The sequence below is a fragment of the Eschscholzia californica genome, unplaced genomic scaffold, assembly GCF_041429995.1.
Source record: "Eschscholzia californica isolate CP2 unplaced genomic scaffold, dmEscCali1.0.p SCAF_1, whole genome shotgun sequence".
Classification (NCBI taxonomy): domain Eukaryota; kingdom Viridiplantae; phylum Streptophyta; class Magnoliopsida; order Ranunculales; family Papaveraceae; genus Eschscholzia; species Eschscholzia californica.
The window spans coordinates 82936032-83201052 of record NW_028238198.1 but is presented as its reverse complement, the minus strand read 5'-3'; the positions used below and the strand labels follow the sequence as shown (position 1 = coordinate 83201052).

The 265021-nt window shown below is 36.4% G+C and overlaps 27 protein-coding genes, 1 long non-coding RNA gene and 3 pseudogenes across 48 annotated transcripts; 12 read left to right on the top strand and 19 right to left on the bottom strand.

The window, feature by feature from the left end:
- Positions 1 to 19793: 19793 nt before the first annotated feature.
- On the bottom strand, positions 19794 to 24894 carry LOC147570081 (uncharacterized). Its single transcript, XM_086656658.1, has 9 exons — positions 24306 to 24894; positions 23416 to 23477; positions 23161 to 23215; positions 22488 to 22586; positions 21660 to 21746; positions 21158 to 21274; positions 20979 to 21071; positions 20451 to 20481; positions 19794 to 20205 (listed from the first exon to the last, which is right to left on the bottom strand). The coding sequence occupies exons 1-9, from the start codon at positions 24399 to 24401 to the stop codon at positions 20009 to 20011; spliced, it is 837 nt and encodes a 278-aa protein (XP_086512784.1). The 5' UTR covers positions 24402 to 24894; the 3' UTR covers positions 19794 to 20008.
- Positions 24895 to 26634: 1740 nt separating this feature from the next.
- Positions 26635 to 29715, bottom strand: LOC147570080 (uncharacterized). 2 transcript variants are annotated; one of them, XM_086656657.1, is made up of 2 exons: positions 29157 to 29715; positions 26635 to 28918 (listed from the first exon to the last, which is right to left on the bottom strand). In XM_086656657.1, exon 2 carries the CDS (start codon positions 28916 to 28918, stop codon positions 27098 to 27100), a length of 1821 nt encoding a protein of 606 aa, XP_086512783.1. In that variant the 5' UTR covers positions 29157 to 29715; the 3' UTR covers positions 26635 to 27097. The 2 variants fall into 2 exon arrangements, with proteins under 2 accessions (XP_086512783.1, XP_086512782.1); XM_086656656.1 differs by lacking the exon at positions 29157 to 29715 and having other exon boundaries at positions 26635 to 28966.
- Positions 29716 to 58458: 28743 nt separating this feature from the next.
- Positions 58459 to 60269, top strand: LOC147570079 (adenylate isopentenyltransferase 5, chloroplastic pseudogene; annotated as a pseudogene). The gene is made up of 2 exons (XR_015231388.1): positions 58459 to 58810; positions 58906 to 60269. The product of XR_015231388.1 is annotated as an adenylate isopentenyltransferase 5, chloroplastic pseudogene (transcript).
- Positions 60270 to 79483: 19214 nt separating this feature from the next.
- Positions 79484 to 91302, bottom strand: LOC147570078 (protein HUA2-LIKE 2-like). Its single transcript, XM_086656655.1, has 12 exons — positions 90828 to 91302; positions 90177 to 90253; positions 84671 to 86818; positions 83684 to 84527; positions 82414 to 82522; positions 82170 to 82282; positions 81901 to 82079; positions 81308 to 81809; positions 80717 to 81176; positions 80411 to 80575; positions 79839 to 79889; positions 79484 to 79759 (listed from the first exon to the last, which is right to left on the bottom strand). The coding sequence occupies exons 1-11, from the start codon at positions 90948 to 90950 to the stop codon at positions 79864 to 79866; spliced, it is 4746 nt and encodes a 1581-aa protein (XP_086512781.1). The 5' UTR covers positions 90951 to 91302; the 3' UTR covers positions 79484 to 79759; positions 79839 to 79863.
- Positions 91303 to 91831: 529 nt separating this feature from the next.
- On the bottom strand, positions 91832 to 94726 carry LOC147570077 (transmembrane 9 superfamily member 12 pseudogene; annotated as a pseudogene). The gene is made up of 2 exons (XR_015235139.1): positions 94712 to 94726; positions 91832 to 93003 (listed from the first exon to the last, which is right to left on the bottom strand). The product of XR_015235139.1 is annotated as a transmembrane 9 superfamily member 12 pseudogene (transcript).
- A 9878-nt stretch (positions 94727 to 104604) lies between these two features.
- Positions 104605 to 105800, top strand: EDL3 (EID1-like 3). The gene has a single exon (XM_086656648.1). It carries the CDS (start codon positions 104661 to 104663, stop codon positions 105522 to 105524), a length of 864 nt encoding a protein of 287 aa, XP_086512774.1. The 5' UTR covers positions 104605 to 104660; the 3' UTR covers positions 105525 to 105800.
- A 1808-nt stretch (positions 105801 to 107608) lies between these two features.
- Positions 107609 to 110505, bottom strand: LOC147570075 (uncharacterized). The gene is made up of 2 exons (XM_086656647.1): positions 108410 to 110505; positions 107609 to 107940 (listed from the first exon to the last, which is right to left on the bottom strand). The coding sequence occupies exon 1, from the start codon at positions 110422 to 110424 to the stop codon at positions 108412 to 108414; it is 2013 nt and encodes a 670-aa protein (XP_086512773.1). The 5' UTR covers positions 110425 to 110505; the 3' UTR covers positions 107609 to 107940; positions 108410 to 108411.
- A 1310-nt stretch (positions 110506 to 111815) lies between these two features.
- Positions 111816 to 120667, top strand: LOC147570074 (hyperosmolality-gated Ca2+ permeable channel 1.7-like). Of its 5 annotated transcripts, XM_086656644.1 has the most exons (13): positions 112049 to 112391; positions 112757 to 112852; positions 113202 to 113539; positions 113883 to 114032; positions 114906 to 115041; positions 116031 to 116132; positions 116368 to 116487; positions 116758 to 116838; positions 117260 to 117600; positions 117680 to 117925; positions 118398 to 118722; positions 119504 to 119737; positions 120174 to 120667. In XM_086656644.1, exons 3-13 carry the CDS (start codon positions 113226 to 113228, stop codon positions 120405 to 120407), a joined length of 2283 nt encoding a protein of 760 aa, XP_086512770.1. In that variant the 5' UTR covers positions 112049 to 112391; positions 112757 to 112852; positions 113202 to 113225; the 3' UTR covers positions 120408 to 120667. The 5 variants fall into 5 exon arrangements, 4 of the variants coding, with proteins under 4 accessions (XP_086512769.1, XP_086512771.1, XP_086512770.1 ...); XM_086656643.1 differs by lacking the exon at positions 112757 to 112852 and having other exon boundaries at positions 111816 to 112391; XM_086656645.1 differs by lacking the exon at positions 112757 to 112852 and having other exon boundaries at positions 111847 to 112346.
- Positions 120668 to 120921: 254 nt separating this feature from the next.
- On the top strand, positions 120922 to 124732 carry DBE1 (debranching enzyme 1). 3 transcript variants are annotated; one of them, XM_086656654.1, is made up of 3 exons: positions 120965 to 121174; positions 121902 to 121990; positions 122042 to 124732. In XM_086656654.1, exons 2-3 carry the CDS (start codon positions 121967 to 121969, stop codon positions 124601 to 124603), a joined length of 2586 nt encoding a protein of 861 aa, XP_086512780.1. In that variant the 5' UTR covers positions 120965 to 121174; positions 121902 to 121966; the 3' UTR covers positions 124604 to 124732. The 3 variants fall into 3 exon arrangements, with proteins under 3 accessions (XP_086512777.1, XP_086512780.1, XP_086512779.1); XM_086656653.1 differs by having other exon boundaries at positions 121619 to 121990; XM_086656651.1 differs by having other exon boundaries at positions 120922 to 121174; positions 121902 to 124732.
- Positions 124733 to 125176: 444 nt separating this feature from the next.
- LOC147570072 (uncharacterized) lies at positions 125177 to 128143 on the bottom strand. 2 transcript variants are annotated; one of them, XR_015238965.1, is made up of 4 exons: positions 127771 to 128143; positions 127338 to 127397; positions 126237 to 126300; positions 125177 to 125777 (listed from the first exon to the last, which is right to left on the bottom strand). It is a non-coding gene; the product is annotated as an uncharacterized LOC147570072 (long non-coding RNA). The 2 variants fall into 2 exon arrangements; XR_015238966.1 differs by having other exon boundaries at positions 125177 to 125508.
- Positions 128144 to 129522: 1379 nt separating this feature from the next.
- Positions 129523 to 134199, top strand: LOC147570071 (uncharacterized protein At5g19025-like). The gene is made up of 2 exons (XM_086656650.1): positions 129523 to 130228; positions 133837 to 134199. The coding sequence occupies exons 1-2, from the start codon at positions 129573 to 129575 to the stop codon at positions 133877 to 133879; spliced, it is 699 nt and encodes a 232-aa protein (XP_086512776.1). The 5' UTR covers positions 129523 to 129572; the 3' UTR covers positions 133880 to 134199.
- Positions 134200 to 134276: 77 nt separating this feature from the next.
- On the bottom strand, positions 134277 to 135933 carry LOC147570070 (F-box/kelch-repeat protein At3g06240-like). Its single transcript, XM_086656649.1, has one exon. It carries the CDS (start codon positions 135790 to 135792, stop codon positions 134530 to 134532), a length of 1263 nt encoding a protein of 420 aa, XP_086512775.1. The 5' UTR covers positions 135793 to 135933; the 3' UTR covers positions 134277 to 134529.
- An 11305-nt stretch (positions 135934 to 147238) lies between these two features.
- On the bottom strand, positions 147239 to 149362 carry LOC147570069 (F-box/kelch-repeat protein At3g06240-like). The gene is made up of 2 exons (XM_086663836.1): positions 149279 to 149362; positions 147239 to 148282 (listed from the first exon to the last, which is right to left on the bottom strand). Exons 1-2 carry the CDS (start codon positions 149360 to 149362, stop codon positions 147239 to 147241), a joined length of 1128 nt encoding a protein of 375 aa, XP_086519962.1.
- Positions 149363 to 153164: 3802 nt separating this feature from the next.
- Positions 153165 to 154424, bottom strand: LOC147570068 (F-box/kelch-repeat protein At3g06240-like). Its single transcript, XM_086663823.1, has one exon. The coding sequence runs from the start codon at positions 154422 to 154424 to the stop codon at positions 153165 to 153167; it is 1260 nt and encodes a 419-aa protein (XP_086519949.1).
- Positions 154425 to 161011: 6587 nt separating this feature from the next.
- LOC147570067 (F-box/kelch-repeat protein At3g06240-like) lies at positions 161012 to 162223 on the bottom strand. The gene has a single exon (XM_086663815.1). The coding sequence runs from the start codon at positions 162221 to 162223 to the stop codon at positions 161012 to 161014; it is 1212 nt and encodes a 403-aa protein (XP_086519941.1).
- Positions 162224 to 163352: 1129 nt separating this feature from the next.
- On the bottom strand, positions 163353 to 164739 carry LOC147570066 (F-box/kelch-repeat protein At3g06240-like). The gene has a single exon (XM_086656642.1). It carries the CDS (start codon positions 164676 to 164678, stop codon positions 163464 to 163466), a length of 1215 nt encoding a protein of 404 aa, XP_086512768.1. The 5' UTR covers positions 164679 to 164739; the 3' UTR covers positions 163353 to 163463.
- Positions 164740 to 170122: 5383 nt separating this feature from the next.
- LOC147570065 (putative serine/threonine-protein kinase PBL7) lies at positions 170123 to 174062 on the top strand. 2 transcript variants are annotated; one of them, XM_086656627.1, is made up of 6 exons: positions 170123 to 171016; positions 171129 to 171376; positions 171602 to 171993; positions 172121 to 172253; positions 172413 to 172502; positions 172590 to 174062. In XM_086656627.1, the coding sequence occupies exons 1-6, from the start codon at positions 170605 to 170607 to the stop codon at positions 172749 to 172751; spliced, it is 1437 nt and encodes a 478-aa protein (XP_086512753.1). In that variant the 5' UTR covers positions 170123 to 170604; the 3' UTR covers positions 172752 to 174062. The 2 variants fall into 2 exon arrangements, with proteins under 2 accessions (XP_086512753.1, XP_086512754.1); XM_086656628.1 differs by having other exon boundaries at positions 170448 to 171016; positions 171165 to 171376.
- Positions 174063 to 174336: 274 nt separating this feature from the next.
- Positions 174337 to 176220, bottom strand: LOC147570064 (pentatricopeptide repeat-containing protein At5g66520 pseudogene; annotated as a pseudogene).
- Positions 176221 to 181129: 4909 nt separating this feature from the next.
- Positions 181130 to 183651, top strand: MEF18 (mitochondrial editing factor 18). The gene has a single exon (XM_086656641.1). It carries the CDS (start codon positions 181289 to 181291, stop codon positions 183395 to 183397), a length of 2109 nt encoding a protein of 702 aa, XP_086512767.1. The 5' UTR covers positions 181130 to 181288; the 3' UTR covers positions 183398 to 183651.
- Positions 183652 to 183942: 291 nt separating this feature from the next.
- On the bottom strand, positions 183943 to 192160 carry LOC147570062 (mediator of RNA polymerase II transcription subunit 33A-like). 6 transcript variants are annotated; one of them, XM_086656640.1, is made up of 14 exons: positions 191297 to 191865; positions 190949 to 191029; positions 190533 to 190643; positions 189977 to 190182; positions 189835 to 189878; positions 189395 to 189714; positions 189218 to 189309; positions 188588 to 188942; positions 188024 to 188234; positions 187387 to 187501; positions 187100 to 187261; positions 186115 to 186772; positions 185636 to 185842; positions 183943 to 185331 (listed from the first exon to the last, which is right to left on the bottom strand). In XM_086656640.1, the coding sequence occupies exons 4-14, from the start codon at positions 189977 to 189979 to the stop codon at positions 184214 to 184216; spliced, it is 3285 nt and encodes a 1094-aa protein (XP_086512766.1). In that variant the 5' UTR covers positions 189980 to 190182; positions 190533 to 190643; positions 190949 to 191029; positions 191297 to 191865; the 3' UTR covers positions 183943 to 184213. The 6 variants fall into 6 exon arrangements, with proteins under 6 accessions (XP_086512766.1, XP_086512762.1, XP_086512765.1 ...); XM_086656636.1 differs by having other exon boundaries at positions 189835 to 190182; positions 191297 to 192030; XM_086656639.1 differs by lacking the exon at positions 190949 to 191029 and having other exon boundaries at positions 191297 to 191849.
- A 1123-nt stretch (positions 192161 to 193283) lies between these two features.
- LSM2 (Small nuclear ribonucleoprotein family protein) lies at positions 193284 to 195378 on the bottom strand. Its single transcript, XM_086656634.1, has 3 exons — positions 195305 to 195378; positions 194883 to 195041; positions 193284 to 193699 (listed from the first exon to the last, which is right to left on the bottom strand). Exons 1-3 carry the CDS (start codon positions 195305 to 195307, stop codon positions 193580 to 193582), a joined length of 282 nt encoding a protein of 93 aa, XP_086512760.1. The 5' UTR covers positions 195308 to 195378; the 3' UTR covers positions 193284 to 193579.
- A 553-nt stretch (positions 195379 to 195931) lies between these two features.
- Positions 195932 to 200189, bottom strand: LOC147570060 (BTB/POZ and MATH domain-containing protein 1-like). The gene is made up of 4 exons (XM_086656633.1): positions 199400 to 200189; positions 198433 to 198781; positions 197189 to 197465; positions 195932 to 196366 (listed from the first exon to the last, which is right to left on the bottom strand). Exons 1-4 carry the CDS (start codon positions 199825 to 199827, stop codon positions 196179 to 196181), a joined length of 1242 nt encoding a protein of 413 aa, XP_086512759.1. The 5' UTR covers positions 199828 to 200189; the 3' UTR covers positions 195932 to 196178.
- A 317-nt stretch (positions 200190 to 200506) lies between these two features.
- LOC147570059 (uncharacterized) lies at positions 200507 to 201325 on the bottom strand. Its single transcript, XM_086663796.1, has one exon. The coding sequence runs from the start codon at positions 201323 to 201325 to the stop codon at positions 200507 to 200509; it is 819 nt and encodes a 272-aa protein (XP_086519922.1).
- Positions 201326 to 202123: 798 nt separating this feature from the next.
- Positions 202124 to 210427, bottom strand: LOC147570058 (uncharacterized). Of its 2 annotated transcripts, none has more exons than XM_086656631.1 (14): positions 209954 to 210427; positions 208593 to 208674; positions 207879 to 207982; positions 207394 to 207520; positions 207046 to 207140; positions 206613 to 206736; positions 206068 to 206148; positions 205684 to 205782; positions 205088 to 205246; positions 204943 to 204997; positions 204789 to 204859; positions 203441 to 203485; positions 203116 to 203286; positions 202124 to 202854 (listed from the first exon to the last, which is right to left on the bottom strand). In XM_086656631.1, exons 1-14 carry the CDS (start codon positions 209989 to 209991, stop codon positions 202315 to 202317), a joined length of 1791 nt encoding a protein of 596 aa, XP_086512757.1. In that variant the 5' UTR covers positions 209992 to 210427; the 3' UTR covers positions 202124 to 202314. The 2 variants fall into 2 exon arrangements, with proteins under 2 accessions (XP_086512757.1, XP_086512758.1); XM_086656632.1 differs by having other exon boundaries at positions 208593 to 209273; positions 209351 to 210255.
- A 5556-nt stretch (positions 210428 to 215983) lies between these two features.
- Positions 215984 to 221193, bottom strand: LOC147570057 (P-loop containing nucleoside triphosphate hydrolases superfamily protein). 2 transcript variants are annotated; one of them, XM_086656625.1, is made up of 12 exons: positions 220850 to 221193; positions 220596 to 220713; positions 220378 to 220496; positions 220202 to 220293; positions 219562 to 219658; positions 219387 to 219467; positions 219072 to 219304; positions 218767 to 218961; positions 218470 to 218560; positions 217469 to 217591; positions 217162 to 217312; positions 215984 to 216669 (listed from the first exon to the last, which is right to left on the bottom strand). In XM_086656625.1, the coding sequence occupies exons 1-12, from the start codon at positions 220928 to 220930 to the stop codon at positions 216236 to 216238; spliced, it is 1815 nt and encodes a 604-aa protein (XP_086512751.1). In that variant the 5' UTR covers positions 220931 to 221193; the 3' UTR covers positions 215984 to 216235. The 2 variants fall into 2 exon arrangements, with proteins under 2 accessions (XP_086512751.1, XP_086512752.1); XM_086656626.1 differs by having other exon boundaries at positions 220378 to 220493; positions 220850 to 221026.
- A 2308-nt stretch (positions 221194 to 223501) lies between these two features.
- On the bottom strand, positions 223502 to 225921 carry LOC147570056 (heat shock factor-binding protein-like). Its single transcript, XM_086656624.1, has 5 exons — positions 225770 to 225921; positions 224868 to 224930; positions 224254 to 224277; positions 224117 to 224159; positions 223502 to 223867 (listed from the first exon to the last, which is right to left on the bottom strand). Exons 1-5 carry the CDS (start codon positions 225788 to 225790, stop codon positions 223722 to 223724), a joined length of 297 nt encoding a protein of 98 aa, XP_086512750.1. The 5' UTR covers positions 225791 to 225921; the 3' UTR covers positions 223502 to 223721.
- Positions 225922 to 227778: 1857 nt separating this feature from the next.
- Positions 227779 to 229589, top strand: LOC147570055 (GDSL-like Lipase/Acylhydrolase superfamily protein). The gene is made up of 5 exons (XM_086656623.1): positions 227779 to 228077; positions 228157 to 228351; positions 228440 to 228606; positions 228739 to 229009; positions 229175 to 229589. Exons 1-5 carry the CDS (start codon positions 227840 to 227842, stop codon positions 229441 to 229443), a joined length of 1140 nt encoding a protein of 379 aa, XP_086512749.1. The 5' UTR covers positions 227779 to 227839; the 3' UTR covers positions 229444 to 229589.
- A 1723-nt stretch (positions 229590 to 231312) lies between these two features.
- On the top strand, positions 231313 to 234357 carry LOC147570054 (E3 ubiquitin-protein ligase SP1-like). Its single transcript, XM_086672576.1, has 8 exons — positions 231313 to 231658; positions 231767 to 231819; positions 232116 to 232240; positions 232315 to 232380; positions 232603 to 232715; positions 232795 to 232893; positions 233102 to 233395; positions 234031 to 234357. Exons 1-8 carry the CDS (start codon positions 231579 to 231581, stop codon positions 234131 to 234133), a joined length of 933 nt encoding a protein of 310 aa, XP_086528702.1. The 5' UTR covers positions 231313 to 231578; the 3' UTR covers positions 234134 to 234357.
- Positions 234358 to 236826: 2469 nt separating this feature from the next.
- Positions 236827 to 240632, top strand: LOC147570053 (E3 ubiquitin-protein ligase SP1-like). Its single transcript, XM_086672571.1, has 10 exons — positions 236827 to 237068; positions 237137 to 237189; positions 237669 to 237793; positions 237895 to 237987; positions 238162 to 238302; positions 238386 to 238451; positions 238758 to 238870; positions 238950 to 239048; positions 239252 to 239545; positions 240267 to 240632. Exons 1-10 carry the CDS (start codon positions 236989 to 236991, stop codon positions 240367 to 240369), a joined length of 1167 nt encoding a protein of 388 aa, XP_086528697.1. The 5' UTR covers positions 236827 to 236988; the 3' UTR covers positions 240370 to 240632.
- A 6377-nt stretch (positions 240633 to 247009) lies between these two features.
- On the top strand, positions 247010 to 250713 carry LOC147570052 (E3 ubiquitin-protein ligase SP1-like). Of its 3 annotated transcripts, none has more exons than XR_015231386.1 (11): positions 247010 to 247317; positions 247421 to 247473; positions 247950 to 248074; positions 248176 to 248268; positions 248514 to 248669; positions 248753 to 248818; positions 249019 to 249131; positions 249214 to 249312; positions 249489 to 249529; positions 249612 to 249806; positions 250413 to 250713. XR_015231386.1 is itself a non-coding variant. In XM_086656622.1 (11 exons), exons 1-11 carry the CDS (start codon positions 247238 to 247240, stop codon positions 250513 to 250515), a joined length of 1134 nt encoding a protein of 377 aa, XP_086512748.1. In that variant the 5' UTR covers positions 247010 to 247237; the 3' UTR covers positions 250516 to 250713. The 3 variants fall into 3 exon arrangements, 2 of the variants coding, with proteins under 2 accessions (XP_086512748.1, XP_086512747.1); XM_086656622.1 differs by having other exon boundaries at positions 249602 to 249806; XM_086656621.1 differs by having other exon boundaries at positions 249584 to 249806.
- A 2062-nt stretch (positions 250714 to 252775) lies between these two features.
- On the top strand, positions 252776 to 256613 carry LOC147570051 (E3 ubiquitin-protein ligase SP1-like). The gene is made up of 12 exons (XM_086672563.1): positions 252776 to 253361; positions 253468 to 253520; positions 253850 to 253962; positions 254070 to 254165; positions 254401 to 254571; positions 254653 to 254718; positions 254846 to 254958; positions 255041 to 255139; positions 255389 to 255429; positions 255505 to 255591; positions 255667 to 255871; positions 256446 to 256613. Exons 1-12 carry the CDS (start codon positions 253282 to 253284, stop codon positions 256546 to 256548), a joined length of 1227 nt encoding a protein of 408 aa, XP_086528689.1. The 5' UTR covers positions 252776 to 253281; the 3' UTR covers positions 256549 to 256613.
- Positions 256614 to 265021: the final 8408 nt, after the last annotated feature.

Below are 265021 nucleotides of genomic sequence, written 5' to 3'. Positions count from 1 at the left end.
TTTTTTTCTCTCACTAAAATTCATTTAGGTGGGATTCCTACTACTTTTGCATCACATGACTTTGTCTTTAATTTAGAGATATAGGATTTTAGGTATTTGTAATTTTAGATCTTATTTAAGTCTTTTTTTTTTTTTAATCTTTTTTTAACACTTAGAAAGTAAGTACAAAAAACAAACAAACTCCAAATTAGAGATTAATTTTCTGCACTTACTTTGACACAATTTAGAGATGATATTCACTTATTAAGTGAAAACCAAACGACTCAAAATTGTCGGTCCGTGCTTATTAAGTGTAAATCACTTAATAAGTGCAAAAATCAAACAACCTTTAGGTAAAACTATTCACTATTGAGAAATTAATTAAGTTAATTCCGTTTTGGCCGCCAATTTATGACCAACTAGCCGTTTTAGCCTCATAAGTGTCCGGCAGTTCGTTTTGGCTCCAAATTTTTATCCAAGTACCTATCTTGCCCTGATGGCAATCTTGTAATACTTTTTTATTTTCCCTTTTTCATTCTTTTTTGATTTTTTTTTCTCTCTTCTTGTTTAACCCATCATTAATTTCTTTGTCTTTCTTCTTCTCTCTCCTCTTTCTCATAACACCATCTTCATCCACCAACGCCAACTTCATCCACCCCCGCCCATCATCTCCTTCTACTGAAAAAAAATTAGATGTTGATTTGGTGTTTATTTTCATCATCATCATCTCCAACATCATACTTGAAATTGGTGGAAACAAAACAGATGAAGGTTCCGACCATACACGATCTGATGAGCCATGAGGGTACATCAATGACTGACAACCAGAAGTCATAAATATTTCTCCAAGACTAACATGAAGAAAGATCAGCACAAAACAAAACTATGGGTTTTCTACTTTCTAGAGATTAAGACAGAAAAATAAAGGTTCACTTTTTTCCTTCTATTTTGATCGAACTGAAATCGTTCTTTTGCCATGGAAATTATTACGATCAACTCTCACTCCCCAGTTTGATACTACTAAAATGGATAGCTAGATACCCAAAATTACCCTACATCATCTCCTAAAAGGGAAATGATAGAGTGACTTAGAAATTGGTACTTAGAGGGTGACATATTTCCTCATTTAGAAATAAAAGCGGTCCCCACCGTAGTCAAACTTTGAAAAAACCTTGTCTTTTAGTGATTCCACATCAGCTGGGCATTAAAATGCCCAAAAAATTTGGGCTCTCTAGCATCTCCCCTCCTAAAAAGGGTAGACCATAAACCCTAAATGTTGTGTTCAGTAACTAAAAAGAGGAATCCATAAGCCTTCGCTTGTTCTCACTGCTCCAGAACTCCAACTTCTCTAAAACCTTTTCAGACATTGGGAACATCAGCAATTAAGATCCAAGGCAAAATCCAGCAGAGAAGAAACACAAAAATGAACACCAAATCAACATATTTAAAGGGGGGTAATGGTGAAGATGATGGTGGTGACGATGTCGGTGATGAAGATGGTGATGAGAAAGAGGAGAGGGAAAAAAAGAAGACAAAGAAATTAGAGAGATGCTAGAATCACAAAAGATTTTGACAAAAAAAAGTTCCCAGCTGATGTGGCTGTTGTGATTTTCATCTCTAAACGGCCTAGATTTGGTCAAAGTTTGAAATCACACAGCTGGGAACCTTTTTTTGTCAAAATCTTTTGTAACTTTATCATTTCCCAAGAAATTAATGGCTGGTTAAAGAAAAGAGACATATGAACTCCCCCAACATTAATTACTTTTTCCAATGTCAAAATTTGTTTTCTTTTTTTTTTTCAGTAGAAGAAGATGATGGGCGGGGGTGGATGAAGTTGGCGTTGGTGGATGAAGATGGTGTTATGAGAAAGAGGAGAGAGAAGAAGAAAGACAGAGAAATTAATGGTGGGTTAAACAAGAAGAGAGAAAAAAAAAAACAAAAAAGAAAGAAAAAGGAAAATAAAAAAGATTTACAAAATTGCATCAGGGCAAAATATGTATGTTGGACAAAAATTTAGCGTCAAAACGAACTGCCGGACATTTATGGGGGTTAAAACGACCCGTTGATCACAAATTAGGGGCCAAAACAAAATTAACCCACAAAAATTTTCATTAATTTTCAGCCGGTCTTTTAATTAATTTTTTGTTCCTTTGTGTAATGGAAAATCAACCTATATAACTTGCATGGGCATATAGGATTGATAGAGTTTTGTTAAACAATCATCACTAGTTAAACACTATTTGTGATTCTAAAGTGTGAGGTAATTGTTTCGAAATTTATAAGAGGACACTCTAAATTTAAATAAGACTCTTAATGATCTATAACTATCTAAGTAAATTAAGTAAATCAAATTTTAGCTTTAAACCGTAAAATTATTTCTTAGAGGGCACTCTAAATTTAGACATTTCAAAACATTTCGGGTGATTTATTATAGACAAAATGTCTTCATTTACATTTTCAAGACATTGAGTTTGTAGACAAAATGTCTTTATAGACATTTCAAGATATTTGATCCATAGACAAAATGTCCTAGGGACATTTGACACATAAAGAGTAGATTGAATTTTTGAATACTAAAAAAAATATTTGATTTGGCTCGTGACTAAACAGGGACTGACAAATTAAACTCTTGATTAATTTTGGGATGATATATTTGTTTTAGGGTTTCGTCCTTAATTGTTGTTATCCTTTGATGGGTCAGGATAGAGGTGGGAATTTTGCCCATGCGTCCGCGGGCACCCGAGCCCAACGAGGACCATGGACGCCCGTGCCCGTCTCGGGTATAATCCGCCCAACCCGTCAAGTTTTGGTGGACGAACATGGATTAAAACCTCTACCCACGCATCCGCCCATGCCCACACCCAACGTCGCCCAATGATAACCAACCAAATTACATCAACTTTTTGGGTTAATGAAGCCCAACATTCCATGTTGCTAGGCCTAGTGGTAAACAATATATTTAACGACAACCATACGAACCAATACATTATTTTGTAATGACCAAAGAGAATTTCTGGTAGGTTACTGAAGTAGCGTTTGGCTCTGAAGGAGCAAGGAGAGGGATAAGTTTATATTATATCCCATGAAAATTCTTCATTAGTTATTAATGTGAGATTAAATTTCTACAAAGAACAACACAAATAATGTCTAATTTTAATTCCTAATTGCCTCTTTAGAATTAGGGAAGGTGTTTGGAGACTTTATAAAAGGAAATGAAAAAGTGAATTTTTTCAAGTAATGAGCTTACTCACTACCCGCCCGCCCATACCCGAATTACCCGAGCTTCTTAATGGGCTTGGACGGGTAATGTGCAAGGCGAATTTCAAAATTGCCCGCCCGGTTAACCCGCTTACCCTAATAGCCATTGAAATTTTGTGCCCGACCTGATGCTTCAAGTGTCCATGGACGCCTGTACCCGTCCGATTCCCACCCGTTAATGGGTGCGGACGGTTAGTTCCATAGTGGTATTTAATTGCCGTTATCCACGTACGACCTTAATTATCTTTCTATCTATTATCCGTTTACTACTACCGCCACGTGACTTCAAAGTGAGTGGGAGTTACTAAAAAAAAGGGTTTATGTTGTCGTTTTTTGATGAGAGAGAAAGAGGAATAAAAACAAACTTTTCGTTTCTCCGCAATCATAACAGAAAACTAAACCCACGCTTCCAATAGTTGTAACTATCACACGGATCGCACAATAATCTTCCAATCTACACGGTTGTTTAGGTCAATCAACGGTTAAGATTCAACTAAACTAAACTAGATATTAGAGAGAGGGAGAGGGTGAGGAAATTTTTTTTTCTAGAGAGAGAGAGAGGGTGAGGAATTTTTTTTTCTAGAGAGAGAGAGAGGATAGAGAAAAAAAAAATATATTTGAAGGTCGCCGGCCGGCCAAATTTCCGGTCGGCGACCCCTGCCGGAGAAGATGATGATGTGGCGTGATAGGTGACTTGGCAAAGAGAGAAAATGAGATGAAGGGGAGAGAGTAACGGATAGTTAAAGATAACGGAAAAAGGGGACCATACGAAAATATTTGCTAAAGTAGGGGGCCAGGCAGGAAGCTGGTCACAAAGTTGGAGGCCATTTGGGAAATAACCCTTGATACTTTCATCATAAAAAAAAAGGTATTTGTAATTTTGTGTGTCTTAATATATTTATGCATTTGTTAATAATGCTTACTGGTTGATGCTTGTTCCGTTTACCTTTTATTTGTGATCACAATTTTCGTCCTTGTGGACATTTATATGGTTTCTCTTGCATAAAGAAATGGACTGAACACTATAGAGGTGTATCGATTTGTAGTTTGAGGTTGATATTCACATACTAATTGAAATTTCAACTTAGGAAATAGTGTCTTCATTTTTCGCATTTTCTTCGGTGAACCAAACAGTAGAAAATTTAAAAAATGTTCTGAGGAATCATTTTCTAGGTGAAAATGTTTCTCGTAGAACCATTTTCTCTTATTTTTTTTCTTTCTCCAACTTGGAATCAAACACACCCTTAATTAGTATCTTCCTAATCTATTCATTCGACTACTATTACTACTACCGCCACGTGACTTCAAAGTGAGTGGGAATTACTGATAAAAGTTATATTTTGTCGTTTTTTGATGAGAGAGAAAGAGAAATCAAAACAAACTTTTCGTTTCTCCGCAATCATAACAGAAAATCACAACAGAACTAAACCCACTCCTTAACAAAAAAGAAGAAGAAAACTAGACCCACGCTTCCAATAGTTGTGAGTATCACACGCCCAACTATATTCGCATCCACACCGTTGTTTAGGTCAATCAACGGCCAAAATTCACCTAAAGAAAACCAAATATCAGAAAAAACACACGTAGACGTTTCATAGGGTATAAAGTCACTTCCACACTTAATAAGAAAAACGTCAGTTCCACTTTCTTTCGATCACTGTCAGTAGTAGAAGAGAGAGAGAAATACGAGAGAGAGAGAGAGAGAGATGGGGAAGGAGAAGGAGAAAGGTGATATAGAGAGAGAAAGATGATACAGAGAGAGAAAGGGATAAGAAATCAAGAAATGGGAGATAGAAGGAGAAGGAGAAAGATGATATAGAGAGATGATGGGTCATGAAAATGTCCCATCTAAGTCGTTTAATTTAGTCGAGTTAGTTCGTTTCGGGTCTTTATTATAATAAAATGGTTGATTTTCTTGATTAGGTGTGTTTTGTGGAGTTAGGTGTGAAAAACGGTTAAAAACGAGGAAAAGATGCATAAAGGGTATTTTGGTCATTTGGAGTCAAGGACAATCTGGTAATTTGGCCAAGGTCAGTGCGTGGTTGAAAAGTATAGGTCGAGACGAGTCCGTAGGAGAAAACGGAAGTCAAATCGGAGTCCGGATGAGTGAACTAGGCAAAGTCAAAGTTGGGTCAAATGCTGTTGACTTGGTGGGATACTCTAGGTAGAATTCGGGCATACGGTATTGCGCCGGACACGTGGCGAAGTCTGGAGGCCATTGCATCTAAGTTGCGTATACCCGGGGAACAGCGAAGTGTGGCCATCGAGCACGATCCAGTGTAGCGCGTTTCAATTTAATCCAGTAGTCCCGCTCCCACGTTATAATCTGGACCGTAACCTTCGGCGTTTTTAGATCGGACGGTTGCTGTGCGTCTCCACTTCCGTGTTACCCGAAGTAGCATAGCTAGCGTGCTCCCAAACGCGTGTCCACGCCGCGACCGTCCAGATCCCGCGTTATCCTGATCCGACGGATGCTGCTGTATGTCACGTAGTTCGTCCACATCCGCGAAGCATCCTAGCCGCGTGACCCAGCTCCTAACGACCAGATTGCTTACCCTCTGTCCAATTGACAAGTGTCCTTTCCCCTCATTTGACCAGGTCCGTACATCTTAATTAACGGCCAGATTTCTCTCCTCTTTCATTAGCCGACACATGGCAGCCTCTCCCTTTCCCATTAGCTCCACCGAAAACCCTAGCCGACTTCATTATTAAAAACAAATGAAAAATCCCCATTTTGTCCTTAATAAACCCTAACTCTATTTAATGGCCCTTCCTCCCTCATTAGCACGGGACTTCAACAACCCTCTCAAATGGCTTCCTTATCTAATTTCTAAGCCACTTCTCTTTCTATCTTCTAACCCTAATCCCCCATTCTTTTCTTCTACTTTCTCTACCACCTTCATCTATTCTCTACATTTTCTTTCTACTTCTAACCTTCTAATTTCTCCATACTCCTTCTTCTCTAATACTTCCTCTTACCTAATCTTTCTTCTCTAAATCCATTTCTTTTCCATTCTTTTTCCATCTTCTTCTCTACCATTACTTTTCTTCCATTAATACTCTTCTTCTTCTTCCTTCCATATTCTTCTATCATCTTTACCCTCTTCATCTCTTCTTTCCAACTTGCTAGATCTAATTTCTTCTTTCCCTTTTTTTTCTTATTTGAGTGGCAATAAAATAGCTATTACTTGGATTTCTTGGAGTAACATTCTTGAGCATAAATGGAGCAAATCTTGGACAAATTGGAGATACATGGGGATATGAAATTTGAACATTCTTGGTGATTTCTTTCCATTAATTTCTTAGTATTTTCATTTATTTTACAATGTCAATGAATGTTATTCTAGATTCCATGTATAGTTAATTTAGCAATCTAAGGTTGTGAATGAAACCCATTTTGGATCTTTATACTACTTGTTCTTGATTAATTAAATCCTTATTTTGAGCTTCAATGCCTATTGATTGTCATTTCATGTTGATTCTATAACCTTATTATCATTCATGTATTATAATTAGATATTTCATGCTTTTATTGATTTATTAGATGAGATATGCCTTTTAGATCTTGAATGATAGTGTAGGAAATTAGTTTTATATGGTAGTCAATCATACATTCTTAATTATAAAATTATTTTATCTAGAATATCATCCGGAATCCAAATAGTTCATTATATTGGATCCCGAGTAAATACAAAAGAGATTTAAGTAATTAAGTGCTTGTTTTATAAAGTGAAATTATGTGGTGAATTTTATAACCTTAGATATCTTCTCACCTCTTTCTTATATAGTTTAGTAGTTTTATTTGTTTTCTTATTTCTTACCAATCAATCATTAAACTTATGAGTGGGGTGTGTGTGTTAGTTTAAGTTAGCTATTGACATTTTAATTATTGGGTTAAACCCGCAATCAATATGCGAAGTTACCCACCTATCTCTTGGGACGATACTCGATCTTATTATAAATACTATAACTTGACCCCGTATACTTGCGGGAATAGACCTATTTTTAGGCCCATCAAGTTTTTGGCGCCGCTGCCGGGGATAGATTTAGTAGTTAGGATATTGTTTGCTTGTTTTGTTCTTTAGTTTAGTGTTATTTGTTAACTTAGACGTTTTTATTTCTTTATTTTCGTAGTTTCTTATCTATTCTTTTTTTTAGGTACCACTTTAAGAGAAAAGCCAAAAAACGAGAACATAGGAGCGAAGGGGAACAAAAGAATCAGAAAGGAATCGGAAGGAAGAACGAAACGAGAGGAGCATCCGCTAGTATCGTATTCTATCTCTTTCTTTCTTACTTGTGTGTGATTGGTTGGATGAGTTTTGATTTGCATTGATAGCTTGTTTGTTAGTTCCTTGAGCATTGTGAGATCATGGCCCGTTCTTATAACGGTTGGCCATTTGATGATGATGATGAGCTTATTTCGAGGATTCCCCGCACTAACCGACCTGATATGACCTTAGGTGAATACCAAAGGATGTGTAGAGATGTTTCGATTAGTGAGGGGAATAGACCATTTGAGTCTGACCGATCTCGTATGACCCTAGGAGAATACCGACATATATATAGAGATGGTCAAATTAGCGATGGACATGGTCCGACACTAAATATGTATGAGAGACCTTATAGTCCACACTATTCTGAGACCAATGATTTTAGAGGCAGGTATGATCCTAGTATGTACGGTGGGAGTTATTATCAAGAGTCTTCATTTAATTACACTTGTGAGCCTTATCATGAAGAGACTCTTGAAGATAGTTCTCAATTAGAGTTTATGAGTCGTCTGACTGAAATGATGTTACAACTTAAAGAGACACAAGACCGATTTGAACATATGCAGACTCAAATGCAGCAAGAGTTACAACAAACGCAGACTCAACTGCAACAAGAGTTACATCAGAGGTTTGAGTCTCTAAATCATCAATTAGAATCTCTAAATCGTCCATTAGAGATGATGATGTCACAGTTATTAGCCGACGAGGAAGGGGTTTTACCACCCCAAACTCAAGAGGGTACTAGGTCCGATGGCGAGGGTAATACGTCTAACCCTAGTACTAAGTTAAATGTCGACGAATCAACTGAGAGGACCCAAGAGCTTGAATAAATTGATAACCTTGTTGTCTCGGTTCCTCACCATGTGTCATCTCATCATGATAGGACTACATTAGACGTTGATGTTCAGGGTGATGGCTCTACGAGCAAGTTTGAGGATGACACGATTCCGAACTATCCAATTTTTGACACTTGTAAGGAATCAGTCTTAGATGCAATGCTAGGAAGGCCTGATATTATAACTGACTGCGAGGCCCCAGATGTCTTTGAGGATATTGATGACGTAGTAGTTAGAGACATGTTGGATAGTTTGTCAGACTATTTACCTAAGGAAACCATGGACCTTGACTTGGTCCCCGAGCATACTGCCTTACCCTTAGAGTCTAGTTCGACTTTCCACATGATCTCAAACTCGGTTGTTGATCCCTTTTGGGACATTTCAGACGTCTTTCCAAAGACGTCTATGGACATAGTGGATATTCTGTCCACTAAGCTTCCAGATGATTTTTTGCCTTCGACTGATATTTTGACTCTTCACATGTATGTCGATCCTTTTGATGATTTCTTTGTTGTCGTTCCTTCTATTTATACCTACTTAGTGGACTGTGCACCCACTAAGTTTGGGGATGGCTTGTTTTCTTTTATCGTCTCATGTGCACTTCGTATTCTTTATTTTTTTTTTAGACGATTAGCACCTGCATATAGCTTTCTTTGGGTTGACCCCCAAATCTTTCGTCTTTTGCTTTATGATCGTTAGGCCGATTAATGGGTCTTGATGTTTGTGGGTATCATCTCTGGAAACCCTCCACGAGACATAACTCGTGTTCTTGTGTGAAATCAAGAGAACTAAAGGCTAATTGCATAGCTCAATGCAATCGTGTATACCCGCGTTAGTGGTAGGTTTTATATGGTCATATGTTTTATGTGCTTCATTCTCATGATATTTGTTGATATTTTAGGAGCATTTCTTATATGTTTTACTTCCGAGGCGTGGTTTGTTCCAAGTTTGGGGATGGCGCGAGCTTGGCATCAACTTGGAACCTCTTTATACATGAGCCTTGGTAGTATCATCTTTTATCTCCTTCGGTTATGGTAATATCTCTCCACTCTTCTCTTTAGATTGATGTGCCTCTTTATCTTTTGGTGAGTATATGCTTAGAACATTGAGGACAATGTTAGTTTTAAGTTTGGGGATGCGGGATATAACCATAACCAATGCATGACCATGGGTTTCAAAGACAAAAGGGTTCAAATTAGCCAAAATTTGAAAATTTTGAACATTTTGAGTAGATTTGCATGTGATTCTAGTGATAGTTTTGAGAATTTTGATGCATATGTGTCGAGTTGATGAGTTTTGTGATTGCTAATGGCCTTTCCATGAAAGTCGAGTCTTTTAGTGTTTGTGTTGTGCCATGTGAGTTACATCTTAGTGAAGAAGAAACATTTCTAAGAGACCTAAAGTAGTCATTAGTGGAGACTTAACCCATGTGAGAGCTCAAAGCCTAAATTGCCATTCGAGTGTACTCTTCTGCGCTAACTCCGAGTAGAATGAAGAGCTACTCAACCTCGTAACTTATAAAAGAGCTCATTTGATCTCGTGTGCTCAATTTCCTTAGCCACTAGGAGTGACATTAGGATAACGAATTAACCTTGCCCTTGTAGTCCATGAAACCCAATGAGAATGCCAATTAGAGGATAGCGGATACTCCATCACCATCCATCATCTTATATCCCGAGAATGAAGACATGAGATAAAAGAATGAAGAATATCAAAAGCAAGTATGAAATGAAAGTTGATTGCAAGAATAGAGTTGTGTGTGTTGTATTTTGTTTTGGTTGTTTGTATTTGTGTTATGAGAAAAAAAAAAAAAGTGATATGACAAAAAAGAAAAAAAAAAAAAAAAAAAAAAAAAAAAAAAAGAAAAAAAAGTGAAATAAAGTGATTTTTTATGTATGTTTGAGCATGTGTTAGCTCTTTTGTGTGAGTGATGTGATTGTATATATGTGTTGGTGTTTTTGTTCATGAATAAGTATTCGAAACAAGAAACAAATGTTGAGATGCTTAAGAGGTTCTACCATCATGAAGAGGTCGAAATTCTCGGGAATCCACCACCATCACATCATCTATTGTATCCGCTAACCTTTAGAAGGCATCTTAATAGGGTAGAATGGGTGAGAAGGGTGAGTGAGCTTCCCCACTCTATTAGTGGCTAATTCCTTTTCGAAGATCATTCGTTCCATAATGTTGTCCTAACCCCTTTTTATGTGTTGAGTCTATAGTCGTGATCACACTCACACATACGAGCGAACCATTCTTGAGTGATTTCATTTTTGGAGTGTATGTCCGTGAGGCCGAAGTCGAGGCGAAATGTACAAACTTGGGAATCAAGGTTTTGTGACTTTGGAACATAGATGTGCTTATTATGGTATGACACTTGCATTTTAGGGTAAGATCATTAGTGAAGGGGCCTTTAGCTTTCACATGAACTTGTTTACTTGATTCATTATGTGTTGACATGCTTAAACCCTTTACTATATCAATCATGCTTATCTACGATTTGGATTTTGGACCCTTGTGTATTTGAAACCATGATGTTTGTGGGTGTCATCTATGGAAACCCTCACGAGACCACACTCGTCCACTAGGGCAACCTAGGGGTTTAACGGCTTGTTGCATATGCTAAATGCAACCGGGATTCCTCCGAAAGTGAGTTAGGTCTTTTCTTTTATTTTGTTTTGCTCGAGGACTAGCAAAATCTAAGTTTGGGGATGTTTGATGGGTCATGAAAATGTCCCATCTAAGTCGTTTAATTTAGTCGAGTTAGTTCGTTTCGGGTCTTTATTATAATAAAATGGTTGATTTTCTTGATTAGGTGTGTTTTGTGGAGTTAGGTGTGAAAAACGGTTAAAAACGAGAAAAAGATGCATAAAGGATATTTTGGTCATTTGGAGTCAAGGACAATCTGGTAATTTGGCCAAGGTCAGTGCGTGGTTGAAAAGTAGAGGTCGAGACGAGTCCGTAGGAGAAAACGGAAGTCAAATCGGAGTCCGGATGAGTGAACTAGGCAAAGTCAAAGTTGGGTCAAATGTTGTTGACTTGGTGGGATACTCTCGGTAGAATTCGGGCATACGGTATTGCGCCGGACACGTGGCGAAGTCTGGAGGCCATTGCATCTAAGTTGCGTATACCCGGGGAACAGCGAAGTGTGGCCATCGAGCACGATCCAGTGTAGCGCGTTTCAATTTAATCCAGTAGTCCCGCTCCCACGTTATAATCTGGACCGTAACCTTCCGCGTTTTTAGATCGGACGGTTGCTGTGCGTCTCCACTTCCGTGTTACCCGAAGTAGCATTGCTAGCGTGCTCCCAAACGCGTGTCCACGCCGCGACCGTCCAGATCCCGCGTTATCCTGATCCGACGGATGCTGCTGTATGTCACGTAGTTCGTCCACATCCGCGAAGCATCCTAGCCGCGTGACCCAGCTCCTAACGACCAGATTGCTTACCCTCTGTCCAATTGACAAGTGTCCTTTCCCCTCATTTGACCAGGTCCGTACATCTTAATTAACGGCCAGATTTCTCTCCTCTTTCATTAGCCGACACATGGCAGCCTCTCCCTTTCCCATTAGCTCCACCGAAAACCCTAGCCGACTTCATTATTAAAAACAAATGAAAAATCCCCATTTTGTCCTTAATAAACCCTAACTCTATTTAATGGCCCTTCCTCCCTCAAGAGAGAAATGGGGAAGGAGAAGGAGAAAGATGATATAGAGAGAGAAAGGGATAAGAAATCAAGAAATCGAGAGAATGAGAAGGAGAAAGATGATATAGGGAGAGAAATGGATAAGAAACAGAGAGCAGATGAGAAGAAGGAGAATGAGAAAGATGATATAGAGTGAGAAGGAGAAAGATGATATAGGGAGAGAAATGGATAAGAAACAGAGAGCAGATGAGAAGAAGGAGAATGAGAAAGATGATATAGAGAGATAAAGGAATAAGAAAGAAATAATTGCTTTTCTTGATAAGGTACTCGTTGCTCCCTTTTTTCAATCTTCGAGCTGAAGAAGAAATGGTGGAATAATATTGATCAGACGATTCTCCAGACAAAGAAAGACGAAAGAAGAGAAATTGGGATTTTTTTGCCCTATGATTCCAGAAATGGTAAGGTGGAAGAGGAAGAAGAACAAGAATATAGTCTACCAATCATACAACCGAAGGTAAACAGGAAGTTTAAAATAGTACTACGACAAAAAGAAACTCTCATTGAAAACCCAATTGGTGAATACGAATCAAAGAAAGAAGAAGAAGAAGAAGAGGAAAGTTTGATTCGCCCGTTAATAAAACCAGTAAAGAAACTACCTAAGATTCAAATAATCTTGAGAGAGAAGAATAATCAGAGGAAAGAAGATTCAGAGATAGAAGAAGAAAAAAATTCAATCTTTACTGTGAACAAAGACGAAGAAGAAATCGGGAGGAAGAAGAAGAAGAAAGAGTAGGAGAACGATCTAATTGATAAACTTCATCATCCAAAAGGGGCAAGGAATCTGAAATTTGTACTAAGAGGTAGCGGGTCTGGCATAAAAAAGGTAATAAAGGAAGGAACTTTATCTATTTTGATTATTCATTTTGATCTTTTCAATTATATATTGTTTTACAGTATAAACCCTAAACCCTAGATTGTGAAACCCCCAAATCAGACCCATTCAATTTTGTTATGTTTTTTATAGCCCATCTTGAATATGACTTCTTTTGTTACAAGGGTTTTAATATTTTGTTGGTGATCTCCTTTTGTGATTGTGAAACCCCCAAATCAGACTTAATTAGTATTCAATTTTGTTTTGTTTTTTATAACCCATCTTGAATCATGACATTCGTTTCTGGTGTCATCAAATTATGGCAATCTTTTGAAGATTTACTTTTTTTTTTACTTTTGAGATTGTTCATACTTGAGAAGACTGTTCTCGTCTGTTTTTACTCAGATGATACTAGAGGCAAAAGAAAGAACAGAAGCTGGGTATGGCAGTGGTGGTGGCGGTGGGTCTTGTTAGGTTAATCCTACATTGGTGAAGGGGCAGGGGGTGTGTTAATAAGTGTGAGAGAAGCCTTACCTCTTGAGCTAGATTTTGGGGTGAGAGCGGCCCAAGACCACCCATCATTGGTATCAGAGCCTGAAAGTGTATAGGCCAAAAAGTATAACACTCTGATACCTATTTGACAATTGGTATCAGAGCCTACATGAAAGGCTAAAGATATATTACACTCTGATACCCATTTGACAATTGGTATCAGAGCTTGAAGAGCAAGCTAATGGATTGTGTTCTGATCCCATTTAACAATTGGTATCGTAGCCTATGTGATAGGCAAACGAGTTTGTTGCTCTGGTCCTAGCGATGGATGGACTTAGAATCACTTTTTAGATGAAAATGTATCTCGGAGAACCACTTTCTCTTATTTTTTTTCTTTCTCCAACTTAGAATCAAACACACCCTTAATTAGTATCTTCCTAATTATTTCATCCGCCACGTGACTTCAAAGTGAGTGGGAATTATTGATAAAAGTTCTATTTTGTCGTTTTTTGATGAGAGAGATAGAGAAATCAAAACAAACTTTTCGTTTCTCCGCAATCATAACAGAAAATCACAACAGAACTAAACCCACTCCTTAACAAAAAAGAAGAAGAAAACTAGACCCACGCTTCCAATAGTTGTGAGTATCACACGGATCGCCCAACTATATTCGCATCCCCACCGTTGTTTAGGTCAATCAACGGCCAAAATTCACCTAAAGAAAACCAAATATCCGAAAAAAGAAAGAAGAGAAATAGGGATGTTTGTGCCCTATGATTCGACAAAGGATAAGGTGGAGGAGGAAGAAGAACAAGAATATAGTCTCGTGAGACCAATCATACAACCTAAGGTAAACAAGAAGTTTAAAATAGTACTGCGACAAAAAGAAACTCTCATTGAAAACCTAATTGATGAATACGAATCAAAGAAAGAAAAAGAAGAAGAGGAAAAAGTTTGATTCGCCCGTTAATAAAACCAGTAAAGAAACTACCCAAGATTCAAATAATCTTGATAGAGAAGAATAATCTGAGGAAAGAAGATTCAGAGATAGAAGAAGAAAAAAATTCAATCTTTACTGTGATCAAAGAAGAAGAAGAAATCGAGAGGAAGAAGAAGAAGAAGGAGGAGTAGAACGATCTAATTCATATACTTCATCATCCAAAAGGGGCAAGGAATCTGAAATTCGTACTAATTGGTATCAGAGCCTGAAAGTGTACAGGCCAAAAAGTATAACACTCTGATACCTATTTGACAATTGGTATCGGAGCCTAGATGAAAGGCTAAAGATATATTACACTCTGATACCCATTTGACAATTGGTATCAAAGCTTGAAGAGCAAGCTAATGGATTGCGTTCTGATCCCATTTAACAATTGGTATCGTAGATAGGCAAACGAGTATGCCCTTGTTAAATGTTTTTGAAAAACAAAACCTAAGGCCTAATTTTTCACCCCTATAGGCCTACCTTATAAACCAAAGACCAAACCCTAAATTCTTTCACCTATTTCTATTTCATCTCTTTGCCGTCTCTCCCTAAAAACAAGCCTCCTCTCTCCAACAGGAAACATCCGGCAGTGGAGGCGCAATGGAGGTCCGACCATTAGGGGTGGGAAAAGATCCGGAAGACCGCTATCCGACCCGTTCGACCGAGATAAAAAGTGTCCATGGACACCCGATGGTCATAACGGTCAGTGTCCGACCGGCCCGAAAGAATTGGCGGACGGTCACGGTCAAAATTCTATGTCGAAGGACCGACCGCTGACCGACCGGTACGAGTGACCGAATAGGTTGACCGCCTAAACTGTCCTCATTTTTAGAAGTTGACCGTTGAATTTTATAGACATATGAATATATGATGATCGTTGGCTATAGTCATATAGTCCTCTGGAAGACCAAACATTAGTTCATGGCTTAATTATATCTTGTCAAATGATGATCAACTGTGTTTTTTCTTTTTTATATTTACTTTTGATTTCTTGGGCTAAACATCTTCATTTGTAAGTAATTTTGTTTGTGGTAATAAAAATAAAGTTCTGAATTAAGTAAATTTATTGGAAAGTCCGGACCGAGACCGTCCGGTGTCCGACTGGACCGGTAAAATAAACGGTCTTGGACGGTCAATGGACAAAGAATTCTTGAGAGTGACCGTCCGAGTCCGCCCGAATAAATAGGCGGTCGCCAACAGTTTATGTCCGAGTCGACCGGTTCAATGAAGTTAGAGTCTGATACCGACCGGTCCGGACCGATTCCCACCCCTACCGACCATGAAGTCCGGCGAGGTTCAAACGATTTCTATCTCTCTCTCTCTGATTCACTTTCTCCCTCTCTCTGAGACCCTCTTTCTCTCTTTGAAACCTTCTATCTCTCTCTGAAACCTTCTTTCTCTCTCTGTCTCTCTCTCGACAGATCTGGTGGTTCATGTTTCTAGTGGTGACGGTTGGTTTCTAGTGGTGGTGCCAATTGATTAGTGTTGTGGTGGCGGTCTAGTTCCTGTTCTGGTAGTGGGGGGATTTGTACCTGTGTTGTTGTTGGTGGTAGTCCGAGAAGTTGGTGGTGGTGGTTTTAGTTGGTGGTGGTGGTGGTGGTTTCGGTGGGTGGTGGTGGTGGTAGTTTCGGTGGGTGGTGGTGGCGGTGGTTTCAGTGGGTTGTGATGGTTTCAGTGGTAGTATCGGTGGTGGTTTCAGTGGTAGTATCGGTGGTGGTGGTCTCTGTAGTGGTGGTGGTTCATGTGGTGGTTTTGGTTCTAAATATAATAATGATAGAATAGTTTGAAAACATACGGAGGCACAAATGCCATTTAACTCATTTCAGCCATGGACTTTTGTTTTCAGACTTGTTTTGAAGTCTGAAAAATATGGACTACTTTTCAGCCAATTCAGACAGTAATCCAATTCAGATAACATTTCAGATTTTCTTAAATGAAGAAAACAAACATCTGAAATCTGAATTGATTCCAATTCAGATTTCAGATCTGAAAAATTGAAAAAACAAACAGCACCTAAGACTTACAAGTCCAGTTAGTCATTGTGATGTAGACGCAGCGGAATAATTAAAGAACAATAAAATAAACTAAGAACAATTAAAGAAAACGATAAACTAAACTTAAATTCTTAATAACTTCAATTGATTTTCTCTTCAAGGCGAATAATAACATAGACTAGATCCCCTTTTATAAGATAATAAACCTTCCTAGATAGACTCAAACTAGGATTCCTAAAATAATAAACTACTCAAACATAGAAACTTTAAAATAAAGAAATATTAAATTAAAGTAACTTCTCTTCTACTAAATAAACTACTATTAATACTTAATAGGGTGTGGGCACGCGTGGACGTGGGCCCACACGCCTATGCGCCTGCATCAGCACCCCGTTCCCCAGAAGGTTCGTCCCGAACCGTTTCGATGAAGAAAACAATTTGATGCTCCCGAATACGATGAAATCAGTCATTGCGATCCGTAATTCCACTTCGAACGGATTTTGCATTGAATGTGGAGGATACCAATGTGCAAGAAAGTGTCACCTCATTCTCATTCCCATATTGTAACGAGTATCGCAAAATTATTTTATGTGAATAAACAACGTATAGCTCGCCATCTTCCCACGGTAGTCGCAACCACTTAATAATATTGCAAATATTACACTCATGCACACTAGACTTGTTCTTTGGCATAGAGACATCGATCTTCTTCTCCAACTCAACTTGGGTTAGAATTTTCATTGTATCCATACATGAAACTACTTCCTCACTGAATTCATTAGAAGTCATTCGCGTTTTCTCGTAATGCATAATATAACTTTCAGCAACCTTCTTCAGGTACATCTCAAAATCTTTCGGTTCTATGGGTCGTTCGTCTAGTTTACCCACCACTAGATAATCATTGCCTTCCTCCTCGTTGGACGATAAATCATCTGACCCAAAGCCGAGCTTAACCATATGGTTATCTAACCAAGTTTTAGACTTCCAATTCTTGTTTTCTTTTCCAGTTTTTGCCTTCTTAGTAGGAAGTTCTGAAACTTCCATTACTCTCTTCTTCTTCTTCTTCTTTTTATTGTTTGGCAAGTTTGAACTTGTCGAAACAAGAATATCGTCACCCTTACTAAGTATTAATAAAGCTTCGACAACTTCTTTGTCATCTATGGTGGGCTCAGTCAGTAGTCTCCTAGAACCACCACCATTGTTGGCAATCATAAATAAGGTTTCAGCAGCTTTTTTCGCTAAATCTTTAGGTTTAATCCGTCCTCTCCTAGTAGTCCGTCCTCTCTTCTTCTTACCCCATTTGATATAATTCGAAAGACGAGAAGGAGAAGAAGAGTCTAAATTATGAGTGTTAACATCATCATCCTTTGTATAAAGGAGGTATAAAGGAGAAGAAAGAGAAGATTTATCAAAATCCCCATTAGAGAATAATTCCTCATCCATTGATGAATGTTGTTGATTCTTGTTAGTATTTCGATGAAAACCCTTGATTTCTAAACAAGTTTCAGTCTTTTCTTGAATATGGGTTTTTGTTTCTTGATTGATTCTGAAAACTAATCTCTGTTTTTTTGAATTTTCCATCTCTTCTTGTTCTCTCTCTCTACCAACACGATCCTTCCTCTCATTACTATTAGTTGATCCAATCAATACACTTCTGTCATTAATGTTAGCTGATCCAATCAAGGTTATGCAGTAATCCACCTTGATGTGCACGTGAATCTGATTAGTAGCCAAAAGACCCTCATAAGATTTGAGACCATAGAAAAAAATATAATTTTGTGTTCGAGGACCAAGTATATCATAAAGTTTCTGGTATCCGGTTGAAGGGTGGAGGAAAAGGTTTTCTTGATTTTCTGAAATAAGAGGAAACGGTGGCGGTTTAAAAATTTTATGATTGGAAACAAGGATGTCTTCTCCCGAAATTGCATATGTATCAAATAATTCGACTAGGCATGGATTCTTCCGATCACGACTAGGGTCTATGTCCAATGAAGGAAAACTACTTCCTTCTTCTTTCTTCGTCGTCGACGAATTTTTCTGTTTGTGTCAATAACTTCTCCTTCAATATTATCAATCTTAGTGATTGAAGTAACTTCGGAGAACTGTCTTCCAGATTCAATTTTTGACGTTTGTTGATCGGTGAAGGAGAAAGGTGGTGGGGTTGGAACGGTTGTAGGGTTTATGTATGTTAATGGGAAAACCGGTGAGAGTGGTGGTGTAGTGTTAATGTGAATCGGTGGGAGGAAAGTGGTTGAGCATGGGTTAGTGTTAGATTGACCAAGTGGTGGATTTGAAATTGGTGTTGTCGTTGGGAGTGGTTGTGGTAATGATGTTTGAATGGAAGTAGTAGATGAAGGAGTAGTGGTAAAAGAGGGAGACTTACATATGCCTTCGAGTTGTTTAGATAGCTTCATGATCAAATCATTGACTTGATCGAATTTTTCCATAGTTTCCTTCTTGTGATTTTCGAATTTTTCCATAGTTTCCTTCTTGTAATTTTCGAAAGCTTCTTCCAATTTTGTAACCGAGGATAACTTCTTGTTGATGTTGTCCCATTCGGAGGCAAAAGTTGGTGTCTTCTCTTTGATTGTTGGAGTAGGAACGGTATGATTAACCATTGTGATTGGTTAAAAAAATGGCTCTGAATACCACTTGATGTAGACGCAGCGGAATAATTAAAGAACAATAAAATAAACTAAGAACAATTAAAGAAAACGATAAACTAAACTTAAATTCTTAATAACTTCAATTGATTTTCTCTTCAAGGCGAATAATAACATAGACTAGATCCCCTTTTATAAGATAATAAACCTTCCTAGATAGACTCAAACTAGGATTCCTAAAATAATAAACTACTCAAACATAGAAACTTTAAAATAAAGAAATATTAAATTAAAGTAACTTCTCTTCTACTAAATAAACTACTATTAATACTTAATAGGGTGTGGGCACGCGTGGACGTGGGTCCACACGCCTATGCGCCTGCATCACATTGTCCAGAATTTGCCTCCCATTTTCAGATTAAAAATCTTCTTTATATCAGAGCATTATCCCATGGTGGAGTCATCTTAGTGCTCGATTCATCAATAGACTTTTCAATGAAAGAACATAAAAACATCGAACTAGCCAACTCCCGGACCCGATTAAGGGTAGTCTAAGTCAATGCCATGCTGATCTTCCAAGTTTATTTTATATATAATGTACGTATAAAAATATATGCAACTATATATATACATGGACTAATGGACTGAAGTGATTAATCCCAAACTGTCCCTGAGACGATTCCAAGCTGGTCTTGTTACAGGGGATTGGGATCATGGGCTAGCGCCGATCCCAAACCAATCCCCTCACCAACTGCTTAACAGAGCCGTTACCAACAAAAGGTGGCCTCAAAACGTAAATATATGAAAAATTAAACAATCTATTGATATTTCTTCAAAGTTGAATACAGTGACAATACATCTCAAGAATATCAATTCCATTCAAACTTTTTAAGTTTCTAACATATTGTTTCTCTATAAAAATTACAAGTGGAAAAGTTAGATCCTATATCATTCAAATAGATAGAAGAACTCCCCCACAAGAAACGCTAAAGATTTGGAACTCAAAATCACATCTAAACATATCAAATATATCATGTAAAATTAGAAAAAGAATTTACATAAAGATGAATATTTACTATTGTTCATGGGTATCGCCGGGTTGTTCCATTTTGATTATAAGAGGATGGTGAAGATCTGACTGTGTCTCTGCTACAATTGGTAGACCCGATTCGCCGACTAACATTTCCCCATTGATTTCAGTTGTGTCGTTTTCAGCCAACGCCTTTTCTAATGAATCCTTCGCCACTTTCGTAACCAATACCATCAGAACCACTGCAAAGAGTCGATAAAAAATGAACTCAAATCAATAAAAATATTCGTTGCCACTATCTTTTGCATGACAAGACAATCTAGGATATTCATGGGTCCAAAGGGATGGAATTGGTAACCACAGTTCCAATCCAAGGGAGCATGGTTTTGAATCAGAAGAGAGAAACTTTGAGAGATGACAGATCTATTTACTCGTAACAACTACGTACAAGAGAGAGCAAAAAATAAATGCAAGGACGGCAACTTACCAGATATCACAAGACCAAGTATAATAACCGCCTACAAGAGAATTGGAGCAAACTGTCAGAAAAGAATACCGTTACAAGAATGGTATATGTAAGATCCTAGTACTAAGATTGATACGGAGAGTAGCAAAAACCTCAATAAACAGGGATACTAATAGGGGTCCAATTTGACAATATACCAACTGTGGCGTGAACCCCTCGATAGTTCCTAACTCTGTTGTGAATCTATGATAATCAAAACAAAAGACCGTACAAATATATATATAATATATATATATATATGTATATATATATGTTTGAACTTTCAAATACCAGTAACTTTCTACGTGGAGTGGTATTTTGTAGTTGAAACACGATTCCGTGCAAGTAAATACAACTAAATAAGATGTACATATTAACAAATATCACAGTATACCAAATGAAGTGACTGCAACTGTCCAACGTGAATATCCAACACGCAAAAAAAAAATACTAAAAGGAGAATCGATTTCATACAGCAATATATAAAAATGAAAAGATTGCAAAATTTACCCAATGAGTTTTTGAAATGTCGCCCCATCCATGTGTCACATCTGAAAGATCCTTAAGAGTTGTACCAATATAGACAAGTGCAAGTGTTATCGGCTGCAATTGGAACAACCATTTACATCATATCAGCATCATCTAACTCCAAAACAGGAGTTACGGACAGCAGAAGGTGGAAGGCTTACCATCATTCCCAGCCAGGAAGCCAATGTGTACTCCCATACACCGATCGGAGTTACGGACAGCAGGTAATTCAGCATGCTAAATGGAAGTAAAGGCACAAGCCGAAGAAGCAAAGCAATCTGAGAAACGAAAGATGAAAGAAAACATTCTTCAGTTACATTGAAATGTTCTAATTTATAAATGAAGAAAAAAGGATGACTCAACCTCTTACAGTTTAATAAATGGTTAACAAGAATTTATTGTAAAACTGCCCGTGGTGGACTTTGTAGAAAATAGTTACAATTTTGGCCGCCCCGAGCCACCCCGTACAACTCTAGAGGGTTCTTAAGAATTTAGATCCCGGAACTCCTGATCCAAGGTCTAATGCACTCATGGGAACCTGAGCCGGGCTTGATTCCCATCCTTATGCTGAACAACTTATCAATTGACACAGCAACAAAGGATGACAATGACAATGAATAAAATATGTACATGTTGTAAATGCAATATACTTGGGAAACAGACCTTAAAGCCAGATCTCTGAATAGCAATAGCAACTGCCTGAAACTTTGGGTAATCCTTTAATTTAGAAGTAACATACGACCTGCCTATCTGCACCAAATATAAGTAACGATAACTAAAGCAGTTTAGCTTGAGAGAAACAAAGAAATAAAATTAGGGCAAAATGTAAAATACTGTGAACTTGTCCACTGGCTATAAACAAGCATGAAGAACGAAATAAAATTTATACGCAAGAAAAACAAATATTGATTGCTGCTACATGAAATCATATTTTTGGTAAGAGGAGATGCGGACAATTCAAATTTAGAGTTGACCTGTAGAATTTTGGCTGATTTCCTAAGGGGCGAATAATCCACCATCAATACCACAGTACCATGGTCTAAACTCCCCTCAATTACAAAAAGGAGAACCTACAATAAGACTCCAAGAGAAATGGAGTAGCTCCAGTAATGATACTTCACATTGAGGTGCTCATTAATGGAGATATTTATTTCTGACCTAATTTGAAGAAGGATAGGAGAGGAAAGGGAGGGAACTCAAAGGCTTCGCCTTCACCTAAAAACTTTCACAGAATTTTTAGATCTTACAAGGCTTCCCTCTAAAAATTCTTTTGGTAGCGAAAAATCACCCGCATACCAGCAGCCAAAAGACAAGTTTTACAAGTTAATAACAAGTTACAAGATTATAGAGTCCTTTTTAAGTACAAGCAAACCTTTGAAGAATTGCATTCCCACAAAACGATCCTAAGAGAACACTTTTACAGTTGTAAATATAACATGGTAATATTAGAACATAAGTAATGGTGAGAAAACTCAGTGTTTACGAACTTACTGTTCTACCGAGAAGAAATGCAGCAGTAGCACCGATAGTAGCACCAATAGAATCAGCAACAAATCCTATAGGCAGTCCAAAGAGGTAACCACCCCCAAGCTGTAAATAAAAAACAAGGCTTAAAAAAATTTATATTCAACAACCAAAGAATCTGAAAGACACCAAAATAAACAATTGGAGTAGAAGATAAATGAACGCAGATCGGACAGCAACTTGCTTCAAGGAAATATGGAGAATGTCAACTATTAGTTGTTGCAGAACCCAGGGAATATCATGCATCTTCCTTACAAGAAAATGCCATTGTTTTGGTTTGTAGGGTTTGTTATAGTCTCCACCAACATAAAAATATTATGAGGCCAAGTCAACTTAAACAGATTTTGGCAGTTCTTTGGTATACCGTATACATTTTGTACCAATGAGTGCTTGTTATCCTAGGTTTGCAATATAATCGACGGAATCTCGGTTAGAAATTTGTAGTAGTTTTTATCCAATTTAACAAGCCAAAGACTCGCCTAAGTTTCGAGAGTAACTCTTGCCATCCCATATTGTGGTTGTGTGTGCGTGTGTGTATGAATAAAGGATAACAGACGGTATCATGGCAGAACATAAAAAAAGAAAAAAAAAATGACACATGGTCGTCTACAAGGGAAACAACTAGGGTAGCAGTGCTCACAGTTAGTACTGAAGCTGGAACTGCCAGAATGGTTAAAGGAATATAAGCAACAGCCCTGCATATATATAGAACGAAAAGAAATTACAGATACAATAGTCAAAAAAATTTAACTATCACACCACGTATGGCGAACTTCATTCCTATTATTGTGTCTATAATATAACTGCAAGATTACATAAACTACATTACGATGATTATATTAATGCTCGGAAATGCTTACAGGAAAGTAACTGAAGTCGAGAACTAAAAACTTACAGAACAAGTGGACCCCAAGCCCCAAGATTTAGATTAATCCATAGTAGAAAGTCCTTCAATATCTGTGAAAAGAAATGTCAATTAGGTTTGATAGATACGTGACTTCGTAAGAAGTAAGGCAATCCAGTACATTTTTAGTTGTACATAAATTTACAAGTTCTGTACTTTAGCCTCAGATTGCTGCTTTTTTTAACTTGAAACCATGTTAACATTAATTAATTGATTAAGGAAATCAACAATAAAATTACATCTATATGATAATTACAATTTGACTTTCGTAAGTTAATGCACATTGAAACAAAACAACTCCACCTAAAATGAGTTAAACTTATGTTTAATAGCCTTCATTTCCGTGGGAATAGTTGGACTTCATAGAAATCCGCTCTCTCATTGTATGGTTGTATTTTTATTTCCTTAGAGGTGTGCGCCCGTTAACTTAAAATTGTTACAAAAAGTTAGGTATTTAAGCATTTGAATACACTTCTTTGCTTCCCCTACTGAAACACTTCCACTGTAATGGATATGTGACCTTGGACATAAGTACAATTGTACAATTGAAAACCCTAATCCAATTTTCCAACATTTCACTAATCAATTATTAAAAACCTCAGCGAGTTACTCGTGGGGCATTTAACAGACACCCAATAAACCCATTGACCATCCGTCCTAGAATAATAATCAAACTAGCCCTAACATAAAGAAGAATCACAATTCAATTTAATTGTGGTAATCAGCTAAATGAACAATAATTCGATAAAGAAGAACGAAATTGACATGAAAAATGGTTGTAAGATGGAAAAAATCTAAAATTTCCCAACAATTCAGCAATGAAGTCTTAAACAATGAAGAGGGTGATATCGAATTCAAGGAAAAAGATGAAAAAATTGAACCTTTTCAATGGGGAGAGTGAGACAAGCAGTAGTAATGGCAGCAATGAGGAGAAGAAAGAGGAAGATCCTACAGACAGAGGACCAACTCATGGCCATGGATATCCTACGACGCCAAGGCCTGCAATTTTCTTCTTCTTCGTCCTCAAATCCAATTGGATGTTTGAATGAAGACCTAACTCTCAACCCTTATCCTAGGTTTGCCAGATTTAGCTCCTTCCCCTCTACCACCCAATTTCACCCAATTCTGCCTTTTACTTCCCTCCAATTCCAAACCCCTCTTCTTCTTCTTCTTCTTCTCTCTCTCTCTCCTCTCTCTCAATCTCTCAATCTCTCTCCTGAAGCTCCAATGAATGAAGTTTATATCACACTTTTCTTCTCCCTGAAAACCAATTAAATGCTTTCTTATTTTGAGGGTTTTCGGTTTTGAGATTTCAATTTTTATTTGGGCAATTTTATATACACTTACTATTTCTACATGCCACACTCTCATCTCCTTTTGACTTGATAAACAATAACTTATGATGTGAGTGTATATCAAAAAAATTGTGAGTGTTTCTAAAATTTCCCATTTTATTTTATAATGTTTGGTGGGAAACCCAATAGAGAAATGAAGTTTTATATAAAAAAAATGTGGAAAGAAATTCAATTAGTGTGGGAAGTTTTTCAAACATGTCTCACATGGGGATGGATTATATAAGAAAGAGGTAGAGTGACTTAAACCCTAAAAGACTATAAGGCCCCCAAAATTTTGTAGTATTGGTGGAGCACAATAAGTCTATTGTTAAGACAAAATGGGCCAGTTCAACAAAAAAAAAAAAAAAACAAAATGGGCCAAAAGCCAAAAAAAAATATCAGTTTTGAAACGTACCAAACAAATCATTTTTGCATATACTGTTTTTCAATTCACCAAAAAAATCGTTTTTGCATGTCATTGTTACCTTATTGCATTAAATAAAACATAAACCACCCTATACATTTTACTATTGTAACTTCACGCAATTTGATTTGTGTTACGTACAAAACAAATATTCGTACACATATCTACACATTCACTAAACAATCAACACATTAGTGATACATTTGTGTATTTATACGAAATAAAAATAAGTATACAAAAAATAGACTTTTTACTTATTTTATATTAAATTTGACCTTAAATTTTGTAAAAAAAGATAATTCTACTGGTAGTTGAATCTCTACGTTAGAAAGTTAAATGAAGGTTTTATATCGTTTATTTTTTTATAAGAAACTTTCAACTTCTTAAAATTAGAAAATTTTTATAGCTTATCATATGTCATAAAGACGTGGTAGTAGGACCCTAGTTCGTTTTAAGAATAAAAAGATCATAGGAAACTTTTTACCTTTTACTTTTTGAGATCTCACCATCTATAACGTTTTACATACTCTAGTAAGTTCTTTTTGTTGAAAAGTATTTGTTGGTGAGAGGCATGGTGTGTTGTCACATAAAAAGATTATATTGCTACTACCCTTCTAGATATATGCCTACCCATGGTAATCTTACTCATTCTAGGACCATAACTTCTTGTGTGTTTTAGAAAGTGAATCCTGAATCCATCCATAGTGTAATCCTCACCTTATCTGCAAGAAGGGAGTGGTTTGAACTTTGAAGAGATAAATAATAAATGGTCATGAATAATGGGTTGATGCTCTCTTGGGTTCCCAAAAACAAATTTTCAAATCTCCATCTATAGGATTGAGTAGGTATAGAGACCACTCATTGATCATATAAAAAAAGTTGTAACAATAATTGGTTGGAGATTTGACCCTATGTCACATATCACTTCAATGGACTTTTTGTTGGCAACAACCTTATAATGAACTCCTTTAACATTTGAACCACAATTCAAGCTTTTTTACTTCTAGGTCACTTCATTCATGAACAAGTTGCTTTGGCAAAACACAAAAAAATCACCATTGGGTGAATTCATGAAATTCCACGAAAAAAGAGGTCAAAACTTTGATCTAATGATCTCCACTTGAAGAAGATACATATGCATGGGTGTTTGCGTCTTTGAAAGTGTATGAATCTGAATCTGAATTGTTTGAAATAATTAGACTCAAAATCAAAGTAAACAATCATTCGGATTAACAACAAGCTAGACAAAACCAAAAAATTTGATTGACTCGAATCATTTCAAACTTATATCCAGAGTTGGAGAAAAAACTATTCTACTTCTCTATCTTGGAATATTGGATCCTCTGAAAAAAGGCTTAACCATAAAAACTTTAATTGTATAAAGAAAAACTTTCTAATAAGTGGGGAAAAAGTGAAAGAAATTGTGATCCTACAAGTATTAACAGTCCACCATTGATGACAAAATACCAACAATTCATTTCATTGAAGATATGACATTTTGCTAATAAGCACAGTAAAATGTAAAAATTTGTATTATTAGTTGCCAATATTTCTTACTTATATTCTCTTCACTTATCCAACCTTAAAGCTCTTTAGTACACAAAAGGAAAAAATTCTAGTATATGCAAAATAAATAAAGAATACCAACTAAAACTCCTATTTCAATCATCACCATCCGATTCAATCGTCATATTCACCTCCCAATCTCAACCCAATTCTCAGCTTTTAATGTACCCAAAACTTGAGAGATATCTCAATAGCACACAGTTCGAATTCTTTCAGAAACACTAGATACGCAATCAACTATATGAACCCAAGATCGGTAGATTAGTTGGAATGCGCAGACTGGTCCAGTGGTTGTCAATAAAAATTAGGTCATACCCTTTTGAAGCATGTTTGTAAGACCTTCCCATTACTATCTTGCACAAAGTGCATTTAGAATCACATGACCTAACATGAGATCAGCAAAATATTGGTGTCCAATTTCACCATCTTTCCACTTTGCTTTAGCAGGTTGTCTACCATAATGTACACCATCGTTGCACCGATTATCAAAATGCCATGGAAATGTCATATCGAAATCATCGATAACTCCTGATAAAATCCCATATTCTCGAAATTTATCCAACACAACTTCATTATAAACTTCCATCTTTTGAGGATTAAAACCTAATCCTCTTGCATACCCACCAGTTGCTACTGTTGTTCTATACAAAAATCTTGGAACTTTTAAATTCCTTCTCTTCACTGATTCTAAAACTTCCTTCCAAAATTTTGCAGCAAATTCTGCTCCATTAGTGAATGTTCTAATAGTCCTCCATCTAATGCCATCGTGAAGGCCCGAATTCATTATCATTGTATCAGGAACTGTTTCTTCTGAAAAATATTGTTTCAATAGCAACTGATAATCGATGTTGCTTAGAGAATTCAATCCTTCATAGTTCATTGTATCATTCCAATGACCATTGAAAATGCTGGTTATTCGAACAGATTGAGAAGTGTTTAATGGGTTTGTGAAGTTCATGTCAAATCTTCGTGGGACTGATTTGATTTCAGGAAGTCCAAGAACAAAGTTGAGAAGATTTCGAATTGAATCGACATGATTTGAATCACCCCAAAAGAAAATCCATCTATTTTGCAAACAATTCCAAGCTGTTTTCTGAGTGAAGATTTGGAATGAACAATGTGATGAATAAACCCAACCATTGCTTTCTAATGACCCTAATGAACCAAAACACCATGGATTTCGACATGGGTAATTAGATTTTAAACATCGATATCGACCATCTTCGCTAATTTTGCAGTTATCGTTCTTGCCATGTCGAGTCCATCTCCCTGACCAAAGATCCTTAGAGAAATCAGATTTTCGACAAATTTGTAATTCGGGTAATTTAGTTGAAGTTCTATAAAATTTGATTGGAATTCGACGAAGATCTTTCCATAGAACAAATCTATCTGGTGTAAATCTAAGTCCTTGATATTGTCTATAAAGAAGAACCATTGTGAAGTTATATTCACCAATGAAATCTTCATGAACTTGAATTGAAAGAGAATAAGAACCATTTCCAAGATCTTTAATGGGTGGACGAGATTTCCACGATTCTCCTGATAAATCTGTTTCGAAATAATCCCCGCCTAAAGAACGTCGATTCCCCCATTGATCTATTCCATCTATAACAAAATGATGAACATCTCCTGTTGATAATTCAATTGGATTCTTCTTTTTTTCATCAAGACCATGAATTTTTATATCAACAGTGTCACAATCTTTACAAGATTCGCGAGATAACCATCTTTTTAGAAGATTTGATGTCAAATTCTGCTCTAATTCAACTGAGATCCAACCGGAATTCGTTTTCGAAGAATGGGTAGATTGAGATTGTCTTGAATTTGTTAGAGAATGTGTTGAATTTAGGAAATCTTTCTTCTTTGGGCTAGTGAAATTGAGATTTGAAATGGGTTTGGAATGTCTGGAATTTGATGATAATGGTGATGGTAAAGATGAAGATGAAGATAATGGTGATGAAGATGAATGAATTTGGGTAAGATTAATAGGGCTATGAAGAGTAATTAGAATTGAATTTTCCCTAATTCTCCAAGCTTTTAAACTAAACCCATCAATACTCCAAATAATCAACATTCCCATAAAAACAGCCATTAATAAGAAAACAAGTTTCCTTGAAAACCCATTTAAATTGTGGTGATGAGAAACTGATTTAAATCCTTTCTCTGGCATCTGAAATCAAAAAAATAAAGCAAACCCATTAACAAAAAAAGCAAAAATCTATGATTTTTCTCACTTAAATCTAATAATACCCAAATTTCACAAATTTTTCAGTTTATAACTATTTTAGATAAATTTAGCACTTTCTCAATTTGAATGGACGACATGCATTCCCCTAGTTTTACGTTATTCTCTTCCCTAATTCCAAGTAATTTTAAAATTGCAGAAATTTTAGAGAGAGAAAGCTTACTGGTTTGCTTCAAAATGGGGAACTTTCTTACTTTCCCAAATTTGTAAGCTCCAGTTCTTCAATGGAGCTAAAATTATCCCTTTCCCGACTTCAATGAGCTTCTTCAAAAAGGGTTTTGCAGAAACTTTCTCTCTCTAAACATCAAACCCACTTCACTTCAACCTTCAAGAACACAAAAATCAGAGTTTCTCTCTCTCTCTAAACTCTAGGACCGAAAGCTTCAAATCTCTCTGCAACAACTTGAATTTCTTCCCCAAAAATCTAGTATATTAGTATTTTAGATTTAGAGAATAAAATGTCAAAAAAAAAACTAGGGTTTTCAAAACCAAGAGAAGACACTAGATTTTCAAGATAATAAAATACTACTAAGAAAAAGGAAAGAAAAGGAGATGTTTTTATTCTTGAAAAAAACGCAGCAAGAACAACAGAGCATATTTTTTTGTTGCGAGAAATAGAGAAGAACATGATTTTTTTAGGGGTTTCCGAAACTAACCTTGATTAAATATTAAAATAACAGGAATGTCTATTAAAAAACAAAAACCACCGACACGCGGACACTGTTTATAGACAAAAGTATGGGTGGGCATTTATGTCCTTCCAGTGAAATGTTGACATGTGGTTAAAGGTATTTTTGTTAACTCAGAATTACTTACTTATTGGAGATTGGTGTTATCTTGATAACATGAGTTGGTTGAATCGTAACCGTTGGATGAATTACATATGTTAAATTAAGATCCTAGTCCACATTGTCAAAAAGTGGACATTATAATTCCCATTCCAATCATGATTCTACATAGTACTATGGTGGGTAATATGTGACGAAAAGAGACGTCAAAATTAACAATGAACTTCATCCAACATCTTGAGATATATATATATATATATATATATGATGTTTGGCTTATTGTATGGCCCCAATATGGAGTCGAGGACTGGGTTGGCTAGTTTTTTTGAGCTAAGCATCATGCTAAAATTTGTTGGAATCGGAGTCAATTTTGGCTCGATCCGACTCGTCAAATTCAGAAACGGAACGCGCCATTGTGTTCGTCTCGTCGAGCTCTTAAATTCAGAGTCAAGAATCACTCAAATCCGATTCCGGATGAATGAGAAATTCAAGTTTAAAGTTTAGACGAAATTCGGTTGAACTAGGTATTAAAACGTCAAAACGGACAAAGTTAAATTGGGGACCATCTGGGCGAAGCGAGCATGTCCAGATCTGGACGGCTCGCGTTCAACCCGAGTTTTTGAAGCAAGATCTGACGGTAGGCGTTAAGTTTAGCGGGAAAGCGTAGGGATCACGAGAGACGCGTTGGATCAGCAAGATCCAACGGCGTACGCTTATTCCTTGTCGGGTATGGTTCGGGGTTTTGCTAGATCTTCGATCTAACGGTTAATATCGTCATCTGGTGGGCAATTCTCGGGATGGAACTAATGCCATCTAACGATGGGCGTTCCTCCCGAATTTTTAAGGCCAATCTGACGGTCCGAAAGCTTGCCGAAATTACCAGTTAAATAACCAACTCTTCTCGAAGAGTTGTGTCCCAAAAATTAAGGGGTTTGTCCCCAAAACTCAAGAGATGTGTCCCCAACTAATGTGTCTACTCGATTCCTATATAAACCACCTAAACCCACTAATTTCTCATCAATTCAATTCATTCTCTTCTTCTCTTTTCTTCTAACAATTAGTATTCTGTGTGTCTGGAATACTTATTGCGAAGTATAATCTAGAAAAAGGAAGAAAGAAGTTCGAGTGAAGTTTTAATTTCCAAAGCGTCTAGAAGATCATCCGCATTAGTCCAAGAGCTCATAATATTTACAAAGGTTCGTCCGCTTTCAGAATATAGAAGTACCATCTTAAAAAACTGAGAGGAAAGTCGTTGTATCCCGAAGGTATACACCCTAATGTTGGTACTGTTACGGGGGTGTAAAATGTCTTTAGGAAAGAGAACTTATTCTCGTCTCGACTCCATTACATTTGTCTATCTCGGTTAATCCGAAAGAAGAAATATTGGTAAATCATTATTCTCTAATAGTCTATCTCTCTATAAGTTAGAGAAAGGAAACTTTGTCTAAAACAAGCCAAGACAGAGAGAAATCGACTTATCGATTGATAACCAGAGGAACAACAAAATTAACAATGAACTAGAGAAGATAAAGATTATTCCTTGAATCGTTTTTCCTCGGACAAATTTGATTGCTTTTTGTCTTCTGCTTGATGTGATTAGAGACAAAAAGCTTAGGTTAGTTGTATGACCTTTTATAAAGACTATCAGAGTTTTTTTTTGTTGAACTAAAGACTATCAGAGTTGGATTCTATTCAAAATAGTATTCTTAAAAAGAACTAAAAACATGAATCATAAACTGAGTGGGTTTCTCAAATGGGAAGTCTGTCCCATGTGGAAAAGTAGTGACTCTAGCATGGCACGGGCAATGTATCCGACCACTTATTTTGGTCCCGACACTTGGCTTGCTATCCTCATGAGGCTTAATCAGACCCTCTTGAAATAATTGTTTAATCCATATGTGTTGTATATTCAAGTGATAAATTTAGTTGTACGAACGTCGAGTAAGACTTTGATGTCAAAGCTATAAATTAGTATAAGAGCACCTCCCTTGCAAAATTGTAACAATCTCAACTAGTCTTATTTGTCAAGTTACAATTAAGATTCTCATTCACAGATGGAAAAATAGAATTCCTTAACTTTTGCACGTCTCCAATACGAAACTCTAAATTTGTTATTTTTATTTATGTCAGTTATTTTTGTAAAGAAAGAAGTAGTTATTTTGCAAATACACGAAGGCTCGATTTCTATTAGTTCAAATTCAAATATCGATGAGTGAGACAACTAGAGATATTTCAAGAAGATACTTTAGAAATACAACATCCTCTTGACATATCTCTAATCCACTTGACATGCATCTTTAAGATCTTAGTTGAGTTTTACATTAGAGCATCTCCAATGCAAAACTTAAAAAAAAACTCTATTTAGCTTATGTGTTGAGTCTCAATTGAGATTCTTTTTCCTATGTGTCTAAGAGCATCTCCAATGCAAAACTTAAAAAAAACTCTAATTGTCTTATGTGGTGAGTCTCAATTGAGATTCTCCTTCCTACGTGGCTAACTTGAGTGTTTCTAATTCAAGTCCTCCTCCAATGCAACACTCTAAAAAACTCTAATAGATACACATGTCACACATACATTTAATAAGAAAAGTGGTTGAGAAAGAAAGGCTTTCTATTGGTCCAAAAATTAAATTTGATGACTAGGACACTTAAGACTCTCAAAAGAGATCTCAAAAATAGAGTTTCTAGTTGAGACATCTTAAAACTTAATGCTTCCACATCATCGTAAGATTTCAATTGAGTTTTGCATTGGAGAGGTTTTTTCTCAAAAAAAACTCTAAAGTCATAGGTGGCACTTAAGATTTTAAGATTGAGTTTTGCATTGGAGATGCTCTAAGAGCATCTCCAATGCAAAACTAAAAAAAAACTCTAATTGGCTTATGTGTTGAGTCTCAATTGAGATTCTCTTTCCTATGTGGCTAATTTGAGTGTCTCTAATTCAAGTCCTTCTCCAATGCAAAACTCTAAAAGACTCTAATAGATACACATGTCACACATACATTTAATAGAAAAAAGTGGTTGAAAAATAAAGACTTTTTATTGGTCCAAAAATTAAATTTGATGACTAAGACACTTAAGACTCTCAAAAGAGATCTCAAAAATAGAGTTTCTAGTTGAGACATCTTAAAACTTAATGCTTCCACATCATCTTAAGATCTCAACTGAGTTTTGCATTGGAGAGGTTTTTTCTCAAAAAAATCTCTAAAGTCCTAGGTGGCACTTAAGATTTTAAGATTGAGTCTTGCATTGGAGATACTCTAAATTGAGTATCTCTAATTCAAGTCCTTCTCCAATGCAACACTCTAAAAAACTCTAATAGATACAAATGTCACACATACATTTAATTGAAAAAAGTGATTGAGAAAGAAAGGTTTTCTATTGGTCCAAAAATTAAATTTGATGAATAGGACACTTAAGACTCTCAAAAATAGAGTTTCTAGTTGAGACATCTTAAAACTTAATGCTTCCACATCATATTTAGATCTCAATTGAGTTTTGCATTGGATAGGTTTTTTCTCAAAAAAACTCTAAAGTTTTAGGTGACACTTAAGATTTTAAGATTGAGTATTGCATTGGAGATGCTCTTAGAGATGACTTCAAAAATCTCTGTCGTGAAGCACTCTAAATTTTTAGATTGAGTGTTGTATCGGAGGTGCTCTAACTCTTTCTAGTTCGAGAGTAAAAAATTAATTGGCTTATTGATATTTATGTTTTACTAATATTTATGAGAACCCTTTTCAATCCAAATTGATTGAACCTACCAATTTCAATACAGCAAATGAATGAACATGGCTCGTAAATGGAACAGGTTGTCATTAATATAGACTCCACCCATTTTCTTGAGAATCAAAACTTTGGCAGAGAGAAATAATAGAAATAGAATTAGTTCTGTTTGCCCCCTATAGATGATCAATTCAGTAAATAGCCCCTAAAGACGACAAACGGTCCCTTTTGCACTTTTTGTCAGACAACTTTAACAGCTGACTGTTTGTCTACTTTTTTTTAGCTTTCTATGAAAAACATTTTCCTCAATATCATTTTTTTCTTATCTTTGTCGAAGAAGGGTCGTCTGTTAACGACTAGTATCCGTCAACTTTTCATCTAAAAACAAAAAATTTGTTTCTCTTTCTAAAGAAAAAATGTGTTTTAAGGAACAGACGGAAAATAGAAGAACATTTTTTTTTACTAGATGGAAGGTTGCTAACTTCACTACCAACTGTTGAGTCGTCTAGCGACGATTGTTCCCCATAAAGATGAGAGAAAAAAATAGGGAGTACAATTTTTTCACAAAGAGAGGTAAAAAGACAAAGTCAATTGTTATAGTTGAGTGACATAAAACCACAAAATAGTGGACAAAACACTAACGGTACACCTTTAAAGGGGCTATTGTCAAAATTGTTTATCTTTAGGGGGCAAAACAAAACTAACCCAAATTATTGTTATGATTGAGACGTGATAACATGCAATCGTGCAGTAACATTTATTCAAGAACAGACATGGCCATGATTTGTGGGACCCAACATTCATCAATGGAGAATGTTCCACGTAGCATACAAGGGACAATTTGAATCGACTCATTTTTCTGAGTCAAAATCTGGTCAAGTGCCGGTGGGCTAATTCCCCAATGGGCTCAATCTGACGGGCTCAGTCCAGCTAAGTGGGTGCCACTTCACCACGGTGTTTTATGGGCTAGAGCAAAAGCGACTCAAAAATATCAGGTGGGCTTAGAGACAAACCAGAGGATGCCTATTGTTTTTAAAGTAATCCAGGAACTATAATTGATCAACGGAAAGTTTTTTTTTTTTTTTTTGGAATTCGACTACGATCTACGTATGTTGTTACATTTGGCATTGATACATCAAAGATGTGATACGCTCAATAACTGCCCACTCAAACTGAAACAAGACCGGACCTATAGCTCAACATGACAATGGCCTAAAACCCAACTACATTATTTACACCCTAATAATCTCAAATCAAATAACCAAAGATTCCACCTTCTGTGGAATTTGAACCTGAGACCTCCAGGGATTTCTGGAGTTTATGTCAACACCTATCAACGGAAAGTTTTAAATGCACTTGCCATTTTTGTTTTTATACACTTGTATCAAATGTACTTTTTGTTCACGTCCAAAGGACATGTGAGTGTATATAAGCAAGATGGTAAGTGCATTTAACATTTCCCTGGATCGACCCATGACTAAGCTTTGGGAAGTTCCACAAGGGTCCTAAACAGAATTTGGGATTTCGTGTGGGGATGTGCCTCTAAAAACATGCCCAAATAGAAATGGGCTTAATTTGGAAGAGGAATGAAAGGACCACCTACATTTCAAAAGCCCCATACTCTCGTGTTTTTGTTTTGGCAAAAGGACTCCAAGAGTCATTGCAATTTGCACCACATTGAATTACATCATAAAGTATAAATTAAAAACACATAGACATATAAGAAAATATAATTTGATTAAGAAATTAAAAATAATTATTTTTGTAAAGATATCTATATAATAAAACAGAAGGGAAAACGATGACTGGGACAAACATCCTTTTTTTAATAAGGGATATTGTCTAGAAGGCCTTCTCAAAATTTAAAATATAGTCTTTCGTAGAAATAAAGTTACCTATTTAAAACACGCACTCCTCATTTTTGTTGTATACACTCACCCCAAAGGAATTTTCGTTCAAGTCAAAGAAGATACTGGTGCATGTAACCAAAATGGTGCCTGCTTTTAAAACGTCCCACATTTGACACTTGGACCCTTAAATGACATATAAGGGGCCTTCAATGACGTGAGGGGACTTAAAGCCCATCAAGATTGCACTTTACACTATTTATTATATCCTTAACTAATTAAAGTACATGAGATCAAACTTATGGATATTTCCCCATTATTTTTTTGTTTTTGTTCAAATATTAATTTTCATCTGATATCCTTTATTTATACAAACCAAGAAAGAAACAATCTTAATCCACCTTTAGCCTGTCATAAAGAATCAACAAGAGAGAAAACAAATAAGGAAAGCTTAAACAATCTTACAACAGTCTTAATATCCTGAAGTTCAAATATAAATAAAAGGAAAACCACCTCATATTCAACTTATCGTATAAAAAATTTGCAAATCAAGCTAAATTTTGAGGACACATTTATCGCTGCAATTACAATTGAAGTGCAAAAATCACCGTCAAACTTGCAAAAATCTTACTATCATAAAAGTTCAATTATAAATTAAAAAAATCTCATTTTCAACTTATCATATACAAAAACTAATTAATTTTTGGATTTTTGAGTTTAAGGTCCAAAAATATGGGGGGTAATGAGTCATATATCCACTCCTAAATCAATAAATAAAATAAAACCAAAATAAATTGAAAATGTAAAATAAGTCCAAAAATTAACTATTTGGTGGACTCTATGCATCAATAAGAGATCAGGCGGTCAAAATGAATTCCAGAAATAATATACGTGTGTAACACGTGTATGTACTCAAATTTGTATTTGGTGATTATTAATAAAGAATTATTTCTCCGCAGATGTAGGGCTTGAGTATCCAACCGATCGTGTCTTTATTTTATGTCCATATCTCCGATTATTATATAATCCTAAATTTAACATAGTGTCTTTCTTTTAAATACCAACCAAACACATGAAAATATTTTTTTTCCGAAAAAATAACAATCAAACATGACGCTAGTTTTTTTTGTCCATTTTCCCTTTATTTTTGGTGATGATTCTGATTCAAAATTGCTTTTCTTATATCTTGCTTTAATTTTTCTCTTTTTAGACCTTTGTCTCTTACTCACATTTGTCTTTTTTTTCTCTTCTTCTTCCTATATCCCTTTTTACATTTTTCCTGGTCACTCAGATATTTCCATACAAACAAAATTTCAATCATGAAAAATTAGCTTACAACTTAATATTGTTTGATTTTATATAGGAATAACATCTATGATATGAAGTTCCGAACCAGTGATGCAATTATGCAAACCAACATCACACTTAACATTTTCCAAATTTTAGTGTTTTGCAAGCTACGGATAGATCAAAATTGAACTAGGTCTAGACTAAATGTAATGCATGTAAACCGAATCAGCTGAATCTTGATCGATTAGACTTTAATTGAGTAGAGCATGTCTCAACTCCTCAATGTAAATGTAAGAACTATAGTCACCATAAAAATTTCCAATTCCCACGCTTGACTTCAAGTCTAAAGGTAGGATCACATCTTTGAATCACAAAGATAATGGGCCCATTTTAAGAAGATCAAAAGGAGTCTGCCTAGGTAGGCCAAAATTGAAAATCGACCTTGGAATAAAGTAAGATTGTATGTCTTGAAAATTTAGGGTTCTAAGCGTGGAACAATTATTGAGTCACCTAATCATTGATTTCATTTCCTTTTTTTTTTTTTCTTTATTGTGTATGTGAGAGGACTAAGAAGGAATTGTAATGCTTCATCAAAAAAAAAAAGAAGGAATTGTAATGATACCTAAAAAAAAACTATAGAAATGACTACAAATCTGAAAAGACACTTGTGCTTTTGGATGAGGGTTGAGCCGTTTCTTGAGACGCCTCTGTCTTCCTCATGGTATGGTGGGGTTCGCCTTTAATTTTAAGGGATCATTTTGTTTTGGGACTCTAAAGATAACCAGCTCACTATATTGGTCCCTGGGAGAGAACCAAATTAGAAATAACCCCTTTTTAGGATTTTTTTTTTTTGTCACACACTAATCCTTTTTGTTGCCGAATTTGGTGAAAGAAACTAAGGAGTTTACAATGACGGAAAAGTAATGTCAAAAGGGAAAAGTAGGGAATGAACAAGAGAGAGGACAAAAATTGTTTAGAGGGATATTTCGGAATTTGGTCACTCGTGAAGGGTCACTTTCACGAATTAGCTATCATTCGAGGGCCAAAATGGAATCATGGGCCTATCCATAACTTACTTTTATCTTAGCAGATTACTGTTTTTTCTTATACTAAGTCTCTTTATTGGATTCCCAATTATGTTGGGAAGCTAGATTGCTACTAATTTTTTTTTTTGGTACTTGGTCTTATTCTTGGATTCCCAAATTTCTTTTTTATGCGAAATTTAATTGATGAAAAGAAAATATGATTTTCTTTTAAATATATGCGAACATATAGAAAAACAAATAGATATAAAAACCACCTTAAATTTGATCAGATTTCTTTAAGAAACTAAGGTTAGACTTTCTCACAAGGCCCGTTCTGAACTACACTAATACTCTTTATCCTACTTGTACCTGTACATGGATCCTACTTGTACCTGTAAATGGATCATGGATGATTTGTGTTTGTTCATGGAAATTACTTGTCTCGCACACGAGAACTTTCAACCCAAAAGTGATACACCCTATTATATTTGCTTTTTTGGTAATGTGGAAATAATCTTTTCCCATTTGCACCTATAAAAACCCTTCCAATTTGAAGTGTGTTTTTTTTTTCTCACATTCACACAGAATTGTATGGGAATGCCTAATCATATATGGGAATGCCTAATCATATACGGGATGACCCTAATGAGTGATGAATCACGTAAAGGAAGAAAAATAGAAGTGGTTTTCAAATTTCAATTCTCATCCACTTGAGTCTAAATCAATCTCATCATAATATGATTGATTGGAAAGTAAAATAAGCATGGCTATGACCCCATTTCAACAGAAAAAAATGACCCCATTTGATGTATTAGTGAGTTCTTCTATTAACATTTGTTCCTTTGTTTGACTATGAAATTATAGAGTAGACGGTATTGGATTTTCACATGAAAAATAATTACAAGATTACGTGCGTAACTTTTGATGGCCACATCAATTTCTATCAAATCGAAGGAATCTCAATGCTTGCAAGCTTTTGCCAAATAGTGATTTTCTCTTTGGTTATGGTATGTGTGGTTTTTGAAGGCCAAACTAAATTTATCGATTTATTTTATCGAACTAAAACGATCTTATATTCTTATATTACATTATTATTATCAAATTACAATCTGAAAGAATGTTTCAGGGTTCATCTACAAAAGACCATCTTCTTACACCAACGACTTTTCTATTACGTCAAATTCATGATATGTAATAGTAATTTAAAATTGGTCTATAAGTAGCTCAAGATTTAGAATTAGTCTTGAAGAAACAAGTGTTCTAACTCAATATTTTAAATGGGCCTTCCTACTTGTAAAAGTTCAATTTTCTAAATCAAACATTTTGCCCAATCTTTATTTAAAAGGGGAAAATAGAAGAACTCGGAAACCTTAAAGAGGGATATTTTAAAGAGGCTGAGTTATCTTTAATTATCATGATGAGCGTGAGCACGCGTTAACCCACCAGTTTTTCTATCGAATCAATCAATCAGAATCTTCAAAAAGATTGATTGGTTAATTAGTCAAAACCTTCTTTTTCTTATAGTCTTAATCTCAGCGATATTGCAGTGACGTCGTAGAGAAATGTTTTTCTTCTTTGAGTCTTATTTAGTGTGACTTAAAAGTTTGTGTTATCTAAATAATTTAAAATTAATCCACAGTGGGTGTTGTCAATGTATTGAGTACGAGTCTAATTTAAATTAGGATATATGATAAGTCTTTAGTACTAGTACTCCTTATTGTTCGACTCCTTATTGTTCTTTTCAAAATTTGGTTTAGAAATCTTGAAATTGAGACAATGAGAGACAAACATATACTACTGACGAAAAATAATTTAATGCTCATTTGTCCTTAATACCTATGAGTAAGGTGTTGTTGTTTCAAGGTGTAATTTACATGTATAGTTTGAATATTTACATTTATTTACTTCTCTCTAATGAACGCAGACCTTAAAGTAACTTTCTTTTTTATTAAATTAGACTTGTTTAATTAAATGAAAAATACATGCATTAGACATATAATTTTTGAGTTTATAGACCAAAAATAGGGTCCTAATAGGAGATATAGTCCTCTATAATCCTAAAAAGGATTTCAAAACCTAAATAATAATTTAAATGGATATCTAGTCCTTTTGGTCTCATCTAGAGAGAAAACACAAATCCATATAATACATATTAAATATTTAATGTCTATATTAACCTTCTTTAATATCAAAACGTGATTTACATTCTAAACTGTTAAAGATATTTTTTCCATTTTTATCTCAACTTTCTCTCTCCAATCACGTTTGAATTGTAACTAACTACTATGTTGATAATATTCCGTAACTGAAATCCGGTAACTTTCCATCTCTCTCTCTAAAAACGAAATCTTCATTAAACATAAATTAAACTCACCACCAGCTGTTAAAAATTTCATTGTTTAATATTCAATCAAGAGCTTTCATCAAAACCTCCATTGTTATTTAGGTTTTATACTGTTTATCTCTTTATTCTAGCCATTGTTATTCAGGTTTAAAATCTTATCTTTATTGCTTTATAGGTTAAAGATTCATATAGAATCGTTGAAAACATCAAATCTTGATTTAGGTCTTTCTTTTCTTGTTTTCCATTTCAATAACTTTGAATCTGTTTTGCTGTAATCTTAACTACCTTCGAATGGAAGATTTATATTTTCTCTCTCTAAAACTTTCATAATTCTTTAAGATCTTTGATGTTTATTTCTTATTTAATGATTTGTTCAATGCTAGTATGTTATTTCTCCTTCCAATGTTCATTGTATATTTCTTCAGATCTACGTTAAATCCTCTTCTTTTTTTGTTTTTTTTGCAGATCAGAATCATCTGTCCGTACAGTTCTTGATCTTTGTGATTATCCACACTTATTCCTATAACAGAATATAAAGTACAGGTACTTTACGATAACTTTCCATGTTTTCTGATAAAATTTGCTAATAATATCTTGATGTTTATCCTTTTTGATTCTTGTAACAAAATAAAAATTACAGTTACGTTACGATAAATTACCATACTTTCTGATACAATTTGCATACATTTCACGTAAGATGATAGTATTAATGATCAAAGGTTCGTAAAGTATGAAAAATTTATCCAACATTACACGTCCTTTTTTTACCAGAACAGTGGCCATGACAAGCATATAAAACTTCTCTTAACCTAATAAACAATTGTACTTTTCCATACATTATACATAATTTATTGATCTGTACCTGTTATTTATGATCCATCTCATTTGTTTTTTATTAAATGTTTCATTATTAATGTATGTAAATTTGATTATAATTTTTTTTAACTAATACATATGTTTTTTTTTTCTTGTAGTAAACCAGCACTGATGGAATTTCTTACAGAATCATCACATAAACTATAGAAGTATAAATTACGATGAAGAAGATTGTTTCTATGATCCTGTTTGGACAACGGAGTCTTACGTGAAGACTTACAAGGAACATATAAACCCTGCCCCTAACTTCGATGAACCATGTACATTTAATAAAGAGTCAAAAACACTACCATGTTTGATTCGCCGTAAACCTGGAAGACCAAAGACAGTAAGGATCGAGAGCTCGGGCAACATTTTGATGGAGTTTGTTTTTAAGTTACCTAGTCTACTATGTTCTTTTCATTTACAATAAAACACAGATTATTGTTCAATAAAATTTCCTTTCAGTCGTACAAAGGTTGTGTTATTTACTATACAGTATACATAATTTATGATAAATCACATGCTTTATAATAAAAAACATGATTTCAGATTTACATTTCCTAACAAGTTACTATAATTTATGGTACATAATGGATAATCTAAGTATTCAATGGTACATAATGGATTCAATGGTACATTTCCTAACATGACATAAAAAACAAGTAATTTATGTCAGAAAATAATCTAAGTATTCAATGGTACTCAATGGTACATAATGGATTCAATGGTACATTTCCTAACATGACATAAAAAACAAGTAATTTATGTCAGAAAATAATCTAAGTATTCAATGGTACATAATGGATGACACACACACATATGATAAATTACGTTGTATACATGACAAATGATGGTTTCCTCGTCATAAATAACACATAATTTACGAACTTGTTTCATAATTTGTATTCGATGTGTGTTTATGTATGAGTAAAAAATGAAAGTTAAGTAAGAGAAAGTTGATATATATGTTTTGAATATTAACCCCCAAATCACGCTAATTGATCTCAGAAAATATACTCTTTCCAAATCTGAAAATTAAGTGAGAGAAAGTGATATATAGATTTGGTTTCCAAATCTGAAAGGATGAGAGAGAAAATCTGTTTTGGAAAATATCCGTTTTCCAAATCTGTTTCGAAAAATCTTTTTTGGAAAATATCCTTGATCCGTTACTTCCTATTAAATCTTTTCAGTTTGTAACCTAAATATCTTCCCCAAATCACGCCTCCTGGTTTGGGAAACTTTCCGGATTCATTCCGAAATTTAAAAAGCCCGGATTTTTTAGACGAGGGACATGGAGGGTATTTATCAATAAAGTATGAGTTATTTATGCCCTTATTGTAAAAGGACTAAATGTCCATATTTTGGGAAGATTGGTCTATATACCTATTATGAAAATGATTTTGGTCTATATACCCATGGACTCTTAGACATAAACACTTTTTTCAAGGCTTAAACCTACACACGAGCAAAACAATTAAAATTACACATACAACTAATTCAAATCACATACACTACCCCTGTTTGGTTCCACTTAGAGGTAGGCATTAGTGGATAGTCTAATAACATTATCGGAGATTTTATAGGGCCCCCTCATTTTTGTTAAAAGGCCTCCCCTCAGTGATAATTTAGCAAGTAAAATGGTTCATGGGGAGGCCTTTTAACAAAATTGGGGAGGCCTTATAAAACTTCCCTAACATTATTAGGATATCACATAGACTATCCTGTTTAGTTCCACAAAAAATAAACTAAAAGTCAGCTTTTAACTTATTTTAAATGTTTATTGTAAATTTTTTTTTTTGAAAAAGTTACAAGTCTTTTAAGTAAAAAAAACAATTTTTCTAAGTAAAAGAAACCATTTTTCTTCAAAAATGCAAAAGCCACAATTTTGTGGTATTTGTAATTGCTTTTAAAAAAGGGAAATGATAAAGTGACTTAGAAATTGGTACTTAGAGGGTGACATATTTCCTCATTTAGAAACAAAAGCGGTCTCCACCGTAGTCAAACTTCGAAAAAACCTCGTCTTTTAGTAATCCACATCAGCTGGGCATTAAAATGTCCAAAAAACTGGACACTTTAGCATCTCCCTTTAAAAAATTCCGTTATAAAAAAATATTCATCTCTTTGGCCATCATCAGGTAACATTCACTGTCATCACCATCACTTCACCACCTACATACCTTACCACTCCATCACTTCCGCCACCACTCCACCACTTCACCACTTTTGCCGCAACTCCACCACCATTCCAACTCTATCACCACCACTTCCACCGTCAACTCTACCACCACCACACCCACTTCACCTCCATCAATCACTCCACCACCACATTACGCCCCTCCACCAACACCATTCCGCCGCCCTTGATGCAATTTTACTAATAACACCACCAACAACCCCTCTATTCGACAGTTTGTTTTTGTTGAAGGACCTCCATTCCACAGTGACACTACAACAACTTCACCATGGTTAATCACCGCGACATCATCACCATTACTCAACTAATGACTCTTTGCTGTCGACACAAAATACACAAAATAATACTGTAACTCTTAATATATTACTACCACTATGATAGTAAAATAACCATCGTAGCTCCACATGGTTTTAATTTCTCAGATTAACAAATTATTTTTTGTTATATTATTTTATTTTAATTTACATTATTTATGTATTACTTATAAATATAATGATGTAAGTATATTATTTTTAGGAAAATGTCAAAATCACAAAGAATTTGACAAAAGAAGTTACCCAGCTGATGTGGCGGTTGTGGTTTGAAAGTTTGACTAAATTTAGGCCTTTGAGACATGAATATCACAATCGCCACATCAACTCGGTAGCTTCTTTTGTCAAAATCTTTTGTCATTCTAGCACTTCCCTATTTTTATAAACACAACGTAAAAATCATTTTTTTACTAAATGTCACATCTTAGCTTTTTGAGATATAAAACCACTTTCGATATAATGTACTAAATGATCAATCGAATTTTTTAAAAGTACTTTTATTCAGTTATTTAAGGGCTAATATAAAAGCTCTTGAAATAAGCTGTATGTGTATCCTAACGAACCATATTTTTGTGTTCTACTAGAAGTATTGCTTTAAATGTTTGTGGATAGGTCATTGTTGGATCATTTTTCGATCATTTACTTAGTATTGAAGCCGATCCGACTTTAATTTTGGTCTTATCTATTTCGTCTAGTTTAGTTTTGTTGAGCATTGAACGATCGGTCAGTTAAGCTGATTTCAAATATAAATTATTGGAGTGTCAAATTTTCCAAAATATTATTTTGGTCAATATGAAATTTTGTCCATTTGCATTTCAATATGGGAAATGCTTCTCTCTTTTAAACAGATTATTCTTGAAAAAAAAATTTACAAGTTCTCATTCTTTTTTTGTTTTTCATTATAGACTCTAGTTTTTTTTTTTTTTTGAGAATACAAGGAAAGAAAGAAAAAAAACAAAAGACTAAACAAAACCAGAAATAAAAGAAGGGAGAGAGTGCCAAATCATCTGTCGGTGGTGCTTTATTTTCCATTTGGCAACTGCATCAGCTATCGAGTTGTTCTTTTTTGGAGTGTAGGAGAACTTGATGCTAGAGAATCGGTTCTTCAGGGTGAAGGATTTCATCTATGTGTTTTCCTGACTGCCGTTGAGTTGTATAGCTTTGGTCTTCCAAGTGTTTTATTGTCACTCTCAATATGAACATGATGTAGTTGGGGATTGATCGCCCATAGGAGTGCATATTTAATTGCTAAACATTCGCATTCTTCTGCATTTTGACCTCTAATTGTATCTGCAATAGCTGATATGAAGTTAGCTTGAGCATCATATATAATGCACCCAATACTTGCCGATTCTGTTAAGTTTATGAAGGAGACGTCAACGTTGATTTTGAGGAATGGTGTCGGTGGAGGGCTCCATTGGTGTTGTTTTAGTTCCATGTCTTTGGTGGTTATCTTCGGTGGGACTGTTGAAGAAGCTCTTATAATAAGAATCGTCTGAAAAGGTGATTGTTTTTTGGACGAGAATCAGATAACACATCTAGCTTTCCAGATAAACCATAGTATTTCAGCATATAGATTAGTCAGTTCCTCGCAGGGACGGAACTAAGAGTAGAAATCAAGGGGGGCCAACCAAAAACCTTATAAAAAGTGAAAAAATCTAAGCCCACCAGTGCTCGAACTCGGGTCTCTCATGTCCACCACTCCCACCTCTATCATCTCAACCACACTACATATGTGTCATGAGTTTGTCTTGAACGTTATTTATGTGATAAACTAGAGGGCAATCAACATTTCTAAATCAATTTGCAGCAAGTCAAGGGGGGCCATGACCCCCTTTGGCCTGCATGTAGATCCGTCCCTGGTTCCTCGTCTAGATTCTTCCAAAGAAGAATCCATTGTTTTACCAAAGAGATAGTATCTGTCCTGACCTGAAAATAAAACCACGTTGCTTTGGCATGGTGACAATGCAACAGAATATGCTCAGTCGTTTCATTAGCATCACAATTAATACAAAAAAATATATTCCCTTGTATTAATTGAAAACCCTAATTTTATAAGAAAATAAATCGAGATAGTATGAAGAATGGGAAAATGACATGTTCAAAACTTCGAATAAAAAATAAGCATAAGATAACATGACCTTTTGTTTTATGTTATGTTTATTAAAGAAATTATTCTTTTAGATTTTAATTTTGTCTCATCTCTCATGATAGTGATTTATAAATAAATCATGCTAGAAGAGAGACTAGTTATTAAAATAATGATAAGATCAGATTAACTAACATATAACATTAATCAACTATTAATGATTATTATCATTATCATTTTTACCTTTATGTTTGATAACTAATATAAATATACAACAAAATATTGTAAATTGTCAATATAATTATTAATTGATATTGTTAATAAAAGCAAGCTCTGTCGCCAAAAAAAAAAATTTAAATAAAAATAGGGCCAATTAACCACTAATTAGGAGAACCTCTGTGTCCACAGCTTTCTTATAAGAAAACAATCATCCCACTCATCCTGTTGGGGAAGTGGGCTTTGAGGGATAAGCATATCAACCAAACCCTTGTAGGCTCATATTATTATTCCATTATCTGAAATAATTAATTGATGAATAAAATGACAATTAGGAAAAAACTGAGTGATACACGCAAATAACCAATTACAAAATCTGTTTATTTGCCAAAAATTGTTAACCCAGATCGTAAGTGCATCTACTTTACAATGCAGAGGTCCCATGTTCGATTCTGTGGAAGTGCAAATCTAGAAAATATTGAACTTTCGTATAAAAGAAGTAGTTTTTGTGGGCTTTTAGGACATTTCATTTTGTCGGACTTTAGGTCATTTAATTTGTCGAACTTTAGGCCAGTAGTAATTCGGCAGTTATCGTGCTTATCACATAGTATCTATGTATCAATGTCTTCGTAATGACCATTGTAGTAAATATTCAAAAAAACAATCTGCTTATTTGGTTTTCTTTGCAACTGTTATTTTCAAAAATAATTGATGACAAGTGAAGCCAAAAACATGTCGCACCAATTCTGAATATCAATACTATACGGGGAAGAAGAATTCCTCTTTGTAAGTAGGTTGAAAAAAAACCGAGAATGAGAGACTCTTTGTGAACCTAATTTTTTCGAGTCCATGAACACTCAAAACCCGAAGGTAGGTCTAACCTGACGGGATCAATGAAATAAGCGGCCAAGCTTGAGCTTTGAAATGTTATTTGACATCTCGCCTGAACGTATTTGCTCGATATCACACGCTTACTGATGTCCGCCATTCAAGAATAAAGAGAGAATAAAAGTGGTTTAATCTGGCATCTTAAAGAGAGAACACATTTTCAAATGATGACCTTTATTTATAATAGTCGAGTTTTCCAAAATTTCATTAAGCTCAGATGACCTACTGGATCTTGGCATTGATGTGTTCATGTCAACATCGTCTAAAAGTTTCATTCTCCTGAAAAGCGCGCAAATGCCTCCTCCTTTGGTAGTGCAAACCCAAGCTCGGATTACTTAATACCCGATAAATCCGAAAGATTTGATGAATTTAGACAGAATTTGGACACTAAAATTGTAAATCTTCTGTTAGAGTCCACCTAATAACCTAATGCATGGACATAAAATTTGAGAACCCAACAGATCCGTTCCAAAGAAGTAAGCATCTGGTCACCAGACAGGTCCTACTCCCACTTCTAAATTTTGTCCGACCACGTTCTGCACTCGGTCGGAATTCATCCGGGAGAGTGGTCGGGCATAGCATCACGGTTGGAGTGAAATTCCTCTTTTTGGTACCACATCATTTCCTTAATTACTACTTCAGTTGACTTATATTAGTGAAAAATGATATATTTCATTAATGGATTCTTCATAACTACCACTCCTTTTTCTTCAAAAAAGAAACTAACCTGATGCATTTATAAAAGAGAAATTGGAGTTTCCTACTTGTATGAACTTTGACTTTCTTGAAAACATTTTGGATGATAGATTATTAAAGTCAATTTCCCATCCACTGGATACTTATTTAGGTTGGTAATGTCAACTCATCAATTAAAAAGTTGATGGCCTTTATGGGTAAAATTTGAGATTGATGCAAAAACATACATGAACAAAAAAAAAAAAAAGAAATTGGGTTTTTGATTCCATTACTGGAATGGCAAAACCAAAGTTACCAATTTAGAGTAACAAACCTATCCTTATAAAACCACGTATATTTGTCATTTAGACTAAATTGTATCTTAAATAAGAGTAGATATCAAAGCTCAGAGTGTTACCAAGAAGTCATTTGTTTTGAGGATGGCCTAGTTGCATATACAATTACATGGAAATGGTTCCATTTTGCAGGTGGGGAGAAGAGAAGTTAATGGTGTGTTTGGATGACGGAATCATGAATCTGCGGATTCATGAGCCCTTGAGATTCATGATTCCACGGATTCATGAATCCAAGTAAAATTTTTTGGTGTGTTTGGCAACTAATAAGAATCCTATGATTTATTATTATTTGAGTATTTTTAAACGCTTATTTAGAAAAAAAATATTGAATAAACTTTGTTCTCAAAAGTAGCTTTTTCAAATATCGTTTCGTTCGAGGAAATATCAGATTTTGGGAAAAACGTTTTTTGAAAAAAAAATTATTTTCGTGGAAAAAATATGTTTTGGGAACAAAAAATAATATTTTGAAGAAAAAAAATGAAAAACTGGTTTTGGGGAAAAAATAATATTTTGAAGAAAAAAATGAAAAACTGATTTTGGGGAAAAAATAATATTTTGAAGAAAAAAATGATTTTCGGGAAAAAACTGATTTTTGGAGAAAAAATGATTTTCCGGGAAAAAATGTTTTTCGGGGAAGGATTAAAAATTACCTCACATAATAAAGATGTAGTTATTTCCGAAACAGAAATCAAATTGATTTTGAAATCCGGAACATGTAGAACATTTTTAAGAAAAAATGATTTTGAAAAAGAGATGGAACCAATATGGAGAACACGTATTCGTGTTCCATCGGGAAGTCGAACATAATAGTCGGGAGGGGCCTTAACGTAAGAAGTAAATGAGGATAACGTTGAACAAATGTGCTTGGCCGCTCCCGAGTCGACTACCCAAGAATGAGTATTAAAAAACATACCGGTTAGGTTAATGATGGGGTCGGTGGACTGTTCTGGTGTAGCAGGGGTGCCTGTAGACTGACGGTTTTGGTCCAAAAGAGTAATCAAAGTCTGGTACTGTTCCCTGGTCAGAGAAGTGGCTGCGGGCGTTCCCTGTTGGGCTGCTGTTGACGTGACAGAGGCAGCTATATGATGCTGCTGTGGGCGCCCTCGAGAACGAGATATTGGGCCTGACCGACTTGTGTTTGCTGGTGGATATCCATGCAACTGATAGCATTGAGCTCGAACGTGGCCATGTGTGTGACAATAGTCACAGTAGGGACGTTGTCGCTTTGAACGTAGTGGGTCACCACGATCGGAACGTGATCCTTGGCCGACGGCTAGAGTAGCCGCTTCAACACCATTAGAGTTAGAGTTGACAATATTTTGTTGAACCTCCTCCTGCTTAACGAGCGAATGAATACGTAAAGTGGAGGGGAATGGGTCCATGAGAAGGATTTGACTGCGAATTGCAGAGAAACGATCGTGGAGTCCTTGAAGGAACTCCATTGCACGATCCTGATTTAACCTGTCAATCATAGATTTACCATGAGTACAAATACATGGTTCAACTGTTGTAAGTGATTGAAGCTCGTCTTGGAGTGATTTCAACTGAGTGAAGTATGTAGAGACATCTAAGGCCTCTTGTTTCAAACATGAGATAGCTCTTTTGAGTTGGAAAACCTTAGGAGCGTTGGTTTGAAAAAAACGATCATGGAGATTTTTCCATGTCTCAGCAGCAGATTCATCATAAAGAATCGATGACTGGATATCCTGAGAAACTGAATTGAGTATCCAACTTGGAACAAGATCGTTGCACCGTTCCCATGAATGTAACTCAACGGGAGAAGTTGGCTTCACACTAGTCCCATCTACGAAACCAAGTTTGTCTTTGGCACGGAGGGCTTTGGTCATACCACGAGACCAGGAGGCGTAGTTATCTCCGGTAAGAAGTGGTTGAATTAAAACAGTCGTTGGAGAGTCCGAATGGTGGACATCGAAAACTTGAGTAACATTAGTAGCGGATTGAGTGGTGGTATCAATGGTTGAAGACATTGTGTGTTAAAAAAAACAAGTAGGCTCTGATACCATGTGAAGAGACTAATGGTGTCTTAATACTAATGAACCAAAGTGAGAAGATGATGGAGTAAGAAGGAAAACAGAGAACAAAGAGAGGAATATATAATTGCAATTTAATCTTTTGTATTTTCTCTGTATGTATTACAACTAGTATATGGTATTATATATAGGTATATGTAGATATGGTAGGATATACATAAAATGGAAACTTACATGAAATGGAAACTTATAGGGAATGGTAACATATTATACATGGAATAATAACTAGTATGGTAAGTCTAAGCCACCAAGGATTTGGCTTTATCCTTATCTATTCATGGTCTCCTTGCCGAGTCTAGCCGAGAATGATGGGTTGGTGGTCGGCTCTTGTTGTGTCCTTAATACTCCCCCTCAAGTTGGAGCAGAAATTGAGATGATGCCCAACTTGCCAATAGTCTTCTGAAAAATGTCGCCACCTAGTGGTTTTGTGAAGATGTCGGCTAGTTGATCGATTGTTGATGTAAAACGGGGAGCAATTGTGTTGTCTTTAATTTTTTCACGAACGAAATGGCAGTCTATTTCAATATGCTTGGTTCGTTCATGAAAAACCGGATTGTCCGCGATGTGAAGTGCCGCCCGATTGTCACAATAGACGGACATTGGGGAAGAATGAGTAATGCCGAAATCCATAAGAAGGGATTTAATCCATTGAAGTTCACAAGTAAGATTAGCGAGTGCTCGATATTCAGCTTCTGCTGAAGACTTTGCAACTGTGGGTTGTTTTTTTGACTTCCATGATATAGGGCTTGAACCTAGCATAGTAAAGTATCCTGTAGTGGAACGTCGAGTCGTGGGACAACCTGCCCAGTCAGAGTCACAATAGCCAGTGACGTGGAGGGAGCTATTGGCCGAAAGAAAAATGCCATGATTAATAGAACCTTTGAGATAACGAAGGACACGATGTGCCGCCTCAAGGTGAATGTTAGTAGGATTTTGAAGAAATTGACTAAGATTATTAACTGCATAGGTAATGTCAGGACGAGTGACGGTAAGGTAGAGTAATCGTCCAATTAGACGACGATAGACAGAGGGATCAGAAAGACAATCACCATCTGAAGGGCTAAGACGGAGTTTTTGTTCCATCGGAAAGGGAGAGGGTCGTGATGTAGGGCCGTGTTTGGGCCCGTGCGGGCAGGGCGCCCGCACTGGGCCCCCCACCTAAGAAGGGCCTACTCTTGGCAATGCTAAACGTCCTATATTAATATACAGATACATACTTCAACATAAGGAGATTTTTGGCCGAGATGGTTAGAAGCTTATCTTTCCATGCACTTGACTCAAGTTCGAAACTCCCGTGCTACTTATTAATTTTGCTTTTCCCTCCTTTTTGTAAAGCTCATGGTACCTTGCTAATTGAACCTTTATTTCTACTCTGTTACACTTCATTTTATTTGAGTACAATTCTACCATTTTTGGAATAGCTTTTCAAACTTAAAAAATTAACTACATGAAAAAATTCGAAAATATGTAGGTGAAAATTATGATACCGAAAAATTATATTTAGATTCTAAACTATATCTTGTACGGCGAACAAATATCTTTAGCAAAAAAACTATACCTTGTTAAATTTTACTTGTATATTTTTTTGTTTTTCAAAAGGGCCACATTAAAATTTTGCACAGGGCCCCTAAATTCTCAGGCACGGCCCTGTCGTGATGCAGTAAGACCTGAATCTGCGAGAATATCGAGAGCGTATTTTCTTTGACATAAGAAAATACCCTTTGAAGATCGGGAAATTTCAATGCCGAGAAAGTATTGTAGACGTCCGAGATCTTTTAGAGAAAATGTTTGATCGAGGAAAATTTTGAGTTTGGAAATTGCCGAATCATTATTTCCAGTAATTATGATGTCATCCACATATACCAAAACATAAAGAGATGTGGATGAAGTGGTGAAAGAAAAAAGAGAGTAGTCAGAGAGGGATTGAGTGAAACCCTTTTTTAAGAGAACTGAGGAAAATTTCGAGAACCATTGACGAGAAGCCTGTTTGAGGCCATAGAGGGACTTGTGTAAATGACAAACTTTGGACTCCCCCTGTTTTGAAAAACCAGGTGGTAGTTTCATGAAGACTTCTTCATTGAGATCTCCTTGGAGAAAAGCATTGTTGACGTCAAGTTGGTGAAGTGACCAACCCTTGATTGCGACAATGGAGAGAAGGATACGGACAGTGACCAACTTGGCTACCGGAGCGAAAGTGTCATGATAGTCCAGACCTTCTATTTGAGTATAACCCTTGGCGACAAGCCGAGCTTTGTATCGTTCAACCGATCCATCAGAGCGAAATTTGATTTTGTAGACCCATTTGCAACCAATGGGTCGTTTGCCAGGAGGTAAATCAACGATAGACCAAGTTTTATTTGATTCCAGTGCCAAAATTTCTTTTGACATAGCATTTCGCCATTCTGGGGATTTCATAGCTTGTGAATAAGAAGTAGGTTCCACAGTTGAAATAACAGAGGCAAGAAATACTTGATGATGTTTTGAGAATATATCAAGGGACATGAAATTGGTCATAGGATAAGGAATGGATGGGTTAGTAGATGATTGACAAATGTAGTCTGATAAATGTTTTGGTGGGCGTCTTGAACGTTGAGGCCGATGTGTGTCCATCTGGGAATCACTAGATGGAACCAGTTGAGTGGGTGAACCTGCTAACAAGGTGTCGGAATTGTTAGGAGATGTGATGCTTGGAGGGGCTGGATATGGCCCATCGGTAGGTGATGAAGGACCTGACGTAGAAAGATGAGGCAGGTGGGAGGTGCCTGTAGACAGATTTTGTATTGATGAGGGGACAGGAGTGCCCGTAGTGGGTAGCTCCACTGTTGGAGCCGTGGGTGAAGGAGAACGATTTCTGAGGGCAGCCACCCGATTAGACATCAAAGTGGAAGGATGTTGAAATGAGCCGTCATCAGTAATGGATAAAAAATGTCGTTTCTTAGAAGTGGGAATAGATGTCATCGGAAATCGGTCCTCGTGGAAGATAACATCACGAGAAGTAATTATCTTTCGTGTAGAGAAATCATATATACGAAAACCTTTTTGGCCATTAGGATAGCCAATAAACATACCCGGAGAGGCTCGAGGATCTAATTTTGTCTTAACGATAGGATGACGAAAGTAACATAAACAACCAAAGACTCGAAGATGGTTGAGGTTAGGAGGAGAACCTAACAACTTTTCGTGTGGAGATTTTCCATGTAAAACGGGAGTGGGCAATTTATTTATTAAATACACTGCAGTAAGGACACATTCACCCCAAAAAGAGAGAGGGAGATGTGCTTGAAGGCGTAAAGATCGCGCCACTTCCAAAATATGTCTATGTTTGCGTTCTACGACCCCATTTTGTTGAGGGGTGTATGTGCAACTAGTTTGGTGGGAGATTCCATGATTTTGGAACCAAGTTTGTAATTCATGGTTCATAAATTCAGAACCATTGTCGGATCGGAAGGTTTGAATCTTGGGAATCAAGATTGAACCATTACCGGATTTGAATTTCTTAATGTGATATTTAAATTGATTTGAAACGAATGTTGTGAAATTAGTGACGTACTTGGTAGTATCGGATTTATTTGGGAGAAGAAATATCCAAGTGCATCTAGAATAATCATCAACTATTGTTAAAAAATAACGACATCCCGAGTTTGATAGGACCGAAAAAGGACCCCATAGATCGGCGTGAACGAGTTCAAAGGGACGAGAAGTAATGGAGGTGCTAATCGGAAATTGTAAACGTTTATGTTTAGATAAAGGACAAACATCGCATGGTTTATTATTGATAGAAATAAATTTCATACATTGAACATTAGAAAGCAAATACTTAAATCGAGAAAGAGAGGGGTGTCCCAATCTCCAATGCCAAATATTGAAATTAACATTATTACTACTACTAGGAAAGAAAGATGAGCAAATCCTAGGGTCCGTACGAAGAAAATAGAGTCCTTCCGATCGATCACCAAGTCCAATCGTCGTTGCCGTCGCTAGGTCCTGAAAGACACACGAGGAAGGATAAAAAATTACCTCACATAATAAAGATGTAGTTATTTCCGAAACAGAAATCAAATTGATTTTGAAATCCGGAACATGTAGAACATTTTTAAGAAAAAATGATTTTGAAAAAGAGATGGAACCAATATGGAGAACACGTATTCGTGTTCCATCGAGAAGTCGAACATAATAGTCGGGAGGGGCCTTAACGTAAGAAGTAAATGAGGATAACGTTGAACAAATGTGCTTGGCCGCTCCCGAGTCGACTACCCAAGAATGAGTATTAAAAAACATACCGGTTAGGTTAATGATGGGGTCGGTGGACTGTTCTGGTGTAGCAGGGGTGCCTGTAGACTGACGGTTTTGGTCCAAAAGAGTAATCAAAGTCTGGTACTGTTCCCTGGTCAGAGAAGTGGCTGCGGGCGTTCCCTGTTGGGCTGCTGTTGACGTGACAGAGGCAGCTATATGATGCTGCTGTGGGCGCCCTCGAGAACGAGATATTGGGCCTGACCGACTTGTGTTTGCTGGTGGATATCCATGCAACTGATAGCATTGAGCTCGAACGTGGCCATGTGTGTGACAATAGTCACAGTAGGGACGTTGTCGCTTTGAACGTTGTGGGTCACCACGATCGGAACGTGATCCTTGGCCGACGGCTAGAGTAGCCGCTTCAACACCATTAGAGTTAGAGTCGACAATATTTTGTTGAACCTCCTCCTGCTTAACGAGCGAATGAATACGTAAAGTGGAGGGGAATGGGTCCATGAGAAGGATTTGACTGCGAATTGCAGAGAAACGATCGTGGAGTCCTTGAAGGAACTCCATTGCACGATCCTGATTTAACCTGTCAATCATAGATTTACCATGAGTACAAATACATGGTTCAACTGTTGTAAGTGATTGAAGCTCGTCTTGGAGCGATTTCAACTGAGTGAAGTATGTAGAGACATCTAAGGCCTCTTGTTTCAAACATGAGATAGCTCTTTTGAGTTGGAAAACCTTAGGAGCGTTGGTTTGAAAAAAACGATCATGGAGATTTTTCCATGTCTCAGCAGCAGATTCATCATAAAGAATCGATGACTGGATATCCTGAGAAACTGAATTGAGTATCCAACTTGCAACAAGATCGTTGCACCGTTCCCATGAATGTAACTCAACGGGAGAAGTTGGCTTCACAATAGTCCCATCTACGAAACCAAGTTTGTCTTTGGCACGGAGGGCTTTGGTCATACCACGAGACCAGGAGGCGTAGTTATCTCCGGTAAGAAGTGGTTGAATTAAAACAGTCGTTGGAGAGTCCGAATGGTGGACATCGAAAACTTGAGTAACATTAGTAGCGGATTGAGTGGTGGTATCAATGGTTGAAGACATTGTGTGTTAAAAAAAACAAGTAGGCTCTGATACCATGTGAAGAGACTAATGGTGTCTTAATACTAATGAACCAAAGTGAGAAGATGATGGAGTAAGAAGGAAAACAGAGAACAAAGAGAGGAATATATAATTGCAATTTAATCTTTTGTATTTTCTCTGTATGTATTACAACTAGTATATGGTATTATATATAGGTATATGTAGATATGGTAGGATATACATAAAATGGAAACTTACATGAAATGGAAACTTATAGGGAATGGTAACATATTATACATGGAATAATAACTAGTATGGTAAGTCTAAGCCACCAAGGATTTGGCTTTATCCTTATCTATTCATGGTCTCCTTGCCGAGTCTAGCCGAGAATGATGGGTTGGTGGTCGGCTCTTGTTGTGTCCTTAATAGTAATGACCATTGTAGTAAATATTCAAAAAAAACAATCTGCTTATTTGGTTTTCTTTGCAACTGTTATTTTCAAAAATAATTGATGACAAGTGAAGCCAAAAACATGTCGCACCAATTCTGAATATCAATACTATACGGGGAAGAAGAATTCCTCTTTGTAAGTAGGTTGAAAAAAAACCGAGAATGAGAGACTCTTTGTGAACCTAATTTTTTCGAGTCCATGAACACTCAAAACCCGAAGGTAGGTCTAACCTGACGGGATCAATGAAATAAGCGGCCAAGCTTGAGCTTTGAAATGTTATTTGACATCTCGCCTGAACGTATTTGCTCGATATCACCAGCTTACTGATGTCCGCCATTCAAGAATAAAGAGAGAATAAAAGTGGTTTAATCTGGCATCTTAAAGAGAGAACACATTTTCAAATGATGACCTTTATTTATAATAGTCGAGTTTTTCAAAATTTCATTAAGCTCAGATGACCTACTGGATCTTGGCATTGATGTGTTCATGTCAACATCGTCTAAAAGTTTCATTCTCCTGAAAAGCGCGCAAATGCCTCCTCCTTTGGTAGTGCAAACCCAAGCTGGGATTACTTAATACCTGATAAATCCGAAAGATTTGATGAATTTAGACAGAATTTGGACACTAAAATTGTAAATCTTCTGTTAGAGTCCACCTAATAACCTAATGCATGGACATAAAATTCGAGAACCCAACAGATCCGTTCCAAAGAAGTAAGCATCTGGTCACCAGACAGGTCCTACTCCCACTTCTAAATTTTGTCCGACCACGTTCTGCACCCGGTCGGAATTCATCCGGGAGAGTGGTCGGGCATAGCATCACGGTTGGAGTGAGAGTCCTCTTTTTGGTACCACATCATTTCCTTAATTACTACTTCAGTTGACTTATATTAGTGAAAAATGATATATTTCATTAATGGATTCTTCATAACTACCACTCCTTTTTCTTCAAAAAAGAAACTAACCTGATGCATTTATAAAAGAGAAATTGGAGTTTCCTACTTGTATGAACTTTGACTTTCTTGAAAACATTTTGGATGATAGATTATTAAAGTCAATTTCCCATCCACTGGATACTTATTTAGGTTGGTAATGTCAACTCATCAATTAAAAAGTTGATGGCCTTTATGGGTAAAATTTGAGATTGATGCAAAAACATACATGAACAAAAAAAAAAGAAATTGGGTTTTTGATTCCATTACTGGATTGGCAAAACCAAAGTTACCAATTTAGAGTAACAAACCTATCCTTATAAAACCACGTATATTTGTCATTTAGACTAAATTGTATCTTAAATAAGAGTAGATATCAAAGCTCAGAGTGTTACCAAGAAGTCATTTGTTTTGAGGAGGGCCTAGTTGCATATACAATTACATGGAAATGGTTCCATTTTGCAGGTGGGGAGAAGAGAAGTTAATGGTGTGTTTGGATGACGGAATCATGAATCTGCGGATTCATGAGTCCTTGAGATTCATGATTCCACGGATTCATGAATCCAAGTAAAATTTTTTGGTGTGTTTGGCAACTAATAAGAATCCTATGATTTATTATTATTTGAGTATTTTTAAACGCTTATTTAGAAAAAAAATATTGAATAAACTTTGTTCTCAAAAGTAGCTTTTTCAAATATCGTTTCGTTCGAGGAAATATCAGATTTTGGGAAAAACGTTTTTTGAAAAAAAAATGATTTTCGTGGAAAAAATATGTTTTGGGAACAAAAAATAATATTTTGAAGAAAAAAAATGAAAAACTGGTTTTGGGGAAAAATAATATTTTGAAGAAAAAAAATGAAAAACTGATTTTGGGGAAAAAAATAATATTTTGAAGAAAAAAATGATTTTCGGGAAAAAACTGATTTTTGGAGAAAAAAATGATTTTCCGGGAAAAAATGTTTTTCGGGGAAAAAACAAATTTTTTGGAGAAAAAAAATGATTTTCGGGTGAAGGAAATATTTTTTGTTGATTTTAAGTTTGAAATTTGGATAAATTAATCCAAAATCCTAGCAAATCCTAGGGGGTAGGGTGGGATTTTGGTCCAATACAAATTTTGGAATTAGGAATCCTTAGGATTCAAGAATCCTAGGATTCAAGAATCCTAGGATTCAAGAATCCTAGGATTCAAGAATCCTAGGATTCTTGGTAGCCAAACAGACCAAGGATTCATGAATCCTACCAAATCCCACTTTTTATAGGAATCCTACTTAGGAATCCTGCAACAAAACACACCATAAGTGTTTTTTGAAATATCTTTAATCTTGTTTTTTTTTTAATTGGTCAGCGTGTCTCGAACTCTTGACCTCTAAATGGAAAATTATACCTCTTACCACTCCAACCAAGGGTTTTTGACATCTTTAATCTTGTTATTTATACGTACCCAAAATAAATTACCATTCTGGCCGTTTAAAGTAGGTCTTTATGTGCTAGTCTCGTCATGTTGATCTACTTTTGTGTAATTAGTCATTTCTATTCTATCTCCAGCCCTTCATATGGGATAATTTTAAGAGTGAATTCATGCTAAGAAATTTGACTTTTGATAATTGATGCTTATTATATATGGGTATCAAGAAAGCAAATGCTATAAATTTTATGGAGAAAAACAATCAACTTGAAGCACCAAAAGTCCAATTCACAAATCTTCTAAAAACTTAATATATTATTCTACAAATCAAGATTAGAATACAATATTATATCAATCACAAGTTAAGCAATGTGTTTACTTGCAAATGATAAAATGGTAACTAACTAAATAACCCCTAATTAGATTTGTGGCTTGAAATGTTCATGGGCTACTAGGCCCACTACCATGGAAACCTTTTTAAACATTAAATTATCTATCATGGTCAGTGGAGTCAGTTAAGAATTAACCTATAATAATCATTTCCTTAAAGTTTCCTAATTTAATCAAGATATTAAGCAAAACCCAAGTTAGTGTGAACATTAGAAGGATTAATGATTTGATAATTGATTTAACCCTAGATACATCTTCATATGGTATAAATAATGGGCTTCGCCCCACAAGTCCTAGTCCATCAAAAACATTCATAGAGAGAGAAAGTAGAGAGAGAGAGAGAGAGAGAGAGAGAGATAGAGAGAGAGAGAGAGAGAGAAATCCATCTATATATATCCCATTCATTCACTCTCTCACAAGTACTACTACTACTTCCCATTTAACATCCTTGTTTTTCCTACTTTTTATCACATGCTCTTCACAAAAACTTCCCCCTTTCCTTTGTCAATATAAGACATCCCATTTTATTCCTCTCTCTCTCTCACCTCTCTCTAGTTCTCTTTCTATAACTACTTGTTCTTCAATTTCTCTCTTGATCAAGTCGCCGCGTCTACAACAAAATAAGCAAGCAAAAGAAAGTGTAAATAGCTAGGTATGTACTAATTACAACTAATCTTGATTAATTAGTAGGCTTAATTGTACTTAGTGTTTGTAAAGTTGAAGGAATTTTCTTTTTCTTGCCAACAGGGGAAAATCAATTACCATGAGAATTTCATTTCCTGTTTGTAAACAAACTCACCCTCTTGTGAATTTTCCGGCGACTCCGATCATGCCGGATTCTTTCAATGCGTGGTGGCGGAAAGAGAAAGTGGTGGTGGTAATGGGTGCAACTGGAACAGGAAAATCAAGACTATCTATTGATTTAGCAAACCGGTTCCCGGCCGAAATCGTAAATTCTGATAAAATGCAAGTGTTTAGTGGTCTAGATATTGTCACTAATAAGGTCACTGAGGAAGAACAGTGTGGCATACCACACCATCTCTTAGGAATTATAGACCCGGATTCGAATTTTACCGGTTCTGATTTCCGTAATTTAGCTACTTTATCTATTGGTTCTATAGTTGACCGGAACCGTCTCCCAATTATCGTTGGGGGTTCAAATTCATATATCGAAAAACTTATCGATGACGATGACCTCGAATTTAGGTCAAAATATGATTGTTGTTTCCTTTGGGTAGATGTTTCATTACCAATTCTTCATTCATTTGTATCAACAAGAGTTGATCAAATGGTAAAATCGGGATTAATTGACGAAGTTCGAGAAATTTTCGACCCGAAATCAGATTATGATCAAGGAATTAGACGTGCGATTGGGGTTCCGGAACTGGACCGGTTTTTCAGAGCTGAATTTAATGGTTCTGATTATCAAACACGTGCCAAATTACTTGAACAAGCTATTAAGGATATTAAAGAAAATAGTTGTAAATTAGCTTGTAGACAATTGAAAAAGATCCAACGGCTAAGATCGCTTCCTGGATGGAATATTCATCGTCTCGACGCCACTGATGCATTTCGAAAACACGGTAGAGAATCTGATGAAGCGTGGGATGATCTTGTGGCGAGTCCTAGTTCTGCTATCGTTAGACGTTTTCTGTATGGTGATGATCATTTAACGACCCCGATTAAAACAAAATCTAATGTTGTTTCGTATGTGATTTCGATATCGACCGCTGTGATGGGTGCAGCCGTCGCTGCTGCTACTCGTTAGATTCCTCATCAGACAACAGTTCTAATATAACATTTCCTATTACAAATACATGGTGAATAACGGTTGTTACTACGGCGGTATTTCCGATAAAAGGGACGCTTTTAACGTAAGAAGAGGACTCACCGTAAGGTCCGTAACAGGTCGTTAGGAACCTAAATTTGCGGAGGATCAGTTTAGATTCGTGCAAAGGTCAGTTCCGTACTTGTGCGTACTGCTGTGGGTCCCATCACATTTTGTCCTGTTCCTAATTAACTTTTTTTTTCCCCTTTTGCATTTCATTTCTTTTGTTACCTTAATGTTGTAATAAGTAAAAAAGGGAGTAAATAAAAGGGAAGTTTTATAAGGGCAGCATTATTGTTGACATTGAATTTTTTTTTTTGTTGAAAAGTTGATATTGAATTTGGCACAAGTTCACCGAATTCAAGAAAATAGATTAATAGGTGAATTTCGGTTGACTCATAACGAATAGTCTCTTGTGAATTCGATTGGCTCCTACTGAATATTTTCTTGTGAATCAGTAGACTCGTATGGTATTCACGAAGAGGAGTTCTTTCAACACGAACGGGGTTCCTATAAAACTTTCCTAAATAAAATCCTCAATAAAAAGTTATATGAAACCTATCGGTTACGTACGCACGAGGATAAGCTTGTTATTTTGTTCAAATAAAATAAACTTTGTAAATTTGGGTTGTTCTTAGTCCCACAAGTTATGGTGTGCGCGTGGTATTAATTGATAAATAATTTTATAACAAAATAAATTGTTTTTAGCCGTTGTTGTTGTGTTCGAATTGTAGTCTTCATAAATTTTCCTGCCATGATATAACACTTACTATAAATGTTTCGTCCTCGGTCCCATTTTCTTTGTGGTTTTGAGAAATTCAACTTATTAAAGAGGTCTTATTTATTGTTGAAAAATAAAAACATTTTATTAAATGAAGAATTTGGTCAAAACTCCCTAAAAGAATTTAGACTTTGGTTATAAAGAATGGCCGCAGCTTTGAGGAATAAAGAAAATTCTCCGGAGAATAAATTCTCGAGAGAATCCAGATTTTTTTGAAAGTTTTCCGAGAAATATATTTTTATGGGGAATACAGAATACATTTTTTTGAAAGTTCTCCTCCATCTCATCTGTTCTCTCTGCCACTTCATCTCCTCGCCACCTCATCATCTTCTCCGGCGAAGGTCGTCGGCCGGCCAATTTTTCTGTCGGCGACCTTTGCCGGAGAAAATGATGAGATGACGTGAAGATGAGGTGGTAGAGAAAGGTGATGAGATGAAGGAGCCTTCTAAAATTTGTTTTATTTTGAACTCCCAAAATTAGAAGCCCCTTAGCAAAAAAAAGAAACATAAAAGTCAATCTTATTTGATTAATTTTAAGAAAAGTATTTATTCTCCGGAGAATTTTCTTTATTCCCCAAAGCCGCGGCCTAAAGAATTAGTCAATTTTTTTTAGTCTTCAGTTCCCTGAGTACTCTTTTAATTTGCAACACCTTGGGATAGCTTTGCAACGTCTTGCGACCACTTTATAACTACTTTGCAACAGTTTTGGAGCGCCTTGCAACACGTTAAAACAACTTTCCAACGCCTTGCAATATCTTGCAACACCTTTGTAAAAGATATTAGTTTTTAACAAAAAAACAAAATTTAGGTTTTTAACAATTAAAAAAATATATAACTTGTCTTTTTAACTAAAGAAAAAATCAAATTTCTTGTTATTAAACTACCCTAATTTAATTTGAAGTATTTCATTAAATATAACATTGGTAGAAGTGTATAACAATTATAACATTTTATTGGTATTAAAATTAAGGGATATTTGGCATTTGGGTCATGAAAAAGTACCGGAATTAGGGTTTGGAACCAGAATTTGTGCGTTATAGGGTCGGGATCACGGACTAACCCTTGACCAAGTTGACTACTGACGGTCGTTAATAACCGTTAGTTTGTGACCCAAATGCTAATGGCGGTACTTTACATTGACCCTAACACTAAATATCTCAGAAGTAAATTGTAATGCCAAAATAAAAGCATATTGATAAATCTAGCAAAACTACAATGTAACTCAAGAACATAAATGTTGATCGAATTTCATATGTCGATCATAGAGGGAACATGTTTTATTCTGCACATAATGTGCATCCTTAAATCGTTGCGTCTTTTCGATGCGAAAATTGTTGTATCAGTGCCTCGAAATATAAGATTCTTTTTCCCACAAATTCTCTAGATCGCTTTTTCTTTGTTTTCATGGCACTTGTCTTTTTTTATCGTGGAATTCTATAACTTTCTGAATTATTTTCACAAATATCAAATGGACTTAATTTTCTTCCTGAACGTTTAATATAATTTCCTTTTAGGAATCTCATCAGACAAGTTCCAACGACTATTTCCTTGATACATTGAAGGAGCCTATGCTAAGCAATAGATCTGTTAGAGTGACCTATGCTAACACAACTTGTCTTTCTACCAACGGTAGGTCGTCGGTGGTCATGACTCTCTACTGGCAGGTTCGTCGGTCAGGGTTCGTGACTTTTCCAGCGGTAACGATGGTGAAAGAGCTAGCTTAGAACTATGATCTGCCCTACGCATGACAAGTTCTCAAATCTGACAAGTTCTCCATGTGTACATCCCTGAAACTCACACATCTTTCACCAATTTTCCTTAAGACGTCCATGTTCCAATGATTAAAAGATAAAGTTGGCGTTAAGGTCAATGACAAAGTACCGTCATTAGTATTTGGGTCACAAACTAACTGTTGTTAACTACCGCCTCTAGTCTATTGGGCCAACGGTTAATCTGTGACTCAGACCCTATAACAGACAAACTTTTGACCCAAATACTAATGTTGATACTTTTCTTTGACCCTAACGCTAAAAAAATAGTTTTGGAAGTGTTACCATGTTAATATTCGAAGGAATGTTATAAAAAAGAAAGTGAACAAATATTTTGAGACATTTATAATAGGAATAACAATCAAATAAAACTGGACGAGGAAGTATGTTGTTATAATGTGACAACTATGATAAAAGAAGAATATATTTCTTGTGAAACATGTGTGATTGATGTGGAATCAGTACGACAAGACTTTCATTCACGAAAACTTCAATAGTTATATTCACGATAATACAATATAAAATAATGGAATCTTGGCAAAAAGGAATTTATCTGTATATTGCGTCTAGAAATTTTGTCGTCCATCATTTTATTCTATTTATTTATATAATCCCTTGAGCGGCTCATCTAAAATTCGATGAACCACCTTTAGAAAACATCATCCTCTTATTTATATATTTCCACTTCAAATTGTCAAAATCTTTACTTTTGTAGAATCATTTATCGGCAAAAATTAATTCGTTTTCAACGGTGACCCGGTACTTCACTGATTCAAGGATCTCCCAAACATCTAAAATTGTACCGAAATGAATTAGATTTTGTTCGGAGTGGTTTAGTTTTCTTTTTTCTCACATTTAAGATGAGATTTATTAAACGAAAAGTCTATACAACCAGAGTATTTACAACCGTGTACCAGTCCCCCAATTTGTTTTGAACTATAAAAACAAACCCTAGGTACAAACAAAATACAAGAAAAGCAATGTTATCATATATGATATCAACCAATTGAAAAGACAAAGAAAAGGTTAGACAAACCCTTATCAAATCACTCTCACCCTATCTTGACAGTTAATTAGCTACCAAAACTATATTTCAAATCCTTCTTAACTGGCAAAATTTGTAATCATTCATTAACAAAATCTGAATCCTTATTCGTTTAACAATGACTTCATCGCGTTGGACCTACTTTGCTATGTCATAATTAAATCCGTCACAATTTTTCGACAATCTAATTTAGATGGACGTTGGAAGAAAACACTTTCTAAATATTTATTGTAGAAGCAAGTTGATGAATTTGAAAACCCACCCAAAGTTGTTTGTTACTCAAAAACAAAAATGAGGAAAAAAAAAACCATTTTGACATGGCCAATTAGGTCATTATAGAACTAAGTGCCACATGTGCGAAACTTGTACGAGTTACTGGACCAAAATGCCCTTACCTTTATATCCTCTTAAAGACAAAATACTTGTCTGTTGATATGGTATCTTTGTCTTTTAGAATAAAATAAGGGGCATTATAGTCAAGTACCGGCACAAATATAATCTTTTTTTGAGGCAATATAATATCTATTGATTCAAACCAAAGTTATAGACATTACATTGAGAACTTGAACAAGAAGGAAGACAAGTAAAAGAACAAGTTTTAATCTTCCTAGAGTTAACAGCAATGATATGAGCCATACTGTTAAACTTCCTATTAACAAACAAAAAACAGACATGATCAAAAGAAGAAGCTATGCTCTTAACTTCCTTCAAAACACGAGTTGTTGCCCAGTGAGTCGAGCTTTTACGCACAAATATAATCTACTAAGAGTAAGTTCAAGGGGAGCCCTTTATTTTTTCAACTCCAACGTCGGGCTCCAACAGGAGCTCTCAAATTCAAATTATATACATGTACGTGTGTGGGATTAGTTTAAATATGTATTTCGCTTTTCAGCCAATGAAATATTCTTAAAAAAATTACATTTTAATTTTTTAAAATATATCTATATTTAAACAAAAAGAAAAAGAAAAATAGAAAATGGAGTGGATCTCAAAGGGGAGTCCACCCCATATGGCTATTGGGACTTCCCAACTAGCCGTTGGAAACTCCCAACAGTCTGATTTGGAGCTGGGAGACTCTCACTCGAGAGTCCAGCCCGAAGTTCCTGGGTTGAAGTGCCAAAAGACTAGATTGAGACTGTCAAATTTGAATTTGGTAGCACCGAATCATGCACCTTAGACTTGCTCTAAATACCTTAAAGTTAAAAGAAAGAACAAACTATTGTTATTGGCATGTAAAAAGAGTTAAAGAATTCCCTCACTTTGTACTAAATAATTTTTTCAAATGATAATTTATTAAACAAAGATTAGTTAATTTAGGTAGTTATACTCTAAATAAGATCAGTTAATTTAGTTAGTAAAGTAATCTAACTTTGCACTATTGGCTTAAAACCCACACAAATATCTTCTATTTAACAACTCATTTTGTTTTGGTCAAATCAATTTCATGACTTTAAATGTAAAATAACATATTTTAGTGAAACTTAAACATTCCCCCACAGCTAATTAATCTTATTTTATGCAGTCAAGACTTATCAAGTTCAAATTAAATTAATGCTAAGACTCACACTAATTAAGTTGCAAAATGATTAGGAATTCACCAATAAGAGAATTTGGGCATATATATTAAAGGTTAAGAAAGAATTAAGAAAAGCTCGAAAGCGACTTAGATAGAATTTTGCTTTTATTCATTTAGGATTTATTTGTAATAACTATTAAAAAAATACTACTATAAAACAACAAGAATTCTTTTTAGCGGAAGCACTACTTAAAATGGGGCCTACGATAAAGATATTTGACAAATGAAGAACTCGTGTTTTCATTCCTTTTTAGGATCATTTCGTCGTAATGTTTTGTTTTTCTATAACTTTTAGAATTGAGAGAGAAAAGGAGGAGAAGCAACCGCCACCTTACTCTCAAATAATTAGTTTAGAATGTTTTCACTGGTCTTCCCTCTCGTCTCAATTGGTCATCGGTATGTCTCTTATGAAAAGTTGAGAAATTCTATTCATCTCTCCATTTGGTCCCTCCCCCAGTCCTCCACTGATGTGGTAACATATCACTGGAGTGTGGAGCAATTGAAGAGAGAATTGTAAGAAAATATATCCACTGATATGTCGCGACATCGGCGGAGAGCTGGGGAGGGACCAAAATGAAGGGATAAATAGAATTTTTGCATATCAGCTTAAGAGGTTGAAACCTTCCCTCCTTAGGTACAACCAATCCCTCAGTCCCTTCTCACAGCTGCATGAATTTGCTCCATGTTTTTTCCCTTGTCTATAGGGACATAAAAAATAATCACCCTCTTCTTCAATGAGACCCAAAGGACTTCATTCGTGCCAATCTATGCAGATTCATGGTTACTATTCCAAAATATGTGTGAATTTGAGCAAAAGTTATTTGTACATTTCAATGAAAACTTAACTGAGAAAGTTAAAACACAGAGAAGAAACACATTTTTTGATAAAAATATTTTGGACAGTTGAACAAGAAAAAAAATATTTTGGCCATGAGATATTCAATATCGACAAGAAGTGAGGAAGTTCAACAGAAAAAAAAAAAAAGACAAGAAGTAAGGGGTACATGTGTGGCAATTGCCTAGAAGATGCTTTTGTCAAGTTGGGCCAATCATCATTTATCTAAATGAAGATGAATCTAATAATAGATTCTTCTTCACCTCTGTACTTTTGTGCCTACCCAAGGAAAGAAAATTTTGTTGTTTTGTGATTAGGTCGTTTATTTTGGTTTTGAGTCTTAGTATTGTCTTTTAGTGGAAATTAATCCTTATCAACTTGAAGATGACAAACTAGTCCCTTTTTGCTACCAAAAAGTGATTCTTCCACCACAACAGAATCAAGCCATCTAGTGGACAACATGGAGATCACTTTCAATCTCCAACATATATAGGAATTTGATTCACTCCCTCTTAGACCTACATACTCATTTTTTACGGCTCTATGGGGGATTTTTGGAAAGAACAAAAAAAATTTAGGAGTACAAAATTTGGGTGGAACAGAACATTCACCCTCTCTCTCCAGCAAAAGGGGTCAGAGAGAAGAAAGGAATGACCGTAGTGCCGGCGGCAAACGGTGAAAGTAGTGGTAGTGTCAGAAGATGATGGTGGAGCAGAAGAGGAGAGAGAAAGAGAGGCAAGACGTGGTGGGAGTTTGGAGAAAACGAAAAAGAACAAGGGAGATTTTAAAAGGCCTCCCCGTTTTTGTTAAAAGGCCTCCCCATGGTTTCGTTGACTTAGTAAAAAACCTTTGACTTAGCTTGGTTAAAGGGCCCCCCTCTTTGAATGGGTGAAAAAAAACCCCCTTTAAAGGTGTATTTCACCCACATTTTCTCTCCTCCATCTCATTTTCTCTCTAATTTTTTTTTTTATTCTCTCTCTCTAAAAACAAAAAAAAATTTTAAAATTTTAAAATTTTTTTTTTAAACTCTCTCTCTCTCTACAGATCTAGAGAGAGAGCAGATCCATTGAAGGTCTGTTCGCAGACCTTCAATGGATCTGCTCTCTCTCTCTCTCTCTCTAGATCTGTAGAGAGTTTAAAAAAAAAAAATTTGTTTTTAGAGAGAGAGAGAGAATAAAAAAAAAAAATTTGAAGGTCGCCGGCCGGAAGTTTGGCCGGCCGGCGACCCTGCCGGAGAAGATGATGATGTGGCGTGGTCAACATCACCGGTCTTGGGTTAAGTTTGACCTAACGGCGTTAACTTTGCCGTTAGGTCAAATATTGATGAAGGAGGTGCTCTTCTGTAGAGGGGGCCCTATAACCAAATGGGTTATAATGAGGGGCGCTTTTAGCGGGGAGTCCTTTTAACAAAAACGGGGGGCCTTTTAAAATTTCCCAAAGAACAATTTCTTTTCCCCACCTAAAATACCCGATAATTTTTTTATTTTTCAAACACAACGGCATTTTCTTTTTAAATTGATGTGGTGTGACTTGTGATGCCCTTGTGCTTATCATAGTTATTTGCTAATGCTCTGTTTAGTTTGTTGAAAGTCTTTTATAAATGTTAACACTTAATTTAGGCATTGACGAGTGAAACTTTTCACGGTCAAAAGTAGAACACAATTCGGGAAATTACTTTTATCTCTGACCACTCTTCTGACTGAAACCTAATGGAGTACATCGTCAGGCTGGGGGATAGAGATTGAATATGTTTAATTTTCTCTAAATTTTGTCCGACTACATACTCCGGTCGAAATTCAGCAGAGATAGTGGGCGGACATACTATCACGGGTAAAACAACTCACGACTTAGCATAAACACATATTAGAAGTACCATTTTATCAGTGCACAAGGATGATACAAGTGAAAATTTCCACTACTATCTAACTATTGTTATACAAAAATACGTTCGATTCAGCAGACATTCAAGCTAGAATCATTCGTGAGAAATGCTTTAAGACACAATACTGTTGGTAAATTTCAACGAGATGTCAACCCAAGATTTTTAGCTCTCTATTCCCTATTCGGATTGTTATTTTCTTGACACTGTGCCAGAGTAAGGTCCTTCTGTCTTGCGTTCGTTCTGGGCGAGGATACTCGAATGCCCAAGCACGTACCCACCGCACTCTTCCGAGCTACACGCAATTCTATGTTCCCCTTGTATCATTGTGCACCTATAGTTCTTTTATAGTGCACCTTATTTATAACTAATTTTTTAACTATATAAATCAAATGTAGATAACTATCACAAATAAAAGAGGATGTTGCATAAAATTTTTAGACTTAAATATTGGTTGGGCTTGTTCAAGTTATTTGGTAAAATAGTATTTGGGCTTCATTACGACCCAGAACATAAATATGCATTGTGACTTCCAAGTGTTAGGTGAAGTACTGCAGGCACTCATTGCTAAGCCCAACTCCCATAAGCTTCAGTAAACTAAGGCCCACTTTCCAACTACAACCCATCAACATTCGACCTAAAGGGGCGCCTTTAGAACTTCCATTATGTGATTGTTGATGTCTTGCCAAAGAGAACATTTTCTCCTAAACAGGGTGGGAGCTATAGGCATTAAGTTTCTTAATAACAGGGTTGTGCTTGGTTGTGTGATCAAACTATACATTATTTGTTACTTGTTCTATTGTTGGTCATGCCAAAAGATATACTTAATCACACTTAAAAAAACTTAAATACACATTGGGATTTTGTGATGAAACAACTTTATGTGTGGCCAAAACCCTTTAAAGGTGGGAAAGAGTAGAGAGTTGTGTAAGAATTTTGAATGATGGAAGAGAAAAACAGTAGGCCTTGTTCAATTTGAAGAGCTAAAATTGGAGACGTATTATTATAAGAAAAATCTTTATTTTTCTTAAGATAAGAAAAATATTTCCGGCTGATTTTTGTGAGGATGATAATGTTTCTTAAAATCTTTCTTATTTTTAAGGCTCCGATGGGTGAGTCTGAATCTTTTCTAATAAAATCGATTTTCGAAGAAAAAATTTACTCCATCTAATTTTTATAGTTTCAACTACCCACACTAAAATGATAAAGAGATTGTTTTCTCAAAAGGAGTATCTAACCCTTTGAACGGTATTTATAATGTTATTATCAATGTTAACATGGTTGGTATTAATTTTTTTATATCATCCAGATAACTTATAGAAGATGTAAAAGAACAATTTGATTCTAGTACGTTCAATATAAATTCAGAAGTGAACATCTTTTTTACACCTCTTCATCTGAATTTACTCATTAAAATTAAAATTATTATTAAAAGAAGTTGGAAATCATAGCATTTGGACTCTCTTCACTCGTGGAAATAATAACTATGTAACTTTAAAATCATAAATCTTCATACAATTACCATGACTACAATGTAAGAAAAATATCGAATAATAAAGGGTGGTTTTTTTTTTTTTTTAACGCAATGCAACATCTTCCACATCATTATCTAAAATTACATATTAAATTATTGTTCATAGTATTTACTTTTGTACATAAAAAAAAGTCGGCCCAAAAAGTTAATCCGACTCCAAGTGGAAAATAGGCATATTAGGTCATCACTTACCACGTTCGGCCAATACTTTCCTGCTTGCAGTATCATTTTTGAACGTACAAATGGTAAGAAAGAGGGAGTAAATTAGAGAGACTTCGCATCATACTTGTGAAATTGAAAGTAAATAGACTAATTGAGTTTATTCTTCCTTTTCCAAATCAAAATCTTCATTTAAATTCAATCTTGCCAGCAGAGAAGGATCACAGAGCATCTCCATATGATATATAGCCGTGTCCTTTGCCGCCTAAAGTGTTTCGTCCACCGTTGCCATGGCCGGAGCTTTGGGTTATTACTCCTCTTCAATGACATAAATGAGTAAGACATAAACGCCATGGCTATGAACAAGATATGGATACGATACGTGGGATCAGTTTGTGTTTTGAAGATTCACCATTCATGGTCTAATAGTTAGTTTATATATATATAGAGATTTTAGAATGACAAAGAGAAGAAGACTATAAAATATGTGAAAAGACAACACATAGTGGAGCTACGATGTGGACAAACATGCAAATCCTATTGCACCAACATATACTTCCACGGTATGCGGGTTGCCAGTGGATTGTAACAGAGTTAAACCCTAGATATTATATCTTTTTGTTTACGACACGAACCGAACTATTATGTGAATAAATAAGTTTTTGATAGGTGAATGGTGGGTGACAAAATTACAATCAGTGTGGGGCATACATGTCTAGCCCTAAAAAGAAAGATGACAAAGATGAATATTGGCTTGTTTAAATGCAAGCTCTTGTGACAATGACCCTTCATCAACTTATTATACTCCCACTGTAGAAGACCATCAATGCCTCTCAAATGTTGATAACCCCATACTTATTCAAGAGAAAATGAAAAATCTCCTATATTATATATATGAATTTAGATTTTTGTGTCAATACCGCTTGTGACACCCCGTGCGCTAACTAGCACGTGACACTCCGTGCTTTAATTAGAACGACCACGCCTCCACAATCTATTGACGAATCGAAAATCCGAAAGTACCTCCCATGTAAATTGGACCGGTCATACCTGTCATGACTCCTCAACAGTCATGCCTGTCACGACCCGTCTTTAAACATACACTAACATTCTGAAACAAGCACAGCTTAAACCAAAGAGAGTAAAAGAGGAACTCCCCCCTCCTAAACAACACTGCGCCACAACCTAAAAGAAGAACTCCCCCCTCCTAAACAACTCTGCACCACAACCTCTGCAATCTATCTACTAACCTGCCACTGCAGATAAGTGTACCCACCCAAAAGTTTGTATCACTTGTGCTTGCAATGCAAGATCGGGTCAGGAATTCTCCTGTTTAACCATATTTGAAGGTGGTTGTATTATTGATCGTTAAATTGTCGAAGCTGGGGTCTTAGTAGCTAAAACGAGCCCTATCTTTTATGGCAAATAACCCTACAACCCTGTCTTTAACTTATTAGGACAAAGAGAGACCCTTCAAAAACTTTCTCCAACTTTAAATGGCCTTCAATGCGATCTCCCCAGAGACATATCTATAATTGAAGGACTGGGTGAGACATGTGTGCCCTTGTGAGTCATCGTCACCGAATAAAGATTCTATTAGCAGGGACCCATCCCACGTGTGACACCATCCCCCCAACGACTTTAACACATTAAAGATGAGTAGACAGAAATGTGCCTTATCTTTTGATGACTTGACAAAGAGGGAAGTTATGTATAAGCTCACAACAAGTCCTCCCTCTTAAAAGTTTTGCTTCAGACCCACTTAGGTTTTCTTCACAGATAGAAATACATGGATTAATAGCGTACCATTTGGCAGTACCATTGGGCAAATATAGCGGAAACACAAGGCATAAGACGACTAAAGATGAGCCACATGTTGGCAAGTTCAGAAGGCCAAGAGCGGAAAGGACCAGTTTGGATCACATCGAAGATAAGTGTGGCTTCAATCGGTAACCTCTTCAAGGTTTTATTCAGTAAATAGAGATGATGAATACCCCACAAAAAGGACTTCTCGGAGTTATTGGATTGAGATGGATTTGATTGCTATCGCCGAAACCACAGAAGATAGCAGAGATCTGTATCACCAGACCATGTAGCTCCGCGCATTATGGCATTGAGTGAGAAAACTGAAGTGCCGCTTTACATTCACCATCTAAACCCTAAAAAGCCAGGCGCATATCAGCTAATCACTAATACCTTTTGGGGCAGACCAAACGTAGTATCAACCCCACGAAGCTAGAACTATATTCGCAAAAAACTAAACATTTAAGCAGAAAGTCTATAGGCATCCTCCAACCCATACTTCTGCCCTAGGGTAACCAACACAGCTTGGCATGCCTATAACAGAAGAGGAGTACCTCTGCGAACCACGTCTGGCATCTAAACCAGATAAACAGTTCAGCCTAATTTAAAGAAAATCTTTCTCGAGCCACTGAATCCTGGTTCTCAATAGCTTTGGGTCTGAAATGATATTTCTGGTATACTCATACTCAGGTGACATTTTTGTACACAAACATGGGCTGATTATTATTGTTTCGCCTGCACAAAAACAACGAACAATTTATGAGCTAAGACATGATATCAAAATACAAGAAACCTGATATTCGAGACTAACAAAATATACAATAAAATTTAATAGAGGTCAAGGGACACCAAATACTCAACATAACAACTACCCCAGATTACATTAATATAGCAAGTTGTTTAAGGAGCAAGATCTATTAAGAGTTGATTTTCATAGCTTCTGATCTCAAAAAGTCGATAAAGAAGTCTACCCGAATAACAGATAGGCACAAAACAAATTGGAACATCCTATCCACCAAGCTCAGGGAACAAGAGGCAAAGTTAATCTGAAAAGGGACAAGTTAAAGGAAGTAGCAATCCTCCACCAAGCCGTTCACAAGTAAAATGTAAGAAACCAAGCAAATTTTAGATGCTTATGAATAAAGATCATTCTAGAGATTGGTGGCAGGAAGGTAGCTTTAGTAGTTCACACATATAACAAAGTATATGACACAATTAGAAACAACTTCGCAAGGATCGAAGTATCCTTAACTTGGGTAATCTTTTAACAATTATATGAACTACGGGTTCTCCACTGAGTCAGCATATGTCGGAAAAAGTCTATCCTACAATGAAGTAATTCACAACATGTGCCGTGTCGATACGCCCCTCTAAGGTCCGTGGCGTGGCAGACACCACAGAACTATATTGCACGACCATGAATCAGGTCATGCTGTGGCATGGCCAGATGACAAAAGCTAAGCGCTACCCCGTAGCAACCACTCAGGGGTGTCTGTGCCATGGCGGGGCATGGCAACCCACTCCAGTTTTTACAATTTCAACTGTGGGGTTGGACCTTTTTAAGTCTTCCATGAACTTAAATACTATTCTAGGACGGGGGATATTCAAAACAATTAAAAGTTGAAATGTCATTATTGTTCAAAAAAGAAGGTGCTAGAATGTCATTTCAACACATTAGATGTGCTGAATCAGCACGGCTGGAGTGCTGAATTCTTGATGCAAATGGTTCTAGAATAGGGTAGAAGTTCTCTTGGGTCTGGGGCAGTCAAGTCAATAGTCTAATTAATTAGTCAAGATTATTAAATTCTAAATATTAATTAGGTGTCTAGATAATATGAGGGTTGTCTAGTTGCTGTCTAGAGAAGTGGAAGGGTTGATATGGGATGCTATAAGTAGGGAAGCTCTATATTTGTAAGGCAGTCTACATTTTCTGAATATTCAAGTAATATTACAAGTTTTTCCTAGCAAAGGGTTCTCAAAGTCTTTTCCTTGGTTTCAACTCAAGAAATCAGGACTCCGACGGTGTTTGGAGTATTCCCCTTCCGATTTTAGAAAGCCACTACTAATCTGTTTGCTTTAGTACTGATCTGTTTGCTTTAAGTGGTATCAGAGCCACGCTAGATTTGTGATTCTGCGAATCTATGGCAGGGCGGGGTAATAACGTGGAGCAAAGTCAAAGAAGTACCGAAACAAATCCAGCAGCAAGTAATATGGCTACAAAAGACGATGTGGAGATGCTTCAGCAGCAACTTACACAACTCTGTGATCGCCTTGAGCAAGCTGGAATCTTCGGGCCTCGTAATGTGGCTAATACGGAACAAAGAGAGCCACGGGCCACCATATTTCAGCACACGTATCATCGAAGAAGACAACCAGATCCAGCAAGGGTACAAATACAACACCATGTAGAAGAATCTTCAGACGGGGGAAGGTGAAGATCGGCCTTATGAAAGACAACCTCCTTTCGATTTTGGTACTCGACGTAATCAAGATCCACATGTGAGAGTAGAAATTTCAGACTTTACCGGAGAGGAACAAATAGAAGAAGTTTTGGACTGGTTGAATGAGGTTGAAAGAATTTTCGAGTACTTGGAGCTACCCGAAGATAAGAAAGTCAAATTGGTGGCTGTTAAACTAAAAGGGTATGCGTCTTCTTGGTGGCAGCAATTACAAATCACAAGAAGGCAGACCGGAAAGGACCGAGTTCAGACATGGTCAAAGATGCAGCGGCTGATTCGGAGTCAGTTTCTTCCATTATGAAGGTATGTTGTTCCAACAATACCAATCCATTCAGCAAGGAAACCGTTCAGTTCGGGAGTACACCAATGATTTCTACAAAACAAAGACTTGTGCAAACTTAGTTGAATCAGAAACACAAGTTATACATCGTTATTTGATGGGACTAAGGCCAAATATTATAAACTGGGTCGAGTTACAACCTTGTTGGACATTGGCTAGTGCTGTTCAGTTGGCAATGAAGGTTGAATTACAACAAGCAAGACCTCATAATCGGCAAAATCAGATGGACAGAGGGCAAGTGCAAACAGGGCCTTATAGTGGTCAAGGTGGTTCAACTCAGAAAATCGAAACAGGATCTTCATTTACACAAAGTTCTGGACCAGCACCTTACAGTACTCCCAAAGGCGTGGACATAATCGAGAAAGTGGAACACCAAATTTCAATACGGGAGGTTGTGACAATACAACTCAATATGTGGGCGGAAAAGCGAAGTGCTACAAGTGTGGAAAAGAGGGGCATAAGTCTGCTGAATGTCGAAAGAAGAATGTCAATTTACTAGTGAATGAAGAAGTTGAGGACTTTGGAGCTGTTTATGAAGATGGTGGCAGCATTAATGGGGAACATTTGTTAGAGTTTACTGAAGATGAAGTCTTATGTGATGACAAAGATCTGCCAGCTTTAGTTGTTCGACGGGCCATGCTAACACCTAAAGCTATTGAAGCTAAGCCACAACGTAATAACATCTTTAGAACAAGGTGCTCGTCACATGGACGGCTTTGCGATGTTATCATTGATAGTGGTAGCTGTGAGAATTTTGTTTTTAAAGAAATGGTAGCGAAACTGAACCTTGAGATGCAACCACATCCAAAGCCATACAAAGTAGTCTGGTTCAAGAAAGGGGGCGAAGTAAAGGTAACCCATCAATGCCTTGTTCCTTTCTCTATTGGTAAAAATTACTCGGACAAAGTTTTATGTGATGTGGTGGAAATGGAAGCTTGTCATATATTGCTAGGGAGACCTTGGCAATATGACAAAAAGACTGTCCATCTCGGAGAAAAGAACATTTACGCTTTTTTCAAGAATGGCGTTAAAGTGGTTCTTGCCCCAATGATAGAGGAAGACTCTCCTAAGCTCAAAAGAGAAGGGGAACATGCCTCATTGGCAGCCCAACACTTTATAGAAGAGCTTGAGATAAACTTAGTGGCATATGTTCTTTTGTGAAAGAAGTAAGGGAGCTACACCAAACTCATTCAGCTGAAATAAAAGCGTTGTTGGATGAATTTATAGAAGTATTTCCTCACGATCTACCTTCTAGATTACCGCCTCAAAGGAGTATCCAACATCATATAGATCTGGTGCCAGGAGCTACAATGAGTTATTGTAATGATATTTCTGGTATATTCATACTCAGGTGACATTTTTGTACACAAACATGGGCTGATTATTATTGTTTCGCCTGCACAAAAACAACGAACAATTTATGAGCTAAGACATGATATCAAAATACAAGAAACCTGATATTTGAAACTAACAAAATATACAGTAAAATTTAATAGAGGTCAAGGGACACCAAATACTCAACATAACAACTACCCCAGATTACATTAATATAGCAAGTTGTTTAAGGAGCAAGATCTATTAAGAGGTCAAGGGGCACCAAATACTCAACATAACAACTACCCCAGATTACATTAATATAGCAAGTTGTTTAAGGAGCAAGATCTATTAAGAGGTCAAGGGGCACCAAATACTCAACATAACAACTACCCCAGATTACATTAATATAGCAAGTTGTTTAAGGAGCAAGATCTATTAAGAGGTCAAGGGGCACCAAATACTCAACATAACAACTACCCCAGATTACACCAAATTTAGTAGTTCACACATATAACAAAGTATCTGACACAATTAGAAACAACTTCGCAAGGATCGACGAATCCTTAACTTCGGTAATCTTTAACAATTATATGAATTACGGGTTCTCCACTGAGTCAGCATATGTCGGAAAAAGTCTATCCTAAAATGAAGTAATTCACAACATGTTGTGCCGTGTCGATACACCCCTCTAAGGTCCGTGGCGTGTCAGACACCACAGAACTATATTGCACGACCATGAATCAGGTCATGTCGTGGCATGGCCATTGGCCAGATGACAAAAGCTAAGCGCTACCCCGTAGCAACCACACAGGGGTGTCTGTGCCATGGCGGGGCTTGGCAACCCACTCCAGTTTTTACAATTTCAACTGTGGGGTTGGACCTTTTTAAGTTTTCCATGAACTTAAATACTATTCTAGGACGGGGGATATTCAAAACAATTAAAAGTTGAAATGTCATTATTGTCCAAAAAAGAAGGTGCTGGAATGTCATTTCAACACATTAGATGTGCTGAACCCATAGTTACCAGAAACCGGATATGCTCCTAGTACGCTAATTAGACGTTTCCGATTCGATAGGGGGTATAATTATTCGCAAAATTTATGTAATCTATATACAAATGACATAGGTTTTGGTGTCATGTCATAATTTTGGTTTATAAATCTCGGTCGTACAATTTTCTTTTGTAAATCATGACCCTTCACTTTAAAGAGTGTCTGACAGTCAAAATAACTACCCAGTCCTTAAAAACTCTGTAACTCTTTTGCTCTCTTTCCTCTTTTCTCCCTTCAAACAACTCGATATACTCTCGGTTATTATTTTAAATATATTTTTATTACTTCCATATTTGTACAAGACCGAAATATTTGATAACTTTGTATAACATAAATATATTTTTATTACTTCGATATTTGTATAAGCACAATGGTGTTTTTTGAGCAGGACCGTCGATTTATCTCTTGGAAATTCGCGTCCGTCGAATTACATCCGATATTCATCAAGAATTATCTAATCTAACGGCTAACATTGAATTTCAAACCCACTAAATTAGAAGTTCCTTAATTTTCTCCCACTTTTTTGATAACCAACCACAAAAAACCACTATATCCCACGATTTCTGACGGTTAAAAAAAGCTCCTTAATTTTCTAACGAATTTCTAACGAATTTCCTATTTGAAAACTTGCATGCATCTTCATCTTCATCTATCTAAAATCTCTCTTCACCCATAAATCTCTCCCTCACCCATGAGTATCTCTCTATCCGTGCCCATAAGGCACAGGCTATACCCTAGTGTGTATATATATATATATATATATATATATATATATATATATATGACGTGAAACTTAAAACCAATGAAAGCAATTTCACACTTTGTGAACCCTAAATTTAATAATAACTACAGAACCTAAAGTTAAAGCAATATTCACACCTTGTACCCTAAAAATCACGTTTTCATCTTTATTTCTTCTAGCAAATGGGTACGCCTGATTTAGCGATCTGATTCGCGTACCCACACTAAAAGGGTATGATTAAACCAGATCGGAGTTCGCTCTCCAAATGACTGAATCTGGTAACTACGGCTGAATCAGCACGGCAAAGTGCTGAACTCTCTCATCTTTTCAGCCATATAACATCAGCACGTCAAACAAATGTGCTAAAGCGCCTTTGGCACATGTGAAATAATTTTAACTATTCGTGGTGGTTCACGTTCCGCGACGTCTCCACACTGAATCTCAGGTCATTCACGTCTTTTAATGTGGGTGTGGCTAGACGGGCTAGTGTTGCCAAAATATTGGCACGCCACGGCCCGTCTGGTTGTGGTGTGCTGATCTGGCCCGTTAATAAATGGGCAGTGTCGTTCTAACATTACCTCTAAATATGTTGGGTCGTGCCGACCCCCTATTGTGAAAAACTACTAAAATGTATCTAATGTGTAGTGAAATGCATTAATGGAAAAACAGAACAGCATTCTATATAAGAAATTATCCAAGAAACAGAAAATTTCAGATAGTCTATTCTGTACTTGTTATCAAATAACCTTATATCTTCAGACACTCGTTAACCCTTAAAATACGGCATTGATATGTTGGCACATTGTCATAGATAGTACAGTTACATGTAACAATATTATTACTAGTTTACACTTTACAGTATACCATGAAAGTTCATTTTATTTATGCAAATACTGTGGAAGAGAGGAAGGTAGAAAAACCGAAAAGAAATAACTAATGGTTGGCCAATTATGAGAAGAAACTTATATCAAACAAAAACTTGAAAGAGTTTACAAAATGAGAACTATAACATCAAGAAATATCCACTACAATTTTGCAACTCAGACAACTCCATCAAGCAGTTGCATTTTCAGAATTTCACCTGAAATAGAGTTAAACATAGATATTCACCTACCAGGCAATCGTACTCCAATATGGAATGAGATTGCTAGCAAGCACCACATGAGGAGTGCGTCTGCAAGATCGAAAGTACATATCTAGGGTGGAGATGCACCTCTACTCAACATGACTAACAGAAAGCCAAGTCCCAATGACTTTGTTTATCAAATAAAGAATAAATAGCATCTTTAAGGAGTCTAGGGATTCTAGTTCTCAATATTGAATATGTCAAGACTAGGTGTTACGAAAATGTTCTACATTGACGCAACTAAGAGGACTACAAATGTATCCAATTCCAACGGTTTCGACTTCATGGAGGGAAGATAACACCCACAAACCCTAACATCAATTAATACGATTATGTAGTCTTTAATAATAAACATGATACAGTGAAAGTTTCGGAATCATGTTAACTCCACCAATATGCAAAGACTCCGATGCTATAGTAGAGACGAGAGCTAAAAAGGTAAATAGAACAGTAAAATCCACAAGAATCACGAAATACCTCCATTGAGCATGAATATGAGATTGGATTTGATTGAAAATACTGGCTACCATCAGGTGAATGCTCCAGTCTGCACCTTTCTAGAGAAAAGGAAAAAACATTAATATGAAACTTACCAACATCATTCTCTGGAAACCGATCAGCGTCAGGAAAAAAAGGCTCTGAAACTGATAAAAGATGGAGCATATCTCATAATCACATAACAAATGCAAACCACACGAGTAGAGGAGAAAATTCTGCAACAACAAGCAAGAGATATGTTTCTATGTTTTTTACATCTAGGTTATGTACAAGAGAGATGTTTGGTTGCGTGATTATTGAACCAAGATAAACTCAGGTCAAAACAAAGAGATATAGAAGCCATGTTGCACATAGTGACATCTGAGAATCTTTATAATCACTTCAACCCAAAGAATGTGGGTATCTGTCACGAGAAGAAATATGCACCTCTTATCACTTTCAACAGAATGATTTAAAATCAGAAGAGACATCTCAGAATATTTATAACCAGAGAAAAAATTAATCATTTAAAAGATCTAATAGTAAAATGTTGCCTCATGAATTATAGAAAAAAAAATGGTCCGTAAAGGATTCTCTGAGAATATTTGAAGAAAACTAATCATATTTTAATAAGAATGTAATTGACAGATGAAAGTCAATAACTACACTACAGGTTTCCCCACAAGAACTGTTTTTTCTCCAAATCTGCATCGCACGGCGATAATAAAGTACATATGTACAATGAAACGAGTATATGCAGCAGCTTTTAGTGGTGAACCTTCCACCAGAAATCTCTCTCGTGGGAACTAACTAATTTCCCAGATAGAATATCTTGAACACTTGAAGAAGCCGCAGATCCAGATCAAAAATGGACAAACACCTAGTGATTGTGAAAACTTGTCAGAAATAGAAAACTATCACCAAAATTGAATTAATACAATTTAAAACAAGATACATACCGATTATTCTATATCATGGATGATTTTATCTCGGTCTCCAGAAATTTGGACCTGCAAACAGAAAAGAGTGAAGTCTGAATTCAACATCTTCTACTGCGAAATGGGCAATCGAGCAAGTAGCAAAAGCAATTCTAGTTCTTGGAAGAAAAATAAATCACCAATACAGCAGTTAGGGGGTACTAATAAAAACAATAACTATAATGCATATAAAAAGGTATATTTGACACTAAGAAGGTAGTTAACGGACTGCAATTACAATGGAGTTTGGAGTACTCGATGGCGGTAATGTGCCTTGGGACTAACGGTGCTAGCAGGTGAGGTGCTATTTCAGGAGGTGGCGGAGTCTGTAGGGGTTTGGTGCACATTCTGCTAATAGAATAAAGTATATATTTTCGTTTGAAAGATGAGTGAGTTATATATCAATGACAATACTTCGATCAATTTCTTCTGCTCCAAAAATAGTCAAAACTTAAATGACACGACATACTATGTCGCTCTATGACTTCTATATGTTGCCTAACACCCTAAGTTGGATCCCGAGAAATACCTGAAACAACGTAAAAATAACGTACCTCCATTTGCTCCAGAAACTTCAGGTGGTCTAAGAGGTGTCCCATGCTGATAACTGTATGCTGGAGGAGGATAAGACCATTCACGACTGGGTATAGTTTCAGCTGGTGGACCATAGTATGGAGCTGGAGTATACGAAGACTCAATGTTGTCAGAATGTACAGGTCCTGGAAATAAAAGGAGAAGAATGTAGATTGCTTCACAGTGAGAAACTCAAAATAAGTGGAGATCGAGTTGTACTGTGGAGTAGAACATATCCATGCCTAGATTCTACAAAGTACAAAAGCACATATACCAATGTACATTACCTAGATGCACAGGTGGGCGTACTCCACATCTATCTTCAAACTCATGTCGACCCAGACCCAATCTATCTTGGCTGTCATACATATTTTCCCTATGCACGTCATGTCCAAACTGGAACCCCTTGGTGAACGTGGAAGAAGAAGAAGAAGCTTCGTTCCAAGTGTGTGCTCTATAGTCTGGCTGAATATAAGAGAATTGATTGGATAGCATCGGAGGTGGTGGCTGTAGGTGGTAACTGTTATTATGCACTGGACCACCATCCATCTGCTGAACGTTATTCCCATGGGGTCCAGGGAAACTGCAGTTCGCATCAGAGGAGCTAGAAAAACCAGGCCTTTGCATCTGAGGTGTGAAATCTCTATATCCGGGAGCATAATAATGTCCTGTATCTGATGTCATCAAGTTAACACTTGGTGTGTCAGACTGCAAGTATTGAGGTTGTCGTAAGCCGCTAGATACATACTGCCAATAAAAATGCACATTAGTAAGTGAACAGTAAAAATTTCTTAATTTTTGCAGTCAATAAATCAGGTATTAGTCACAAGAAATACTATTTTAGATCAACAAAACAGTAGCAGAATAAAGTCACTCACTGATGTATTACTGTGATGATTTGAATCAGCACAATCCACAAAAGAACGGGGCAAAGGTAAGGGTGGAGGGGGAGGAGGCGGTGGAGGGGGAAGGGGAAGAGAACGGAAGGATGGCATGGGTAGTGGGGAAGTGGGCAGTGGAGGAGGAGAGGGTGGTTTATCTTCAGGGAGTGGTGGAGCAGCTAATGCCATTGGATGATGCTGCTTATACTGATTGTCCAGTCTTTGCACAGAACCAACTCCGTCAACACTATAAGAAGAGTTTACACCAAAAGGACAAGAAGGGGCCACATCCTCCATTTCAAGCTCACCATCAACATCTTCTAAGATATGATGATGCTTTGCAGTAGCAGATGTAGGAGTTGCTTCTCGCTCTACAAGGATTTCAGTCTCAGGCTCGTGCTCAGGAGTAACAGCCTCAAAACTCTTATCATCAGTATCACTTTCTCCGTCTTCACGCATACGCGGCATTAAGAACCCTGGAAGCTGAAAATTTGCATTGCTGGGTCCAGAAAGTAAAATCCAAGTAAGTTGGAAGTTCATACAATTAACATATAGGTAACAATCCACCAGAACTACATAAAACTTCCCACCTTCCATATTCGTCAACAAGCATTCCCTCCATTTCCCGCACAGGGTCGTTTAAAGATCTTTCTGTTCTCGCAGCGCGCTGAGAAGAGGAACCTATAAAGAATGTATCGTCAATTTCCTGCATGTGATGGCGAATGATGGATTCCGGTAGGATTTTCCTATCGAGCCAAAGTTTTAGAACCTATTCATAAAAGAGGAAAAGTTAGCCATAAAATTACCTGAAGGAACTTCAACTTTTCGACAATAAAATCATCAATTTCAGTTTGCTTACCTTGAGACATTGCCTGCGATTTTCCCGTGAAGCAATTCCAGGGGGAGCAGCAGCAGACAGTAAGCGTGGAAGGGCCGCTTGGAAAGACGAAGCATACACATCTCCAACATCACCTAGAAATCTCAATAAAATTAATTTTGGCCCTACTGGTCCCAAAATCTCCAGTATACAGCTCCAAGTGAAGCTGGATAGTTGGATAGAATCCATAATTAAAATGCAAACACAGACACTGTAAAGCAAATACCTTTCTGTCCACGGGAACCCCTGATGATGGAATCTACAAGAAAGAAAAGGTCGACCCTTCTGTGCAAACTAGATTCACTATCTAAATTTCGAGCGAGAATTTCAACCACCTATGTTGAAGAGGAAAAAAACAGAAAAGTATACAATTTAGTATGAACAGACTTGGTTCTACTAGCTAGTACGGAAGTAGTAAAAAGGAAAAGACAACAATTCACCCTGTGGCTTGATTGCTTTTTTTTTCAGCAATAACATGACAAAATCATCACTTTTACATAAACCTACTGATTTCCCCTAACCCTTGCTTTCCCCCTTACTCATTTCTGCGAGCCTGCCGCCCGCTCACGCTCCTTACCAAAAACCTGGATGCGCAAGAACGCCATAAGGGTGTCCAAGTTTGACACTTCAACCGAGTTTGACAACCTACTGTAGTACTATGTGCTGGCTGCCCCAACTCCAAACAATTATGAACAGGCATTTTCCTGTTAAGGTATCTCTACGGGTCTTACGTAGGGTTATCTACTAAAGAGTGGGGTAATAATGACATCAATGTTGGTAGTTGAAATATTACTAATAGCATCATGCAGTCTCTTGATAAATAGTTTCAAGACTAGGAATATGGGCCACTTTTTGCAACATCGCATAATTCAAACATACATATCAAGGTTTAAAGCCCACAGAAGGAGCAACTACGTACGAATCTTATAAACATGGAGAAGGGACCACACCATGTAATTGATCACAGAAATTCATGCTTCTACAGTACTTGATAGACATTAAAATAGTACACAACTACTAGTCTACTAGTAAACAGATAATAGTCTAATATAGAGGAACCAGGATAACCAGAGCAAAAAAATCAATAGACCGGGAAGACCGCCTGCTAAGCTCGAAATACATGGCATATCATTATCAGGAGATGTGGTTGTGCAAATATAAAAGAAGTTTTAAAGTTCATACTATAAACCCGCTTGGACTAGCAATTCAAAATTTGCCACATCCGAAACAGGGAGAGAGAGCAAGTTGTTATAGAGGTTGAAAGAATATCACACCAGAGGTCTGATCATCTATTACATAAATACTGCACAACTGAAGTTGCTTCTAGCAATTTAATAAGCCACATGTCAGAGTCTATGTACAGCTAAGCATACAGTATAAATTTTGTGAAAACCTTACAAACGTTATTCCATAAGTCTGGAGAGATATGCCAACTCCCTTCCAAGTTTGACTATTCTATTGTACAAAAACAAACCAAGAAATCAAAAGAACCATACCTCACCAGCGATGCCATATTTTGCACAGTCAATTGCAAGATTTGTTGCTCTACCAATACTATCCTTCGTCCTTGACAATGTTCCAAGCAAAACCTCGAAAGATTTCAGAGCTGCATTTACTTCAGCACTCGGCCATTTGCTCAAAAGCTTCTGCCTGTGCGACATAGTAGGCTCCAAGTGTCCGTTTTTGTCCATCTCTGGCACATGTGCAGTTTTCTTGAAGTTTGGAAGGAATTCTGGGCTTCCACTGCCATTACGTTGAAGATAACTGCTGTTAAACGAGGTGGACCGAAGGCTTAAATGACGTGGAGACACTTTCTGGGAGTTGTCAATCATACGAGTTATAGATGGACTGTGAGAGGTATCCGATACAACTTTATCATCCATAGAATTTTCAGATAGAGAAGTAGCATGAGATAAATGTCGCTTGGCCTGGGCAGCAGCAATCAAGCTAAAATGACGTGGAGACACTTTCTGGGAGTTATCAATCATACGAGTTATAGATGGACTCTGAGAAGTATCCGATACAACTTTATCATCCATAAAATTTTCCGATAGAGAAGTAGCATGAGACAGATGCCGCTTGGCCTGGGCAGCACCAATCAAGCTTAAATGACGTGGAGACACTTTCTGGGAGTTACCAATCATACGAGTTATAGATGGACTGTGAGAAGCATCCGGTGCAACTTTATCATCCATAAAATTTTCCGATAGAGAAGTAGCATGAGACAGATGTCGCTTGGCCTGGGCAGCAGCAATCAAACCCTTCAGTGAAGTATCATGATAAGGAACGCCGATATCTTTCTCTGCTATTTCCACCTGAACATCTTTCACAACCTCACACCTATATAAAAGAAGAGAAACAACTGCTGCAAGTTACAAAAATGCAATGAGATGAATGAAGGGGTGTCGTAGACCATAAATAATACTACACTAGCTGTTGATAGTGAAAAATGAAAAACAGATAAATAGTCTCGTAAAACTCACATGCCGTCGATTTTGGTGAGTTCAGCTGGTGAAGATTTGTACTTGGTCTCTTCAGAAGGGTTGCTATTTTCAGCATTATGTGGAGGTGAAACACAAAGAATATCTTCACAAAGATTGCTATTTTCAACATCATGTGGAGATGAAACACATTGAATATCTTTAGCCTCTGAAATAGACTCTGAACCATTTGCACTGTTTTCCCCATCTGATTTATCTCCCAGGTTATTCATGTCTCCCCCTTTTGACATGTTGTCAGGACTCTGCTCGCTTGGTCCGAGTGAATCAAGTTTCTGCTCTTCCATCGTGGATGGTGCAGAAGGAGGTAATCGTTCTGGAGATCGACTGTCATGTTTCTCCTCAAAACTAGTCGAAGGTTGTGAAGATTGGAGTTGGACCTCAGTTTCACCAGATTGGGTATTAAGAGATGAGACATCAAGATCCCTTGTGCACACATAGTTTTGGGCCTCTGTTATACTTACTTTGCTTTCCCTTAGCTTTGGACTAATGGAAGTACCAACTGTGGACTCCCAACATTTTGCTTCTGAAGAAGTCACATCTGGTGTCTCACAAGAAGCCATATTATGATCATCACAAGACTTTTTCTCCTGCATTTCCAACTCACTCCCAGCTATATTATGAGAACACTTCTGATGCGAACTACTGCAGCCATTAGAAGTTACGTTCATTGTGGCTCTCTGGTTTGCGGAGTTTATTTTGTCATCTTCAGCTGCGTTGGCAGACATAGCTTCAAGAGCGCGATGAAGACGTTTAGATGGTGGCAAAGCAGCTTCACCATCTGCTGAACATCCGCGTAACTGAAATTTCTTGGTGTTCCAAAGCACTGACTCATTTCCAGTAAATTGTGCAGTATCCATTGGCACTTGTGGACCATTTCCAGCTTCCCTTGCCTCCTCCAATGAAACTTTATAAGGAGGATAATTATTAGGGCAACCAGCGAGCACCGGGACAAGCTTAGAGTGATCAACTGAAGTCTCTTCTGATGACCTCTTTTTAGTTTCTAACAAGTAATCAGTTCCATTTTCCTCTGTAGATAGCTTCCCCATGCGGACCCTCGCTCGTTTTACCAACGGCAAGTGCTCGTCCCCATCTGCTTTGAAACCCCTTTCCGTAAATTTTTCAACAGCGGCAGGTGAACTGGGTATTGCTTTATTCTTCCCAACCTCACCTAACTCAATTTTAGAGCTAGTGGCAACTCCAGCTGGACAAGGTGCAACTCGCTTTCTATTTGGCTTCCTTTTCTTTTTGACAACTGTCTTAGCACAGGCAAGGAGTGTTTCACTGACCTGAACATCTCTTTTCAAGTAATCAACACTAATACCAGGGTGTTCAGTTTCACAAGTAGAGTCTAATGTGCTGGCCTCATTCATACTAACTGCATCAGAGTCGGTAGCAACTGTGTCAGAGGCATTCCCTTCACTGCTACCATTAGAGACACATGGGGCTGAAGAGACGGGCGATAACATATCATGGCAAACAGAATTATCAAGGGTTTCCCTGATCCTTCTGTTCCTTCTGATAGGTTCGCCATGTATTGCATCAGAGACTGCACCGTTTTTATTACTGAGATCATTTACAGCCATGATAAGGTTTTCAAATTTAGAGGAATCGACCTTTTTTGAACTTCTAGACTTTCGAAAGGATGCTGCTTTTTTGTGTATGGTACTGTTTTGAACAGGTTTTTCTCTAGATCTCTTTCTTGAGTTCGAAGTGGCCAATTTTGTTTCTTTAGGATGATCAGGAATCATGGTGTTTTCAACTGCATCCTCAATTACTGTCCCTAAGTCATGTGGAGCAATGATTTCAGTTGCAGCAACAGGAACATCGACAGGGACATTTAACCCATTCCTATCAACAGGTTCATACAACCTCCCTATTAGAGGATCAGGAATGGAGCTATATGTCTCTACCTTTTCTGAATATTTGACCACAGAAACTTCACATGTCCCAGCATTTGAAGCAGTACCTTCAACACCCTCATTACCTCCATCCTGCTTTGACTTTTCGAAGCAATCAATAATCTCTTCTACTGCACGAACAAAATCCGCTCCTCTTCCATGAAGCTTACCTAACAGAGATTTCCTTTTCTCCTCGGTAAATGCTTCCACATCAGCAGGGTTGCAGAAAGCACTGCAGCACAAAACCCCATCAGCATGGAACTTAGATTAAGTAAGACAATTGAGGCCAGCTTCCTGACCTTATTCAAATCAAACTTTTTGCACACCTATAAGCAAGAAACTTAAGAACACAAACGACGCAGTGTAGGAAACTATGTAGGTTAGTGTAAAATGATGGATTAGGTCTATGGTTTGGTTCACCATGTGATCGATCCCAAGAGGCCTGACTGCAACTCATGAATCTAATACCCTTTCAGATCAATTAGAAATTCTAACAAAACCGAATACCAGGAAATGATAAATCCTTTGTTGTCTTCTTCACCCAAACTCGCCAACAAACCTCCACAAAAAAAAACCCATAACCATCAACCGAATTTAAAAGGAACGGTAAATAAGAACTTAAAATGAGCAGGCTGGGAGGATGGCGAACACTAATCCGAGTCAAAGCCAAGATAAACATGCTTCAATTATTATTTCACAATGACAGTTTTTTTACTATTTTAACTAGTTCAATTATTTCTCAGCTGACGACTTATATGCTAGTAGTTACTCTATTTCCTCAGCATTAAACTGCACAGAGCAATTCATTTCTTACTGCTTGCAGCACTCATATTCCTGAATTTCTAATGCAGCAAAAACATATGACCTGTTGTCAAAAAGAAAAGGCATGTTGTATAATATCATATAGAAACATGCCCTTTCAATAAAGAATCGTACGAGTACATAATCTCAAGGAAATGAGCGCCTATTTTTAAGCACCTGAGTTTTTGGAATGGCAAGTTGCTTCACCTGACATACTAATAATTTAAGAAATAAAAGAAGAAAAGACGAAGTTAGTTCTACTATCGACTCTGCTCGTTAGTGCTTATTTTCTTTTGTTTCTTGTTATACTCTCTAGTTATATGATTGCCATTAGAAACACCTCGCTATTCTTCAAGATTTTTAACCAATTCGCACATCTTCCTCCTAAAATAGAACTAAGTTGTTAAACTCAGACTCAGCCAAGGGTTGAACCTGAGTCAAGGTCATATGCAAGTAAAAGTTTAATTCTTTTACTATATAATGGCATACATGGATAGTTCTTATGTTCTTTCATGCATTGTGTACGTGTGCAATTTCTGTTATCGATGTCCCAAAAAATTTCTCCACTTTCCTTACACAATATTCATCTAATTACTAGTATCGAAACATTTCCAAAGCCACCCATTATTTCAATAACAATAAAAGGTTCCAATCGCTCCTACACTTCTATCAATGTTGTATTTGATAATATACTCTAGATTAAATATGGGTACTTTAGGTAAATATATTTAGTTGTCAACAATAAGTTTTCCTGAATAAGTTGAATTTTCCGAAAGGTCGAACAAAACGGAACTGAGGAAGTATATCAGTATAATTCTTAAATGTTATTCTCTCATATATGTCACATAATTATTGAAGTTACCAGTGGAACTATATGGACTGCAAGATGAATCCATTGTTCCTGTCGTCTACGAATAATTTTTTGGGTTGGTTCATTTTTCTAGTACGATATAATAATTCCTTTTTATTACTAAATATGACATAGTATTTGAGGTGAAAGCTAAGAGATCTTTCTGCATATGGAAATTACAACTGGAAGATAGACAAATTGGTCAACATGATGACCATGCTGGATCACGGAGACATATCTCATGAGGAAGACGCGATTACATGGAGAGCACCGGAGGGCAGAACCTTAGCAGTTACAGGACGCTATGAAAGGATAGTGTACCAGGAACAGACGCCCCAACTATAGTCTGAAAGGGGTATGGAGAGAGCGTCAAACATACTCAGCTTTACCTTATAAGCGGTAACTCTGAAAATTCTCATTATGTACTTATCCGTCTTAGGATTCAACAAACCAATTAGGTGGACATACAAAAATAAAATATCAAAAGAGCTTTAATCTTGTTGAAAACAGCCAGACATAGATGCAGCATGTTCAAAGAACAGAGAAAAAAGAAAATCAGTCTTCTCCATCGTGAAGTAGCAAAGCAAGTCTTGAACGTCTTCATTGAAATTTTCAGACTGGATTGGTGTTTCTAACTTTCAGAGAAAGGTACAGCCATGTTTTTGGAACCGTGGCAAGGATTAGGACTTCCTACAAAAGGAAGAGGCCTTTGGAAAGTTATTCCTCATATATATGGGGAATATGCTACAAAAGGAACCACAGGATTTTTAAAGACAAACAACTGTCGGTTAATTTTAACAATAGTATAGAAGGGACAGTTCCATGGGAGCAGAGGGCAAACGGAATGGAATTTTTTTTACCATACATGGGTTTCATTATGCATGGGATCTATGACACAGATTCAGATAATACTACACATATGTAGCATCAAATGACACCAACGGTCTTCAATGCACTAATGAAGCGTATGTGACTGGTAAAGGCTTTGAAGGACTGCTAACACTACCACTATCACACCTAGCTACAATATTGAAATAAAATAACATCCAAAGGGTCACCTCGACATGCTACCAATGACAAACGACATGCCCATTAGGGTTTTCAGCACGATGGATCACAATGCAAAATCTTCCTGTGACACTTCCCGAATTTCAAGGCCCTCTACCATGTACATGGAGAGCGTGAAGATGCCTTTGACTACATAGGAGATGGTTCCATCAACTTTTCTGCTTCGCCCAGCAGAATCAGCCACTCACAACGATGACATTGGAGATACATCAGTAGATGTAGTAGAAATCAGCATTATTGTGGATAAATGGATATGTTAACAGATCTTGTTGAAAAATGTTTTTGGTGATTTACCCTACAATATTAAATGGTTCGTGAGTTTTATGCTTTTAGTTTTGATTCAAGTTGTTAATTTAGATGTAGCTCGTTTTCGCTCCTTGTGCCTCATATATTTTATGCCTTTTGTGCAGTAAGCGTGCCTTAAAAACTTAAAGATGCTGCTAAAATTGCAACTACCATATTAAGTTGCTGGACTACATGTAGGAGAGAATAAGGGAGGCATCATATGTATGAGTGAAGGATTATCATATGTCACGATTGTTTTTACCGTTGTAAAACGGCAAAGCCCCACTCTATGATGAGCCTCGCAGGGTACGGCATATGTATGAGTGAAGGATTATCATATGTCACGATTGTTTTTTACCGTTGTAAAACGGCAAAGCCCCACTCTATGATGAGCCTCACAGGGTACGCTCCAGAAACTTAATGAAATACTACTATTGTTCTATACAAAAAAGTCGCCAGCGAGATGTTAATAGTAACTATCTAAGAAAAGAAGAACATGTATGGAATATTACTAATGAATATGATTTTCACGTGCTTAATTCATACCGACTAGATTAAACCTAAATTTCATCGATAGACCACTCACATTTGTTTCGTTCCATAGAAGTATACGAACACTTTCTTCCAATCAGTAGTGAATCCCCACTTTTCTGGTTCACTTACCTGCCATGAGAGTTAAACTTCATTCAACTGCACAAGCTAAGAACGACATGCAGAGCAAAAAGAACTACTTGTAAGTTAAAGCTGAAATACTATTTCGAAACCTATAGATCCATGGAAATGTTTCTACCAGAGAAATATTTGAAAATTCCACATCTTTTCTAGTTTACTAAAGGCATGCAATATCAAAAGTTGATTGTGAAGCCATAAGAAGTACGACCACATAATCAACACTCAAAAAAGAATCACCTTTTACCCTCCCACTACAACAAAGCCTCAAATTTCAGCCCACACAATAAAAAAGCTATCTTTTAAGTTCTAGTACAAGCATAATCAATAAAACCCCGGGGAACACAACATGCATACAAGCAAATCGACCCAAAATTCAGTATTTTTATGGTGAATTGAGGTATATTAACATATGAAGAAGACCTGATGCCAGAAATAAGAGACATAGACAAGTAAAGATGGTTGCATCGAATCAGAAGCCCTGAAAAAACCAAATCTACGGTTTGGGCAACCAAAAAAACAACAAAAGGTACAATCTTTATAATGAATTGAATCATATACTACTTACAGTTGCAGGCCAAGGTGGAAACCCTTTGACCTTAGCAAGAACGAGATCTCCAACTTTCCATTGCCGCCGAGCAGCAGCAGCGGCAGCAGCTTTACCACCACCTCTTCTGCTTCTAGGGGCCATCAAACTGATGAACAGAAGAAAAAAAAATCGAAACTTTGACAGGTTTTAGGTCATGCGGGAGGGGGTTATGAAATTAAAGAAGGGAAAGATATTGGGGATAAGTTAGGTACAGTATGACCGAAATCGCCCTTTTCTCTGATGAGAAATAGAGCGGCCGGCACTGTTTAGGGTTTTGAGAAGATGATACAGAGAAGAACACTTGAGGCATGGAAGTAAGAAGAGAGAGGAGAGAGAGAGAGAGAGATTGTGTGTTTATGTGGAAGAAGGTTATTATTCTCGGATATCTCCAATAACCCCCCCCCCAATTGATGCGGTGATGTCTTAGCTAACGTGCGCTGAAGGTGTACGGGATAAAGGACGTTCTGCTTACGAGATTCTATTTCAGTACTTCGGATCCGATATATTTCCGCCCAATTAAAGTTGGATACACCCAACTTTTGAAACTTAGGGTCCGTTTGATACGTTAGAATGTGTGAGTAAGAAAATCGATTTCTTTCTCGTGGGTAAGAAAGTCAAGATTTTCTTATGAGAAATGCATTTGTTGCTGTTTGGTAAGGCATTAGAAAATTTGAGAAAAATATTTAAAGGCGCCCCATTTAATATTTTTGGCACCTTTTATATTCATGAAGTGGGGTGCCTTGATTATAACACGAGGCGCTCTTAGAAGTTCCCAAATTTTTTTTTATAATAAGATTACCTTTTGTTGTACCATGAATAATTACCAGCCACCCGAGATCGATTACCTACAGGCTCGAAGAATCTTTTTCTGCAAAAGCTAAATATAATAACCTAAAGGTATTTGGTGTATATAAAGTATTTCTAGTCGATCTTGACAGATGAGAAAAGGTAATGAACGAAATAAAAGGAGACAAGGAAGCCAATGGTTCCAGTAGATAACAAGGTCGAATATCAAGTAATTAATGGAGTACATGAACACATAGAGAGCGACTGAACCAAATGCGAAGTAAGCTTTCCACCACCATTGCCAATCCTCAACACAGAGATGCATATAAGTAAGAACATCAGAGACTTCAGCACAAACAACAACGAGCAAGATAAATACGACAAGCAAGAACCCAAATACATAATAGAATCGCCCAAGCAAGATACTCGAAAGGATGAAAAATAGTTCGATGAAAAGGGTTTCAAAGGGGAGAGTTCGATAAAAAATAGTTCAAGGCCGTCAGAATCACAAAAACTATTCCACGAAAGAAACATGAAACCGACCAGGCAATTGATTTCCACCCTTCTGAAGTCCCCTTGATAGTTATCCATAACCGAACGCCTACATAACCTGCGACAATACCTAGGAAAAGATATAAAATGATAATTCCTGTCAACAACATTCCTCGAGAAGCTGGTGACATGAAACCTAGAGCTGCGAATAGTATGGTGACGATAGCCATTCCTAAAACCTGGGCCCCATCTCCAACCATCACAGTATCACACAGTAATCTTGGGCAATTTGGCTCTCGAAATACATTACCGACAACAAGCTTCCACCCTGAAAGCTCCTCATTCATCTGTGCTTGGGCTTCTTTGTCTAGTTCCTCATACCTTGTCAAATCCCTCCTCACTGTTCATAAGAATATAACAAAGACTATTCCAGCTAAAAAGAAGATAATCATCAACGAGTTCAAGATTGAGAACCAATGAACACGTGCACCTTCCATCTTCAAGTAAGCATCCCATCGAGAAGGCCATTTAATATCACTTTTCACAAACTCAACCTCATAAGTAAATGAGATTCACTCTTTCTCTTTAATGATCTGAGATTATCGAGATCAACAGGACGATCGACAGGGTCAACTTTTTCATACATCTTGAGCTTCAACATTGCTTCAGGATCACGTTTAACACTGCAAGGAACAACCTCAAACCCAACTATCTCGTACCCTTTTTGCTTCTTCTCCGGAACCACAGCCATCATCTCATCTCCCGTACCAAGTATTTGCACCCCGGTTACTTCATACTCATGAATCAAAACTTTAAACTTCAAATGATTAATGACGTAATCGTCTTTACGTTGGGATGGAGCATAACCAACAGGAAACTAGATGGTGACGGATCTCTCGTCTTGAATCGACAAATGGTAATGGATTTCTTCAACTATGGTTTGGTTTGAGTGTGTTTTTTTTTGTTAACCATTTCGAGTTTGTAGCTTATGAGAACATCATCAATTCCAATCCAAAATCAGTGAACAACACAATACATGGAAGTAGGAAAAATTCAGTGAAACATTTCATCGAACACTTGTTAAGCAATATGTGTGTGTGTATATATATATATATATGCAAATACCTCCCATTCCAAAATCAGCGAACAACCCAAAATCAGAGTGTAAGGAAGAAGAAGTTGAAGGGAGATGCAGATGGAGCTCAAGAGAGATATTCAGTTAAGAGATATGTAGAGAGATAAACCCAAAACATTTCATGGCAATTGTCGGCGGCAGTAAACCAGGAGATTAGTTTTCATCAACATCTACATCACAAAATCTATTACAATCACAAGCAACGATCATTCATTGTTTCTTTATATGTCAAATGATCTTCAATATGAACCTCTTAGGAATTGCAATGCAACTATTTTAGTTGTCAAGTCTAATTGGAAGGATTTAGAGTTTCTAGGGTTTGTATGTATATTTCTTCAACAAATTTGATTCTTATACATGTCATTTGAAGAAGTTGAAAAATTTGTTGTTTCTTGTGAAAGAAACCTTGGATTAATTTGAAGGCTGGTGAAGGAAGTGTTGGGTCAGGAACCAATTCATCTGATGAGATGATGATGAAAGTCTCCAATGGAGATGGATGTAGAGGAAGAAACTGTAACTGATCAACCAACTATTCATCAATGGAGATAGAGAGAGATATAGAAAAGGAAGTTACGGGAGGAGGAGGAGAGAGAGCGTGTTTATGTGAGTGTGAGAATTGGATTTTCTCATCTTTTTTGTGAGAAAAAAAGTAAACCTCTTTTCCTACTTTTTTTTCTCATTAGAATTCGATTTTCTTACTCAAGGGTCCTATCAAACAACAATAAATTCACTTTCTCGAGAAAACGATTTTCTCAGCCACGATTTCTCACGTATCAAACAGACCCTTAGGTTCTGTTTGATAGCAAATTGGGGAAAGGAAAAAAAATAGAGAAAATTTTACTCGGAGAAAAATTTACTCGAAGAAATATTTACTCTATAAATATTTTCACATATTCCACTGTTTGTTTCGTTACGGGGAAAAACGGGAAGAAGAAAGTTTTTCTATTTTCTACTTTTTGGTATTTTAAGAGAAAAAATTGTCGCAATGAAATGGAATTTCATCGGAATAACATGGAATTTCATCGGAAGAGAGAACGGTAAGATTACATCGTTCGTGGTATGAATGTCAATAGTAGTGTTTTTCTCTTTTTGTTTTTCAATGTCAATAACAGTTAGAAAGATTACACACATGACTCTTTCAACAAAAAAAAAAAAGAGCTTACAAACATACTAAACAATCCAAACTACCAAGGAACTTGTATCTAAAATATGTTTTAAAGCAATGATGGAGAAGTCAACTTCATAGGCAGACCCTAAACCTTATATCATACAGTATAGAGAGAGAAAGGGATTTAGAGAGAACACCCCAAATTTCTTCCTTGGGCAATCAACAGCCTCGTGTGTTCCTTCAACAGTGAGGATATTTAGAGAGAGAAAGAAGAGAGAAGTTTGTAGAGTTAAGCTTCTCCCTTTAGTCTAGTGCGACCCACAACTCCCACGCCTCCTAAACCTCAAAAGCCACCATGTCTGTCCCCCTCCACTCTCAAACTCTCTTGTTTCTCTCTCTAAACTGGTTTCCATCTCAAAAATGTATTTTTTTTTTTGTTGATCTGCCAGAGAATTGAAGGAATTTTATGCCAGCCAGCTAGTAGCTCTTACCTGTGATTAATGAAGTTTATAAAACATTATTGGAGAAAACAAAATCAGTTCTCATAAGCTCATTTTTAGATTTTAAAGAGTTTCATGGTTTTCTAAGTGTGTAATGACTGGAGATGAAGTCTCATCAATTAGTTAAGTTTAAATCACTAAATCAGTATTGAAGGAACAACCCAAGGCTTAGATCGAACAAGGAAGAAAGGTTTTGGACATTTCTCTCTAAAACCTCTGTGAAGTCGTCCCCTCGGTTTCATAGTTGTTTATTTTCTTTCTCTCTCTACAGTGGGCAGAGAGACCGAGAAAACGAGTGCGAGAGAGAGGTGGAGAAGCAGTGATAAAGAGAGAGGGGGAAAAGCAGTGATAGAAAGAGAAAGAGTAATAGAGTTTAGAGATGTTTTCTTTTTTACCCAACAGAGAAATTTTTTCTCATATATCCAGAGGGTAACAAATTCTCCGTATTTTGAGAAAAAGAGGGAAAAGAGAGTCACGTGACTTTCAAATTTTTTTCCATAAAATGGCCAACCAAACGCAAGAAAAATATAGACTTTGGGGAAAATATTTCTATTTTCTCTGGAAAATCTCCTATCAAACACAACCTTATTCTCTCTATTTTAAGAAAAGTTTTTTTTTTGTTGAACTTAAGAAAAGCTACAATATTTGCCAAAAGAACAATTAAAAAATTTGCAGTATATTTATGGGGTCATTGGTGATGAATCAATTCGGGGCCAATATAGCAAATTACCCCTACTCTGAAAAATTTGGTGGGAAGACTAAAATTACCTGGTTAAAATAAAAAGTTGATTGTGCTTGTGTAATTTTTATCAAAAGAGACGTTTGTGTTCTTTAGGTTTTCAAAAGTAAACGGTTTGTTCAAACAGTTACATTAGATTTATTTTTCCTCGCTCTGGATTGACCCCCTGTATCTCAGAGATGTCATTTTTATCACCTTATCCATCAAAACAAATTTATCGATCCTAATTTGATTTGTCCTTATCTGTAAGATGGATATTTTTTTGTTCTTCGTCCAGGAAACGTATTTATCCTACTTGAAAAAATCAAATACATTCGTAATCCGAGTTCTTTTATTGTACTTGTTTTTATCAAAAAACGAAAGTGTTCGTTTTGCTTAGGTCCATGCTAGTTTGTGTTTATCATTTTTGGTTTCCTTTCTTTCACTATAAAATTGTGATAGTTCAAAATGTATTATGATAGTTACGATCAGGGACAGAACCAGAATTTTTTTTAGAGAGGGGACGAACTATTATAGTCATAAACTCATTTGAGAAATTTATATAGCGTTTCCATAAAAAATGACCACCTAAAAATATCAATTAGGTCATAGGATTATGGAACACAAATAAAAAATTTTGGGACTACTACGCCGAATAGTGTTTTTTCTGTATCGATCAAAATAGAACTCGTCGCTCCTTCAAATCTCTAAAATTATCAATGATGGATTTGTGCTAAACTTTCAAATGCTACTTTCTGATCGTAAAACGTAAGAACAAAGTAGTCAATCAAAATATGGCCTGGTTTTTTTCGATGTCACTTTCGGATTGTCATCAGTAAATTTGGTCGCTCCCTAGCCATTTGAATTTTGGTATACCTACTTAAACAAAAAAAAGTGTGCTACTTAAACAAAAAAAAGTGTGGACATTAGTTAAATGTATATTTGCAAAAATATATACAACTATGTAATTAACTTGTAACTACAAAAAAAAAGGAGAAAGGAATGAAGGAGTTGAAGGAGATGTCCTTCGACCAAGATGGCAATGCGAACAATTTGTCGGATAGGATAATTGATGTGGAAGATCATCAAGTCCGATTGATTTAGGGATCGTAGAGTTGTAGCTAGAGACCAACTACGATCGTCGAATTACGAAGTAATTCGCGGCTAACTTCGATCGGATCCTACAACGGGTTACACATAAGAGTGTCAAATTGATCTAGGATATGACTAGTGGGAGTGAGATATAATCATGGGAGTGTCCCATAAACATATCTCATAGGCCTAAAAAGGAATTAGGCAAAGATAGTACAAAAAGGCCAAAAACAGGGTTTTTGGGCCTTAGCCGATTCGGGCACTTCTAGGGCTCGGATTGGGCTGATTTTTGGAGGGACGTTTCCTTATGTTATGAACATTAAATCTGCCAATTTTGGCTGGGTTTGGACGTCATCTCCTTAGGGAATTGAGAAAATACCAATAGTTGCTATTTTCGACTATTTCCCTAAATCTTATTCTAAAGGGTGTTTTAGGAAACCTAAAAGGAGGTGGATTCTTATTAGGGTTCTATATAAACACTCTTAGGGCAGAGAATAAGGTGTGGAATTTCTCTCTAAGCTTTCTTACTCTACCACATCAAGTAGAGAGGAGAAAGTGAGCTAATTCCCATTAACTATCTATCTAGTCAAAGAAGAAGGTGTTCTTCTTTCCAACCACCATTGGTGTGCTAGCTATACAACAAGGTGGGAGATCAAATTGATTGCTCGTGTCCCAAGTAGAGGAGCTACACTTGAAGCTCTTGGTCTTCTTCAATCAATTCAACTAGTTCGAGGAAAAATCGATTAAGGTAATCTACTATCTCCATTAGATTAATTACTAGCTTTGCATGTGATCCTGGGAATACTAGTGTAGACATTAGATGTCTTATTTCCGCTATAAACACTAGTATAAGGGTATAAATCCCTACAAGGAATACTCTCTTTCCTCGTTAATTTACCTCTTCTCGATTTACAATTATGAGAGAAAAATTTTGGCGAATGATATCAACGTTTGGATGAGCCGAATTAGGGGAGTTCAAATGAAATTAATTAAGTTTGCATTGAATTTTGGATCGGAATAACGGAGGCTAATATACTTTAAAGGGAAAGGTTAAGTCCTCGCAATATCTATGGTTTTGTAAATATCAAAGGCCAGGGGGCATGGCCCCTCCTGACCATATGTAGAAACCGTCCTTAGTTACGATATATTTTGATTTCAGTTCAAATGAACTAAGATAATATAAACTTTTAATATACAACACATTATGAATTGTAAACAGGACGAAGGAATATAATGTAGTGGAAGTATACAACTGCATACCACACTATGAACAACTTACTTCGAAAATAAAGTCTCAAAAATGAAGTACTAATATATAAGTTTGCAACTACTTATCACGTTATGAACAACTGCATACCACACTGTGAACAACTTACTTCGTAAATAAAGTCTCAAAAATGAAGTACTGATATATAAGTTTGCAGTTTGCAACTACTTATATCGTTATGAACAACTGCATACCACATTATGTAAAATCTTACTACAATATTTGGGTTCACATTATGCGTCTCATCATGCCACAATACTTCTCCGTAATGTCGTATCTCGAGTGAACCGTCTCATCCGTCAATATGACTTGTTCTCTTGCATGTCTTCTTCATTAGTTTGATTTATTCTAACAGTTTGTTTTCTTTTTATGTCAAACCGCCTTGACTTTAGTTTCATCCGTCCCATCACATTTGCCAATAGTATATAATTTTGATAACAAAATCCTTCGTACACCTTTGAACAAAAAAAAAAAAATGATATCCTTCCTACACAATTGAATCTTCAAAACCACGGGGGCACTGGTGCATGATACAAAATCATGAAATAACATTTTGCATTATGATAAATCATAATGTACCGGTTCAACAAAAAAAAATCATAATGTACTATAAATACAACAGGACAAAAAGTAATCCACTATGAAAAGTACAAATTTTATATAAAGAGAAAGAAACTCTCTATAACCAGTTCGTTTGTCCTTCATCAAAAAAAAAAGGGTTAATTCCGTTTTGGCCCCCGATTTGTGACCAACTGGCCGTTTTAGCCCCCATAAGTGTCCGGCAGTTCGTTTTGGCCCCAAAAAATTCCTAAATGGCCCCAACTTTTTTTAAACCTCCCAATTCTACCCCCATGGCATTTCTGTAATTATTTTTTTTTCTTTTTCTTTGTCCAACTCATCTAACAATTACCACATCACTCTGTCCACCTCACCCTTCTTCTCCGGCGAAAAGGTTGCCGGCCGGAATAAAAAATTCCGGCCGGCCACCTTTACTAAAAAAAAAAAAAAAAAAATATTTCTTCCTTTCTCTCTCCTCTTCTTCTTCTTCCTTTCTCTCTCCTCTCTCCCCTTTCTCTCTCTCTCTCTCCCCTTTCTCTCTCTCTCTCTCCCCTTTCTCTCTCTCTCCTACCTCTCATTTCTCTCTCTAAAACCTCCGGCGAAGGGGATTCCTTCGCCGGAGGAGATCTGCAACAGACCCTCGAGGGTCTGTTGCAGATCTTCTTCAACAGACCCCCGAGGGTCTGTTGAAGATCTGCTTCAACAGACCCTCGGGGGTCTGTTGCAGATCTGCTTCAACAGACCCTCGGGGGTCTGTTGAAGATCTGCTTCAACAGACCCTCGGGGGTCTGTTGAAGATCTGCTTCAACAGACCCTCGGGGGTCTGTTGAAGATCTGCTTCAACAGACCCTCGGGGGTCTGTTGAAGATCTGCTTCAACAGACCCTCGGGGGTCTGTTGAAGATCTGCTTCAACAGACCCTCGGGGGTCTGTTGCAGATCTGCTTCAACAGACCCCGAGGGTCTGTTGAAGCAGGCCTCCGGCGAAGGAAACCCCTTCGCCGGAGGTTTTAGAGAGATAAATGAGAAAGGAGAGAGAGAGAGAAGAAGAAGAAGAAGGGGAAGAGAGAGAAAGAGAAAGAAAGAGAAAGAAGAAGAGAGAGAAAGAAGAAGAGGAGAGAGAAAGAAGAAGGAGATACAAATTTTTTTTTTTTTTTTATGTTAAAGGTGACCGGCCGGAATTTTTATTCCGGCCGGTCACCATCCGCCGGAGAAGAAGGGTGAGGTGGAGAGGAGGTGGTGAGATGGAGGAGAGATAAGGTGAAGTGGATGATAAAGAAAGGGGTGATGTGGCTTTTTTTTGTTTTTATCCTTTTTCAGAAATAATTCTGTTTTGGCCCCCGAGGATAATTTCGTCAAAAATTTGGCCCTTGGGGCCAAAACGAACTGCCGGACACTTATGGGGGCTAAAACGGCCAGTTGGTCACAAATCGGGGGCCAAAACGGAATTAACCCAAAAAAAAACCAGTTCGTTTTTATCTAAAACTACAAAAATATAAATATTTGGAACAATTTAAACATGTCGTGTTTGAAATATTTATAGATTTGGGTGAGTGTACCAAAAAGAGAGTAACAATTGTCCTCAAATTGATAAAATCAAAATTTTACAGTATCTCCGATGCAAAACTAAATAAAATTCCTATTTGTCTTATGTGTTAAGTTCCAATTGATACTCTCACTCATAGGAGACGAAAATAAAGATCCTCAATTTTGTTTTGTCTGCAATGCAAAACCTTAAACTTGTTCTATTTTATTATTTGACATATTTATTTTTGTAAAAGAAATAAGGGTGCGGCTAAAAACACTCGGCTAAACTGTTGTAGGCCCCCGACCAAATCACAAATTGTGAGATGTCCCAACTCCCATATGCAATCCGGGTGCCTACAACACTTTGAGCGGAGGCCTTTAGCCCCTCCCAAAAAATAATTAGTTATATAAAAAATATAAAAAACTTCATTTATATGGTTTGAAATTCAAATACTAATGAGTTGGGCAATTAGAGATATCTCTTGAGATATCTTTATTTACTTACCTCAAATCAACTCAGAGATCCAAATTGAGTGTTGCACTAGAGAAAGTTATAAAAAAAACTCTAAAAATCATATGTGGTACTCGAAGTTTCTAAGGTTGAGTGTTGTATTGGGGATACTCTTATGATGGTTATCGTCGTCAATCGATTACATCAATAAGGTTAGAACAATCATCTTTTTCTTTTGCTCTAAAAGTTACTTTTGTTAATTGAGAACAAAAGTAAGTACATACTAACCATCAATTGACACACAAGAATCACCCATTGCCCTAGTTATTTCATCACAATGCATTTTTAGCCTGAGCTTGAGCTCTAGCATATAACCCAAGAGTTCAGAAACATAGCTTATTCAAGGGTCAGATGGATCCTAAAAGATTGACGATTTTGAGGGTGCCCACAGAACTGGGGCTACAGACACTTGGGTCATTGGGAGTGCCACAAAGATGGACTCTTCAGCCCTCTAGAAGGCGCCTTTAGAACTTTGTAAATCCCATCCCACCCGGTCTTTCAGAAAAATAAAAAAATAGTCATGTTGCTCATGCCAAAAATAAATATTCCATTTCTACCAAGTTGTAGTGAAACAGAAACAGTGAAACACTATTGACACCTTTATAGTAACTGAAAAGAGCCCAAATAAGAGGATAAAAATCTAAGCAAAACAAGACAAAAAATGAGTCAAATGGTCCAAATAACAAAAAAAAAATATTTACGTCATTGTAACATTATTAAAAGAATGTGCAAAAATTATCTTGTTGGACTATTTGACCACCTTTTAACGGGCCAAAAATAGTGTTAAAACAAGAGGGGGCAGCTAATAGGACCCGCTAAAAGTGTTGTTGGCCTCCGACTTCTGTATGCATCCGGTACGGATTGGTGGCCTACTAGAGAGGCACCCACCTAGACTCTTTTTTTTTGCTCGCAACTTTGAGGTATAAAGAAAAGTCTCAAGGGAATAAAGACTTAGTAAACAAGCTTTGACCTAAGAGGACATTTCTATTTTGAGTCCACCAATTGAATATCTTGTCTTTTGCTTCCTAATCTTCTTCCCCCAAATCTTTCTTCTCTCTTTCTCCTACTACTCCCTCTCTCTCTCCTTCTTTATCTCACTGTGAGAACAGTTTCTCTCTCTCGTTGTCTTCCCTCCTCTCACTGTCTCTCTCTCTCCCTCTCCCTCTCTCTCTTACTGTCACTCTCTCGCTCTCCTGGTCTCTCCCTATCTCTTACAAAGTCTAAGACCTTCTTAGGGTTTAGGGTGCCAAAGAGATCTATAGAGATTTGAAAGAATGAAGCTTGAATCAAGTTTAAAATTCTACATACCCAATACCATGGAAGAATGGTCCTACGTACCCTTTGAAATCCAAATTTCTACACATATCTAGTGAAGCTTATTTGTAGATCTTCCATTGTCATGAAAGATTCGTGGTGAAGTTTGGGGTATTCACTTATTCATCAGTTTTTTCTTCTCCACTTTTTTGTTGCAATTAATTTCTCATTTTATTGTTTGCAATTTATTTTAATGATCAAGCCTTATTAAAAACTGAATGATCAATACATGGTTATTATTTCATTTATTTGATTTGAAGAAACTTAAATAACTCCCCGAGGGACTTTACTACCCAGGCTTCTGGGATGTGATTTATTTTTAAGTTGATATCTTACTAAACTTAGTTTTATCCACATTTCCTTTGATGATAAAGAATGAATGAAGTTTTGCATTATTTATTTGACAGTAGTGAGATCTAGAGACATATCAACACTAAATAGGAGGGAGGGAGAGGGAGAGGGAGAGGGAGAGGGAGAGGGAGAGAGAGAGAGAGAGAGAGAGAGAGAGAGAGAGAGAGGGAGAGGGAGAGGGAGAGGGAGAGGGAGAGGGAGAGGGAGAGGGAGAGGGAGAGGGAGAGGGAGAGAGAGAGGGAGAGAGGAGAGGAGAGAGAGAGAGAGAGAGAGAGAGAGAGAGAGAGAGAGAGAGAGAGAGAGAGAGAGAGAGAGAGAGAGAGAGAGAGAGAGAGAGAGGGAGAGAGAGAGAAAGGGAGAGGGAAAGGGAGAGCGGGAGAGGGAGAGGGAGAGGGAGAGGGAGAGGGGGAGAGGGAGAGGGAGAGGGAGAGGGAGAGGGAGAGAGAGGGAGAGGGAGAGGGAGAGGGAGAGGGAGAGGGAGAGGAGAGAGAGAGAGAGAGAGAGAGAGAGAGAGAGAGAGAGAGAGAGAGAGAAAAGATGAGAGAGAGAGAGAAAAGATGAGAGAGAGAGAGAAAAGATGAGAGAGAGAGAGAGAGAGAGAAAAGATAAGATAGAGGATGAGCAGGAGAGAGGGGAGAAGAGAAGGAGATGAAGATTAGGGAGCGAAGTTTAAATAGAGAAATTTTTTGACTAAAAAAAGAGTATGCCTTCTAAGTCAATCTTGATTGACTAAGTCTTTATGATCCGGAGATTTTTCTTTATTCCCCAAAGCCGCGACTTTTTTTCTTTCTATCTCTGTTCTTCTTCTTCTTCTTCTCCTTCTTCTTCTTCTTCATTTATTCTCTTTATTTGAATCATAATCAACACTTTTTCATGAAAAAAATCCTGTTTCTAATACCATAGTAAATCAACAATAAACTAGTTTTCGAGAGAGAAAGAGAGTAAAATCATTACGAGAAGAACTTTGATTTCAAACTAACCTCGATCTATGATGAGGCACTAGAGAGAGAAAGAATCTTGATCCAAAACTACCATTTAAAATACTCCCCGAGTATCCTAATCACGGTCTCGGGCCACTTCGAGAGGTTTCGGACTGGTCAGTCCAACAAGATTCGGATTGACCAGTCTGAAACCTCTTGGACTGGCCCGAGTCCGAACCTAGTCTGCGATTTTCGGATGGGTCAATTCGTGTACAAAAATTTCAGTAGGTGTCACACAGATATTTGTGGTCAAAAGAGGTTGACTTTGGTCAATCTTCACCACCGGGAGCTAACAACATTTTTAATGGGTGCTTTTAAGTCGCTCCTAAAACAAGAATGTGATCCACTCCGTTCGTAGCAAATAACCACAATTTTAGTAACCACAATATTTGAGCAATCCCTTTTGTAAGTTTTATGGGTGCTCTAATATTGTTAGTCCACACTAGGGTTAAATGCTAATGGGATAAAATTAAAATTAAACTATTCTGTCATAAATTTGTCTCGTGGAGTTCACTAGCAATCTTTGACATTGCCAAATCCTTTTCGCAATATATAATGATAATCCTACTTTTGTGTTGAGTAAGTTACTAGTCAAAACTATTCATTTCAGAAACAAAATAACTCTATCGGTTGTAAAAGCGAATGAACCTTAGACAATAGCTCTGATGAATATATAATTTCCAATCTAATCTAGTAACCATTTCTCGTCATCTTCATGCATACATAATAACAATACGAAATACAATCTTTATTTTGTAGATTTTGGATGAACACTAAAGCCATTTGGAAGATAGAATTTGAGTAGATATCTTCTTCGACAACATATTATACTTTTTTTGTTGTTGAAATACTTATATTTCCTTAGTCCTAGCTAGGCGGCTAGGCCCATATCATACTTGCTTACGAGCATAAAAGAACCAAACAGTCCCAACGACTCTGCCAATATAAAATGTCAAATACTTATATTTCCTTAGTCCTAGCTAGGCCCATGTGACGAAAGATTAAACAAATATCTAAACACAGACAAAATATCTTAACACAGAAAATCAAATATCATACTTAACAATCTCAACATACACGTGTACGGTTGATTCATTCGACACGTGCTGATCTCTAGTTAGTTAAAATTGTATGGGAACACGTGTCGCGTGAGAAGCCGACACGTATCCTTTAGATGCTTTTTTTAAAAACTGAGATATTTAAGCACAGGACGATGCAGACACGTGTCTTGAGAACGGTATTTATCGAACGGTTAATACTTTCCTTTAATTCTGAATATTTTCAATTATTTTATATGAGGACACGTGTCTGGTTCCTATAGTAAGATCTAAGCAATTAATTGACCATTGATTAGTCAACACGTGTCCGACCATTTCTGGACATTTATATAAACCTTCTCTAAACCAACAAAATGACCTGATTTTTTTAGAGAGAGAAAGACGCCATTTTTTCAGAGAGAGAGAGAGAGAGAGAAGATGAAGAAGAAATTGAAACCAAATGGATCCGAAGACGATTCAATTGAATCGGACGCCGATTCAGGAATACTAAACGAGCAAATTCTGTTATTAGTATTTCAATCGATGAATTGGGATCCACATCTGTTATGTTTGACGGCTTGTGTTAGCCGGAAACATCGAGCTGTCGTCAATCGGGTTTTATGGCGAGAGTTATGCGTATCTCGAGCGCCGCGTATGATAGCAGGACTCATTAATGGTGCGCCAACAACAGGAAGAATCGGTGGTGGATGGGATTCACTCGGTAAGCTCTTATTCTTTTGTGGTGGTTGTAAACCGAGTCAACATTTCCGAATTGACCGAGTTACAACTGGTCATTTTGTGAAAGCCTCGAGATTTTCAAAGACTTCTGGTCAAAGCTTTTTGACTAAGAAATGTCAAGATGATGTGTTGTATATTAGTGATCCCTGTGAACATTCCGTAGGAAGAGATAATGGTGGCAATGAAGATGATTTAGGGATATTTAGAGGGGTATTTAAGGGATTTGTAAAATCAAGAACTAGAGCTATTTTGATCAAACGGCAGATAGAGCTTGAACATCAAATTCGATGTCCTTATTGTGGGGCGAGAGTTTGGAGTATGACTACAGCGAAACTTATGCCGAAGAGTGCTTGTAGAAGACTTGGTTCTCATGACGGAAGGTTAGAATATTTTGTTTGTGTTAACGGACACTTACACGGTACGTGTTGGTTAGTTCGATTATCGTCCGATGAAGAAGATAGTGAGATTGATTTATTTGATGGTGAAAATGAACGGTCAAGATTGATTCATGGAAGAAATAGTTCAAGTGGTGAAGAGATTCGAGATGGTTTGATTTGTGAGTGAGGGGGTGACGTGTCGGTTGAATGACGTGTTGACTTTTGATTGGGAGGTTGAAATTTTGGAACAGTTTTGAGTGGTGACGTGGACTAACAGAATTCTGGTGAGGTGTGACATGAGATTTGAGAAGAAGAATAGAAAGTTGGGGAAATGTGATATGGGAGCCTTTTTGCTCCGTGAGATTACTTTCCAAGGAATTTTGAGTTTGTGTTGTTTAGGATGTGTTTGGATGTATGATTTTAGTGTTCAGTTTTTTCATAATGGACATGAAATATTTGAGAAGTACATTTTTTTCCTCCACTTTTTCAGGGAAACTGCAAATCTATGGATCTAAAACAAACACTGGCCAATAGGTTTTAGAAAATGATGTACAAGTCTTTCTTAGACCTAATTTTAGAAGTCTATCGTTGTCTACAAAATAAATTAATAAGATCGACTACTCTAACGAGTTTGATTGGTATTTCCACTAAATCCATCAACTAGATTCTTCACGTCGTTTTTCGTTAAAACTTTCATATATTCACAAGTTATGTCCATAACGTTGGCCATAGCCTATCTTTCATATGTGGTGATTGTGTGGGAGAGTATGACCTAAAACGTAGGTGTCAAAATGCGATTAAACCTATAACAACAATTTCAATCAACATAACAATTTTTATCGTAATAAAACTTAATCGAGAGTTTAGGCTCTCTTTAGAGAAGAGTTAGATTCAGAGGATGAGATAACATCAAACACTACCTAAGATTAATAGAATTATAGAAGCACTTATTTCTTGATATTTTAAAATTAAAATTTTGAGGAGGAGCCTATTGACTTGCATAGGTTGTAGTTGGACCAATGAAAAACGTTCCTAATAGTGGACAAGATCCTGTTAGTTGGATTCGTCGGCTGGAGAATTTCATATACTCCCACTTTTTTATATTTCCAGAGAGAGAAAGTTGGTGAGAGAAGTGGCTTTCTGGTCAAGTATAATTCTTTTCTATCTCTCTCTCTCTCAAGATGGAGATATTTTTGGTGTTTGTGAAGTTGAAGATGGGGAACATGTGGGCTGTGGGCACCCAGAGTTCCACTTTTTTTTTTTGTGATGAGATCCCAGAGTTCCACTTAAAAGTGGATGATGTGTTTTTTTAAGGTATTAAATTAATATTAATATTAATTATTTAAGGGTTTAAATCCCTACAATTTTTTTTTTGAAATGTTCAGCGAGCTTCGAACTTTTGACCTCTAAAGTGGAAGACTATACCTCTTACCACTCCAATCGAAGGTTGTTGATAGAATTCCCATAAGTTGTTATAGCTTGTTCATTGTAAAAACTTGTATATATATCTTACAAATTCAGCACGAGTTACAAAGTAACTGTGCTGGTGGAAATGGGGAATTTGCAAGGGAGTGTGGTGGTTAACCTAGATGTTAACTAGATTAACAGATTTCCTCCTAACGTTGCTTGAAAAATCCGTATCAGTAGATGAAAAATGTAAAACATCATTTCCAGACTTAAGGTGGTGGATATGCCTAAGGTTGCTTCGTTAAAACTTTGTCAGAAAACACCATTGAGACAGAAATCGTGGTTAAGGAAAAACAAAGTAGATCATTCAAGAGCAAATCAATGTCTCTGTGTGGTATTGCCCCTCGCTACATTATAAGTCAAACTAATCAATCAAACAAACCTCCTCTGTGGTCGTCATTCAAGAGTCTTTAAAAGTTTCCCTGTAGACGATCTGGCGAACCTCGTTAAAATGCTTAGTAGTATAACAAGTCAGTTCTTATTAATTTTCGTAACTAGTTTCTAATTGAAGCCAACATTTATAAGGATGAATTAGTTAACCATTTTCATAGAAAAACTCATAACTTCTCAATACAACCACAAAAGGAAAAGACTCACGATTCCATTTTCACAGAACAATGAAATCAAATCTCTGGACGTAAAGATGCTAGCGGCAAGAAAACTTGATGACCGGGAAGTCCAAGTTAGACATAAAACAAACATTCTGAAATCAAACCAAGTCAGCTAACAATCTGGGAAAAAAAGAAGCAGTGATATTCTTGTTGTTGTATACTAGAAGGTATATGGAGAAAGATAACCATCAAATTAATCAGAAAGTAAGACACAAACAATGCCAATTATCGACTTATTCGCTGTAGGTGTGAAATATGCGAGTCAAAACTGTTCATACGAGGAGTGGTATGAGAATTTATGTTATCCTATTAGAGATCAGAGCAAATTTTCCAAATAAACCACATTGTGGTAGCCATAATAGAGTGACAAGACAAAATGGTCCTAGCAAGATTCTGCCAGGACTTGATCTATTCTTTTACAAAGAAATAGATTCTATTAGCTATGAAGATCAGCAGAGAATAGTGGAAATGAAAAGAAGAGACCTGGATGTTGCTAGATCTGCACCAGAATCCAAATTGCACCAACTACAAAAATCAATAAGAAGTTAAAAACACTTGATGAACGAAAAAGAGAGGGAACTCAGATGAGGCCTCGTAGCTGTTCTCGGTTTCATGTGTCTTTCGGTTAATGAACGTATAGATGAAAAACTGTAAATACAAACAGAAGTTCGAAGTATTACAAAATGATACAAGGTCATTCGTTAATTGCTTCGGACGAACAATTTGGCCTCTATTGTTATTGTATTTGTCTATAACCACGGGGTATCATTGATTATTGAATTTGGTGGATCTTAACCGTCTTTAATTCATGCAGCTAGCTTGGTGGTGACATGTTTACTTTCAAATATTTGATGTCAGCGTTCCTATGGAAGCTGAACGATCTAGACTAATTAGTATATTAACTTCAACTTTATATGAACAACATAACTAGATATTGATGTATGAGCAACGCAATAAGTTTCACTTAGAATGTATATGGTGGACCTCGACTTACAATCATTCCTTGACTCCATCAATTCTTGGAGTAGCAGAGAAGTTCAGGTTTTTGAGCTGCTTCACAGAAAGTAAATTTACAAGCAAGGAAATAACGACATCGCTCGGGGAAAATTCTCTTTCACGCATCTTCTGAAGCAATTGCAATGCCTCATCAACCTCACGCTTCTTAAGCAAACACAGAATGATAGTATTATAAGTGATGCAATTGGGTAAGCAACCCTTCCCTTCCATTTCACTGATCAATTTGAAAGCCTCGGACAACGTCCCATTCTTGCAATGGCAATTAACCATTGTATTATATGTTACAATGTCAGGCACTAATCCTTTGTTTGAGATTTTATCAAATAATTTCGCTGCATTGTCATACTGTCTCGCCTTGACCAACCCATCAATTAGTGTATTATAAATTTCAATACTAACTTTAGAGCCACTACCCTCCATTAACTGAAATATTTCCATTGCCGTGTCAATATCTCTGTTCTTACAAAGGCCATTAAGCAATGAGCCAATTGTAACTAGATTTGGAGTTAGCCCGCACGTCTGCATCTCAATAAACAACTTTTTTGCAGTTCCTAATCTTCCATCCTTGCCATGTCCAGCTATTAGTATAGTGTATGTGTACTCAGTGGGTTTACATCCCTTCTCTTTCATGTTCTCTAAAAGTTTCATAGCTTCGTCCAACCTGCAACTTTTACAGTAACCATCTATCAAAGTATTGTAGGTGACCTCATTGGGTTCCAATCCTGTATCTACCATTGAATCAAACAATTTCACTGCCTCCTCTAGTTGACTAGTCAAACACAATCCGCTGATCATCCCATTGTATGTAACTAAATCAGGTTCTACTCCCAATTTAGCCATGAATTGAAATAACTCCCAAGCATCTTTCATCATCCCTTCTTTACAGATGGAATCTACTAAGATATTGAACGTCACTATGTTAGGTGAAATCCCATGCTCCACCATTTGATCGAAAAATCTTCTTGTTTTCTCCCACTGTCCACATTGGCAAAATTCATGAATTAGAGAATTATAAGTGACTCTATTGGCCATAACTCCTCGACTAGACATTTTTTCAAAGAGTTTCACTGCTTCATTCAATTGTCCACATTGGCAAAGACCATGGATTAGTGAATTATAAGTCACAACATTCGCAACAATTCCTCGACTAGACATTTTATCGAAGAGTTTAACTGCTTCATTCAATTGTCCACATTGGCAAAGACCATGGATAAGTGAATTATAAGTCACAACATTCGCAACAATTCCTCGACTAGACATTTTTTCAAAGAGTTTAACTGCCTCATTGAATTGGCTTAATTTGCAAAGAGCATTGATTATCACACTGTATGTAACAACATTAGGAGACAAATTCCATATCTTTACCATCTTGTTTTGGTACTCAATAGCAAAACCCACTTCACCAACTCTACAAAGGCCAGTTATAAGAGTTCCACATGTAATAATATCGGGTTGGATCCCAGAGTCAGTCATTTTATCAAACACTTCAAGGGCAACACTAATATTTTTCTGCAGACAGAGCCCTTTAATAAGTGTACTAAAAGTGATCAAATCAGGCTCATAACCACTCTTTAGACAATTTCCCACAACACAGAAAGCATAATTAACCTGACCTAATTGACACCCACAGTTAATCAAAATATTAAATGTGGTCAAATTAATTTGGATTCCCACCAAAATCATCTTTTTATAAAGGGTAAACACATCTGGGTATGATCTATTTTTGGCAACTGAACTCAATATGTGATTAAAGGTAGAGGTAGAAGGAATTGGTTTAATGGAAACCAGTTTATCAAAGTAAACCAGAGCATTATGTAGATTCTTAATATTTCCAGACTTACATTGATTTACTACTGAACTTTCAGATTGGGTAGGAATTGCTTTACCTGAAGAAGAAGAAGAAGAATGACAATAACTTGACCTAATTTTTTCTGGTTTTAGAGAATGATTGAGGGAAGAAACTACAGCTAGTTGTTTGGAAAGGACTTTCATTTTCTTCTTACCAAGGAAATAAAAAATGTGTAGGATGACAAGTCATGGGTCAAAATGAAAGAGAAGAAAAAAAAAATTGGTGTGATAGCATGCGTCCGAAGGACATAATTAAAACAGTGAAATCTAGATAATCTGAAAAAGACAGAGAAGTCGAAAAGTTAAGAATTTAAAATCTAATAAAAAATAAAATAAATGAACAGGTCGAGATTTCATAATCAACATTTTCCTGTTTCGCTAACGTTAATTTTTTCTCCTCACTAGAAATTTTGTCCAACTATCATATTTTTCGAGTCAGTCGATCAAGATTTTTGACTTCTTTATCAGTATTTTTACGTCGTATTGGTATTTGAAATAGTTGTATCCTTTAAATGTATACATTATGCCAACCCTCGATTTTTATTTCTCTACTACGCTATTTCCCCTAACTATTATATTCGATAATAAAACAAAAGATTATGAAAAACCGTTAGAGAAAAAGGTTCTAACAGAACTAACAAAAAAATTACATAATTTACTTTTGGGTCAGAGTAGTTACCAAGTTGATTGCTACTCTCCAGGTCTCTAGACTCTAGTTCGAGACATATATACTATGTTATCTTTATAAAGAAATAACTTAAACAAAATACTATATGAGAGACAGAAATGAAGATAAAAATGTATGCATAATGCATACAACATCTTAGAACGCATTAGTACAATCTTGTGGGAAGCCAGGCCTAACAATTACATCTTTTTTCTCTTTGGTATCTTTGTACGAATGACGCAAGTTTAGATGGGCACAATGTCAAAACTCAGCTAAAGAAACGTTTTTCTCGATCTCTTAAGAAATTAAAGTGTTACAATGAAATGGTAGCCTAATAGATTCTTAACATGCTTCTCCGAATTTGTTTCGTATTTCTCATGCACTTCCCAGTTCCCACTAGCTGGGGAAATCAGAAGCAATCCTACCTTTTAAGTTTCAACCAATTATTGTGCTGTAATGAGGTAATCCTTGTAATCAAAAGTAATGAAATGGCAACAAACAAATTTCTCAATTACATACTCAAACTACTCATCTATACCATAAAAAAAAAAAAAGACTCTGTTACGTTTTACCAAAGTATTATAATTTCACAATCCAACAACAACTGAACTCAGGGATAGAAATCATACTTCTTAAACTATTCCAATTGAGCCAAAATCTATTTCCATTAGCATTCTCATTTTTATGGTAAAAGGCCAATACAATTTGAAAAGCTTAAATCCAACTTTCAAAAAATAGTTCCTTCATCAAAAAAAAAACTTTCAAAAAATAGTAAACTTGTTTTCCACTTTTTTCAGTTGTTAGAAGATAAAAAAAATCTTTTGATGAACTCATCAAAAGAAGATAAAAAAATCAGGTATTAGCTGTTAAATAACTCATCATCTTTGAATGAATTCCTTAACAAACAAAATTCAGGGCAAAAATTGCAATTAAAGTACTATCCTAGGGATACTTTTGGAACCAAAAGATTCAAATTTCTTTCTTTTTCACATCTCACAACTACGCAAATCTCAAGATATTATCAGTAAGATCTCAATGGCAAGATCGACGGTGGAATAAAATTTTCGGGCTTTAAAATCCCGCATTTTGCGCGTGACATTCAAAAGCGTATAAGAGTTGGGAAGAGCGGGGAACGTGGCGGTGCCGCGGAATGTGAGAGTGAGAAAGCGTACAGAAAACCGTTCCGCGCTCGTTGCCGTCCTCTCTCTCTCTCTCTAAAAAACAGAGCGACATTGAAAATCGAACCTGGAGCTCATCATCTCCCACGGAAACCCTAACTTTATCTCTCTACCCTTCTCTTTTTCTCTTTGAATACGTATCTCCTCTGTTCGAACGAATCGAATCGGAAGAGATCATTAACCGGTTTATTTTTCATTAACCGAGTTTTCAAGAGACAGAGGTATAAGTTATTGATTTCATCGCATTGAAAACCGATACATTTTAGGTAAGTTTTATAAAACTTGATGATTTTGATTTGGTTTTGTTATTGTTTGAAGGATTTACGTAGTGAGCTTTTAATTTTCTGTAAGTTGGAACGATTTTTAGCTTATTGTGTATTTGAGCTAAAAAAAAAATTGAAAAGGGTTTGAAGATGTATAATGAAATCATATTATTATCGTTGTTGATATTGTATTTTCATTGTATAAGTGTCTGCATTTTGAAGCTACACGTTAATATGATATAAGAGAATGATTTATTTCTGTCAGATTTTTCTAAAATATGAAATGAGAAGGAGAACTTGAATGGGTTTTTATGTGAATGAAATTAAGGCTAAAAGATAATCAAGATTGATTTGTGGGTTTGTTACAGGAATTTTTTACATAACTTGGGGTTTGGGTAGATAAATTGTTTGGTATTGAGTGGTGAGCTGATGGTTTGAATTTCAGAAGTTTTGAATAAGAGAAAGTGAGTTAATTGAGCCTTTCCAGTGTTTTTGTAGTGCTTAAAGAAATTATAACTTAGGAAAAAGAAACACTTCTAAAGATTATAGCAAGTTGCAATTCTTAATATTAGGGAGAAGTTGATAGAGTTAGTCTAGAGGACCAAACTAGATTTAAGTGACTAAGTTTAGTTGCAAACAGTGCTGTGGTCATACATGCATAAATACAATCCTAAACCTCACAAATATGAATTGTGTAACAAGACTTCGTTCTTGCTTCAGAATGAATCTTTTTTCATAAAACCCGAATACTAGAAGCTGTTTTTTTTGTGTATACCGGTATTTAACATAACTGCGTCGATTTCAAAATTTCAGGAGGTGAATAATTAAGGAAAAAATATGGCTACACTTTCGGATATCGGTACTTCAGCAGCTATAAATCTCCTGTCCGCTATTATATTCCTTGTGGCATTTGCAATATTACGGCTTCAACCGTACAATGATAGAGTTTACTTCCCTAAATGGTACCTCAAGGGTATACGAGGCAGTCCGACTCATTCTGGAGCATTTGTAAACAAATTTGTTAATTTAGATTTTCGCACATATATAAGGTTTTTGAATTGGATGCCGGCTGCTTTGAAAATGCCGGAATTGGAGCTTATAGAGCATGCAGGACTTGATTCTGCAGTGTATATTCGGATTTATCTTCTTGGGTGAGTTTCCGATAAGTTGTTTTGTCAAATTCCTTTTCTTTCCCCCTCTCTTATTAACGAAGTTCTTTCATATGTATGTATCCGGACATAATCATGTCCTGCTATATTTTCTTTAATACCTTGTCAAATTATCCTTTGGTAGATGAGGTTTCCATAGGCGGTCGTAACATTTGTAAAGTTGCAGATAGTTTAGCAGAAAGTTTTTCCATTTCGAGTCTTCATTGAATAAATGTTACAGTTATACAATAGTTTAGTATGTGCTTACTAGTCCATTTACATGTTATTCTTTTTCTTGCCTTTTCTTTCTCTAGGTTCATCTGACTCCAGTAATCTTGATATGCAGTTTGAAGATATTTGTCCCTGTAACTTTACTCGCTTTTGCTGTCTTGGTACCTGTGAATTGGACTGATCAAACACTAGAGAAGAGTAAGGATTTAACTTTCAGTGACATTGACAAGCTATCCATATCAAATGTTGGGCCTGGATCAAAAAGGTAAGACTATGTTACTTCTTTTGGATGAGTACCTGTTTTGGTTTTTTGGTTTTTTATCTTCTCTTTGCTTCATGATTGTCATAATTGTATGAATAGGTTATCCGCGAAGTCTGATTTTTTATTTTCCTTGCCATATGCTGAATATCAATAATATCAAGCCATTAATATAATAATATGTTTCCTTCTAAAGTTACATCCACCATGCTTTAGGCAATGAACTGATACTATGCTTCCCTTGATTTTATCCATATTCTGACTAATTTACTCCTATGTAAGTAAGTAGTCGATATCACGTTAATGGAGAGATAATAGTTACACACCAAACCACATATCTTCATGGTTTAGGATAAAGGCTCTTCATTTGAAGAACTCAAAACAAATTTAGAAAGGACATAGCCTGAAATAGGCATATTCCACTTCTACAAATTGATGTAGAGTCTATTGGGTAGTTAATATTTGACACACGTTCTTCCAAAAATTCTCAGTATATTTGGTACATATAGCACAAAGTTACATGACGAATGCGTGCTAAATTCAACTGACCTTGCTACTAAGGCCGCAACCGAGGTTGCCAAAGGAAAGTGCAAAGGTTGGTCAGAAACCAGTGTTTGGTATCATATAAAATCCTTGTTAAGCTTTAGAAAATTCATCTAAAAAGCAAAAACTGCACTGGCTACGTTTTTTGTAGTGCTATGTTCCTATTAATGACAAATCATTATCTCTCAGGAGAATGTTACAGAATCGATGTCTTAGATCAATCCATAGCATGACAATTATTTTTAATTATTTGCTGCATCGCTCTGGATCTTTTTATAATGAATAGGTGTTGATTCTTTTTTTTTTCTCTGCTAAGAAGATATGTTTCCTTAACAGGTTTTGGGCTCACTTAGTAATAGCTTATGTAGTTACATTTTGGACATGCTATGTGCTATATCATGAATACAAGAGAATAGCAAATATGAGGCTTCAGTTTCTTGCATCTGAAAATCGTCGTCCAGATCAATTTACGGTGAGTTGAGTGTGCGAAATTTGATTCGTTTTAGCACCTCAAGCCATGTATCATAATTTCTTTACAACTATATAGACTAACACTCATTCCATTTGTATTACAACTGGCCAATTGGAATATTTAGGAAAGCAATATTTACATTTTATACTCCATGATTTAATTCTATTTACCGTGGCTTATTTCTCAAGTATTTACCCATAAGACTGCTCTAGTCTTCTCCTTACTGGTTGTGTTTCTCCCCCATGAGGGTGTCAGGTAAATCGAAAACTTGGCATTTTGGCAGTGTTATAAGTTTTACATATGACAGAAAGAATTATAGCAATAGGGTTGTCCCGGGATCATAAAATGGGTTTTGTGGTAAAGAGTCTCAGACATAATAGAAAAATATGCAAATTGATATACTGCATAATGTAGGTTCTTGTCGTATTCTTTTTTACTGGTTTTAACAGATCATTAGCTTTTTGAGTCAATCTATTCCAACTAACTATGACATGAGCTGTTTGAGTTATGGCCAAAATTATGATATTGCCCAGGGCCCCAGATACATGTGGAATGACTACGCCCTTTTAAGATGTAAAGGAAATAGGTCAAGAAATAAAAAGTGGCCTTTGATACCTTTGCTATAGGACTATTGGGAAGAGAAGGAGATGGCGGTTATGCTTGTTTGTTATTGTAACTTGTATGTACTCTGACAGGATAAATCTGAAATGTCTTTTTCAGATGAACTCTTTGAAGTAGGCTCTCTTAGTATAGTGCCCAATTAAGATTTTAGTTATTCTGGACTCCATTTAACTTGAGATGAACTCCTAATTCTAATTCGATGCAGGCAATTGGTCATTTTGGCATACACAGATTTTGCAGTCCTGTGATAGTTGTCTTATCTGTAGTCTGTACCTGCATGTTAATGTGATTCATCTCCTGCTAAAAAGGAGATGGGGATGGTTGCTGGAACTCTATTTGTTTCTGAATAGCTTCCCAATTATTTTCAGGTTCTTGTGAGGAATGTCCCGCCAGATGCATACGAGTCAGTCAGCGAGCACGTTGAACATTTCTTTTGTGTTAATCACCCTGATCATTATCTTTCTCATCAGGTATGTATGTACATAGGCTGGATCATTTTTGTTTTGATCGATCCGAAGTAGCACTTTCACATGTTTTGGATTAAAAAAGGATTATCTATTGCCTATCAGCCTATCATGTCATAAGCATAATTTGAAAATATCTGTATATCAGGTCATGCCTATTTTTTGTATTTCACTAATGGATTCACATTCACATATTTAAGAAGTGATTTGCTTTTCTTTATTGTTACATGTTGGCATTTAGATTGTGTACAACGCAAATACTCTTGCGAAAATGGTGGCGCAAAAGAAAGGTTTACAAAATCGACTTGCCTACTACCAAAACAAATATGAGCGAAAATCCAGCAAGAGGCCTACTACAAAGGTATTTGCCTGTACACGATAAATCATCTTTCAAATCTGTTTATTATCTAAATCTAATAAACCACTTGAGATTTCCAATAAAAAAGCGAAATGATTTTCAATTGAAGTAATGAGCCGCAATATAGGGAACCTTCTTCAACTAGTCCTTTTGTACCGCTGTTGTAAATCTTTTTTTTTAAGGTTTAATTGTAAATCTTTCTCTAACAGTATTTGCATACTAGTTATTACTAATACATGAGTCCATCATCTCATAGAAGTATCTTTTATATAGACAGGTTTTTTTGGCCTTTGGGGGGAAACTGTGGATGCAATCGACTACTACACTGACGAGATAGATAAGTTATCTAAAGAAGTAAGTTTTGTATCTGGGCTGAAGTTTAAGTTAATCTCAGTTGATCTTCACGAAAGACCTGTAAATCCACTGTCGTATACAGTATACTACGACGCTCTAAATTAACGAGCTTGGGTAAACTTTGTGGAAAAATCCTCAAACCTTTTGAGTTCCGCACAGGATTGACTTATTAGCAATTTAATTATATTGCATCCATTTATGTTCTAGGCTTCTACGATTGACTTTTCATTACTACATTTGAATGCTAATAAGAGTATCCATGTCTATCCAAGGGCATATGCGTGGAATTATCTACTGATTAATGTTTGTCATTGAACATCTTAGATTGTTTATGGTCCAGTAGACATTTCCTACTAATTCATCAGTTACCTATTAGCTTTTCTTACTCTTTTGTTTCACGACTAAATCACTTCTTATCCAGGAACTCTCAGAAAGGGAGAGGGTTATCTGTGATCCTAAGGCTATAATGCCTGCTGCATTTGTTTCATTCAAATCTCGATGGGGGGCGGCAGTATGTGCTCAAACTCAGCAATCAAGCAATCCGACATTGTGGTTGACTCAATGGGCACCCGAGCCACGTGATGTCTATTGGACCAATCTTGCAATTCCATTTGTTGAACTCTCCGTTCGGAAGTTAGTTATGGCAGTTGCAACTTTTTTCCTAACCTTTTTCTTTATGATCCCCATTGCATTCGTTCAATCCCTAGCAAACATTGAAGGGATCGAGAAGGTCTTACCTTTCTTAAAACCATTAATAGAAAAGTAAGTGCACTTCTTTAATTTCATTTCACTTGCTATACTGTTCTTAGCATTTAAGTCTTACACTTGCGCTTATACGCAGGCCGGTTGTCAAATCAGTGATTCAAGGTTTTCTACCTGGAATCGCGTTAAAGATATTTCTCATTCTTCTACCAACAATAATCATGACTATGTCAAAGATAGAAGGTCACACATCACTATCGGGTTTAGAAAGGAAATCAGCTGCGAAATATTACCTATTTGTACTTGTGAATGTGTTTCTGGGGAGCGTAATAACAGGAACGGCATTTGAACAACTCAATACCTTCATAAACCAGTCCGCGACTGAGTATGTTACTTGCTTACATAGTTACATGTTATTTCATTTGATCATTTCACAAAAAATCGGCTTGTTGATCAATTCTTTGTTCAATATTCTCTTTTTCATTTTTGAATTCATGGTGGACAAATTATTATACATGCATGCTTGAGCATTCTGTTTTTGTATATAATCATCTCTACTCCAACAGTAGAATCAGCAGCTATAAATCAGTGAGATGAATCGTATTTCCTGTGTGATATTCTCCATTGTACGTTCATTTATCACTGCTTAGAGTTCAAGACTGTGGATGCATTGTCAATGGGGTCATAATGAAGATCTTTTTAAGTTGAATAAAAACTTTATACGAGTCGGTCATGGAAAAGAATATAACCTTTAGTTCATTTTCCCGGGAAACTGTTTGATTTGGAATTCTTGCACGCTTTCTGCGTTTTCTAACTAACAAACCCTTTATGGTTAACCTTTTCGTTCGTTTGTGTAGGATTCCAAGAACAGTTGGTGTATCCATTCCTATGAAAGGAACTTTCTTTATTACATATATAATGGTAGATGGTTGGGCTGGAATTGCTGGGGAGATCTTTAGACTGGTTCCGCTGGTTCTGTTTCACCTGAAGAATACGTTCTTGGTCAAGACAGAGCAAGACAGAGAGCAGGCAATGGATCCTGGAAGCTTGAACTTTGCTTCTAATGAACCTCGAATACAATTATATTTCTTGCTTGGACTTGTTTACGTTGTTGTCACACCAATCCTTCTGCCTTTCATTCTGGTCTTCTTCGGTTTCGCGTATTTGGTTTTCCGTCACCAGGTATGTTAGCTACTATATATCCATTCTAGTTAGTGTTTTTTTTCGTCAAAGTGTCAGAAATTACTTACCGCATACAAGTTGTAATTAGAGAATATAACCTAAACCTAAATATGAATCTTACAGTGTCAGGTAATTTCACAGGCACTTCATTGTTGTGATAGTAGGTTTTGTACGTACCGCCAATCCACACTAACCCCTCAAGAGAAACTGCATAATAATCATCGTCCATTTTTGAGATAACCATGATCATTGTTAAAATAAAGTATACTACAATCTGGAAGTAAACCTTGAAACTTCTCCTTTGTTGAACATTTTTATATAATAACAATCTCATACTACCAACTTATTTACTTATCTACAAATGCGCAGGCACACACACCCATACGCGCACACACACACACACGCACACATGACACACCCACACTCACACACACACACACACACACACACACACACACACACACACACACACACACACACACACACACACTCAAAGACATACTCCACACACTGACTCACGCCCAAGAAAGGTTTAACCATTTCACTAATTAGTCATATGTTATCTGGACCATGCTACTTTTATAGTTCTCATTCTATCATGTTAGGGAACCTTACCCTAGAAATTCGGGCTCGGACATAAATAAATGATATAAAACTATCGTTCTTCTTGATCCAAAGCTTTTTGACATTGCCCTCAATAATTGTAGTCATTCTGATGTCTATCTACTTATTTATTTGATAGATGCAACCTAACTTAAGAAGTCATTTTTGTGTTTGCTAGATTATAAATGTTTATGACCAAAAATATGAGAGTGGGGCATCATTCTGGCCAGATGTTCATGGCAGATTGATTACTGGCTTGGTAATATCACAACTTCTACTGATGGGTTTAATGAGTTCAAAAGATGCTGAGCAGTCAACGCCGTTGCTTATTGCTCTTCCTGTGTTGACCATCTGGTTCCATAGATTCTGCAAAGGTCGTTTCGAGCCAGCATTTGTGAAATTCCCATTACAGGTTAGTAATTATTTCCTCTACCTATTAAAATAGTATCACATGGTCAGTAAACACTTACTAATGGTATCTAGGTTCAAAAGATCACTATTACCTACTTCGTGTATATCCAAAACCTTTTATTTCTTTAACACGGGTTTGTCAAATGGAACAATCTGATAAGTTCTATGCTAGCATACTATATGTTAGAGGGGATAAATAGGGAGATTCTTTTCTTCGGGTTTACATCAATTCGCCTAGGTTAATAGAAAGTCCTAGTTCCGCCTAATGACATTAGTGGCAGACTGGCAGTAAACCTAACCTTCTTGGAGAATGATGTTACATCAAGTCGACATATTCTTATTCGAGCATTCTACTGTGGGTCAATAAAATTTGATTTTAACGAGAACTATCTCTGCCTTCCACTTTTTGGAGACTAATTTTATCATCTTTGGTACAGGATGCAATGGTGAAAGATACATTGGAACGCGCAACTGAGCCAAACTTGAATTTGAGAACATACCTTCAAGACGCTTACGTTCATCCTGTCTTCAAGGATGATATATTCGGGAGACCAACCGCGATTGACGAAGAAGAAAACAACCCTCTTGTAGCAACAAAGAGAACTTCCCATAGAAGTACACCTGCTCAAAGCAAATTCGGTTCTGAAGTTGGTTCAGACACCGGTTCTTAAAACTATAGAAACTCCATTTTCAATTTCCTGCAGTATATCAATTTATACTGAGGGTTCTCTTTTCTTCTGTTCATTCTTCTCTTATGTTGATTCTTTTACTCACACTATAGTAGATTATAATTTATGAAATTATCGTCGATGTTATAGAGAAAGATAAAACATAGGCAGAAGATCCTAGATTGTGCAATGTGTTTCCACTGTACTTTAATGTTCTTACATGTTTCGATGAGAAAGAAGAAGATGACTTGTGCAGTTATTGATATCTTTTATTGTTCTTCCTTGCTCGTTTTTCTCCCCTTCTATTTCTTCCTTATATGTGATATCATTAGTCTTGTAACATTTTCCTATGGTTTGAAAGCTTCCATATGGTTGAAAAACGATTGACAAAATTAGAATTAATGCATTTCTAAAAGATACTTCGTAAAAAACTTGTAAGATGGACCGTGGCCTGTGGGTGACTACCGACACATTGTCCATCGTGGATTATAAACGTCTAAGAAATCGTAAGCCGTCCGATGGTGTACGAGTGAAAATACATGATGATCGAACGACGATTACTTGTGAGTTGGATTTGTGCGGTAGAGTAAAAGAGAGTTTTATAGAGAGAGAGAAAATGGAATTTGTGTATATCAAACAAGTGTTGCTTGGGAGTTGGGATCTCAAGTCGAATCTCTCTCTTATTGTGGTATTGGTTTCTCTCTCTCTCTCTCTAAACATTTCATGGACTATCAAAGAAGTTGGTGCTTCTCTGCTGGAAAAACTTCCCCGTAAGTTCTCTCTCTAAGATTTTTGAATTATGGTTGGGTGTGTTTGTCACTTGAGAGTTTAATTGCATTTTGAGTTTCAATTGAATCAATACTTGAACTGTTGAGGCTCAACTATAGTAGCTGTAAAGGTTAGAGAGAGAGAGAGAAAGTTTTCTCTTTTTCTTCTCTGATCGTTGAGATATTTGATCCTTCTATGCCCTTTTTAGATTTTGGTTGGATTTTCCACTTCAATTAAGTACAAGAATCTGCAAAAGATAAAAAATGGTTTTTTTTTTTTTTTTTTTGAAAATTTCAGTTTCTTGATCCCTCTATGTCATTTTAAGATTGTTTAATTCCGATTGGGATTTGTTATATGGGTTTTTGAGCTTTAATTGAATCAATGTTAACATTTACCACAGCTGAGATTTCTAAAAAACTAGGTCTTTTATTTTTTTCCATTTACAGTTGTTTCATTGTTTGATCCAATTCACTCATTTATGCTTTCACTTCACTTAAATTGTAATTAATTTGTTGAATTTCTCATGATGAGAATTGTTTAATTGATGAAACCCTACTTTTAGGTTTAGTGTTCTAGCTCTTTGTTTGTGATTATACCCATTATCAGGTTTTAACTCATTGATTGATTATAAGATCACTCATTCTAGCAAACCTAAGTTACCCTTTCATTCAGTTATCTTTGTTAATGTAGGAATTCAAGTTGACTTATTTTCATGGTTCCAAACAGCAGAAGACTGACAACTCACTAGGCAAATCCTCTTCGAGTTTTGGAAGGCTCATCTTCTTCAAGAACCAATGGCAAATCTTCCTCCAAGACTTGTTGTAATAAATGGAGAACATCTAACAAATGAAGGAATTAAATTGTCAAAGTTACCAACTTCTATCTGTTTTAGTAATCGAAATAATGGAACTAAATACATTCGGACAGTGAAAGCTTTAGGAAGAAACCTATTTTTTGATGAATGTGGAATGAATTTGACAAGGAGTCGTGAGCTTTCTTCTGTGGATTATAAAGTTTCTGCTGCGTCACAATCTTATCAAACAGGACCTGACTTAAATACAATCACTACTGAAGAACTAGAGAATGAATCGAGTTATTTCTTTAGAACCGAAATTGGTGGGCAGGTTAAGGTAATTGTTGGCAGAAGAAATACGAAATATGTAGTTCATGTTGAGGTTTCGTCGTTGCCTCAATGGGTCTCAGAGGGTAAGTTGGTTATGAATTGGGTCATGTGTAAAGACGGTTCCTCTCCTGGAAGCCGATCAGGTACCACTCAGACACCTTTCGTGCAAGAATCTGTCGCCATGTCTGCATTAGAGCTAGAATTTGAATTGAATCAAACACCTTTCTATTTCTCATTCTTACTTGGATCTTTAGGAGATGATGCTTCAAGTAACTCAGCTATAAAATCTCACAGAAAGACGGATTTTTGCGTGCCTGTGGGTATTGGTCGAGGGTATCCTGCCCCTTTGGGCATCTCATTCTCTGGTAATGGTTCGGTGAATTTTGCTGTGGTTTCAAGAAACATGGAAAACATGGTTTTGTGCTTGTACAATGACATGACAGACAAACCCTCCTTAGAGATTGATTTGGATCCATATGTTAATCGCACAGGTGATGTTTGGCATGTTTCAATGGAAAGTGTTCACGCATACAAGAACTACGGATATCGATGTAAGGGCGAAGGAGAAGCATCTCAATTAAGCAATGTCCTTCTAGACCCTTATTCTAAGATCTTAAAAAGTTCATTCTCTGATCAACTTGGATCGGTTTCACTGGTTAAGTCTCTTGGGTGTTTATGTACAGTGCCCGCTTTTGATTGGAGTGGCGATGTCCACCTTTGCTTGCCTATGGAAAAATTAGTGGTTTACCGACTAAATGTGGCACATTTTACGGACGACGAGTCCAGTAAATTACCCTCTGGTGTTGCAGGGACTTTCTCTGGTTTGGCAGAGAAGTTACACCATTTTAAAGCTCTTGGTGTGAATGCAATCATGCTAGAACCGATATTTCCTTTTAACGAGCAAAAAGGACCTTATTGCCCATATAATTTCTTTTCACCTACAGACTTATATGCAGGTGTTAGTGATGGCGTATCGGCTATTAACTCCATGAAAGAGATGGTAAAAAATCTGCACAAAAACAATATAGAGGTTTTACTGGAAGTTGTTTTTACCCTTACTACAGAGAATGGAGATTCTACCTCCGAACTTCACAAGTCATCCTATTATGTTGTTGATGAATCTACAGAATCTAGACAGAGAAGTGCCTTAAACTGCAATGATCCTGTTATTCAGCGGTTGATATTGGATAGCTTAAGACATTGGGTGACGGAGTTTCACATTGATGGGTTCTCTTTCATTAATGCCTCAACACTTTTAAGAGGATCAAATGGTGAGTATTTAAGTCGACCTCCTTTGATTGAGGCCATCGCTTTTGATCCTGTACTATCTAAGACTAAGATTATCGCTGATTATTGGGATCCCAATGGCAAGTCATTGAACGAAGTTCGTTTTCCTCACTGGAAGAGATGGGCTGAAATGAATACACGATATTCTCAAGATGTGAAAAACTTTTTGAGGGGAGAAGGTCTTCTTAGTAATCTTGCAACTCGGCTTTGTGGAAGTGGTGACCTATTCCTCGAGGGGCGAGGACCTGCATTCTCTTTAAATTTTATTACAAGGAACTTTGGACTTCCTCTTGTGGACTTGGTTAGTTTCAGCTCTGATAAGCTTACTTCAGAATTAAGTTGGAACTGCGGAGTTGAAGGCCCAACAAGTAAACCTGTCGTTCTTGAAAGACGGCTTAAACAAATCCGTAATTTTCTCTTCATCTTATACATTTCATTAGGTATTCCTGTTCTAAACATGGGAGATGAGTTTGGTCAATCTTCAAATGGATCCTTATCTAGTGAAAGGAAACCATTTGATTGGAATGCTCTTGAAACTGCGTATGGTGTGCAAATGACAGAATATATCGGATTTATGAGTTCTCTCAGAAAGAGAAGACACGATCTTCTCCAGAAGAGAAGCTTCGTACTAGAAGAAAACATAGACTGGATTGGAAGCAACCAAGCTGAACCAAAATGGGAAGACCCATCGAGCAAATTCTTAGCGATGATATTGAAGACAGATGAAGATATTAATAACTCAACTTCTGATTCTTCTGAAAAGATGGGTGATTTGTTTATTGCCTTCAATTCTAGTGAACAGTCAGAGACTTGTAATCTACCTCCACCTCCTGAAGGAATGTCATGGTTTCGCTTAGTCGATACAAGCCTTCCATTTCCGGGGTTTTTCTTAACAGAAGGTGCTTACGTGACTGAAGAGATCGAAGGTGTTGTAACTTATGAAATGAAGTCTCATAGCTGTGCTCTATTTGAAGCTAAGAGTAGAAATCTAGATCAGGTAATAATTAAAAGCTCTGTTTGAAGCATTTGTGAAAATGGTATTTTGATGGTCAATGTTTTTTCTTTCCACCCTTTTCCAACTTTTCTCTAGTTTTCTTGTAGAGTTGTTGTTCTTTGTCAATAAGAACAAATAAAGAGAAAGAAAAGGAAATAAGTTGAATGGGCTTTATTTATTTACTAGGTATAACCCGTGCCCATAGGGCACGGTCAATTTAGTCGTATGCATTGAGTGCGTTAAATTTGAAGTCTATACTCAGATGAAAGTACTAAGTCCTTCAATGATTTCGGAAACTTGTTTCTCTACCCTCAGAATTGATTTGTAAAGGACGGTCAGAATTGTCTCTGGGTTTGTACCATAATTTGTATTTGAGTTTGTCTTGGTCAGCACTCACCAACAATTTAATCGCATCCATGGAGTACGTTAAATTTGAAGTCTATACTCAGATGAAAGTAGTAAGTTCTTAATGGTCTCATTTACATGACGTTCTTCAAATCTTATGTTTTCCTTCAATGATTTCGAAAACTTGTTTCTCAATTCCAAAGTTTTTAAGTTATCACATATTATAAACATGAATAGGAAGTAAAGATAAATAGAAAGTAGAAACACCATTAAGGAGGAAAACCAAAAGATCTACAATGCGTTATGTGAAAGACATAAGAAACAGAAAACCAAATTACAACATTAATCTAGAAACAAATTCTCATAATAAAATTAAAAAATCAGCAACCATGATAAAAATAATACTTCAAAATACATCCATTGATAGATAACTCATCAGCAAAAGCTAAATTGAACTAACGTATGAACAAATTTTGCTAGAAAATACGATAATCTTCAACAACGATTGATTTAATCTCATGTGTTCATCTCAAGAACAAACCATTGCTATAACAGGAGACCCTTGGCAAATCAACACTTCTGCAGACCTGTTTTCAAGAAATCTCACATTGATCAATACAGGAACTTGGAACGTTCAACCAAATAACTTCCTTATCGGCAATTCAATCCAACTCTCCTTTAGGCACAAGTTAGTGAACTATCTATCACTTGTCTTCTTTCATCAAAAAGATAAAAGTATCTTTTTCTTGGTAAAAACCTCTAAATAGATTGACTTTCACTCTACTAATAAAACCTGATACCGTCTCTGATAAATTTGTCGGAACTTTATACCATAACCATCTATATATTACCTAACCTGTTAAGGAAATACCTTATGTCAGCAAAATCCGACATCCTATCCAATTCTCTTCTAGACCCAAGTCAATGAACCATCACTTCTTTTCCCTTCACCACAAGGTTTATTTGTGTCAACCAATAGCAAAAATATGCTACTACAATAACTCTAAAGTTAACTGTGATAGACCACTGTAATACAAATCAAGTTATAAAAATTAACAATTTTAGTGGAAATATTATCATGTAACAATAGCATATGTCACCCTTTACCGATCAGATCATGTACGCAATAGGTTGAAGGCGTAGGCCTGCTAGTAACTATAAGAGCCCAACTTCCAAAATATAGGTACTACAAACTGTACACTGTTTAGACCTTGACACACCACATGAACATCTAAAGATATGTTCAACATGACATTAAATTAAGAACAACTATATAGCATTTAGGTTGTCAAAAGAGATGAAAGATGTTGGTTACCAGATGACAAAAGTTTTCTCCTTCATAAGAGCTCTGCTTAGACCTTCAATCAGTGTGATGTCACCTACATATATATATAGAGAGAGAGAGGCAATAAACTCAAAATCGATTCTCATATATTATGAAAATTGCAAACTAAAACTATGAAAGAACGGATTCTAACAAATCTGATGGGTATAGTTCAATGTTGCATATTATAACTATGAAAGAATGGGTTCTCATTTATTAATGAAAATTGCAAATTAAAATGATGATGAAAACCATTAAGAAACAGGGGAAGAACACTTTGAGAGCACACATTTGATGAGTTTCAAGTGGAAACTTATATGAGTTTCAAGTAAACACTTATGAAACATCCAACTCTGTTTTACAATTGAACATTGTTCAGGTATGTTTAAGCCAAATTGATAGCCAAATAATAACTCAGATTTTCCCTGAATCACCTAATAGGCTAATATAAACACAACTCTCTTGAATTGGCAAAAGTAGAGCCAACCACCACAACTAACAAAAAGAATTTGAAAGAGCAGGAAAATGCTATTTTTCAGTGGTTGAAATAGTTTTTCATCATATAAAAGGATAATCGGAAGCTAGTACATAATAGACCAGAGTAATTAGAACACAGTAATTCATAAACCATATGTGGTGCTTTCAGTGTGTTTTTCAATCACCACCTTCGGCTAAGCTTTTTCGGGACTTTTGTGGACTTCCCACCTATCATCATTTTCAGTAATGGTTTAGTGTACAACTTGTGGGAATCACAACAGTTGGTCGGTGGCAATTACAACGACACTTTTTTGGGCAATTTTTAAACATGGAACATCTTCCAGTAACTTTCTCAACGTCATTGAAGTTTTTTTTTTTGTAAAAAAAATGGGCTCAACAGGTATTTTCAGACATTGGTTTTCAAATTTGTTAAGGGTCTGGATGTAACAAATGATGAACCGTGGGTCCTTGTGGATCTGACTTGACAGAGATAGCTGAAGCAACTGAAAAGAGGCAAGTCGTTAGTTAATGTTGTCTAAGTTTATACTATGCTTACTATGTAACAATCAAACCAGTGTTGGTAAACATTAATTGGAACTTGACAATGGTACTAACCTTTGTGTAACGATGGAAGTTGGAGATGTCGAGAACACTGTCGGATGCAATATGTAAACCCTGGATACAAAATGTAAAAGAGTCAACCTAAAGTTTCCATGATTATAAGCAAAACAATGAACTATAATTTAGCCTAGGGTGTAAGCTATTTGGGGAGTTTTCTCAAACATGTTATGTGCAATTGGAATTTCTCAACAGAAACAAACTACAAACCAAGTACAAAATTTCTCTATAGGAACAAACTAACAAACTATAAACCAACTATTTCTCTACAGTAATTTCTACAAACCAACTGTTTCTCCATAGAAAGAAACTACAAAAACAACTACAAATTTCTCAACAGTAATTTCTACAAACCAACTATTTCTCTATAGAAAGAAACTACAAACCAAATACAAAACAACTACAAAGTAAATAAGGAATTGAAACTTACCAATCTGCAGACAATTTTTGAAGGAGGGTGATTACTGAGTTTCTCAAGCTTAGTTTTATAGTGATCTTGAAGGATGGAACCAAGGGGATTAGGGCGTTAGGAATTGGAAGAGATATGTTTTGAAACTGAAGATTTCCGTTCAAATGGATCATTGAGAGTGATTTAATGTCAGGCATGATTTTCTGAATTGGCAAGATTGATTGGAAGAGAGATGTTTTGAAACCGAAGATTTCCGTTCAAATGGATCATTGAGAGAGATTTAATGCCCTAACGCATGAATTGGCAAGATTGAATTGGAAAGATTTCCCTCACAATTTTGGAAAAATAAGATGTTTTGACGGCCAGATATGGAGGGCCAACATCTCAACGGTGTGATTTAGAGAAAGACGTTAGGTTACTTTTAACGTTGAAAATTTTAACGGTAAGATTCAATGTAATGAAACACGGACGAGCAGATTTATCTCTGGGTTTGTCTTTTGGTGGGTCAATAAATTTGTAAAAATTAGGGTGGGTAACCGATCAAAGGGTGTGAATCATATCAAATTCACAACCAACGACCGGATTTGTCTTTTGGCTTGTCCCAGTCAGCAAAAAACTTTGTGTTTTATATAATAGATTGTTGGTTTGATTATTTTTCATGGAGAGTTCTTATACTACCTATATATCTCAAATGCAAATTCTTTTATGATACACCGAAACACTCACGATCAAATATTATTTCGACATAACCAGATCATACTTCGTATGCGTGATACTCTTTTGCGGTTGTAATATGAAAACTTTCACAAAAAATCTTACGGATTAAGTTGGTGGGTTCATAATATATGACTTCAAAATCTTAAAGTAGGAGTTTCTTATTTTTATAAGATGAGAAATCATAAAGAATACAATGTGAAAAGAAACAACTTTGACCTAGTATTTCTTTACACTTTTGTAGATAATGTTCAATTTAATCTTCAAAGCAACCCAAACAATCATCTTTACAGCTAACACAACAAAACAAGCCAGGCAGTCAATATAAACAAGAATAGATTTCATGAAAGGAAAAGAAACTAATTCTTTTTCAAAATAAAGAACAACCATTAAACCATTAATATCATATCAAACCCATTTATTTGGACTAATTAGAACAAAAGAAGAAAGAAAACGAAGAGATAAAAATGGAAAAACCTTAGTTGACAAAAATAGGAAATCAATGAAAGAATAACATATTGATATATCATCAAGAGGTTCGCTTGGGAGTCCATACAAGAGTTGCAGAAATACCACGTCTATTACGGTATTTGGGTTCAATGATGCACCTTTGCTACCTTCATTCATGTCAATGAGATTTAGGGAGCTACACGAACAAAATTTAATACTCAAATTTTTGTTAGAAATTTTTTTATGGATTTTTAGGAAAATTCATCTAATCTGACATATATTATCTTGAAAACAAGGTATACGCTTCCTTATAAATATATAACGGACGTTTCCGGAATGATAAAATGAATATAAAATTTATTGAATTCTTATACTCACCTTAAGAAGTAATCAAAAGATTTTCATGTGATAAATATATGTGGTAGATTAGTTCAATTGAAACTACAAAGCTAGATCTCATTTTAATTGCAACAAAATAAAAGATCTCATTTTAATTGAAATGTTGGACTAAAAAGTAAATAAAGAAAACCTTACCTTAACGTGTGCACCTTCATTAGAAACCCATCAACTTTGTTTATTCATTAAATTGTCCTTAACCTGCACCTCTCTCTCTCTCTCTCTCTCTCTCTCTCTCTCTCTAAAAGGGTGCAAACTATAACATGCTCCATCATCATCATCATCATCATCCTATTTCTCTCTCCTCTGTTTCCGCCATGCCAGCCCCTCCACAATTTCATCAAAAACCCAGAAAACCCTCTTCAACAAACCCTAACCCTAATTCATCTATTCTATGTAAACACTCTCCTTCTGCCACATTAGACATTTTGATCCTCATGTTAGTTCTTTTCTCAGGCTCATTTCTATTGACTTCTTACTTCTCTTACATCTTTCAATCTCTATCTCAAATCATACCCTCATCTTTTTTTCTCTCTTACTTTGATTCTCAATCCCCATTTACTCTCATTTTAGGGTTTTTAGTATTCTTGATTGGGTCTTTGATTTCTCTTAAGATCTGTTGTAATTATAGGTCAAGAAAATGTAAGAAACCAGGATGTAAAGGATTGAAAGATGTGATGGAATTTGATTTACAATTACAAACTGAAGATAATTTGAAATCATTATTACCTGATGAATTTGATAATCTTCCTTTGAAAGGTGGAACTGAAGATAATCCTGATTATGAGTATTTGAGATCTGAACTTAGGAAAATGGCACCACCTAATGGAAGGGCAGTTTTGCTATTTAGGGCTAGATGTGGTTGCCCTCTTTCTAAATTGGTTGCATGGGCTCCTAAACGTAGTCGGCGGCACAAAAAGTAAGTTCTTTTTAACTTGTACTCTGATCAAACTCATTTCATAATTGGTTAAAATTTGAATTTTGAAGTGAATGGTAGCATGAATTAGGTTGAATTGCATAGATTGCTATAAATTTGAGATCTGATTCTAATTGATGCATGCATGTTTGAATTATACCTAATATAATGGGGTTATGAGGGTTAGAACAATTTATTTTAAGTATAGATATTTGACTTGGGCGGCGATCGAATATGATCCCTAAATATATGGTTAATGTCTGTTGTTTATTTTGAAGAACAAGGTAGTTCATTTTGTCGATAGCAGAATAAAAATTTTTAGTCTATTGATCATATAATTATGATGAGATAATTATATTGATCACTAACTACCTAGGTTGTGAGTGTGCTTCTTCTGTATGGGGAAGGTTTCATTTGTCAGATGAACTGTTCACATCTTGTTGGCGTTCTTTTGTGTTACTGTCCCGTGTTGTCGGGTTTACAACCACCTCTCTAGGAGGGGTTTATATTAAATTAATTTTTTACTTGACTCAAGAGAAATTTTGAATTCGGATTGTTTTGTCTCGGTTTTGCTGGTCCTTGGAACAAACTGCATTTGCGAGTGGAATTGGACTGAGAGACTGGTCATCTTCATTGGCGTCCCAACAACACTTTTCTTGTTTTGATTCCTAAAAAGGAAATAACTCAAACTATTTACAGTTATAGACCAATTAGTTTGTTGGGAGCACATATAAGATCATTTCTGTAATCCTTGCCACTAGGATGTCTAAGGTGTTATCTTCTTTGATCTCCCCACTAGAAGGTGCTTTCGTAGGGGGGTGACGAATCTTAGATGGGGTATTGTCGCGAAATTAGGGGCATAATGAAGTTATAGTTAAAGGTGGGTCCAGATAAAGCTTACAATCGTCTTAGTTGGGATGTTCTTTACAATATTATGGATAAAATGGGGTTCGGATATAAATGGAGGATTCAGATCTTTAAGTTAATTTCACAAGCCTCCTTTGGTACACTTATTACAGAAGTCCCTTCTAGAAAGTTTGGTAGCTGAAGAGGCTTATGTCAATGTGATCCTCTATCTCCTTTTTTTTTTCTTCTTGTGGGAGAGGTTTTGAGTTTACTTGTTAGAAGGGCAGAGGAAATAGGTTGGTTATCGGACTTCAAGGTGGTAGAGAATGGAACTTTGATTTTTCACTTACGGTTTGCCGATGATACTCAATTCTTTCTCGAGGCAAATCTCCTCAACAATGTGCTTTTTTGGCTTGAAATTTTCTGTGGGCTCAAGGTTAATTCTCGAGGCATTACGACTCATGTCGCTTTGGGATGCGGTAAACGAAAGAGTCAACAGGAAGCTTTCCGCTTGGAAGTGCAATTTTTTTTCCATAGGTGGTAACATTGTTGATGGTTCTCTCTAAATCTACATTGGCGGCTTTACCTATTTACCTCCTTTAGCTTTTCGCTATGCCAATGTCTGTTGTCCACATCACGGAAACTAAGATGACGACTTTCCTTTAGCTGAGAGTTGGAGGTTAAGAAGATCCATTGGGTGGAACGGGAAGAACATACTTGGCCGTATCAGTTTGGGGGTTTGGGTTTCAAAAACTTTAAAAAATGTTGAGATCGATACTTCTTTCTAAATGGTCTTGTTGACTAGGTATGAAGACTCTAGCCATTGGGATTGTATAATTAAATAAAAGTACTTTCTTCAACGAGGATCTCGGGAAGCTACAGAACCTACCAACCATATGGATGCACCATTTGACAAGCATTTGTAATCGTAGTAAGGATTTCAACAAGCACATCAAACTTCAAGCGGGAAATGGCACAAGGATTAAATTTTGTATACATCTTTTTGCTTAACAGAGAACTCTCCTCGAGAAGTATACTCCATTATTTACAACATTTCTAACAAAAAAGTGTCCAGCGTCTCTGATTGCTACTCTCGGAATGAGGATTGAATTTCGTGGATTTGGGATTAAGAAGGAATCTTAATGATTCGGGAGATTGACATTCTTGCAAGTCTCTTCGGTAGATTGATCACCACGTTCCACCTTTAGAAGAAAATAAGAGACTATGGGTGCTGCGTAAGGATATAGGTTTTTCTGTTAAGTCATTTATTTGGAATTCACGAAGTCATAAATACTTCCATGGACTTACCATATAAAGGCATTTGGAAGAAAGAGAAAGACCCGGGAATGAAGGTAAATTTTTTTGTGTGGTCGGCTTGTCTTAGCAAGATCCCCCGATTGGTAATCTTAAGAAAAGGGGAGGTATTTGGGTCATAGGTGCTTGTCATGCAAACGGGAGGAATCAACTACTAACCATCTCCTTTTACATTGTTTCATAGCCTAGAAAATTTGGATTTTTTTGTTAAAGTGACCCATATCACTTGGGTTGCTCTGAGGGACATCAAAAGCTTGATTTTTTGGTGGGAGCATCTTCCTGTTCAAGCTAATAGGAAAAACATATGGTCTTTCCTCCCTCATGCTATTCTTGGGACCATTAGGAAGGCATAGGGGTACCTTTAAAGGAGAAAGAAACTAGTTAGATACTCTCCTCTTCCGTTCCTGTTTTCTTTTGGGCAAAAAGCAAAATTGGCATCTTTCCTTTAGTGACTTTACTTTGAATTGGGAGGCTCTCTTCGAGCATGTTTAGAACCTTAAGAGTTATTCTAGTGTATTTCTTGCTATTCCTCTTTCTTTTGATTAATAAAATTATTTTTGTCCCTTCTCAAAAAAAAATGGAACCGGATTTGGCTGAGGTAATATCTGGTGTAGGAGCGGAACGAACAATTTAAATCTAGGATCCAGAGTCCTGAGTGCAAAGGGCTCTTATGTTTTACTGACTCTCGTTTAGATTCTCTTTTTTCTTGACAAGATAAGCGTTCAATTCTAGCATTTGTTGGAAAAAGTTTGTTATGGTTTGTCAGTTTAGGTTTTAAAGGGCCAGCGGGTCTACCGCCGAGAATTTGATACGCTTCACTTGTGCTACTGTTTATGAGTTTTAGATGCTTGTGTAGAGTATGTTATGAATAGGCGTAGTAAGGAATGTAAACAAACCTTTTAAATAGGAAATCAGAGAAGAAATTAGTTAGTATTGCCAAGATTGTAGATTGATTCATATTATTAAAGATTCTGATGCACGGCCAAGAGTGTTGCTAATCTGAGGCCATTAATGATTTTTGGTTGCTAATTCACAACTTAATTAAACTACTATCTTGTAATGTTTAGGTTGATTCAAATTCATTTTGGCTTTGACAAGCATCAATACATTTAGGTATTATTGATGCATTCAAGTAATGATTCTTACTAAGTAGTTGGAGCCGGAACATTGAGCACAATTGTTCTTCTTGAGCTCCGGAATAGTTGTTAGTTGATGCATTGAAATATCTTCTGAATAAGTATGAAAATTGTGAACGAAACTCTAGTGGTATGACTAGAAACTAGATTTCTTATCTTTACCAATCACTCAGGGTAAAAATCAACTCAGGAAACCAACCAAAACAGTGAATTTCTACTTAATGAAATAATACGATATGTTTACTTTTACTCTTCTCTGTTTGTTATATGATAGATGGATTCTAAGTTGTTCTTGTAATTGCTGACTAATTTCAGGGCTCTGAGCAATCTGGTACTTGACGAAGGGAAGGGGGAGTAAGTTAATAGTTTTCTGTTGGTGGTGATGGTCGTTATACAGGTTACCGATTTTCTTGTTCATCTTTTTTCCATTTCGTGCTTCTTGTCATTCAAGATTTCATGAGTTTCTTTGATTTTTTTTTTCTTGGAGATATTTAGAGTTCAATTTTCTTAAAAGCTTATAAACTATATATCAGTATATGTCTACAAGAACTTGAATCGGCGATATCCTTATCATTACAATATTGAGTCTTTCTTCCTGTCATTGAATTACTCAAAGAATACACTGAAACAATTACTAGTAACCATTATATACAAAAGTATGGATATTGTGTTGATTTTCTTCGGTTTGCATTTCGTTTATATCATTTGATGTGGTAAACATAATAACGAATGATGACATGATAAAAGATACAAAATATGAAAACACTAATTCGAATATATTGTTGGCAAATAAAATACAAAATTAATAATTGCAAACTCGTGATAGATTTATCCTTGTAAGTTTCTTTGTTGTTGCTTCCTTTTTTACAAGATACCACTATAGTTTAATAACTTGTAAAGATGTATGGAATTCTTGAAATTTTAGCACTTTGTGTAAAAATTGAAGGTCGCGAGTTTGTAGAAGAAATAAAAAAAACTCCGGGGCATAAAGAATTAGCATATAAACAACTAATAGTCGCGAGAGTGATCTTCCTTCAAATAAGTTCCTGAATTTAGTGAAAGTAAACTCTTTACACAAGTCACTCCTTCAATATTACTTGAGGTACTTAGCTTAGTTATCGTAGTTCTTTTCTGCGTGTCATATAAATCTAAGCCCTCCGCATCTCTGATTAACAACATGTCACCATTTTCTAAACACTTAAGAGGCCAAAAGAATCGAATGTTTTCACCATGAATGGGAATGGTGAACAGTTTAGTCCAAGACTCACTCACTCCATACTCCTTCATCACCCATACATCAGTACGAACATTCCATATATTATCAAACAAGCAAAGCCACTCCTTCAAAACACCCACTTTTAACGATAGTGTCGAAAATGTTTCACTCAAATCTTTTGGTACAGGCACTTCCTTGAATATCTCATCAACCATATCAAAAGAAACTATAACATAATAAGTGGCTCTCTGTCCTTTGGGAGTTGCTATCCAATGAAGAGCTCCATTAACGAGTATACCAGGTGTAGGAGTTACCATCCAATGAGAAACTCCAATGACAGGCGTCAAAGGCACAATAAGAGATTTAAGAATAAGTACGCAAGGGATGTCTAGAAAAGCTTTCCACGACCCAGAGCGTAAACTATAAAGTGTAGCACTACAAGAAAGATTATCATTCCTGTCATCCAACATGCTTACAATACGCAAAATCTTATAATCGTCAGCTTCGTAATCATAACCTAAACCGATCCCACACGACATAACTTTGAAATATGGCAAGTCTTTTTCAACTATTGGTGGTGGTGGTGATGGTAGTTGTTTATATTCATCAGTAAATGGGTTCCAAAGGTTAATACTATGTCTATAATGAGTTCCAGAAGTAAAACAGATCAAACCATTACAAGAACCAACTAAGCGTGTATTATAAGATTGAAGAGAGATGAATGGGTTGTGATCAGTCATTACACCAGGTTTATTAGATGTCAATGAATCATGATCAATTGAGTATACCTTGTTGCAGAATATGAGAATGAGACTAACTTCGTCTTGTTGAATAGGTCGAGTACTGTGAAGTTTAATGAAATAAGGATTAGAGAATAAAGAGCACAATTTCTTCGATACAGACTTAAATCTATAGATAGATTTCATCGGTAACATTGAAAGTATTTTCGTGATAATTTCATCTGGGAAGTTTATGAATATTGAACTTCCAGGACGTTTTTTAATCTTTGTCGTCGTACTTTTTCTAGAAACAACGATCATAGAACTAGTAGACATTATCTTCTGGTATTTGGTGGTTAATGGTAGAACAAGGGTTTATGTGAAGAGGACAAATATATATTTGGGGGAGAGTTTGAAGGTCGGTTCCTTTTTAAGGTTACCACTTAATGCCCTAATTTATGCTATAACCTTGAGGTTGTGGACAACCTCTTGTGGTGACTCCCGCGATAGTTATAGGTGGTTTCTTGTCGTACAAGACATTGACGACCAATCAATAACAAGCGACCACATATGGTTGCACCCTCCAGAGACCGGATTTGAACGATTGTGTAGACAACTCAAGAGATCGGGTGGACAGATCTCAAACCTTTCAACAATGCTATACCAAGAATAATGACACTATGCCCGAAACGAGTCCCGATAGACCGACTTGTCGGGTCAGGATCTAGAAGAAATTGAAGTCGAATGCGGGAGATCAAATTGATGATCAATCATATTTCTTTTTAGTTTCCGTGAGTTTGGTGACATGCTTTTTGTGATTCGTAATTGTTTGTTAATCTCTAGATAAAGAAGATAAACTTAGTGGAAGATGAGGATGAAGATTAAAAGTGATGTAGAACGCAGCGGAAATAAAGAAGACGATAAAATAAACGAAGAACAATTAAAAGAAAGATTAAAATAACTCTAAAACTGATAAACTTTATTAAACTCAAGGGGATTTTCTCTTCAACATGAAATTAAAAGACAGACTGGACTTCCTTTTATAGGATAACATACTTTCCTAGATAGACTAGAACTAGACTTTCCTAAATAATTAAAAGACTGCAACTTCTTAAATAGATAGACTCAAATCTGGACCTTTCCAATTATTGGAAATACTAAAACAGTATAATTTCCTAAACCTAGATTCTTTATGAATCATACTAAATTTGGGACTTCCTAAACTAATCAATATGGCCGGTTGGCCTACGTGGCCGTTAGGTCCACGATAAAAGTGTCCACGCCGGGTGCCCCTGCATCAGCTTCCCCTTCTCCCACGAGGTTCGTCCCGAACCGTTTCGACCCGAACCGTTTCGACGAAGAAAACAATTTGATGCTCCCGCATACGATGAGATATGCCATGGTGATCCATAATTCCTTTTTCGAACGACTGTTACATTGAGTGTGAAAGACACCAATATGCAAGAAATCACCAACCTGATTCTTATATTGCAATGAGACTCTCCAACCTAACTTAAGTTAATTAACAACATTGATCTCGCCGTCTTCCCACGGTAGACTCAACCACTTTATAAGTTTCAAGAACATGTGGAGGAATTTGAACAAGTGTGAAGTAAGAATAATTGTAGCTAATTCCCAAGATTCCTCGTCAAGAGCTAAAGTAGAAGCATAACTAACTCCCAAAAAGTTATCGATATTGAAACACGTAGCGTCGATATGACACTCAAAAACGGTCTTCCCATGTTCATCTTCGTGAAGCTTATATACCGTAACTCGGTAATTACGTAGAAATTTAGTTACTTTCTGAACTAACATAGCCCCATAAATAATATTGTTGGCCGATGTAGTTATTTTTGTAGAAGGTACCGTAGCAAAAATACATATCTCAATGATCTTTCTAAGGTGTTCCGTTTCGACCTCCCTTCCTTCGTTCTTTAATTTAATGGAGACAAATTCCTTCGTCTCTGACCTCAAACCCACACGCTCATCATTCATCATAACACCAACCCTCAAAGCCGAAATAAATTGATTAATATGTTTTGGTGTCTTCAAATAAGTCAACAATTGTTGTACACATCTTGGTCCACGAGTGTCACAAAAATTACCAATAAGTTCAGATTGATCTCTAGTAACAAAGTGAAGAATTGCAGTAATCTTTTCTTCATCACAAACAGCTAAAAGTTCTTGAACAAGATAATTCTCGGATTGATATGCCATTAGTTGAGCTACATGAACTTTCAATTTGAAGATAATCAAATTGATTTCTTCCTCTGTTCCTTCTTTAAGTTTATTTTGTAATATTTTACACCCCTGTTGATCTTTTGCTAGGGTATACAATTGACCTCTCATCCGCAACATTGTTTTTGAGTGCAAACGATGAAAATGTCGATCGGGAGTTGAGGTTTTAAAAGAACTCCTCTCAAGTGATCTTCTGAATCGATTCTCCGGTCGCAATTGATGATTAGTAGTCACTTCGATGATTGGCCTAGGTAAGCATTGTTTGTGGAGATGGTGATAGCAATGTGGATTAAGCAATGGGCATTGATCATTACTGGGTGGAGGAATAAATTCTTGATTGACCACCTTTAATGATTGGGCTTTAGTATCCTCGAGTTCAATGTGTGGACCTTCTTCAACTCGATAATCATCTTCTTTTTCTTCATGTTCTTCTTCTTCTTTAACTTCAACTTCTTCGTGAGCATCTTCTTCAACTTCTTCATACTCTTTTTTTTCTTTTTCCTGAAGAAAAGATATAATCGGCGAGGAAGATGGTTGACGTATTATTGTTTTGACGTCGTTACCCATATGTAGTATCTTATCCAAATCTGACTTTAGCGATAAAACCGTTTCTGAAAAAGATGGTTGTGGTGGCGGTGGTGAGTAGTAAAGAAAAGATGATTGTGTTGGTGGTGGCGGTGCCGAAGATGGTAGAGGTGGTGAACACGGTTGTGAATAATAAGACTACGGAGGTGGTGGTGGTGGTGTTGATGATGGTGTTGGAAAGTAATAAGATGGAGGTGATGGTATATAACACACTGGTGGTGGTGTTGACGGTTGGTATTGACAAGTAGACGGTTGTGGTGTATAATTAGAGTACGGAGGTGGTGGTGGTTGAGGTGGAGTGGTTGTTGTCAGATAATAAGCAGATGGATTTTCTCGTACAGTTTCTCCCGGATTCCAATGATAATCGTACGAATCTCTATTCTCATACAAACATGATGCGCATAAGCATCCATTCGTTATTCCTTGAAGAGTATAATCTGATTGATTATAATCCGATTGAGGAACAGAATATGATTGATACTGATTTAACTCGTCTGGAAAAAAAATTTAATAAACGAAGAACAATTGAAAGAAAGATTAAAATAACTCTAAAACTGATAAACTTTATTAAACTCAAGGGGATTTTCTCTTCAATATGAAATTAAAAGACAGACTGGACTTCCTTTTGTAGGATGACATACTTTCCTAGATAGACTAGAACTAGACTTTCCGAAATAATTAAAAGACTGCAATTTCCTAAATAGATAGACTCAAATCTGGACCTTTCCAATTATTGGAAATACTAAAACAGTATAATTTCCTAAACCTAGATTCTTTATCAATCATACTAAATTTGGGACTTCCTAAACTAATCAATATGACCGGTTGGCCTACGTGGCCGTTAGGTCCACGATAAAAGTGTCCACGCCGGGTGCCCCTGCATCAAAAAGGCAAGATACAACTTAGTAATTTTTTGGCCGCAACCATTAATCCATAGTAATAACAAACACAAACCAAGATTAACCAAAATATAATCTACATTATCCGATGAGTTGGATTTCAAACTTCAGTGGCGAGCTTGAAGGGTTCGAGGTGTTAAGCGAACTAACAACTCTGATGCCTAAAGCATTGCCTAGGACTGGTTAATCCGAGAAGGACGTCTATATGTGTCGTGAGTCAATGATCAACATAAGCCCCAAGAGCAAAAATTTAAAAAGACAAAGAACAAATCAATTTAAAATATGATAAAATCTTTTGTGATTCAGCATCTCTCTTCAGGAAATAAGGATCAGAGAATAAAGAAAACAATTTCTTTGATACTGACTTGAAGCTATAGATAGATTTCACCGGTAACATTGAAAGCATTTCCGTGATGATTTCATCCGGGAATTTTATGAATATAGAACATCGACGTTTTTTAATCTTTGTCGTCATATTTTTTTTGTTGAAACATCGATCAGAGAACTAGACACAGAGAGATTAGATTTTCTAGTATTTGATGGTTAACTTTAAAGGTCGGTCTTTCAACAAAAAAAAAGGTTTAAAGGTCGGTTGAGTTAAACAGTAGTCCTTTTTAGGTTACTAATGAACGCCCTAATTTTTGCTACAACCTTGAGATGACGGACTTACGGTTAAGTGGCACATAAGTGAAACGCTCATTGACCAAATTACCCTTATTTCTCTCTCTACCACGAGAGTGCAGACACACCCGCTAACCCCTATGATATGTTCTCTAGGAAAATAGCATTCATGAAATACAATGTGTCTCTGTCCCACTAATTTTGTGGACTTAGAATCGGTTTAACTTAAGTTAATGAAGCATTAATGTATGTTGCAATATTCAGATAAGAATGGGATGGATGATCGGGTATCAAGGGCGGAGCCAAGAATCAGACCTAGGCCTGGCTAGCGTAAGAAATATGGACTAGGTCAGTGGCCATTATTCGACCTAATTATTCCAAACTCCGTATATAAGCATTTAAGATTTTATGAGCCAAAATATAAAAATACCAAGAGAATTAGATAAATTTTAACATTCATTGAATTAATTAACTTTTAGCAGATTAACTTTTTTATCAATATATTTATAGATGTTCATTCAAAATCTACATTGATCTAGTGATCTATGAAGAGATTTACACTCTCTCTCTCTCTCCAAACGAGAGTTTTACTCGAAAAACAGAAGATAGGGAGACTCAAACTCCCGACCTCTCAAGAGTACATAACTTAGACAAGAATACAAACCAGTTGAGCTATTCAGTTCAGGATGAAAGTTTTAAGCATCTTTTATTACATATTCAAAAATCCATCCCTGGCTGCAGCCAGGGATGGTCTATGCATAACTCCGCCCTTGTCAAACACCCAACTGTCTGACCAAATGTTAACAACGAGGCTACACAACCGGCCTCTAGGGACTCCCACTTGAACCGCATGTGAGAGAAACCTTTGTTTCTCTCTCCACTCACATGTTCACTCACGTAGAGAGAGAAACAAGGGTTTCTCTCACATGCGGTTCAAGCGGGAATCTCAGGAGGCGGGAATCTCAGGAGGCGGGCTGAGTATACGTTTTGAAATGTTAATGTCGTTTCTGAACCTATTGGCTATCTCCCAAGTAATGACAGAGTCAATATTTTTGAAATCAAGACTCCCTATTGCTTTTGGCAAAGTTAATGAGCTACAAGCTTTCAAACACAAAGAATGAGAAGCAGAGGATTTGCCCCAACAAAATTCTCTCTGAAGAAATGTAACGTTAGTTTTAATCTTTTAGGGGAGACTAAAACATGACACTTGGAACTTTGAGGCTGCTGATGGTTGTAAGTTAATCAATTCCATCGTACCAATTTGGTGGTAACACTCTTGACTTTTTCCCTAAAAAACAAATCTATTATATGTGTAGGATGCTGGAAATCAATTTCTCGTTTATTTTGTTAATTTAAAAATGCCTCATACCATAAGTTGATTGGTAGATCTTTCCCTGCTAGCGAACTAAGTGTTGTTCTTAAGTCCTTTCTAATCTTCTGTTTGTGCACTAGTTGCCGAAGGTTGATAAGACTGGTTAGAATGTATTAGATGTAGGATTATGGTGTCACATAGTGTTACTAACAGAATCTCGGACATAGGTTCTGCTCTAATGTCTAACACTAGCATTTCTCAGGTTCTCATGCATAAGCTAATAATTAACTAAGAGTTTAGAGATTACCTTAATTGCTAAATTTTCCCTCCAACCTTTTCAATCGAATGCGAAGACCAAGAGCTCCAAGTGTTGCTCCTCTACTCAAGACACCCGAATGCTCAATTTGATCTCCCACCTTGTTGCTAGCTAGAACTCCAATGGTGGTTTAATTAGAAGAACTCCTTCTTCTTTATAACTAGTTAGATAGCTTGGGAATAATCTCTCTTTCTTTTTCTACTTGTTGTAGAGGTTGAAAGCTTCTTGAGAAGTTCCACACCTTATTCAAGTCCCTAAGACCTTATATAGAACCCTACGTTAGAGTCCAACCCTGATTAGGTTTCTATTTTCTATTTTCACCTTTTCCTTGCTTTGGCCGACCATATGAGGCCCATATTGGGAAGATTTGGCCGACTCCTATAGGGGTACGCGACCAAGCATGGTTGTCCCCTTTTGGGCCCCAAATCACCTCTTTTGGTGTCCGACCCAAAATACTCTTTGGACCTTTTGTGCTATCTTTGCATAGACTTCTTTTAGGCTTATGTGACATATTTATGGGTCTTACCAACATCATATGTCTCATCCCGACTAGTTATATCATCCGATCAAATAAACATTCTTTGGTGTAACCCGATGTAGGATTTAGTCGAAGTTAGCCGCGAATTACTTAGTAATTCGACGATCGTAGTTGGTTTCTAGCTAAACACTACGACCCCTAAATCGTCCGGACTTGATGATCTTCTTCATCAATTGTCCTATCCGACAAATTGCTCGAATTGGATCTTTGGTCAAAGGACATCTCCTTCATTAGATGGGCCTTTCTCAAAGTTATGGGGCCATGTTGCCGAGTTCTTTCGACATGGTTCTCTCAAGCGCCCTAGTATACTCTACTTGTTCACCTGTGTTAGTTTGGGGTACGGTCAGTTCACTGGCAGGTTCGCCCTCCTAAATCAAAGTTTTTTCCTGGAAATTTCAACCTTGTTGACTATGACAACAATCGTGACTATAAACAGACTCGCGACTATGGCAGGGCGTTACGCTCTGCTCTCTCGCGATCCTTACTTTAATCAAAATACTAAAGCCCCCTTAATATAAATAGATTCAAAAAGCACACACTGAAATAAACTTGTCTCTCATTCAAATATATCTATTCAAAAGACATAGAGTTCGGTTTTGGAAATATTTTGAAATGTAATGTGTCTTAAAGAACAGTACCGTGAGTTGTGGAGATATTCATCCAGAAAGAATGCCAAAATTTTTGATTGCATAACAACAAACAAGGAAGGTAATTCAACATGGAACTTGGGCATAAGTCAACATACTCAAAATTTAAATATGCAGGTTTGATCAACCTACTCACAGAAATTGGATAACCTCCTTTCCTGTCAATGGAGGAAGATAGCAGAATGTGGACCCTCACTAAGAAAAAATATTTCAGGCTACACTCGCTACATGATTTCATCAGTTCCTCAAGTATCATCAGTCATCGTCTCCCATAAAAAGAATTGGCGTCGAAGGATACAGAGAAAGTCTCCATTATTACTTGGGCAGCAATACTGAAATCAATCCCTACTTTAGATCTTTCGAAAAAAAGGGGGTTACTCTATTCCTCATAGATGCGTAAAAAGTCAGTGTGCAGAAGAAGATGCAAATCATTTGCTCCTGAACTAATCAGTTTCCCAAAAAATATGAGATTTTTTTCTCACAAACAATTTTCGGTTTCAGAAGTATATCTGTAAGATAAAATAAATATGAGAGGGAGAGAAGAGTTGTATTGATAGTTGGATAATTAGCTATTACATATGAAGCCTTTATAAAGGCTTAAGAAACCAACACTAACAATAGCCCATCCAATGTGGGACTATCTAAGATAACTCATTTGACTACTATTCTCTAACACTCCCCCTCAAACCAATGTACTTATCAAGATTGATAAGTGCAATGGTTTGGTACAATAAAACTTCACTCATTACATTAACATTTAATAAAAAAGGCAAAACAACTTTTGTTCTTCTCTTGAATCAATGGTGATTTGGCTTCCTCCATAGGCTTCCTCCATAATACTCCCCGTCAAACTAATGGGACTTGCAAGTGTGGAAGACCATGAGTTTGAGTAGATTTTCCTTGATGATGCTTCAAATTCGTACTATTAATGTTGCTGTAGCTTTTGATGTGTGTGCTTGAGAGAAATAAGATGTAGAGTAGTGGTAGTTTTGACCCACTTGGACTTTAAACAAGAAAGAAGAAGCATGATTGCTAGGCCCACTTGAGAATGGGAAAGAAAGATGAAAAAGAGGAAAGCTTAATAGCTTGGCACACTTGGGCTTGAAAGAGAGAAAAGTTGAAAGAGAAAAGCTTGATAGCTTAGCCCACTTGGGCTTGAAAAAGAAAGAGTTGAAAGATAAAAGCTTAAGAGCATGGCCAACTTGGGCTTGAGAGAGAAAAGAAAAGCTTAATAGCTTAGCCCACTTGGGCTTGAATGAGAATAGTTGAAAGAGAGAAGCTCAATAGCTTGGCATTTGGGCTTGATAGAGAAAAGAAAAGCTTAATAGCTTAGCCTACTTGGGCTTGAAGGAGAATGAAGAGTTGTGGCAAAGAGAAGCCATTTTTTTTTTTTTGAATACACCACCACACAACATTATAACAACTTAGGCACATTAGATTCCATGAACTGTAAGAGCACACCAATATAAGGCCCGACGAACTTGAAAAACACACCATTAGAAGAAGGCCCGGTCCAGCAACTTTAACATTATAAACGAAATTTTAAGGCACCCACGTACATAGAAGTTGAAACCCTAGCTCTCATTTTGATTTTTCTTTCTCTATTAAGAATAATGGAACCCAACTCTCTCCAAACCCATAATACTTTCTTGTATTCTTTCAGTTATAAGATAACTATTTTGAACCAAAATCAAACTACTTTTTTTTTTGAAAGAACTCAAATCAAACTTCAAAATAGGTTTCCTGTTGAATCTGGGGTATAACCTTTGAAACCCATTCAAGAGATGTGAAGAAAGATTAAGACGAGAAAGGTAGTTTAGGGTTTTGATTTGACCTGGAATAGACAAGTTAATATATTTTGAGAAAGATCTGAAGAGATGAGAGAAGTTGCATTAAAGAGATGGAAATGGATTAGTTTAGTGAAGGTATTAGATGAGAGAGAAATTTGACAAGGAGAAGAAATCGGATTCCGTAACTGACTAGTTACAGGAAGTTAAATCCGAACCAGCTAGAGGGAGTTAAATCGGAGTGTGTTACGGGTTGGTAGTAATGGATGATTTGGAAGCTAGAATAGAGAGTCTATTAGAGTTGAGAGAATAGATGGTAAGAAGCAAAAAAAAAATAATAGAAGAAGAAATGGAAGTAACACATGAGAAAACTCCATCTTTGTCTCTTTGTCTTTAATAACCAAGAGTTTTAAGTAGAGATTCAGATTTTAGAACAAGGGTTTTAGAATAGACTAGTGGAGTAGAGAATGAAAGAGAAAAAGCCATTAGAGAGAGAGAGAGGTTTTACATTTGGGTTGAAAAAGAGAAAGAAATCATTACAAGAATCTGAAAAATAAGAAGAACAACATTTCGATTTGATTTTGGATCTGATTTTGGGTTTGATATTGGGTTTGATTTTGAAAGAGAAAGAAACCATTAGATTTGGGTTTGACATTGTGGGTTTTAAAAGAAGACCACCATGAAAGTTGAACAAAATATAGTTGTTTGCTTTACTCTTTTAGATCTTCATCTCCTACTATTAATAAGTAAGGATAGATAGATCTAAGAGTTAGAGATTGATCTTCAATCCTTCAAACTTTTAGTGGTGAAAACCATACATTGTTGAAGACTTACATGAAGAATCAAAATATTTGAAACTTGACTACTAAAAAAAAAAATTTAACTTATTTAGATTGAAAAAGTAAACTAGAAAACTATCCGGCAACACTCCGGCGGACGGTAGCCATTGACGGACTACCGCCGCCGGTTAATCGGAAACCCAAGGATCGAACTCTTTAGAGTATATAAGCTCTTGATACCATGTAAGATAAAATAAATATGAGAGGGAGAGAAGAGTTGTATTGATAGTTGGATAATTAGCTATTACATATGAAGCCTTTATAAAGGCTTAAGAAACCAACACTAACAATAGCCCATCCAATGTGGGACTATCTAAGATAACTCATTTGACTACTATTCTCTAACAATATCAAATCAGATGAAAGTTTTCTTCAACATGGAAGATAGATAAGTCGGACACTAGAAAGGGATACTTAAGTACGACCATTCCTACTACATGGTGAGTGTTGTGGAAAGAGCGAAACGTAAGGATATTTAAAGATACTTGCAGTTTGGGTGAGCAAATAATTATATAGGTCAAGACTTTAGTTTATTCATTGGCTTTGTCGACTAGAATTTTCATAGGGGTACTTTTATCAGTCTTCTTGTTTTTTAGGGAGTCGATGTAATCTAACATGTAAATTTCGACCTTTGGAGTGCTGCCTCGGCACAATAATCAATATATTACCTCTCTCTCAAAAAAATAAAAAAATTTCCATCCTACTAGCCTGAGAGGAAAGTTTGCTCTTATAAAAACTAATCAAGTCTTCATTTTTTCTAACATAAAGGAGATTCTTTCCAATAAATAATTTAGTCCCCAAGTATTTATCCTCAGGGATAATCTTGTGGATTTTCAGGATTGTTGAGATGATTCCTCCATGCTTAGGAGAAGTGTTAGAGCTAAAAAGATTCATGATTTTCCAAAACTAATGAGCTGATCAGAGAGTGTTTCAAATTTATGTACTCTTGCTTTTCTCTTCACCATGAAACCAGTTTAGACAAAATGCAATCAGTTCTTTCGCTCTTAATCAGTATAAACCAGAATAATGGAAGGAACAAACAATGAGTTTATCAGCCGAAGGAAAACCTAATGACCAAACGTTATACACAAAAGTATGGATATTGTTTTCATTTTCTTTGGCTTGCATTTCGTTTATATCATTTGATGTTGTAAACATAAAAACGAACTATGTCATGATAAAAGATACCACTATAGTTTTATATCTTGTAAAGATCGATGTATGGATTTCTTGAAATTTCAGAACTTTGGGTAAAAATTGAGGCTGCGGATTTGGAGAATAAAGAAAAATCTTTGGGAGATAAAGAATTAGTTAATAAACCTTGACTTACATGACATATTCTTCTTCTAATCTGAAAATTGACTTGATCAAGCATTGCTCCATAATCTTCATCTTCCCTCTCCCTCTATCTCTCCCTCTCTCTCTCTCGTTCCCTTACTATCTCTCTCTCCCACTGTCTCACATTATCTCTCTCATTCTCTCTCCCACTATCTCTTTCGCTTCACAGTCTTTATCTCTCTTTATCGCAATCTCTATCTCTCCATCTCTCTCTTGCGGTTTGTGAGAGAGAGAAACAATAAGAGATAAAGAGAAACAGTGAGAGAGAGAAAGGGAGAGAAACAATGAGATATTGAGAGAGAAACACTGAGAAATCGAGAGACATATATAGTGAGAGAAAGAGGGTAACAATGAGAGAGAAGAGAGGAGAGAGAAGAGGTGACAATGGTGGTCGGGTTGGTGGTGGTGAGAAGTTGTGACGGTGAAGGTGATATAGAAGATGAAGATTATGTGATAATGTTTGATCAAGTTAATTTTTCGATTAAAAAATAATATGCAAAAAAATGTACAAAAAAAACATGAATTCCCTAGAGAATTTGTTCCCCGGAATTATTCTTTATGCCCCAAAGCCGGAGCCGAATTGAAATACTAATTTGAATATATTGTTAGCATATAAACTAATAGTCGCGAACTCATGGTAGATTTATCCTTGTAAGTTTCTTCTACTTCTTCCCTTGTTGTTGCTTCCTTTTGTACAAGTCTTTCTTCAAATAAGTTCCAGAATTTAGTGAAACTAAACTCCTGACACAAGTCATTGCTTCCATAGGACTTAAGGAACTTAGCTTAGAAATCATAGTTCTTTTCTTCATGTCATATAAATCTAAGCCCTCCCAATCTCTATGTAACAACATGTTACCATTTTCTAAACACTTAAGCGGCCAAATAGATCGAATGTCATTACTATATATGGGAATGGTGAACAGTTTAGTCCAAGACTCACTCACCCCATACTCCTTCATCACCCGTACATCAGTACAAACGTCTAGTATATTGTCAATTAAGCAAAGCCACTCGTTCAGAACACCCAGTGTTGTTGATGATGTTACGAGTTGTCCATTCGAATCTTTTGGCAGTGGCACTTCCTTGAATATCTCATCAACCATATCTAAAGAAACTATAACATAATAAGTGGCTCTCTCTCCTTGGACAGAGGGAGTTGCTATCCAATGAAGAGCTCCGTTAACGAGTATACCAGGTGTAGGAGTTCCACTCCAATGAAAAACTCCATCCTTAACAGGCTCACCACACACAAAAAAAGATGTAAGAATAAGTTTGCAAGGGATGTCATTGTCTAGAAAAACTTTCCACGACCCAGAGCCTAAACTATAAAGTGTAGCACTACAAGAAAGATTATTATTCTTGTCATTCGACTTGCTTACAATACGCAGAATCTTATAATCGTCAGCTTTGCAATCATAACCTAAACCGATCCCACACGAGAAAAAATTGAAATATGGTATGTCACTTTCAACTAATGGTGGTGATGGTAGTTCTTTATATTCATCAATAGGTGGGTTCCAAAGGTTAATACTATGACTAAGATAACTTCCAGAAGTATAACATATCAAACCATTAGAAGAACCAACTAAGCTTATTATATCAGATTGAAAAGAGATGAATGGGTAAGTGCACACTTGAAGATGTAAATCTGTAAACCTGTAAATCTGTAAATCTGTTTCGCGGTGGGCTATTAGATCATGCAAGATCTGGTAGTGGTGGAGTATTTCAGATCTACTGGTTTCGAGTGATCTTTGGTGCGATTGGGTTGTCTGTCGATGTGATGGTGGTGGAGTGCTTCAGATCTGGTAGACTTTTCCGGCGAAGGGTGGAGATGACTTTGGTTATGGTTTGTATATGATTAACAATGAAGATCTGGATTGAAAGAACAAGGAATCACTTTCATCAATAACAAATAAGAAGGAATTGACTCATTGAGACTTGCTGAGTTGATTATTCCTTCCGGTGATGACGGCGGTTTTTTCTACGGTGGTAATGGTTATCCGGAGATGACGACGGTTTTCCGGCGGTGGTTTTCCGGCGACAATGACGGTTTTCCAGCGAAAACGAAGGGGATGTAAATTTAGTATTTTCTTAATTTGTATTTTCAATTATTATTGTTGTAATTTTCTTTTAGTCAGACCCTTAGGGTCTCCTTTCACGGATCTTTAGAATCTTTTTTGTCAGACTTTTAGAGTCTTTTTTCTCGGATCTTTAGGATCCCAATAGTGTCTGTGTCTAGTGCAATTTCTTTCTCTTCATGAGGCACTTTGCATTTAAAGGCATGTAACTCTCATGAAGTTTTCAGAGGAGAGAAATAAGAATTCATCCATGTAAACATTGTGATTCAATCACTTATTAATGGAATTTGTTTCCTTCGTTTCAAAAAAAAAGTGGAACCCTAATTGGCCAAATTACCCTTATTTCTCTCTCTACCACCAAACACACACGTTAAGCCTGTCGTGGACCTGTATACTAATGTGTTTTTCTTTTTTGTGTCTGAATCTGAATTTGATTAACTAAACTTGCTGAATCTGAATTGGCTAAATTTATTTACAAGTCATGCTTATTTTCCAATCTCAATTGTGACGTATCCTTAACAAAAAAAAAGAATCTCAATTATGATGTTTGAATCATTGTTTTGACATTTATACCCTCACTTTCATTTTTATTTTGTTGGACACGGCAAATTTTCTTAAAATTACCTCCAAAAAGAGCAATATAATAAACTCTAGGGCATAGGACTCTTCAAACCGTAATCTCCTCCCTCCGTCTCTTCCAACCTCCATTTCTCTCCCGCCATCTCTCTGGAAAACCAAGCCGACTAAACACAAGAGATATTAAAAAAAACCTTATTAGCTTCTTTGTCATTTACTTCTGAAAACAATGAAATCAGTTGAGGGAGAAACAACAAATAGACCTAAAGTAGATGATACGAAAAAGATACAAAAAAGATCCAAAGATTAGGGTTTTGGGTTTTTATTGTTTTTACCTCTGGTGCGATGGGGGTAAAGTTCAGGAGCATTCTCGATCAACCAAGGTTGAATCTCTCAAAATCATGTCCAAATTCACATTAATCTGCAACTTAACATGACAATACAAAACCTAATTGCTTGAGGTTTCTCTACCATCCCTAGATTTCTTTTAGAAGTTTTTTTCTCTCTCTCTACAACTGTTGCTTTTTTCTTGTTCTAGTAACAATAAGATGACGAAACCCTAGAAGAGAAGCTTAAGTGAATGAACATCGGTGCTGGCAAAGTCGGTGGAAGCGACGGCGGTGCTGGACCGGTGGTATTGGTGCGTGAAGAAGATGGAGATATATATTGTATTGGCAAAGCGTTGGGCATTCCTTATGCGCCCACCCTCGTGTAACATGAGGGGAGTGCCTTCAGTAGCCTCTATGGTCTAGCAAGGAAGCCCACCGAAAGCCCAACACGCCTCGTAAGCCTAGAAAGTCTAAGCATGCTTACTCAAGCTAGCCCACGCTCCTGGCATGCCAAGATATGGTCTGCCATGACGATCCACCCACACTCCAGCTAGTTGTGCGTACACGTGACCAAGTTGTTAGAGATTGAGTCAGTCCAATCCTAGCATTCTGCTACACGTTGGAGTCATGGTAAAAGACCGAGTCTTGCACTACTTTAAAGGAGTAGTGGACCATTTCTAGTGGCAACGAACAAACTAAGGTGGCGGTTATCGTAGGGCTACCCTTCCCTCTCAAGAGATCAACGGCTACGGAGGCAGTCTAGTGGGATCCTACTATTGCGGATCTAACAAACCTGCGCCCCAAGAGCGGTTACTATCCTTTACACTCTATAAATAGGGAAAACCTCACTCTTGGAAGGAGATCAGACTCTCACTCGAAAACTACTTACTCATTCTCTACTTAGCACTCCGGAGACTCTTACCTGATCACTTCACTCACTCTATACTAAGCTCCGGCTAGAAGTCATCTCCTTCGACAGACCTCTGATCTAAGATAGCCTAAGGCAGAGATTCCAGCTAGAAGCATCCACGAAACCACACCAAAACTTACTAGAGGCTTCTCGTTTCTCTCGTACCTTGCTAGTCTACCCTTCTGCAAGCATAGATCTACCCTTCCGCAAGCAGAATCCTACTCTTCCATAACCAGAAGTATTCTCTACCAGTCAAGTAGTCCCGAAGCTACCCCAACTCATCACTCCGTAGAATCGAGCTCAGGCCACTCTATGAGTCGTGCCACCTCGACGCTACAACGACACTAACATCATTAATACTCCATCTTCGATCTATTTACTTTATTTTATCGAACTAAGTTACTGACTTGACCGTCGGAGGGTCCTTGGCCGACACCATCCCCGGTGCCCTTGGACTTCACGGTTCTGTTTCTCTTGTGCAGGACAACAATCGCGACTATAAACAAACTTGCGACTATTGCGGGGCGTTATGCTTAGGGATGTCAACGGGGCGGGTTTGGGACGGGTTACCTCTTTCCCAAGTCCGCCCCGTTAGTAAACGGGTTTTACCATTTCCGTCCCAATAGTTAACCGGGGTGGGTATTTAATTACCATACCCGTTCCGATTAGAAATTACTTAACCATTACCGACCCGCCCCGCCCCGTTTAACATGAAATGGTGCGGGGCGGGTCGGATTTAAATATAAATTTCATATTTGTATTTCAAATAAGTTAGATTAATCAAAATAATATAAATATTATGAACAAAATTTTATAACATTTTGGTTTTATCAACTATAAACACTACAACTTATTACATAATATAAAATATAAAATAGTTAAATTGATGATATAAGATAAAAAGTTTTAGAAACCTATTGTATATATAATACATAACATATATAATCGGGGCGGGGCGGGTTTTACTACCTAATCCCAAACCCGCCCCGAACCCAGTAAATGGTTTTATCTTCATACCATTACCGTCCCATTTAATAAACGGGGCGGTAAAACCCGTTCCATTAGGGGCGGGTTCGGGAAAAAACCCACCGGTTCGGACCAAATTGCCACCCCTAGTTATGCTTTGCGCTCCCGTCACTCCTACTTTGATCAAGATGGAAGATAGATAAGTTGGACACTAGAAAGGGATACTGAGTAATGACCATTCCTGCTATATGGTGGGCATTGTGAAGGAGCGAAACACAAAAATATTTAAAAATAGTTCCAGTTCGGATGAGCAAATAATTGTAGAGGTCAAGACTTTAATTTATTTTTTGGCTTTGCCAACAAGAATTTTCATAGGGGTACCGTTATCAGTCTTATCGTTTTCTTCGGAATCGATGTTATTTAATATGTAAATTTCGACTTTTTGAGTGTTGCCTAGACACAATAATCCATATATTACATCTTTCTAGAAAAAAAAATTCCAGTCTACTATCCTGAGAGAAAGGTTTAATCTGGTCTTCATTTTTTCTAACATGAAGGAGACTTTTTCCATTAAAGCATTTCCTCCCCAAGTAATTATCCTCAGGGTTAATCTTATGGATTTTGAGGGTTATGAAATGATTCTCCCATGCTTAGGAGGAGTATTAGAGCTAAAAAGATCTCTGATTTTCCAAAACTAATGGAGAGTGCTTCAAATTTATGTACTCTTGGTTCTCTCTTCACCATGAAAGCAATTTAGACAAAATGCAACCAGTTCCTTCGCTTCTAATCAGTATAAGCTGGAATAATGGAAGGGACAAATAGTGAGTTTATCAACGGAAGGGAAACTTCGTGACCAAACGTTATGTACAAAAGTATGGATGTTGTGTTAATTTCCTCTGGCTTGCATTTCCTTTATATCATTTGATGTTGTAAACATAAAAACTAACTATGCCATGATAAAAGATACCAATATAGTTTAATAACTTGTAAACATGTTTGGAATTCTTGCAATTTCGACACTGTGTGTAAAAATTGAAGGTCGTGACTTTGGAGAATAAATAAAAATCTCCTGGGCATAAAAAATTGAAGGTTGTGACTTTGGAGAATATTAATTTGTATGACATATTCTTCTTTTAATCAAAAATTGACTTGATCAAACATTGCCTCATAATATTTATCTTCTCTCTCCTCTCTCACTACATGTTTCGCTCTCACAGTTTTTATCTCTCTTTATCTTTCTTTATCACAGTCTCCATCTCTCACTCTCTCTTGCGGTCTATATAGTTCTCTATATGGAGATCACAGATTCCGTGGTCACGAAACATTTTGTGGCCACGAAATCCTTCTTTGATCAGGTCTGCTTTCAACAACGGAAACACTTCCCTTAGCTGGAACAGTCTTTGTGTGAGAGAGAGAGAAATAATGAGAGAGAAACAGTGAGAGAGAGAGAGAGAGGGAGAGGGAAACAGTGTGACAGAAACAATGAGAGATTGGGAGAGAAACAGTTAGAGATGGAGAGACATATATAGTGAGAGCAGTAAAAATAGATAGTGAGAGAGAGGGTAACAATGAGTGGGAGTATTTATTTCCCAGAGGTTATTCTTTATGCCCCAAAGCGGGGGCCAAATTGAAATAGAATACTAATTTAAATATAATGTTAGCATATAAACTAATAGTCGCCGACTCATGGTAGATTTATCCTTGTAAGTTTCTTCTACTGCTTCTCTTGTTATTGCTTCCTTTTGTGCCAGTTTTTATTCAAATAAGTTCCACAATTTAGTGAAACTAAACTCGTGACACAAATCATGGCTTCAATAGGATCTGAGGTTCTTAACTTAGATATCATAGTTCCTTTCTGCATGTCATATAAATCTAAGCCCTCCCGATCTCTATGTAACAACATGTTACCATTTTCTAAACACTTAATCGGCCAAATGGATCGAATGTCATGACTATATATGGGAATGGTGAATAGTTTAGTCCAAGACTCACTCACCCCATACTCCTTCATCACCCATACATCAGTAGAAACGTATCGTATACTGTCAATTAAGCAAAGGCACTCGTTCAGAACACCCAGTGTTGTTGATGATGTTACGAGTTTTCCATTCGAATCTTTTGGCAGTGGCACTTGTTTGAATATCTCATCAACCATAACGAAAGAAACTATAACATAATAAGTGGTTGTCTGTCCTTGGACAGAGGGAGTTGCCATCCAGTGAAGAGCTCCGTTAACGAGTATACCAGGTATAGGAGTTCCCATCGACTGAAAATCTCCATCATTACCAGGCGCACAAGACACAATAAAAGGTGCAAGAATAAGTTTGGAAGGGATGTCTAGAATAGCTTTCCACGACCCAGAGCGTAAACTATAAAGTGTAGCACTACAAGAAATATTATTTGTGTCATTCGACATGCTTACAATACGCAAAATCTTATAATCGTCAGTTTTGTAATCATAACCTAAACCGATCCCACACGAGATAAAATTGGAATATGGTGGTACGTTACTTAAAACTATTGGTGGTGATGATAGTTCTTTACATTCATGAGTAGATGGGTTCCAAAGGTTAATTCTAAGTCTCATAAAAGTTTTAGAAGTAAAACAGAACAAACCATTACAAGAACCAACTAAGTTTATACTACCATATCCAAAAGAGAAGAGTGGGTTGTGATGGGACATTACAAGAGGTTTAATACATGTCAATGAATCATGATCAATTGAGTATACTTTGTTGGAGTATATGAGAATGAGATTAAATTTGTTTTGTTGAATAGATCGAGTATAATGAAGTTTAATGAAATAAGGATCAGAAAGTAAACAACACGATTTCTTTGATACAGACTTGAATCTATAGATAGATTTCACCTCTAACATTGAAAGTATTTTCGTCATGATTTCATCTGGGATGAATATTGAACCTCCACGTTTTTTAATCTTTGTCGTCACACTTTTTTTTGTTGAAACATCGATCAGAGAACTAGACATAGAGAACTGCACAAGGGTTCGGCTCAGGGGAAGAGGACAAATATTTGTAACCTAAAGGGAGAGTTTAGGTTACCACTTAATGGCCTAATTTATGGGTCCTGTAACCTTGAGATGACGGACTTAGGGTTAAGTGGTACATAAGTGGAACACTAATTGACCTAATTACCCTTATTTCTCTCTACCACGAAACACACGCGTTAGGCCGTTGTTGACTTATATAATAAGAGCTTGGATCGGTGAGGGGTAGAGCTCAGCTGACCCAGGGTTTAGGGTCGGCTAAAGTCCCCAACATGACTGTTAAAGCCTCCACGGGTGTTAGGCAAGTGTGTCCACTATCACCCTACCTGTTTACTCTAACATCTCAATCTATATCTCTCTTGTTCATCACTACGACAGTCAGTATCTTTTTATATGTTACAAGTTAAACAAAAAAAAAGCTCTCTCATCTACTTGGTGACCTAATTATTTTTAGAGAGGCAAATCATAATAATTTAATTGTGATCCTACTAATTATGTCCGAGTATGCAGATTTTTTGGCCAAGCAATAAATTTTGATAATTCTTCAATCTTTTTGGGGCCTAACGTCACTCCGGAAATTAGACGTCAATGAATATTTAAACTAGTTTCAGTTTGGATGAGCAAATAATTGTAGAGGTCAAGACTTTAATTTATTCTTTGGCTTTGCCAACATGAATTTTCACATGGGTACCTTTATTAGTCTTATCGTTTTCTTCAGAATCGATGTTATCTATTATGTAAATTTCGACTTTTTGAGTGCTGCCTGGTACCAATAATCCATATATTACATCTTTCTAGAAAAAAATTCCAGTCTACTAGACCGAGAGAAAGGTTTGCTCTTTTAAAAAACTAATCTAGTCTAACATAAATGAGACTCTTTCCAATAAATAATTTCGTCCCCACGTAATTATCCTCTAGGTTAATCTTATGGATATTGAGGGTTGTTGAGATGATTCTCCCATGCTTAGGAGGGGTATTAGAGCTAAAAAGATCTCTTTCCAAAACTAATGGAGAGTGCTTCAAATTTATGTACTCTTTACTCTTGGTTCTCTCTTCACCATGAAAGCAATTTAGACAAAATGCAATGAGTTCCTTCGCTTTTGATCAGTATAAGCTGAAATAACGGAAGGGACAATTAGTGAGTTTATCAGCGGAAGGAAAACCTGGTGACCAAACGTTATATTACAAAAGTATGGATGTTGTGTTGATTATCTAGGGCTTGCCTTTCCTTATATCATTTGATTTTTTAAACATAAAAACTAACTATGCCATGATGAAAGATACCGCTATAGTTTAATAACTTTGTAAAGATGTTTGGAATTCTTGAAATTTCAGCACTTCGTGTAAAAACTGTAGGCCGTGACTTTGGAGAATAAATAAAAATCTCTGGAGCATAAGAAATTAGCCTAAACATTAATTTACATGACATATTCTTTTTTGCATCCAAAAATTGACATCGATCAAGCCTCATAATGCTCATCTTCTCTCTCTCCCCCTTTCCCGCTCACTATATGTTTCACTCTCATAGTCTTTATCTCTCTTTATCACAGTCTCTATCTCTCACTCTCTCTTGCGGTCTATATAGATCTCTTCGTGGAGATCGCAGATTCCGTGGTCATGAAACATTTTGTGACCACAAAATTCTGGAAGGGATTTGCTAGAAACTTTCTCAAGGTATGGTTCAGGCGACGGGAACACTTGCCTTAGCCGGAGTCGTCTTTCTGAGGAAGAGAGAAACTGATAGAGAAAGATATTATCTATAAATTAGGAGTTTCTACATGTAGGAAGATATTCTATAATATAATATCAGGAGTTTTTATATTTTAGAGTTTCTAAGTAATTTAGGAGTTTCTTTATTTCTTTATTACTAAATATTGAGTTCTAGTTGGAGTCTAAATTGTTTGGTTGTAGCCTATATATGGCTGAGTTCATAGTAGTTAGAGATGAATCTTGAAGTTATTAATAAATTTTTTTTCACTAGTATTACGTTTATCTTTGGCTGGCCTAAAGGACTTAGATTCTTATCAGAAACAATGAGAGTGAGGGGGAAACAATGAGAGGGGGGGGGGGGGGGGGGGAGGGGGGGGGAACAATGAGAGAGAGGGAGAGGGGGAGAGAAACAATAAGAGATTGAGAGAGAAACAGTTAGAGATCGAGGGACATATATAGTGAGAGCAATAAAGACAGATAGTGAGAGAGAGGGTAACAATTTATGAGAGCATTTGTTGAAATATCTATATAATAGTGACAGATAGTTAAGATATCACATATAATATTGTGACTATATTGAGATATTAGGAAATATCAAATATTAGAAACTAGTAAGAAATTAGAAACTAGTAAATATATTAGTATAAACTATTAGAAACTAGTAAAATATTAGGAACTAGTAAAATTAGAAACTAGTAGTATTGCAACTCTATAAATAGAGTCTTATATTTCTTTTGTAAACCATCAAGGAATAAAACAAGTTCTTTGATCAATTTTAGTTTGGTACTTTTTTAATTTTTTTTTTTATAAATTTATATTGATTGAAAGAGTAAGAGTCTTCATCTTCATCTTCATATTGTTTTTCCGGTTTAGCTAAAGATAAGGGCAACTAATGCTTCCGCAATAATGACTCACAATAAGGCAAATTCAAATTTTGCTCAAGTTGTTGGTCAATCTGACAAAACTACTTATAAGTGTACTCAATGCAACAAAATTGGTCATACCAAAAGTCATTGTTATGAACTATTAGGCTATCCAGAATGTTGGGATCAAAATCGAAAGAAAAACTCTAAAAAGACTCTTGTAGATCCAACTGTTAAGCAAGCTTCATTGACGGTAGCTACTACAGGTAATGTAGGCAAGACTTTAAATACGTCTACACATGTTTCGAATAGTACTTGGATAATTGATTCTGGTGCTACAGATCATATGACTTTTGATTCTAGACAGGTCTCAACTATTAACCAATCTTCACATAAATATGTCTCTACTGCCAATGGCACCTCCGACCTTGTTGTAGGGGAAAGACCTATAACTCTAACGAATACATTGAACTTAGACTCTGTTTTGGTTGTCCCATCTTTAGATCATAATTTATTATCAGTGTCTCAAATAACCACCACTCTATTTTGTGTTGTCATCTTTTGGCTTGAATTTTGTGTATTTAAGGACATCCGGATAAGGCAAACAATTGGTTATGGAGTTAGGCGAGGAAAGTTGTATTACTTGGATTTAGTATCTGAAAGCTCTAGTAAATTGAGTCAGGCATTAATAGTGAGCAATTCTGAAATAAAAAATAAAAATGAAATATGGTTATGGCATCGACGTCTGGGGTATGCCTCCTTCGGTTACCTTAAGAAATTATTTCCATCGTTATTTATTAAATGCGATGTTTCAAGTTTTCAATGTGATGTTTGTGCACTGGCAAAAAGTCATCGTGCATCGTTTCCGTTAAATTTAAATAAAAGTCCAACACCTTTTATGATCTTACATTCCGATGTCTGGGGTCCATCTAAGGTTCCTAGTTTGGGTGGGGCACGGTGGTTTGTTACCTTTATTAATGATCGTACTAGGATGACTTGGGTGTGTTTGATGAAATCTAAAAGTGAGGTAAAGTTATTATTTCAGAAAGTTCATAAACTGTTTAGTATTCAGTACAACAAGAATGTCCAGATACTTCGTAGTGACAACGGAGGAGAGTATATGCATCATGAACTTCAAACTTATTTGGTTTCCCATAGTATGGTTCATCAAACTACTTGTCCAGATACCCCTCAACAAAATGGAGTCGCTGAAAGAAAGAATCGTCACTTGTTAAAAGTTATCAGGGCTATGTTGATCGACGAAGCACATATGTCATTATCTTATTGGGGAGAAGCACTTTTTGTTGCAACCTATTTAATTAATAGAGTACATTCTAGTACTATTGAGTTTAAGACTTCTTTTAAAGCTCTATAAGATGTTACAACCTCTCCGTCAGTTTCTAATTTACCTCCCAGTGTTTTTGGGTGTGTAGCATTTGTTCATCTTCATGAGCACCAACGTACAAAATTAACTCCAAGGGCATTAAGATGTATATTTGTAGGGTACGCTGCAAATCAGAAAGGGTACAGATGTTATCATCCTCCAACTAAGCGAATGTTTGTTACATCGGATGTTATCTTTAATGAAGATTCTAAGTATTTTTCACCTGAGTCTGAACTTCAGGGGGAGAAAACCAAGCAGAAAGTTCTGACTTTTGATTATGAAGAAACGGATAATCACGTAAAAAAGAACAACATTGGATCTAATATTGAAGTAAATTTGATTCCAGGGGAAATAATTAGAGCTGAAATTGAAATTGAAATTGAAATTGAAGAATTGCCAACACCTGAATCGGTAATGGAAGAAAGTGTTGATGAAATCGTTGAACAAATTGTGGATGTATCTCCAATTGAAGTCGTTGAACCAAAGGATAGTAATACACCAAACTAATCAGTTGTCGAGGATGTTCCATAAACACCTTCTGAACCACCTAAGAAAATATTACCGTCGCGTCAAACCAGAGGTATTCCTAAACAGACATATGAACCTGAGTTGTCTAGTAGAGTCAAATATCCTATGAGTCATTATGTGTCAGATCATCGGTTGTCAGAATCAAATAAGTCATTTGTAAATCAATTATATATTGTATATATTCCTAACAACGTGCAGGAAGCCTTATCTGATTCAAAATGGAAAGCAACTATGAATGAGGAGATGAAATCCTTACAAAAGAATGACACTTGGGAGCTAGTTGATCGTCCAGATGATAAAAATCCAGTGGGATGTCGGTGGATTATTCAGTGAAGTATAAAGCAGATGGTACAATTGAACGTTACAAAGCGAGACTAGTGGCAAAAGGCTACACTGAAACTTATGAAGTCAATTACACAGAGACATTTGCTCTAGTTGCGAAAATCAAAACTGTCCGCAACTTATTATCGTTAGCAACAAATTTAGATTGGTCACTACAACATTTTGATGTAAAGAGTGTTTTTTTGCATGGAGAACTATTAGAAGAAGTCTATATGGACCTTCCACCGGGATGCAAGATACCAGAAATACATAAACAGAAAATATGTAGATTGAAAAAGTCATTGTATGGATTAAAACAATCACCAAGAGCGTGGTTTGGAAGGTTTACAAAGGCTATGAAGGATTCAGGTATCGCCAAAGCAATTCTGACCATACCTTATTTATAAAAAGGCAGAAAGAAAAACTCACAGCACTTATTGTATATGTTGATGACATGGTGGTTACTAGGGATGATCCTGAAGAACGGAAGGCTTTACAAAATTACTTATCTAAAGAGTTTGAGATGAAAGACCTTGGTCCGTTGAAATACTTTCTTGGAATTGAAGTATCTCGATCTAGTAATGGAATTTACCTATCCCAAAGAAAGTATACTTTATATTTGTTGCATGAGGTGGGTATGTCAGCATGTGAACCAATTGATACACCTGTCGGAGAAGGATTAAAGTTGTTCGTGGAGTCTAATCAGATACCGGTTGATAAAGGAAGATATCAACGACTGATTGGAAGGTTGATGTACTTGGCGCGCACGAGACCAGATCTTGCATATGCGTTAAGTATTGTTAGTCAATTTATGCACAATCCCGACATGAATGTTGTTTTACGCATTTTGAGATATTTGAAGGCGGGTCCTGGAAAAGGTATTTTGTTTACTAAAAATTCGAGTTGTCGAACTATTGATGTATATACTGATGCAGATTGGGTCGGAGAAGTAAATGGTAGGCGATCAACTGCAGGATATTTTACCTTTGTTGGTGGAAATCTTGTTACGTGGAGAAGTAAAAAGCAGAACGTTGTTGCACGTTCAAGTGCAGAGTCTAAATTTAGAGGTATGGCTAATGGCATATGTGAAGTGTTATGGTTACAACTCCTCTTGGATGATTTAGGATATCCGTCTAAAAGACCAATTCAATTATATTATGACAATAAAGCAGCATGTGATATTGCTCACAATCCAGTCCAGCACGACCGCACAAAGCATGTTGAGGTGGATCGATGGTTTATTAAAGAAAAGTTGGAAGACAACATTGTAGAGTTACCAAAGATCCGATCCGAAGATCAATTGCTTGATGTTCTTACCAAAGCATTCAAGTCGAATATTTTCGAAAATGGTAGACAAGTTAGGCATGTCCGATATCTATGCACCAACTTGAGGGGGAGTGTTTAATTATCTTTCTATATGTTAAGATATCCCATATAATATTGTGATTATATTGAGATATTAGGAAATATCAAATATTAGAAACTAGTAAGAAATTAGTAACTAATAAATATATTAGTATAAACTATTAGAAACTAGTAAAATATTAGGAACTAGTAAAATTATAAACTAGTAGTATTGCAACCTATAAATAGAGTCTTATATTTCTTTTGTAAACCATCAAGGAATAAAATGTATTTATTTTCCAGAAATTATTCTTTATGCCCCAAAGTCGGGGCCAAATTGAAATTCTAATTTGAATATATTGTTAGCATATAAACTAATAGTCGTGAACTCATGGTAGATTTATCCTTGTAAGTTTCTTCTACTTCTTCCCTTGTTGTTGCTTCCTTTTGTACGAGTGATCTTCCTTCAAATAAGTTCCAGAATTTAGTGAAACTAAACTTCTGACACAAGTCATTGCTTCAAAGCGAGTTATGGTACTTAGCTTAATTATTGTAGTTCTTTTCTGCATGTCATATAATTCTAAGCCATCCCCATCTCTATGTAACAGCATGTTACCATTTTCTAAACACTTAATCGGCCAAATGGATCGAATGTTATGACAATATGTGGGAATGGCGAACAGTTTAGTCCAAGACTCACTCACTCCGTACTCCTTCATCACCCATACATCAGTACAAACCTTCGATATATTATCAATTAAGCAAAGATACTCGTTCAGAACACCCAATGTTGTCGATGATTTTAAGAGTTTTCCATTGGAATCTTTTGGCAGTGGCACTTCCTTGAATATCCCATCAACCATATCAAAAGAAACTATGACATAATGAGTGGCTCTCCGTCCTTCGACAGAGGAAGTTGCCAACCAATGAAGAGCTCCATTAACGAGTATACCAGGTATAGGAGTTCCCGTCCAATAAAAATCTCCATCATTAGCAGGCGTTAAAGACACAATAAAAGATGTAACAATAAATTTGCAAGGGATGCCTTTCCACGACCCAGAGCGTAAACCATAAAGTGTAGCACTATAAGAAAGATTATTCATGTGATCCGACTTGATTCCAATAAGCAAAATCTTATAATCGTCAGCTTTGGAATCATAACCTAAACCGATCCCACACGAGATAAATTTGAAATATGGTAAGTCAGTTTCAACTATTGGTGGTGGTGATGGTAGTTGTTTATATTCATGAGTAGATGGATTCCAAAGGTTAATACTATGTCTAATATAACTTCCAGAAGTATAACAGATCAAACCATTACAAGAACCAACTAAGTGTATATTATTAGATCGAAGAGAGACGAATGGGTTGTTTACAAAAGATTTATTAGATGTCAATGAATCATGATCAATTAAGTATACCATGTTGCAGTAATTGAGAAGGAGACTAACTTTGTCTTGTTGAATAGCTTGAGTATAATGAAGTTTAATGAAATAAGGATCGGAGATTAAAGAGCAGAATTTCTTCGATATAGACTTGAATCTATGGATAGATTTCACCTCTAACATTGAAAGTATTTTCGTCATGATTTCATCTGGGATGAACATACCTTTTTCAGTCTTTGTCGTCATACTTTGTCTAGAAACAACGATTAGAAGAAGGGTTACCACTTAATGCCCTAATTTTTGCTATAACCTTATGGTATTTGGTGGTTAATGATAGAAGAAGGGTTAAGGGGAAGAGGACAAATATTTGGTGGTTAATGATAGAAGAAGGGTTTAGGGGAAGAGGACAAATATTTATAACCCAAAGTAAGCCTGTCAATAGATATCCGAATATTCGACATCCGATCCGCATCCCTTTCGATTTTTAAAAAAATATCTGAAATTTCGGATGTCGGATAGGGATTCGGTTATTCCTTATCGGATATCTGCTTATCGGATACGGATACACTAGTATTCGATCCGATAAGTAATATAGAAAAAAATAAAAGATTAAATTTATTCATAATAATATATAACATCTATGGTTGCGATTTATTATTTAGATCTAATGGTCAAAAATTTGAAATTTTGTTAAAGTTTCGGATACTGATATTATTCGATATCTGTTCATATTATCGGATTCGGATATTGATTTATAATATCTGTCGGATAATTATCGGATACGGATATTCGGATAGCTTATCGGATACGAATATGCCTATATCCGATCCGATAAGCTACCGTTTACAGGCCTAACCCAAAGGGGGGAGAGTTTAAAGGTCGGTTCCTTTTATAGGTTACCAGTTAATGCCCTAAGTTATGTTATAACCTTGAGATGACAGACTTAGGGTTAAGTGCCACATATGCGGAAAGCCGAGAAACACGAACTTTAGGCCGCTGCGGACAACCTCTTGTGGTGACACCCGCAATAGTTATAGGTAGTTTCTGGTCGTACGAGACATTGACGACCAATCAATAAAAAACGATCACATATGGTTGCACCCTCCGGAGAATGGAAATGAACGATTGCGTAGACAACTCAAGAGATCGGTTTGATAGATCTCAAACCCTTCAACAATGTTATCAATTTCGGCTACCGCAAAGCTTACAGAAGAATGAGTATCTTCTCATGGAATTATGGTGGACTAGGAATGACACGACGAAAAATTCTCTTTATCAGTTCCTTAAGACCACTAGGCCTATAATCGTTTTTATTTCTAAAACTATTGAAGTGGTGAACATAATAAAGAACGATGACATGATAAAAGATACAAAATATGAAAACACTAATTCGAATATAGTGTTAGCAAATAAATTACAACATTAATAATCGCGAACTCAATGATAGATTTGTCCTTGTAAGTTTCTTTGTCGTTGCTTCCTTTTTTTACAAATCTTCCTTCAAATAAATTCCAGAATTTAGTGAAATTAAGCTCCTAACACAAGTCACTGCTTGAAAATCACTCGAGGTACCTACCTTAGAAGTCGTAGTTCTTTTCTTCATGTCATATAAATTTAAGCACTCCCCATCTCTGATTAACAACATGTCACCATTTTCTAAACACTTAATCGGCCAAAAAAATCGAATGTTATCATTATGTATGGGAATGGTGAACAGTTTAGTCCAAGACTCACTCACCCCATACTCCTTCATCACCCATACATCAGTACGAACCCTCCATGTAATATCAAATAAGCAAAGGAACTCGTTCAAAACACCCACGCCTTTCGATTGTTTCGATGGTATTGAGGAATATTCATTCAAATCTTTTGGCATAGACACTTCCTTGAATACCTCCTCAACCATATCAAAAGAAATTATAACATTATAGTTGGCTTTACATCCTTCGACAAAGGGAGTTGCCATCCAATGAAGAGCTCCATTAACAAGCACACCAGCCACAGGAGTTGTCATTTTCGTATGAATAAGAATTCCATTAACAAGCACATGCTCATTATCAAGCCCAGACTCAACAAGAGCTGTAAGACTAAGTTGGTAAGGGATGTCGGGGAAGACTTTCCACGAGTCAGAGCCTAAAGTGTAGAGCGTACCACTACAAGAAAGATTATTCTTGTCATCTAACATGCTTACAATACGCAAAATCTTATAATCGTCAGCTTCGCAATCATAACCTAAACCGATCCCACATGAGATAACATTGAAATATGGTAAGTCAGTTTCAACTATTGGTGGTGGTGATGGTAATTCTCTATATTCACCAGTAGATGGGTTCCAAAGGTTAATTCTGTGTCGAATATGACTTCCAGAAGTATAACAGATCAAACCATTACAAGAACCAACTAAGCGTAGTTTATCATTAGATGGAATAGAGATGAACGGGTAAGTGCACATTGATTCATAATCAATTAAGTACACTTTGTTACAGTATACGACAACGAGACTAAACTTGTCTTGTTGAATAGGTCGAGTATAATGAAGTTTAAGGAAATAAGGATCAGAGAATAAAGAGTTCAATTTCTTCGATACTGACTTGAATCTATAGATAGATTTCACCGGTAACATTGAAAGTACCTTCGTGATGATTTCATCTGGGAGTTTTATGAATATAGAACGTCGACGTTTTTTAATGTTTGTCGTCATACTTTTTTTTTTTTTTAAGAAACAACGATCAGAGAACCTCTAGACGTAGAGAAAATATCTTCTGGTTAATAATAGAAGAAGGGTTTTAGGGGAAGGGGACAAATATTTGTATACCAAAGAAAGTCGGTTAAGTTAAATAGTAGTCCTTTTTAGCTTACCAATTAATGCCCTAATTTTTGCTACAACCTTGAGATGACCGACTTAGGGTTAAGTGGCACATAAGAGTTTCTTTCTTTTTTCTTTTTTTTTTTTTTTTTTTTTTTTTTTTTTTTTATGTTGAAAGAAGTTCCAAGAGTTTACTCTTTTCTTTTGTTGTGTGGGTGGAACGTAAAATGTGATAAGAACCTTCAAGTCTTACTTAAGACCATCCAAAGATATACGTGATATTGACATAAAACTTTATTAATAACTTTAAGATTCATATCTTAACTACTATAAAATCAACCAACCATATATATATAGGTTACAACTAGACAATTTAGACTCCAACTAGGATTCCTAATAAGACTTCAACTAAGACTCCCTATTTAGAAATATAAAAACATAGAGACTCCTAAATTACTTATAAATTTTAAAATATAGAAACTCTTAAATTACTTAAAAATTCTAAAATATAGAAATTCTTGATGTTATATAACTATAAAATATCTTTCAAAATATAGAAAACTCCTAATTTTAAATATAGAGAATCGAATGTTATCAACATGTCACCATTTTCTAAACACTTAAGAGGCCAAAAGAATGGAATGTTATCACTAATGGGAATTGTTAACTATAAGAGAGATAAGGAAGAGATGAAGAAGAGGTAACAGTACGGCTAGGGTTTCTCAGAGAAGCAGAGAAGAGAAAATAGGATTAGGTTTTTAAGAAAACCTTTTATACTTCAAACCTAATGGTCTGGTCAAAGTCAATAAGAGAAACCCAAATAAATAAAGTCCTGTGCAGACTAAAGGCACCCAATGTATTCTGGAGGCAGTCATCTGATGGAGTCTGAAGGCAGCCACAATTCCTGAAATAGGATTAAAGAAGATTGTTAGTAACTAATTCTAGTTAAGTAACTAATTCTATCTTAGGTTGTTATAAATCTGTTATAATAACAGAATTCTATCTTTCTATCTCTAAAGTGTATAAATACACATTTGTAATCAAATAACAAGTATTGGAAATAAAATTGGAGATTGAGTAATTCTTACAGGAATGGTGAACAGCTTAGTCCAAGACTCACTCACCCCATACTCCTTCATCACCCATACATCAGTACCAACCTTCCATATATTATCAAATAAGCAAAGCCACTCCTTCAAAACACCCACTTTTATTGATGGTGTCGAGAATGCTTCATTCAAATCTTTTGGTATCGAAAATGTTACATTCAAATATTTTGGTATCAGCACTTCCTTGAATATCTCATCAACCATATCAAAAGAAACTATAACATTATAGGTGACTCTCCGTCCTTTGACAACGGGAGTTGCCATCCAATGAAGAGCTCCATTAACAAGCACACCAGGCGCATGAGTTGCCCTTCAATGAAGAGATCCACTAACAATCACACTAGGCACAATAAGAGTTGTACGAGTAAGTTGGTAAGGAATGTCGAGAAAGACTTTCCACAACCCAGAGCCTAAAGTATAGAGCGTACCACTACAAGAAAGATTTTTCTTGTCATCCGACATGCTTATAATACGCATTGATATCAATAATTCTCTCTACCAGCAAAAAAAACACGCTTGGTCGTCAAGGAGTTACAACATATTAAAATGTTACGGAATGAGAAAAACTAGACAACCTCTAGACATAAATCCTATGTGGCTTGTTGCGATTCGTGAATCTAGTCATTCTAATCAATTGGACTGCGAATCATGACAAACAACATAAGAATTTCGTCAGAGTTTGCTAAGTTTTACTTGTTCTACTCTTAGTTTAAGTTCGTCGAAGTTGTTTGTGATTATTGATCTAGAAGTATTCATCACCATTTTTCTCGTCTCTGAAATACGTATTGTTAAATTTGACGTGTTAAACAAATTTATATTGTATAATAGAAATTGTTGTTCAGAACTGAATATGACAAACTAAATATAAAATTCGATAAGATAACATAGCAGTCTTATCTCAAAAGACTTACATGAGTTTCATGTCTCACATGATACCGAGTTAGGTCGGCTTGAACATTTGAGGTAGGAGAGCTTGATAGGCAAATCTAGTGCCTGTAACAAGTTTTTATTGTTGATGGTAGTGAAGGCGATTTTGAATGGTAGACATATAGAAGTCATTGTTATAGGTCTGTTCTTGATATAATATGTGTTACAAACGCTGATAGAGGGACTCTAAGGTGTACTCCGCCTAATAGGACAAGAGCTATTTTTTTTTTTTTTATTGTAATGTGAAAAGACCAAAATATCTCTTATCTTATTAGTCAGCTCAACTATAGAGATCCTTCTTCAACAAAAAAAAAAAAAACTATAGAGATCCTATCTTTTTTTTGTTACATTGTGGTTGTAGGGTAACGGTCACAAATTTGTTAGGGCAAAAGTTGGTCTTGATCACGGGAGGGAGGGAGGGAGACGTAACCGTCAAGGCGTGTCACCTAATTAGTAGTATCTTATTATTGAGAAATGGTCCCCACGTGAGTGATAGTGAGATGATCACGTGATTAAAGTTGTTTGGAGGAGGGAGGGAGGAATCCATGTGAGCGTGTATTACCTGTGAATTTGGATAGAGGTTTCGGATATGTTGTGGTAGATTAGAATTTTGAAAGAAGAGATGGGCAGGTGGAGGAGTTTTCCTTTGGTGTTTCACAATTTCTTCCTACTTATTTTCTTGTTATTGTTACAAGGATTGTTTTTCTAGCATCTATTTATTTACTTCGTATTTATGTTTCTCAAACAAGACTATTATACTAAAAGAATTTCCACTAATGTTCGAGTTAATTTTGTTTTAATCTCTAATTCGTGACTAGGTCACAATTGTGACTTTCATAAGTGGTCGACAGTCTGTTTTGACTTCCAAAACTATTTTTTCTTTTTCAGAAAACCCTTGTGACATTATTGTAGTTAAAGTGTTTTAAAATAATCCACTTCATTATTTTTCTCTCTTCTACCTCACATCTACTTCTTCATGGTCGCTGGACATCTTTTCCGGACAACTTAAAGAAAAAAAAAATTGTATACTTCTCTCATCACCATCACAACATTAGCTTCCATTAAGAAACTCTTTTTCACTAAGGGGTTAATGTAGGCGGGGAGAGGGAGGGAGGGAGGGAGAGAGAGAGAAGCCAAGGTGATGGTGGTGAGAGAAGAAGAAATTTTTTTTTTAAGTTGGTGGTCGGAAAAGATCGTCGGCGAGAAAAGGTTGTCCACCAACCACTATGGTCTATGAAGAAGAAGATGCTAGGTGGAAAGTATGATGATGTGGAGAGAAAACTAATAAGATGGATATATTTTAAGAACATCTATAATAACACCACAAGGGTATTCTTAGAAAAAATAAAATAAAATGGTCGTAGAGGCCAAAACGAACTAACAAACACTTATGAAGGCCAAAACGAGCTAACAAACACTTATAAAGGCCAAAAGGAACTATATACACTCATGAGAGCCAAAAAGACAACTTGGTCAAGGGCCAAAACAAAACTAATCTTAAATATTTAGAAAATTCCTCGGCACTAATTAGTAATTGAGTTTTCTTTCAGTCAATACTTGGTTGTCTAAGTTGTTGATGTTTGATAGTGTTGACATAAACTCTGAAACTCTAGAAGTCTCAGGTTCGATTCTCAACGGAAGTGGAATACATAGTTTATTGAACTTAGGTTCTTTACGGTATAAATAAAGTAATTTAATAGGCTTTAGGCTACTAGTTTAAATGTGTTGTCGGCCCGATAATTTAGAATGTTTAATTTCAGGCGATTGTCCCGCTTCTCTCATCTTGATGATTTATCAATTCTTTTGTAATGATTTTGTTGAACTGTAGTCAAGCTTCAAAAGAAAAAAAAAATTGAATTTATTTTCCTAATTGACCTATCTTTTTTATAGTTATTATTTCTATAAACCCATTAAGATAGTGTTCGACGTTCAAAAATAAATGCAATTGCCTCAAAAAATCTTATCCATGACTAAATCAAGTAATAAACATTGCATTTATACATTGTAAGAGTGTTCTTTTTTATAATCACATTCTATTTTAATGTTCGAACATAACTTATGTATTTTTGATAATATATCTAAATAATAACCTCGATTATTAATCACTCACAAGAGTAATCTCATTTAGCAAATAATCGTGATGGGATAAAGTACAAAAACCCTACAAAGAATAATATCATTTTGCCACTATCTAGGAATATCCTCCTCCACCCTCCAATTTTGCACTAAAAATCCTTTCTTCATGTCAGAAGGTCATAAGGCATTTCAACAAAAAAAAAAAAGGTCATCTGGCACTATTGCCTCTGCCTTCATAATTTTCCCCAACCTACCTAGTGAAAAGTCAACCAAGGATTTGGAGGTGGGACCCATCTAAACACTAGTAATAGGCTCGGCAACGACCTAGTGTTACCTTAGAATTAGATTAGCAGGATACGGGTCGTCGAATCAGGGCCGGGTTATTAGAAGTCCATTGGACTAAAGCCGAATGGATGAACTATGGCCCATCAACCAGGTCCGTGTCTAACTGGATGGCTGAAGAAAACCAATAAGTTAAGTACGACTTCATCACACATTTTAACATGGGTGAACAAAACCTGACAATGGTCGTCAATTTATGGGGTAAACATCTAGACTTTAGGTAGCAGGCCCTGCTTGGTTTATGATTAACAAAATTGATATTGAATAAGTGGTTACTTGATTCAGACCCCTAATACTTGGAGTTTTATTCTGACCCCTAATACGTTTCAAAAGAAGACGATGACTTTATTTATCTGATGTCGTCGTTTTAGCTTTCAAAAGATTGTTGTCCGTAAACCATTGACTCTTCGTTTGAGATTTAAAATGCATTATCCTAATTAGTTTAGTCAACTAATTTATCTGCTTTCTTCGGTCCTATTTATTAGGTCGCTATCGCAGTATTAGTGGTTATTTGCTTTCTATTTCATCCACATGAGTTGTATAATAGTACTAGTAGTTAACTTATATGCATCATATCGTATAATAGTAGAAGTATGACAATGTTGTGTCACACCCACATGAGTTGTTAGTACAAATGTGTGATTGATTACTGGACCATCTCGACTATCAATACTTCTGTCAATTCTCAATCCTAAATTGAAGTTAATGTCTTTCTCCTTCTCTCTAGTATACCATCCATTATCTATAACTAGAGTCACCATTTTGTTGACCCACACTATAACGTGGGTCAACAATATATTGGGACTATTCACAAAAGAATATGAGACATAAAATAAGATATTTATGTACTCACTTATTTGGCTTCCAATCAGTATACCCCAGAATAATCCCACATTGATTGTGGAAGGCACATATAGTCAATTAATCAATGGAAGGAAAATCTCATGACGTAACGTTTGAGGCTAAAGAAACCCAAGACCACCCAAAAAGGAATGGAGGAATCCCTTCCCTAAAGATTTAACATAGATTCTAGAAGCAAAGAAACAGAAAGATAAAGAAACTAATGATGTTAACTAAATTTATCAAGTAATGGTGTTTTTGTGATTGATTTTGTGTTGAAGTATAATGAGCTAAAGTTTCAGAAACTCTTTCTGTCTGTTAGTGATAACAAGAATAAGACAATTCTAACATGTAATACAAAACAAGAGACAGAACAAGTTACAGAGAAGAGAGAGAGAGAGAGAGAGAGAGAGAGAGAGAGAGAGAGAATGAGAGAGAGAATAGAGCCTAGTGGACATTCAGTCTGCAAGCAGTGCTGACCTCCCACCCAGTTACAGATAAAACACAACCTCAACAATGGTGTTAAAATGGTGGTACCTCATTATTTAATCCTTCTAAACTATCAAGACAAAATCATATACACAATCTTCTCCTTCCTTCTTCTCTTTTCAATTTTATCCATGGAAGCTACTCCAGAAGGTACTCAAAAAAGACCACAATATTCTCACAGAAAAGATTATCTTCATCACCATTACCACCACCAACACTACAACCATGAACCAAACCATCAACACCATGGAATTCAAATCACAAATCCTATTGTCCTCATACCCATTATCTCAATTCTCTTAGTTTTTGCCATTTTCCTAATTATCTTCTTACTCTGCAAACTAAAGTCTGCAAGCAATGAAAGCAGTAAAGAACACAGCAACAACAAGAACGACCGAGTTCGCAAATTAAGTACTGATAGTACTAGTATAAGTTTCAATTCTAGCCCAGGTACCTAACTTTATTTTTGAATTGAATTAATGGGTTCCCATTTGAGCTTTGTTAGATGAATATATTATGCTAGATTAATGGGTAACTCTTTATATATATGTTCTGTATGAAGATGTGAAGAACAGATGTTTATATCGTGGGAGTTCAGGTCAAACGCCAACAAGAAGATCGGCAGGAATTCAAGTATTTACTTACAAGGAGATTGAATTCGCAACAAATTCATTTAGTGAAGAAAATGTTATCGGAATAGGGAAACTTGGAGCGGTTTACAGAGGAATTTTGGGTGATGGAATTGTGGCAGCAATTAAGAAGTTAAACAGAGAAGGAAAGCAAGGAGGCGAGCGGGAGTTCAGAATTGAGGTTAGTCACATTTCCTACTCTTTTGCTCCGTTCACAATCTCTCTCCCGTTTGGGTCTTTCTGTTCTTCACTAATCTCTATACTTGATTCTCTCTATGGAAAACATTTCTGGTTCTCTCCCTCTCTAATCCAACAATTTCAATAAAAGCTTCACAAATTATATTTGATGTAACAATTCTTCCAAATCTAAAAAGTTTTGATTTCATTTCATTGCCCATAAATGCAGGTGGATCTATTAAGCAGGTTGCATTCTTCCTACTTGGTTGAGCTACTAGGTTACTGTGCTGATCAACATCATAGAGTACTCGTCTTCGAATTCATGCCTAATGGTAGTCTGCAACAACACCTCCATCCATCACACAAGACACATAATCAACCTCTAAATTGGGGGACTCGGCTAAGAATTGCTCTTGATTGTGCAAGAGCTCTCGAGTTCCTCCATGAAAATGCAGTCCCATCAATTATCCATGGTGATTTCAGGTGCAGCAATATCGTCTTAGATTATAACTTCAGAGCTAAAGTCTCAGATTTAGGCTTGGCTAAGATTGTTTCGGATAAAATCAACGGTCAGGTATCTACTCAAGTCATGGGAACTGCAACAGGATATCTAGCCCCTGAGTGAGTAGCTACCAAACACTAGTGTTCTTTACTGTAAATTCCAAGATGAATTAGGACTCTGTTCACTATCTAATCGTAATTTGATTATGTATCTTTAGCCTAAAACTTCTGGATTATCAAATTCTAGGTATACATCAACCGGTAAGCTGAGCACGAAATCAGATGTTTACAGTTATGGGGTGGTTCTTCTTGAGCTAATTACAGGCCGTATACCCATCGACACTAAACAACCTCCTGGAGAACACGTCCTCGTTTCTTGGGTTAGTCTTAGAATTTAGAATTCTTAACCATGTTATCTACATTTACAATTCGTTCCTAGAAATCACAGCGTCTAGTCAATATAAACATACCAACTTGAACAATTTTTAGCATTAATTTTAATTTGTAATGTCTAAGTAGTTCGTTTTTCAATAACTCAGGCTCTTCCAAGGTTGACAAACAGAGAGAAGGTTGAAGAAATGGTTGATCCAGCTTTAAAAGGGCAATTTTCAAAGAAGGAACTAATTCAGGTAAATATTGCATATTAATATTCTATCTACCACTATTTGCATCTTTACGTAAATAAGACTTGTTTGTTTACCTGTATTGCTTCACAGGTAGCTGCCATTGCTGCAGTATGTGTTCAACAAGAAGCAGATTACCGACCATTTATGACGGATGTTGTCCAGTCGCTCATTCCTTTAGTAAAAAGCTTCTCTACCTCTTGCCCTTCAAACTCCTTCCGATATAATAGTAGAGCAGTTAGCCCAAGGCCTTAAATTATCAAATCAAAAAGGCTCTGTAGCACCAATTCCCGTGGAGTTTCTCGCTCTACAAAACCAATCCAAGAATGGGTATCGGAAAGATAACAGTAAAACACTTGAACGTGCATTTTCAAGTTACGGGAGAGCAGAAGAATTGTAAGTATTGCAACTGAAAGACAAACTCAGTAATTTAAGCTTTCGTAATAAAATATCCCTGTAATTGTCGTCCTCTATATATGTGATTTAATTTGAATGTATGGTTTACTTAATAATAATAATATATTTTGTCATTTCGACCATCTAAAAAAGAACTCATGTGAGTGCAAAAAATTTGAAATAAATCAAGACATCCTACACATTCAGAGCAAAAAAGACGTAGGAGCTCTGCTGAATACAAGAAATGGATTATCTTAACCATCTGATCTTGTCCATTTGCTTAGATTTGTTCGGGAAAATATGGTAAACTTTCCAACAAGTTCCTACCTGAGATCCATTAATGGAAGATAAAAATCCTGCTACAATTATGAAACATTTACAGCAAAAGCAAGGACAAGATGGTCTGTTAATTGTCAGAGGAACTTATTGAGATCTTGATATGGTAAGAGATTAGATAAGACAAGTTTAACAACTTCACCCCTATCAGTGAATGTCAATGATTGTCCTCATTTTTGTTTCTAAGCAATAAGAAAAGAACAAAATGGAGTTTTAGCTGCAGTTGTACTATTCTAAGTGAATGCTAATGAAGGTCATAAGCTATATTTACGTGCTTTGGTCTAAAAGATCTATAGAGAAAGATCGAATGTTAATTATAGACCTCAATTATATTTGGACAGTTAGAGAAGCTTAGTATAGTTGCAGAAAAATTCATGTTAGTCACTGACTCATCTTAGCACAATTTGGGTGGATTTTTTGTATAAATACAAGCTGTATCTATACATGAGGGTTTAACAAGCTCTCGTACAATAAGAAGGTTTCGATGAAAGTCAAGCGAAATTTAAAAGGTAAATATGGAAAAGGAATAGAACCTTGAAGCAACCGAAAACTTCTCTTAACGGACTATGCAATCTTGTTCCTATTCGAGACATACCCCTGTCTATCTTGTTCTTCTCAAATCTTCGACTTGTATCTTCCTTCTACTTGAATCCCATTGCACTTATGTGTAAATGTGTTTTGATTTTTCAACTTGAAAGTTAGGTCCGTAGTTTCAAGCAGAGATCTAAAGCTCCGATATCTTCTTCCATTTGAGTCCTTATATAACTGTTCTTCGTTCTGGTCAATTTGGATTTCCATAAAAGGAAATTTCAGTAAAAAATGAGTTGAACTTGAATGTACCTTCTAATGATCATTACTACTTCCATTTTAAACCTTTACAGTCGTTAAAAACCATAGTGGGCATGAATTGTATGATGATAGAGAGCATATTTGCCGTTGAAAAATGTAGTTTCTCTTATCGCTTATTTTGACGATCAGATGGTATTACCGTTTTGCTGTTTAGAGCTCCTACTGGACTCAGTGTGTGTGCATGATTTCGTTCATCCAAGAACATCTTTTTCCTCAAGGAGGGAGGATCGTTCTCCAATTTACATAGTGTTACAAATCATTACCAGTAATCGTTACAAGAGCATAACCCACCCTCAAAATGGTGAAACCGTCTCCGGTCTCTAACAACAATCTTCCTGTTAAAGACCTTTGAAACAAGCTTAATTGCAGAATGACAGTCACTGCAGATACGGATATTTTTCACAACTCGCAGAACCGATCCAGGCTCTTTGCTGATGAATCCAAATGCAATAGCCAGTTTCTCACTATGGTAACCTACTGCAGTTTCCTTCTCTTCTTCTTCTACGTCAAACACAACCTTACTTGTCTCCGGGGCATACCCGAATTTCTTTATCTCTGTAACTATATCATCCCACATCAAATAAATATCGTCTGTCTTATAGTGGGACCTATCCCCAGCAATAAACTCATGAACAACACCATCTACCTCAATCGAACTACAGCCTGGAACTCGTTTTACTTTTCTTCTTCTCATCGTTCTCTGAATTTCTTCTGCATTATCTCCTTTACTTGATACTGCATACATGTTTGAAAGAAGAACATAACGACCATCGTGGTTCGGGTCAGATTCAATTAGAAAATTTCCTACTCTTTGTCCCATTTCTATATTACCATGAATTCTACATGCACTTAGAAGAGCACCCCATATAATATTATCTGGAGCTATCGACATTGAGTTTATGAATGTTTCTGCTTCCTCTAACAAACCCGCCCGACCAAGAAGATCAACCATGCATGTGTAATGATCCAACTCTGGTTTGATTTGGTGAATATCAACCATTGATTCGAAGTAATGAAAACCTTTCTTAACCCAACCCATGTGGCTACAAGCACTCAAAACTGCCAAGAAAGAAACATTATCAGGATTGATTCCCAAATTCTTCATCTCCTCAAAAAGTCGAACTGATTCTTCGTTTTGTCCATTTAATGCCAACCCAGAAATTGCAGCTGTGTAAGTGGATATATCTTTCTCCATAGATGAAGAAAATACTTGCATAGCCAAATCAATGTTACCGCATTTCGCATACATATCAATTAAAGCTGCAGAAAGTATCGAATCCATCTTTATACTATTCTTTCTAATATAAATATGAATCCAATTCCCATTATCTGAAGCTCCTAACTGAGCACACGCAGAAAGAACACTAACCAAGATCGGGCCATGCGGTTTCAAATCCAACATTTGCATTTCCCTAAACAAGGCCAGAGCTTCTCTAGGCCACCCATTTTGAGAATACCCAGAAATTATGACAACCCAAGTGACAAGATTTCTCTTTGGCATTTCATTAAACAGACGACGAGCTTCATCCAGATAACCAAACCTCACAAGACCACCAATCAAACTGTTCCAAGAAACTTCATTTCTTTCATCCATTTGTTCAAAAACCTCAAGAGCCTCGAAAATCTCTCCATTTTTAACATACCCATTAATCAAGGAGTTCCAAGAAACAACATCTCTTTGGGTAATTTCATCAAACATTTTCCGAGCATCATCTAATTTACCACATACAGAATAAAACTGAATAATTGAGTTACAAACACAAAGATCTTCATGAAAACATCTCTTGACAACCATACCATGAAACTGAAAACCCAATTTTAAACTAACAAACTTAGCACAAACTTGGAAAAGGAAAGTGAAAGTAAAATTATTAGGAAAGAGATTGAATTCAGCCATTCTATCAAGTAATAGAACAGAATTGGGTACAGAATCTGAACGGGGAGATCGAGCAAGACCTCGAATAACAGTATTGAAAAGGAAAATTTGGGGAGGAATTAGGGTTCGGAAAAGGAGTAAGAGAGCGTAATCAATGTCGCCGGAGGGATTGAGAGCAGAGAAGGAAATGAGAGGTCGAAGTGAGGGTTGTGGATGATTTAAACCCTTGACGACTAGAAGGGCATGAGCTTGTTTGAATTCTGCCATGGATTTGCATTTGTGGAAGATGGAGTTAAAAGAGAGATTATAGTAGTTAGGTTTTATGTATTTGAATGCCATTTTGATTGAAGAAAGAAAAATGGCGGGAAGGTCTTTTAGTTTGTAACGGTTGTATATGACAAATAAAGGAGGGAAAAATTCAAAAGCACCATGAAATAATGTTTTGAACTTTTGATCTTGAAGTTCACTTTCCTTGGGTATAATATGTATGTGAAAAATACTAGGTAACACGAAAAAGCACTCACAAACTACATCTGGCTTACTCTTATACGTGTTTCCGATAATTCTGGTTCACCAACCAAGCATCACGGCAAGTCATACAAATTCTTTGTCTAGAATGTATCTATCTAGTTTTCTTGTTCCTCTATGTATGTTATTCCAGGGAATGGCCAAAATTTGAATTTTTATTGTTTTAAATAACTAGGGTATATCCCGTGCCCTAGGGCACGGACATTTGAGAGATTGATTTTAATTAGTTATTATTTTTTTGTTTATTTTCTCTTAAAGTAGTTATTATTTTATTGAGAGGAGAAATTTTAATTTCTTTTTTTAACCCTTGAAATTTATTTTGTTTCTTTTTTTCTTAAATTAGAATTTTTATTTCTAGGAAGGAAAGGATTATTATTTTTTTAAATAGGTTTTAACTCACTATAGGTTTTAAATATATAGTTTAATTGTTACCAGAAATTTCATAGCGTTTAATTAGACTCACCAGAAGGTCCAGAAATTTCATAGTGTTTCAAAATTCAATTAGACTCACCAGAACTATAAATAAATAATGAACATCTAAAATAGCATAAGGTTCTTTTCAAATTCAATTAGGCTCACCACAAATCTTTGTAAATAACCAATACAAATTTCATAGTGTTTAATTAACGACCGAGATGATAATTTAACCAACTTAACAATGGAGATTTACAAAGATTTGGTGAGCAGGAAATGTATTGATAAAAATATTTATCTAGTTAAATCAAACAACATATGCAACCACAACAAAATAAACATAAATTTAATCAACTAAAAAAACTAAAGTTTATGATAATTCAAACTGCATATGTGCCTACAACAAACAACTTAACAATGGATTTACAACAATGATAGTAAAAAAAAATTTATGTTAATTTACCAAAATCTTATTGGAGAACAATGATAGTTAATTAACAACAATGATAGTAAATTTATGTGTCTGCATATGTGTTGCATGTGGGCCTACCAAAACTTTCTCTAGTTTTCTTAAACTCAATCTGCATATGTGTTGTTCCGTAATAGTTGTTTCATTATTAACCAACTTAACTATTGAGATTTTATAGGCTCTCTATCAATCTTTGTAATTTACAATGAAGACGATAATTTAAGATAAATATGCATAAGAAGAATAATAATCAGAAGACATGGTTGAGTACTCACCAGAAATCATAATAGAATTGAAGTTCAATGAAGAGAAAGTGAAGATTAAAACCCTAAAGCCTAAAGTGAAGTTCAATTAAAATTTGAGTAACCTCCTCTTATTTTCACCATAAATACTCAAGGATTGAGTAGAAACTTTCCCCCAAATCTGAGTAGAGACGTTCTCAAATATATGTAGAACTCCTCTTATGGAAATCTGAGTAGAAATTCTTACCCTAAATTAATTATTTTATTTCTAATAAGGACGCGGTTATTTTTTAAAATAGATTATTTTTTAAAATAAATTATTTTTTTAAATAGATTATTTTATATCCCGTGCCCAATGGCACGAATACTTGTATCAATCAAATGTTACGAAATTTATTGTTATATTTTATTGAGAGAGAGAGAGATTTTTATTAATTATTATTTTTTTGTATTACTTGTTTGTTCTTTTTCTCTTAAATTAATTATTATTTTATTAAGAGAGAGTTTAAGGATTGAGTAGAAACTTTCCCCAAATCTAAGTAGAGACGTTCCCAAATATATGTAGAACTCCTCTTATGGAAATCTGAGTAGAAATTCTTACCCTAAATTAATTATTTTATTTCTAATAAGGACGCGGTTATTTTTTTAAATAGATTATTTTATATCCCGTGCCCAATGGCACGAATACTTGTATCAATCAAATGTTACGAAATCTATTGTTATATTTTATTGAGAGAGAGAGAGAAATTTTTATTAATTATTATTATTTTGTATTACTTTTTTGTTCCTTTTCTCTTAAATTAATTATTATTTTATTGAGAGAAAGAGATTTTAATTTCTTCTTTTAACCCTTGAAATTTATTTTGTTTCTTTTTTTCTTAAAATAGTTATTTTATTTCTAAGAAGGAAAGGATTATTGTTTTTTAAATAGGTAACTTTATCTCTACGAAGGACTATATTTTAAATTTTGAGAAGGACTTCCAGACAATATACATAATTAAATAAGGATGTTTGTCCCAGTATTCGTTTTCCCTTCTGTTTTATATAATAGATTTTTGTTCCTTTTCTCTTAAATTAATTATTATTTTATTGAGAGAAAGAGATTTTAATTTCTTCTTTTAACCCTTGAAATTTATTTTGTTTCTTTTTTTCGTAAAATAGTTATTTTATTTCTAAGAAGGAAAGGATTATTGTTTTTTAAATAGGTAACTTTATTTCTACGAAGGACTATATTTTAAATTTTGAGAAGGGCTTCTAGACAATATACATAATTAAATAAGGATGTTTGTCCCAGTCATCGTTTTCCCTTCTGTTTTATATAATAGATACAAAATATATTTGTATACCGAGTCTAAACATGACTATCTTGAATGTCACATTTCATCCACGTTATGCCAAAAACGTGTCTGAAATTCAAAAAAGAGTGAGAATATTGCCAAGATAGTCTGAAATCGACCAATACTAACAGTCTAACATGTTAATGAAATGCATAAGATTTTACAGTTGGCGTTTCTTTTTCAACATAAAAAAAGGTCAGTATTTCAGGGAAATAAGCGAAGTTTCCGGGGTAATAAATTTTGGGTGGAAACAAATTTTTTTGTTTCCTCCAAACATCACCCTTTCAATTTTTTATTCTTTATCTCTCGTTATCTGAATCTAAGCAATCTAACTTAAATAGACTCAAAAATCAACTTGAATCACCCATTTTGACAAATCAAACGTAAAAATAAGAGTTAATTCTATTTTGGCCCCCTAAAGATGACCAACTCACCAAAATGGCCCCCTAAAGATGACCAGATGCCAATTTATCCCCCTTTTTTATTTTTCCGTCAATTTTTCCGTCGACTGTTAATGAACTGAATTTTCTTACCTAAGATAGCCTTATCTATATCTTTTTGCCAGCTGGAAATTTTTGTGGTCCCAAGAGTCATTAAGATTAGTCAAATCGTTACTTTTTTGTGTTCTAAAATTGATTTTGACAAAGCAATTTCATTCCCTTGATAAAATCAATTTTGTTTATCTTCATATGAAATCTAACATGGGTTATTAAGAATTTTACCACACATATCCGGATTACCTGCAAATGAATTTGTTTCTTGAGAGAGAAATGTTTGAACATGGGTTTTGATATTCATAATTCTAACTTTGTAAAATTATTAAAGGATCACTAAGAACAGAGTACTTGAATGAAAGTAATAAAATCCCATCTATATTAAGCCCAAAAAAGATTTAATCACTAAAAGAAATATCCAAAATGAAGTAATTCTCCATGAAGAATGGAGATTACTACAATTATTTCTTCTCAAAATCATAATTTCTTGATGAACAAATTCATAAGAAATTGAGAAAAACACAAGCTGAAATTCCTTTATGATCTCACCACCATGTGATAAAGGTTAGAGAGAGAGAGAGAGGGAGAATTTTAATGGGAACTAAAGAGAGAAATTGAACTGTACAGCTCATGCCCAAAATTCAATTAGTCCTGACAGTGGTTTTCCATGAAAGGTACTCAAATGGTAATATTGCTTCTTCAATTTCTTGAAAAGTTGAACCGGGTCTAGATCAGATTATTGGAAACTTTCTCATTTTCCTGCTGCCTCGATGACTATGTTCTTCATCACTGATCACTCTCGCTATAAGCATCGGTATAGAATTCTCATCACTCCCTTCACTGGCTAATAAACATATCAGATTGAATTAGACTCCAGAACCTGAAATATAAAGTTTAGGGCACAGAGAGAATCACATCCGATGTTGAAGGAAAGATTCAACCTTTTGTTAAATTGAGTTTCATTCGCTTTTTCTTTTCAAGAGTGAAATGAGGAAGAAGTATAAGTTCATATTAGCAGATATAATGCCCAATGCTTGGTTTTACAAGCTCAAGAACAACTGCTCTCACCACCCAGTCATGATAAAAATCATCATCATCATCAATAACTCTTCTCAATAATTTCATCCCCAAAGCATCGTCCAACTATAACCCAATCTAGAACTTCTTATTATTATAATAGACAAGTACCCACCAACATGCCAGATCATAATCCTCCGCCACCACCAATACTTCACACTTCACCCATATACCCACAACCCTCTAAATCCCATTCTCATAACCATCAAAATTTTTAAAAAAAAGGTCTACCGAGAGATTCTGGTTGTTTTATCAAGATTTGGGGGTTTTGTGGAGAGTGTTTGAAGGGAAGGAAGATAAAATTGAATTGATGAGAAGGGAGAGTGAAGAAAAAAATAATTTTGAACATTGGAAAGGTAAATTGATTTGACAAATCATAATTACTCTTGGCACAAAATTCAGTTGCCAAAAAGTTATGAGCAGGGGTATTTCAAGTAAGAAAGTGCGAGATCAGTAACGGCGAACGGAACAAAAGACGGAAAAACGAAAAGGGGGTTAAATTAGAAGCTGGTCATCTTTGGGGGGTCATTTTAGTCAGTTGGTCATCTTTAGGGGGCCAAAATAGAATTAACATTCTCAAATAAGACTCAACTCAATTCTGGAGTATACATATAAGATTTAAAAAAATGCATATACAACTTCAGTAAAAAAAAAAAAAAAGGGACTCAAACTCTAATATTCAATCACTACTCCCATCTTTTGATTTTGTGGTTTGGTTGGTGACAATTGACAAACATGAAGTTCAAACCTTAACAGCTCTTATGATCTCCTGTCATGAGTTATATTATCAGACCTACCAAAATTCTTCACCCACTAATCTCTTCTCCTTCAATTTTACGATCAGATAAAAAATGGGTATCCATAATTCCGAGAAAAGATTCTTCAAAATTGCCCAGTTACCCAGAAGAGTTTCTTTCTTTGTTCATTAACATCCAAAAGAATCTTAAACACCCAAATTACTTGGTTTCAACCTTGAAGTCATGTTCATCCCACTTTGCAATCTCCCAAGGTGAACAAGTTCACTCTTTGGCTTTGAAATCTGGTCTTAATTTAAACATTTTTGTTCAAAACAGTTTGATTAATCTTTATGCAAAATGTGGGAGAATTGAGGAAGCTCATTCTATGTTTAATTCATGTTTATTGTTAGATACTGCATCTTGGAACATTTTGATCTCTGGGTATGTAAAATTAGATCGATTAGAAAATGCTTGTCAATTATTCGATGAAATGCCTGTTAGAAATTGTGTCTCCTTTACCACAATTATTATGGGCTTGGCTCAAAATGATAAATTTGTTGAAGCTTTGGAGGTTTTCAAGGAAATGCGAACCGCGGGTGTTTATCCAAATGAGGTTACTCTAGCCAGTGTGATCTCGGCTTACTCGCATATGGATGGAATGTATAATGGAAGTATGAATCATGCATTGGCCATTAAAGCGGGACTTCAAGATTTTAATCTAGTATCGACTAACTTGATTCATATTTATTCGTTTTGTTCAAAATTAGATGAAGCAAAAATTATTTTCGATGAGATGAGTGAAAGAAATATAGTTACGTGGAACGTAATGTTGAATGGTTATTCAAAGGCAGGTCATGTTGATTCGGCCAAAGATTTGTTCGAAAAGATGCCTTCAAAAGATATGGTTTCTTGGAGCACAATGATTGATGCGTTAGTACGTGAAGATAAGTTAAGCGACGCTTTAATTATGTATAGGGAGATGATAAGTTGTGGGTTTCGACCCAATGAAGTCACAATTGTGGATTTAGTTTCAGCTTGTGGTCGTTCGGTGAATATTAACGAGGGTCGGAAGCTACATTGTGCAAGTATAAAGAATGGTTTGGACTGCCATGTTTTCTTGCAAGCAACAATAATCCATTTCTATGCAGCTTGCAGGAGGATGGATTTAGCTCATTTGCAATTTGAATTGGGGAATAAAGAAAATATTTCGTCCTGGAATGCTCTTATTGCAGGTTTTGTTAGAAATAACATGGTAGATTTGTCAAGGAAAGTATTCGATTTGATGCCTCAAAGAGATGTTGTTTCATGGAGCTCTATGATTTCAGGTTATGCGCAAATTGGGCAATCTGAATCGGCATTAGAACTCTTCCGTGAGATGTTAATGAGTGGGATTCAACCGAATGAAATCACAATGGTGAGTATCCTCTCTGGAATTTCAAATTGTGGTTCACTAGAACAAGGGAAATGGATTCATGAATACATACTTGAAAATTTGATACCTCTTACTGATAACTTAACTGCCGCACTAATTGATATGTATGCCAAGTGTGGAAGCATCAACAATGCTCTGGAATTTTTCAATCAAGTGAGAGAAAAGACAACTTCAGTTTCACCGTGGAATGCGATAATCTTTGGTTTGGCCATGCATGGGCATGCGAAGATGTCTCTTAATGTGTTCTCGGATTTGAAAAGGACCCGAATCAGACCTAATTCGATTACATTTATAGGAGTCTTAACTGCATGTTGTCATACAGGACTGGTTGAGCTAGGGGAAGACTATTTCAAGTCTATGAAAATAATGTATAACATGGAGCCAAATATTAAGCACTATGGGTGTTTAGTGGATCTTTTGGGTAGGGCCGGGCGACTGGAAGAAGCTGAAAAGTTGATAAAAAACATGCCAATGAAAGCCGATGTCGTTATATGGGGGACATTGCTGTCTGCCTGCAAAACCCATGGAAATATGGAAATAGGAGAGAGAGCTGCAGAGAGTTTAGCGAACTTAGAACCAGCTCATGGTGCTGGTAGGGTTCTGCTATCGAGTATATACGCTGATGCTGGGAGGTGGGATGAGGTGTTTCTGGTGAGGACATCGATGCAGAGCCAGGGAGTGAAGAAATTGGCTGGGTGCAGTGGCCTTGCTTGATCAGCTTGACTTCATTCAAGTTCTTGCAGGTATTCTATAAAATCAGATCTTAAAATATAATCCAAAAACAAAATGTTCTTATTCCCTTTTTTCTTTTTCTTTTTGGCTTGGTGCATTGTGAATCAATTTCTTTGTTGTTCAAGTGTTGTCCAATGCAATATAATATTATATGCACCCTTGTTCCAGTGAGAAATGAACAAGTTGTATACGATCCGAATTCAAATAGAGCAAGTGATGACATAGTGACTGTCTAATTTTTGAAGGGTTGAGAAGATTTTTCGTATTCTTTTACTTTAGGTCTAGTTCAAGAATCAAAACGCGGGGAATCCTATTTTATCTTCCTTGTTATCTGTTGAGTCTTAATTGCATGTTTATAAGCCCGATTGACCGATTTTTTACAAAGACAACCTAGTGACAGGATGTTAACAGATAAGGTAGTCTGAACCTTTTAGTTTCAGTTGTAAGCAAGTTGATTCGATTCATAATTCAAACAAGCCATATGTAGATGATTAAGATTAAGATGAACACGAGAACTAAGACAAGCCTTAGATGAAAACAATGATAAATATCTCATTTCTTAAAGAAGTTAATCCTCAATGTTGTCTCTGTACATAAAATGCTAACCATCCAAGATATAATTTGAACATTTTCTGCATCGTTACATATACGATATGATGATCTTATAGAGACCATTTTTAGGTCTACCAATTGAAGATGGCAGACTTGACACTACGCATATGTAATTTGCTAACATCTAAAAACATTATACAACCATAAATCTTCAAAAAAAAATCGACGAAAAAGCAGGATTAATAATTACTCACTAGTCATTATAATCAGTTCAGCAGCTGCTCCCATTGCTCGAGTCCCACCTCTTTCTAATATCACTAGAGCAAGTTCCTCCTCATTCGAGTGTCTGAGTCCCTTGCTTAATCTCTTCAAGATAATTATATCAACTTCCAATAACCAAATCGGTGTACACCTCACAATCAAACTTAAAAACCCAGATGCATAAGCATGCCAAATAGCCCGGTCACAACCAAGTGAGATCTTTCCATCAAGCACACCTGCAAGAAATTCGAAATGGGCACCAATGACTTTGGCCCGTCTCTTCGAAGATGTTGATACTGACTCGATACCCCATGCGAATGTACCACACATAACTGCAAAATACGCAAGTGCATAACCACATAACATTGCACTTATTCCTCCGTGATTTCGTTCTTGGTCTGGTTCATGAATAGATAGAAACCAAGAAGGCAAAGTTTCTTGAATCAAGGATTGAACAAGAGCTGATCCGCCAGATAACCAAACTAATGACGCTCCAAGTGATGCAGCAAGCTTCACCTCTTTCATTGCTGCAGAAAGTGAAACCTGCCCATATTTCATCTCGTACTTGGTTTTCTTTAGCTTCTCAGTTCTATCTCTTTGGCCCTCATTTGCTGCTATTTCTCTCACTGAGGACATTAATAGAGAGAGGATCACTTCTGTCATGAACATCATGTCTCTGATGTCTCTATAAGCTCGTAAGTAAAGAATCCCAGGGGCAACTGGAGAGAACCCACCATTGAAACGAGAGCCGAATCCATGCCCGAGAAGTGGTCCAACATCACCATTACAAGTGAAAGGTGAACCAGTAAGGCCAAGTGTAGCCGTGAAGCAACTCTTCAAGAGTTGAACTACTGCATCATAGTTATGATGGAAAACAGTTCGAGATGCAGAAAAGATGAGGAAGTCGCTCCATCGTTTCACCTTTTGGGCCCATAATGATGCTACAATTGGCATGCAAGGCCATGGACAACTTGCTGCAAGGCCTTCTAATGCTGGCCCGGCAAGGTTTAAAAAGCGTTCTGATTCTTTGTCCAGTTTATAGGTTATTGTAAGGCTTACAAATGCCGCCAAAGGTAGTGGGAGTGTTGCTGGAGAGTTTCCAACTGCAAGCAGAATAAATTTCAGACTCTCATAATGATCATAAAGAATAGAAAGAACAAAGAAGTAAAATAGTTCCGTTACTAAATAACGTTAGATTTCGCAAAGAAAAAACCATTTAAATGAGCTAGGTTAGGATCATTGAAACATTTGAGTTGATGAAGTTCTGTTCTGGTAACAGTGTGAGAGAGAGAGACGATAGTAGTCGGTGTCTCAAAATTTTCGTTCATGTTCCAGATGCAGATTGAACTAATTCGTATTTACGAATAGATTATTATTGAAATAACTAATTAAGGGTGTCAACTAGACCTGTAACAAGGCTCGGGACATCAACACCAGTAGCAGCTAGAATTTTCTTGATCTGTTCCTCCATAGTCGATATATATGGAGCAGGGCTTGGCCAATCAGTTCCATTCATAGAAGCCGGTTTCCAAACGCCACGAGTTACCTCAGCAGAGAAGTAACTTACAATTGCCGCCAAAGATGCGGGAAGAAAGTCAGCTAAATCTTTGAGACCTGAATCAGATCAACTCAAAAAGTTTAACTAATGTGAATGACTTGTATTTAAGGCTCCAAATAGAAGCAAAATATGGTGCAAAATTAGTAGCTTTTGGCAACAGTTGAGTTGGCAAATTTTTTCTGTATTCGCCAATTAAGTCTTTGTTTACGTGTTTCTCTACTTCCTAAAGTGTCCACATATTACAAAAAAATCTAATACAATCTTTGATGATGTACGGAATAGTAAGAAAAATGTTAGTTCGTATCTGCTCAAGTCAATCAAGACCAACCTGTAGCTAATTCACGAGGTGAGAGTTTTCCATGTGAACAAGCTGTAAGAGCCGCATCAACAACAAATGGAACAGCTTCTAGGATTTCCCAGGCAGGTAATTTAGGTCTCAGAGAGAAATCTTCACTTCCAGGACCTGATGAAGTACTACTTCCAGACGTTAAAGGCAAGTTTCCTCCTTTATTAATCTTTCTGAACATCATATTTAGAAGAGTATCAACAATCTGATGAACTGGTGTTCCATGTACAAGACCAGAGAGAGTCGATACCAAACAAGCTTGATGCTGCCGATACCAGACTTTCAATTTCGGAAATGAATCTACAAAGATGGGTTCGACAGAGGATGAACTTGTCATTGGTGATTTTGTTCTGCTTCTATTTTGGTCCGTCCGTGAGTCATTAGAATGTACTAATTGAGAATTTCGAACCAATAGAAGATACTCAGGAGTTAAATGAGACCAGGCTGGAGGTACATCTCCAATGCAATGTTCGTGGGGTGGATGATTAAATCTCCAGAGTCTCAAGAGAAGAGTAAATGCATTTGAGAATACTGTATGTGCATTGATTTCTTCTCCTGTTGGGAGCTTCCACAAGACATTGGGCACACATGAACCAAATACCTCGCATATTGCCATTAAAGCACCTGCAAGTTCTGGAACCTAGAACAATGAAACATATTATTTCACAGATCAGAAAAAAAGATGCCAAGAAAATGAACAATTTCAAAAATAGAAAATCTTTTTCCCCTTCTGATCTTGTATTCTTGTAAGCTATAGTATTTCACTTTAAATACAATAAAGTGAGTATAGGGATTAATTATGATAGAGAAAAAATAAATGACTGAACTGGAAATCTTTTGTGGAGATCTTCATTTTCCTGGACTTGGACGGATAAGGTATCGGGCACAACGGTATTTTAATACCACCAGGGACGTGAAAATGCTAAAGAATCCAAAAAATTTGAAAAAAAAAGGTTATTTAACCTACCAAGCCATGCAATGATAAAATTTGGATCAGGTCAATAGGTCCTAAGCCAACAATCACTGTATGCAGTAAAGGAGCATTACTTATCAAATGGCTACCACTCCCAGAGTAATCAGCGGGAGCTGGAGGAGATAGCAGCTCTATAACAAAACGGACTGTGTACTCCTGCATTGCATGAAGAAGGATCAACACAAACTAAAGATATATATACATATATACATTTCATTTTTTATTTTCTCTTATACCGATATGTAGGGATTTAGTGTAAAAAACGTAAATTTGTTCATTACCTGTATGTTCCATCCTCGAACAAGAGATGCCCCACAAAGAATAGTAGCAGCAAATATTTTCTCATCTTCTGATCCATTCGTAGCAATCTCAAACAATTTTTTGAGCTCCGCTAAGCTTCAAACATCAAAACCATGAACTTACTCAAGGTAAATAAAATAGCATTTTTCAAGGGAATAAAGAGACCTCAAATAAATCTATCATAGGATCACTATATTTAGAAGCCAAAGTGTTGGTTAATCAAAATATGACGGCAAATCATGTTATGTACATTGGAGAAAAAAGGATTTAAGGCAGTGAATTGATTAAAAAAACTATAATTTGAAACTCATACTAAGACATTATCAGGGCCATTAACCTTAAATGACGCACGTTCGAATTCAATACCTAGAGAACCCAAAGGTAAAAACAAAAAGAAACTGTCATAAAGAAGAAATTAGATATCAAAAGTATGTTATTAAATTGGATAACAGATCTCATGGAACTATAGCTGGAGTAGGAAGTCCAAATAACAGTGGATCAAGCTTCTGATGGACGTTCATGATGAAGAAACACTTTCAGAAGTAATATTCCAACCAGACAGCTAGAAACTATGAGTAATGGTTTCATAAACTTTCGTTGAAACAAGTGTTAGCATACCTTGAAGCAGGTGCAGAGACCAAAGCATTCACCATTGCTGGGGTTAACGGCGCTCCTTTCATCAAGGATGACCAACCAAGCACTTGGCCTGGTGAAATGTGAGGTAATTGGCCGATTCGCCCGTTTATATAGCCGGGCCACAAATATGCCGATGTATCCAGTAGATCTCTAGCAATACAAGCCTCAACTATCAAATGTCGCATGTTTCCAGCTGCAAGCATATGCATGAGATGTTTAACGTTAACCTTCATAAATATACCAAACGCAATACGAAGGTAAGCCCACACAAGACATAGAAAATGAGGTTTTGATGAATGAAGGTTAAACAACATAAAGAATATCCTAGGTAAGCTCACTAGCAAGAAGCACATGAGCATTCCATATATCCAGATTCCAGGTAAATATCTGCACTCCACGAGAAAGAAACGTAACACTTCATACTTGCTTCATCATGTCGACTTTTCTCGTTAAATATGTATAACAAGCCTACTCACATTTTGGGCTTGTCTTACATGCATAAGAGGTGTAACTTACTATGTTATTGAAAAAGATATTTATCCTTACAACAGTTTATCGGCATGTCATTAGTGTTAATGCAATCGAAGTATCCGCTACCAACTGTGAGGCCTGAAACAGACATCATTGCTTTTGCTGCAGCTTGATTGGCTGCAGGAATAACAGATTGAGGTGGCGTAAGCAAGTCCTCATAATCTCCTAATGCCTTTAAGCTTGAAATCAAATCCTTCCGACGCTTTTCGGGAACCTGCTTGTTATTCCACTGACTGGAACTTTCCTGTTCCTTAATTACTGCAGCTTCCTCCTCATCAATAATATTGGCAATCGCAAGTGTCGTAATAGTCAACAACAAGCCTAATCGGGTATCAAGGCGAGGTACAGGGCCCTCAATTGGATCTCTTTCCTGACATACAAAACATAAGTCGTCAATAAAGGCAAGCACCAGTATCTGGTTATCCCGAAAATCACGGCAAATGAAGACATTAAACGACATGAAAAACTCTTCTATATTATCCACGAATGTTTTGACATTGAAATGTTAACATATACAAGAATTATCCCAGATACTGGCATCACCAAGGAGAAGGGGAAATCATTTTATCCGCTTGAAAAGTAAAGTATCAACTTCTGTTTTTTCTTTTCTTGGCCCTATTTAACCCAAGTGGAACATATAATTACCCTTTGAACATGTCTAATTGCAGCAAACCAAAGACCTAAGAAGGTATCATGCCAGGTAGTACCATTAATTGCTTGAAGAGATCTGATGAGACCTATATGAACTAGAATACATTAGAACATACCCATATTAGATAATATGTAAAGCTTAAAAGTGTGGAATGCACAACTTCCACTTACCACTAAGAACGTCAATGGCACAAGTTGCTGCAACTTGTACTCTATCGCTGGTATCCTCCAGAAACAGGTCAAGAGGAAGCCAGATCGCAGAACAACTAGTTCCCCGATACTGACCAGCAGGAGGAGTCAGGTACCCAGAAGCTATAACTGCACTGACTTCTGGTTTCGTACTAGTTTTCCTTCCTCGAATTGATAATTTACGTGTATTTGATGAGAAACTTTGAAGGACTTCCGGCGATATTACTTTTGAACTCCGTAATGCTGAAGAGTGTGTCACAATCAGTTGTAAACGCTGAAGAAATCCTCCCCAACGTGTCTGCCTAAGAAGATGTCAGATGGTTTTAGTAAATTGAACGTTCTATTCTATTATCAACACATCACAAGTCAAACTCAAACTAACGAACTGCATAAATTGCAAGTTAAAGTAATAAAACTCTCACATGTTTTCAGGTGCTAAACGAAGAAGTCTGGAAGTTAATTTATTCTGCAAAAATTGACTGATAAGCTCAATAGCCGTCACAGTATTTGCTTTTTGGAGTCTCTCACAATGTTCACTTATCTTCTCAGTTAAGTTGTCATTACCATCGATTTCCATATTTTGTGGCTTAGTTTCCCATATGGACTTCTTATCCTGGGTCAGTTCCAATAGCCCTTCATCATCTAAAGTTGCATCAAGTAACTGCCACACAATGGAAAAGACAAATTCAACTACAAGTATGCCTGGTTCAGATGCTTGAACACCAAATATCTGTGAAAGATGAAGAACATCATCTATAGCTTTCATGTTCCTGCACAGAATAGATGTCTATGAAATTATTACAGCCGTGCCACTCAAAGTAACATCAATTTGAAGTAAACAAACCATTTCAATAGCTGCTTAGTTCCACATATGAGATATAATAAAACCATAGGAAAATGTATCAATTTCTATTTTCTTTATTCGATAAAAAATCCATGGTTCTATTAGATTAAGTGGGACGAGTTACAACACCAATTGTTCAAAACTACTATATCTTTGTTTAGTTACAAGTATTTAGACTGCTATATATAAATATAGCCTATTTCAAGTCGGGTAATATAAGAAGTATATCATCAATGATTGATCTCACGAATGGAACGATGTAAAACAACAACTCACATTTGATCATTTAAGCCATTAATTTGAGATGCGAATGAAAAGGCATGTATCTTTGTAAGTGCCATATAGAGCCTATAAGCAGCTGGTTGGGACCGCCGATTGGGAATCACCCTGTACGAAAAAGGGAAGATTATTATATATGAGCAACAATACTAAATAAGAACAATGGTTTCATAGGAAACAAGATTCTCAACAGTAAAATATTTTCATGATCAATCACCAAACCAACTAAGCTAGCTGCAAATAGCGATCTGTGAGGAAAGTATACAGTGGGTAAGAGAACAGAAACGACTATCGCCACATTACGAAAAGCATAAGATATAGAACATAATTCCAACTCCTCATAGGTATCAATATACTTCTACTTAAGCTGATAATCACAAATGACAGAAGAAAACAGTAATTCTGATAATCACCTCTAGTTCATGAAGCTAGTAACTTTTCAAAAGAAGATAAAAATTGTTAAGTTTGTAGTCATCCAACTCAAAACCAATCGGCTTAGACATTATATTCTTGGTTACTAAATCGTCTTTCTCCTACGTGGGACTATTCTCACAACAACATTCTGAAATGCCATAAACCCAAATAATGGACTTGACAGACTCAAGAATTTGCAATACCCATTGACTAAAACACAAAAATAAAAGGCCCCAAAGAACCAATTTTCAATTTACAGAATCAACCCAGATCACAAATACCAAATTAGAGTCCATAAACAAGAGAGAGAGAGAGAGAGAGAGAGAGAGAGAGAGAGAGATATATACCTGGAAGAAAGAAGAGCAAGAACAAGCATAGGATGGACCATTTTAGCTGTCAAAGCCCTCTCTAAATACTTCCACAAGATTGGAACATTATTCTCCCAGCAAATGTGAGAAACCAATAGATTTGCAAGTTCAATTGAAGGCAGTGTAATACCTAAAGAAGTCAAATTAGAAGATATATGTATTCCCCATTGTAATGGATCCATACCCTTATTTTGTGCAACCAGTGTGAACTCAATAACACTATCCCAGATACCCATTTCTTTTTCTTCTTCCATCTTTTCTAGAGAGAGAAAGAGAGAGAGAGAGAGAGAGAGAGAGAGAGAGAGAGAGAGAGAGAGAGAGAGAGAGAGAAACTTGGATCACATATTACCCAAATTGAGATCCTTAATCAGTCAAATACATGAAGTAGAAGCAGTAGCTAAAGCAAGAGAGATAGAGAGAGAGATGATGAGAGTTTGTTGTTTAGCAGAGAGAGAGAGAAACAAAAGAAAGAAAGAAAGAAAGGGGATATTGTTGTTGTTACAGAGGAATCCGTCCCCTGTTTTTTAGGACCATTATTTTTTGTTGTTGTTGTTGTAATGTGTGTGAGTGTGGGGATTTGTAGGTCTTTTTCCAAAATCATAAATTGGACGAATCATCCAGGAAGGATGATGGAATGGAATGGGATAGGATATAGATAGATAGATAGATAATTGGACATTCGTGGCTATTCCTGTATCGCAAATAATACCTCCGGACCAAATGAATAAGATTGAGGTAAGACTTAAGAGGGTTCATTTGCTCCCTATTGAAGGGGTCAATTTCATTTTTCTTCTAAAGATGCTTTCACGTTATATGATGTGCTATGCCTCCTACTACTTTTTCAACTCACATAAATTTTAGGGGGAGACACTTTGAGGCATCTCGAAAAAAAAAAATCTCTACAGTAGTTAGAAATTGGATAACAAAATCTTGGACGTCCTTACTACCTCTTTTTTTACTCGGTGACAAGAGTTCCAACGGACTGATATAGTTGGCCACCCTTCAAAAAGGATTCCCTTTTCTTTTTTTTTCTTCTCCTGTCACCATCACCAACCCCGACCACTACCACCGACTTCTCTCTCTCTCTCTCTCTCTCTCTCCTTCTCTTTCTCATCTCTTCCTCTCTCTCTCTCTCTCTCTCTCTCTCCTTCATCCTTTCTCCCTCCCTCATTGGGAAGAGGTTTCAAATCATGAAGATTTTCGCCTGAAACACTATAAAGCTCGTTTAAAGATTCAAGGGCGACCGACTACAAACATCTATGGTTGCTCGTCACGAGATGTTTTGCTATCAACAGTCCACAACGCTCGATCAAGTACCTAAGACCTTGGAAATGGTTCCCCTAAAAACCTTCCTCGAAGGGTTTAGTATTTCAGGCGAACCCGCCATAAGGTTTCCTCCGCCTGAGACAATTTCCCTTCTTATGAGAGGAAAGGGGTTGCGGCGAAGGTTGAAGGGATCCCTTCTTTTGCACGGAAAAGTAAATGAGAGACAAAGATATAGAGAGAAATGGTGGTGGTAGTCAGAAATAGTAGTCAACGGTAGGGGAAAAAAGAAGTTGAACTTTTCACGAGTCGCACCGACTTAAAAGAAGAGTGAGGTAGTACAGTCTTAGGGGCAAGTTCTTCTACCCAAAAATCTCAGATGCCCCCAAGATTTTGGAAAATGCCCCAAAGTCCCGGCTCTGTATCCTGCGAAATCAGGCCCTGTGTCATTTCTGGGTTATAGTAGATCATCCTTCTCCGACTGAACCATGGAAACTATTGCATGAACAGATCAGTGTTAGACTTTTGAAACACATTAGACTTTTGAAACACGACAATGTAAAGACGTGCAGAAAGTTCAGACTGAACCACGTGCAGAAAGTTCCGACATGAAACAGATCATTCTTAAATTTTTGGATAGACATGAGAGATTGAGAGGTCGATATGTAAAAACGTCCCGAACGTTTTTCCTTCCCACAAACTCTTACTCAGAACAAGACCTTTAACTGGCATAGAAAATGAAGTCAATAATACAAAGCCGGAGAAGTCAGATAAAAACTCCCAAAATGTTAAGAACTGAAACAGTAATAACAATGACCTAAAATGACATCTCAAATATTTAAATTCTGAACCAGAAACATAGCTTAGCAAATACAATGTTAATCTTCACCTATTAATTGACATAATCCTATAAGATGGTAAATATAGGACCATCAACTGTCTCCTCTCACTGATTCAATTCCATCTCTGTTTTTAAACTCAATAGGTGAAAAAGTAAAATCAGCCGCCTCGAGCTTCTCTCCTTGTGGCATCATGAAGGAGTTCAACATCGACTCCTTCTGGGGGTAGCTGCACATATCTCACAACTGAACCTCTGATGAAGCAGTTCCTTACTGATAGCTGCCATAGTTTTGAGAGAAGACTATCAAATTGTGAGCATTAAAAAAAAGAAACGTCTACAACAGAATTTGCAGGTTGTAGAACAAAAGGTATGATGTATAAAGAGAACATTTGAAGTTAGTTGATGAGTATAGAATAGATTGAACAATATTTTCTTAGGGTCCCAATCGACTAGGTCGTACTAACAGTCACGAGCGGAACCAGGAATTTATATACAAAGGGATGGTTACATAGGTTAATTTAATTAATGTAACAACAGCAAAATTTGAACCTATTAAGACCACTCAAAGGGTAGACAATGAGTAGGACAGCTCTGACTATACCCGTCTCCAGTAACGGTCACCCGAATATAAACTTCAAATGGCGCTCGGGTGGTTTTATGATCTAAGCGTCCTGGCGAGGTTTTGATATGCTTTAAACCCTAGTTAGATCCATAAACCCTTATCAAATAACATTGTATCTCTCTCTGAGAGCTCGAGCTTTAGGGAAACTAAAGGTTAACATTCCAATCATGGAAGATGTCTCCTTGGGTTGGAGTATCCCACACAAAGCTGATGCTGAGTAATGATGTATGTATCATATCTTGCCAGTTAGACTGTCCTTCCGATAAAAGAGTTTGACCTCTTACAAATTACAATGATGTCGGTTGATCATTAACAAAAAGGATTCATAGTCCATAAACGTCATTCAACACACAGACACACACGCACATATATTAGTGGTGGCTTAATTCACTTGGTTTCGAACATTTTCTTACTCTCTGGATCACCGACTTCTAGCAAAACAGTATTACTAGATTTAATCACTCTACAGATAAGACATACAACAAAACAGAACCTCTATGTTCATCATCCCAAAACCATATTATCGGACCATCTCAGACACTCATTAACTCCCAAAACTACTCTCACCACTATGTTTATCATCCCAAACTAAAAGAGCTTAAACCTAAATATTTCTTCACCTTAAACCTTGAAGTTTCAGGAACAATCCTACACCCTAAACCCTAAATTATTGAACACCATCAACCCAAGTATCTATTTCAAATATCCCCAAGCTGAAAAAGAAAGTAATTAACCAACGACAAGCAAGCAGGATACTAAGGTTCCATGTAAACTCAATAATTTAACTATGATAAAACCCAAAACCCTAAAAATTATTCCAAAGAGTGAAGAAAACATACCATGTGAGGATACTTGTTTTGATCAACAACTCTAGTATTCTCTAACTTTATATTAAGGTACTGATCAACTGAATGAAGTGTCCCTCTTATTGCTAAATCATTCTTCAACTCAACTGTTACTTCCCTGCCTACTAAATCCTTGAAATAAGAAAAAAACAACTGCACACAAAAAAATGAAGAAAATATCAAATACCCAGAGTTCATTAATGAAAACCAATGAAGAAATTCAATAGAAAACTAAGAAAAAATTCATTAAAGCATAAGATCTATATGAAAAATTTAGGTTAAAAGAAAGCCAGAAGAAACAGAGACACATATAAGTCAAAGAGTAGAATCTAGGGTTAACAAAGGATTGAAGAGAACATTAAGAAGCACCAATTTCAATTGATAACCGAATCGATGCAAGAAGGAAGAAGGATTACCATTTTTCTTTCTTCTATTCACGCCCTAGTTCAACTATTACTATCCTGATCATTGAAACTTGAAGCCCCCCTTATATTACATGATTAAATGACTAAGTAACCCTTATTACTATCATTGTTTATGATATCTACACCCAAGTTTTACTCCTTACACCACATTTATTGTGAGTAAATTTCATAGGCGCTCCCCTTTCATATTTCAACCCCAATAATGACTAGTTGTTTGTATCCCTCTTGATTCAATCATTAATTAGTTAGGTAATTTTTGTCCGCGAAATCACATCCCATTCCCACATTAAGATATGTAATTTCGTGAAATCACATCCCATTCCCACATTAAGATATGTAAATTCGCGAAATCACATCCCATTCCCACGGGCTGGACATAACCCCGTAATATTCTATGTCGTGCCTCAGGGCTAATTTGTATCATACAGTACCCATGTCGTGCCTCAGGGCTAATTTGTATCATACAGTACCCAATAGATACTATTTTAGATTCATCGGCATTCAACTTTCAAACTATTTTTTTTCAACAATTTTTTTTGTTGAGAAAAACTTTAATTGTCAATGTCTAGTTCAATGAAGTACAATAATCATTTTAAATGTGAAATAGGGAAAAAGAGATGTTCTCAAAGATAAAAATCATAGTACTATAATAAAACCTTCACACACCAAAATACATGAACACCCCCCACTAATTACATCTTACAAAATAGAAAGAGATATCAATAGGAAAATGTTTCCTGACCTAATTGTCATTTCTTTTGGTTATAGTGTTTCTTTCACTTCAACTAACAGATACCTCAGAGACTGTAGACTATAGTCCGTGTACATTACATCAATCTGTTGCATTACCCATCTTCCCGGTTGACTAGTTTTCGTATATCCGTTGCTTTACCCGCCTCCCGTTGGCATCACTTCCGTCGAGATGAGTTTCGTGCCCGTGTCGGCAGACAGCAAGAGAATGTTCTCCAACTGTAGCAACATACTCCAATAGCTCAGTCAGGACAGAAGAGCAACTTTCCTTTAGGTATTCAAAACCATCTGTTTGCATCACAGCTGCAATAAAACAACAATACATTCATCTCACTAAAAACGTTGCAGAAATAGTTGTGTAGGTTTCCTTCCTAGAATCCTAGAAGAACCCACCTGAGTCGCCAATATGCCAAAATATTTACTACTTTCACATGCATAATATATATATATATATATATATATGAGTGTAAGCGTGCAAGTGTGTGTGAAGTGCAAAATTGACAATGTATTGCGTATCATCCGGCTGTTTGGTATGGTCGAATGTCCAAATCAACAACATTTTATCTAAAATATTCTTTTATGAGTTCCATTGCAAGACGATGAAGAGGCATCGGAAAGTTGGGGAATATTGGAATGAATATTGCTGAGGGCTCAGTATACACATGATCAATTCGGTTTGTCACGCCACTTTTCAGGAGAAGCGTGACTTGCAAAGACAATTGATTCTATAACAAACAAATAAAAAAATTTCGAGATCTGAAGCAGACAAAATCACGAAAAGAACACCGACAGACGAAGGGCTCCTTAAATCGTGTCTACTTTTTGAATCAATGAACTTACCAGGGAGACAGATATCAGAGCATTTATATAGCCCGTTATCATCCATATTCTTTAACATGGTAGCTCTCCATTAACAACGGGTATTTTCTACTTCCCTACTCAACATTATAATATTTGAACTTTCCTAACTTCAGAGAGTAAATAAATATCTATTGCCAGACGCAGCAAATTTCACTTCCCACAACTCATTGACATAAAACATTACTATACACATCTAATGCACATTGAAAATTTTTTGATTCTATTGTGAAGAATGAATCGTTTCAAAGATTTAGGCCAACTTACCTCTCAAGTTCTCAGGCAATGCAACAAATTTGAGACAGACTGCTTTGAGTTGGAAGCAATGGTGCTGTTCTGCTAAAGCCAATGTAGTAGCAACAGTGTTAATTGCTACTTCTTCACAGAGGTTAGCTTCACAGAGCAACCGGAGCCTATCCAGTCCATAACGATCTGCTGCTGCAAGCAAGTGTTGTGACATAAGTGTCGAAGCCCATTTCGAGCTAAGACCAGTAAGTTCGTGCATGTCAGGTAGAGCATCGAAGTATATGAAATGGAGTAAGGCCTGCAAAATAACATATTAAAAGAGAAAATAAATAAAAACGAGACAATACTATAATAGTATAATACAACTCTGAAATGGGATGTCTTCTTTCATCATAATGGTTTCTGACTAAAAATAGCACATGATTGACCTACATACAAGATAGCTACATTTAAAAACAAACTTCAAACTCCAATTACAGAAGGCCTTTACTTTTCCTTTTTGTGATCATTTTGAATATTTGAGGGAACTGATTGAAGACAGAAGGAAAGCCTAAGTTTCGTATGAGCCCAGATTTCCAAAGCTTGGACCAACACGATCCACCAACCAAGAACACAAAAGCACAAACAGGAAACTGATTTCCAAATTCGAGCTAATCTCGAACTTAGCACATACACTTGACAAGCACAACAACAATCGAAATGCAAATAAAAGAGATTAACTCAAATCAAGAGCAATCAAAAGTATTCGCGGACTAGGTAATTTACTTTATCCTAACAAACAAAAGAAGTATAATCCTAAGCCAACAACATTTATAAGCAATTAAGCACATCAGCTTTCCTTAGGTTCTCCAATTTCTGAATGCAATAAGTATCTAACTACATGATAGCAAAATGAGATAAAATGCCAGCAGTAACTCTTATTACAAAATTCCCCTCTTCGAAACATGAAGATTTCTCTCACTAGCTCAAGTTCACCAGACTTTTTTCAGTCCGTGGGTTACCACCCTATCTTCTACAGTTGGCGAACACATTAAAAATAAACAACTTAGTGATTCACATATCTATTATATTGGTCTACTTCTGCATATATTCAATTGCATCTTGCGCCTCAAAAGCAAGAAAAGGCAATTAGCAGTTTGGCCAACATCTGAAGATCTATAATGCAAATTATGAAACACAATCGTTTAGTGCTATTTCAAAAACAGTGGAAACGTGTATGATTATGTAACTTATGAGTTTCTTTAACATAAAAGTACTTCAAGTACCTTAAAAACTGGAGCCTCCATATCTTCAACCTTTATACACTGGGTGTTTTGATCCTTCATTGGACCAAAAAGTTGTGCCATAAACACGGGTGACCGAGCTGCAAGCACTAACTTGTGTGCACGAAAGACTTCCTCCTTTACTTCAAAACTCACATCTGTACCTTTTCCACTTTCCAAGAGCCTCCCAAAATGCTGACCGATGTTAGAAGGTGGCACTGTTATGGAATAAATCTTAGGGCCCTCTGTATGAGACTTAACAACACCAACACTACAATGTACCGAAAGGCAATCATCTTTAAGATAGTCTGATGTCTCTAGTGCAGTTCTTTTGAAAAACCGTTTGTAACCCCTGCAAATATGAAAAAATAACTTCATTGAACAATCAATTTAAGTCCAAACGAAACGCAGAAAAAGAATTTAAGAACTCAATCAAAGTTAAAGGGTTTGTTTCGAAATAAGTAACATTTTGTTTAGTTTTTTGAAGAGTACATTCTATTTAGTTGTAGCTGAAACATAACTATGTATTACCTATAACAAACCCACGTTATTTGGACCATAAGACACTATTCTTTTCACTCTGAAATGCCATCTCTCTTTGTCTCTTAGCTTCTACGTGGTTAATATAAGACTGCAGATATCATCCATTAGGCTATGGAGCTAAGTTGGACATTTAGTTAATTGGGCAACAAGAAACACATCAGCCCGTGTTCACAAATCAAAATTCTCTACCTCCCCAGATGTAATTGTGCAAGTTAAAAAGTAATTTAACCATCAAAAAGATTCACACCAAGGGGTATGATTTCAATCCTGAAGTTTCAACATCAAACACATACACTTGACAATGTCTGGACAAACCCTAAATTCAAAAACCTAAGCAATTGTAAAGAACAAAGACGACATATTCAAATCAATTATAGCAAAACCCTTAATTCTTAAACAACTCAAACCCAAGAAAACCCTAACTTACCACATGCTTCCACGATATTTTAAGGTGTACGGACCACTCTCAAGTCTTCTTCCAAAATGGCTATGAACCTTATGATTTTCCTTCCCGCTTTGATCTAAAAGGGTTAATTCAAAAAGAGCCCTAACATCGGTTCCTTCACTAGCAAGAGCGATGAACAAAGAAACATAAGATGCGTTATCCTCAATACTCTTTCCATCGGGATAGAAATAAACAGCCCAAGCATACCCACCGACGATAAAAGTATCAGAAGCTATATATTTCCCGATCCCAAGACCTTTAGAGAGAGAATAACCCGTGATCTTGAACTGATGAGATCCATTGATAGTATCGGTGAGAGATGTTGATGTTGTGATAGAAGGAGAAGATGAAGATGAAGCATCAGAAGATGAGGGTTTCGACGTAATTCTCGAATTTCTACCCATACCCATCAAAGATTTCAAATCGTATAAGGGTTTAAACAGATGGTTATGATTCAATTGGGTAAGGGTTTTGAATTCTGATTTCAAGATTCTGAATTCAGGGGAGGTACAGATCTAGGTTTTCGAATAAAATTGGATGAGAATTAAAAACTTTTGAATTGGTATTCAATGGAACCTGAAATGGGGCTTTCGGATTTGGTACATAGATATCACAATCGGATATATTATGTCAGGAATTTGGGGATTTAGGGTTCCGATCGGATTGAGAGGGAAAGAAGAGAAAATGGACGAGAGAGAGAAAGAGAGAGATAGGGAATGATGATCGCGAGACGGTAAGACTTATTTATATCTTTGCCGTCATACAACAAAAATATTCCCTAATAGAAAAACGTCAAATAAGAGGAAGGCTGGTTAAAGGCGACATCAAAATTGTTAAAGGCGCCTCGTTTCCTCACAACCCATCTGCTGAATTTGTCTTAGGAGGCGCCTTAAACATAAATAAGGGGCGCGTCTACCATTTCCCAAAATCTTTTTCCCTTCATATTTTTTTTTTTTTTTTTGAGCGAAAACCATTCTATTAAATGGATAAAAGATACAACATCAGTTCCGGAAATAACATAAACGTTACAACAAGGTCCTGAAATGTAAGATAGCGCAACAAAGGGGTTAAACTACCAAACTAGGCACATTAAGGGGTTAACGCTGCATCCGCCAACGAGTGGGCCACTTGATTCGAATTCCGTCTACAATGCTGGAATATAACGTGTCTATTCCTTGCGCGTACACGTAGGGCTTCCAGCTCCGTCGATAGGCGCCACGGGGCTATCTGAGCATCGTCGGATAGAAAAAGGGTTAAAACCCTAGAGTCTCCTTCTATAATGAAGTCATTAAGCTCCATTTCTTCGCCGAGCTCTAACCCTAGTCTGTATCCAATCATCTCGCTGTGGAGAGGTGAAATCGGTTCGAAAATCTGCGTTTTCGTAAGGATTATTGTTCCTCCTGAATCCCTTGCTACTGCCGCCGCACCTGCTTGAAGATTTCTAAACGCTCCATCCACATTGATCTTAATGATCCCTTCTGGAGGTGGTATCCATTCGTCAACCTGCACTATGTTAGCATCTGATGAATCAATTAAAGAAATTGAGAGGTACCTGAGTTCTGATTTGATCGACACCCAACATCTTCCGAGATCTATATTTTTGGCGTTGATTACCACATCGTTCCTCTGTTTCCACCATTCCCATAAGAGAAGAGTGTAAGTAATCCACATTTCATTGGATGATTCATAATTTTCCAGTAGTTCCTTTAGATTTCTTATTGGATCTGTTGACAGGGAGATCATCTTATGGTTGTTCGTCATGTTGATCAGCTCTTTCAGCTTCGGGCAAGATCCAAACAGATGAGGTATAGTTTCTATCTCATCTTGTGAGCAAAGTTTACAAAATTGAGGAATACCTTCGATTCTTTTAGCTATATTGTTGAGAATTGGAAGTCCATCATGTATCATTTTCCATATGAATATTTGTACTTTAGGGATCATGTGTTTTATCTTCCAAAATTTCTTCCAAGGGAAGTTTGAGGCCACAGTGGAATAAGTAGGTAATACCTTTATTTGTTGATAGTAGGATTTTGTGCTAAACTTACCTTGCTCTGTTGGTTTCCAAATCAATCTGTCTTGATTATTACTCTCGATTCATATTTAGAGTATATACAACTATTACATTAGGATGGTAAGGAAAGAACTCGCTCGTCTTTTTTTTGAAGAATTCGAATTGCACAGACAAATCATAGATCGCGAATTTACTGACACGTTTTCTAACAACATTCAAATTATTTACTCTCTCTCTAAATCTTGATCGGGCACGTCACCTAATCAAGATTCAGTCGGGAGACTGGCCAGACACCGTTGATTCAAAATATATGCATTGCTGCAAAAATAAATTATTGTTAAATTTTAAAACCATTACTTTTAAGAGAGAGAAAACAAGCATGGTCCCAAAGGAGCAAAAACAAAATTGACATTTGTTTTATAGTTGTTCCAGAATGATCTATTAACTCCTAACACTATGTCGTCATTAATGGTTGCCTGCTTGCTTGATGGAACAAAATGAACATGAAATGAAAACCTAAAATTGTCACAAATGGTTCCGAATCGACTAGGCCATACTTATGAGAGGGTTGTATCCACAGGCTGACCCAGAGGGGTCTAAGGGGCAACTCTTCTTACGAGAGGACTGTACGTACAGACAAATAATAGAAAACCTATGTGTCTATAAAAGATAAGGACAGTTTTGTCAATAAAACGTGCAATCAATCACAATAAGGTCATCAATTAGGTCTAAGATAAATAAATACAAAGTCAATCAGTCAAAACCCCCTTCTTACATGAACCACTTCTTTTTCACAATACCACAAACATATCTATGCTTTTTCTTTACTGTGCCCCCCCCCCCGCCCCCAAAACCAAAAACAAGAAAATATCTTTGACAACAATCTTCATAAATTTCTTTTCTTCATATCATCACTGTTCTTAAAGAAATTGAGACCCCATCTATTCATCAAACCACCACCAATAATATTGCTACTGGGATTCTTCTGCACTGTTAAGGTTGCCCTCGTTCCACCTGCCATGTCATCAACATCTTGTGATGGAACTGCTTCGCCCGATGAGCTTGGCATATTCAGTGGAATATCTAGATGACTAGAAGTTTCGACCATGTTTATTGATTTCGACTGTGATGAAGGTCTTGACTCGGTGAGTGAAGGAGTCGCACTGTCAGTGAGTTCTCTTGTTGATATGTTTGAATTAGATGATGAGTTTTTTGAAGCGATATTGCCGGTGTTTTTAGATTCGGAAGATGAAAAGTTGCTTGTTTCTGATGATCCGGAGTTTTCTGAGTTAGAAGTAGTTACCGTGTCGTTCTTTTTTGAAGATTCAGGTGACTTTCTGTCTAAATTGGATGATGATTGTTCTTCTTCATGTGGGTGTTTGGTTTCCAAATCTTTTAAAGACTCCATCACAGCTTCCATGAGCATCTGCAATATTTACAGTCAAATATCTCATTAGGCGACAAAAGAAGAAAATGACGATGGTCCCTCGAGCTTAGCAAACTACTTGTAATCTAAGTGAACAAAACCCAAGGCTGAGAGGTGAAAATTAGACAGCCGACAGGGCGGTCTACTGACAGTTGAAGTTTTCCCCGGAAGGTTTGTTCTGTTCAAATTATGTTAAAGCGGGTGAACAGAATCAACCTTGATTCAAACCAGGTCTCAAAATCCTACAAAAAGAATTATTACCCTCTCTTCTTCTTCCATATTGCATGGAAAATCTGAGAAATTATCCAGTGGGTACTCAACGTATTCGTCGTCTATCGCGGTTGGAGCAAGCGATTCATGAATTTGACCATTTGAGAGATCGAAACTAATTAGATCAGAAGATGAAGAAGCTGGTTCTTTTTCAACCCCATCCTGCACAAGAAATAATGAAGAATCGGTCAAGTTCAAGAGTTACTCTAAGACCTTCTCTTTTATTTTCGTCATTTTAAGAGAAATATAAGAAACTGCTGTTCGGAACTGGGAAATAAGTCTATAACTGATCAGCAAGTTGCCAAAAAAAAATTACCTCGGCGCCAGATTGCCTTTCTTTGGAAGTACTCTCAGAAGGGACCTGAGAAAATTTACAAAGAAAATTTATGTAAAGTGAACTTAGGAATATGTTGCAATGAAAAACGGAATAATTTTTCCAACTAGTTTTTTTTTTCCCTCAGTAGCTCATAATAACTCATGTTAGTGGTGGCCAACGGGCCGTGGCGACACAGAAACGGACCGGCACGGCCCGTTTATTTGAGGACACGGAACGGTCTGTTCCGTGCCGTGTCGACCCGTCACGGGTCTGGCGTGCCGTGTCGGGGCTAGGATTTTAGAGCCCCAGACCCATTAAACACGGCCCATTAGACACGCAGGAACGACACGGAACAGATCGTACACGGAACGACCCGTGGGCACGGAACGACACGGAACGGAAACGGCAACAACGACACGCTAGCAACGGCCCAATATAGTTATTTGAATTTTTAAGCATTACCTAGGGTGTACTAACATCCTCAAAACACTTTTAATTTTTTTAATTTTAAAACGTTACTTAGGGTATACAACACTCTCTTTTGAGGGTGTTGTACACTCCCACCCCATTTATTAGTAATTGGTGTAGTACAAAAGAGGTTTTACTTTCTTTTTTTTACTTAGATTTTTTTTTGTTGAAACAAACTAAAACTTATTTTCAAAAAAATAAACAAATAAAGTGGTAAAGATAGTCCCACACCTAAACCACAAAATATAAAGTAAATGTGGAGAGTCTTTATACAACTCTTTTCCAATAAAATAAACAAAGATATGACATAGACTCTAAAGTTTTTGTACATCACAATTTTTTACTTGAAAAAAATGTAAAATTTCTTTTATTACTTTCTTTTTACAAGTAAAAAATATTTATGAATGGGTCGGAGCCACGGGAGCGACTACGGGAACGCCACGGAACGGCCACGGGAACGACTACGGGAACGCCACGGAACGGCCACAGAAACGACCAGAAACGCAACGGAAACGCCACGGGAACGGCCGGGCCGTTCCCATGGGCCGTTTCTGTGCCCAGACCTTTGTGGTCTGGGCACGGCACGGAACGGCATGGCTCAAGCCGTGCCTGGCGTGGCCGTGGCGTGTCTGACACGCCACGACTGCCAAACGGGTCGTGCCGGCACGGCACGGCCCGTTGGCCACCACTAACTCATGTACGATCCAAAAAAGGTTTGCAGGTCCAAACACGACATAAATACATACATACAGAGCCCAAATTATACCTAAACCCACCGAACTATTTGATAAGAGGATCCAAGTATCCAACAACTAAACCAAAAATATATGAAAAGGAGTACACATGTTGTAGGAACTAGGAACTAATATAAACAGCTAACCTCTGTCCGACTCATGGGCCTTTTCGATCTAAGCTCATTAATAGCATCCTCCGTACTGCTTGTTCCCATTCCTGTAATAGTTAATGGAGAGATCAATATAAAAGGGAAAAATACCAGGTCCAGAATTGGAGAAAAAACTAGTAACAAATCATGCCTGTGGGTGCATTCGCAAAATTGTGGCCTGTGTGATGCATGGGGGGCCAACTATCCTGTCCAGGGAAGGGTAACATAAAACTTAAGAACATAAACAAGGGTATTAAATATTTACGAAGAAAAAGTTCAATTAACATGTTACTTACCTTCCCAAAGTAATCATGCATGCCATCAAAATAACTTCCCTCAAATGCATTAGTGGGAGGATTCAAAACATTATGAAAGAAAATGGTAATCGAATCAAAGTAGAACTGAGGACGTGGAGAGTTGTGATCTCCCTCAAATTTAATTATATTCTTGTCTCCCTGTGAAGTAAAAGATTCCAAGTCAAGCACATAAAAACAAAGAAAATAACTACAAAAACGTTTCACTGACTTCTAGTACCAGAGAAACTTCACTCATTTTTTTAATCCTTACAAATTAACCTTTTTCCCGTAAAAACAGCTCTTCACGAGCACAATGCAGCTTTTGTTTCACAGTTTATTATTGTGAACCTACGGTTTCCTCATTAACTACCATGCATGGTTTAAGATGTAGTTCATTTCAAGGCAAGTTTTTAATATGTACCCATATTTGAATCCTTATGCACAAATAGTAATTTCACCAGAATTTCTTAAACTATAAATCCTTATGTTAATGAAATTAAATAAACAGTTATTCTGAGATTGAGGAGAAAGATGAACACCGAGACTATAAATCAATATGGAAAGATATCTAAACTTTAGCAAATATAGGAGCTCACCACATAAGCTTCGTATATGCGATCTGTGTGGTGCGGGTTAATAAAATCATCTTCGATAGCATGCCCTAGTAAAACTGGAACGAAACATGACTTCGCTACCTTCAGAACAAGAGAAACGAGAGTAAGCAGAATTTGCAGTAAGAGATCAGTTATGTTTTTTAATTGGTACCATACGTATTCTACAGCATGCATTCTAGTCAAACCTGATCATATTCACTAAGACTTGCCTCTTTTATATTTTGGAAATATCAAACCAATATTTAGTATTTACAAAAGTACCGCGAGGATGTATATATATGGAGGATTCGAAGAAAAGTTAATGATTGATCTCATTTAATACTTAATAAGTTAATATAGACAAAAACTTTGGGATCAGAATAAAACCTTAATGGTGTTCAAATCCATAATGTCAAACTTTGCCTTTTTCTGAATAACCTTTCGCATGTACTGAATGGCAAACTTCACCTGGCAAAGAAGCAACGAAAATTCGTCAAGACAGACAATGATGCAAATTAATTGTAGCGTATAATAAACCCAAAAAATTTGGTACTAAATATATTTTTCCAGTGGTTAAAATTTTCAGGACCAACATCAACACAATTGAATTTGTTGAATATTATAGAAAATGGAACTATTTTATGATTTTTCGTTTTCATTATTTTTGTTTCTATTTATCGTTAATGAGAATTAATAAAAATATTAAAATCATTGGACCAATAGAAGAGAGATTTTCTTCTCTATACAGGTTTACCAATATCAGAATGTTGTACTTTTTTTCTCTTTAATTAGTGTTGCTATTATTGATTTAATGAAAAAAGTAAATAAAATTCTTCAAGGAGCTATCCAAGTGCAATGAAGATTCAAAATCAATTTGTAATGGAAAATTAGTAGGAAAACGCAGGTAGAAAAACAGAAGAAGTTACACTTACAGTGAACTTAGGAAAGCGGAATTTGTAAGTATCCACAAGCTCCATCATCAAGTCCACCAAGTCAGAGAACGGGCTGTCAAGAACCATTCCAGCTATTGAAGGATCTTCAGCTCCATACAATAAGCTGTTAGAGCAGAATATTACATTAAAATGGATTTCCCTTCTTCCTAATTATAAAATATGTTACTGGTTCAAACCTTTTGAGCCATAACAGACTCATATAGGTTGAGTCTGTCAACAGTTGGAACTCGTAAGAAATAAATTTGAAAACCATTGGGTGAATTCTTTTGAAGCATGCTCATTTCCTATTATAAAAATATACAAGATAATGGATTTTTCTTCCTCTTGACGACATTACAGATCATAAAGGACCACATTCTTCTCGATAATTGACATCCAAGTATTACATAAATAGCTCATTAATGAAGAAAACCTGGTTACAGCACCCATTGAACGACCCCACAGACCAATGCAGGATACATTGCCATCTGTACGTAAATAATTTACCACAGCTTGGAGATCATCCTTCTGAAAAACAACAAAAACAAATCTGATCAAACTTGAGATAACCGCCAAATTGCAAGATGATTAAGGAACTGGAATCTCATAAACTGAAGCCTTTTAGTATAACATTCAGACAATAAAAATACACCATTACTTGGTTTCCTAAATTAGACATGAATTCAATTGAAGTACAATTTGGTCATTTTTTAAGAACCTAAAATTTAAGAATGTGCAATACAAGGAACAAAATCAGATGTCTATTTTTTTAACAACTTACTTCATACCAGCCGAGAGTGACATGTTCGCCACCTGACAGTCCAGACCCAGAAAAGTCAAGAGTGAAAACTGTGATGTATGATGGAAGCAAAATTATAGCAGCTTCACTGGCATCTGCTCTACAACCACTGATAATAAGCAAGAGATATATTGTCAGTCATAAAAGTAAATTAATCGGGAAGTCGCAAAGCAACACAGTTGGCTTTTAGCATTTATCGCTTGAGACACCATCAGGATGAAGCTCTAAAATTTTTAGTGGTCATTTTAGCTGGATAAAAACCAGAAGGGATTGTTACCTATGTCCAGTCACTGACTTTATACTCATTATCCTAGTACCAGTGGAGGCCCTAAAGATTTAATAAAGATAACCAAATCAAATCATATGTTATCCTGAATCTTAATCTATGATTCTCCGGTAATCCAGAATGGTTGAGCATTAAGGAACTACGTGCTTCACATAACAAGAAACTGCATATATAGACTTACCTGTTTCCGTGGCAGTATATTACGCAAGGAAGTGTTGTTCCTTCAGGAATGACAAGAGGCATATAGTGACTGCATTGAAGTATTTCTCCCCTGCTATTGGTAACCTGCAGCAAGATTGAAGTTTCTATACAATAAGCTTTAAGTTCCTTAAACAAATTAGCTGCTTCAAGCTTCTTGATGCACACGAAAGCATAACAATTCGAAAATCGACCTAAGAGTAAGAAAAACCAGTACTCTGCAATAACTGTACAATTACTTTTGTGATCAGTGATATAGGTGCATGTCAGTTCAGATGGTAATGTCATTAGGACTGCGACACGGGAACTGGGTTTTGAGTGGATGCCCACAAATTTAACATGGTCTTAGAGTTGGGCCCACACATGATGGGTTTGAAAAGCCACATGTGCTCCACGTCACCCGAAAAGAAAAAAATGTGTTAGGCTCAAAGAATGCCACACGTGAGGGACCGTGTGAGAATAGTCTCACATGGGACAAGGGTGGCCTAGTAACCAAGAATATAATGTCTACGTCCTCTCAACTCATTGCCAATTGGTTTTGAGTTGGATGACAACAAACTTAATAGTTCCAACCAGAGTACAACTTAAAAGCTACCTACTAAAGACTGAGCTATCTACCAATAATATTATATATATTACTGTATACATGTACATAACATAAGTAATCGGAAAAATTTTTATCTAGGCTAGTGATTACCTTCAAGTCTTTTCTTTGAAACCACTGCCCTTTAAGCATAAACTCTTCCTCCAACAAGTCATTTTTGGGGTCATATTCAGCTCTGCAAACCAAAGGCATTAGGGCATATTCTCTTTGCATGGGTCAATAGGAGTATCAAAGAAATTAAAAGAAAGATCCACTAAAAATTGTACGAGAAAAAAACAACAAATAAGTTATGTCCTAATTATAAATGTTATAAGCCACGTCTCCTAACATAAGTGTGTGTATGTGATACTATATCGTATATGGTGGTAGAGTATAAGAAGAGGAGCAAACAATTCCATATAAGCAACTAACAAACACAAAACCTCAAAGGAAGAAATAAATCCTGGATTATAATAATTTAAGGTTTATCCCGTAATTGTTGTAATGCGGATGTAAAGTGGGAAGAATTGATTTCTTGTTTATGCTTTTAGTAGTTCCTTCCCATAAATGTAAGAGGATATACGAAATTGAACAGCCAATATAAACGACAAAAGCTACCATATATGACAATCACAAAAGAAATTCTAACCCACTACATCCCAATAATTGACAAGACTTTCTAGCAATGCAATGGAGATTTGAAAATTGTCTTTTCTCTATGGTTATTTCTAGTTTTTTTTTTTTGTTGAGCTATGGTTATTTCTAGTTGTTCGTAGAAATAGAACTTTTAAAAATGTATCGATACACAGTAATTTCACATGTTAGTATAGTACAAGTTAAGTGCATGTTGGGCGAAAATGTAGTGACGAAATTGATGATCACAAACAAAAGTTCGTTGTCACCACATGCCATCGTCAACTGTTATAATCTAATTACCTTAAATTGATAATCACTAACTAAACACTAAGAACCATCCCAAAATAGTTCATCAAGACATTCACTTTAATTGAATATAAATCACAGAACAGGTCAAGGGTTGACATCAAAACATTCAAAAATGAAATTCATATTAACCTTTTAATGCATGAGAACCACTACTTGAGTTTATGAGTTCTAGACAATTATGCAAGAAATACTCAAAATTCAAACAGTCCCCACAGTTCAAAAAGAAAAGACCCACTGACCCAGGTAGAATTTCACCCAAAATTAGTCAAAACTAATCCCATTCAGTAAATTCAAATACCCTAATAAATACAAGCATAAAATTCAAATTCAAGTCTATCTAATAAGGAAAAAAGGGTTCATAAAATTTCAACACCACATATAGAACCCATAAATAAATCTCACTAAATTCGGACCCGATCTCACTATCACCACCAAGGCAAAACCCACAATTTCTAGTTTGGGAATCTTCTCTCTAATCATAAATTGGAAGTAAAATGATGAAAAAATTTAATTGGGTTTTTTTAGATTACCTAGGAGGACGAATTATGAAGTTTACAAGCTGCTCCATATTTTGAGTAGAAATTAAACTACCCAAGTAATCCTTTTTGATAGAGATCGGGTTTTATTTTATTTTAGTTCAAATCTCAACTAAAATTCTAACCCGAACAAAGAGTAAAGGAGGAGAGAGAGAGAGAGTAGAGAGAGAGAAAGAGAAGGAGACAAAGAATTAGGGAAGAAAAAGAAGGAAGATTTTCTTCTTCAGAAGAGGACGACTAGAGAGAGAGTAGTCCTTTCATTTGATGTTTGTTTCTTTCGAAGAACAAAAAAAAAAACAAAGCAGAAGAAGAAAAATAGAGAGAGAAAGAGAGAAAGAGGGCTTCTCTTCAACACGTTAGGATCACCTGCCTTGGCTTTGGCTGGCTTCACGGTTCTCTTTCTTTCTTTCTCTCTCATGGAGTCATGGGGCAATAATAAATTGGGTCCCATTATTCTTTTTGATGCATACAACTATATTGCTCTTTATAATCATGTACTTATATCCATTACAAAATTTTCATATATTACTTTACATTAGATTATATTGAAATATGGAAGAGAAAATATCACAAAGTTATAGAGTTTAATCAACATATGGAAGTAAGACCAAGTCTAATGTGTTGGGAGTGTGCTCCCACATAAATTTGCGAGGCCCAGTCTTTGGAGTTTTAATGGGGGAGCTCCTCCTAACCAAGGTCTCAAATGGGAGTCCGAGCTGAAGGGCTCCCAACTCTTATAATGACGTTGGGGGGTCTTTCAACGATCATAATATGTGGATCTTTCATTTTATTTTATTTTGTGGGTGATTTAAAAAAATAAAATAGGGTATGTGAGTATATAAACCAAAATAATGTTAAAAAAGGTTTATGATCCAATCTTCTCAAAATATGGATATTTAGTCCTTTGACATTATGGACATAAAAACCCTCACTTTCTAAACATATAACCGTCAATGTCTCACGTTCAAATTTCGCGCGTTTGGAAAGATAGATTTTGGCGTGATTTGGGGAATTTATTAGCAAAAAATAGATTGAAACAAATCGTAATTTCTCTCTCCTCTAAACAGATTTGGAAATCAAATTTTCTCTTTCCTATTATCCGAATCAATCAGAAATCAAAATCCTAACCAAAACAAAACACCATCACCATGCCAACAACCCTTGGTTGGAGTGGTAAGAGGTACAATCTTCCACCTTAGAGGTCAAGGGTTCGAGTCACACGCTGAACAATTCAAAAAAAAAAACGCCATCACCACGGATATTTCTAAATCAATTTTCTCTCTCTTATTTACAGATTTGGAAACCAAAACAATTTTCTAAATTTTTTTTCGGTTCAAATCAATTTTCTCTCACTTAACTTTCAGATTTGGAAAGAATATATTTTCTGGGATCAATTTATAGCGTGATTTGGGGGTTAATATACAAAACATATATATCACTTTCTCTCACTTAACTTTCAGATTTGGAAATAGTATATTTTTCTGGGAACATTAAAGCAGCATTTGTTTTCTTTTTTACTCATACATAAATACACATCGAATACAAATTATGAAATAAATACGTAAATTATGTGTTATTTATGACGAGGAAACCATCATTTGTCATGTATACAATGTAATTTATCATATGTATGTGGGTCTTGTTCAATAAATTACATATAATAATTTCTTTTACATTACACATCGTTTACATTTTGTAACTAAAAAAACGTACAAAATCTTCTCTGGTTCAAATATGGTGCTCATCCATGTACAAACAACAGTTACACTATATTGTCGAAGAGCATATCCAAATGCTTTTGCACCACCAGGAAACAACTGACCAAGTTCAGTAAATATTTTATCCGAGCTATCAGGTTTTAGTTTAGTTGACTTACTTTGATTTGATGATTCTGTTTGAAATTCCATCTGTTATATCAAATCTACACACATAAATACACATACATTAAAAAAAATCATATATTGTATTATAAACTACATGTACAGTTCCGTAAATTATGTATAATGTTTGTCAAATTTTGACAATATTTGAAGGTTTTGAGTAGTTTGGTAAGCTTAACAAGGCTACTGTTTTGTGTGGAAAGTACGCGTAATGGTAAATAAATAATACATAATTTATGTGCACTTATACGATGTTTTAGAATTTATTATAAATTATATATAATCTATAACAAATTACGCGTATTTTACATAGTCTTATAAAAACATGGTTCGGAAGATGTTTGCGTAATATACTAGAAAATATGAAAATTTACTGTAAATTACCTATATTGTATATTCTGTTATGATAAAGGTACGAAATAACACTTGGTTCATAAAATTGTACGAAACCAAAGATCTGAGGTGAAGAAATATCAGAAAATCAAGAAGCTTAAACCTAAATCTAATGAAAAATGATATAATAATCGGATGAAAACAAAACATAATCGATTTGAAGGAATCAGTAAAGAAGGATTAAACATCAAGATCATAAACAGTTATGAATATCTTAGAGAGAGAAAATAAACATCAAATCGAGTATGTTAATGAAAATAGTAATCAAAGTTAAACAGATTCAAACGAGATTTCTGTCAAAATCTGATGATTTTAGAGAGAGAGAGAATATGCTTCTTTAACCTGAGAAGCAATATTAGATCTTATTAATGGTTTGAACAAAGAGTTTCACAGTTTAAAACCTGATAAACAATGGAGGTTTTTAGACTGTTGCTGTAATGAAGATGAAACAATGGAGGTTTGTACTGCTGCTGGTGAGTTTAATGGAGGTTTATTGGAGCTTTCGTTTTTAGAGAGAGGAAAAGTTTCCAGATTTCAGTTACGGAAGATATTGAAGATAGTGGTTACTTTGAATTTAAACTTGATTGGAGATAAAAATGGAAAAAAGATATTTTGGATTTTAGAATGTAAATCGAATTTTATATATAAAGAAGGTTAGTATATGTATTATAAATTAATATGTAATCTAGGGATTTGTGTTTGCTTTCTAGATGAGACCAAATGAACTAGATATCCATTTATATTATTTTTTTTGTTTTGAAAACCTTTATAGGATTAGAGAGGACTATATTTGCTACTAGGACCCGTTTTTTGGGCTATAAGTCCAAAAATTCAATAAAAAAATACGAGTTGAAAATTTTTAGGTGGAAATGAAAAAAAATGTGAGTTTTTTGTTTCCTCCAAACAATTAAATCCTTATAGTTTCCAACTTCTTCTTCCCTCTTCTTCCTCTCCCACTACCACCATCAACTCTGGAGACCTCAAATTTTCGCGATACTTCCACCATTCCTTCTTTTTTTCTCTTCTCACTATCTTTGACGAAGGAGAGCAGCCGTTTCGTTGAAGTTGGTTTCGTTTGGAAACCAGACTAAACGAGGTTTGGTCGTCTTATTTTCAGATAAGACTAGATTGATTTTGTCTGGAAACCAAAAAGAGAGATGCGGAACTCCGACGAGTATCACCGACCGACGATTATACCTACGACGTAAAAAGGGAGGGTGTGTTTGGGGAACATTTAGTTTTCTACCCCTTAATATTTTATTCTTCAAAAACTTTTTTAATTTTCCCAAATTGCCCACCTTTCTTTTTTTGTTTTAATTTTTGTAGTTGATTTTTTTTTTCAAATTTTTTATTGCAATAAATTTCTTTTAAATTCTTTATCTAATTTTCTTTTTTTTTGTTTATCTTTTTTAAACTATATCTCTCCCTCGAATAATATCAAATACTTATTTTATATCTGGACTTAATATTTTAAATTGAAATCATAATTTGGAGTTCTTGTTGGAAACCACGACATTAGAATTGAAAAAGTTTGGACAGTCTCAAAATTTAGGGGCTCCCAAAATTGGGAGTTCCAACCCCTACATTGTGAACTTACTCTAAAGATCCTTATAATCTGATAATGATGACGTTATTGCTTCATGAAAATGAGAAAAGAGAGAAAAAGATTAAAATGGTTCTCGTTTGTTGATCTTTTCTTTTGTTGATTTGAAAAGATTAAAATGGTAGCTCGAGCCCTTACATTGTGTCCAAATATGACCTGAAAATGAAAAATGCACTCACTTCATATAAAGAATTAGAGAGATTTTGACATACACCTCCACTATCATATGAATATTTAGACTACAATCCCACTTTTTAAAAACTTTTGATTTATACCCCACGTGGACGGAAACCGTGTTAAGTTAGAGTTAAGTTGGGCGTGTGCGAAACCCGCGCGCCAACCATGACAATTTTACCCTTTCTAATCCAACAGACCTCAGCATCTCAGAGGATCTAAAGGCTAAAACTTAAACCTAATTTTGATAGAGTTTCATCCAACCTTTATGCCATTTTTTCAACTACCCAAGCCGGCGCCAAATTCGAACCCTTTTTTTCTTCAAAGTTTCATTGAGAATTAACTAGGGTTTTTCATTGCTCCTAAAAGGATTTCCTCCCTCTATAATGTGTTGGACGATTATATCTCACAATGTTTGGTCGATTTCCTTAGCAGAAGGTTGTTCGTTTCTCTCTAAAGGTAGGAACATTTGAAACCCCATTGGTGATTTGAAAATTCTGTTTTTTTTGTAAAGAATACCATCAATGGACTTTCATAGCGACCACTTTTTCGACAATAACCAATCTTAAGTAGTCGAATAATTCATTTCAACAAAAAAAAAAGTAGTCCAATACTTTATTCCATTCTATAAATAACAATGATGCAGCAGTCACCATTTTAATGCCTATACCCAAAACAGTAGTACATTTCAACAAAAAAAAAAAGGGTTATTTCCCTAATGGCCCCCTACTTTGTGACCAGCTTCCCGCCTGGCCCCCTACTTTACAAAAAATACCCATATGGCCCCCTTCCGTTATAACACCGTTACTCTCTCTCTTCCATTTCTTTTCTCTCTCCTCCAGCATGTTTTCTCTCTCTGCCACCTCGTTAACACCAGCCAACTCATCATCTTCTCCGGGAAGGTCGCCGGCCGACCAATTTTCCGGCCGGCGACCTTCAAACCTAAAAAAAAAAAAAAATTATTTTTTTATTTCATCTCTCCTCTCTCTCTCTAAAAAATTTTTTTTTTTTTTGAAAATCTCTCACCTCTCTCTCTCTAAACTCCGGCGAAGGAAAACTTCGCCGGAGTTAGGTCTGTTCATCACGAACAGACCAGATCTCTGTTCGTGATGAACAGACCTAACTCCGGCGAAGTTTTCCTTCGGCGGAGTTTAGAGAAAGAGAGGTGAGAGATTTTCAAAAAAAAAATTTTTTTTTATTTTTTTATTTTTAGAGAGAGAGAAGAGAGAGAAAAAAAAAAAGTTTGAAGGTCGCCGGCCGGAAATTTGGCCGGCCGGCGACCCTGCCGGTGAAGACGATGATGTGGCTGGTTTTAACGAGGTGGCAGAGAGAGAAAACATGCTGGAGGAGAGAGAAAAGAAATGGAAGAGAGAGAGTAACGGTGTTATAACGGAAGGGGGCCATATGAGTATTTCTTGTAAAGTAGGGGGCCAGGCGGGAAGCTGGTCACAAAGTAGGGGGCCAGGCGGGAAGCTGGTCACAAAGTAGGGGGCCAATAGGGAAATAACCCAAAAAAAAACAGTAGTACAGCATGCAATTGGTGACAAATTGTTCTTTTGTCCAAAATGACCAAGTCAAGACGTGCAAGGCAAGAAATATTTTGATCACTCGTACACTCTCAACATGATCTTTTATCTGTGAAGAGTTCAAGATTCTCTTATAAACAACTAATTATAGACATTCTTTAATTATTAAAACAATAAGGTATGACACATGGTTACTACTCCATTTGAGGATACCATTCCTAGTCTATAGATTCAGTCGTGATAATTGACAATCAGAAGGTCCAATAAGACTCGTCTAACTCACTCGAATCAGCCCAAGATCATTCTATAATTTGCCTCAAGTGAATTGGGATCGTAACTTGACCCCTCAACTGCCCTAGAACCCTAAATATAGAGTTTCTCAACTGGCCATGGCAAACTATTCCTTACCAGGACAGTTTGTACACAAAAAATGACCCATCACAACCCATTGTAAACAACTGTACCTATAAACATAAAATATTTGAGTGTACAGGTTATCTGTATTAAAATTCTGAGTTCAAAATCAACTGCATGAAAATAGAATCTCAACTATCTTGGTGTTAAAAGAAACAGAAAAATAACAGTAGCCGAGAGAAAATTCAATCATTTCCCATTTCTTCTGTTCTTCGTGATATTTTGGCCTAGTTGAAATAGAATCACTACCTCGATGCTTTTTCGGTTCAATCATTTCTTCTTCAGTTCAAATTAATTTTTGTTTCTTCTTCGATATTTTTTGTTTCTTCGTTGGTTCTTCATTATCTTTTGGCATGGTTGATGTAGAAACTCTACCTTGATGATGCTTCTTGTGTTCAATCATTTTGCGTTTCCTTTTTGGGTTTTCATCATCTTTTGGCATAATAGCTGAAACAGATTCTTTACTTGGGCGATGCTTCTTTCTCGGATCAACCGTTCGTTTCTTCTTCTTCGGTTCTTCATCCTCTTTTGGCATAGTTGAAATCGAATCTCTACCTGGACGATGCTTCTTCTTCCTGAGTTTGGGCATGGCCATGATCCAAGATGGAACTTCACATCCTGAATCAGTTATCACATTGGCTATGTTTCTCAAAAATGGTAAATCAGCTTCAGTGTATAATGTAATTGCTTCGCCCTCTCGCCCAGCTCTACCTGTCCGGCCTGATCGACAAAATCAGCAGAGTTAAGTTTAGTACAATGCATATATTGGCCCAGCCTGCAGCTCCTTCCTAGCTCCCAGACCTAAGTAGTTCGCTTTCGGCCCAGACCCAACTTAGTTGACGCTTTATTTCATTTTAATTATTTACATGCATATACTGGTACAAAAATTATGTTTCATATAAAAATACAATTACTATTCTATCATTCCAAATATATAGAAATCATGAAGCAAAGGACAAGGGGTCGATCCAGATCAGAGATGCAAGTAACTTGCAACCCATCTCGTAGTCCTAGACTAGCACAAGAAATTAAGTTTGTCAATATGGATACTAATACTTGGTCAAACTAACCTGCATAGATGTTTCAGCCTTTCTAACCAAATGCATATTATGGGTTTCTAACTTTTGTCACTTGCTAATAGTACATTGTGATGTACTAACTTCTAAACCTTGACCAAGAAAAATGCAGGCTAGAAGAAGGCAAGTTACATACCTATTCGGTGGATATACGCTGAAGCAGATTCAGGGAAATCATAATTAATCACACAGTTGATACCCTTGAAGTCCATACCCCGAGAAATAACATCAGTGGCAATTAGAACCCATGTTTTTCCGGCTCTAAAATTATCTATTGCATCGTCTCGCTGCATTAAACAAAAGAAATTTAGTGTTCCTTTATCTTCAAATTCAGGTAGATGAGCCACCAAAAAGAAGTACCAGATTTCTTTCAAGTATCAATTGAAACCACCTTAAATCAACTAAACAATTCTTATCTTGTTTGAAATACAAAATGAGATCACCTGTGCTTGGGATAAATCTGAATGTATAACATCAACTCTAATATCGTCAAAAGCTAGTTCCTTGTAAAGCTCTTTTGCACGTTCCTTGCTTTGGACAAATAATAGTATCGGTGGGTTTAGACTCTACAAATAGCAGAAAACATGCCCTTAGAATTAGTCAGAGAACAAAATATTTTGAAGTACCCAACCCCAATACTGATCATTTTTAGTATATGTTTCCATTTGTATACTTATCTGTCTAAGGAGGGTACAACCTGAACCAGCTGAATGGTTGACCAATTTTATTCAAGTTCTCAAAACATTCCAAGAAAACAGAAATGGAATTTGGTGAACAGAAGGATGTCTGATGTTGATCTGAGTGGACTCGCATCAGGTTTTAGAACATTTGGTTTTTTACCTGAACTTATGCATCTTGCGTCGAAAGGTTGACTCTAGCTCAGTTTGGGACATTTTGAGTTGGACAAAAAATACATCCAAAGTTAAGGTCAATGCCTAAAATGACTACTGTGGCCTGATCAAAACAAGTGATGCGAAGAGTGTCGAAGACTACTGGACTTCAAACAAGTCAGACTAGGTGAGTCACATTCAGACAATAAAAGAACATCTAAGTTGTGTTTGTTTTTTCACTATTCTTGAATCTGAACTCTAAACTTAATTATGTGCAAATTACTTGTATAATAAAAAAAATTCCCTTTCACTTTGTTTGCTAAAATAAATTCAGGTTTTAAAACAATTCCTTACAAATTCAGAATTCATTTTTGAGCTGAAAACACATGCTTTGAAGTGGAAGAGCTGTTTTAAGATCTCATTCTCATGGAAAGATAAAAGCATGTACGACAACTAAAATTATGCACCACACTCAGTTTCAGATTATTAAGAAAAGCACACACAACCTTAGTCCAAGAAATCTTTACCCTACTTTTTAAAGATAAGAGATCAAATCAAGCTAGCTTGTACTTAACCAAGATAGAAGATTCAAAACGCAGGTCTTAGCACTATACCTCTGCAAAACTTTGCCGAAGTGCAAGCAGCTTTCCTTCTTCAGTTCCAGTGAAAACAAGTTTCTGCTTAATCAAATTTGAGGCAGAATTCCTGCTCAAAGAACGTAGTATTTTGGTTTAAAGCATCTGATGGGGCATGTAACAATGCAAAAAGAGAAGGAAGTATATAGGAAACTTTTACCACAGAGATAGAAAGAAGATAATTGAATGCAAATGACAGAAATGTCATAAGAATGAAGGAAACTGACAACTTTCTGTTTCATGGTCTAGTCCTGAGTAAATCAATTGTATACTTACTTTCGCCCAACAATAACTCGAACGGCATCATGCATTATTGTGCGAGCAAGTTCTTCAACAGACTCGGGCAAAGTAGCACTGAATAATGAACGCACTATCAAAGGGTTTGAGCATGCTTTCACCACAGAATCGATTTGCTTAACAAATCCAAGCTCAAATAGCTTGTCGGATTCGTCCAAAACGAGGAACTCTACTCTGTGCAATACCAACAATCAGAGGGTCAGTTGTGTCCTAGATCAAATATGGGATAGCAGCCTAAACTAATCCAGTACAGTCAGATTAAACAGCCTATATATAGCAACTACCTGCTTAAATCAAGCTTTCTTTTTCGAATAGCATATTGTATGCGACGAGGTGTGGAGATCAATATGTCACAATGCATTTTTTTGAAATCTCCATTCATTACGAGCTCCTTGGTCATCAACTTGATGTAAAACTTCTTTCCTTTAGTTAACTTCTTGCACTCTCTGCTAGTTTGAGCAGCTAATTCTCGTGTCGGGCAAATAACTACAGCTCGTACCCCATCAGGTGATCCTGACTGGTCACAAAAGAAGAACTCACTAAGATGCAAGCTAAATCAATATTTTCAAAGGAGAAGTATGATGTGCTAGATATACTACCTTAAGTTTCATTATAATAGGCAATAAGAAAGCCATTGTCTTGCCAGAGCCAGTGGCAGCACAAGCAAAGCACTCCCGGCCCTGAGGAAAAAAACCAAAAAAACAGTCCTTTCAAAAAAATTAACGCAATAAGAGAAATGCATATCAAGTACATCTACAGCTTAGAAGAGCATACAGATAGGAGGACTGGAATAGCCTGCCTTTGGATTGGTGTTGGCTCTCTAAACCCAAACTCCGCTAGATTGCGCAATAAATAAGGTTCGCAATTGTACCTGTAAACAAATTAGAAAACCTCTTACATGGAGGTAACAAATGCACTACTTGACAATTAGAAGAGCATAACATAAAGATAAAACACATTCAGAGGATGAGTGGAAGATGTCGAATAAGGAATCAGAAAATTACTGATTTGATAATTGGAAGTGTTGACACGTGAGGGACATGTAAGCTAGAAAATTTCCACAGCCACTAAGTAAAATAAAGGACTAAAGGAGAAAAAAAGAACTACACTATTAGAAGTAAAAAAACAAAGAAAAACAATGATACAAAACAAGACTAACAACATACTACATTTTCAAGTCTCAGATTCCAAGCATCGAGTTCACTAGGATAAGATTTTCTCAAACATATTCTAATGCATTACTTAACAATGCAAGGAACACAAAAGGAAAAAGCTTGTTCAATGATAAGAAATGTTTTATCAAAACATTCACTAAACCTCATCTTTTAAACCCTATACCTAAGAAACAAACTACACGATACTCAGAAAAAAAAAAGTCAAATGCACATACAAATGAATGTAGTAGATAAAATACCTTGAACTTAGCTCTGAAAAACACTGAAGTGGCGAAGGGACATTATGTCCAGCAATATGAATCCCATGCTTCTTACGAAACAAATTATCACGCTGAATTCATTATTCATTAAAAAAGTTAGCAATTGGAGTATAACATAACAGTAAATAACAGAATAATTGTAATAGCATAAGCACCTCAATTTGCCTATTCGCTTCTTTCTTTTCTTCACTGACATCATTTTTCTTCTTCCTCGTTTTCTCGTCGATAACAACTTCAGATTCTGAAGTCTTAAACACATTGAAACCTTCAACTACTATACAAACAAACAAACAAACAAATAATAAGAGTTATGATCAGATTGTTTAAGAAAGAACTTGTCTGTCAAACAATCAAATCCATCAAATGGGTATACCAGGAACTTTTGAGTTTCGCTTTCTCTTCTTCTTCTTCTCAGGTGTTGGTTCTGGTTCAACTTTTGGAGGTTCAATAAAGCTAAAAATCTCAGTAGGGTTCTCAGTCTCCTTTTTCACCTAAATTCAAATCAAGAAAAATCAAAAACGATTCAAGGTTTCTGGGAATTTAAGAGTGATAAATTTAACAGAAACTAAAGTTATATGTGAATTTGTTCAGAGGAGAAAAAAAACTGAATGGAGAGGAAATACTTACATTGAATCTAGCAAAGTCATTTGCGAACTTCTTTCGATTGAAATGGAGGCCACTGAACAAGAAGGAACTAGGGTTTTCCATGATTACGGATGAGGAAACACTAGAAAGAGCAAGAAAAGAACTGATTTTTTTTTGTTGCAAAAAAAAAGACTGAAGTTTCTTCTGATAAATTGGGGACGCCTTAAAACTCTGCAAAACCCTAGAGTATTCATTAGTAGTTCGGGACGTTAGTCCGGCTAAAGGCACCTGAAGGAATTGCTACTCACACCGGGTGTCTATTAGCATCGGGTACCGAATAGGGTTAGGCACCCGAGCACTATGGCCCCCTTTGACTGCCTATTTTTCTTGAGTTAATTCCTATTTGGCCCCCTACTTTGTGACCAGATTCAAATATGGCCCCCAAATTTCTGTAAATTCAAATATGGGCCCCTATTTTCAGACAAATGTCATAACTACCCCTCCTATTAATGTATTTTCAAAATAAAATAAAATAAAATAACCTAAATTCCACCTCACTTCCCTCTCCACCACTCATCTCTCTCCACGTCACCTCTCTCCAACTCACCCCTCTCTCCAACTCACCTCTCTCTCTCTCTCTCCAAGTCAGCACTCTCTTCTTCGATGAAGGTCGCCGACCTTCAAACTTAATTTTTTTTTTTTCACTCATCTCTCTCTCTCTAAAAATTCTGGCGAATGGGGTTTCCCTTCGCCGGAATCTGGTCTGTTGAAGAACAGAACAAACTGATCTGGTATGTTCTTCAACATATCTGGTTTGTTCTTCAACAGATCTGGTTTGTTCTTCAACAGACCCGTTCTGGTCTGTTGAAGAACAGACCAGAACAACAGTCCCTTCGCCAGAATTTTTAGAGAGAGAGAGATGAGTGAAAAAAAAATTTAAGTTTGAAGGTCGTCGGCCGGAAAATAGAGTGGTGACTTGGAGAGAGAGAGAGAGTAGTGACTTGGAGAGAGAGAGAGATGTGAGTTGGAGAGAGTGGTGACGTGGAGAGAGATGAGTGGTGGAGAGGGAAGTGAGGTGGAATTTAGATTTTCTTTTTTATTTTATTTTGAAAATACATTAATATGAGGGGTAGTTCTGGCATTTGTGTGAAAATAGAGGGCTATATTTGAATTTATAAAAATTTAGGAGCCATATTTGAAGCTAGTCACAAAGTAGGGGGTCAAATAAGAATTAACTCATTTTTCTTCTCCTTTGCTTTTAAATTATCTTGAAAAGAACTTTGGTTCCCAACCAACCAAGATTCGAGACCAACTTCTTGTTATTTGATTTTTATGGTTGAAATTTTGGTGGTAAAATATGAAATACCCTCTGTGCCAACAGGTGCTTGGGGTCAAAGTAGATTGACTTAGGTCAATCTCTTCTCCTCGGTGCATTTTGGCCGGGTTCTTTTAGGCAGACCCCATATTTACAAACATGACCTTATCATCTCTGTATGGGTGTAGTGCCCTGCCATGGGTAGGCTGGGGGAGTGGAATGCAATTATAGAAATTGCACTCCCATAATATGACTCTTAGTTATCACAATACGTTATTTGCCTGTTTGGTTTAGCTTTACTCACAGATTGTCTCATCTATGATACCAAAGAAAAAATTACAAACCAAACATTCCTTTCTCTCGGAATCTATCCCCCCATTTTTTTTTTTTTTTGAGCAAAACCATACTTTCATTCATTAGTGATAACAATCACAAAGTTACATAGTAGATAATTCTTATTTCTCTCCTCTGAAAATTTCATGAGAGTTACATAAGATAAGTTTATAGAACTTTCGAATGTAAAGTGCCTCATGAAGGAAAAAAAATTGACATGACATTGACTCAAAGAAAAACTCTAAAGGTCGTCAAAATATCCTGAAGATCGAGAATGAAAATACCCTAAAGGTCGACAAAATAGAATTCATAATACAAATAAATTGAAAATTAGAAATAGTACTACGATGATATACTAGTATTAATAGCAATCCGATAAAGAGAGAACTTAGTTAATTTTCGTCGTTTGATTTAATTCTTGTTATCCAGATCTTCGTTGTTGTTCATGAACGAACCATATCTGAAAACCATCTTCTTTTCTCCACGAATCACAACCATGTATAGATCGACAATGAAAACTTCAAAAACTGTCCTTGAATCCGTTTTTAGAGTGAGAAACTCTCATCAAATTCGTCTTTGAATCTTCTTCAAAACCGTCTTTATGCCGTGACGAAACCACTCGATTATGGAATTGTTGTTAATGGAGTCTTCATCTTCCTCTCTGTCTACTTCAGATTTTCTTATTATAGATCTAAAAGATAATACAAACTAAAAAAGAGGAAAATCCGGAGGAGGAACCCTCCTCCGCAAATCAACAAGATCTAGTTTTCTCTCTATGTGAAAAAACGGTTATTCTCTCTCTCCACTCTCTTTTTTTCAAAACCATCCCGTGGGTGAAAAATTGCCGATTCGAGATTTCAATACGAAGTTAGACAGAAGTATCTGAATGTGATTTTGTCCTCGCCCTATTCTCGTCAGCATCCGAATAATTTTCATGTAGATTTCAGAACTGTTATTAGTCTCACAGGAGAAATGTATTATTTTTGTCATTGCCACTTGTCTGAAATATTTGATTAGAATCCATAATCATGCTCAATGAACTAGAATGGTTGAAGTCTTCCATACTGTGATTTTCAAATCTACTTTTAAGTGTTCAATCCACTTCAACTGTCAATTTAGTAAAACACATACAATGTCAATTTAGTAAAACACACATACAATGTCAATTTAGTAAAACAAGTAGCGAGTTCTTGGACTAGCCACAGACAAACAGACAATATACTCTCACTTAAAGACTCGTAATTCCTCAGCTTCTGTTCTCCTAACTCAAGTCGAATCATCACCTAGCTTGGCTTCTTCAGATTTTGACTTTGATGGTGCTAAAGGTGAAGGCGAACCCTCCGTCCCCATCTCTGCTCGGAGTTCATTAATGCTCTGCTCCAATTCATCTATCCGGCTTCCCATGTCATCGAGTTCATTGCAGTTAAGGAAGTCATGAATTTTATATATATATCACATATATAACAAATGCGACAACGTAATTCTACAGTGTTTCAGAAAATATTGTAGAAATTGGAAACAAAAGGGACGAGTTAAGAATGGCATTTTCAGAAAATGGAAAATTTGCGTTTTACTAGAAAATAGTACGATTCCTTCTCAGTATTAGTAGTTTTTTTTTATCATACTGATATCTCTAAAACTCACAGACTGGTAAAGGATATTCTTTGAAACAATGGAGTTAGACATCTGCTGGAACCTAGATTGCTGCAAAAGAGAATTGCTTTCAGTAAATGAAAGTTATGACTAGAAGATCTAGTGTTTGTAAATGGAATTGGTTTCCGTTAAAAAAAAAACTCACCATCTGCTGAAGAAGGTTTTGAACCTGTGATAGCAGGGAAAAAAGAGCCAGTCAGAAATCCAGGTTCGTGTTTAAGTTGTCGAACGATCTTAGATAAAACAAAACTAAACAAGTATCGACAACAATCTCAAAAATATTCAGATTTTTGCTGTCCAATTCGTGCATATGTTGTACTTCCAAGACACGTACAAGGATAAGTATAAGAAATGACAACCATAAAAACTTACAACCTAATGGTTCATAAAGACCAATGAGGTCTACCTATACGTCGTAAACACTACTACAATAATATGTCTCATCGGCTTGGAAACTCCTAAGCAAAATGGATATCATCGATCTTCTTGGTTGTATTTCATACTGTTGATTATCAGGCGGGAAGTTGGCAACCTATATGTGATAATTTTATCTAATTCGATTTTAATAAAATCATCTTCCATGCCCATATTGGTCTGATAGTAACATGTGTATCTCTCCACGGCCAGGAATAGGGATCAAATCTTGTTGTTTCAAAAAGAATCCTTGTTTTGTTTGTAGTACAATCTTCATGCTCTCAGTAGGTAGGGAAAGTACTTGTATATAATATTTGTGTTCATAGAAACAAGTTAGGAACTTACAAAAACAGTCATATCTGCAGTGCTTTGTTTCCCATCTTCAGAATCATGGCCAAACTGTGCCTCCTGCCACCATAAAAACATATCTTCGATTATATTAATTAAAGCTAATATCCTATAGGAGAAGCTAAGTAAGAGATATCTTCAATTATAGCCAAATTAGAAAAAGAAAAAAGAATAACCCACTGAAAAGAAAATCTAACATAAACAATAACTTCCTATGATTTCAAAGCGAGCCGACAAGACTGTTGATAAGTGATCGGAATTCGGAAATACCTAAGCTTTGCTACTAACAAACCGTTTCTATCGTTTGTTGCATTACTATACCTCCACCACTTCAAGTTCACATCCCCTCATAGAAAGTAGCCTATTCTCCATTCAAACGCCAAACTAATAATCTTTTCATCCTTCTACAACTTATACAAAAATCTAGCATTCTTCGAGATGAGGTAAAGAGATTTTGAAAAAAAATTGGACATGGTGAATCTTCAAACAACAGCCAGAATTTGATACTACCCGTGATCTTTGCTCAATACAACTTAAGAAGATGCATACATTTCACCCAATGTTTCATGAGACAACCCAACCCAACCCAAATGAAATTTCAATTATTGCCCTAGGCTAAATTGCTAAAAATGAGAATAATACATGAAAAGCAAGTAAATTTCTGGATTTTAAGGATGAATTGACCTAATCAAACAAGCATTTTCATGCTAAATTTCACCTAATCAAATAATTCATATCAAATTAACAAATATAAATGCTATCCTTAGATCTATATTACTTTTCCAACTAAATTAACCCCTTAAGATGTTAGGAAAAATGACATCCCCCATTCATAAACCCTAAAGTGACAAGCAAAACCTTCATTCAACTAACAAAACAAAGGGAAGAGGAGTAAATACCGTTTTGATGTTCTTTTCCATTGAAATTCTCTGGTTTTCGAACTTCGATCGAAGTTTAAATTTTGAAAATGCTGATTTCTCTCTCTCTTTCTTTTTCTTTATTCGGTTCAAACGATTTTAAAATTGAAAAGGGAAATTATGAAAGTAAGAATTTACAAAAACAAATTGTATCCGAAAGTTATACCGTAACTTTCCCGACAAAATCAAATTAGCATCCATCCTTCAAACCCGCGGGTATCTCCATGAAGATTTAATTGCGTCGGATAACAACTTAGGCCCAAACCAGACCAAGCTGGGCTCAGGCCTAGACTGTCCTAAGATGGGGCGGACTGGGCTCCAATAGCGCGCCATAGTTTTTTTTTTTGAGAAATCGACTACGATCTACGTTAGTCTTTACAAGGCATTGATACATCATAAGGATGTGATGAGCACGATAACCGCCTAATTTAAACCATAATGAAAGAGCCTTAAAGACCGACAACATGAAAGCGGCATGCCCGACAAATTATTATATCATTTAATATATATATATATATATATATAAATATATATATTGTCTAAATTACATGGGATAAATCTTGATGGCACACTGCTTCCACCGAGACTCGATCCCACAACCTCATGGACTTAAGAGAGATATCCAACTGCTGCACTAAAGGGTGGTGGACAATAGCCCGTCATAGTTGACACCACTAGGTTTGTGACCGTCAAGCTAACACCACCATAAGCGGTAAGCCCATGGCAAACCAGAATTTCAATAGCGTCTCTCTTCCATAGAATTTACTCTTGGTTTTAAGTTTGACAATTACAAACTAAACAACAACACATTAACATCTTATTTAGTTGTTCTTGTAACTTAATAGAGTAATACCAACTATAGAGTAATACCAACTTAACAACTTGGAGTTACGAGTGAAAAACTCGAGGTGTTCTAATACAAACATGTTGCCCCATGCGAAACCACATTTCTCTCCCAGAGCCTTCTTCTGAAGACTCGGAGTCTCTAACACAATTTCATATTGTATACTCGTGATGTATCTATGACTCTTGAAATCTATTGTCCGAAAAAAAAAGATATAGTGTACTTTGTGTGGGGAAGTCTTTGACTTTACTATTTAGTTAATCAAATAAGAAATTGTGATCACTCAGTCAAGTTTATGAAGGAATTGTCTCCCTTGAAAGAATCTTGGTTTTCTTCGAGAAAATAAAAATGAAAAAGAAAAACTCATGGGCAGAATGGGTATTAGGTTTTTCAATTTGAAGCCATTCTCTCTGCCATTGATTAGAACTGCAAACAAGGTTCCCATATTCCAAAGCAAGAAAAGAAAACACTCCTTTGCTTCCAAGAAGAGGTTGCAGAATTATGTATAGAAATTTATAGCTCACCAAACTGACCCTCAAATCATTATCTTTTGACCAACATGTCCTCTTATTTGGTGGTAACGGTCAAATTTATTTGTTTTCTATTTTGTTGAGGAACATACTAATCTCAATATTAGTAAACAATATAATCATTAATTGGTTAAATATCATGATCTTCTAAATAATAATAGATAATGTATTTAGTTACTTTATCATCCTTCTAAAATTAGCCACGTTTTATTAGTAAAAAAAAAGTTTGTGATGTGCATGTTCGAACAGATTTGCTACAACTAATTAAATCATGCATGATTACGAGTTAATGAGAAATCTCAAGTGCAGAAAATTGTTCCAATAGATGTTATGATTAGCTCTACCGACAAAAAAAGATTTGGGTCATCTCATAATCTTATAAATGATTAAAGGGAACTCCATTATTCTCGATTATAAGGTTAACTTTGTCATTAGAAAATGAATATTTTTTATTTCTTAAATATCAATTCTTGATTTATCTTCAAAAGAAATATACTTGTAGTGCACACAAAACCCATAAGATGACCAAACTTCAATATCTTAAAACAGTTTTTAAAAAGTAGTTGGTGGTTGGTTAACATCAAAAACTTACCAACCCTTCACTGCTTCACATCCAAACACACACACACACACACAAATATAAACCATCAAAAAAACAATGTTTTCTAAGCAGAAGCCATGACTTTGATCAGGCTCTCTTCTATCCCCATTCTTACCATCCTTTTCATTTTCTCGACTCCCATTGAGTCGATCGAATTTAATTATCCGGCTGTATTCAATTTCGGAGACTCAAATTCTGATACGGGCGGGCTCGTCGCGGGCCTTGGTGAAAGTCTCTTACCTCCTAATGGAAATATGTATTTCAAGAAGCCGTTCGGGAGGTTCTGCGATGGTCGCCTCATCGTCGATTTCCTAAGTATTAACTCTTCCATTTTCGAATTTTGTCATATAAGTATGTGTGTTTATGTATAAATATGTTGTTAAATCTATTGCAGTGGATGAATTTGAGTTACCATTCTTGAATGCATATTTGGATTCGGTCGGTTTTCCGAATTTCAGAAGAGGGTGTAATTTTGCAGCAGCAGGATCTACTATACTTCCTGCAACTGCATCATCTGTTAGTCCATTTTCATTTGCTATTCAAGTTGCTCAATTCTTTCGATTTAAAGCTCGGGTTCTTGATTTGCTAGGTATTCTTTATGTTCTTTCTCAACCATTGAAAATATTTGACTTTAACTTTTTTCGATAATGTCGTAAATGTTATTTAATCTAATGTAGGTAAGAAACTAGATAAGTACCTCCCCGCCGAAGATTTCTTCCAGAATGGACTTTACATGTTTGATATAGGCCAGAACGATCTAGCCGGTGCATTTTACTCCAAAACAGAAGACGAAGTAATCGCTTCTATCCAAACTATATTATTGGAATTCGAAACTGGCATTCAGGTTAGCCAAATATCAAGCAAGGTCTTAAGATTCAATATATATATATATATATATATATATATATATATATATAAATATATACATGTGAGTGTGTGTGTGTGGGTTTTTGATGATTATTCTATTATTTTGCAGAAACTGTATGATCAAGGAGGAAGGAGATTTTGGATTCATAATACTGGGCCTCTTGGATGCTTACCTCAAAATATTGCAATATTTGGAAAAGACCCAACTAAGCTTGATGAACTAGGATGTGTGAGCTCACATAACCGTGCGGCTAAGCTTTTCAATTTACAACTTCATGCCCTAACTAAGAAATTGCAGAACCAATTTTCAGGCGTGAATGTGACTTACGTTGATATATACTCTATTAAGTTCGATCTTCTTACAAATTATAGAAAATATGGTAAGTAACATTCACTTTCTCAATCATACCTAAGTAGTTGGAGGGAGTCTCTCGCTTAAGCTAGAGACTAGTTCGAGGTACTCCGGGGTCCGAACTCGGGCTACCCATTGTCTAACTATATAATGTGTTTTGATGTTCTCTAAGTGGTTTGAATTATTTTTTCAGGATTTGAACAAACCACACTGGTTTGTTGTGGAAATGGAGGGCCTCCGCTAAACTACGACAGCAGGATATCATGTGGGCAAACGAAGATCTTGAACGGAACTTCTGTGACTGTGAAAGGGTGTGATGATAGTAGCGAATATATAAGCTGGGATGGGATTCATTACACTGAAGCAGCAAATGAAAACGTCGCAGCAAGAATACTTACTGGGAAATATTCTGACCCGCCTTTCTCAGACAACATGCCATTCCTTCTGAAACTCAAGTTCTAAAGAATCAAAATCGAGTTCATATTTCATTCTTCTTCTCAAACTTCTACTAACTTTTAGTAATTCTTTTGAAGTAACTAATGGCTGTATAATAGGTTACTAAATATGTTTTCGTTTATTCAAATAAAATACTGAATTCATTATTCAAATTGATATATTTGTGTCTAGCAATCAACGTTTTAGTTCTAGTCAAGAAGGTACTAAAATCAATTGCTATATGTAAACTTGTACCATGAAATGTTTTACATAACTGACTTACTTTCTGGAGACATATGAATGGTATCGTGCTACTGGAACCACAAAATCAATTACTAGCAGACCCCCGAGCACAGAGAGTAAACTGCCACATTTTTCATCGGTCTCTTCCCTCCTCTTAAAGTTGGATTCTCTTTCGTTGTCCTTACGTGCAGGCCCACCAGGATCTGGAGGCATATCTATTGCAGCAACCACCCATTTAGCACTGCTATATATCACTTCATTGTACTTCTCTTGGATAACTAAGACAATGAAATGTAAGAAAATATTCGATTATGTAACTGTAATATCATAAATCGAGATTATAGTTTCATACTTCGTTAATGCGGTAGGAAAGAGATCTCAAAGTTGTCAAACCATGAACTAAAGGTCGGTTTTACGTATTTTGTTGTCACTGACATAAATTATATAAAGTAATCTATCTACTGTTTGCGACAGTGTGCAGTTCATATGAACGATAGAGGGCATTGATTCCAACACCTACTTTGGGTATTGCTTCGACAAAATATATTATATTTGTTGGGGTTAGTCCCACATTGGTTGTAGGAGGGGGTGGTGATCACTTCACTATTGAACTAGATTTTTAGGTGAGATAGGCACAAGAGTACTGCGAGGAAAGTTTACCCTATGGACTGTATTAGTGCAACAAAGAACACGAAGAAAGGTTTTTCTTACCAAGAAGGTTCTCTAATAGTTCAACAAAAAAAAAAAGGTTCTCTAAAATAATGGATTTTCATTAGAACATCAAATTTCAAAGACTTTACAAAAATAATAGGCAAAATTGGGGAGAATTTGATAGCTAAAGAAAGAGTTAGAGAAGAAAAGTAGTCTGATAAAAGATATGATGGAACAATAATGATATGGGCGTTTTCGTCTTTTAAGTAATGGTGGGAAGATACTATATGCTGCATTTATATAGTTTATGTGAAATTTTAAAAAAGAATATGTAGAATTTTAGAAATTTTCTGGGGAAATAAATTTTAAGGGGAGATAAAAAAACACTCCACCTCACTCTCTCTCCACCTCACCTTACCTCTTTGTCTTCTCCGATTAGGTCGCCGGCCGGAAAATTTTCCGGCCGGCGACCATGAAAAAGAAAAAATTCACTCTTTCTCTCTCTAGAAACTCCGACGAAGGGGTTTCCCTTCGCCGGAGTTCCGGTATGTTGAAGAACAGACCGGAACTGGTCTGTTCTTCAACAAACCGATCTGGCCTTTTAAAAAAGCTCATTAATAGTGTTAGAGGCGCTTCCGTTAAAGCAAATATGAAAAAAACTTGTGAGGGAGAAGGGGCTTATAAAACATCCCCCCCTAAGTTTAATGTCATTAAAACTAATTTTACATCTTTATAGCCGAAATGACAATGTTGGATGGGATTATTGATCTCCTAATCCATGTATGATATATGGTTGTGTTTGCGGATGGACTCCAGAAGTCATTACATTTATTATAATAGATTGATACATCACAAATTACTGAATTAGAATACATGATGAATTAAATAAGCAATATAACTCTCAATTAATATATCAATCTATCTATTCTTACCTTTACTTTATTTATTGTCTTAATTATTAGAAATCTTGGTAATAAATTGCTTAGGTAAGAAGATCTTATAGACTTAAAGAGAAAGTTTCCGACCTCTACAAGTCAAATTTATTAGTTTGTCCCTAATTAAGGGCTAGAAATTGAATTACCCTTGATTCTTGGCGCTCTAAGTAAAAGCCAAATTAGTAATTACTATACTACTTAACTTCGTTTAGATTAGAAGGAAAAAAACACTTAATAAGTTGGTGATTTCTTCACCTTTTTTGTTCAGTTAATCATACTAACAGACTAACATTATTACCTGGCTCTCTGGCCGGGGTTTTAGGGTTTTCAATTATGATGTGGGGATTCGGATGGGGATTGAGCTTCTGCCTGTTTGCATATGTATTCTATCTTAAAAGTCAAAGCAATCTAAAGTAAATCTCTTTCTCTCTCCTTAGAACTGTTTCTCTGTTTGTTTTGATAAACTATGCATGTCCATTATGGTTTTCTGATTTGTCAATCTTTTGTGGGTTATGTTTCAGGGAAGCAGAATTTCTTGAATCAGCTATTAAGATCAACAACTTTAAAGAATTGGGTAATACTTTTTTTTTTCTTCTTGATACCAACATTAAGATTTGAACATCTCCTAAGTGAGCTCAAAGTGTTTAGGGTTTACATGGAACTTGAAATATTATCACCCAACTGCCTAGAATTCAAATTCTTTACAAACATCTCAACATTCAAACTCCTAGTGTTAAGGGCTTACATTGAACTCGAACCATCGAAAAAGTGACTCAAAGTGCCTAGAATTTGGTTCTGTTAAATCAGATTTCAAAGTTGGCAACTCTGACTGCAGTGAAAAAATAATTTTGATTAATTTTTAAATTACAGAACAACTTCTGGATTCTGCTTCCGGGTTACGATCATCAGTTGTTACCGTGCGCGCAAGTGTGCACTCAGAGACTCTCATCGCCTACGAACATAGTGGTCTGAGAAGTGTAATAGTGCAGGAACAGGTGAGCAAGATTTTGAAGTACTTTTCATGCTGTGTCCTCTCATTTTTGTTATGTATAAGCAACATTGTTTACAGGTGCCTAGGCTCGAGCGAGGTGATAGTGTTCTTCCGACTGAGACCTTATTGACACTTGTGGGCGAGGTAATTTAAATTGATTAAAAAAACTACATGATAAAGCTAAATTGAGTTAACTATCAATTTAACAAATTGCTAACCTCTGTCCTTGTTTCTAGTATCAGACAAATTGATACATATATATATATATATACACATATATGTATATGTATTCTCTACTTCTATTAATTTCACATGTTGGAAACTAGCTCATCACCTATACATGATGTTATTCTTCTACTTCTTTAGGCTGTTAAAGACAATATTGGTACAATTCAGATTCAAAAACCTCGCGACGGGCCATTTTACATGTCACGAAGAAGTATCGATGGGCTAGTTGAAGACCAAAGGACGTTGGCAAGGTTGTTTTCTAGATATACAATCTAAAATCTTGTTATCTTCTTTCTATCAACATGTAACTAAGATGGCCATTTCTGGCAGGTTCCATAAATACGTTTGTGTGGGGTTCATTGTAGTTGGTGGTTGTCTGATTGCAATGAATGCCATCAATTATATCAGGAAAATGGTCTCAAGGAGAAGGTAATGTTATGATTTTTTCCCCTTAGCAATAGCTTAAAAGGTGTATTTGACTTTAGATTTGTTGATAAATGATGACTTTTTGTCGGAAGTGCAAGTTAACATTTTTGTGGTTATCCGTGCCTCGTTAGAATTTAGATCGTAAAACACTTCTAATGAAACTTCTATCTAGATTTATGCGTGATGATTCTTGTACTCGCTCTTGTCCCAGAGTTCGTGGTGCTGTAAGGCCCTTGGAGCAGCATAATGAAGGCAATTGTTGCATAGTTACTGTTTCTGAAGTTTCATATGAAAATGTAAGCTCTCGTACAACGGCGCGAAACAGGGAGAATATTTCAAACATACACCGCCTCATGCCAGACAGCCCACAGCTGCTTGAAAATGTAGGCTCTGACAGAGCCGCATTAAGTGGGGAAGATAATTCAAGCAGAGGTCATCTCCTGGCAGACGACTCAAACCTATGCGTAATATGTTTGCAACATGAGTACAACACTGTTTTTGTTCCGTAAGTACTAACATTTCTCCTTTAATATAAGGCATTTAGCCAAAGCTTATGGTTTGAAGTTCGATTCAATTGTTGGTTTCTCCTCTGTTGTTGGTTAAATCTGCGGGTTGGGAGGAGGAAGGAGGCACCCTTACATTAAAAAATACGAGTTAGTAAGAACCAGAAGTGTATCCATATGATGATCTTTCCATTCACCTGTTTAAGTAATATACTTCTCACGAGAGTATTATGGTGAACGTTCAAGTGAGATTGTTAGTGTTAGGTGGTCTTGGACCTCTCTCACCCCAAAAGCTAGTGAAAAAGCCGAAGCTTTTCCTTCACCACCTGCTTCTCCCACAATCAATATGGGATTGTCTCGGTAATACCCCCTCACACATCATATTTAATTTCAATGACTATGGGGATGAAACTTGTTATACATTGGACTTTGATATCCGTTTTAGCCTCTCCCACGCACCCTAAAGGCCAGCGTTACAGGCGAGGCTTTCCTTGCACACATACAAAGTAAACACCAGCCTTTCTGTTGGTTTTGTGTCATCTGACTCATCTGCATCCAGTTTATAGCTCCATTTTATTTACGTCGATACGTACTGGAAAACTATTATATGATCGATATTACATATTTTAAATTTCAGGTGTGGTCATCTATGCTGCTGTATGACTTGCTCATCATACATGAAAAGTTGTCCACTTTGCCGTCGAAGAATCTCACATGTTGTTAGAACCTTCCGCCCTTGATCGAAATTCATAGTGTTCTTAAAGAACCATAAGAAGGATCAGAAGACACTAATTTTGCTGCTAATTTTAACTTTGTCGATAGGTAGTCATTGCATAGTTTTTATTTTTTCGTCCATTCCAGAAACACAAAAATCTGCAGGTGGTGTAAATCCTTATAGGCTTTGACTCCATAGTAATTTTGGTCCCTCTAATGAACATATTCTATGAATTCCTTTACAAGTTTATATGTATTCCCTTGGCGTAATTTTGATATTGACCCCCACTTATATATCTAGGACCACACCCTCGTTTTTTCGAAACAACTGATATACACCCTCACTTGGACGGAAAACGTTAACTCACAGTTAAGTTTCAAGTCTGCGAACGGCACATGTGGATTAGAACGAAAATATCCTTATTTACGCTTCAATTTTCGATCTAAGACCATCTTCTTCTTTCTGCACCCTTAATCACCTTCTTTAACCACGACTGTGATTAACCCACCTTCACTGAGAACCATTGCCATCATATTCATCTTCTCGACCACCACGACCATCGCTACCATCTTCGTCGACCACCACCACCATCTTCATCCCCATCCCACCTTGTGTTCATCTTCGTCACCTTCATCTTCACGGCATTCATCTCTATTTACATCAGTTTGGGAAGGGGTGGTGGTCACGTTATAAGTGTTAGGGAAAGCCTCACTCTTGAACTAGTTTTTGGAGTAAAATAGCCCCAAAAGCACTTCGAGAAAAGGTAATCTCATGGACTACACCCACAAATGGTATCAAACCCAAGTTTTAGCGAACTCTTTCAAGTCAATGGTAGAGGAGAAGATAATCTTCTAGGTCCAATATGTGAAGGGAAAGGAAAGACTAATGGTGTTAGTCCCACATTTGTTGTAAGAGGGGGTGGTCACTTTATAAGTGAGAGAAAACCTTACCTCTTGATCTTGCCCATGGACAACACCCACAATATCTCCATGACCATTAACGAAACCCTGCTCTCCAAAACGGAGAGACAGGGAGTTACAACCCAACTACACCCAACCAAAGCGGGTTTGACGATAAGTCGATAATGTAGCAACAAAGAACAAGAAGAAAGGTTTTTCTTACCAAGAAGGTCCTCTGAAACATTTGGAAGATCTCTAGGCAGATTTTGGTAGCTAAAGAAAGAGTTAGAATTGCTGATCCATGTTGAATTTTTTTAGGTTTTGTTTCTTGAGATTTTGGAGTGATTGGATTGGTTAGAGAGATAGAAAAAAATTTGGTAGAAGCTAATGGAAAAAGACACAATGGAACAATAATAATCATATGGGCGTTTTGGTCTTTTAAGTAATGGCGGGAAGATACTAACTGCTGCATTTATATTGTTTATGTGAAGTTTTAAAAGCGCTCATCAATAGTGTCACAAGCGCTTCCTTTAAAGCAAATATGTGAAAAAAATTGTGAGAGAGGAGGCACTCATAAAACTTCCCCCTAATTTTAATATCATTAAAACTAATTGAGTTAATTCCTATTTGGCCCCCTACTTTGTGACCAGCTTCAAATATGGCCCCCAAATTTTATGTAAATTCAAATATGACCCCTATTTTCAGACAAATGTCATAACTACCCCTCCTATTAATGTATTTTCAAAATAAAATAAAATAAAATAACCTAAATTTCACCTCACTTCCCTCTCCACCACTCATCTCTCTCTCCAACTCACCTCTCTCTCTCTCCAAGTCAGCATTCTCTTCTCCGATGAAGGTCGCCGGCCAGAAAATTTTCCGGCAGGCGACCTTCAAACTTAATTTTTTTTTTTCACTCATCTCTCTCTCTAAAAATTCCGCCGAAGGGGGTTTCCCTTCGCTGGAATCTGGTATGTTCTTCAACAGACCGATCTGGTATGTTCTTCAACAAACCAGAAAGAGATGAGTGAAACAATTTTTTTTTTTTATTTTAAGTTTGAAGGTCGCCGGGCAGTCCGGCCGGCGACCTTCATCGGAGAAGAGAGTGGTGACTTATAGAGAGAGAGAGGTGAGTTGGAGAGAGTGGTGACGTGGAGAGATGAGTGGTGGAGAGGGAAGTGAGGTGGAATTTAGGTTTTCTTTTTTATTTTATTTTGAAAATACATTAATATGAGGGGTAGTTATGCCATTTGTGTGAAAATAGGGGGTCACATTTGAATTTACAGAAATTTGAGGGCCATATTTGAAGCTGGTCACAAAGTAGGGAGCCAAATAGGAATTAACTCAAACTAATTTTATATCTTTATAGCCAAAATGACAATGTTGTATGGGATTGAACCTGAGCCAAAATTGTGCCGGTTGACAAATAGCACTGAACCTAAAGCCCGACGAATTAAGTGACCTATAATCTGACGAAAGCAATGTTTCTGGATCTGTACTTCCATGGAATCGAACCTGAGACCTCCGCGTTGCGAAGCTTATGCACTGATCAACTGAGCTGCCAGTGGTTAGCAATCATTATGTTTATCATAATAGATTGATACATCACAAATATAAACTAGAATACATTATGAATTTCTTAACAAAAAAAATAATATATTATTAATTGAACAAGCAATATAACTGTCAATTAATACACCAATCAATCTATTTTTTGTCTCTCCTCTTAGACTTAAAAGAGAAAGTTTCCGACCTCTACAAGTCAAATTTATTAGTTTGTCCCTAATTAAGGGCTACAATTGAATTACCCTTGATTTTTGGAGCTCTAAGTAAAAGTCAAATTAGTAATTACTAGTACTAATTAACTTCGTTTAGAAGGAAAAAACACTTAATAAGTTGGTGCTTTCTTCGTCTCCTTAGTTCAGTTAATAATACAAACAAACAACATTATCACCTCTCTGGGGTTTTAGGGTTTTCAAAGATGAGATGGGGATTTGGATGGGGATTGACCTTCTGCTTGTGTGCATGTGTATTCTATCTTATGAGTCAAGACAGTCTAAGGTAAATCTCTCTCTCTCTTGAACTGTTTCTCTGTTTATTTTGATAATCTTTTGTGGGTTATGTTTCAGGGAAGCAGAATTTCTTGAATCAGCTATTAAGATCAAGAACTTTAAAGAATTGGGTAATATTTTTTTCTTTCTTTCTTGGTACCAACATTCAGATTTGAACATATCCTAAGTGGGCTAAAAACAAAGTGTTTAGGGTTTTCAAATTCTTTATGAAGTTTTAGGGTTTACATGGAACTTCAAATATCATCATCCAACTGCCTAGAATTCAAATTCTTTACAAACATCTCAACTTGAAGTGTTAAGGGCTTACATTGAACTCGAACCATCGAAAAAGTGCCTAGAACTCAAATTGTTTATGAATGTTTAGATTTAGGACATACATTGAACTCGAATGTTTAGATTTAGGACTTACATTGAACTCGAACCATCGAAAAAGTGACCCAAATTCCTTAAACCCAGTTTTTAGTGTTTAGGATTCTTCTCTGAAGAGACATTGAACTCAAAGTGCCTATAGTTTGGTTTTGGTAAATATAATGATGTTCAAAGTTGCCAACTCTGACTGAGCAGTGAAAAATTAATTTTGAAATTACAGAACAACTTCTGGATAATGCTTCCGGATTACGATCATCAGTTGTTACCATAAGTGGAAAAGTGGGCTCACAGACTCCCATCGCCTGCAAATATAGTGATCTGAGAGGTGTAATAGTGGAGGAAAGAGTAAGCAAGATTATATACAAAATTTACTGTTTAGATACTTCCGTCGAAACTTAATGTCAATAGTTAAAATTTTGAAGTTCTTTTCTTACACATAATTTCAGGTAAGCCAAAAATACCTAGAGAAATATGATGGTCGATGGGAACATAGATCGGAGTTGATGTCATCCACGACACAAGAGGTTCCTTGGTACCTGGTAAGTGTTTCGGCGATGCTTAGTTTCTTAATTTAACATTTTGGTGCTTTGCTCCCTTGTGTTGATTTTAAGTTCGAGTAAATTCAAGTTTAAGGTATAGTGTTTCTTTTCCTTTCAAAGAAAAAAAGAAGTATAATGGTTTTGGAAAAATCTAAATTGAGCATTTGATATCAGGATGATGGGACTGGTCGAGTACATATTCAAGGAGCCCGAAATGCTGAAGGCTTGCTCTTGACTCCTTCAGGTGAAGTCTATGAGAAGTCCGAGCCTTCTCCTGAGGGAAGTACACTGGATAGTTTGTTTCAAACACTCCAGGTTTGACCTTTCTCTGCTGTGTCCTCTACTTTTTGGTTAATAAAGAGGGTTTGTGTTTATGTATAAGCATTATGGTTTTGCAGGTGCTTGGGGTCAAGCGACGTGAAAGTGTTCTGCCGACTGGGACCTCATTGGCAGTTGTGGGCGAGGTAATTTGAAGTGATTAGAAAAGCTACATAATAAGGTCTATACGTAGTTACATGAAATCTTACTTTATCGGCATATAACCGTTCGTTAGAAACCGTAAATTGAGTTAACTATTGATTTAACAAATTGTCTATACATGATTTTATTCTTCTACTTCTTTATGGTTTGTCCTTGTTTATATATAGTTCTAACCTCATCACCTATACATGACGTTATTCTTCTACTTCTTTATGGTTTGTCCTTGTTTATATATAGTTCTAACCTAATCGCCTATACATGATGATGATGTTATTCTTCTACTTCTTTAGGCTGTTAAAGACAACACTGGTACAATTCGGATTCAAAAACCCCGGGAAGGGCGATTTTACGTGTCACGAAGAAGTATTGATTGGCACGTTGAAGACCATAGGACGTTGGCAGGGTTGTTTTCTAGATATACCATCTAAAATCTTGTTATCTTCTTTCTATCAACATGTAACTAAGATGACCATTTCTGGCAGGTCCCATAAATACGCTTGTGTGGGGTTCATTGTAGTTGGTGGTTGTCTGATTGCAATGAATGCCATTTATTCTATCGGGAAAATGGTCTCAAGGAGAAGGTAGTGTTATGTTTTTTTCTTAGCAATAGCTTAAAAGGTGTATTTGACTTTAGATTTGTTGATAAATGATGGCTTTGTCGAATGTGCAAGTTAACATTTTTGAGGTTATCCGTGCCTCGTCAGAGTTTAGATCGTAAAACACTTCTAATCGAACTTCTATCTAGACCTATGCGTGATGATTCTTGTAATCGCTCTTGTCCCAGAGTTCGTGATGCCGTAAGGCAATTGGAGCAGCATAATGAAGGCAATTGGTTCGTAGTTAATGTTTCTGAAGTTTCATATGAAAATGTGGGCTCTCGTAGAACGGCGCGAAACAGGGAGAATATTTCAAACATACACCGCGTCATGCCAGACAGCCCATGCCTGCTTGAAAATGTAGGCTCTGATAGAACCACATTAAGTGGGGAAAATAATTCAAGCAGAAGCCACCACATGGCAGACGACTCAAACCTATGCGTAATATGCTTGCAACATGAGAACAACGCTGTTTTTGTTCCGTAAGTACTAACATTTCTCCATTAATATAAGGCATTTAGCCAAGGCTTATGGTTTGAAGTTGGAATCAATTTTTGGTTTCTCCTCTGTTGTTGGTTAAATCTGACGGGTTGGGAGGAGGAAGGGGGCACCCTTACATTTAAAGTAGGCCGCGGCTTTGGGGGATAAAGAAAATTCTCCGGGGAATTTTCAAAAAAATCTGGATTCCCTCGAGAATTTATTCCCCGGAGAATTTTCTTTATTCCCCAAAGCCGCGGCCTTAAAGTAATATACTCCACTTATCATGAGAGTATTATGGTGAATGTTCAAGTACTAATACTAGGAACGGAGATTGTTAGTGTTAGGTGGTGTTCGACCTCTCTCACCCCAAAAGCTAGTGCAAAAGCCGAAGCTTTTCCCTCACCACCTGCTCCTTCCACAATAGATGTGGGATTGTCTCAGTAATATCCCCCTCACACATCATATTTTAACTTCAATGACTATGGGGGTGAAACTTGTTATACATTGGTCCCTGATACCAGTTTTAGCCAGTCTTTAGCCTCTCGCACCCACCCTAAAGACTAGCGTTAGAGGCGAGGCTTTCCTTGCACGCTTACAAAGTAAACACCTGCCTTTCTGTTGGTTTTGTGCCATCTGCATCCAGTTTACATCTCCATTTTATTTATGTCGATACGTACTAGAAAATCTATAATATGATTGATATTTACATATTTTAAATAACAGGTGTGGTCATCTATGCTGCTGTATGACTTGCTCATTACATTTAAAAAGTTGTCCACTTTGCCGGCGAAGTATCTCGCAGGTTGTAAGAACCTTCCGCAGTTGATAGAAGTTCAGAGTGTTCTTAAAGAACCATACGAGGAAAGCATCCGTAGAAACAAATTTGGCTGCTAATTTCAACTTTATCGATAGGTAGTAAGTAGTCCATTGAATAGTTCTTTCTTATTCATTCTTTCTAGAAACACAATTTATCTGCAGGTGGTGTAAATCTTATAGGCTTTGATTGCATAGTAATTCTGGTCCCTCTAAGAACACATTCTTTGAATTCATTTACAATTTGATAAAGAAAAGGGTAGCATTTTCTTTGAAGAATTGAACTTCAAACATTACGCAAAACCAGAGTGTTTGAGATAAAAAATGGGACCAAAATTGGCACAAACAATAAGACCGCATACTTTTCTTTTTAAATTTTGAATGAATTTAGTTAGTTAGTTGAGCATTTATATGAACCAATAATATTTTCACATAGATTTGTAGTTCGTCCGTGGGGTCCTTGGGAGAGGGGGTCTGGTGCGACCGCACCTCTCACATTCCCTCTCTCACGCCTTTGCCTCTGTTATATAGTCATCAGACTCGGTCATCGTATTTATATGCGTGGACATATCATAGATATAATGTGGAATATATTATGAATTGAATGAGCACTATAATCAATAGATTCTGAGATGCGTCAACAGATGGTAGCCCAAGTAGTTCCAAGGTGTTGACATAAACTCCAGAAAGCTCTGGAGGTCCCAGATTCGAATCTCAGAGAAGGTGAAATCTTTGGTTATTTGAATTGGGCTTATGAGGTTCGAATCACAGAGAAGGTGAAATCTTTGGTTATTTGAATTGGGCTTATGAGGGTATAAATAATGTTGTTGTGCTTCAGGCCATTGTCTTGTTGAGCTATAGGCCCGGTCTTGCTAGTGTTTGAGTGGACGGTTATCGAGCTTATCACATCTATGATGTATCAACTGCCAAATTTCACGACGTACGTAGATCGTACTCGTCATCCAAAAAAAGATTCGGAGATGCTAGAGTGTCTAAAAGGGTGACCAGTAAAATGCTCAAATGACGTGGAATCAAGGGCGGAGCCAGGATTTCAAGTTAGACCGGGCTACCCTAAAATTCTTATAGACTGTATTTTTTCTTACGACATACATCTATTTGTAAACATGGATTTTGGAACAATTTTAATGGTGAAAGTTGTACATTTTTCTACCAAGATCAATACGTAGTTTAACTTTCTAGCTCAATTTAAAATAAATAATTTTCGAAACATAAACAAATTAAAACATATGAAGTAGCACCTATTATTGTCCATTTGCTATTATACTAGGTATTTTCAATGAAATACCAATCGTAATGAATCTATGACATTTTACAATATAATAAGATTTTTTACTTGAGAAACTAAATATATAGACAAATAATTGGTGAATTCAGAACTTCAAATAAGTAAAATTATGAGAAAATCATTAAGAATTTATACAAAAAGAGAATGGTTGTGATTAATAATTTTGACACAAATAAGTAGTTCTAACAACGCTTGATGAAACGTTATAAAACAGATTTAAACTTGAATCAACAAATAAATTGAGAGGCGAAAAAAAATTGGTCGAAAAAATGGATGAAAGAAGTGCGCAAAGTTACTCTATAGAAGAGGGATGAATGAAAATTTTCAAAAAATAGAAATAATTTCCTGCCGGCCAGGGGAATCGAACCGAGTTAAAATGGTTGTACAAATTGAATAGAACCATCTCAGCCACACACAACTTGGATAACTTTATAACTAGATGGCCAAAAATACCAAATTCCACCCCTGGCTCACTACACACAACTTAGTTAATTTTATACCTAGATAGGCAAAAAGAACAAATTCCACCCCTGGCTTGAGCCAGGGGTGGTCTCCATGTGGCTCCGCCCATGCGTGGAATTCACTAAAAGACAAGGTCTTTTTAAAGTTTGACTACGGTGGGGGACCATTTTTGTTTCTAAATGAGGAACTTTGGGCATTTTAGTGGTCACCCTTTTGGGCACTCTATCATTTCCCATTTCGGGTTGTTTAACTTCATTATAATTTCAGTAGCAGTCAGTGGTCCTTACATGAATTTATAATTTTCAAAAAAATAAGAGTTGATATATTTTGGACTTTAAGAATCATATGAAGACTTAAAGCCATTTCTAAATAATATGAAATCCAATTCTTTTTTCCTATATTGTGAACCCATCTATTAAAACCTCTACTTTATTTTATGAGTTAATTCCTATATAGCCCCCTACTTTGTGACCAGCTTCCTTTATGGCCCCCAAATTTATGTAAATTCAAATATGACCCTCTATTTTCATGCAAATGCTAACTACCCCTCCCATTAATATATTTTCAAAATAAAATTAAAAACAAAAACCTAATATCCATTCACTTCCCTCTCCACCACTCATCTCTCTCCACGTCACCTCTCTCTCCAACTCATCACTCTCTCTCTCTCTCCAACTCACCACTCTCTTCTCCGATGAAGGTCGCCGGCCGGCGACCTTCAAACTTAAAAAAAAAAAAAAATTCTCTCACCTCTCTCTCTCTCTAAAAACTCCGGCGAAGGGGGCCGGAATTCTAGTCGGTTGAAGAACAAATTTCGTTAGATTGTGTCCAGCTTTTCGGGCATCCACCATTTTTCTTCCTAAATTGTTATATTTTCTTCTCATAACACTAGTACAGTCATTTGAAGGCTATGATGTTAAACATATTTCCATTTACTAAGAATTTAACACAGTTAATTCTCCACCCAATTTAAATCTCATTGGGAGATCAAATAGTGAATATTTCATCAGATTGCATTCTAGGTTTCCTTGATGAAATAAAAATTGAAAAAGCTTTGCTTGATCACTCACTGTGTTCACCCACCACTTCGATTTGGACTAAAATCATATCTACCACTTTATTTTGTGCAAACTACTGAGATTTGTGAGGTTCACGTCTCTGATATCATCATTGAAAACCACTTAAAGGAGTAAGCACAAATTTCAGCTTAAAACAAAATATATCTAGTCTATCTAAACCCTTGATTACCCATCAAATAGAAAACCCTAACACGACCAATGAAATTCGTAACTAATCCAATGCTTAATCAAAATCCAAAATTTTCAATTTCCCTACCACTCTAAATCAAAATCCAACAAATTGACATGATTAAGAAGAGATTAAAGAGAGGAAGTGAATTTTTACAGCGAATTTGAGTCTGGGATGAAAAGTGAGCCAAATTTCAGGAGGTAATTCAGAGCCGAAAATCTCAGTTGTTGTTAGAGATAGTAATATGGTTTGAGTTAGAGAGAAGAGGGATTAGTGTAATGAGAGTGTAAGAATAAGAAACTACATCTTCTCTCTCTATCACTTTCTCACTTCTCACATGGTATTCAGGAGATAGTAATATGGTTTGAGTTAGAGAGAAGAGGCATTCACTTGTTTTGTTGCCTGCTCTTTCACAAAATAAGACTATTTTAGAGTGTGCAAAGACTTTCTAACAAATTGTTCTTCAACAGGTCAGAATTCCGGCGAAGGGAAACCCCCTTCGCCGGAGTTTTTAGAGAGAGAGAGAGATGAGAGAAAAAAAAAAAATTTAAGTTTGAAGGTCGCCGGCCGGAAAATTTTCCGACCGGCGACCTTCATCGGAGAAGAGAGTGGTGAGTTTGAGAGAGAGAGAGTGTGATGAGTTGGAGAGAGAGGTGACGTGGAGAGAAATGAGTGGTGGAGAGGGAAGTGAGCTGGAATATAGGTTTTTTTTTAATTTTATTTTGAAAATATATTAATGGGAGGGGTAGTTATGACATTTGCATGAAAATAGGGGGTCATATTTGAATTTACAGAAATTTGGGGGCCATAAAGAAAACTGGTCACAAAGTAGGGGGCCATATAGGAATTAACTCTTATTTTATTGTCTTAATTACAGTACAGGAGATAAATTTTGATGATAAACTGTTTTGATAACAAGATGTGATGGACTTAAAGGAAAGTGTCAAACTGTTGCACGTCAAATTTAGTAATTAGTTTTAAATTAGGGGCTAGAATAGAATTACCCTTGATTCTTGGTGCTCAAGTAAACATCAAATTAGTAATTAACTTTGTTTGACTTTAAAACAATTCGGATGTGGTGTGTATCAAAATGAGTTCAAGGATTCAACGACTTGACGACGCGAATGAGAATAAACAAGTTCTTGATCAATGGAATTTAATGGAATTTAAATTTAAAACTAAGTAAGTCCTCGTTTGGGTATACATATAGCTTATTTTGTGAGCTTTTATATAAGTCCATAAGAAAAATCGTTTAATATTAAGCAGTTTTTGTTGTTTGGTAAGACATAATAAAAGGGCTTTTTATCTTTGAAAGCTACAAAGAGACGTTTGGTAAAAATAAGTTAAATGTAGTTTTATCTAATAATAAATTTTATGTTCTTTTTTTTTTATGAAGGAAAATAACATTACTAAAACAAGCAAATACAAAGAGTTTTAGCGTATTGCCAAAATAAAAAAGGGTATTACATTCCACACTTTACTATGACCATATGATCTTCTACCCCATTTTGCTATCGCATCTGCCTGAGCGTTGCAATCCCTAGGAACGAAGGTGAATATCACACCGTCAAATTTGTGTATGAGTTCTTTAACTTGTTGAATAATCTTCTTGGATTGCCAGTAAAGGCCTACATTTTGACCATTGATGAAGAGTATAAGAGCTTGATTATCACTTTCGATGTGTGCATGAGTGATCTTCAACTCAATGGCCCATTTAACACTGAATAATATGACAATACTTTCACATTCTGACATCGAACTGAGTCTGCTGCTGCAATAATAAAAGCAGAGTCTACATCTCTGACGATACAACCTATGTCGGCTTTTTCTGTGCTGCTGGAAAAAGATGCGTCGACGTTAAGTTTTATGAATGGTGTCGATGGAGGGCTCCATGTTTGTTGCTTAGTTTTTCCCCTGCATTTGTTAGTGATAATAGATTCAATCTTCAAAGGCGTAATAGATGTGGTATTTATCCTGTCAATCATTTGTTTCGGACATTGTTTCTTTATGGTAAAGCAATTTTCGCAACGAGCTTTCCAAATAAACCACAGAATTTTGGCGTAAGTAGGGTCAAATCTTCATCTAGATTTTTCCATTCATGGATCCATTGGTTGTTGGTGGCTATTTGATCTGTTCATACCTGAAAGTGAAACCATATAGCTTTCACGAACGTGCAATGAAGCATGACATGATCTAATGTTTCATTATCGTTGCAACTTATACAAGAGAACTGGTTTCCAATGTATTTATCTATTTTTGCCTTCACTGGTAGTCCATTGGTGCAGCATTTCCACAAAAATAATTTAACATGTGGAATAGTATTCATATTCCATATAAAAAACCAGTCGGTTTGATCTTGCGCAAGATTCGTACTACCTGTTCGCAGAAAATTATACTTGATTTTATCGAAAAATTACCTGATTTTGTTAGCGTCCATATGGTTTTGTCTTCTTGGTTGCTTTGGATGTTTATGCTTAAGATTGAGCTGCAGATATCACTGGTAAAATAAATTTTATGTTCATAATAAACACTAAATTAAATATGTTACAAAAGTGTATACTCATAGTTGGCATAAGGTGAGAGCATACAACATTTTTGGCCATATACAAAGTTTCCTTTTTTTGTTGCAAGGCCAAATACATAGTTGGAACTTTGTATTTTTCAAACATTAGCTCTCTAATCCTTAAGAAATATCTGATATTGTCAAGTGTCACTGATTCACAGAAAAATATCCAGTAAATCTGTGCACAGAGGTCAAATATATCAAAACTGTTGACATTAACAAAATCTGATTTCAGTAATAAATTGAAGTATTAAGCAAAACAAGTGAACATCAATACTAGTGAGATCACGTTGCAATGACCATTAGAGAATACGGTAGTTTAACTATCTATGAGAATGAGTCGAACGAGTAATAGACGTGTAGAGTCTTATCCGTACAAATATGTGTGTTAAAAGTTGTAAATTGCATAATTGGTAAAATCATGAGCTCGATACTGATGGGGCCCTTAATGAGGACAGTGCAGATCTACGATGCTATTCTTAGAGAATAGAGGGGCGTTGTTTTAGGGGCAGCCACTATACACAGGTTGAGTCCCAGATTATATTTACGCACGAATAGCAAGGAGCATAACTGGGTTTACGACCAACAGCAAGTCCGGGTGTAATCCATCTTGATATTGGCCTTGAATCAATGAACATCACAACTTTGTGTTAATTAATCCCGCATTAGTTGTGGAAGGGGCAGAGGGTGCGTTAATAATTGTGGAAGAAGCTTTACCTCTTGAGCTAGCTTTTGGGGTGAAGATACTACGAGAAGGATTTAGAAGCTTGAGTGTTTCATATCTACAGAGATACTTCTAAGATGAAGTTGGGTTACACCGAATCTATTCTAGATGTTCGTAACTTACCTGAAGAGTTGAATCACATAGTTTGCATGGACTCAAGAGGGACAGTCAGGGTTAGGAAAGGGTGGGGTTAATGTAAAGGCGTCTCAGCCAATTTGTTTTTCTTTGGTGTTTTTACTTCATTGTACTTCTCTTCATTGCAGATATGAAGTCCCATTGGGATTAGGGTTTTGTTTTGGTCTTTAGAGGTTTGAGTTCTTGAAAAAGACCTAAATGAAATAGGTATTTTCGTCTTTTAATGTAATGGCGGGAAGATACTAACTGCTGCATTTATATAGTTTACGTGAGGTTTTAAAGGCGCCCCCTAATAAAATTAATGGCGCTTAAGTAGGGAGGGCACTATGATCATCTTTTTGTTCAGTATTTTTTTTTGTTGAAACATCTTTTTGTTCAGTCAATCATACAAACAGATAAACATTATTACTCTCTGGGATTTTAGGGTTTTAGAGTTTTCAAAGATGATCTGGGGATTCGGATGGGGATTGACCTCCTGTGCGTGTGCATATGCATTATATCTTTTGAGTCAAGAAAGTCTAAGGTAAAATCTCTCTTCTCTTGGGGTTTTAGGGTTTCTTTGTTTGTTTTGATGAACTATGCATTATCATTCTGCTTTTCTAATTTGGTAATCTTTTATGTATCAGGGAAGCAGAATATCTTAAATCAGTATCTAAGATCAAGAAATTGAAACATTTGGGTAATTCTATTTTCTTTGTAGTTTCTTGATACCAAAATTCAGATTTGATCACGAATGATTGATTAGTTAATAGGCACCCCAATTTGGGTTATTGAATTTGAAAGACTGGTTCTTGGGAGCTTAGGTTGTTAGGAGGAAAGCTTATGTCAGGGGAAATTCTTTATGAACATTTCAGTAGTGAGCTCAAAGTGTTTAGGATTTTCAAATTCTTTATGAAGTTTTAGGGTTTTACATGGAACTCTAAGTGTTAAGGGCTTACATTGAACTAAAACCATAATGAAAGTGCGCAGAACTCAAAATTGTTTATGAAAGTTTAGATTTTTGGACTTGCATTGAACTCAAACCATCGAAAAGTGACTCAAATTCTTTACGACCATCATGATATTTAACTCATTTTTTAGTGTTTAGGGTTCTTCTCTAAAAAGAGATTGAATTTGGTTCTGTAAATCAGATTTCATTATTTTCTGAAAATACAGCACAACTTCTGGATACTGCTTCCGGATTACTGGCATCAGTTGTTACCATAAGCGGAAGAGCGGGCTCAGACACTCCCATCGCCTGCAAATATAGTGATCTGAGAGGTGTAATAGTGGAGGAAAGAGTAAGCAAGATTATATACAAAATTTACTGTTTAGATACTTCCGCCGAAACTTAATGTCAATAGTTAAAATTTTGAACTACTTTTCTTACACACAATTTCAGGTAAGCCAAGAATACCTAGAGAAAGATGATGATCGATGGAAAAAGAAATCGAAGTTGATGTCATCCACGGCAAAAGAGGTTCCTTGGTACCTGGTAAGTGTTTTGGTGATCCTTAGTTTCTTAGTTTATCATTCGGTGCTTTGCTCCCTAGTGTTGATTTTAAGTTGGAATAAATTCAAGCTTAAGGTATAGTGTTTTTTTGTACTTTCAAAGAAAAAAAGAGGTATAGTGGTTTTGGAAAAATTATATCTGTTCTTTTGGACCTCCCAGTTTCAAGTTTTTAACAATCAGAAACCTAAATTGAGCATTTAATAGGACTTACTTATATCTGATATCAGGATGATGGGACTGGTCGAGTACATATCAAAGGAGCCCGAGATGCTAAAGGCTTGGTCTTGACTTCTTCGGGTGAAGTCTTTGAGAAGTCTGGGCCTTCTCCTGCGGGAAGTACACTGGATAAGTTTTTTCGTGCACTTGATCTTCAAACACTCCAGGTTTGACCTTTCTCAGCTGTGTCCTCTACTTTTTGGGTAATAAACGGGGTTTGTGCTTATATATAAGCGTTATGGTTTTGCAGGTGCTTGGGGTCAAGCGACGTGAAAGTGTTCTGCCGACTGGGACCTCGTTGACAGTTGTGGGTGAGGTAATTTGAAGTGATTAGAAAAGCTACATAATAAGGTCTACACATAGTACATAAAATCTTACTTAAACGGCATATAACCGTTCATTAAAAACCGTAAATTGAGTCAACTATTGATTTAACAAATTGCTAACCTCTGTCCTTGTTTATATATAGTTCTAACCTCATCACCTATACATGATGTTATTCTTCTACTTCTTTAGGCTGTTAAAGACAACACTGGTACAATTCGGATTCAAAAACCACGCGAAGGGCCATTTTACGTGTCACGAAGAAGTATTGATGGGCTCATTCAAGACGCTAGGGAGTGGGCAGGGTTGTATTCGACATATACCATCTAAAATCTTGTTATCTTCTTCTTTGTATGAACATGTAACTAAGATGGTCATTTCTGGCAGGTTACATAAATACGCTTGTGTAGGGTTCCTTGTAGTTGGTGGTTGTCTGATAGCAATGAATGTCATTCATTATATCAGGAAAATGGTCTTAAGGAGAAGGTAATGATGTTTTTTTTTTCTTAGATTTGTTGATAAATGGTGGCTTTTTGTCGAAAGTGCAAGTTAACATTTTTGTGGTTACCCGTGCCTCGTTAGAGTTTAGATCGTAAAACACTTCTAATCGAACTTCTATCTAGACCTATGTGAAATGATTCTTGTGGTCGCTCTTGTCCCAGGGTTCGTGGTGCTTTAAGGCAAATGGAGCAGCATAATGAAGGTAGATTTTGAATCCTTTTAAGTAGCTTATGGTGTTTAGTTAATGTTTCTGAAGTTTCATATGAAAATGTAGACTCTCGTAGAACGGCCCAAGACAGGGAGAACAATTCAAACAGACACCGTCTCATGCCAGACGGCCCACGCTTGCTTGAAAATGTTGGCTCTGATAGAACCACATTAAGTGGGGAAGATAATTCAAACAGAGACCATCTCATGGAAGACGACTCAAGCCTATGCGTAATATGTTTGCAACAGGAGTATAACACTGTTTTTGTTCCGTAAGTACTAAAATTTCTCCTTTAATTTAAGTCATTTAGCCAACAGCTTATGGTTTCTTATGGTTGGAAGTTTGAATCAATTTTTGGTTTCTCTTCTGTTGTTGGTTAAGTCTGCTGCGGGTTGGGAGGAAGGAGACACCCTTACATTTAGAACTACGAGTGAGAATCAGATGTGTATCCATATGATTATCTTTCCGTTGACCTGTTTAAGTAATATACTTATCATGAGAGTATTATGGTGAACGTTCAAGTACTAATATTAGCGTCTGACATTGTTAGTGTTAGGTGGTGTTCGACCTCTCTCACCCCAAAAGCTAGTGCAAAAGCCGAAGCTTTTCCCTCACCACCTGCTGCTTCCACAACCGATGTGGGAATGTCTCAGTAATATACCCCTCACACATCCTATTTTAACATCAATGACTATGGAATGAAACTTGTTATACATTGGACTCTCGCACCCTAAAGGCTAGCGTTAGAGGCGAGGCTTTACTTGCACACTTACAAAATAAACATCTGCCTTTCTGTTGGTTTTGTGTCATCTGCATCCAGTTTATAGTTCTATTTTATTTATGTCTGATAGGTAGTAGAAAATATTTTATATTTCAGGTGTGGTCATCTATGCTGCTGTATGACTTGCTCATCACCCTTGACAAGTTGTCCACTTTGCCGGCGAAGAATCTCAAAGGTTGTAAGAACCTTCCGCCGTTGATCGAAATTTATAGTGTTCTTAAAGAACCATACGATGAAAGGATCGGTAGACACTTATTTTGCTGCTAATTTCAACTTTGCCCATAGGTAGTAATTGAATAGTTTTTTCTTTTTTTGTTCATTCTAGAAACACAATATATTTGAAACAATTTTGGTCCCTCTAGTCAACATATTCTATGAATTTCTTTCTGAGTTTAAATATATATATATATATATACATATATATATATATATATATATATATATATATATATATATATATATATTCCCTTGGGATGATTTTGACATTGACCCCCACTACCAGGACTACGCCCTCTTTTTTTCGAAACAATTTTTATGGTCACTCACTAGGACGGAAAATGTTAATTCATAGTTAAGTTTCAAGTGTGCGAACTGCACATATGGATCTCAACGAAAATATCCTTCTTTACATTTCAATTTCCTATTTAAGACCATCTTCTTCTTTCTGCACCACTAATCACCTTCTTCGACCATGACTGCAACCAATCCACCTTAACTGAAAACCACCATCATCATCTACATCTTCCCGACCACAACCATCGCTACCATCTTTTTCTTCACCGACCACCACCATCATCACCACCATCTTTATCCCCAACCTTAGTGTTCATCTTCACCGCATTCTTCTCTATTTACATCTATTTGGGAGGGGGTAGTAGTTCTTTATAAGTGTTAGGGAATGCCTTGTGCCTCACTCATGAACTAGATTTTGTGATAAGATAGGCCCAAGAGCACTTCGAGGAAAGTTAGTCCCATGGACTACACCCACAAATGGTATCAAAACCAAGTTTTACCAAACTCTTTAAAGTCAATGGTAGCGGAGAAGATAATCTTCTAGGTCCAATATGTGAAGGAAAAGATGAATGGTGTTAGTCCCACATTGATTGTGAAAGAAATCCTGCTCTACTCAACGGAGAGACAGAGAGTTACAACGCGATGAGAACCCCTCCACAAGGAGAGACACCCAACCAGAGCGGGTTTCACTATAATGTAGCATATTCATACACACTCAGACCAAGTAAGATGATACATTTGGGCAACAAAGAACAAGAAAAAAAAGGTTTTTCTTACCTGGAAAGTTATCTGAAACAATGGATTGTCATGCATTTACAAGATCACTAGGCAAAATTGGGCAAAATTTGATAGCTAAAGAAAGAGTTAGAACTGCAAATCCATGTTGAATTTTAGATACCCACTTTCAGGGGATTAAAATTTCTGTTTTTAGGTTTTGTTTCTTGAGATTTTAGAGTAGATGGATTGGTTTGTGAGAGAGAGAGAGAGAGAGAGAGAAGAAATTTGGTACAGGTTGCAGAGATGAAGTACACTGGGATTAGGGTTTTGTCTGGTCTGAGAGGTTTGAGTTATGGGAAAAAGACCTAATGATATGGGTGTTTTCGTCTTTTGAGTAATGGCGGGAAGATACTAACGGCTGCATTTATATACTTACGGCAATTAATCGTTAGGGGGCGCCCAATATTATTACTAACCAAAAATATTGCTTGAATTAACTTGAACGTCATTAAAACTAGTTTTATACCTCTATAGCCAAAATATTGTTTCCCAGAACCTAGGATACTTTATATTTTTTGTGCAACGTGAATGTTTTACGACATCGTAGTTATTTTCGGAAAGTAAGATGATCAGGTCTCTTTATACTTTTTATGGTTAATTTGATGAAGTAAAAAATAGCAAAACTCTAGAGGATTTTAAACATCACGACCACGAAGACTTAACAAAAGTAGGTGTTTTTTTTTCATAAAAAGAAAAATCAAACAAGGAACGAAAATTGGCGCAAACAATATTTTTGGCGGGAAACAATCATCTAACCACTTTCGTGTTACACAACTATTAAACTACAAATTATTATCTATAAATCGTAATCGTTTGAGAAATGTAACAATGGAAGAACCAGTCAAGCAAAATATTGGCAAAAAATGTCTTAGGAGGACTCAATCTCCTTACCTCTCTCACAGTCTAACGATTATACTGGTAAGGCTACACACTTAATAATGTATCTAGTTTTTTTTGTTGAAACAACAATGTATCCAGTTGGTTGAGCATTTATATGAACCAATAATATCTTACACATATGTGTGTAAGTCCTCCATGGGGGCCCCTCGGGGGAGGGCCCAGTGCGACTGCACCTCTCACACCTCTTCTCTCTCGCCTCTGCCTTTGTGATATATAGACATTGGGGGCAGACATTATACTTATATGTAATGATTGACACATACTCAACCGCAGAGCTTGCTCCTGGCTCATCATCAGAACAAGTCGGATCCATATCAACTGTGTTTCAGAATCAGAGGTCAACGAAGTATCTCGTGCCCAAAGGCCTCTATTCTGAACCCAAGCCTCCGGCTCAAGCTAGTAAACAAAGGCGCTGAAAGCAAGATGCAGAAGCGATCAGTCTGAACATCCAATATCTACTAGATAGACAAATCATAGATATAATATGGAATACATTATGAATCGAATGAGCACTGTAACTATCAATTTATACATTTTTGGTTGTTTAAATTACATTCATTGTAATTTCAATAGTCGTTAGTGGCCCTTATAAGAAGTTATAATTTCCCAATTAGGGGCTAGAATTGAATTACCCTTGATTCTTGGCGCTCAAGTAAAAGTCAAATTAGGAAGAAAAAAACACTTAATAAGTTGGTGCTTTCTTCATCTCTTTAGTTCAGTTAATAATACTAACAGATAACATTGTTACCTCTCTGGGATTTTAGGGTTTTCAAAGATGACATGGGGATTGGGATGGGGATTGACCTCTTGTGGATGTGCATATGCATTCTATCTTCTGAGTCAAAGCAGTCTACAGTAAATCTCTCTCCCTAGAACTCTTTCTCTGTTTGTGTTTGATAAACTAACTATGCATGTCATTATGGTTTTCTGAATTGTTAATCTTTTGTGGGTTATGTTTCAGGAAAGCAGAATTTCTTAAATCAGTCACTAAGATCAAGAATTTGAAAGATTTGGGTAATACTTTTCTTTTTCTTCTTGATACCAAATTTCAGATTTGATCATGAATGATTAGTTAATAGGCACCCATACGTTAATAATTTCAATGGAAACTGGATTAGGTCATTGAATTTGAAAGATTGGGTTTTGTCAACTTATGTTTTTGGAGCAAAGCTTATCTAAATTTTGAATTATATTGAACAAGTTTTTAATGTTTAGGGTTCTTCTCTAGAGAGACATTAAACTCAAAGTGCCTACAATTTGGTTATGTTAAATCAGATTTCAAAGTTACCAACTCTGACTGAGCAAGAAAAAATTAATTCTGATTATTGTTTTTGAAATTACAGCACAACTTTCTGGATTAGTCCCAATAGGTGTTACTGTACGCGGAAAAGCGGGCTCAGAGACTCCCATCGCCTGCAAATATAGTAATCTGAGAGGTGTAATAGTGGAGGAAAGAGTGAGCAAGATTATAACTAATATACAAGATCTACTATTTTGATACTTCTGTCAAAATTTAATGTCAATAGTTAGATTTTGAAGTACTTTTCATGCAATTAATTTTAGGTAACCGAAGAGTTCCTAAAGAAAAATAATGATGGTAGATGGAACCATGAATCAAAGTTGATGTCATCCACGGAAAGAGAGGTTCCTTGGTACCTGGTAAGGATTTTGTTGATCCTTAGTTTCTTGATTTATCATTCGTTGCTTTGCTCCCTCGTGTTGATTTATAGTTCGAATAAATTCAAGTTTAAGGTATAGTGTTTCTTTCCTTCAAAAAGGAGGTATAGTGGTTTTGGAAATATATTTGTTCCTTCGAACCTCTCAGTTTCAAGTTTTTAACTAACAGAATCCTAAATTGGGCATTTTAATAGGACTTATTTATATTTGATATCAGGATGACGGGACTGGTCGAGTACATATTCAAGGAGCCCGAAATGCTAAAGGCTTGTTCTTGACTGCTTCGGGTGAAGTCTTTGAGGAGTCGGCAGATTCTCTTGTGCAAAGAACACTGGATAGTCTTCGTAGTGTACTAGGAACACCGGATGATGATGGTCAAACAGTCAAGGTTTGACCTTTCTCAGTTGTGTCCTCTACTTTTTGGTTAATAACTAGGTCTGTGCTTATGTGTAAGCGTTATGGTTTACAGGTGCTTGGGGTCAAGCGAGTTGAAAGTGTTCTTCCGACTGGGACTCGATTGACAATTGTTGGCGAGGTAATTTGAAGTGATTAGAAAAGCTACATAATAAGGTCAATACATAGTTACATATAATCTTACCTTAATCGGCATGTTGGAAACTACCTCGTATTCTATACGTGATGTTATTCTTCTACTTCTTTAGGCTGTTAAAGACAGCGATGGTACAATTCAGATTCAAGGACCCCGCGGAGGGCCATTTTACGTTTCACAAAGAAGTATCGACAGGCTCATTGAAGAGGCCAAGGATTGGGAAGGGTTGTATTTTAGATATACCATCTAATATCTTTTTATCTTCTTCTTTCTATCAACATGTAACTAAAATAGTAATTTCTGGCAGGTTTTGTAAATCCGTGTCTCTGGGATTAATGGTAGTTGGAGGTTGTCTGATTGCAATGAATGGCATTGATTATATCAGGAAAATGGTATCGCGAATAAGGTAATGTTATGATTGTTTTTTCTTTGCAATAGTTTAAAAGGTGTATTTGAATTTTGATTTGTTGACAAATGATGGTTGTCTGTGAACATTCAACTCAATTTTTTCTGAGCAAAATTATTTTTTTGTCGAAAGTGCAAGTTAATATTTTGTAGTTAGCCATGCCTCGTTAGAGTTTAGAGTGTAAGACACTTCTAATCAAACTTCTAATTAGACCTATGTGTAACGATTCTTTTAATCGCTCTGTCCCAGGGTTCGTCGTGCTCTAAGGCGGTTGGAGCAGCATAATGAAAGTAAATTTTGAATTCAACTTCTAAGTAGCTTATGGTGTTTAGTTACTGTTTCTGAAGTTTCATATGAAAATGTAGGCTCTCGTAGAACCGCGCGAAACAGGGAGAATAACTCAAACAGATACCGTCTCATGCCAGACAGCCCACGCTTGTTTGATAATGAAGGTAGATTCTGAATCCAACTTCTAAGTAGCTTATGGTGTTTAGTTACTGTTTCTGAAGTTTCATATGAAAATGTAGGCTCTCGTAGAACCGCGCGAAACAGGGAGAACAACTCAAACGAACACCATCTCATGCCAGACAGCCCATGCCTGTTTGAAAATGTAGGCTCTGATAGAACCACGCTAAGTGGGGAAGATAATTCAAACAGAGACCATCTCATTGCAGACGACTCAAACCTATGCGTGATATGTTTGCAACATGAGTATAACGCTGTTTTTGTTCCGTAAGTACTAACATTTCTCCTTTCATACAAGGCATTTAGCCAAGAACTAATGTTTCTTATGGTTAGAACTTAGAAGCTTGAATCGAGTGTTGGTTTCTCTTTCGTTGTTGCCTGTTGGCTAAATCTGTGGGTTGGGAGGAGGAAGGAGGCACCTTTGCATCAAGAAATACCCGTAAGAAAGAACCAGAAGTATATCCATATGAAGATCTTTCCATATACATAATACTAATTACTAAGTAATATACTTAGTATTACGGTGAACGTTCAAGTACCAATACTAGCGACTAGAGTCGGAGATTGTTAGTGTTAGATGGTCTTGGACCTCTCCCACCCCAAAAGCTAGTGCAAAAGGCAAAGCTTTTTCCCCACCACCTGCTCCTACAATAGATGTGGGATTATCTCAATAATATCCCCCTCACACATAATATTTTAACTTCAATGACTACGTGGATGAAACACGTACCTTTTTGTTGGTTATGTTTCATCTGCATCCAGTATATAGTTCCATTTCATTTATGTCGATACGTACTACAAATTTATTATATGATTTATATTTGCATATGTTAAATTTCAGGTGTGGTCATCTATGCTGCTGTATGATATGCTCACCGCCCTTGACTAGTTGTCCACTTTGCCGGCGAAGAATCTCACAGGTTGTAAGAACCTTCCGCAGTTGATAGAAGTTCAGAGTGTTCTTAAAACCATAGGAGGAAAGCATTCGTAGAAACAAATTTTGCTGCTAATTTCAACTTTATGGATAGGTAGTCCATTGAATAGTTATTTCTTATTCATTCATTCCGAAACACAATTTATCTTCAGGTGGTGTAAATCCCTAATTTTCCTTTCAAACTTGTATGCCCAAAATAATTTTGGGTTATTTCTTATTCTATTTCATCATGGTTCTTTTTTCGCTTCCTTTCCGTTATTTATCTTTTCTTTTTGTTTACGTTAAGTATACATATCTGAAATCCGAAATCCTAAGCGGTAAACTGTAAACTGTAAACTTAAAACATAAGATTAAGGGAAGAAAACAATATTTTCGACTAGAATCAATCATCTAACCTCTCTCGTATTACACAACCATTGAACTACGAACCATTGTGTATAATCTATAATCATTTGAGGAATGTAACAATGGAGGAACCAGTCAAGAAAATACTGACAAAATATGTTTTTGGGAGGACTCAATCTCCTTACCTCTCTCTCACTATCTAAATGTTATACCGGTAAGGCTACGCACTTAACAATGTATCTAGTTGGTTGCATTTATATGAACCAACAATATGTTCATATACATATGTAAGTCCTCCAAGGGCAAGGGCGGAGCCAGGATTCAAAATTACCCCGGATTAGTCTAAAGTTGTTTAGAAAAAATTTCCACTTCTAACGTATGTGAACTAACAAGTAGTACTTGCAAACATTTTTTGTCGAATAAGTAAAATTTCGTTAATAATCCAACACACAAAAGTTAAGAAAAATTTAGTTTATAATGTATGAGATCATTAATAATTTGGGGATAACAAAATATCTAAAACATAACTGGAATGAAATCTAATAAAAGGGGTAAAACTTGATTTAACACAAAAAGAGGGTCAAAAAAGAATTAGATACAGAAACAAGGGACATAACTAGGGGTAAAAGTGAAAATAAATAGAGCATGAGGGGCAATAAAGAATTACTTTCACAATTAGAAATTGAAAAAATTAGAATTGAAGGCGCCAGGTTTCAAACTCGTGTCGTTATGGGTGGGGGCGCTAGCCAATGTACAAAACCAGTTCGGCTACCTGGCTAGTATGCAATAATTGGCTATTCTTGTTTACTTATCTAATATTATCCCTGACTACAGCCAGGGGTGGCCACCCCCTGGCTCCGCCCTTAGGGGGCCCCCTTTGGGAGAGGAGGCTCAGTGCGACTGCACCTCCTCACACCTGCTACCTGTGTGATATAGACATCAGACATTATATTTATATGCAGTGACAAATCATAGATATAATATGGAATATATCATGAACACTATAACTATCAATTAATATATTTTGGTTGTTTAACTTCATTGTAATTTCAATTAAAGTGAATTACAATCGAAATTAACAAAAGGTTTCAAATAATAAAAGAAGAAAACTAAAACGACCTCATTGGTCCCCTCCGTCGTCGCCTCAAACAGAGCCTATTCCAAATGAACATATCAATAATAATGCCTCTTTGTCTGGGGAAAACAGGAGATTACCTCCCAAACGTCGGTGGAGAGAATTGGCCAGGGACCTTTCTTCTAGTTCGAATGGGCAACCTCCATTTATTTTAGCATCAATTTCAAATAGTTCTCGGGTGGTGGCGGCTGACCCCATACAGCCGCACGATCAATGTTAGTCTTTGCATGGAATTGTCGCGGGTTGGGGATTGACCGCACAATTCAAACATTAAAATCATTCCTCCGTTCAGTACAACCGGATATAGTCTTTCTTTCTGAAACAAGGTTGACTGGTTCCCCCCCTTCCATGCTTGCGTTAGGCTTCACTGAATCTTGTGTGGTTCCAGCAATTGGTAGAAGTGGTGGTCTCTGGGTCTTCTGGAAATCCTCAATTCCTATCACGGTTGTACGGTCTTCTTTAAATCTTATTACTCTTCATATAGCATCTCACGGGGCTGTTAATGAGTGGGACTTACACTGCATATATGGTCCTCCATCTTTATCTAATAGGAGAGCATTTTGGGAGCAATTTACTGCCATTATTTCAGCGTCTAACGAACCTTTTTGCTGCATTGGGGATTTGAATGCCATTGGAAGTAGATCAGAGAAATTTGGTGGTTCAGATAGGATTCCTTTCATCGATTATTTTGCTAATTTTATGAATGCTAACGCTCTGGTCGACCTTGGATTTATAGGACCGGCTTTCACTTGGTCAAATCAGAAATCATTTAATAATCTTACAAGAGAACGATTAGATCGGGCAATGGCAAACCTAAGTTGGTGTGATTTATATCCTCAGTCTTGTGTATTTCATCTGCCACGATACAATTCAGATCACTCACCGATTCTATTAAAGACTGAAGGGTCAAAACAGCAACAACATCATTCATTCCGGTTCGAATCACAATGGTTATCTCACCATGAATTTAAAACAACGGTGGAACAAATCTGGTCCACAACTGAAGGAACAATCGAAGTCAGATTAGATGAGATGGGTTCGAAGTTGAAACAATGGAGCAAAACCGCAATTGGCAATGTACAAAAACGATTGCGTAATTTAAAGACAAGATTATTGAAAATTCAGAAACTAAACCCAACTCCAGAGTCGTTACACATAGAACTCCGACTACAACAACTAATTCAAGAATTGGAGGAAATGAATACTAGATTCTGGGAACAAAGAGCAAAGCAGTATTGGGTTCACAACGGTGATAGAAACACCAAGGCATTTCATCAATCAGTGAAGAATAGAAGGACAAAGAATACTATCTCCCACCTATTGTTAGACAACGGGGACCATATAACAGATCGGGACCTGATTGGCGCTAGACTAACCGAACATTTCAAGAGTCGATTTGAAGAAGAACATGTCATACCGATCCCTTCGGGTTTACATTCTTTATTTCCATCAATCCCAGAGTCTGATCGAGTTCAGTTAGCCACAGCCCCATCCCCTGATGACATATGGGCAGTAATTCAAAACATGGGTTCATTTAAATCACCCGGACCAGATGGTTATCCAGTTTTGTTTTATAAAAAATGTTGGGCCGTAATTGGTTCGGATATATGTAATTACATTAGTAACATATTTATTACTTCTTCTTTACCTCCATCTTTGAATCATACCTACATCACTCTCATTCCAAAAAAAAAGAACCCAGAGAAGGAAACGGATTTCAGACCGATTTCGTTATGTAATGTTATTTATAAGGTCATAACTAAAATTATTGCAAATCGAATTAGACCCTTTTTAGAGGACAGAATCTCTGAGTTTCAAAATGCATTTGTGCCATCTCGACAAATCTCTGATAGTCTCATTATAGCAAAAGAATTAATTCATTCAATGAAATTATCAAAGCATACGGTTGGGACATTCGCATTAAAGATGGATATGGAGAAAGCGTATGATAGGGTGGATTGGGTTTTCTTGAGTTTCACCCTTACATGCTTCGGATTGTCAGGCACAATTCATGATTTAATTATGAATTGTGTTACATCTCCCTCATTTCAGATTATATGCAATGGAGTTCCTCAAACAAAATTCACAAGTGGTCGAGGGCTAAGACAAGGTTGTCCATTATCTCCGTACCTCTTTATTCTTACTTCCAATTGGTTTTCGGTTTTAATGGCACAAGCTGAACGATCGGGACTCTACCAAGGTTATAAAATTAATTATACGGCACCCTCAATTTCACATTTGCTTTTTGCAGACGATCTTTTTATTTTTGGAAGTTGTCATCCAAGTAATATCACTAGTCTCCAGCAATTACTTGCTCTTTATTCAAGTTTTTCTGGCCAATTGGTCAATTTCGATAAATCAGCAATTTACTTTAGTAAGGGGGTGACAGAAGAAGTGGCTGTAGCAATTGCACAAATGTTAGGTGTTCGCCAAATGGAAATGGAAGAAAAATATTTGGGCACTAAACTTTTAAAATTGGATACCCGTCTTAAGTCATTTGACTTCCTAATTGATAAATTCAGGTCGAAGATGTCGGGTTGGAAACAAAAAATGATATCACAAGAAGGAAGAAAGGTTATCATTAAGTCAGTCCTCTCCTCACTTTCGGTGTTTTACATGAGTACCACGGAGATCCCCCTCGGAATCATTAAGCAAATGGAAAAAATTGAAAGGTCATTCTACTGGGGACATGATGATAATACAAAGAAACTCCATTTTATTAATTGGACCACAATTTGTCTTCCTCAAAACGTTGGTGGCTTGGGTATTCGTCAACTCGGGTTGGTAAACAAGTCAATGATAGCCAAAATTGTTTGGCGCTATCTTAAGACTCCATCGGCTACTTGGGCTAAACTTTTAAGGGCTAAATATTTTCAGCAAGGGGATATTTGGAGGGCAAAGTCTACTCAAACTTCATCACCATTGTGGAAAGCTATTTTAAAATCAAGAAATATTTTTGATAAAACCTTAATGTGGCAGATTGGAGATGGATATGGAGTTAACCTATTTCATGATCCGTGGATCCAGAGTAGAGTGGAAGGCTTGCTGCCAAAACCCCCACATTGGCCGGAGAATCTAAATACGGTTGGTGATATAATAGATCCTTTAACTAGAAGTTGGAATGAAATGTTAATTCGTCAATTCTTTGATAATGATACAACAGAAAAAATTCTACAAATCAGACTACCAATGCTGGAAACTGAAGATAAATTAATTTGGACGCCTAACAAAAGTGGGATATTTTCGACAAAATCTTGTTATCAGGAACTATTACAATCTCAACATTCTACATACCCATCTACCAATTTCAACTGGTCTCGCTTCTACAAAGATAAGTGCCTCCTACCGAAGATTAAAAACTTTATATGGAAAATTCTCCACTTTGGTATTGCTGTAAAAACAAACATTCATAGATTTATACCGGACTCCGAAGTTAACTGTCCTTGTTGTAATCAAGAACCAGAAACAATTGATCACTTATTTGGTGATTGCTATATATTTCAACAACTAAGGACGGGATATCATTTTTTATCGGGTCAAAACTTTAATGGGACTACGGGAATTTCTTTATTACATGAGTGCTTACAGGTTGAAGATAGTTTTAAGACATTTAATATGGTTTGTGTGGTCTTCTGGAATCATTGGAAAGAACGTAACCGAGTTGTGTTTGATTCTACTCCATATAATTTCAATCGAGTTCGGAATTCCATCACTGAAGAGATGATACTTATGGAAGGTGAGACTCTTACACCATCTATATCCTCAAAACAAATTCAAATTCAGATTTATCCGAAGTGGACTCCTCCACCGGAATCATTTATCAAAATTAATGTGGATGGGGCGTGTTCAAACTCCGGATCCAGTTGTTCGGCAGTGGCAAGAAACAATCAAGGAGAGTTTCTAGCGGGTGTTTCAAAATTGCTTTCACCCGTTTCATCAGATTTGGCGGAGGCTAATGCAATTCTTTTAGGACTTCATTTGGCGACAACAAGAGGTTATGGTAAAATTATTCTAGAAAGTGATGCAAAAGAACTCATTGACAATATCCCTACTACAACCACAACCCCTCCTTGGCGTCTTACTCCTTATTTACTTGATATCAGATCTTTAGAATCAACATTTGAGTCAATTCAATTTGTCCATTGTCCACGATGTTGCAATAAAGTGGCTCATGAACTCGCGGCACTGGTGGTAAACCAAGGATTCGAAGGAGAATGGAATAGTTTAAATCTTCCATTATGTATTCAGACATATGTATTGAATGATATTGATTAATGAAATTAAAGTTTCTTTTTCAAAAAAAAAAGAAATTAACAAAAGGTTGAAGACCAAATCAACTCACGAAAACAAATGGAACCCCCCAGAAGAATAGTGCATCAAAATCAACACAGATGCCTCTTTTACTAATCTAAAGGACATAACAGAAATAGGATGTAGTGCTTATTGTTAGGGATAACTTGGTTTACACCTCTATTAACACTTGGTTTATGTTAGAGAAGAGAGGTGTAAACCAAGTGTTATAGAGGTGTAAACCAAGTTATCCCTAGTTGGTGTATTAGGAGTGTCATTTTAATATTTGTTTCTTAGCTTTAGTGAATTTAGAAGAAATAAGAGAGAGAAAGTGTAGTTTCTGTTATTTAGTAAATGAGATGAAATCTCATACTTATACATGAGATGAGAGAGGTTAGTCAGAGGAAGTCGTTACTTGTGAAACAAGTAACAGACTTTCATAACTACCTAAACAGAAAGTCAAAAAACAAATATTAAAATGACACTCCTAATACACCAACTAGGGATAACTTGGTTTACACCTCTATAACACTTGGTTTACACCTCTCTTCTCTAACATTCCCCCTCAAGCTGAAGCAGGGAGAAACTGCATCAGTTGACAAGAAGAGAATGGTAAAGAGGATCGGATAACCCTTTGGTGAACACATCAGCAAGTTGGTGAAGAGAAGGCACAAACTCAAGAATGAGTCTTCCTGAGGCAACAAGATCTCTTACAAAGTGATAATCAATCTCCACATGTTTAGTTCGAGCATGGGAGACTGGATTAGTTGCAAGTTGTCGAGCACCCACATTATCACATTTGAGAATAAATGGAGATTGAGTAGAAATCCCCAATTCAGTGAGAACATAAGAGAGCCAAAGAAGCTCAGAAGAGGCTATTGCTAGAGCCTTGTACTCTGCTTCTGTACTAGACCTAGCTACTGTCGATTGCTTCTTTGAACACCAAGCCACTAAGGTTGAACCTAAGAAGACACAGTACCCAGTGGTGGATTTCCTCGAATCAGGGCAGCCAGCCCAATCAGAGTCACTATAAGCAGTTAATTGAGAGACATCCCCTGGTGTAATAGTAATACCTGCACCAAGAGTCCCTTTGAGATATCAAAAAATTCTCTTGACAAGTTGAAAATGTGAATCTCTTGGAGCTTGCATAAATTGTGCAGCATAGTTAACACCAAAAGAGATATCTGGCCTTGTCATTGTTAAGTATTGAAGTCCACCCACAAGACTTCTGTAAAGAGTTGGATCACTTAGCAATATACCATCTTCTTTAGACAACCTCTTACCAAATGGAATAGGAGTAGAAATAGGCTTAGTATCAAGCAGCTCAGCCTTCTGTAACAACTCCAATGTATACTTATTTTGAGTGAGAAGAAGACCATTTGAAGGAAGAGGAGACACTTCAATTCCCAGAAAATAGTGAAGGAAGCCCAAATCCTTCATAGCAAACTCCTGTTGAAGAGACTGAACTAAAGATTGAATCAAATCAGTGGAAGAGCCAGTCAAGATAATATCATCAACATAAAGGAGTAATACTAGAGTAGCACCATGAGCTTGAAACACAAACATAGAGTGATCTGTGGCACTCTTTTGAAAACCCCAATCTAATAAAAATGTAGCAAACCTTGTGAACCAGGCAAGAGCCTGTTTAAGGCCATATAAGGATTTGTGTAGATGACAGACCCAATTCATCTTAGAGACATCCACAAATCCAGGAGGCTGGACCGTATAAACATCCTCATCCAAAACCCCATGAAGAAAAGCATTACTAACATCCAATTGTTGGGTCTGCCATTTGTTAGTAACTGCTAATGTGAGAACAGCTCTAATGGTGGAAGACTTAACTACTGGATTGAATGTCTCTGAGTAGTCAAGACCATCAAGCTGATGAAATCCTTTAGCTACCAAGCGTGCCTTATACCTCTCAACTGTACCATCAGCTTTGAGCTTTGTTTTAAACACCCATTTGCATCCCAAAATATTCATAGAATCAGATGGAGGAACCAGAGACCATGTGGCATTATGATGTAAAGCCTCAAGCTCTTCTTGCATAGCAGTCTTCCATTCTGGATACTTGATAGCTTGAGTGTAACAAGTAGGATCAGAAGGAAGATCAAGTATAGACAGATAGCATTGAGGAAGAGGATGGCAAACTGAATAGTTAGTCACAAAATCAGGCAAATATTTAGGTCTCAGGTTGTCTGTCTTTGATCTGGTTGCCATATGATGAGTGGAAACAAGCTCTTGAGAAGATGAGGATGGGGCAGAGGAGGTTGATTGCCCTTCTGTGGGTATTGAATTTGAGAATGGAGATTGGGTAGATGATGAATTTGAAAGCTCAGGCACCAATATAGGATGTGTCTCAGATATAATAGGAAGTACAACCTGAGATGAAACAGGCAAAGTAGTGGAGGAAGGAGCTTCCTCAGCAAATGGAAATGTCTCTTCATAAAAAACAACATGTCTTGAGATATAAGTCCTTGTTGTTTGAGGATCAAAACACTTATACCCCTTCTGAAGTAAGTTATAACCCAGAAAAACACATTTAGTGGACTTGGGAGATAGCTTATCCTGTCTAATAGAAGCTACGTGAGGATAACAAGTGCATCCAAAGACCTTTAGGAAAGAATAATCTGGAAGCTTCCCAAATAAGACCTCATAAGGAGATTTATGATCAAGTACCTTAGAAGGAAGTCTATTTATCACATAAGCTGCT

What these genes read in the sequence shown, in the direction of transcription:
- LOC147570051 (XM_086672563.1), top strand. Translation starts at nt 253,282, where the DNA reads ATGACATGGGGATTGGGATGGGGATTGACCTCTTGTGGATGTGCATAT. An exon ending in GAGGCCAAGGATTGGGAAGG is followed by an intron (nt 254,959 to 255,040) that starts GTTGTATTTTAG and finishes AATTTCTGGCAG; the next exon opens with GTTTTGTAAATCCGTGTCTC. An exon ending in TATAACGCTGTTTTTGTTCC is followed by an intron (nt 255,872 to 256,445) that starts GTAAGTACTAAC and finishes GTTAAATTTCAG; the next exon opens with GTGTGGTCATCTATGCTGCT.
- LOC147570055 (XM_086656623.1), top strand. Translation starts at nt 227,840, where the DNA reads ATGACTTTGATCAGGCTCTCTTCTATCCCCATTCTTACCATCCTTTTC. An exon ending in TCGGGTTCTTGATTTGCTAG is followed by an intron (nt 228,352 to 228,439) that starts GTATTCTTTATG and finishes AATCTAATGTAG; the next exon opens with GTAAGAAACTAGATAAGTAC. An exon ending in AATTCGAAACTGGCATTCAG is followed by an intron (nt 228,607 to 228,738) that starts GTTAGCCAAATA and finishes ATTATTTTGCAG; the next exon opens with AAACTGTATGATCAAGGAGG.
- LOC147570067 (XM_086663815.1), bottom strand. Translation starts at nt 162,223, where the DNA reads ATGACGACAAAGACTGAAAAAGGTATGTTCATCCCAGATGAAATCATG.
- LSM2 (XM_086656634.1), bottom strand. An exon ending in AAAACAAGTATCCTCACATG is followed by an intron (nt 193,700 to 194,882) that starts GTATGTTTTCTT and finishes AAACTATGGCAG; the next exon opens with CTATCAGTAAGGAACTGCTT.
- LOC147570070 (XM_086656649.1), bottom strand. Translation starts at nt 135,792, where the DNA reads ATGTCTACTAGTTCTATGATCGTTGTTTCTAGAAAAAGTACGACGACA.
- LOC147570074 (XM_086656643.1), top strand. Translation starts at nt 113,226, where the DNA reads ATGGCTACACTTTCGGATATCGGTACTTCAGCAGCTATAAATCTCCTG. An exon ending in GTCGTCCAGATCAATTTACG is followed by an intron (nt 115,042 to 116,030) that starts GTGAGTTGAGTG and finishes AATTATTTTCAG; the next exon opens with GTTCTTGTGAGGAATGTCCC. An exon ending in ATAAACCAGTCCGCGACTGA is followed by an intron (nt 117,926 to 118,397) that starts GTATGTTACTTG and finishes TCGTTTGTGTAG; the next exon opens with GATTCCAAGAACAGTTGGTG.
- LOC147570081 (XM_086656658.1), bottom strand. Translation starts at nt 24,401, where the DNA reads ATGGCCATGAGTTGGTCCTCTGTCTGTAGGATCTTCCTCTTTCTTCTC. An exon ending in TCACTCTCCCCATTGAAAAG is followed by an intron (nt 23,478 to 24,305) that starts GTTCAATTTTTT and finishes TTCTTTTCACAG; the next exon opens with ATATTGAAGGACTTTCTACT. An exon ending in ACATTTCAAAAACTCATTGG is followed by an intron (nt 20,482 to 20,978) that starts GTAAATTTTGCA and finishes ATTCTCTTGTAG; the next exon opens with GCGGTTATTATACTTGGTCT.
- MEF18 (XM_086656641.1), top strand. Translation starts at nt 181,289, where the DNA reads ATGAGTTATATTATCAGACCTACCAAAATTCTTCACCCACTAATCTCT.
- LOC147570066 (XM_086656642.1), bottom strand. Translation starts at nt 164,678, where the DNA reads ATGACGACAAACATTAAAAAACGTCGACGTTCTATATTCATAAAACTC.
- LOC147570071 (XM_086656650.1), top strand. Translation starts at nt 129,573, where the DNA reads ATGCTCCATCATCATCATCATCATCATCCTATTTCTCTCTCCTCTGTT. An exon ending in CGTAGTCGGCGGCACAAAAA is followed by an intron (nt 130,229 to 133,836) that starts GTAAGTTCTTTT and finishes GACTAATTTCAG; the next exon opens with GGCTCTGAGCAATCTGGTAC.
- LOC147570054 (XM_086672576.1), top strand. Translation starts at nt 231,579, where the DNA reads ATGATGTGGGGATTCGGATGGGGATTGAGCTTCTGCCTGTTTGCATAT. An exon ending in GACCAAAGGACGTTGGCAAG is followed by an intron (nt 232,716 to 232,794) that starts GTTGTTTTCTAG and finishes CATTTCTGGCAG; the next exon opens with GTTCCATAAATACGTTTGTG. An exon ending in TACAACACTGTTTTTGTTCC is followed by an intron (nt 233,396 to 234,030) that starts GTAAGTACTAAC and finishes TTTAAATTTCAG; the next exon opens with GTGTGGTCATCTATGCTGCT.
- LOC147570053 (XM_086672571.1), top strand. Translation starts at nt 236,989, where the DNA reads ATGAGATGGGGATTTGGATGGGGATTGACCTTCTGCTTGTGTGCATGT. An exon ending in GTGTAATAGTGGAGGAAAGA is followed by an intron (nt 237,794 to 237,894) that starts GTAAGCAAGATT and finishes ACATAATTTCAG; the next exon opens with GTAAGCCAAAAATACCTAGA. An exon ending in GACCATAGGACGTTGGCAGG is followed by an intron (nt 238,871 to 238,949) that starts GTTGTTTTCTAG and finishes CATTTCTGGCAG; the next exon opens with GTCCCATAAATACGCTTGTG.
- LOC147570069 (XM_086663836.1), bottom strand. Translation starts at nt 149,362, where the DNA reads ATGGAGGTTGGAAGAGACGGAGGGAGGAGATTACGGTTTGAAGAGTCC. An exon ending in TTATATTGCTCTTTTTGGAG is followed by an intron (nt 148,283 to 149,278) that starts GTAATTTTAAGA and finishes CACCACTACCAG; the next exon opens with ATCTTGCATGATCTAATAGC.
- LOC147570062 (XM_086656635.1), bottom strand. Translation starts at nt 191,571, where the DNA reads ATGGAAGAAGAAAAAGAAATGGGTATCTGGGATAGTGTTATTGAGTTC. An exon ending in TGACATGCCGATAAACTGTT is followed by an intron (nt 188,235 to 188,587) that starts GTAAGGATAAAT and finishes ATATGCTTGCAG; the next exon opens with CTGGAAACATGCGACATTTG. An exon ending in TGTCCCGAGCCTTGTTACAG is followed by an intron (nt 185,332 to 185,635) that starts GTCTAGTTGACA and finishes TTCTGCTTGCAG; the next exon opens with TTGGAAACTCTCCAGCAACA.
- LOC147570075 (XM_086656647.1), bottom strand. Translation starts at nt 110,424, where the DNA reads ATGAAAGTCCTTTCCAAACAACTAGCTGTAGTTTCTTCCCTCAATCAT.
- LOC147570080 (XM_086656657.1), bottom strand. Translation starts at nt 28,918, where the DNA reads ATGCCAGAGAAAGGATTTAAATCAGTTTCTCATCACCACAATTTAAAT.
- EDL3 (XM_086656648.1), top strand. Translation starts at nt 104,661, where the DNA reads ATGAAGAAGAAATTGAAACCAAATGGATCCGAAGACGATTCAATTGAA.
- LOC147570065 (XM_086656627.1), top strand. Translation starts at nt 170,605, where the DNA reads ATGGTGGTACCTCATTATTTAATCCTTCTAAACTATCAAGACAAAATC. An exon ending in AAGTTTCAATTCTAGCCCAG is followed by an intron (nt 171,017 to 171,128) that starts GTACCTAACTTT and finishes TTCTGTATGAAG; the next exon opens with ATGTGAAGAACAGATGTTTA. An exon ending in CAAAGAAGGAACTAATTCAG is followed by an intron (nt 172,503 to 172,589) that starts GTAAATATTGCA and finishes ATTGCTTCACAG; the next exon opens with GTAGCTGCCATTGCTGCAGT.
- LOC147570068 (XM_086663823.1), bottom strand. Translation starts at nt 154,424, where the DNA reads ATGTCTAGTTCTCTGATCGATGTTTCAACAAAAAAAAGTGTGACGACA.
- LOC147570056 (XM_086656624.1), bottom strand. Translation starts at nt 225,790, where the DNA reads ATGGAAAAGAACATCAAAACG. An exon ending in TGGAAAAGAACATCAAAACG is followed by an intron (nt 224,931 to 225,769) that starts GTATTTACTCCT and finishes TTATGGTGGCAG; the next exon opens with GAGGCACAGTTTGGCCATGA. An exon ending in CTGCAGATATGACTGTTTTT is followed by an intron (nt 224,278 to 224,867) that starts GTAAGTTCCTAA and finishes CTGCTATCACAG; the next exon opens with GTTCAAAACCTTCTTCAGCA.
- LOC147570059 (XM_086663796.1), bottom strand. Translation starts at nt 201,325, where the DNA reads ATGATACATGATGGACTTCCAATTCTCAACAATATAGCTAAAAGAATC.
- LOC147570060 (XM_086656633.1), bottom strand. Translation starts at nt 199,827, where the DNA reads ATGGGTATGGGTAGAAATTCGAGAATTACGTCGAAACCCTCATCTTCT. An exon ending in AAATATCGTGGAAGCATGTG is followed by an intron (nt 198,782 to 199,399) that starts GTAAGTTAGGGT and finishes TCATATTTGCAG; the next exon opens with GGGTTACAAACGGTTTTTCA. An exon ending in ATTGCCTGAGAACTTGAGAG is followed by an intron (nt 196,367 to 197,188) that starts GTAAGTTGGCCT and finishes GTTTTATTGCAG; the next exon opens with CTGTGATGCAAACAGATGGT.
- LOC147570057 (XM_086656625.1), bottom strand. Translation starts at nt 220,930, where the DNA reads ATGGAAAACCCTAGTTCCTTCTTGTTCAGTGGCCTCCATTTCAATCGA. An exon ending in AGAAAGCTTGATTTAAGCAG is followed by an intron (nt 218,962 to 219,071) that starts GTAGTTGCTATA and finishes GGTATTGCACAG; the next exon opens with AGTAGAGTTCCTCGTTTTGG. An exon ending in AGCGTATATCCACCGAATAG is followed by an intron (nt 216,670 to 217,161) that starts GTATGTAACTTG and finishes TTTGTCGATCAG; the next exon opens with GCCGGACAGGTAGAGCTGGG.
- LOC147570052 (XM_086656621.1), top strand. Translation starts at nt 247,238, where the DNA reads ATGATCTGGGGATTCGGATGGGGATTGACCTCCTGTGCGTGTGCATAT. An exon ending in TTGAGTCAAGAAAGTCTAAG is followed by an intron (nt 247,318 to 247,420) that starts GTAAAATCTCTC and finishes TTTATGTATCAG; the next exon opens with GGAAGCAGAATATCTTAAAT. An exon ending in GTGTAATAGTGGAGGAAAGA is followed by an intron (nt 248,075 to 248,175) that starts GTAAGCAAGATT and finishes ACACAATTTCAG; the next exon opens with GTAAGCCAAGAATACCTAGA.
- LOC147570058 (XM_086656631.1), bottom strand. Translation starts at nt 209,991, where the DNA reads ATGGAGCAGCTTGTAAACTTCATAATTCGTCCTCCTAG. An exon ending in ATATACTGCCACGGAAACAG is followed by an intron (nt 207,521 to 207,878) that starts GTAAGTCTATAT and finishes GCTTATTATCAG; the next exon opens with TGGTTGTAGAGCAGATGCCA. An exon ending in TCACTCTCGGCTGGTATGAA is followed by an intron (nt 207,141 to 207,393) that starts GTAAGTTGTTAA and finishes GTTGTTTTTCAG; the next exon opens with AAGGATGATCTCCAAGCTGT.
- DBE1 (XM_086656651.1), top strand. Translation starts at nt 121,967, where the DNA reads ATGGCAAATCTTCCTCCAAGACTTGTTGTAATAAATGGAGAACATCTA.
- LOC147570078 (XM_086656655.1), bottom strand. Translation starts at nt 90,950, where the DNA reads ATGGCCCCTAGAAGCAGAAGAGGTGGTGGTAAAGCTGCTGCCGCTGCT. An exon ending in CTTGTTGACGAATATGGAAG is followed by an intron (nt 81,810 to 81,900) that starts GTGGGAAGTTTT and finishes TTCTGGACCCAG; the next exon opens with CAATGCAAATTTTCAGCTTC. An exon ending in ACGCCCACCTGTGCATCTAG is followed by an intron (nt 80,576 to 80,716) that starts GTAATGTACATT and finishes TTTTATTTCCAG; the next exon opens with GACCTGTACATTCTGACAAC.